Source organism: Rousettus aegyptiacus, unplaced genomic scaffold (genome assembly GCF_014176215.1).
Source record: "Rousettus aegyptiacus isolate mRouAeg1 unplaced genomic scaffold, mRouAeg1.p scaffold_m13_p_3, whole genome shotgun sequence".
Lineage (NCBI taxonomy): Eukaryota > Metazoa > Chordata > Mammalia > Chiroptera > Pteropodidae > Rousettus > Rousettus aegyptiacus.
This window is the reverse complement of record NW_023416306.1, coordinates 18,127,837-18,416,194: the sequence shown is the minus strand read 5'-3', so window position 1 is coordinate 18,416,194 and position 288,358 is coordinate 18,127,837. Positions and strand designations below refer to the sequence as shown.

The following is a 288,358-nucleotide window of genomic DNA, read 5'->3' as shown; positions in this document are numbered from 1 at the left end:
CCAGGGACACAAAAATGATAACACTGAAATAAAAGCCAAAACAGTCACTTGGTCATTTGGGGCTCATCATGTCATTTGAAGAACAAACAGGCAAAATGGACTTTGGTGTTGGCTAGAAAAGTTTATACTGATTATCAAAGAGAAGTAGAATTGCTGTTATACAATAGAGGCAGGAAAGGGAAATGTCTGAAACTCAGGATAAACCTTATACTCTGTGAGGAAAAACAAGACAGTTTTTTCTCCTGTGTATTTCTCTTTTCACATCCACAACACTTCTGCTACCAGAAATGAGAAGGTTTCTCCCAGCAGGCAATCCTCTGAGACACCAGCGAGGCGTACTACAATTCAACTCAATTAGATTCTGACGCTGCCTACCTGAAAATAGTGTCAGATCCCATGGGTTAAGGGTTCAATCCTACAAGATTAATCCCACCCCACTTCAGATGCCAAGCGCAAGCCCAGGTTGTCACCTGTGATTCTGACAGATAGGCTATAAATCTGAAGTTCCCACAACCTCTCCATCCCCCACCCCTGCCCCGGTTCAATTAATATGCTAGAGTAGCTCACAGAACTCAGGGGAAAATCTTTACTTAGGTTTACCAGTTTATTAAAGACTACAATAAGGGCTAGAGATGAACGGCCAGATAAAGAGATACATAGGGCAAGGTCTGGGAGGGTCCCAGCTCAGGAGCTTCTGTCCCTATGGAGTTGGAGTGAGTCACCTTCCTGGTACGTGGATGTGTTCACCAACCTGGAAGCTCTCCAAACCTCGTACTATTGGGATTTTATGGAGGTTTCATCACGTAGGCATGATCAGTTATTAACTCCATTTCCAGCCCTCTTCCCCTCTCTGGAGAATGGGAGTGGGGCTGAAAATTCAAAGCTTCTAACCTTGGCCTAATCTTTCCAGTGACCAGCCCTCATGCAGGAGCCATCCAGGAGCCCACTCAGAAGTTTACAAGGGTGTTAGGCACTCTGTGTCAGGAGCCGGGGACAGAAATACACACATACACACGCACACACGCATGCACGCACACACAATTTCACAATGTTCCAGTACTTCTTTGTTCAGTTATGTTTTGAATAAAAAGCAGGCATAGAATCATCCAGTCAACATACTAACTGAAGGCAAAGGAGCATGGAATGGATGGTGGAGAAAAGAAGACATAAATACCAGCTCCGACCACTTAATGTGGGCGGAAAGGCTATAATATGTACTTGTGTTTTTTCCTTGCTGTGTCATAATTAATTGTACCTTTTCCCTCTTCGCTAGCCCCTTAGTAATTTAACTGGAGGTTTGTGGTGATGATGGTTGTCTTTACAACATAAAGATAGAATCCAGATGGAACGAGAGAACGAATATACATCACTCAGAAATCCTGCTCCTAAGGCTGAATGCCCTGACTGATGAGACCTTGATTTGTCTTCTTTTTAGACAGAGGATAAGCTTGTTTTCATTTGGGGGATAGTTGCATTATCTCAGGCAGGAAAGTTGTTATTGGTAAGCTTAAATATGCAAGAAGGCTGTATGTTATCTGCAATAATATGGACCTAGAGGGTATTGTGCTGTGTGAAGTCAGACAGAGAAAGACAAATGCCATATGATTTCACTTATGTGTGGAATCTAAAGCACAAAATAAACAAAACAGAAAAAAAAAAACGCGTAGATACAGAGAAAATGTTGATGGTTGCCAGATGGGAGGAGGTTTGAGGAGTGAAAAGGAGGATGAGATTAAGAAGTACAAATTGGTTGTTACAAACTAGTCATGGGGATGTGAAGTATAGCATGAGGAACATTAGTCAATAATATTGTAATAACTATATATGGTATCAGATGGGTACTAGATTAAGTGGGATGATTGCTTCGTAAGTTATATAAATATGTAATCGCTGTGTTGTACACCTGAAATTAATATAATATTGTATGCCAACTATAACAAAAAATTAAAAAGTATTAAAAATAATAATAGTAAAGAAAAACGAGAAGGCTACATATTAATTCTAGGTAAATCAGGTTAACTATATGTAGATATGTGTCACATTTCCTGGCTGCCCAGCAATTTTCAACCACCCTTGCTATGTTTCGGGAATTTACTGCCTGAAAGTCTCACCACTCCCTCACCTGACTCCTAAAGTAAAAGCTAAGAAAACACCCTTTGTCAACTTTCCCACCAACTGTGGCATGCATAACCATGTAATCCAGACTCCATTGATAAGACTTATCCACGGAGATGCTGATTTTGAAGTGAGTAATATCAGGAAGTAGTACCGCATGTATGTCTATTTATTTCTATCAATAAGGTAGAAGAAGTATCTGTCTTTCAAACCCCTCAAAATCTGATTCTTGGTGGATTAGATACTGGCAGCGGTAGTGGCTGCAATAAAATCGAAGTTCTGACACAGAAGTGGAAGTAGGGAAAAACCACAGATTCGGTTAGTGCTCAGGGAAAGCAACTAAAATGTTTTTCCTATAAAGCCTGTTCTGTGACATGGCTTTGGGCCTCTAGAAATGTAAGGCTGTGGCTGATTCTCTGGTTTTGTCAGTTAGTCTGCAAACCACCCAATATCCAGAGACGGTTTCCGTTCCTTGCACCTGGTTACTCTGACTGATCTATATAGATACAACTTCCATTCGAAAGAGTTGAAGGGCACATACACAGAAGGAAGAGAAAGCAAGTCTAGAAAGTGTGACTATGAAACTAGTACAGGTTTCTGAGCAGGGGACTGATATAATCGTAGTGGTGCTTCAGGAAACTCAAACTGACAGCAGTAGGGAAGCTTTATTAAGGAGGAACTTGAGACGGGTTCCAATTAAGGCCAAGACAAGGCTGATGAAGAGACCATCGTGCTAGCCTACATGGGACACCGAGGCTTGGACTAGATCAGGGGTAGCAGAGGTGGATAACAGCCTCATTCCTGGTTTGACAGTTGGCAAAGAACTCACGTGGCTCTCTATTCACAATTTTTAATATATTAAAAGTCCCTACTAATCATTTTCATGCTATTTGACTGAAAAAATTATCAAATTCAAATCAATCAAGATGTCACATGAGAGTATCTTCTTGGTGTGGATTCAAGTTTGACTATATTTCTTTTACAGATGATAAGAGCAACTAAAGGTTCTCTCAAGTGTACTCACTGTTTTCAGAGTTCCCACCTGCTAGGCAAATTTAACCCCCATTAGCCAGGTTAAGGCCCTAGTTCTCCTTTTTCTTGTTTCAAGGGGCTCATGGAACACTTAGCAATGCTACAGTCATGGAGAGAATTACTGCATCTTTTTGACTTCCAGCCAAGGACCACCGGGACCTAGCAGGAAAAGTAGAGAGAGGCAGGTAGATACAGTGTGTTCATTCTCGGGATTGATGGCAACAATTCCTATCTGTAGAGTTTAAAAAAGAGGTTCCCATTTATTTTCTCATTAAATGAAACCTTCACAAGGGCTCTCTGTGGTCAGTGTGGTTAGGCCCATTTTAAAAACGGAGGCACTGAGACTCAGAGATAGACTCATGCAACTGGGAACCAACGGAGCTGAGGTTTGAGTTCAAACCCTCGAATCCAAAACTGGTACATTTTGCACTTCATTGAGCAACAGAGGAAAATGAGAAATAGCGTGTCTTTCCTGATCGCGTCACAGGCCTGGGACTCCTTGGTTAGGAAGCCAGTATCCCTACCAAGTGACCTTAGCTCAGGTTGTTTTGGGACTCTTAAGGCAAACCACCCTATTCCGTACTCAGAGCTGGGGTGACATCCTTTTTCAAGTATGCAGGCCCAGGAATGGTTAATTATCATATGGTGCTAATTAACCATACTTCACTCTCTCAAGCCAATTTCCAAAGTGATGGAGATATAGTCATAGGAGTTAAACATAGCAAGATCAAAATGCTAGCTTTGTGGCTGGTTAAAGAGACCATGAACTGACTTTCTACTATATATCCCCCCGTCAAAAAAAAGAAATTGTATTCCTCCCTCTCTGAGGGGCAGAGCATGTTCTGGTAAGTTTACTGCATAGAGGAGCAGATATCCTGAGTTTTCTGAGAGTAATCTGATCCAAAAGAGAGCTTTCCCGTTCTTGTTATTTCAGTTAGTCACTCTCACCCCCTTGGGGGAGCACTTCGTGAAGGATACAGGAGTAGAGCAAGTCTGCCCATACTTTCTCCCCTTCTCCATGATAGTGTAAAGAAAGAGAAGCAAGCATTCCGTCCTCTCAGCACTCTGCCTCCCACATGGCAACATCCTGAGTCTATTAATAAACACAATAATAAAACCCATTATGATGAGGAAAGCGAGACAGTGGTCTTTGTTGTCCTATCTAGAGTAGTAGGTAAACGTGGCAATCATACAGGAGACAGGACGAGTATGACAAGTAGCCTGGAACAGCAGATGTGCTATTGAGATCTGGTGGAATCACCAAATTAGATATCCAGGGCCGTAAAGAACCTCAGAGATCAGGTACAACAAATTCCTGCATACCTGACAGGCTTACCTGTCAAGGTCATATAGGAAGTTGTGGAGTTAGGATTTAAACCAAGATGGTTAGCCTGGTTGTCCTGAAGTCTTAATGAACTCAATTTCATACTCATAACTCTTTTTTAAGGCTTTCTCTCCTTACGTCCCATGCCGATATCTTTGATCCTCTAGACTGGCCATAACTGAATGGGCCTATATCTTGGTCTATAAATTGAGCAGTAGGCACTCCAGCGACTAAGTGAACCAAACAGAGTCTGTCTCTTGAAGATTTTTTAAATATGAGACATTGAGCAATTAATAAGAGGAGCAAATGACAGAGAACAGACGGTAAGAAGACATGAGCCAAAGCTATGAATGAGCAGAGAGCGTGAGGTCGAGTGGAGAGTAAAGAGCATTTTATAGGTAGAGATGTGGACTGTAGAAGAAAAGATGGAGGAACTGGATCCAAGTATGACAAAACTTTAGAGTAGCAACAGCCAAGTGACAGAATAATGATGGGGTCTAGAGTGCCCGAATAGCAGGGAGATAATTCAGACCAAAAAATATCAGCCAAAAGCAAATTGTGTCTTTGAGAGCCTAAGAAAGAGGATGAGATGTGAATCCCTGACCATAATTTTAGCTGTGTTCATTGCGAGGACAAGTGTTTGCCTTCTGATAGTAAGTAGACTTTAATCCTAAGGACAAGTCACATCAACAGGGGTGGCTCCAGAGAAATTCAAAGTCATTGCCCAAGACATAACATCGGCCCACAACCAAATTCTCACACTGAAGAATTGCTAGCGAATAGGAATGGCAGGCTTGCCATAGCTCATTAGATAATAGAAAAGGCATGGATTCTTCCAAATCAACAAACATCTTCTGATGCTTCAAAAGCCAGCCAGGCAAGCTATTCCAGCAACGGAGAGGTGTGGCTCTGGCATTTGCTGACGCAAAGTGAACACCCAAGTGTTGTAGTGCTGATTAGTTGTGTAATGAATGGATGAGTCAAAGATCACACTTCCTCATTTGTCAGCTACTTGGTAGCTCCCAGAAACTTGCTCCAGTTGGTCAGTGGCTCCATGCAAACGATCCTGGGGCCAATTATGAGCTCTCAGAACCACCATCAAGACCTGAATTTCACCCATACAACTCAACAGCAAAAAAGCAAACAATTCAATTAAAAATGGGCAGAAGACTTGAATAGATATTTCTCCAAAGAGGACATACAGATATCCAATGGACATAAAAAGATGCTCAAGGTCACTAATCATCAGAGAAATACAAGTTAAAACCACAATGAGATATCACCTGACACCTGTCAGAATGGCTGTCATCACTAATCAAAATCAACAAGCATTGGCAAGGATGTGGGGAAAAGGAAACCCTCATACACTGTTGGTGGGATTGCAAATTGGTACAGCCACTATGGAAGACAGTTTGGAGGTTTCTCAAAAAACAAAATAAATAAATAAAGAAGAACTACCTTATGAATTAGCAATTGCACTTCTGGGTATGTGTCTAAAGAAAACCAAAACACTAATTCAAAAAGATTTATTCACCCCTATGTTCACAGCAGCACTGTTTACAGTAGCCAAGATGTGGAAGCAACCTAAGTTCCCCTCAATAGGCAATTGGATAAAGAAGTTATGGTACATATTTGCAATGGATTGGATGGACCTAGAGGATGTTATAATTCAGACAGAGAAAGATAAATACCATAGAATTTCCCTTTGATGTGGAATGTAAGGAACAAATTAAGTGAACAAATAAAACAAAAACTAACTCACAGGTACAGAGAACAAACTGATGATTGCCAGCTGAGAGGAGGGTTGAGGGGCTGGGTGAAAATGGTGAAGAGATTAAGACGTACTAATTAATACCTACAAAACAATCATGGGGATGTAGAGTATGACACAGGGAATACAGTCAATAATATTTTAATGTTTATGTATAGTGCCAGGAGGGTGTTAGAGTAATTGAGGGGATCATGTCATAAATTATATAAATATATAACCATTGTGCTGTACACCTGACACTAATATCAAATAAAATTAAGTTAAAAAAAAAAAGACCTGAGTTTTAGTATCTTAGGTGAAGAAGCAAAATAAAGGGACTCCTGACTCACATTCTTTAATCCAAACAGGGAGATTCAGTCAAGGGCTGTATTTCTCTGAGCATCTTCATTTTCTTCAGGGCATTGTGAATTTACGATGACAGCACAAAGGAAGAGGCTAAGTAAAAATCTGGTGCAGCAAAGTCAGCTCTGGCAAGGTATGAAATCTTACCTATAAAAAATATCCACCACTGGCCCGTCAATAACACTCACAACTACAGTGGTTCCGTATTCTTTCCATGAGATTCTTCCCACACATCCCCTGACCATAACATTGGTATTGATACTTGTCACCCTGCTACTCAATAGTCCTGGACAGGGTGGAGCGGTTGGTTAGCTTTCCTCCCAATCCCCAATGATCCAGGAAGAATCAAGTCACGTACTCCCAGGTTTAAATCCTGGCTAAGCTACTTAATAATTGGATGACTATAGACAAATAATCTCGCGAGTCTCAATTTCTTCACCTGTAAATTAAGAATAATAGTATCCACTTTGTAGGGAGGTTTTGAAGGTTAAATTAAATCAGGTATATAAAGTACTTAACACAATGCCGAGTATGAGTGGCAGCTCAATAATTAGCAGTTCCCATCCCTGAGATCTGTGAATATCAGAATTGGAAAAATGTTAGAGGTTATCCAAATAAAACCTCCTTTTGCTTTTCTGTTGCCAGAATCCCTGATTGCACATATGGACATTCAGCCTCTTCTTTGAATCTATCCAAGGCAAGAGAAAATTCTCTTGAAGAGTACTGAAGTTCTTGCTAAAATTGAGCTGAAACACAACTTTCAGGAGCTCCCGCCTTTTGGAATAGGAACTCCTTGTCCACACCAGGAGTAGTGAGGGCTTCTGGTTGTGCAGACATGCCCTGCACATCTCCAGGCGTCACTGTTCAAGTAAACTGCAATGTCAATTGTGCCTCCCTTGGAGTTGGGCCCTGTCTATTTGGTGTCAACCTCATATCCTTTTGAGTCTTTTCTTCTCCAATGAAAACCTCCAGATTTCTTCTATCATGCCTTACATGACAAGTTTTATATCTCCTGTCATGCTAGTCACTCTCCTCTGAATGCTCAACTGTGTAGTGGCTGGATCTGGGCACAGTGCTTAAGTCATCATCTGATCAGCTTGAGGAAATGAAACTTTTCACATCTCGTGCTACTAAGCTATGTTCTCCCACTCCTACCCCATCTTGTACTTGCATGATTATTTTTTATGATTTTAGTTCTCACTTAATCTAAGAACAAGACTTTCCATTTGTCCCTGTGAAATTACATTTAACTAGGTTCAGCTCATCATTCCAGATGATGGATACTTCTTTGTGTCACGTAACATATCTATTTTCTAATGTTGGTACAAAGATTACTCAAGACTCATAGGACAAGGGACAGAGCGCTTTATTCTACTCTGAAAATTCTCTCCAAATTGACATAGATTTTTTCTTTAGGGCTATTTGATCTAGAGAAGGACAGAACGGTATGACGAAGGAAGGAGGAAGGAAGGCAGGAGCGGAAGGTAAGAAGGAAGGAGGAAGGACGGAGGAGGAAGGAAGGGAGGAAGGAAGAATGAAGGCAGGAAAACGAAAAGCAAACAGGAAGAAGACGCACGAGAAGACACTAAGACGAAAAGACTCCTTCTTCCTACTTCCTTCCTTCTGCCTTCTTCCTTCCTTCCTTCTTCATCTTTTTTCTTTCACTTTCTCTATTGTTTTCCTTCTCTCAGGGTACTTACTCCCTCTCCCTCTTTCTCTCTCTGCCTCTCCCTCTGTCCCTTTTCATATTTATTGCACTGGAATTCAGATAAGGTGTCTCTTTCTTGACCACAGTCATAACGTAGAAGACTGTTGAGTTTCTTATTCACGTTATTTATTTCTTCAGACAACAGTTATCAAGCACCTGCTGTATCTTGGCACTGTACTAGATACTTAGAGTACAGGCAGTGCTGTGCTGGTAAATGTTTAACAGCTGATTATCCAGAAAAAAAAAAGAAAGAAAGAAAAGAAATCCCCAGTTTGTAGTGTTTGCTGATTTCCGTAGTGTAACAACTTCCAAAAATAGCAGATTTCAATCTACCAATGTGGTATCACTGAGCATGGAGTTGGGAAGAGATGTGCACAATCAGGGCTGTGAGCCAGCATGAGCCAACTCCAGCACACTACTGATAATGTGCAAATGAACCACGTATGGTCTTCGCCTTATGAAATCTCCACGAGGTATTTATAATCTGGTGATGCGGAATGTTTATCTCCCCTCTACACCTACCATGGAGAAATCATGCCAACGGAGGAAATCAGATTTATCTGACATGATTTGTTCTCAGTGAGTCCATGTCGTTACATAATTGTAATACACCCTTTTAAGTGCTATTGAATCATTCTTTTCCACGTTTCATTCAAAATTATTTCCAGAAGCAATGTTGAATTCATTCACCTATACTGGAGGGAATCTACCTTCTCTCCTTTAAAAATTAGTACACCATTCTGCCCATTTCTAGTCTTCTAACATGCTTACTATTCACTGTAATTCCTCAGAATTCTTCATAGGCAGTTTGGAAATCTCATTCTCAAATTCTCAATATCTTGAGTTGAATTCCATTTTCATCTGGGAGACTAGAGCTCATACTGCCTCTCAAGCCATCTTGAGCTTTGATTCTAACCTGTGTTTATTTTTCTCTTTTGAATCTGAAGATTTTTTACTTGATGAGAATGATAGAAGGAAAATAAAGATAAGTACCTTTTTTCTATGTCTCTATGAAAGACCACCTTTGTTTGCTAGCTGTGATAGCCAGAAGAAGGCCCCCCAAAGATGTCCACACCATAATCCCTGGATTATGGGGGATATATTGTGTTACGTGTGAATATGTTGTATTATGTGGCAAGGAGGAATTGAGGTTGCACACAGAATTAAGCTTGCTAAACGGTAAATCTTAAAACAAGAATATCCTGGGTTATCCAGAGGAGCCCAATGTCTTTGAAATGTGGAAGAAAGTGGAAAAAAGATTTAAAGATGCTACATTGCTGGCCCTGAAGATAGAAGAAGGGACCGTGAGCCAAGAAATTCAGGTGGCCCATAGAAACTGAAAAAGGCAAGGAGACAGGCTCTCTTCTCTAGCCTCCCGAAGGACAAGAGTCCTGCTGACCCTCTGGTTTTTGCCCAGTAAGACTCATTTTTGATTTCTGTCCTCCAGAAATTTAAGATAACCACTTTGTGTTTTTAAGCTACCAACTTCGTGGCAAATTTGTTACAGCAGCTATAGAAACCTTACACATTAACCAATTTCGGGCCTCCTTCCCCCTGCCATCTTCTACTCCAGATTCTGGAAAGTTCAATACTTGCTATGTCAGCAGTTCTGTGCTCTTGTAATTCATTTCCAAAAAACACAATGGTGACTTAGATACCAATTTTACCAAAATATGGTATTCTGGAAAGTGCTTTGACTATCAAGACACACTTTGTCGCCATAGCCTAACAGTTTTTTCTCAGAGGCAAAGGGGGAAGATAATACGTCCCCTCTACAGTGCTATGCTCAGTTGTAGTCACATCCAATGCAGGTGCTCTCCAGGTACACAGCTCTATCTTCAGGCGACACATGCACACATAACTTCTTTTTCTCAAAGTGTCTTCATAGCTCTAGAGTGTTAGCTTCAGGTGAGTTTCAAACCTGACCACTCATTCCACCTGGAACTACCTTCCCACAGTTTAGTGCCCACGCCCCTGAGAGCAGAAGTCTCACGTCATCTCAATCCCAAGATCCATTGTATTTCCTGGCTCAAAATGAGTGCTACTTCTTTCAGAAGTAAACAACCCTAACTTATTACAGTAAAAGTGTACTTTTGCTTTCTAATTCCCCAGAGGTAATTATCCCATTAGTGCATGGTCTTGATTCTCATATATTCAACTTTTATCAGTATTATTTCCACTCCTCTTGCTTCTCTACTGCTTCCTCTCCTCTCCACATCTGTGAAATCAACAGCAAAGCAAGGATTTTGCCACATACTCAAGTCTTACATGAATGAGAATTTTGGCGGAGAGTGGAGAGTTTATGTCTGCCATGTCTTGCCCTTTCTTTCCCTTCCGCTGGATGGGCAGCCTGAAATTCTTTCCCACAACCATAGTTTTTCTTTCTTTCTTCCTTTTTATCCTTACCTCCACTGAGTCTCTACCCTAAGGTAATTGATTTCTACACCACCATACACATTCTCTTGCGTAGCTCTGTTCTCTTCCGTCTTCACGTTCCATTCTTAAGTTTCATGCCTCAGAGTCTCCAGAACGATGTTCTCTCAGTGTATTTCTTATGCTCTGTACTCAGGTACCCTTAGTTCATTATTCGTTAATATTAATATGGTCCAGGTGCTATGGGAAATCAAAGCTGCTTCATGTGACATGAGTCCCGCCTCACAGTTCACAGTCTAGTTGGGAGATTACTAGATAACTATGCTGTGAGATAGGAACTGGTACAGGCTTTAAGAAAAGAATTGATAAGATACAATGGGAGTTCAGTAGTAGGTAGACAAGAGGTCACTTCCAATTTGGAGAGAGACCTCAAAGAGGAGGGACTTCTAAGCTATGCCTTGAAAAGTATGAATGATTTAGAGATGTAAAGAAAGAGGCAGGTGGCATTTCAGGTGGAGGAGGCTATCATGTGAGCAAAAAATTTAGAGAGCTGATAAGACTGGGTGTATCTATGGAGAAGAATGAAGTTCAGCTTGGACACGGATAGCATAATGGGTGGAAGAGCGAAAGATAAGACTAGAAATGTAGGTGGGGCCAGACCTTGGAGGGTTGTAAAATCAGCAAAGGATTTAGCCTTTCCTCTGTAGTCAACAGAAATCCTGAAAGTTTGGTGAGCAGGGAGTAAACTCACAAACTTTCTAAAAAAATGTATAATGACCACAAAATTAAAAAATAAAAAAGAAATTTGGTGTTGAGTAATTTAACTAAGTTGTATAGGTTGTCATCTAACCTTTGATCTATCTCAATTTTTTTTTTTTAACAACAATTCTGAATTAAAAGGGGCCAGTGAAGAAAAGGCAACTTGGGCTCTGAAAGGCTCTGCCTATGCATACCCCAGAGATCAAGGCTGGAAACAAAAACATCTACCCAGATCCACCGGGCACTGGCATTCTCTAAGCTGTGTAGCTGGAGAGAGGTTGTACAGTTGGAAGGCAGCTCTCAAATGCAATGAGGGCTTCAGTGGAAATGACCTTGAAATGACATTCTGGAACACAGTGTCATCCCTGATTCATAGATCCCTTCCCTTCTTTGAGCCTCACTTTTCCATATGAACACTGAGAGGGTCTATCAAGGTGGCCCCTGGGCATGGGAAGTTGACTTCTGTCCTGTTAGCTTCTACAGTGTCTCACTCCTTGGCTACCGCCCCTAGCATGGGCTGGAAACAAATGTGCATCACTCTTCTTGCCTCATCTTTTGAATTTTTCTTGCCCTAAAATACTGCACACACAGATCTCTGAATATAGGGAACATCAGCTATTGTCCCCTAATTCTATCATCATTCCAGATAGTTTTTTGGCATGCATTGGAGAGAAGTTGCAGGTTAGAGAGATGGTGGGGTGGGAAAACCTTGAAGAAAATCAACTACAACCCTTTCTCCAATGAAAGCCTGCCCTGGGGTACTGTTTAGAAAGTGGGTTTTAGAAAAAGTGTGGCTGCATAAGGTTGATTGAGTTGTGCAATGCCGTGAAGCGTGGGGGGAAGTGCAGATAACAACCACCTTCATTGTGGTCTTGGATGGAAGTTAGCATCGGAAAATGACCATTTAGCAGGGGACCTACCTGTCACAGATTTCCTGGTCCTAATACCTGGAGTTGCAGCTGGGCCTGGGACATATCTGACTGACATGGAAACAGAGTTGTCAATCTTTTGACATCAGCTGTCACCAGAGGAGGATTGTGATGAGAAGATAGCAAAAGAGAAAGAGCAGAGGTAAAAGTAGGGGTGGGAAGGGAAGAGGAAGCAAGCAGGGTTCTAAAAGCACCCCAAGATCTTGCAGTAGAGCCCGGCCATGAGTAGGTCATCCTCCTGGGTGGATCTGGTGGAGAAGATGCTATATTTTCTCTGGCAACAACTTCTACCCTCCAGAGGTGGTGCCTTCTTGCAGCCAATGCCAATTATGGTGCTGGAGCCAAAGCCCCATCTATTGGTGAAGACTTCCATCCAGACTCTTCACTAAAATAATAGTGTGAGCCCACCCCCGGCATGACTAAGCTAGCAGGCACTTGGAGGGCACCTATGTGAAGCCCCTCTTTCTACCAAGGAAGGAAGTTAGGCTCAGAGACAAGAGGGGATTTGTCAGAATCACTCATCTGGCAAGTAGACTCCTAGAATTGGATGCCTAGCCTCTTTATACGAGGTGAGAACGTTAATATTATAAGAACTTTAATATTATAACTTGCCACCCAAAATTTGTCTTTTATGCAGCTTGAGCTCTGAAGCTGCTTATGGAACATAAGTTTGCCCTTTTGGGCCCTAGAATTGTCTGCAGAGCCAGCAGCCCCCTGTGCTGACTTGTGCTATTTGATAAATCGTACTCCTTACATCATTGTTAAATCACACTCCCTGTGCTATGATTGTGTGATCAAAGACAGCCTTTTTGTCATACAGGCCTGGGCTGATAGGACTTGATAAACACTTAATCATATATTACCCTTTGTTCTCACCTTACAATCCCACTTGCTTGATCATTAAGTCGGCCAACCGTTGAAAGTCCAGTTGTCCCCACCAATCAGGAAACAAATGGTGTAAGTTTATGGTCTTGTTTCCCCTAGCAACCCATCTCTTTGATCAATAGCTCCTTACAACATTCACCTTTATAAACCCCGCCCTCTCCCCTTCATTTTGGAACATACTCGTGGTTCATAGCAAGGACTGCATTTTCCAGTTTGCAAATTGGTACCTGAATAAACTCTCTTAAAATTTCTTTAAAACAATATCTCCAGATTTTTGTTTACAAATGTGTAGTGATTAAGAGAACATTGGTTTAGAGCCAGACAGCATCTGTTCAAACCCTGCCTCCACCTCTATTAACTGAGAGATTTAACCAACTTTTTAAATCTCTTTCAGGCTCAACTGCCCCAATTATGAAAAAAGGTGACTATAGTAGAATCTACCTCACAAGGTGTCGTAATGCTTTATTGAAATAATAAATAAAATGTTTTTAACATAATCGACTGACATAAACACTCAGTATATGTTGGTGAAGAAAAGTCCACACTCTTTTCTCTACCCACTGCATAACACCTGTCACCCCCAATGTTTGACCTAACTACTAGATAGATAATACCGAGTTTTTCCATGCTTAGTCATAGATACCACTCCCTTGGCTTTGTTCAAAGCACCAGTCAGAGAGGGAAGGAAGAAGAGGGCCTCACTCCATAAGTCCCACCTCTATCTACGCTTTATTTACATAGGGGTTGCAAATTTAAATATCCACAAAGAACAGATAGGTATGTAAACAAGTAAAGCTGGTCAAGCGAGATGTGTGACAAATTGGAGAGTACAGTTTGATCCTGTCCCTATAAAATTGCCTTTGCTTATGTTTCCTGTGATACTGAGGGCTGGTAGAAAAACAACCATTATGGAACCAGCCATAGTTTGAATTATAAGAATGCTTGCAATGTCACCTTGTGAGGACGCGTGGAAAATTCTTAACTGATACCACTATCGACACTAGGTGTGTACCTCTTAACCACTGATCTGGGCTTTTATCTCGTGGGCATGGTGAACTGTAACAAACCAGAGGTACCTGAATGAGTTGCATTATTGACAGCTCAGAGGCAAACCTGTGACCATGCACAGAGATGTGTCGGTCAGTGTGTATTTTAGCTTTTTCTTTCTTCCTTCCTTCCTTTCTTTTATCCTATCTAATTTTCAAAAATTCATTGTTTTCATTAAGAAAGAAATTGTGCTTAGTGTAATATGTTCAAATAAAATTTATGAAATAAAATGTATAATTAAAAGTCTTGCAGGGTCCCAATCCTTTCGGCACCAGGAACCGATGCTCCTCTGAGAATCTAATGTCCGGTGATTTGAGGTGGAGCTGAGGTGATGATGCTAGTGCTGGGGAGTGTCTGCAAATACAGATGAAGCTTCGTTCACTCATCTGCTGTGCGGCCCGGTTCCTAACAGGCCACGGACTGGGGTTGGGGATCCTACTTTATAGGATCATCCCTTCAGAAATAAACTCAGCAAGAGTCTGATAGATTTTCTTCCAGTTTTATTCTATTGCATATACACATTATCCGTTTGCTCAGGTTGCGATAATAAAGGACCACACACAGACTAGGTGATTTAAATAACAAATTTATTGTCTCACATTTTTGGAGAATAGAAGTCTGAGATCAAGGTATTGGCAGGGTTAGTTTCTTCCGAGGCCTCTCTCCTTCTCTTGTAGAGGACCATCTTATCTCTGTGTCTTCACATGGTCTTCCCTCGTGTGTATGTGTGTGTGTGTGTGTGTGTGTGTGTCCTAGTTTCCTTTTCTCATAATGACACTAGTTGTATTGGATTAGAGTGCACCCTAATGACCTCATTTAACCTTAATGATCTCCTTAAAGGCCTTATCTCCAAATACAGTCACATCCTGAAATACTGGGAACCAAGGTGTTATCATATGGATGGGTCGGGGAGTGGAGGTGTATTCGGCCCATAACACACACATAGTAATTTTTTTTTTCTGTACAGTTCTACAACATGCTTTTCTCACAGTAGTTTCAACATGTTTTCAAGTCAGATGTGTATCTTCCTGAAGAAGCTAAAATACTGAATATTTACCTTTTTCATCCCATACATTTAAGTGAAGAAGAAAGCGGTTGGGATCTACCACTGGGTCAGCAAAAAACAGCGTCAGTCAAAAGAATATGCCAGCTCTTCGCTGCCTCTCTTTCTTCTTCTTATGCTTTTGTTTCTTTGTGTTTTCATCTGAATTTCGTGTGACGTTCTTACGCTTCTTAACATCACACATTAATTGGCTAGGGCATAAATTACGCTCTGGTTCCTATTTCTATGATATGTATTTGTCGATTGCTGTTTGGTCCTTGCTTTCTTTTCTTAGCTCTCCTGGCTTCCTTGTTTTATTTCAGTTGATTTATTTAAGACATCTTTTATCTCTCTTTTTTTATTTTTCACAGAAATCACAAGTTTTTTCTTTTCAGTGGAAAGTGCCAAGTGTGTGTTATCTGAAAGCCTCTGTTGCTTCCTGGGATATTTTTTTCCAAGTCTTCTGTTTGACGCTCAAATAATGTGGGTAGGTTCTCCTTTACTTCCCTCCTCGTGTCTTCAGGCTCCTTTTATGTACTTCCTCTATTGCTCAGAAATGGATAGCGATGCCCTACGTTCAGCTTTTCAGTGGTCTGCTAGTGTGTGTGTGTGTGTGTGTGCGCGTGCGCGCTTGCACGTACACTCGCACAAGATGAAGTCTTGAACAGTTGGTGTTTGTGAATTTTGTCTCAACTCTCTTCCTCTGAAACTTGACTTTGTCAGGGCCCATCTGATCCTGTGGGCATGTCTTCAGTTTTTAGATTATTCCCTACCCCCAGTGAGTCTCATTCCCTTGAGGCTCCTGAGGCCCCTTTAGCATTGCTTTGATGTGGCAGTCAAATCTATTTTAGTGTCTTTAATATCATGATTAAAAAAGATTTTCTTACTTCAAGGTTTATAAATATTCATCTATATATTCTTCTACTAAGTGCAAAGGAACTCCAAATTTATTTTTTTTCCAAATGGCTAGCCAACTTTTTCAACATCGTTTTGTAAATTATCCAAATTTTTCCTGCCCATATCATGTGCTGAATAGTGTTTATACATATAGTGTATATAATATACTGAATAATGTATAGACATAGGACTTTTCTAGGCTTTTCTTTCATTCTCACTAAAATAGCTCTTCTGGTTATACCTATTTTCAGAACACTAATGTATACAATGTAACAAACATGTTACATTATATTGCATTATTATTATGTATAATATACATAAAATTTTAGCGTTATGATATAAGAAATCAAAAGTTGTATAAGTTATATGAAAGCTCCCATTGCCCTTTCCTCCCACTTAGACCTCATGCACAAGGTCTAGTCATAATACTGACATGATTAGTCTCCAAACAAGAAAACTTTCTTGCCCATGGGCAAGGCTGCCTAGAGCAGGGCAAAGGAACCCATCATGTGACTCAAAAGTTATACATTTCCCTGATGTTATCAAATCTTTACTACGACATTGTGGGAAAGTCTTATATAGATTTTTTTAAAAATGATCTCAATAAGTGGTCCCCAAATTTATCTTAGGATGGTAGCACTCTTTGATTGCAAAAATATTTCATCATCCATTTAGATATGTAAAGTTGCTTCTTAAGTTGTAAAACTTGGTCATGAAGTGTAGAGTAAAGAGGGAGTTCAATTGCTTCATGAGAACAAAAGGAATTGTTTTAGATTCCTGAGAGGGGAAGATAAAAGATAAAAAGAGAGGAAACATAGAGGCCAGTGATACAGTAAAATTCCCAGTGGTAGGAGAGATGAACAGGGTTGTAAGATGATATTTAATATTCAAAGTTGAGTTTTCAGTATTGCTTTGACATAAATTTTTCCATATCTCCAAGTTCTCAGCATCATCTGCTTTTCAAAGAGATGTGTGTAGGAGGGATGGGGAGTGGGGGGAAAGTAGCTATGTTCATGTCTAGGTTTATGTGTTCTTGTGGGCTAGTCCATCATCTAAACTTATTCAGCAGAAACATGATCTTAGAGCAGAGGTGATCATGAGCAAATGGGTTCCCCAAACATTTACAAAAATTGGGGGAAGTTCATTGATTTCTACAAGTTATAAAATGGAGACTTTAGATTCTACTAAATCGTGTAAGTAGGGGGACCCCAGCTGATGTCTTATCATTACCTAAAACCTCACTAACTATATCTGTGTTTGTCTTTCAAAAGAACTGGCATCACTCATATCTTTGGGGAAATACATCTCCATGTTGTTCAGTTTACCTCCCGGAAACTAGTGAGGAGAGAGAAGGAGTAAATAAAATTTTAAAACCTCTTTCAACTTTTCTCATGGTCCATTTTTAAGCAGAGCAAATTAGATATAATCAAGTTTTTTTAATCTGTAAAATGTAACTAATCATAGTAGCTTCTTCACAGGATCGTGGTGAAGATTAAATGATTAACATATGTGAAGTACTTTAGAAATACCTGGCACACAGTAAAATCTATTTATGTTGACTATTATGATTATTAATATTGTTGTCATTATTATGCCTAATAGAATAAGCAGAATTAAGCCAGGAGAAGGATTCTAAGAGGAAAGGACTCAGGACCTTCAGAAGCAAGGAGTTGACTATGTAGCGTCCAAGCACACCATCATCATCACCTCAAACCTTCGGACAAACTCAGAACACACACACACACACACACACACACACACACACACACACACACACACAGAAACATGTGCCTGTGGGAAGTTTTTTGGGGGCAGTTACCAGGCAGGGATTCACAGAACAGGAACTGAGTTATGAAATAGAGAAGAGAAAACAGCTTCAGGAGGTGGGATGTAAGCGAGCGAGATCAAGAGTGCTTATGGAGCTGGAACTTGAACTCAGAGTCAGAAACAACCAGGAGTCAATAAACCTCCCAAGAATCTGCAAACATATTGGAAAGGACTTTGGGCTTCCCATCGAATACGAGATTAAAGAAAGCATGCCAATTGGAAATAAAAAACAACAACGCTCAAGTGATGATCTCAGCTGACCTAAGAGCACAATAAAAATAGACGAGATCGGGCATGTTCGTGTGGCATGGCCGTAGATCACAATAAAAATAGAATGTTCAAGAAAGTTAAGAAATAACTTAAGTTAAAAATATATCACACTTCTGGGAAAAGGGGTAGCTTAGAAACACGTTTGCAAGGTCCCTTCCAGCCTATACTCATTCAAATAAAGAAAAATATCCAAATATAGAGAAGGCCTCAATCTTATACATACTTAAAAAATTGACTAGTTATGATTCCATTTGTACCAAATTGAGAACTGGTACTGGGAATTGAAGCATTAACACTGAAGATGGTGAGCATTGTTGTTATTGGTAGGGAACAAAATTCTTAGGGGCCCACTATTACTACCCAACACACAGATGGGGTGGGTTGTTTTCCCTTGGGAGCCGGCCCTCCAACTCCAGTGAGAGGCTTGGCGGAAAGAGGTTTTGCTTCAGCGAAGGGGGGAAAAATCCTGGGGGAAAATCGTTTCCTTGTTGATGCAAAACCTAGAGGGTAATGGCCCTGGGAGGCCACTCAACTCTAGCCCTGACCTGGCCATTTACTGAGCTGATTGTGCCCTTGGGCAGGTGGCCATGGGGGGAAAGGAGGGGTGGCAACAGGGACTGGGGAGGGGGGACTATGTGCTAACTCGCAAAACAAAATCCCTGCTAGCATCTCCCTAACCAGATGTCTGCTGAAATGGCTGCCTTTTCCCAAAGTTGGGAATCAAACAGAAATTTGGGGACTCACCCCACTGTTCCCCCAGCAAAAAAGACAAGGCCTCAAACCAGTGAAGCTGCTCACAGCTGTAGGATTTTTAACAGCTTCTAAAAGAAACTGCAGCTGCCCAGATGATTACATCATTATTATCATCAAATACAAATAATAATAAACAAATGGAATACAAGAGAGAGTCCAGAAATAGAATTTTATATATATAGTTAAACTGATTTTTGATAAAGATGCCAGAGTAATTCAAATAATGAAAGAATAGTCTTTCTGATAAATTGTGTTGGTAAAATTCCTTACCTCACACTATATATACATCAATCTTTATCTTACACTATTCATAAAAGTTAACCCAAAATGGATCATAGATTTAATGTAAGAACCAAATTATACATGTAAAAGCCAATACTATAAATCTTCTGAAAGAAAATATAGCAGAAAAATTTTGCAACCGTAGCCTAGACAAAAGTTTCTTAGATAAGACACAGAAAGCATAAACCACACACACAAAAAAAGCTCATTGGTCTCTATCAAAATTTAAAACTTTTGCTCTTCAAATATGCTGCTAAGAAATCAATGGCTAGAGAGAAAATATTCACAATATGTATGTTTGCCAAAGCATTTATATCCAAAATTTCTAAAGAACTCTTAGAGCTCAAAATGAGACAAGCAACTCAACTTTTAAAACATGCGAAAGCTTTTAACAAACACCTTACAAAGAATATATATAAATAGCCATTAAGCACATGAAAAGATGTTCAACATCTTCAGTCACCAGGGAAATAAGAATTCAAACTATAATCGCACACCTATTAAGATGGCTAAAATAAAAATGATGGGCAATACCAACTGTCAGAGAGAATATAGGCGACCAGAGACTCTGATAAATTAATGGTAAGAATGTAAAGAGCTACAGCCACTCAGAAAACAGTTTGGTGGCTCCTTATAAAGTTAAGTATATGCTTATAATATCACACAGCAATTTCTCTACTCATTATTTGCCCAAGAAAAACATGTTCCCACAATGATATGTACATGAATGTTCAAACAACTTTATTCATACTAGCCAAAAATTGAAAAAAAAATCCAAATATTCATTAAGTGTCAATGATAAATAAATTGTGAGCTATCCATACTACCCAGCATTAAAAGGGAGCAAACTCTTGACATCGGCAATAAAATGAATGAATCTTAAAAACTTAAATTGTTGAGCTAAAGAAGCCAGACACAAAAGACTAAATATACTATAATTCTATTCATATAACACTCTAGAAAAGACAAATCTAATATACAGAAAAGAAAGCAGATTGGTAGTGCCTTGGGCTGGTGACAGGTGGGTGGAGGTTGACTAGGAAGCAGAAAGGAACTATTTGGGATAAAGAAAGTGTTCCATATCTTGATTGTGGTGGTGGTTACATGAGTTTGCACATGCAGCAACAGTCATTAAACTATACATTTAAAATGGGTGCATTTCATCATATGCAAATATACTTCAATAAAGTTGACTTAACAAAACAAGAAAGAATAAATTATTTTTGAGGAAAAAGCAACGTGGTATAAAAATTGTATCTTTATGATGATAAACAGGAACCTGAAACAGCCTGCTAAAGGCTTGGCTTGCAGGATGATGGGATGGATACATAGAGCATAATTATCCATTAATGGATAATTAGAGATTCAGATTCTGATCAAGATAATGAGTTTACTTAGCTAGAGTTGCTTGTTCTCTTCCCTAAAGATGCAACAGAAATGTGAAAGAGGTGTTGATGAATTCTAGAACCTAAAGGAAAATGGTGAGAAGCCCTTGAAGAGATAGAAAGTTATTGAGTCTTGGAGAGGGAGGGAAATGAGCTTTGGAAACCTAATAGTAATAAAAATAATACAAATACAAAGTGTTTATTGTTTGCCAGGCATGCTGCTAAGTCTTATATATGTATTAACTCATTTAATCCTCCGAACAATTCTGAGTAGGAACTAACTGTCCCCATTATACAGATGAGCCAATTGAGGCAGGGGAAAGACAAACGGCGGGCTTAAGATCATAGAGCTGGTAAGGGCTGAACTAGGATTGAAACCTAGGCAGCCTGGCTCCAGTATCAGAACCTTTCTCTCTGCACTATGCAGCCTCCCATTTCAGTGTCAATAGCCACAGGGCTAGGGAATGGCTGAGGAACCCCATTATCCTCTGGCCATTTCCTGCCCCCAACATTGCCCTCCTTGGGTGAATAGCAGGATCATGGAAATGCCTGCATAAGGTCAAGTGGAGAGGGCTCTTCTGTCTTCCATGGCATCTTCTGATGTGATGAGGTGGGCAGGTGGCCTCTGATCATTACCTTGCTTTTCCCCACATTTGTGACTAGGAAATTACATCAGCCCTGCAAAAGACTCGTGCCTGGATAAAGTGGTTTATAAATTGCCTGAGGAGTGAGATTGCCTGGGGTACTGGAGGATCATGCTAACATGGCATGGTTGAGTTGCCAGAGGCTCCCCCACCCCACCCATCTGGAGATGTTTAGGCTTTCATCCCTCCCTGCAGACACATGGTCAACCAGGGTGGCCATCAGACACAAGGGAATATTAGCTTACAAGAAAAAAAATAACAAGACATCCGAGGAGCAAAGATACTATAAAGATGACAAACTGAAGAGCCAGCATCAGAGGAAGCAGAATTAAAGGACTAGCAACATAAATATCAAGTTAAGCACTATAGATGTCCTTGGAAATACAGGGGAGGAATTAGAAAGGTGATAGTATGAAAGGAACAGCAGATGTTGTGAGGAAGACGCAATGCCATATGAGAAATAAGGTAAGTAAATAATTTTTAACATTATTACTGCCTAAATAAATAAAAACAAAAAATTTAAAAAACAGAAAGTATGTCTATGACAATGCATAACTAAAACTAAAGAGTATCGATATAATGGGAGAGATGGCTGGACCATGGGGATGTGAAATTGTGCTAAGATACTCAACTGATTTGGGGAGAAGATATAGATAATATTAAAAAGTATAAAGGAGACTGAAAATAAAGTAACAAGGAGAAACACATCAGATAACAAGAGCCAAAAGAAAGCTGGAGTACCTGTTTGATTGCAGGCAAAATAGATTTTAAACTCTTTATCCTACCCTCCCCTCAAAAAAAAAAAAAACTGACTAAGGGAAAAACAATGATGCCATATAATTGTACAAGTATAGAGAACCAAAAAGACATAATAATTATGAACATACATACATATATTCATAATATCTATAGCTATTCAGCTTTAAAATACATAAAACCACAACTGATAGAACTAGGGAAAAAACAGATAATACAATTGTTTTCTGGAAGAAATTTTAACACTTCCTTCTCAGAAACTTTTAGATCATACAGACTTAAAAAATTAAATACCAGTATAGAAGATTTAATAAATATAGGATTGGACATTTTTAAACCAGGACTTATCTACATATTTTTTTCTCAGCACATCTGAAGAAAGATGCTTATTATAGCAGTGATTCTCAAAAGTAGGAAGCCTGGTTGAGGAAGAGACAGAGAGAATACAAATTCATAAAATTAGCAATGACGAAAGAAATTTATAGAATCAGAAAAATTAAAGCTACTCGAAATGTAAAAGTCTGCACAAAATAGATAAAATCCTAAGACAGTTGACTCAATAAAAATGAGACTCTAATATAAACATAAAATATCTATCTTTTTTTTAAGAAAAAAATACTAGACCACGGCTAACCTAGACTTCACCTGCTGTAATTCTTAGAACTAGTATTTAGTAAGTACTTAGCCTGTGTCAAGCACTCTTCTTTGTAGCAACTCATTTCATCTTCGCAACAACCCTATGAGCTAGGTTCCATGATTATCCATTTTACAGAAGAAGAAACTGAGGCATGGAGAAATTATCTAGTTCAAGGTTACCCAATTCATAAATGTCCTATAAGCAAGCACTTATAATATACTAAATATTAGAATATGTAAAACGATATCATCATTATTTCCATTTTTTAAATTGAGGAATCTGATTTAGGGAGGGTTAATTAATTTTCCCAAGGTCAGAGAACTAGGATGTGATGGAGCAGATACTTGAATCCAGTTAGTCTCATTCTAATTGCCGCTTACCTAGATCAGGGGTAGTTCTCTATATATTCCTTTCGAAAGTGCCCAAGGTACATTGTTGAGGAGTAGGGAAATGAGCTCCACAAATAGTATGTAAAACAGTTCCTTAAAAAATAATATATATTATACATAATATATATTATGTATAATATATTGTATGTTATAATATATACTTATTTTATTATATAAATTTGTTCTATTTATATGTGTATATATTTATTTATATAATAAAATTTATAACAATTATATATATATATATATATATATATAGAGAGAGAGAGAGAGAGAGAGAGAGAGAGAGAAAGAGAGAGAAAGAGAGAGAGAATAATTTGGGAGGCATAATATTCAGCCTGATAAGTGTTTAGAGTCACATTGCATGTGCTGGATGCCAGTTCTATTATTTATAAACTGTGTAAACAAGATATTTCATCTCTCCATGCCTCAGCTTCCTTTGCTGTCAAGTGGGCTAATAAGGTACCTAACTCATAGGGCCGTGAAGATGAAACAAGCTTGCTACATGGAACAGTGGTTGACCAAGGGTAACTGCTTACTAAATAGTAGTTACTTTGTTAACTGTGGTTATTTCTGGGGAATATTTCACTGTTGTTACTTTTGTAATCAGGGGAAACTGTTAAAAATTAGGAATAATAATGCTACTGTAATTAAAACTATATGATACTGATGTAGGAAGAGGTAAATAATGAACTAGAATAGAGGTTTCAGATAAGTCCCAATTATACTGGTATTAATTGATAATAAAAATGTGGAATCAGCGGGAAAATGTGGGCTATTCCATCTAACCAGTTGGGGAAAGCGCTTGGCTGCTTTGGGTGGAAAACCAACGTGGAAGTTGTGCAGGGCTGTAGTTGACATTGGGTGTTAGATCGGTGAGCTGGGTTGATTTCTCGTTTCTCTTTGCTGAGTGAGAGTATCCACCTGAGGGGGAAACAGATGGCTACAGTCCCCTTAGGACAGTGTTCTCAGCCCTGGCTGCACATTAGACACCCGGGAGATGGGGGGAGGGGTGAAGCTTTTAAAAATACTGATGCCTGGGTCCCACCCCTGAGCATTTAAGTCAACATCTCTGAAATGGGACCCAGATATTGGCATTTTTTCGAAGTCTCCTAGATGAGTCTGTTATGCAGTCAGGATTAATAACCACTACTTAAGTGGGATATTATTTTACCAAAATGATGTTTTAAATGTTGATTTCTTAGGAACAAAATTCTTCATATGAGTTGTTTAAGAGGTTCAATATTCCTGCATTTCTTCCCTTTGAGAATCATGGTTGGCAGGTACAGGTTGCATTTCGAATTTTTGTCCCTGGGAATGTTAATTGCTCAAGCTGTCATGACAGAATGGAATTTTTATATTTCCTTGGTTAGAGTGAGAGAAGACTCTGTATAGTCTAGCTGAACTCTAACCTCTATGTCTGTTCGGTTGGTACCTCAAACACAGAAAAGCAAGTGATTCTGTTTACTTGTTCATCACTAGCAATGCAGGATTAAGTTAAAGCAGAGCCAACACCAGACCACCTCATGGAACCTGAAGCAATAAGAAAACCAAAAGTCTTTCTAAAGTCAGAATTCTTCCTGTATTTCCAGATCTCCGTGGTTTCCAAGCCACTAGCCAGACACCTGTGCTTGACTTTCACCTAGGACTAAAGAATTTAAAGAAGGAAAGAGCTTATTCTAGGTCAGAACGGTTCTGGGAAACTTTAAGTAACATTGCCTCAGGAGAGTACATTTCCTGGCTTCTTTCTCTTGAGAGGCGTGTCTGTCTTCAGGGTATAGGAGAAGAAAATCCTTTATCTTTTCTTAGTTCATACCTTTTTCTAGACCTTCAGGGCTAAGCACATGCTGAAAACTCTGTTAACAACTGCTTTGGGGGCGGGGAGCTGATTAAGCTTAGACCACTAACGATAAGGTTGAGTTGTAAGGACCAGTTGCTAGCCACTTATTTCTGTATCCACAGTGTGTATGTAATAAGCCCAGAAATATAACTAACCGAGGCAGAAATGGCAAAACATCTCAGGTCTTTCTAGAAACCTGTGAGAGCTATCCTTGGGAGGTGAGGGCAAGTTGCAAATGGGAATGGCTTGATTGAGGCGTATAAGAGATTATTTTGTGGCTTAATATGGACATGCTCCCATCACAGACTTCTGGTCTCCGTGTAGAAATGGAAAAACTGCTAGAAAACCAATACTGTGCAGACTAAGCGTTACACAGAAAAGTCGAATTGGAATAAGAAGTATGAAAAAAAAAAAAGTAAGAAGGCTCATTAAAGCCCCAGTTGGGTCTTGGATTCTGCCTCGTGCAGAATGGCCAGCCCAGGGGTAGTGGAGTAAGAGTGAGCCCCACACATCAACCAGATGTGTGAGAAAGACAGAAGCAGCCTTTGCCTCTAGCGTTGGCCAGACTGCCATCTGAGGAACACTTCCCAATAAATCCTTTAGCTTTTGTGTCATACACCTTGACCTCCTTCTTCTTTAGAGATTTTCTGGGCCCCAAAGTGAGAAAGAGCATGAGGCTGGTAATGAGAAGTCCAGAACTCTGGGGTTGTGTGACTGAGGATACTACTGTTCCCTTTTCTAAGTCTCATTCCCCTGTTTTAAAAGAACGAGAGGCTCTAGATTTCCCCCCTCCGATGTACGGACATTTACAGTACCCCACGTCTCCCTCATCATAGCAACTGTCCTGTATTTGCTTCCTCTATTTCCCCAAACAGATTGAGAGCTCGATATGAGAGGGGCCATTTCTGTTCTTCCTTGTGTCTGCAGTAGAGTGATATGAATACAGGTACGAAAAAAAATGTCTGTTAAATGAGGGGAAGAGAGGAAGGGACTGAAGAAGAGTAAGATATCTCAGGAGCCACTGAGTTGTTTTTTGCTTTTGTTTTTGTTTTTGTTTTGCGTGAAGACTGCTAGAAGCCCTGAAAGTTTCTGCAGATTGGGAAAGAAGAAAGCTGCTTCTGTTCAATCCCTATGAAGGGATAATAAATGAGATGAGAGGCAACTGGCCAGCGAGATGTGGCCTAGGTCACAATGGAAGGCTCTGTAAACTTGAAAAAGCAAAGCTATCTGTTGGGACCACAATTCTGTGAACACCTCAGGCCGGCCCTCCTGAAGTGTTGGCAGAACAGGGAGTGGAAAGTTTTCTCCCAATGGAATCAGAGACGTCTGCAGCCTTGCAAGAGCCAGCGGATGAGACCCGGTTAGAGATTTGACGTTCACACACGTAATCCTCTCTTTTCTTTCCTTGCTCCACCCGCTTCCACTTCCTATAAAAACCTTCCTAATAAAACCCTCTGCCTTCCCTCTAGGAAAGGTGACTTTGCCTGAAATAAGCCACGCTTTTAGCTTCTCATTCTCACCTTCTTTCTGCCTATAAAAACCTTCCATTTTGTACAACTCTTCGGAGCACCCTTCTAATTGCTAGATGGGACACTGCCCAATTCATGAATTGCTAAATTAAAGCCAATTAGATCTTCAAATTTACTCAGCTGAATTCTGTTTTTGTTTTGTTTGTTTGTTTGTTTGTTTTTAACATTAGTAATACTTTTAAAAAGTCGAACTTGGGAAAAAAATCTATTTAACTCTCTATGGTGATGGACGTTAACTAGACTGACCTGGTGATCATTTCACAATATGTAAATTTTGAGTCAGCATTATGTTGTATACTTGAAACCAATAAAATATTAAATGTCAATTATATCTCAATTAAAAATCAAAAATGATGCCCAAAAAAGTTCATGATAAACAAAATGTCAAAATTCTAAATAAAGATAGGCTCTAATCCTGCACTGGGTCTATCCCCTGACAGAAATGCTTCATCCACCTCCCGGCTCCGTGCCCCCCTCACTCTTCTGCCTCTCCTCGCCCTTCCCTCTCCACCCCGTGCCCCCCACCCCTCCCCTTGTCCTGGCTCTGACCAAACTCATTCTCACGTTTGCTCCTTTATCCTTGCCGTTCTCTCTGTCTGGAATATTCCTCCCAGATCTTTGCACAGTTGGCCCCTTCTCATTATTTGAGTTTCTGCTGTAATGTTATTTTCTCAGAAAGGCACTTCTCTTCTCTGACTCTGCACCCATCCCCTGCCCCACCCTGCCCCACCCCTGCAGTTACTCTGTATTCCATTAGTTTTACTTTTTTTTCAGAGTACTTATCCCTATGAGATTGTGTTATTTGTTTATGCATTTGCCAACGTCTCATCGGTGCCTAACACAGCACGATATCATTTAATCCTTTCGTTAATCCTCTAGGATGGGTTAGATCACCACCATTTTACAGATGAGTGAACCCAGGCATAGAGGGGTTAAGAGACATTTTCATTTTATGTGACATAAAGTCACATAGCTAGTGAATATGTGAGGGCTAAAAACATCTGGAATTCTGTCTCTTTTCACCACACCTACTGCTACCACCCATCCTTTGGGTTTCTTATTTCTTTTGCAAGGAAAGATTTAACTCTTTTATTTCCAGAGTCGCCTCTGCCTTCTTCGCTGAGCCATTGTTGTGAAAACAGTAAACTCCCAACTCTGTGCTCTATTAACAGCATCACCAACAGTGAGTTTGCATTGCCAGGGAGAGCTGTAGTATGTGCATCTCCTCAATCGGTCTGAGGCTGGGCCTGCTCCCTTCCTGCAAGTCCTGCCTGTAATCACAGAGACTATAACCAAACTCACCAAACTTTTTCTGATTTGTTTACTCCAAACCAATTTTGTGACTTCGGGGCTATTAACTAACCAACTGTCCAGTCAAGTCTGATGAGAAAGTAGCAGCTCTGGGAAACAGATCCTACCTGTACTCGAGCTAATTTCTTCTTCGGCCATGTGTAAAGGGTTCTAGTTGTGCTTCTGGCTTCCCTAAGGCACACATATGTGTGTCTATGTGTGAGTGTGTGTGTGTGTGTCTTTCCCTATGCAGGTATCTGTGTATTTAAACAAGTTGAGATACCCTAAAATTCACTAGTAATTTTGTATAACCAGCATCACAATCCAATTTTAAATACTGTCATCACCCCAATAAGATCTCTCATGCCTATGCCCAATTACATTTAAATTGCATTCCTACTCCCAACCCAATGCAATCACTAATCTGTTTTCTTTATCTATGAATTGGCCTTTTCTGGACATTTCATATGGATGGAATCATTCAGTATGTGATCTTTTGTTTCTGGTGTCTTTCATTTAGCATAATATCTTCGAGGTTCATCCATGTAGCATGTATATACTTTGTTCCTTTTCATTACTGAATAATATTCCAGGTGTGGGGATTCGAATGTGCAACTCTGAGCGGCTCTGGCTCCCTCCTCTAGGTCTCTTTTCTGGAGAAAAAGTCCAGCATCCCTACTCCCCAGGCCTCCTCTGGCCCTGAGTAACCTTCCTCCAATTGTCTTCACGGGAGGGCAAGTCTGAGCCACTTCATCTTGCACTTAGAAACGAGTTACTTTAGATAACGTCCTCAACCCAATGTCCTCTGGAGGTCACAGGTTTCCCTTGTTAGGCTGAAAACTCTTTGCAGGGAGCAATCAGGTTGTCCGTTGCTTCTACATTCTCCCAGTTTTCTAAGAACAGTACTGAGACGAAAGAAGTATGTGATAGGTATGTGCGAGGGATGCTTGTGAGTGACGCAAGGATGCAGCAAGGGACTATGGGAAATCCCCCTGCCCTTCCAATCCCTTCAGCCCCAGTTGCCTGGTGCTCGGTGTGTGCTTTAGCGCTGCAGCATTGAGCGTGTCCAGTGAAGCACGAGCAAGAGCTTGGCTGCGTCAGCTTCCCTGAGGCCACAGGCCCAGATGTCCCTCTAGTCAGCTCCACAAAATACACTAGAAAGAGCACAGGGTCCTTCCAATAAGCTCTGGCCCTGAGTGACCTTAGAAAAGGTTTCTTTTCTAGAAAGGGGGGCGGGGCGTGGGAGTACCTACCTCACAAGCTGTGAAGATCGAATGAGATAGGTATCTATCTATCTACAGCATAGTCAGGTCCACAGCACAGCAGCGCCCTTCCCCCTGTGCTTCCCTCCTCTCCCTTCCCCCTCCCATTCCTCCCTCTCCCCAAGTCAGTAGATAATAGACGTTTGAAGCTACTTTAGTTTCAAGTAAAAGCGTGTGATGCCTAAAGGTATTTCTATCGCTGTGGAGGGAGTTAACATGTTTGGGGAAGCAGTTTCAAGGCCTCGGAATTCAGTTCTGATACAGCTGAGCTGGTGCCAGGCATAGTGACAAACGGGCAGCACTCAGATGTATTTTATTTGATTTGTGTAAAAGAAGTCCCAGGGCGGTATCGCTTGTTTGTTTCAAATGTTGTATTTATTGTCTTCTCTTGGAGAAAAAACACAGAGCATCTGTTCATTGGGTTTCATGCTTCGAAAGGCAAGCACCGTCCAGATGGCCTCGGTCCCCTTGGGTTTTTTTCTTGCTCCAAAGACTAGTGTGGGTCTGGCTTCCCTCCTCCACTAGGACCAGCCCACCCACAGCTGCACTGCTCAGAGGTACTCCAGGTCAACAGTTCAGACTTTCTAGTCCTGCCTCTGTGCAGACAGCAGGCTCTGAGAAGCAGTACTCCCCAGTGGCTCCTCAATGGGAGTTGGACCTCAGAGGGCACAAATCCATGGGCTTTCGTGATTGTCTCAGGGAAGCCAGAAACTCCATGAGAGCAGAGACATATGTGTGTCTGACTTGCTCACTGTTGTCTCCCTATTGCCTAGGTCACTCCCTGGTACACAACAGATCCTCAATAAAAACTCGTTGAATAGATGAATGAATGAATGGACAAATGAATAAAGGAATTGACAAACGTGGATCAGGGACTAGAGTGATAAAAACCATATACCACTCTCCTAGATAATGTTGGTTTTGTGATCCTGCCTATTTCTCTTTCGTGAGCAGTGATAAAATTGTTAAAAGGGAAGATAGTCTGTGTGCTGGCCTTCTGGAGGAGGGAGCTGGGGAGATTTCTCTTTACATTCCACCCACAGCATAGGAAGGACAGAAAGCTTTGGGGGCCAGCTGGAGGATTAAAAAGCCACCAAAGGTGGAGAGCCAAGAAGGCGAGATGCCTGCTAGGGTTTTCCTCCTGTGGGCATCACGGGCGAAAGACCTGGTCCACAGATCTTAACCTTGACTTGGTTATAACCTGAGGCAAGGCCTTCACCCCATTTTTGGGCATGTCAAGGGATGCGATCTACTGAGGCTATCAAAAGGGAGACGCCTCATAAATGCAGCTAGTTGTTAGCCTGGATGGTGTCAAAGCTACGGCATGACCAACCATCGTGCATGGCCTTCCTCTTCTACTTCTCTGTTTAATTTCTCTTCCTGCCTACTTTCTCTGCTAGATGGGCAACTATGGTGGCTCAGGACCATGGAGCCCCAGACTGATGAAGCTGCTTCCTTCCCTCTGAGTGGGCCCAGACGTGGATTCTTTATCCTCTTCTGGCACACAGCAGGTGCTCCGGTCCAGCCTGTTTGTCCTGCAGAGATGAGCCATGAACCCTTTTGGGCAATGGGAGCCCAGATGAAAGAACCAGGCCCCAAGCACTGTACAGCAAATTGCTACTTCTTTTCCTTCTGGCCACATGTCTCTCTCTTTGGGCAAAAGCTAATTTTAATCAATCTCTATCAACTTCCTGAGGTTGGTCTTCCTTCACTAAGATTTTTCTTAAAGTTTGTGCTTCCCCATTTCTGGTGCACAGCAAACCTGGGGTGCCCTGAAGGCTGGTTGGGGAGAGAGTCTGAGCAAATTTAAGCATCTGAGATGCTTCCCCTTCTGCCTCACCCTGGAGCATAATTTCCCACCATCAAGATGATGTTATAATGAGAGTGTGGGGCACCAGGGAAGGTCCTTTGTTATCATATGTACCATTACACCACCTTTGGGCTCTTTCCTCTCATTTGTTACTCAGGCTCCAGAGTAACAGATGCTCTGTCATACTCACTTCTTTATGGAGGTGGTAATCATGGCTAACATTTTCTGAGAATTTATTTTGTTTGACCAGGCATTATACCAAACTCTTTATCTTCATTATCTCTTTTGATGCTCCTAAAAATTATTCAAGGCATGTAATATTATTTCCTTCATCTTTCAAATGAAAAAATAGGCTTAGAAAGGTTATGTAATTTACCCAAAGTCACCAGCCAATGAGTGATAGAACTAGAATTTGGACCCAAGAAATGAAACTCCAGAGCCTTACATCCTAAAATCTTTTTTATTTTATTTTATTTTATTTTATTTTTCTTAAAAACTTTGAAGTTTATAATACAGTCTTGTTGACTATAATCACTAGACTGTGCATTAGGTCTCCAGGACTTAACTTGTCTACGGCTTGCAAGTCTGTACCTTAAAAATATGTCTCCACTCACCACCCCCCCCCCCCACCACCAACCTTCCACATCCCCTGGTAACCACAATTCTGCTCCGCTTTCATGAGTTCAGAAAAACCCTACATCCTTACCACCATTTCCCTATCCCCTCTCCTACAGCTGAGGCGTTGAAGAAGGAGGGTAGATCTGTATGAGGGTTTCCTTTTGGGTCTCTTAGTGAGTCCTCTCTACGGATAGAAAGCCACCATCTGCGTGGAACTTGAGGTAGCTCTCTGGTCTCCCCAGTTCCCAGCTGATGGGGAAGATGTTCAAATGAGCCAGCCTCTGATCAGCTCGCAAGGGCTCTTGGTCTTGTGGAAGTAATGAACTCCTCACCTCCACCCTGCATCTCCCTGCCCACACCTTCTTCCTCTGGAAAGGGACCCCTCTGGACCTTGACTGAAAGGGTTCCTGCCCTGCAGGAGACCCCTTGACCTACAGACCCAAAGAACAAGCCCTCACTGCTCATTAGTCTCCTGCCCCTGGCTGGCTTCTGTTCTACCTACACCTCTCTGCCGCCCGGGAAACCACCAAGTTACCTGAGATTAATGCCACCTGGCAGAACTCTGCCCTCCTGTTTAGGGGCCCATAGAAAGTCTGGTTTAACTGTCAAATCTTTTGATCTAAAACTGAGGTTCATGGATACTCAGATTACATGTGGAAAATCTCAGAAGCTTTTTTCTTGTGAATGAGTAGGAGTGGAAAATACAGTATATTTTACAATTCAGCTTTTTTCATCCTCTTTTTAAACTTTGAGGCCTAAACTCTTGTTACCACCCCATGAAACCCATAACTTCCACTTCCTATGTTCTCTAGCCATTTTAAATAGAAGAGCTGCCAATAAACACTCTGCTCTCTGTGCGTGCACACGCTTGCACACATACAGGCTAATTTTTTTCCGGTTACAGAAGTAAAATATGTCCGGCGTGGTGTAGATGCCTTATGAAGATGGATCTGACAAACTTTGCTGATGGGCTGGATGTAAACGATAAGAGAAAAAGGGAGGAATCAGGAATCAGGAATTATGCTGAGATGTCTGGTCTGAGCATATGGATATAAAGGAGGCTAATGGAAGAAAGTTTATAGTGGGAAACTCACGATTCCACTTCCTCAGAATGGGGTATGCTATCCAAGAAAAGCTGGAGAGGAAACTGTCCCACCCTCTTAAATGGAGGAGCGAGAGCAGGAGGCCAGGGAGGGCGGGGGGACTCGTGGACCCACTGCGCTTGCGCTGTCAACGCCGCTGCAGATTAACAGTGGGCAGGAACAGCTTTCACGATAACAGAAGATTGTAGGGTATCAGGGGAGGCAGGTATCCCAGACAGGAGGCTGTACACCACTGCACCGTATGCCTTGAGTGGCGATTGAGCCAAGGAGAAAATGTGTGGGATAACCGGTTCCAGTGTAGCTAGCTAAACACAGAGAAGGAACCACAAGAGCAAAGTTCCCCAATTCAGACAGCGCTTGGCCCGGCTCCCTGCAGGCTTCTGTGCCAATCAAGTAATGGGTGGTAAACGTTTCTTCTTCCTGAGGAAGTACCTCAAGAACAAGAATAATGCTAATGACAAAAATGCCAGATGCAGATGAGGTGGCAGGGGAAGCTATTCATGGACAGTGGTGACCTAGCAGGACCTTGCAAAATAGACCACAAAGTGCAACCTTCTGGCACAGAGACAATAACCAGCCTAAGTTATCACAGCTGGTTAGGGACAAAGCCAGACTCTAAGCCCAGGAACTCTGTTTCTAAAGTTGGTGATTTAACCTCTATGCTACGTTGCCTCTCAAAACAAAAGGCAGTACACGCCACCCCACTAAAACCCCCAGACACACCTTTGCCCTTCCCACAGAAATTCCTTTTTCAGGCAGAGGTGCTCCAGGCTTGCAGAAGAGTCACGTGGGCCCTATCATTTGAGGGCAGAGCCTATGACGGTCTCATGGGCATTGTTCACCACTCTTGGTTTTCCATTCACTTTCCCTACCTGCATTACCTAGAGCCCTGCAAAGCTTCATTCTGCCTAATATCTCCATGGCAGGAGTTTCGAGAAAACGAAGCCAACATTTATAAATCCCAAACCTAAGCAGGTATGAAATCATCTTCAAAGGAGCATAGTCCACTAGCTAAAAGAATTTTTCAAAAGAAGCCCAATCTCTAGTGTATTAGGAAGGATTTAATTTAAAATTTCCAACGAGATTATATGGGATAGAACCTTTAAAAGTGAGACTGCCAAAAGATAGTCCATAAAACTTATAAACAAACGCTTCTTGAGAATCTTTTCTTTTTTTGTTACACCACCTGTAAAATTAACTGCCCACCCCATCCAGTAGTTGTTGATAGCAAAATGAGGTTTGCAAGAGAATTTTGCGCTCCACCAAAGGAAAAGTCCAGTGTTCTTCATAGGAAGAACAAAGCAGGAACACTGTACTACAGTAAATATTCATCTCTACTGAGGCCTTAACATATAAATGAGACATCGGAACTTCTCTAATTTAGCAGTTTCCAAACTGGATTCACAAAGGTAGCACATTGAGCTTTTTGAATCGAATTTAAAACAGCATGAAAGTGAAAATATAATGGAAAAATAAAAACGCTGTCAATTAAGCTAAATGTCCTAAGTATTTGTTGACTTAAGAACCAAACCTGTAGCGTATTTTTATATCAGTTAATTTGAATCAAACTTTTGACATATGCAGGGGAGCAAGATCTCAAATGCTCTGGAGAATAACAATTTTGCAGCTTCTTTCATGCATTTGAAATTAAGGAGGGAAAGTAAGGAAGGTTACATGGAGGTGGGAGAAAGCAAGGCAGGGATCGGATTACAGAATAGTTAAGATTATGTGCTCTCTTGAGGGTGGTACATTTATTTCAAAGGTGTGTTAACCTGGGTGCACAGAATCAATAGATGGGGCTTGCTTAGGGCAAAGAGAAACTTTTACTAAAGCAGTTATATGCCTAAGGCATAACTACCCACCAAGACCTGCCCAGTTAGGAATTTATGAACAGATCACTTTATGAGGTTACTTTCCATAGAACTGCTTTTTTTGGTCCATGTAATATAAGATGAATTGGATTTTAGTGATATTAAAATGTGAAAAATAGTTTGTATCCTAGAATCAATAAAATGCGATTGTGTCATTGTCGTTAGGGTGGAATGGGTCACTCACAGTAAGAGCTCAATTACTGTTAGCTCTGAACATTAATTATTGAAATTTCTTGGCTATTCATATATTTAGGATTTAATCCCCATAGAAGTAGAAAGCCGTATTCAGGGAAAGTAATTCATTTTCTCATGGCGGAATGGAGAAGTATGGGTTTAGTTGGTGAGTTGGATGATTGTGAGGAGGCTGCCTGAGGCCAGAAAGACAGGCTTCCCGGAGCTGGGGAACACACTCTGCCCATTGTCTGAAAGACCTGTAAGTCTGGTCACTGCGTAGAACCAGGATAGCGAATGGGTGGCCCTGTCTCCTGGAAGCAAAGTCACAGTGGGAAAAGCCTGGGCTGTGAACTAATAACGTACTTGCTAAGAAAGGGTCCCTCACCATCCAAAAGAGAGTAATTGCATTTTTAAGTGTATGAGGGAAGAGTAAGGCTGCCCCATGACACCTCTTCACCCCCTTCTCCAACATCTTTGATTTCACATACATCGTCAGCTAGGACTTACAGTCAAACTAAGGAGTTGGAACCCCAAGGCTTTCATGGAGGATGGGTGCCATCGGTCAGAGCAAGATGACCCCAGTAGGTGACAGCATGTTAGACCACGCTACGTTTCATTCCACTGAAACTCACGTTAGAGGAAGAGCCACAGCGGCTGCCCACAATACCCATGTTGAGGAGTCGTTGCAGAAAGCAGCTTCCTGCCAGAGTCCTAGAGCTTTTCTCTGGCCCTTAAAGTGGAGCCCATCCCTGGTGAACTAATCCCAGGCCTGTCTAGGGTGAGGATGCAGGGAATGGGGGCCAGATACAGCTTCTGGGTAGCTCCACGTTGGGCAGGGAGGACTCATGGCAAGAGCCAGGCTGTTTGAGAAAAGGGCTTGTGGGTTCTTTTTTACTCAGCATTTGACTATGAGGTTTTCTATCAAGTAAGGCTCAGAAAGGAGACAGCCTAGACTTCCTGTTCACAGACAATCATGGCTCATACAGATTCATCTACCACCTACTCACATACAGCATACATGTTACATGCACAGTTCTCTCCCCTATGGAAAGGCATAGAAAATTACAAAAGGAGGGTCATACCTATAAATCAAGTTTTACATAAAGCCCCTGATGTCCAAAGCTGACTTGGGTTAAATCTGTTTTACAATAATATCAGTAAGTAAATTATTTAAGCAAATCATTTAATGACAGAATACATGATTCAAATCAATCTTGGGAAATGTGAGAGAGTTTACTTCCTCTAGTGCACAAATATTTTTTTTTATGATTTGAATTTAGAATTTATGATTTTCAAGCTGAGGATCACTATTGAAGTATAAAAGCTAAAAAGCAATAACGTCCCATCTTGAGGCTTCTAGTCAATCCTCCAATTTCAACACATTCTTTAAATATTCAGTGTACATCAAAGAGAGACTTTGATCAAAAGCATATTATTTCAGCCAAGGCCAAGCATAGTTGATTTTCTTTCTGACCAGTACAAGTAGGCATGTGAGTGCATGCACGCACACACAAATATTACTCTGATTATGTTGATTTCTCCGAGGAAGCTTTAACCAAAGACAGAAATCCACTATTGGGATTTACTAAACCTTCTTTTTCAAATAAAAAGACTAGTTTCCAATAATTTCCATTGAATTCCTTATTCTAAGTAAAAGGCTGGGGATCCCCATCATATCTTGCCCAAGCAACAGCAGACATTTCACTCTACCCTACATCCTCTTCATGTTTTAGTTTTTCCCTCTTTCTCCTTAGCAACGTCTTCCTTGAAATATCAGGTATGCAAATTCATTAATAAACTCCTTTTCACAGTAAGATCTCTGAGGAGGAGGTCAGTACCAGATTGCTCAGAATTCTTGCTGAGAGAGAGCTACGTGAGACCTCCATGAGGCAAAGATCAGGACAAAGTCCTTTAGTTCCCTCAAAAAAATATTGAAGAATAGAAGTATGTATTACCTTTAAGGATCAAAGGAATGTTGTTTATAGGACCTTTTTTAAAATTTGTTTTTTTATTTTATTATTTTATTAAACTAAACATATTTTAAAATTTCAGTTGACGTACAACATTATATTAGTTTCAAGCGTACAACATAGTGATTAGACATTATATACCTTATGAAGTGATCACTACAATAAGTCTAGCACCCACTTGACACCACGCATAGTTATTACAATATTATTGACTCTATGCCCTGTGCTGTACTTTACATCCCTATGACTATTTTGTAACTACCAATTTGCACTTCTTAATCCCTTGCCCTTTTTCACCCAGCCCTCCAATCCTCCTCCCATCTGGCAACCATCACAATGTTCTCTGTATCTATGAGTTTGTTTCTGTATGTTTCTTCATTTACTTTGTTTTTTAGATTCCGCATGTAAGTGAAATCATATGGCCTAGGACCTTTTTAAAAATATGTAATTCACTGAAGGAAACTGGACTTTGAGTGGTAAATACACAATAGAATATACAGATGTCAAATTATAAGGTACACCTGAAAATTATATAATTGTATTAACCAATGTTACCCCAATAAACTTAATGAAAAAAATAATTAAAAAATAAAATAAAATATGTAATTCACAAGCTTGTGGAGGTATAATTTACATGCTATAAAATTCACCCGTTTAAGATCAATCTCTTTAATACATTTATAGAGTTGTGCAACCATCACCACAATCTAACTTTAGAATACTTACATCACCTCGAAAAGAAACTTTGTGCTTATTTTCGGTGACTCTCCATTCTCTTCCTCTTTTCAGCTACAATGAATAGCACTGCTATAAACTTTTGTATACATGTGTTATGGGTGGACAATTTTCCGGTAAGCCAGTATTAAATATTTATTTCTGATTCTGTTAACCAGGGTAATCTGATCAAGGAGATGCTGTTAACCAGGGTAATCTGATCTATATAAACTGGGGGCTTGGGGCTGATCTCTTCTAACCTTGCGTGGTAGAGAGTCAGTTGCCAGCTGGCTAATAAAGGCTCATTATTCATCTCAATTGGCTCCGTGGGTCTTGGATTTGATCGCACCACAACATTTGGAGGCCCCAGCGAGATATCTCCAAGCGGGAGATCTTCTAAGACCCACGACCCCGGCCACCTTGGGCAAGGACCTGCCCCGTCTAGGGGACAGCCACTGAGAGACGTTCCTCAGCCCCAGACGTCAGGCGGACTCGCCCAGGAGGGCAGGCGGACAAAAGGTACAATTCTGTAACAATTGGGCACGAGCCTTCTGGAGCAGCCTCACCGGTGAGTCAGACTCCACTACAGGTATCCAGGTTTCTGGGTATCTGTCGGGGAACTAGTGGAAGGCTGGACACAGCAAAACTTCCCTAGTTCGGTCAAGGTCTGAGACGTCAGACTTGACTTCTGGTATTACAGGTATTCAGGTTTCTGAGTATCTGTCTGTCTGTGAGCCCTAGGGTACATCTAAGTTTCAGCTTAGACCTGTCTGCTGGTAAGCCCTAGAGTTTGTCTGAGTCTCGGCTTAGACCTGTCTGTGAGCCCTAGGGTACATCTAAGTTTCGGCTTAGACCTGTCTGCCAGTAAGCCCTAGAGTTCGTCTGAGCCTCAGCTTAGACCTGCTCCTGTCTGTGGGCCCTAAGAACTAGTGGAAGGCTGGACGCGGCACAACTTCCCTAGTACAGTCAGGTCTGAGACGTCAGATCCTGATCCAGTACCTGCCTGATACGATAGTGTTTTGTGTTACTTGTAGTCTGTTTTGTCTGCCTGTATTGTGTCTGTCCGCCTGGACTAGTCTACCTTAGTCTGTTACTGTTCTTGTCTGTCTGTATTGTGTTTGTCTGTCCGGACTGGTCAAAATGCACTGTTACCTTCTTGTTGCCTTGGCTTTCATAAGCACACTCCATATATCGATGTGTGGTATTTTAATTCTTTCCTTAGATCTGGCCTCCATGGCCCCGTCTGATTGGACGCTGGGTCAGAAGCTGATCCTAGCCCTGGCTTATTTGGCTTTTGTGGGGGTCCTGCCTGTTTTTATTAATCATTTTAAGGATTTCAGGAGACGAGCCCATGCCCACGGAGCCTGTGTCACTCCCTTTGACCTTCAGAGGTTCTGCCAGTTAGATTGGCCCACATTTGGAACAGGATGGCCATCAGAGGGGTCACTCGACCTGCAAACAGCCTTTCAGGTGTGGAATATTATCTACGGAAATCCTGGCCACCTTGATTAGGCTCCATATATTGATGTGTGGATCGATATTGTTTCCGATGCCCTCAAGTATCTGAAGGACTGCCACAGCGGAAAAGAATCAAAGACGACTCCCAAGTCTGTCCTTCTCTCTACACCAAAGGAGCAAAAAGAGAAACCATCCGGACAAAGACCTAACCCTCTTTACCCTGTCTTACAGGCGCCCCTTATGACCCGGTCCTATCTCCATCTAACAGGGAGGCAGAAGTCCTCCTGAGTTCTCCCCACACCAGCACTGGGGTTGTGTACCCACAATACTCTGATACTGTCCCTGACATGTTCTCCCGAACACCTGTCCGCCTTGGGACCCCAACACCGACCAAGGAAACCCACCAACTGGTCTCTGCCACCAGAACAGCTGCTCGGCATCCAGTCCAGCCACACAACCATGCTCCAGGTGATTGGATCTGGGTGAGAAAGGTACAGCCTGCTTCTCTTAAGGCCTGCTGGGACGGACCTTTTCCTGTCATCCTCATAACACCCACAGCGGCCAAGGTAGCTGGACGCTGTCACTGGATTCACCGTACCAGAATCAAGGCTGTGCATCCATCACAGACATCAGAACAATGGACTCTGCACTGGACAGAGGACCCACTAAAATAAGACTCTCAAGGGTCCGGTCTGGACTGTCTTGATTCTCTCCATCCTAAAATGAGGGGGTCTTTGTATGGCTTTAGATGAGGCCTAGACCTACTGTTCGATGATTTGAATTCCCCTAGAAAATGAGTGGGGAATGTTATGGGTGGACAATTTTCCAGTAAGCCAATATGAAATATTTACTTCTGATTCTGTTAACCAGGGTGTGGTAATCTGATCAAGGAGATGCTGTTAACCAGGGTAACCTGATCTATATAAACTGCCTCTTCTGGGAGCTTGGGACTGATCTCTTCTAACCCTGCGTGGTAGAGAGTCAGTCGCCAGCCGGCTAATAAAGGCTCGCAATTCATCTCAATTGGCTCCGTGGGTCTTGGATTTGATCGCACCACAACACATGTTTTTGTGTAGACATATGTTTTATTTCTCCTAGTAGTGAAATTACTTATTGCCCTATCGCTCCTAGAATAAATTACCGCCAACCCAGTGGCTGACAACAGCACAAATTTATTTTAAAGTTCTGGAGGTCAGAAGTCAAAATGGCTCTAACGGGCTAAAATCGAGTTGTCGGCAGCTTCGTTCCTTCTGGGGACTCGAGGCGATAACGCATTCCTTGCATTTTCCAGCTGCTCACATTCCTTAGTTCGTGGCTCTTGTCATTACACTGGGCCCACCTAGATGATCCAGGAGAATCTCCTCATCTCAAGTCCTTAACTTAATAACATCTGTGAAGTTCCCCCCTTTGCCGGGTAGGGTAATGTATTCACCGATTCTGGGAATGAGGATGCACCCTCCTTCAGGGCATCGTGATCTTGTCTACCACGGGTTACATGGTAATTCTACATTAAACATTTTGAGAAACTGCCAAACCATGTGCCAAAGTGGCTGCGCCATTTTACATTCCTACCGGCAATACATAAGTGTTTCAGTTTCTCTGCATTCTCGCCAGCACTTGTTATTGTTCATCTTTTTGTATTATAACCATGCAAAAGTTAAGTCATGCTTGGCACTAGTAGCATGGAGAAGGCTGTCTCAGGAAACCAGAGAGGAACTGAAATGGTGGACTGATCCCACAGAATCCAGATTGAGGTTTGGATTCTGTAGGATCAGAGATCTGTTTTCTTTTTTAGATATCTGGGACCTGACACAGGATTATGGGTTAGGAGATGGACTAGCTGTTTGCATAATGACCAATTTTATAAATGGTTATTAAATTGAGGTAAATGTCAGCAGGAGGTCAGCTCCCAAACTGTAGAGCCTAGAAACTAAGGAAAGAAAAATTAGAGAGTCAAGAGGGTATGTCAAGAGATTCACATCAGGGAAAGAGCCTAAGTTCCATGCCAACGCTGGACACCCTTGCCTATTTGTCCCTTGAATAAAGGACATCAAACTTGTTACTAAAATGTTTTAGTTTTGTCATTTGATGCTATCTATTTAGATACATATGTGTACTTTTATATATACTTATATCTTTATAAATAGTTGTAAAGTTATAAAGTTCATTTAATGTACTTTATTAATTACGCATATATTTCCCCCATTTCTTAGGAATTACAAAAGTTATCATTTTTTGCACAAGGTATCTCTGATGCAAAAATATAGTGACAATGTCCTTGAATGTGTGTGAATTGATTTTGTAAAAATTCAGCCAAGAAGGGAATGTAAGTGTTTGGAAAATCAAAGAATATTTGTTCTTTTGACCTGTAAGGAAACCCATCTAACTCATCTGTGCTCTCAGGCCCAAAACAGAAGACTTGAGAAATAAATTTTGTCATAACATTTGTTTGTTTTTCTGTTTTCCTTTAACAGTTTTAATACACTTCCTCCCTCTGCCGTGTTATATTTGTTATCCTAACACCTGTCTTCAACAACTTTAGTAGCAATGACATTGAGTGAGGTAACTTCCCAAGGTACCTAACAAAGCCAGCCTCCAAACCAGCTCTGGCCGCTGCCTCACCGTTCTTCCTGCAGCAGCATGGTTCCTCAGCTCTCCTGAGATGTACACCACAGGGCTGTTTCTACCACAGCCACAGAACAGCATGAGTTGCAGTTATCACAATTGAAAGTTTTCTCTTTTCAGACTAGCTCATATAATCAAATAAATCACAAAAATCGTTTTTTCAAATTTGGTGGGAAAACACCCTTCATTCCTTCCAAGGGGACGAAAAAAAGAGAGAAAAGAGAAAAGAAAGAGAAAGACCTCTGGAGAGCATTTGATGTCATTTCCGATTGCCTTTTCAATTTCCGAAATCAGCCAGTGTCCCATTTCTTTTCCCACTTTAGTCCACACCTGGAATGTGGGAAGCAGCTCTAGCTGAAAGGCTTCCCTGAAGGCCCAAGGAAGCTCCAGAAAGAAATGAGACCGCAGTGTTTCCACCTTTCTAGAAAGCCCAAAACAAGTCACCATCTATACGGGGTCAAGATGTCTCCTGCCCCCAGCTCTTTGTTCATGCTCCTGCCATATTGACACAGTCAGAGGGAAGTGTTCACTGCTGAGTCAAGCACATCTCTTCTGTTTCATTTTCACAATAACAAGAATGGTAATCATTGAAATACTTCCAAAAAAAAAAAAATTAGAATCCTCATATAGTGCTGATGGGACCGCAAGTTGGTATAGGCTGTTTTTTAAGAAGTCAAACATATTTTGTTAAGTGGAAGAAGCCAAACACAAAAGGTCACATATTGTATGTTTCTCTAATTATGAAATTTCCAAAATAGGCACATCCACATAGACAGAAAATAGATTAGTGGTTTTCAGGGGGTGGGGGAGGGAAGAATTGGGGCAGCTAATAGATATAGGGTCTCTTTTTGGGGTGATGGAAGTAATCTAGAATTAGGTAGGGTAATGGTTGCTCAACATAGTCAATGCACTAAAAACTACAAAGCTATATACTTTAAAATGGTGAATTTTATGTTCTATGAATTATATCTCAATTAAAACTAGAAACACGGGTTCTCACATTTGAAAGAGTCCGAATTAAAGCAACAACTTTATATGGTTATATTCAATTACATAAAAGATACCTTTCCCAATTTGTAAAATAAAGAGAATGGAGAGAAATAGGAAGGCCAGTCATTTCTGATCAGGATGATTCATTGATCTACTTGTATTTTTGTAAACAAAATAAAAGTCAAACAGAAACTTACCATAAATCTTACCATGGATTTCACTCCTCAGATTCTGCCCAAAAGAAATGAAAACATGTTCACACAAATACTTGTACAGGAATATTCATAGCACAGTAGCCAAAAACTGGTCCACCTACTGGTAAATAGAACAATAAAATGTGTATCCACATATGAAATACTATTCATCGATAAAAGGAATGACATAATGATACATGATACACAAAATACTTCAAAAACATTATGTTAAATGAAAGCCAGACACAAAGGACCATAGATTATATGATTGCACTTGTGTGAATTTTGCAGAAAAGGCAAATATGTAGAGACAGAATACATACTATTGGTTGCCTAAGGATGATGAGAAACTTCCAACACTGGTGATGGTTACACAGCTAATATGAATTTACTAAAACTCATTGAAGTGTATATTTACAATTAGTGAAAAAAATGAGGAGATGGTAAAAGAAACCATCAACAAGGTAAAGAGACAAACATCAATGGGAAACTATATTTGCAAGCAACATCTCCGATAAGGACCTAATATCCAAAATATAAAAAGAGCTCATACAACTCAATAACAACAAAAAACCCCCCAAACAATCCAATCCAAAAATGGGCAGAAGACCTGAACAGACACTTCTCCCAAGACGACATGGTCAACAAATATATGAAAAGATGCTCAATATTGCTAGCTATTAGGGAAATGCAAATCACAACCATAATGCAATACCATCTCACACCTGTTAGAATGGCTATTATCAACAGGACAAGTAATAACAGCTGTTGGAGAGGATGTGGAGAAAAAGAAATCCTCATATACTGGATACTGGTACAGCCACTATGGAAAACAGTATAGAGGTTCCTCAAAAAACTAAGAATTTATCTATCATATGATCCAGCAATCCCTCTACTGGGTATTTACCCCAAAGACTTGAAAACTCATATCCGAAAAGATATTTGCACATCGATGTTCATAGCAGCATTATTCACAGTGGCCAGGACATGGAAGCAACCGAAGTGTCCTATGATAAATGATTGGATAAAGAAGCTATGGTACATATATACAATGGAATATTACTCAGCCATAAAAAGAGATGAAGTACTGCCATTTGCAACAACATGGATGGGCTTCAAGATAATCATGCTAAGCGAAATAAGCCAGACAGAAAAAATTGAAAGCCACATGGTATTGCTTATATATGGGATATAAACCTAAAAGCAATAAACAGTCAAGACAAACAAACAGAGACTCACAGACATGGACAATAGATTAGCGGTTACCAAGAGTTGCGGGGAGAGAGGAGAAGGGAGGTAGATGGGGTACAAAGGGTCAAATATGTGGTGACAGAAAGAAGTCTAACTATGGGAGGGAAACACACAATGCAATATATATATATATATATATATATATGCCTTACTGTTAAAATGTACACCTGAAACTTACTGGATTTCGTTAACCAATGTCACCCCCAAAAATTTAATTAAAAATAAACTTAAAAACAAATGAATGAGGATATAGAGAAAGGAGAAAGGGGAGGAGGTGAGGCAGGAGAGGAATGGGGGAGGAGGTGAGATGCAGAAGGAGAGGGGGAAGGAGGAAGAAAAGAAAAGAATGGAAATAGAAAGAAATATTTTTAAAAACAAAAAATATAAAACAAGATGATGAAAGTAACACAAAAGTTTCAGATTGATCCAAAATACCCAGAAAAGTTTAAAATGAAATGTGGGCAAAGATACATCAGGCAAACACGAACAGGCCTGGCAATATTCATAGCAGAAAAACGGAATTCAAGGCTTAAGTCTTCGATGGGACTTAAGAGAATCATGTCATATAAATAAAAATATTTAAAAAATCATTTCATATAAAGAAACTCATTTCATATAAATAAAAAATAAAGCAGTAAAGAAATATTAAAGCTTGTTATGTTCTAATTTTCTTTTTTAATTAAATTAATTGGGGCGGCATTGGTTAATAAAATTATATAGTTTTCTCAAGTGTCGAATTCTATGACACATCATCTGTATATCACATTGTATGTTCACCACCCCAAGTCAAATCTCCTTCTGTTACCATGTATTTGATCCCTTTTACCTAATTTTCTACCTAATTTTCTAAATACACAATTGTAACAATATGTTTGTAACCATTCCTACCAATCTATCACCAATTAAATGGACAATAAACAAATTTATTAAATTGTTGGATAATACATATATGCTTGCATTATTACATATATTTAACATGTATAAAATAGTTTATTTTTAAATGTCTAAAAAACAGCTGCACAGAGAAAGTGCTCAGCAAGAAAAGTTCATTAAGTTCTGAAACACAGAACTTTTTCAGATCATATTCTCTGAGTACAAATTATAAGTAGACATTAATGATGAAATGATGACTCAAAAATAAAACCCCTACTGTATAGGAAGGGAATTTTTAGCTGCTTTTCCCCATGCCACATACTTCTCTGCCCACTCCCTTCCTGCCGCACACCCTTCACCCAAGCCAGGCGGCTTACGGCAGCTGCTCACTTCCCCATCTTCTCACTTCCTTGTGCTTCTCTGAGTCAGCGTGTCTGGGAACCTCTGACGCCCCACTGGTAGTAATCAGGGCACCTCTTAGGGCCCAGCCAGCTCTTGTAACATGATGCCTAACTATTTGGTCCCAAGATTTAGAGCAGGGCCTCTGCTGACCCAGAGTTTTGTGCTCCATTCTAACTCCTCCAGAGTTTCTCACTGAGCATTATTAGGGACTGGCTGAGGTAATCATAAAACGGTACTTTGATTCCCATTTATTTAGTGTTTCTCACTTACAGGAATCTCTAAGGAGTATAGAGTTGCTGGATGAGGATAATTTATGCACTTCTGCATTCGCAGGCATAGAAATTACTGACATGTGTCATCGATATTCCATTTTGATTTTTCATATCTATCCATTGGAAACTAGAAAAGACTTCTGTCCACTCCAAGACACGAAAATATCATCGCAAACTATTTAAATATAGAACTTATCAAAACTAAGATGCTGTCATTTAATAATGTTTTTATTACCAAAGAATAACAATATATGTTAACATTTAAGACAGAGATTTAAACAAAATCTACCCTAAAAGAATCAGGATGATCACAATAATAAAGATAAAGGTGAAAACTAATAAATTAGGAAACAAAATTGAATTAAACAGATAAGTAAATCCAAGAACTGCTTCTTTGGGAAAACATAAAAACAAAGAAACGCATTTCTGGCAAATCTAGTTATTAAAAAAATAAGGCAACACAAATAAGTACATTTATCCTGAGTTTAAAAAGGATTTAATGACCAACATGAAGATTTAGAAATCATTAACAAAGGCCATAAACTGTTGTATGCTAATGAATATAAAGATCTCAGGGAAATATATAATTCTTGCCTCTGCCAAGCTCCCTAGCACCCCTTGTACCTCCATCACACCCCTAAAGCTTCACTTCTCTTTTCGGTAGCCCCAAAGCGGAAAATTCCCTTAGAACAAGGCCATTGGCCTACACTTTAGGTGTGGCATGGCTGTCTGACCCCTTTCTCTATCTAAAAATGCAAAAAGTTCAGGTTACCCTGCAATTCTCAGGGCACAATGCCCATTCCTCTCAAGTAGTTTTGACCTTGTCTTTATTCAAGCTAAATTGCAGCCCCACTTTTAGCCCTGTAAGAAAGTCTGAGAAAAAGCTTAGAGAATGTGGAGATGAGAAGGCATATAGAGTCCAGTGTCTGACCTGGAAAATAGTGAACTAAAGACTTTGTTATAGAAGAAAGTGAATGGGGGTGGAGGGTAGGATGAAATGGGTGGGGAGAAGATAGAGAATGTTCCATGGAAAAAAGTTAAACGACCTTGCACCAGGCTAATCGGTTAAATTTCTAAACTAGTCCCATCTTTTCTAAGTTTTAGTTGTATAACTTCTGATTTTACCTTTTCTGTAAATTGGAGATAATTACCACTTACTTCACAGAATTATTATAAGGAAATAAGGTAACACATGCAGAAGCGTTTTTGCAAAGAGCAAAACTTGATACTAGAGCAATGCAGAGAGAGGAATCTCACCGCTTTTTGGGGGGTGAGATAGGACAACACATATGTTCAGCTTTCAAATACAACTCTCACCCCTCATCTGTCATAGTCTTCTTTTGTCTATCCAGATACACCTCGAGCTGCCCACGGACTGCTGTGAGTTGAAGACCTGTCAAGTCAGAAGGTCCAGTTGTCCCAGCCAGGTTGGGGGAGCATACTTCCAGAGCTCAGTAATGCCACGAAATTGTAAATAAGGGCAACATGAGACCCTATCTTCTCCCCTCAGGCACCCAGATTTCTTGACGACCAATACTCCTGGGCAAGAAGATGGGTGGGGATATAGATCTGGAGAACCAACCTTTAATTAAGAAACAAATACTTGAAAACCCCGTCAGGACTCAGACCTATGTGGGAAAGCGTAGAGCAGATGAAGCCTCAGGCAGCAGCTCAGCCTGAGTGGGAGTGGGGGCTTTTTGATTTGTCCGTATACTGGTAAGTGATGGAAATCCACTCCTCTGTCTCTCCTAGCAAATATTTAGTGAAATCAACATTGATCATTAGTGCTCTGTGGAATGGATATTTTACGGAGAGAAACGGAAAGAAGACTTGAGTCTGATGTCATGAGTAGCAAGATCAGAGGCTGCACTTAGAGGTGGAAATTTCTGAAACAGTTGGTAGAACAATGTGGTTAAGTTCACGATAAAGGTGCTTTTCATATCACTGAAAGAAGGGATTATTCTACAAATGGTGTCATTAATCATTTGGGGAAAACTATAAACCCCATTTAGTGGGGGAATTTATCCTTACTTTACATCAAAATGCATTCAGATAAAATAGAGATTTAAATATAAAAAAATAAATCATAGTAGATTATATAGGTGAATATTCATGTATTCTTGGAATATGAGGAGGCTTTAGAAGCATAACACAAAAATCAGAAACCACAAAGAAAATGATTAATAAGGCTAAAGATTACATAAAAAGTAAACATTTCTGTAAAGCAACAACAATCAAGCAAGAACAAAGAATAAATAAAAGTCAAGCATGAAACTAAAAAAATATTTGCAAGAAAAATATTTTTTTCAAACACTAAATGTTTTTCGAAAATATATAAAGATTCCTTACAATTAAAGATGAAAATTCTAACAAAAAAATGGATAAAGGACCAAAACAAGCATTTTATAAATAAAGTTATTAATTAATTAATGCCATTAATTTAGGAGGAAAAAAATTCAATTTTAGCATTATCGAAGAAATGCAAATTAAAACAAAAGAATACCATTTTGTTTATTAGATTGACAAAAATACAAAATAATTATAATTTCTAATGCCATTGATCATATGAGAAATGGCTCTCATTCATCAAGGACGAGAATGTAAATTGGCATAAATTTTCTAAAGAAACTTGATAGTATAAATTAAAAGTCTTTAAAATGCATTTATTTTGCCCAGATATGTGGCTTTCAGGAATTTATCTAGCCTAAGAAGAGTGTAAAATTTTCTAATAATAAAGAAAAATGTTTAACTCCCTAAAAGGCCCAAAATAAGAAGTAGATTCGATGTCATTTCACTTATATGTAGAATCTAAAGAACTAAATCAATGAAGAAACAAAACAGAAACAGACTCATAGAGAACAAAGCGATGGTCGCCAGATGGGAGTGGGGTTACGAGGCTGGGTGAAACAGGTAAAGGGATTCACATAGCAGAAAACGTGGCTGCAAAGGGCTCCCCCGCCTGGCATCTCTCTATCTCACTACCAGAGGAAGACTGATACTTCCTCTGTCTGGTTCCAAATTTTAAAACCCCAGAGAAAATTGGCTTATCTAGTGTGGGAATCTGCTACCTTGTTTCTCATTATAAGCAGATTACCTGGCACGTGGCACAGGCTCAATAAACATGTTAAAAAGTGGATGTGAGAGATACGGAGACAGCCTAGTGAAGGATGGATGGCTCCTGAGTTTGGGTAACCAGTTGGGAAGTGATACCATGAACTCGATCGGGCTTCAGGAGAGTTAACAACAGGCATGGAGGACCCCGAAGCACTGCTTAGGGGTTAGGAATGTGAATATTAGAATTCGACTGCCTGGATTTGAATTCCAGCTTCAATGCTGACCGTCTGTGTGACTGTGGGTGAGTTATTTCAGCTTTCAAAGGCTCAGCTGCCACATCCATAAACTTGGAGAAAAAATTAACACCCAGTTTATAGGGCTCATTATGAAAATTAAATAAAATATGCTGTGCAAGTGCTCAATAATCTTTGACTGATATTATTATATTCTGCTCTCAAACCACACTGCATTATGCTTTCAAATTGACTTTCACTCTCTTTGCAGTTAGAACCGATCGTTTTCTAGTGATAGAGTAAGTTTCATGTTTCACCGTTCCTGCCAGTTAATCAGTCTGTTTCTCCAGTAAACAGGGCAAGGATATATGCTCAATCATACTGATTGCAATAAGGAGAAATAACTCTGAACTCCCCCATCTTTGCTCGGGCCCATGTCATAACAGAGCCTGTGCCATAAGAAGAGTTTGTAGGTTACGCAGGAACGTCGCCAGGAATGCTCTTGGCAGGTTTCCACACAGTAATAGCTGGAAGAAGGTAACAGCCATATTCAGGGAGTGCAGGCCCAGTCTAGTAAAATCTGGAACAGCGTGGGGACAACCACACAGTCATGCTCACTTATTGCTGCTACCTCAACTACGTATGGACATACCCAAAAGGATTTGGCTTCTCTCTCTAAATATTAAGGCTTGAACTAATTTTGCCCCCTCTGAGTTGTAAAGTGTCAGCAGAGGAAGGGAAACATGTCCTGTACCAGGGAGAATATGTAAGTTTGAAAGCACTAGCTTTTATTATTATTATCATTAAATTTATTGGGGTGACATTGGTTAATAACATTGTATAGGTTTCCAGTGTATAATTTGATAATACATCACATGTATATTGCATTATGTGTTCACCACCCAAAGTTAAATTTCCTTCCATCACCATATATTTGACCCCCTTTCCCCTGATCTACCCCCCCCCCAACACTTTCCCCTTGCCTCCAGTAACCACTAAGCTGTTGTCTGCATCTATGAGTTTTTGTTTGTTTGTCTTGTTCATTTGTTGCTTTCAGTTTTTACAGATAATTGGATAAAGAAGACATGGCACATATATATAAAGAAATATTATTCAGCTATAAGAAAAGATGAAATACTGCCATTTGCAACAAAATGGATAGATTTTGACATTATTACACTAAGCAAAATAGACAAAAAATGTTGAGAACTATATGATTTCACTCATACGTGGTATATAAAAATGAAAACAATAGCTTTTTATGTAGTCTTTCTAATTTCTCTTATATTTGGACTATAGTTTTGGGGCCACCCCTACCCCGTAGATAGATGTTGCTTTGAAGGTGTTACTGGAACCCGAAATAAGGAGAAAATTTTGTGGGTAAGTATTGCTTTCTTTTTATTAGTAGAATAAGCTTTCATATTTTGTATAAAAATCCTAATTTTTATAACAGCTTCAAATATGTTGGGGCAAGTTATATTTTCCAAGATGGCTACACCAACATCTATCCCAACCCATATGCTCTGATTATAGAAATATGCAAATAGCAAGTTTCAGTCAAAAGATACTGACTGCCTCCCAGTAACTATTGACCTCCAATTCATGACACAGAATCAGACCATGACACTTAAAGTCATAGTATACCCTAGTCTGCTTTAGCATGATGTTACAATCCCAGGATGCAGAGGTAGATTTCCTGGGTTTGATTCTTGGTTCACCACAAACCCATTGTAGGACCTTGGATTAGTGACTTCACCTTTCCAGGCCTCCATCTCTTAATGCATAGGGTTGTTGCTAATGAATTAATACACATACGTAAATGTAGAATATTTCTGAAAACATCGTACACTTAATACATACTGGACGATAGTGTTATTATGGGTGTTCTTGTTCAAGTGACACAGAAGGAAGGAAAGAAGAAATAGTTATTATAATCCAAGTACCAGGCTAACTTTCTTTATTCAGGTTAATAAGTGAAGGCAAAGAATTTGTTGATTCACTCTTCTGCTATTTGCTCTGCTGGGCATTTCTTGGTCCATCATGTCCTAATATGCTGGGGCAACACCTGCAGAATAATTTGAGCCAGAGGGGGCGCAGGCTGAGGATGCCGCACCAGGAATGAGCTGTGGAAAGAGAGGCCCTAAACGGCAGAATGTCCTTCAGAGTCCTGTAAGCTTCCTGCTTCACTCACTGAGGGAGAGGTAAGGGCCTGGCTCTCCCTGTTTCTGACCGAATTCCGTATTCTTAAGGACATACTGGATTTATTCCACCCCCTTCACTCTGAGCACCACAATGTATGGAGACAGTCTCATGGTCAAATGCTTAGTCTGGATTTAGTGCTAAAAAGGAAACCCCTGAGGGATAGAGGAGGTAGGGAAGGGGAAGAAATATAATTTCTTGAGTGCCTAATAAAAGTCAGGCAAAGAGCTGGGTCCTCTTCCATGATCTCATGTAGCCCTCAAAAATGAGTCTGAGATCAGTATTTTTATTTATTTCTAGGTAAAACAGGAAACTGCAGTTAGGTATTAGAACAGGAATTTGAACCCAGCGCTGGTTCCAAGGCTCATGATCTTCTGAGTACATTATGCAGAATCCCACGGTGAAAAATATAAATATTAGTCTCCATAAATCCCATCACTCCCCTAACCACAGACCACAAAAAGGAGGGAAAATAGGACAGTAGATGCCAAAGGAGGACTTGAGATTCATAATAACAGGATATGCCGAGTGCTACAGAGTTCTCTGGTTATCATGTTGTTGGTCACCAGCTCTCATCCTGCCTGTTTACAACTCAGGAAATGAAATAGGGAGGGTGCGCATGAAGGGAAAATTGACAAGCAAGCAACCTCTAGAAGTTTCTCTCTGTAGTATGGTTCTCTCACATTTTGTTATCAGCAGGATAGAGAAAATGTCGAGATTGCAGCCAAGATAAGTATGTAGCCCTTGTTGCCTGGGGCCACACTAGACTACAGGCACAGTAAGAGAAATACACAGTCATGGATGCTTTCTCAGCCACGAGCAGAACCTGAAGCGCCAGCAGCTCCCTCCCCCAGCCTATCCTTCCCTTTTTGATTCAAGGGCTCACATAGGCTCACAGGCTTATTAGGATTTAGCAGACTTTAAAGGTAGACACACTTTGTTCAAACCCTAGTTCCACTGTGTCCTCTCATAGGGTCATTGGGAGACCTATGTCCATGAAGACAACTATAAAGGACCATTACAGGGTAGTGTTCACTCACTTCACTTGTCAAGGGTAATTCTACACTTCTCTAAATGGTTACGGGGTCCTGCCAGCTCAAGGCCTAAAATATTTCAGATTAGCCTCCTTGCCCAGCCTCAGTTCAAGTACCAGAATGCTCCACCTCTGAGATGGGGATCAACTAAGCAAACATCCGATCCAACTTCATTATAGTCATAGAAATATAAATTTGAAAGAAAAAAATAAAGTGTATCATTCAACTTTAAATCTGTATTCTACTATCTTACCATACTTCTATAGTGCATTGTTACTTAAAATAGTTTGGAAATTCTCTAGTTATCTTGAGGAATAGCACATCCTGTACTCTATCTTAGGGGAAGGTATGGTTTTCAATCATTTTGATAGGAAGAGTCATTTTCAGTTTAGAGTTCCTTATCTACTTGTCACAGCTGACCTTGAATTCATCTTTGGTCTAGGTCGCTTGGTTCAGCAGTGGTGGCTCCTATTCTGGGGTAAATTCCAGATATTTTTTTCTACCATTAGTGACACTTAGCATATTCGCAATGTTATGCAACCATCACCACTATTTACTTGCAGAAAATCACTCCCAAAGGAAACCTCATACCCATTAAGTAGTCACTCCCTGTGCTCCCTTCCCCCTAGACCCTGGCAGCCACTAATCTGCTTTCTGTCTCTACAGATTTGCCTATTCTGGATATTTCATGTAAATGGAACCATACAGATAATGTATCTTTAAGAACTAAGGCTAACTCATCTGACTGAGCAGTCCTGACCTAGGAGACCTCAGGCCCGTCAAGGCTCCCCAGGTCCACTGGCCTCATCGCAGTCTAGCCCACCTATCTGACCTTACACATCTAAGCCAACAGCTCCAGGACTGTTGGTGGGGCCTTTCTGCTGTAAGGATTAAGCTCTCTGCTGGTATTTACAGCCAAAGAAGTAGGTATAATTTCTTGAGGAATGAGTTTAAGATGGGTCTGGGACAGAGCACGAAGGAACTCCCAATGGAATAGACTAAATAGAGGCATCATTGAAAAAGGAGACTAAGAAAAAGTGGTCAGAGACTTAAGAGAAAATCCTGGGATTGCGAGACAGCACAGAGGGCAGAGGAAAGCACGTTTCGAGAAGAGAGGAGTCCGCAGAGATCAAATAAACTGAGGGCTGAGTAAACAGGCTTCATGGGGGCAGTTCTGGTAGTGAGACACCTGAATTAGAAATCAGACTGCTTTGGGTTGCAGGTGGAATGGAGTCGAGGGGGTGGAGACTAAGAGATTAATTAATACTATCAAGAAGTTTGGCTGTAAAGGAAAAGATAAGAGAGGAGGTTGAATCTAAAAAGAGCATGTGGGTCTGAGGAGGGATATTTAGGGGTTTCGGGCATGGGAGAAATGAGTATGGTTTAATGTTGTTAGGGAGTATCCTATCAAGGAGAGATTTAACCTGCGGGAGTATCCTATCAAGGAGAGGATACACCACATACTGTAGTGTCTCAGAAGGCAGAGGATGGAGCCAGGATGAATCTCCTCTGAAAGTGGATCTGCCCCAGCCTTGAGAGTCTCAAGAGAAGAGCACTAGACACACCATCTGTCAAACATATCTGGAAGCAAGGAAACCCTTGGCAGTGATGGGGATGAGGCCAAAAAATGGCAGGTAGACAGCTCCTCCCCAGATGGCCTGGCCTCACATCAAATGACTATCCAAAAGTGGTCTTATACAAGTAATCCGTGCAGAGACAGCCTGGCTCTTGTTAGCACACTCCCTCAAGGAACCCTACACAGCTGTCCAAGAGGTGGGCAAAGCCTCTGTTTGAGAGTCTCTCATTGTGTAAAGGGTCAGTAATGAGTGGAGAAGATGGATTAGAGTAAGAGCCAAAACACAGGGTTCTTGACTCCCAAACTGATTCTTATCACCCCTAACAGAGGCCGCGCCCCCCAGGTAGAGCAGACTCTGAGATGGGGATCAACTAAGCAGACAAAAGAAATGATCAGAGTAAGTACACAGAGCATGTTTCACAGGCAGAAATACAAACAATATCTTGGCTTTTAAAATAAATAAATCTGGAGGGTTTTGAATCATTAATTATTCTGTCTACCGGATGTACATCCTGAGATTTGTTCGGTCTCTCCAGGATAGTTGGCTCCATTTCCCATGAAATTACACAAAAGCCAGGGCCAAGTGAGAACAGAGAGCCAATCGCCGCATCTCCTCCTGCAAAGTCACATCATTGGCCATGGCACTGGTGACCTGGTTCCCGAGTCTGGAGAGTGTTGGAGGGGGCGGGGGCTGTACATCAGCCTGCAGCGACAGCTGAAGCACTTGTGAACTCTGCTCATCCCCCCCTCCCCCGCTTGAAGCCTCCCCAGGCCTCTATTCACCCTGGCATCTATGGTCCAGCCTGATTCAATTCAAACTCTCCCTTCCTCTCTTCTTGGGTATTCCCAGTAAAGCTATGGTCATGTGACTATGATGTTATTATGAGGACCAGGGTATGGGTCAAGAGAACGTTACTGGTTCTTAGGACTAGTCAGAATCCTCAGAAGAAGGAGAAAATGTCCGGATCAAGTGCTTGTTTCCGAAGCCAGAGCCTCATCTTGCCCCAGTGCAATTGCCACAGACCTGAGTTTTGTGTGCCTCCCGCACTCCAGGCTCTGGGTTGGAATGCGAAAGGTACTGGAGCAAACAATTCCCAAAAAGCACTTTCAGGCCACTATCTCATTAAATGCTCACACTTCTGGGGGCACAGAGAGTATTACTGGATTTTTTCAGATGATGAAACCGAGCCACAAAGACATTAATGATATGTCCGTGGCAGAGTCAGAATTTGAACCCGGGGTTATGTTGATTCTTGTCCAGTATGGCTAAGCTGCCTAAGACTCAGTCCCTGACCTCAAGAAACTCACAAGAAATGTATACAAATTACCAGAATGTGATCATCAGAGTCCAGTAGGGATTTAGAGAATCAAAAAAAAATCACATCTCAAGTTTTTAAATTGGAAGAAATGGTTCAACCGGCTGAGGAAAACCATCCACGATATCTGAAAGCAACTTTGTTCTGAAAAATCTTGTTGGGAGGACTTGCAAGTTGACAAAACAAAGACAGACTTCCAGGGTTGGAGAGGAGGGCGAACATTTAGGTTGGGACTTAATTGCAGAATTCGGATACCCAGAGATGGAGGAGACCTCTGGGTGTTACTTTCAAAGCAGGATCAAAAAAAAAGCCATGATGCTCAAACAGAAAGTCTGTAAGGTAAAGCATGACAGGAATGAATTTGTAACACAGATCTGAAAGTGCAAGAAGAGAGCACATTGCTTTGTTTATGTAAAATTAAGGTAGGTATGACACAGGGACCCCATTCCATTCAGCTGGCAAGAAATTTAATTTCAGAGATCAAAAGGATCCTTTTCTTTTCCCACCTCCCATTCCCATCCCGACTTCTAGAGCTAATGATCAGGAGTCATGATGTGAAACAAAACACTCAGGAGACATCTCAGGTCATTGCTGAGCATCACGGACCAGAGGCATCTTGGGTCATTAGTGAGCATCAGAGACCAGTGAGCCTTTTCTGTGAAGGATCAAGTAGTAAATATTTCAGGCTTTGCAGGTTGAATGGGTCTCTTTCACAACTAAACTCTGCCATTGTTGCTTGAAAGCAGCCATAGATAACAAGTAAACAAATGAATTTGGACACTGAAATTTGAATTTCATATAATTTTAACCTATCATAAAATATTATCCTTCTTCTGATTGTTTTCAAACCTTTAAAAATGTAAGAACTATTCTTAGGTGATAGGTCATACGGAAGCAGATGACTTATGGATCAAATCTTTATTGACCTGGTTTCCACCAAAATGCCTGTAGGCTAAGCTTACATAGATTCTTGAAGTTGGGTGGCACTGTTGTCCCACAGAAACCTTTGCCAAGGCTGAGACCCCAGTACTCAGAGTCCAAGAAAATCTTCCTAGACTTAACATAGAATTGTGACTTCTAGACAGCTTGTCACCTTCCTGAGGTCCTGTGAAGGATGGGCCGCACAGCCCCATTACTTACAAAAACTACAGATATCCATTTCTTCTCTTGGGGGGAAATCTTCGCTCTTTCACTACTAGGGACTTTGTCCCTCAAAGTCACTCTATAGCTCCCTTCCCTATCATGGTATGCTCAAACCCCCCAAGATGAAGGAGAAGACGTCAGGAAGGAAGGTGGCCTGTAGACTGCTTCTTCTTTAGGCTCGGCAGCAAGGGAACACAGACTTGGCTATGCTGAAATGCAGGAATGCTGAGTAATGTGCAGAGTAAACAAAGACAAATATCTCACTGAATTGTCCTGCTCACTAAATTGTCCTGGGCTTTCCAGCCCAGGAGCAAGTTCATGCCTCAACGTTCCAAGCTTACGAGATCAGGCTGTCCTTCCACACCTCGGTGGGTACTAGGATTAGGTATCCTCAGGAAATCTCTGAAAGGAGAGTCAGGGTTTTGGTAACAAAATACCAATTCAGCCTTCCCCAGGACACTAGGTGATTGACTGTCTTGGCCTATAAGCAACTTTGCTAATTATTTTGACCAATCATTGATCACTACCAGCTGCCTCTCCAGGAAGACTCCTAGCATATCTGTGGTACAAAGAACTCCCAGCTAATTTCCATATTGCCCGCAAAAGCCTGTTTCCCTCTGCTTTGGGTAAATTGCTTAAGCTCTATGAAACGTCAGCCATAATTCCAAGAATGGGAGGTCCAGTCCCACTTCAGTCATGGCGCTGTCTCCAATCACCCAGCCCTAAGAGGCCTTTTCGAAGCACACACTCAACAGTGCCTGCTCTTCATGTCATTGTACCCTTGGCTGATCTCAGGCCTCTGTGGTAATAGCCTTGGCTTCAAGCATGTTTCCTGTAGCACCCTGCTCCCCAGTAGGATGACCAGGTTTCCTGGAAGAGAATATTCTCTACACAAGGAAATTTGAGATAGGAAAAGCCATCCTCGGACTATAGAGATGGGGCAGATACTTGGGCCTGGGAAATTCATCTTGTAAAGAGTTCACAGGAGGCAGGCGTCTACTGCCCAGACTTTGAACATTATTCTCAGGTGGAAACCATTATCTGTGTACCCATCAACCTTTGACAATGAGATCATTTTTTATGTCAACACATATACAGGAAAGACTCAATGAAACCTTATTATTATTTATGCATAAGTAAATGAAATGTATTCTCAGGAATGTAGGCGGTATTTGCTGAATTTTCCCCATAGCTCTAAAGAAAGGATATTTTATAAAGTAGCCTTATCATTTCACCAAGCTGTATAAAGCCCCCTGACTTAAGTGACTTTATTTATTTATTTATTTTTGATTTGACAAAAAGCACATCTGCTTTTAGACAGGAAGAAAAGGAAAGGAGAGGCAACAGCCTCTACTGCACACTTTATCAACAAAGTAAAAGCTTTCCCAGAAACTCCCCTAGTAGACCTAATTGACTCCAGCCTTACTGACTAGAACTGTATCCTCTGTCTCACTATCTAGAGCATTGATAGACCTCACCCCTTCGCCCCTCCTCCCTTTGAAGCTGGCAAGGTGTGAGCAGAGGATGCCTACACGAGCACCCAGGTGGTGTTGAAGTTGCATTTTGAAGATCCTGGGGGCTATGACATCTATTTCTCCAGGAACAAGGTAGAGTTTTCCAAAAAAACTGAACTAGGAACTGTGGGGTCTTCACAGAGGGCTGTAAAAGGAAGTGGGAAGAGGGCCTCTTTAAGGAAAAGAGGGCTCTGTGTGGAATTCCTTTCTGGAGCTGCTAAGGACTTGTCCCTTATAGTATATAGAAGGAATGAGTCAACTAAGAAAGTCTCAGTTTCTGCTCTGTGATAGTAAGTTTATTCTTCATTAATAGCTCTGTGATTATCTTATTATGGGCCAGCACGTGTTTGGTCTGTGGGAAAACTGAGCAGAAATTTCTAGGGGAGGAGAGGGCAATCATTGTTATGTTACTTTGTCCAGCCCTGGCAGGAATGAGCCTGAAAGTTCATCAGCCCCCTTTCTTGGATGATGATGATAATGACAATGACAACAACAACGATGATGATTATAATGATGATGATGACAGTGACAATAATAATAATAATAGCAGCAAACATTTATTAAGCATTTGGTATAAGCCAGGAATGTGAATTGTGTAATTTAATCCTCAAAACCATCCTTTGGCATTCTGGTATCACCCACCCACAACCCCTTTTTTTTTTCAGATGAGGAAGAAAGTGTGCTAAATGAACCCTTCAAGGCCACCCAACTAGTAAGTGATAAACGCAGGACGCAAACCTTGGTGTAGAGACTCCAGAGTTCACGTTCCTAGCCCTTACCTTGCCCTTCTTCCTTTGGCATAGCTACAACTCTACCAGACTGACCGCTGGCAGAGAGAGACCATTCTCCCCGAGGGAGAGAGCATGAGACTAAATATTCTAATTTCCTGTTTCTTTTCATCTCATAGGTTAATAAGAAACACCTGCATCGTATAAACACACAGACCACCACTGCTGCATACAGGACACACCCAGAATTACGGTGTTTCAAGCGCTCTGGCAAGAATGGAGGCAGATGTTTTCTAGATTCCTCGTATTCAATAAGGAAAGCAAATTCCTCTACTTAAATCCCATCTTTGAAAGTAGAGAATTATAGTTTAAAGCATGCTTTAAAAATCTTAGATGAAACCATGAGTAGAATTTAAAATGTGATCCGTGAGATCCTGAATCTTGAAAAACATAGAAATGACTTACAATAGTTAAATGGTGCACAAAGAATATGAGGCAAATGCAAACTTTTAGATAAAGCAGTTATTTTAGATAAAGCAGAATTCAAGAAAAAGGAACTACACTGAAGTGAGGCACATGATTTATAATTGATATGTAATAGTCATTATCTTTTATGTATCAAATAACATGACTTCAATATAGAAGAGTAAAAAGTGCTGAAAACTAAACAAAAATATAATAAAAATGAAACGTTTTAAAATAGTTCTGTCATTATGTGACAAGTCAAACATGCACTAAGAGGAAAAGAAGTGAGACAAAGAACTAAAAATAAATGATGAGGATCAATTCAGAAGAGTACGTTGTCTCTAAGTTTTGCTTCTGGGCTCAGACCCCCAAGTCTAAGCGACAGACCCCATACCTCTTCCCTCTGACGCGAAAGACAAGCAAAGTTGCAACAAATATCCTCGTACATATACACTTACATGCCGGCGTCCTTATTTCTGAGAGGTGCGTTACCAATTGTGAGATTTCAAGGCCAGAGGTAAATATGGTTTTAGTTTTAATGCAGCTGGATTGCATTTTTAAAGATGGCAACAATTCATAGTCCTTAATCCAGTACTCTTTTACATTTTGCTGTTCTAAGTGAAAAATAATATCTTGTAATTGCTTTCATTTGTGTTACTGTCTTCCACATTTATTGGCCAATTGTATTTCCTTTTCTATAAATTGACTATTCACGTCTTTTGTCACTCTAAATATTGGCTTCTTGTCCCCCCCCCATCAATTTATAGAATCTCCTTGCATATTAGGGTATTAAATCTCTATTATATGTATCATTAATATTTTTTCCAATCTATCGTTTGTCTTTCGACTTTGATTTTGGTATTTTTCAATATACAAAAAAATTTTAATGTGGCTAACGATATCTTTGTTGACCTTCATCAATTCTAGGTTTTCTGATTTGCTTAAGAATTCTCCCCTTATCCAAATTTATGCATATACTCTCCTAAATTTTCTTCTTTTTTCACATTTAAATCTTTAATCCATCTGCTCTATTTTCATATGTGATGTATCAGGAGGAGGTCCAACTTCATTATCTTCCTGATGTGTAGCCAGCACTACTAATTAAAAAGATGGATTCTTTTCCCCTTTTAATTTAAAGTCCACCTTTGTTCTATATTAATTACGCATGCACCCAAGGTTATTTCTGGACCCAATGTGTTTCTCTGATCTATGTATCCATTCTTATGCCAAGTGGTAAATAACTACAAGTGAAACAAAATGCAAAGTGAGAAGCTATTGGATTTGGATATGGGTCCAAAAACCATTGATCACTTTTGTGAGTACAGTTTCCGTGGAGATATAATAGAGATGGAAGCTGGATTTAGCGATGTTTGGGACTGAGTGAGAAGTATAGACTATGCTCTTGAAGAATTTGGCAGTGAGAGGATGGAAGAAGGTGGTATGATGGATTGAGTGGGAAGAAGGAAAAAGGAAAATATTTTAGAGCCCAGCGAAGATTTACACATTCGTGGCCCAAAATGAAGGAGTCTGACTGAGACTGACAACTGAGGATACCAAAGCGCTATAAACATCTGTAAACTTCTTCCCAAAAGAACTAAAATAATGTGATTCTCATAAAATGCTGTTACTTAGTTGCAGGCTCCACATACATATGCTGCCATCAAGGTTTGCTGTAACCTCGATTCAACATTAAACACTATATTGAAAGAATAAATAAAATCGACTGTATCTTCCCCATTGGTGAAAACGATGAATTTAATTTTGTCTCTGTCGAGTAGGATCCTGAGGACAGACACTGAAGGAGGAGACAGATGGAAGGGACTGGATTCGGAGGCATCACAGGGCCTCTGCTTCCTGATAACCAAGGTAGTAATAGTGGTTTTACCTAGCATTTTTGCCTGTCCCCTTTTATTCTGGTCCAAACAGGAGAATGGCTAAACCAGCAGCCTTAGAGCCCCAGGGCAATGGTTTCCAAACTTGGTTGCATGTTGAAATTTCCTAAGAAGCTTTAAAAAATATCTCAATGCCCAGATCACCCTCTAGACTAATTGAGTCATATGAGACCTGGGCATCGGTATTTTTTAAAGCTTCCCAGAATCTGGTGTGCAGCAGAGGTTGCGAACCACTGATCTGGAGCTTCTGAATCAGCTGACAATATAACCCTGTTTTCTGAAACTGGGACATGTGAGCCTAGTGTGAAGAAATATTAGAGACAGACGACCAAGATGCCTTCATGTGACAGAGTGCGTTCTCTGTAAGCTGGTTTACTTAGGATAGCCTTCAAAGAAAATGCTATTGATACCTGGATTTGGGGTGTTTTTCAGGGTGTGTCTAACGTGGGCAAGAATCAGCAGGCGTGTTTGCATAATGGGCTGCTTTTGCTACTGTGCAGGGAAAAAAAATAAGTTTAAATATCACAGGAAATGAAAGAGAAGCTACTTCAGATATGGAGTTGAATGTGAGAACTTAATTACTAAAAGTAAGAAAGAAGTCATTCATTTAGTAGTTTCCTAGGAGGCTAACTCATTTCTTTGTCAGCTCTCCCAGTAGCTGGAATACTATTAAAACCAGCTGCTAAGAGGCATTTAAAAATTAACTGTACTACATATTGACATGCAAGCACCTAGAGCAAACACATATTCGCACATACCCTAAAATCAAAGTTTGCAAAACTGAAAATATATATACCAGGAAACAAAATGAATCATGTTAAAATTTGAAAGATAGAACACCAGGGTGTCTCCCTGAAATGTAAGAAGCAAAAAAAAATATTTACTAGTGTTTGATTTTTATTCCCAGAAGTCAGTCTCTTCGTGACCTCCTCTTACCTAGAGAACAGGAAGTTGAGTTCATCATCTACAGAATTCTCTAATAACGAGATGAATTTCTGCATTTATGTAACTTTATATAGACAAAAAATTGCCAAGCTCAAGATTTAGAGTATGAATTGCTGGGTTAGAAATAACTCTGCTAGGTCCTGGTAGGTGAACTTGAATAATGACTTAACCACACTATAACTCAGTTTCATCATCTTTAAAATAGGGATGATAATTATGATGATGATAAGTAGATACCTACGACATAGGTTGTTTACTAAGTGCATAGCACAGGGTAACCATTCAACAGTTGGTAATCATGCCTCTAACTATGTTCTGTTTATAAACTGCCTACGAGACGCAGAGAAATGTCCCTACCTGTCATTATCTGATATATAAGACTCATATAAAAATAGTTAAAATGTTTCGGCATTTATAAAAGATACGTGGTTTTATTTAGAGACGCATTCTTCTGAATCTCAATTCTTGATTCTGTTCCCTCAGCTGGGACCACTCTCCTTCTGAAGTAGTGCTCCTCTCTCTCGTTTACTCTTACATGCCCTATCCCCACTGAAAAGCTGCAAATATAGTGAGTAAACAGAGTACACACTATTGGTTTATTTTTAAACTCTCCAGATTCCCTTGGAGACATAATCGTCTCCCATCAGCATATTGGGTCATGCTTCTTTCTTCTTGCTCTCTGCTGTGGCCATTATTCCCATGATAAGAACTCGTTGGAACCTCACATATTCCCATCTTCAATGCCACCAGGTACTGCCCTCTGGGACATTCATTATTTCGGTTCCATTTTCACAACCTTTCTTTCCGCCCCATATTCCAACAATTTATGGCTTCTTCTTCTTCTTTTTTTTTTTTTTTACATTCCTGAATACAAGGACCTCCATCATTACTTCATTTAAAAATCTCATTCATATGCTAGTAGAGGCATACCTAGGACTTTATAAACACCTTAATCTCAATGTTTTCAAATATTGCCTCTCCTCCATTCTTCTTATTCTCTCTTCTGACATTCTGATTACATGATTTCAGCCTTTCACATTCTATCCTCCATATCTCAAACCCTCTTTTATATTCTACATATCCTTTTCTGTCTGTGCTTCATCTGGGTAATTTCTTTAAATCCGTCTTCCTGGTTTGCTAATTCTCTCTTCAATGTATTTAAGATTCTGTGTAACTCATCCACTGAAAAAGGATGTTTTAAAAAATAGTTATGTGTTTTGTCTCTAAAAATTCTAATTCTTTTTCAATTTTATTTTTCAAGCAGACAATAAATCCACATGATTCAAAAATCAAAATGATGTTAAAAAGTATAAATTGAGAAGTTCCTTCTTTATGTCCATCCACCCCCTTAGAGGTAATTAGTCCAATTAGTTTCTTGTATATGCTTCCAGCGTGACTTTATGCATGCAAAAATATATATGTGTTCTTATTTTTCTCTTTTTCTTACATAAAATTTAGTATACTAGATATGCTATTATCAATTTGATTTTTTACTTAAAAATACATCTAGGAGATGTCTAAATTTGGTTATTTTTAAATCTTCCCAGTCACAGTGAATAATCTGATTACTCATTTTTAAATTCCCATCTTTATTTCTATAAATATTCCATGCGTAGTTATTTTATATTCTATGTCTAATAATTCTAGTATCTGAAGTCACTAGAATCTCTACATGATAATTATAGATTCGGCTAACTCTTGGTCATAGTAACTTGTTCCCCTGAACGTTTGGTGATCTTTGAATTATAGTTAATAATAATTAAGGAGGGACCTAAGGATCTAAATCGAAGATGCTTTCCTTCAGAATTTGCATTGGTTTCTGCTAGGAACTAGAGGGAAGGGATATCACTGACCAGCAATAACTATAGCACGATTCCAGGGTCTTGCACTTAATCTGAGTTTTTCATTTAGCCTCCATGACCCTACATACTGGGGCCAAATTTCAGGCCTACGAGGAAATACTGACAGCAGTGTTTGGCCTGGATATGCTTTTGGATTTTCATATAATTGATATGTCTCTTTCAGTGCCAGTACCAATTTATTTACTGCAGGTTTATCATACAGCTTAATATCTAGTAAGGAAAATCTTTTCCTCTTCAAAATTGTCTAGGCTTTCTACAGTCATTTATTTTCCTAAATGATTTTTTAAATTATTTACTTATGGACTTTTCTGAAGTGAAACAATCTGTGAGAACTTATAAGGAAAATAATGGCAGAAGTGAATGTTAACCCCTAAACCCTTTACCAACAGAGACAGAAATGAAAAAGAACTGAAAATAAGGGAAAGTACTTTAAATATGCTGTAGTTATGAAAGCTGCATTATACTAAACACTCTGAAGAATGCAATCAGATATAATGCCATTTGGAACAAATTGAGTGAATCCTATGACCTAACACCAACCTCTAGTTTATGATCATAGTGCAGTGTTACAAGTCCTAAGTGGAGGAAATTCCAAAGGTTCCCACCAGTATGAGTTCTGGGGTCATGGGCAAGCAGCTGGAAGAACAAAAACACTCCCCTCTGGGAGCCCATGAACCCATCATTGCTTGCTAAGATGACATGTTGCAAGAGATATTGCCCTACCAAGCACACCGTTTCTTCTCTGTCATTGTTTCCTATCAGATTTGGGCAGTGTTTAGAAGCAAAACTTCACAATCCCATGCTAACATGATAGGAAAACTAGATGGAAAGAGATGGAGTATTTGTACATTATTTAAAGTGTTCTAGGTCAGAGAAAGAAGGAATTCTTGACAATTGACGAATACCAACATACTGCTTTTTTACCTAGGAAATGCACAAGAGAAAACGAGAGACATTAAAATTGATTTTTAAAGCCTTCTAAGTAAAGTATTAGCAAATAGAATACAGCAGCAGATTTAAATAGCAATACAAGATAGTCATGTTTGGAACACTATGACTGCGTGTTCCAAGAATGTAAAGGTGGCTAAATATTAAGAAATCTATATTAATGTTGATCAAAGAGGGAGAAAGCATACGATCCTATGGTAGATATCAACAAAACAGTTCACAAAATTTAGTTTCCATTCTCGATAAATGCTCTTTGTTAAATGTGGTTAGGTGAATAATTGTCTTAATATTGAAATGCATCTTAAACCAAAAGCCAATATCATGCTTAGCACTTATAATTTTTATCATGGCATCACTTTTATGTGATAAACATTGCAATTAGATAAGAGAACAAAATGAGATGATTAAATATTGGAATAAAGAAGAAAGAATTATCATTATTTGCAGATAATAGAAAGTCTAAGATTCAGCAGAAAATTATTGAAAAGTAAAAGAGTAAAAAAGAGTTCAAAATGTTTCCATGGTATAATATTAATACTCAAAATGAAGAGTCCTATGATGTATTACAAATATAATTCAAAATCAATCCATTTGTAAAAGTATAAAAACATAAAATTATACAAATAAATTTGAATTATATGAAAAAACAAAAACCAAGAAATATAAAGTAATATGTGACTAAGTGAAAAGGCATATCCTAGGAGTGGACAAAAAAATTTAGTAGAGTGTAAACTTAAATAATCTTCCAAAATAATCTAGAAAACCGTCCTATTTCTGATCAAAATCCCAGCATGATATTTGTAGGAGGGAGCATTTTAAAAATTATTCCAATTGTCTGATTAAAAAGGCAATATTTCAAATCAATAGTGATTGGGAAAAGATAATAACATAAATAATTGTGTCATTATATCTGTGATGAATAGGATGAAAGGAAAATGCAGGTTGATGTGAAATGTTTTAAATAAAATGTGGTTTCTTGTTTCGTTTATTACACAAAATAAATTCCCAATACAACAAATGTTTTAAAGTAAAAACTAAAATTACGTAAGAACTAGAAGAAAGACCGGACAAATATATTTGTATAATCTTGGATAGAAAGCCCTTCTGAACACGTCACGGAAACCAGAGATCACAGACAAGAGATCAATAATCTCGACAATGTAATAACACTTTCCAATGACGAAAACAAAAAAAGTCCTATAGATAAAGGTGAAAGACAAAGGACAAATGTGGAGATACACGTGAAATACAAGTGACAGCCTGATGCTACTCTGATGTAAAGAGCCGTGTTGTTACCAAGAATAAATCGTTTCTCCTCCCAGGTAAAAAAGTATAGGTTCCTCAGCTGATAAAGTTTTTCTCGTCCCAACTGACTCGTTCCCCCATACTCTGAAGATGAAGGAAGGAGGTGGGACCGATGTCAGTTTTTATCACTCACTCCTACAGGAATCCTCTCAGTGCCCTTCATTCACACACACACATACACACACAACAAATACATGTGCATGCACACACAACACATGTGCACATGTGTAACATGCATGTGCACGCATGCACACACACACACACACACACACCTTGGGCAGTTTCTTGAGAATCACGCCTGCATGCTTGTAGTGTGCACCTTCCCGGTATACTGCTTTGCATTTGCGTTCTTCTTGGATCCACAACATCGCCCATGAATGTGGTTGTGGAGGGGGCAGTTCTGCCTGTGCCCAGGTGGAATCAGCTATTTCCTGGTTCAGGTCATGGGAAAGGCCTTTTCTCCCTTTACAGAAAAGCTTCATCTTTGTGAAACAAAGTCAGAGTCTGCCATGAACAGCAGTCCAGTCATCCTCAGATTCTGCCTTTAGGCTGTCTGTCTTAGCCTTCGACGGCATTAGGAAGTCTCCTTCCCTCTCCTGGGTCTCCATGGGTGATTTAGGGAGGAGCTCTAATCATGGGTAGCTACATTGGAGACCACTGTGGACCATAAACTTCATTTAACAACTTGATGAACCATGATGACAAAATTTCCCCAGGTTGCATATAATATGAAACATGGTCCCTATGTCACCTACAGAGGCCAACACTGACTCCAATCCTGGGCTGCTCAAAATATTGTTGCAATCTCTCTTTGAAGATTGCCATCAGAGCCTGCAGCACGGTTTTTTGGTATTCTTAGTCCACAAGTGAAATCCTTCTCAGATTGTGTCTGATTTTTGGAAATAGAAAAAAGCCATTTGTCACATGCTCCAGTTTACAAAAGAAAAGTCCAACTGGCAAAGTTTTAATGATATGTATTTTACATGCATGTATAATGTTTTCACCATACATAGGCAGAAACAGAAAAAAACTGTGGTAATAAGACTAATTGATGTCCTGTCATAGCTCATAAATATATTCTGAAGGTTGTTCCCAAAAGGGATTTCTAAAGATGTTTTTTAACACTCATAGCCATCACTGAAGTCAGTGTTCAGCCTTTCAAAGTAACTACTTAGAAGGAGAAACATAATTTAGATGAAAATATAGTATGTTTCAGAAAAAAAGTTCTCATTAGAGTCACAATTTGTCTAGCAGATGTTCTCTTTTTTCTAAATGTTATTTTGAAACGCTTAATAAGCAAATCTTCCCAGGCCTACTTCCTGTACCTTTTAATGCCCACCACTGATTCCTTCATTTTTACTTTGGTAATGTCTCCTTTACATTGGACCTTCCTCTCTGTCCCTCTATTGTGCTCTTTAATGTCTCTCTTTTTGAAATTCCATGCCTCTTTTCACATTTTCACGCCCCCCTCCTCCATTACCGAAATTACCCTCCTAGTGTTCTCTGTCTGACAAAACTCTACTTATCCTTCAACATCCAGCTCAAATCCAGCTGAGGAGCCTCCCGCACTCCTGCTCTCTGTTCTGCTTGTCATTCTGAACCACTGTGCGGTGTAGAAACCCCATCACTGATGGTGCTCTTCTGTAAGCTATTTACTGGGTGTTGCGAAATGAAGGCTGGACTGATTTCTCAATCACAGGGCAAATTTGGGGTCCAAATGAAAACAAATGACATCAGTCCAGCAAGCATTCCATTCACGCATAACGAATATCACATTAACAACAGATGGGGCTGAGCTTAACCCTTCTGGTCTCATTCTTCTGAAACGGTATTGAGAAGCTTCCTGGAAACACTCAAAATAGAGGGCATACATCAAGCTCTCCCTTGGGTTTAAGAAATATGACTCGGAGAGAAACGATCAATTGGAAACCGTCAATGAGAGAAGAATAGGATTTGACGAGAAAAGAAAAAATATTAACGGAGAGTAGAAAGGTTCAAGATACATGCCGTGTGAGCCAGGATGAAAGTCACTCCTAGCCTTTTGATAGTGAACATTTTGATCAGCCGTCTGACGTCCATCTGGCTTCCTACTCTGATGTTCTCGTGGAGAACACTGGTTGCTTCATTTTTGCTGGTGTGAGAAAATTAAAATACAGGTATGACTTCCAGAAAAAAATATCAGCAGACTTGTGAACTGTCTGATGCTTTTCTCCCCCTTGCAAGAGGATCTTGCGGCTTTTCGTTATGATATGTTAGATTTTTATGTAGTAGGTCCATTACCTCTTTGTTGACCATATTTATTGCAAACAAGTTTACAGTTATTTCCATACTTTGCTAATAATCCGTCATCCCCACTAATTTGAAATTGCCACCAATGCTTTATATTTAGAGAGGACTGCTAATAATGCACTTCCCCAAATGACAGACAGGCTCTAAAGATGGGCTCAGGGGTGGACCCAGAGTAATTCCAAACTACCTCAACGATGACATTCAGGAAACTAGTCACTTAAAAAACAAACAAACTAACTGGTGATTCAGCAAGATTTTACCTGAAAATAATTTTTAAAATAACAATCAACACTCTTTGGACTTAGAGTGTGTGGCATATGTTTTGAGTGTGGAGCATTTCTAAAATATAATATAACTGAGACTAACGTTAACTATGATTTTTTAAAAATGTGCATCAAATCCCATCCCTTTGTGTTATGGATGGCTTTAAAAAAAGCTTTCATTTCACCATAATCATTCACTATAAAGCTTATAAAAATAAATATAAATGACTCTAGTGACCTATCATCACCCTCAGAACTGGGTTCCTGAGATGCCACCTCTTAATTGGATGGGAATTCACTGAGATCAGAGAATTCTGGAGCTTCTCGGTCGAAACACTTGAAAGTTCAGTATAGCTGGGCATCTTCTCTTTTGGACTAGGGTCTCAGGCTCTCATTTCACTTAGAAAGTATCTGCTCAAAATAGGTTCTTTTTCCTGTTACTCAGTTTAAACAAGTTATTTTCCTTTCAGTTTACCAGAATGTAGTGTGATAGTTGACCAAGCAAGCAATTATGCAAAGTAGAAGTCATATAGCAAAAAGGTAAGTCAGTTGGGAAACTTTATCAGAATTTCCCAAAATGCAGGCTAATGCATAGCAGCAGACTAGAGGTGGTAAGAACCATATGCTCTTGGGAAATTGATGACGTTCCAGAGATTAAGGGCAATGACCCCGATGACCAAGCTGACAAAAGCTGGGTGGGTAATAAGGGGTCAGGTGGCAACTCACTTGCAGACAGAGGCTGAGGCCGATGGCCTGGCTTGTCAAACTTAGAAAGCTACGTGAGCAGTATGCTCAGCATAGACCACAGTCCCAGGCCATGTGTAAACACAATTCTGTCTCTGAGGAACGTGGGCAGCCTTCCAAGGCATATACTCAGCCTCCAGCGCACACAGTCGACGCCTCAAGGCTGTTAGGCAGTGTGTGTCCCCCCAGGAAGGTGGACTGCCTCCTTCCCTCCAGAAGTGGGTCTCTCCTTCTTCGGCCAGGACCAGCGACAAGCCATGGTACTTCTGTGCTTGGCTCTCGCTAAGACTCGCAGGCTCTCCTGGCGGTGCCGTCAGTGTGGGTTTCAGCGCTGCAGCCGGCTCCAATCCCATGAGCGGCCTCTCCGCAGAGGTCCACAGGGGTCTGTGGTGGCGGCCTGCAGGTTGAGGGAGAGGAAGCCAGAGGGATGGCTGCAGAAATGAGGGAAAATGGAGGAAAGTGGCTGACACAAGAGATGTGTTACCGCTGGAGACTGAGAAATACAGTCTCGTGAAGTCAGTAGGGGGGCTGGTCCTTTAGCTTTTGTGGAGTTCCTTTCATCTCCGTCTAACCCAGTGAACTGTTTTAGATGCAACAAACTCAGACTGGTATTCAGATTGGATGGCTACGTATTAAGTTTCCACAAGAAACCGGCAAGAATGTTCATGAACGCAGGTAGTCAAACTCAGCTGCCTGTGCCTTTTGGCAGCAAGCAAGAGACAGGCTGGAGTCTTCAAGCCTGACCACCCCATGCACCACCTCCCTTACAGGGCTACACACAGTGCGGACATTTATATTCTCTGGCCAGGACCAGGACACTGCCTCGTTCTGCCTAGCCACTGCCCCTTCCTAGGCTCCGTGATAACAATTCCCCTTTCCTGGGCACTGCCTTTTTCTTAGCTAGAAGGCATCACAGTGAAGAGCCTCCTGGCTGTCCCTGATCATCACCAGCACAGCAAAGCCCCTGTAAACCCTGGAGTCATCTGGCATTCATCTCTGTGAGATCCCAAGCCGCGGCGATCATCCCAAGACAACCTGAGTTTTTTATGGCTCTTGGAACGGAGCCCTCTTCCAGTTTCTTGGGTTCGCTCTTCACTGGATGGCACCTTGGACAAAGGGAGTCATGGCATTCGGCTCAGAGCTATAGAAACTTTCCCCTTAGCCCCAGCCACAATCTACTGTACACAGCTACTGCCAAGTTCTTGGCTAGGGAGAGTCCTGGGGACCTTTGTGCTATCCAGCTCTGATCCCTGGAGCCCTCACCACCTTCTGGAAGTCTTGAATCTGGTCAGTGTTGCTTTACCCTGTCTAGCCCACTAAGACTCAGGATGGTCACTCCCCGGGACTATAGGACAAAATACACTAGGTTCTCTTAAGTTTGGCAGAGATAGACTTTTGCAGGCCAAGTGCACACATCCTGAATCCTGCTGAACCAAAGGCTGAGAGAGGGGACACAGGCCCATGGACACACAGAAATGGTACCTTTTACTTCCCCAAGTCTCTGTGACTCACTTAAGTGGATACATTCAGTCAAAGGTGAGAAAGCCTGATAGGCCCGACTGCCTTCCTAAAATCTCTGGGCCATTGGCCATTTCCACTCCTCTGGCAGCCTTGGCACCTCTCCCTGGAAAGAATAGAATTATGCCCTTGGCTTTTGCTATAAAGTCAGATAGCCCTGTCAGAAGGACCCAGGAAATATTGTGGTGGAGTTTAAAGATTATCATTGAGTTTATCGTGTAGTAACTCGTGGCAGGCACAGTTCTAAGGAGGCCCTCACAATCCCTGCCCCCTGGTGTTCGGAGCCTGTATAAACCTTTCCACCTGAGTGTGACGCTCTTCTAACCGATAGACTATGACAAAGGTGAAGGATTTTGCAGATATAATTAAGGTTCCAAATTCGTTGAACCTGAGGACAGCCTCCAGCTGAAAGCCAGCAAAAAGTTGGGACCCTCGGCCATACAACCACATGGACATGAATTCTTCCAACAATCTGAATAAGCATGGAAGAGAAATTTTTCCCAGTCGAGCCTCTAGATAAAAGGCAACCTGGCCAACACCTCTAGTGCAAACTTGTGATCCTCTGAGCAGAGAATCCAACTAAACTTAACCTAGATTCCTGACCTGTAGAAATGGGGGCTTAATAAATATTCAGTTTTCAGTCACTAAGTTTGTGTCAATTTCTCTTACACGACAATAGAAAATTAATACATGTCTATGAGCACAGTCTTTGCTATAGTTCTCTTGCAAATATTTTACCTTCTAATTCCTAGCTGTCCCCCAAAATCACATGGCCAAAGATTCACAAAATTTTTTTTTAAGAAATCTGAATTGACACTTTTCAACAGGAAGAATGCCCTCAGTAATCGGAACTATTGGGAAATTTTCCGAAGTAAAATCAAAAATATAAAATTTAACAGCTAACAGCAGAATTCTTAAAGAGGAAACTATTTTTGTTTTAAAAAAACACTTTGGTAAACTATTTGAGTAAATGTGGATGTTTAGGGCATAGATTAACAAAATAATCAATCGGCTAAATTGTCCTGTACTTCAGGAATTTAAGGGATTTGATAACGAATAAAGATGGGAATGGATGGGAAGAGAAGAGAAGCAGGGATAACTGGTATGCATAGGGATAAAATATAATAGCAGGTAGAACAATGGTCACCAAAGATGTCTACACACCAATCCCAGCGCCTGAGAACAGGTTACTTTCCATGGCAAAATCACATTTCGTAGGTGTGATTAAGTTAAGAATCTTGAGATAGGGTGGTCATCCTGGATTTTCCAAGTATGCCACATGTAATCACAAGGATCCTGAAAAGTGAAAGGAGCAAAGTCGCAGGAGTCAGTCAGGGAGAGATTTGAAGATGCCGCGCTGTTATCTTTGAAGATGGGAGAAAGGCCACACCTAAGGAATGTAAACAGCCTCGAGAAGCTGGAAGAGGCAAAGAAATAGATTCCCACAGCTGAGCTTCCAGAAGGAACACAGCTCTGCCAATACCTGGACTTTTGCCCAAGAGAGTCGCGACAGACTTCTGACTTTCAGAATTGTAAAATAATAAATGTGTGTGGTTGTAGGCTACAAAGTTTGTGGCAATTTGTTACAGTACCAATAGGAAATGAATATACCCTCCGTTCACATGATCTAAATGCCCAAGTCTGCAGTAAGATTTTGAGTGGAAATCATGAAAAGGGACTGAGCACCACAGGTGGGTCAGTGCAGGTGGAACAGGGACCCACACAGGAGGATGACACAATCCATCAACTGAACTAATTCACCGGAAGCAGAAACGAGCCCTAAAGTTGGTCATGGGAATGTAATGCATCCACCTTGCTCCATTTATAATCATTTTCATTAATCCATTGTAATTTTCCCCAGTATTTCTTTATGTAACATTGAATAGATATTTTCATTCTCCCTATTTCTTACACAAAAGATAGCATCACATGAGCATGATTCTCCACCCTGCTTTCTCACTAAAACAGTACATCTTAGAGAGCTCTCCATATCAGTGCCTAAATCTCTTCCTCGTTCCTTCTTTATGACTGTGGGCATTCCACTGTGTACATGAAAGCATCATAGTTCATTTCACCAGTTTCCTCCTGAGAGGATTTGAGCTGTTTCTAAGCTTTTGGTGTTATAAACTATGTCATAATGCATAACCCTGTTTCTGAGTCATTTTGAACTTGTGCAGGTGAGCACACGTGAAATGTCCCAGAAGTGGGATTGCTGGTTTGAACAAAGGCATCTAGACAACGGCACAGGTGTTGTACCATTCTGTACTCTCACTAACAGTGTTCAAGTAGCTGTTTCTCCACAACCTCAAAAAAAGAGATTAAACTTACGGATTTCTCCCAAATTTACAGGTGAAAAGGATATCTCTCGCTAATTTGCATTTTTCTTAAAAGCGACCTTGAGCAGCTTTTCTAATGTTTAAGAGCCATTTATATTTCTTTTTCTGTGAACTATATTTCATATCCTTTGACCTCTAATTGGACTCGTTTTGTTTTGACCAAAGTTTCAAAAAACCGAGAAGAAAATACTAGGTTGCAAGTACTTCCATATTCTAAAATGAGGATTTCCAAAGGGTCTTGTTACCCTTAGTTCAATACTCAGGATATAAAATGGTTTAAATTGCGATGGTCAAAAGAAAGACGTCCTCTGGAGAAAGCTGTTGGTGTGATGAGCATTTTCTCCCCCACTCCCACCCCCCACCCACAGTGGTAGGGGTAAAGGGATCTTCCTCAGTGCAATCCCGGAAAAAGGACCTTCAAAGGGACTGCCACACAGGGAATTTGACTTGCGTCCCCTAAAGCTTCAGCAGACACAGTGGCCTGGTATCTGATTCCAAGGATAAGAAACCTAAGGGTCAAGGAGCTGAGGCTGTCAGGCCGACAGCAGGACAAAAAAGTGGGAACCACACTGAAGCAAGTCACACTTCTATAAGACAAAGTGTCTAATGGGCAAGAAAACCAGTCTGTGGCTGCAGCTATCTGCGGGGCAATCTCCTTTTGGCATGGCAAGGGTGGAGGAGTTTACTGGGTCACGTCGATGCTCTGGAAAATAACTGTGCTGGAGGAGCCATCATGATGTGATTTCCCCCCCCCCCACTCCCCCCACAAAGGCAGACTCCTTGGGCAAGAAAACCCCAATCATGTTAGCAGTAAGAAGCTGTGGAGTGCATTTTCAGGGGCAGGAGCTGAGGTAGTGAATCCAGATAACGAAATATAAAACAGAATATATCAAAATATAAAATATCTATACACACAACAAAAAGTAAGCATGAACTACCTTGTAACTCGAAAACTAGAATACTCTAGACAGACAGACACAAAAGTAAATGGAGACATATATCATGTTTTGGGATAGGAGCACTCTTTATTTAACACATTCTCAAGAAAAATATTAAGATTTTGGGGGGAACTTGGCCAAATGACTTTTTAGTTTATGTATAATAAATATGTATACATGAATAAATATATGAAAGCTGAGAACACTCTGAGAATTAACTGAAAAAATGGTAACTTATTTTTACTTGGTATAAAAAAAACCTATTTTACAGTTACAGCAGGTGATACTGGCACAGAAATAGATCAATAGAAAAGAGAAAGTTCATAAATAGACGTTAGTATATGATTCAGTATTTGATTCAAATCACTCAGGGAAAAAATAACAGTCAATGAATATTAATAGGACAACTGGTTAAATGATTTAGCAATAATAAAAATATCTTCTCCAACCTCACCCATATGCTAAAATAAATGTAAGATGGATTAAATATTTAACTCTTTTTTAAAACTGATGAATTATATTACATTGAGATTATATGTTCTTCTAAGTATGGCACCAAAGGCAGAATACATAAGGAAAAAGATTAATAGCATTGACTATATAGATTTAAAGTTTTTGTGTGCCAATGTATGACACAAACAAGATCAAGGGAAATGATAAACTAGAAAATTTGTTTACAAAATATATGACAGCTAAGAAAATTACTGATACAAAGAGCTTTTTCAAGTCAATAAAAGACAAGCCAAGTACTGAGAAAAAAGGCAATTCACCAAGACAGAATAACAAATGCCCAATCCACATGCAAAATAGTCAAGAAAAATGCAATTAAAACACTGAAACATCATTTTTCACCTACCAAATTAATAAAGGTTAAAGGTATCAACAATGTCCAATGGTGTTGTGGCCTTCTGCTGGTGAGAGTATGAACTGCTATAAACTTCCTATAAGATACATCTGACAAAATGTAGGAAATATGAAATGAATATAGTGGTTTTCGTTCTAAAAATGAAAGGAATTTCAGTTTTAGAAATTAAGCCTAAGTGATAACTGTATATAATTATACAGATTTGTGTAAGAATAGTAAACATCTGGAAACACTCTAAATGCACAATAGAGTACTGATTAAATAAATTATGGTACAAATTTTCAATGCAATCATGATTAACAGGAAAATGTGTTCAAGATATGATGATAAATGAAAGAAACATGTTACAAAACTACATAGATAGTTTGATGTCATTTAAGTTTAAAAAAAAAGTGTGCCAAAAAAGTATGGCTATGTGTACACTTGGACGTGCACACACACACACACACACACACACACACACACGCACACTCCACCACCACCATCAAAGGATTTATTCATTCTCTCTCCCACCCCGCCCTCTGCCTTTGAAACAATGAGCATACATCTCTTTTTTAATTGATTTCCTTCACTGTATCACCTGCCCACAAACTTGGGCACAGAAAAAGCCACATCTGTCCTCTTCAAAATCAGGCACTACCTATTTAATTAACAATGGCCGGGGTAGGCAAAAGGTCCTTGAAGCATTATTAGAGTCCCTAATACTACTACTGGTTTTCTCTTAGATGAATAGAATGGAAAAACAGAAGGTTTAGAAAATCAGAAGGTGAGACGAGCCATAAAAAAGGAGTATTGAAAATTCTTATTTACTTTCTTTAAAATTAATTTAAATATTAATTTTATGCCGAGCTAATGTGGATTTCCAAGATAACTACTTCCCCTCTGGTCTTATTTCCAGTGGCCAACTGCAAGTTCAGGTCTTGAATCATAGGTGGACTGTTACTTATTTCCCTTAATTAACCTCCATCTGTTTGGCTCCTTCTAGGTGCGATGGGGTGGAGGTGGGAGAGCACCTTATAGTGAAAAGATAGGCGTAAAAAGACATATGTGCTATAATAGTAAAGGTGCTGGTTAAATATCTATATATAGATACAGATATAGATGATATAGATATAGAAATACAGAGATGTAGTTTGGTATGTAAAGGCCTGACTCCCCCAAGAAACAAAAGCGCTGTCCGAAGATGAGCTGAAGGCCTATCAAATCCCAGGAATGAGGACTAGACTTGCAGTTAGAAGACTTGGCCCAAGTCAAGCCATGGAGCCTTCTGAACCCATTTCTCCTTCCTAAAATGAGGGAAACAGTAATCTCTCCCCACACAGAACTGCCATGAAGACGGAATGAAAGAATGCACCTAAACAAAAAGTATGGTGGAGATAAATAAAAATTGTGTATGTGCGCATGTGCGTGCGCGCGCGCGCACACACACACACACACACACACACACACAGATAAGCCAGGAAACAATCTGCTCCTCTGCTCCGTATCTGGGCAACCCCCCCCGATTTTGTTTCCTAGCCTGGAAGCCAGCCGAGACTGGATCTTGGTGCTCACCTCAACACACCGTCCCCAGGACAGCTAGTAGAGAAGACCCTACTTTCCTCTGTCCCCACCTTAGGGGTTTGGCTTTATTTACCACCACTCAAAATCTAACTCTGGGTGCCACCTGACCAGTTCTTCCACAGAAGGACCTCACACTCTCCCAGGAAGACCCACTCTCAGTCTCCTGAGATGCCCTGCACCTTAACCAGGAATCTGCTTGGGGGTAAAAAAAAAGGACAGTAATGTGGTGAAGCTACTAGGTGAATTTGGAAAACTTAAAGCTATCTTCCTGTTTATGAGGAAACTATTAGCAAAGAACCACAGGAAAATGGCACATCCTGTTTGCAAATGCTCAGCAGCTGCTTCTGTTAGGGATTAACAATGAGCAACCTGGCATTATAATTTGGAACATTCAGAGGGAGTTTTGAAGTCCATATTTTTGCTTAATATTTAGTCAGTGATTTTAACCAGAAACTTTGATAGTAAGCAAATGAGATTTCTTCTTTTCTATGACAATTATGCTAAGTTCCCATGTGGACAACAGTAGCTTCCTTGGCAGTTAATTCTAGAGCTAGAAATGGAGGGGGCAGCTATAGAAACATAAGGTGTTTACAGAATGAAAAAAAAAAATAAGCGAGAGAGGCTCAGATTTTCTCTTTGGATGGAAGAGAGTTTGAGGAAAATCTTTACTCATCAGAGACCCTATTCTATACTAATCATAGAAATTTGTAATAATTCCAAGTTTAATTCAAGAGCTGTGAAAATAGTATGAGTTTGAATTGCACATAAAGATGAAAAGTAGAAAGCTATTTGTATTAGCCTATTGAGAGCTCTACTGTGTAATTCACCTGAGATGAGAGCAGGAAGGGGTCTAAGTGCTCATCCTATGTGGTAGTCTAAGTTGCAAAGGACAAAGGATAAAGGACAATTATTCCTCATACTGCCTGATAATGGTTAGGGAAGAAAGTTAAAGAATACTCATTCAGGCTTGAAAGTCAAATCTATTACACTCCATCTGTAAATTCAGCATATCGACAGTAGATTCAGGACTGTTTACATCTAATGTGTAGATAAAAGGGATGATCATGTCACCTACATTGTCCTCCTTTCCTGTAAGCACAGGGACTCTGGACATGGGCTTGATATTGTTTCAACCCATCGTTACTACATGGTCGGTCACTGAATCTAAAGGTAAGCACAGAGCATTTTTATGAGACCCTCAGTAATAATAATAAAAAAAAATGTTAACAAGACTGCTATAAACATTCATATGCAAGAGAAGAACTGTCTAAATTCACAGAATATTTTTACTGGAATGAAGACTTATGACTTTTGAGTACATATAAGACAAATGGAACTGTATCAGACATTACAGAAAACTTATCGGAGTGGTCAGGCTAGCATACTTTCTAATTAGATGTCAATTAATTACAGTAAAAGTGTTTGACAAGTTTGCCTACATCAATGTCCTTTATTCTTTCCAATGACCTCTTTCATAAAATCAAATTTTAGCCCAAATTTATTTTTTTAATCTTGTATTTTTATGTTAGTCCAAATTTAAGCCCATCTCACTGCTTATTATAAAAAAATAGACTCTGAATTAATTAACAGAGATGCTATTTAAGAAGATGTATAGACTCTCAGCGATCAATGCCTAGAGGAGCTGACTCTTGGGCATCACTCAGAGGAAAACACGGGCTCAGCCCATGTAATCTGTAGCCTGTGGTCAATATTATGTTGTATATCGAGGGTCTCAAGCTCATAGACATAAAACTGGTTGTGTAGCAGGAAAGATGTCAGCAATTCCTGAGTTTCCACCTTTTGGAGAATTCCATAGTGATAGTCACCATCTTGGATCCAGAAATGGGACCAAGCTGGGGATGGAGAAAGTTTGCAGGCCCCCACATACATCTGGATAGACGCCACATGGGCCTCTGTGCAGGCACCTGAGGAGCTGTCATAACATCTGTCCCAACGGCAGTGCTTTCTCCCCACGTAGCGCTCATCTGCAATCTAGACATGGAGAAGGAAAAGAGGGCCCATTGACATACTTTGATTTTCCCAGGATGCATCCCTATGAGCAGCCCACACATACGTATGGGAAGCAGCATGGGAGCTCAGCCACCACTCCGTGTGTGAACAGGGCAGCAGCCATCATCGATCCTGCTCTTCTGGGGCAGGTGGACCTCCCACCCCCCTCCACCCTGAGATGCAGAATTACTCATGCCCTTTGCCTGCCGAGCGTCTGCTGGGCCCAGGACAAATTCCACCCACATTCCTTGACCCTCCTCTATCCCAGCTGTTCTTCAGGCCTCCAGTCCCATCCTCCCTCCATTCCACTCATTTCTCAAAAATAACAGTCTCACATACCACACTGCTAAGAAAGAGAGGAATGTGAGAACAATCACAACAGCCATGGAGACCAGTCCAGCGCCCACCATCTGCTGCAGCGTGAGCGATGAACCTGCAGGACAAAATCACACACTGAACTTGTAGCACATGAAATCACGGCCCTCTCAGGGGGTACACGGCGTTTTAACTCAGAGGTTGGCCACATTTAACAAACCAGCCCGAGAATGTACAGAGAGCCTCCTGCGCCCTGAGTTGGTCCTGAGGATGTAGGGCCTCAGGAAGACACAGTTTCATGGTATTTCTAAAAAGGAAGTATAAGACCAGGACACATTCAAGATACAAGGGATGAAAAAGCTGATCTTGAACAGCATACGAATGCAGCATACTGTGTTGCTTTCGCTGGTCCTCTCCCAAGTCAATTACACTTGATAGACTTTTATGGGCAGTTTCCCTTTGCACCGAGGAAGAAGTCCATCTGACACTATTTGGATTTTTGCTACCACAATGACAGCTAGCTCCACTAGTCAAGTACAGCAAACACATCCTTTGTTGGATAGAGTCATCTGTCATTTTCCCTATATGTCAATGAGGGTGGCACCTCCCTGCTCAGCTCAGTAGGTTGTCATGAAGATAAAAGAAAAAAAAATGATGTACAAGCTCTTTGAAAGACATATTTATCTTCTACTTAGGGTGCATCACATGCCAGCTCCCAGAGACCCCTGGGTATAAACTGGAAAAAATACCCACATTTGAGTTGCACAGTTAGGCTAAGCGACTGAATCAGAGCATCATGTTCTAAACTGATGGTGTCATTTTAATCTGCAAATGCTTATTTAGCACTTACTATGTAGCAGTACACCAAACACTATTATTACTATTCTCCCTTCACAGATAAGGAACTGAGGCGTGGAATGGTTAAGCAACTTGCCCATGGTCACCAGCTAGTTAATGACAGAGCCAGGATCCAAACCCAAACTCGCTGGCCCCAGAGCCTTAGCTTTGACCACAGAGACACGCTTTCCCAGGGCAGACTAAATCCAGCTCTGCCTGCAGCAGAGTGGACCACACATTCCCTCACCCCAGAAGTCAGTGGTGCAAGCCCAGACCTCTCCAGCACAGGCTGACGACGATGGGGCCTCGGGGCTGTAGTAGCTCAAGCTCCTCTTTGGAAGAGCAAAGGTCTGTATGCAATGGTGCCACCAGATAGTGAAAAGATCTTGAGTGTTGACTACGTATAAAATTAAAAGTAAAATTTACATTTATTCCACCGAGCCACGGAATAAATGTAAGGAAGTGCAAATAATTTGCTGTGGTTGTCACTGTTGGAATATCAAATTCTTTCATTTATCTGTACTCTCCTTTTACCAACGTCCCAAGTACGTGCTTAGTCTGCCCCCGGGGAAACCCAGCACAGCCTTGGAAGAGGTGAAAACAGCAAAAGCAAAGGTTTGTTACTGTAAAGGGGGAGCGGAAAGAAAAATAGTAGCCCCTGGATGTGAGACCCTCCAAACAGATGACTTGTTTCTCTGGCAGTGACTGAGGCACATTCAAGAACAGTTCAAGCTACTTAACTTTTTCGTCATCTGATCTGCACCATCGAATAAGGTAGCTGCTACCTGAAAAAAATGGCTATTTAAATCTAAATTAATTAAAATTAAAATTTTGTTTCTCAGTCATACTATTTCAAGCGCCCAATTTCAACTGCACATATCAAATGCCTAGTAGCCACGTGTGGCTAGTGGCTACCATACTGGACAGCATAGCCTTACAATCTTTCTGTCATTGTCAATGCTCGGATCTCTACAACCAGGTTAAGAGTGGTGTGGTCCTACTAGGGGGCTCTCCGGGGTAGCTGGCACCAGCAAAAGCAGCCACGAAACACACCTGTAAATCCCTTTACCTAAGAAAGTGTTGCCAAGAGACTTTCTGGAAAAAAACTGGCTTATATATTTGGCTACTTTTAGTATTCAGAAGAAAAATGCCTTGACATTTTAAGAAGCCATATAATAAAATGGAAGGAGGAGCTGTGGAAAATAGAAACGAAAGAATATAGGAGCGTGATTTGAATTACTACACATTAAAACAGTACAGTGTCAGCATAAGGGTGAATACGTTGGAACGAAATAGAAAGCCTAGAAACAAACCCAAGTATATCAAATAATTTCAAAGCTTGAATACTGGAGTTAGGTTGTCCAAGTCTGTATCGGGTCACCACCACTCCCTAATTAAGTAACTTTGGGCAAATTATTCAGCCTCGGTAATCTCACTGCAGGATGACATAATAACACGAGAATGATAATAATAGTATCCACTTTTGAGTTATTGTGAGAAATAAATCAGTTAAGACATGTTAAAAGTGTCTAGCACAGAGTAAGCAATGAGCAAATGTTAACTATTGTTAATTATTGCTTCAGTACTGTTTCACATCATTGAGGAAATAATAACATTATTCACAACTAGTGTAGAGAAAATTGCTTAATAATTTAGAGTAATTTTGATCACTAGAGCTTATACTATATACCAAGATAAAATCCAGGTAGATTAAAGATTTAAATTGAAACCTAAAAGGATTAGAACAAAATGTAAGTGAATATTTATCTAACATTAAAGCAGGTAAGAATTTTCTTTTTCTTTTTCCTTTTTTTTTTATTTTTTAAGCCTACAGTACCTGGTCCCCCTAGGTGGTCTCCCATCCAAATACTAACCAGGCCTGACCCTGCTTCTGAGATTAGATGGGATCGGGCATGTTCAGGGTAGTGTGGCCATAGACAGCAGGTAAGAATTTTCTAAGCAAACATATTAAAGCAAGAAACCTTGAGGTAAGAGAACAAGAGATCTGACCATATAGAAAAGCACATAATTCTGTATACCAAAACTATTGAGTTTAAAGAGCAAATAGGAAACTGGCCAAAATATTTAGAATAATGAAGAAGCAAGGGGTTAACATATAGTGAGTATTACAAATTAATAAAGAAAAGACAAATACCTCAATGGGGAAAAGAACCAATTCTATAAAAAAGGTAAATCACACATAAAATATGAATATAGATGATTGATAAACCTTTGATCGACTGCTCTTTTACAAGTAATAAAAATACAAATTAAAACATTGAGATGCTATTTTTGTGTACTAAGTTCACTAGGTATTTTTTGTTTGTTTTTTATTTGTTTGTTTGTTTTGAAGGAAACAGATCGGAGAAGGTGAAAAGAAGCCAGTGTTTCCTGCACTGCTTGCTTCATCCAATCTACCCAGCATTTCCCCGAACTTTGGTCATCAATACCTTCTCTATATTTCTTCCTCTATAGTTTCATCCTTTATTTTTAATTATTGATTGGTTAAAATGTGGAACCGAAGATGACTGTTGACAATGACCCATGTCCTGCGTACTCCTGGATTTGACATGGACTCATTAATAAGCACACTTTGCATAGTCATTCTACCAGTTTCCAGGCTCACACACGGCCCTCATTTTCCCATTTTAACGCATTGTTAAGTGTGGGCCAAAGTCAAAATACATTATGCCTGCCCTGCTTCCCTGACTGATTAGTGACTGTGCAATAAGAAAAGAGAACTAAACTGCTCACAGCATCCATGCTGACTGCTGGGAACTGCTGCTTCTTCTACCAGGTAGACACAGGGCCCCCTCTCGAAGACCTTGCCTGGGGTTTACTTCAAGTTATCATCATCTATGCTTTACGAAGTCTATTTCCCTTGTATGAAGTTCCATGTTCTTTGTTCATCCCCCGTCTTCTCACTTTTCTCTTCTTCATCAAGATCACCTGCAGCAGTTTATCCATCTCATTTGCAAATTGTACGAACCTGCTAGAATGTGCTTCATCCAGGTCGGAAGACTAACTGATGTAGAGCATTTAGCTTTTCCCTTGCTTTGAAATATCCCCTTACAAGCCAACAGTACAAAAGTAAAGTAGGGGTCGGGGAGCCTAAACTTCTCTTGACCATCCATCCACCAGTAGGATACCGTTCACCCTAAGGAGTGGGCCCAACTCCTCCTTACTCTATATGTAAGTATTGGAAAATCGCCTTTATTGATTATGTGTAACATGATGTGGGGTTTGGCTTCAGGCATGATTCTTGCTGATAGAACAGTTCCTGGTTATATGTTTCCTTGTCTACATTCTCTCTGAAAATCTGAGTTAATCCAATTGTGAGTGAGTATTCATGGTGTGGCCATGTGGGCTTTCTCAGGGACTTCCTTCATTAACTTCTTACTTAGAAAACTTACAACTGGCTAATTTGAATTACATTTTTTAGAACTTTGCCATCCTCTGATTATCCACCCTTCTGTAGTCTCATGCCATGAAATCACGCTTATTTTTTTTTTTCTGAATCACTTGTAGAATACTCTTTTAGAAACTCAGGCGAGTGAATCATGTTTTATCCCAGATTCTCAGTGACTCATTCTTGGAAAAAGTAAATTCATTAGGCTGGTTCTACCATGTTCTTCGGGGTGGCTCCCTGAAGATGTACAGTGCTCAGGCAGAGTGAAAGAACATCCTTGGGCTTATCTCCATCCCGTCATGAGTGGCAACATCACAGATACTGAAGAGCGCGCTAGAAAGGCTCCATTTCTACTCTAAGACTTTGTGACAGCTTGAAGACTTCCTCTGGCTGTGGACATTTTTGCGTGAATTTACATGAGCAGCACCATTTCCGGAAAGCAACGATTCTGTTCTCTAAAAGCTACAGATAATTAGCACTGTGACTTCCACTTAGTGTGTGAAATTTCTCTCGGCTATTCTACTGTTTCTTCACTTGAATTCCCTGCAGAGTAGAAGGTGGCAAAAGAAATCAAAGGAGAAAGCTAATTTAGAGATAAAGTCTGATGAATCAGTAATATTATTGGATTTATTTTCTAGTGCAGTTTAACAAATTACCATAAACTTAGCAGCTAGCACCCATTTATTAGCTCACAGTTCTGTGGGTCGGAAGTTCAGGCACATTGTGACCGTTGCTCTGCTCAGGGTCTTACAAGGCTGAAATTGAGGTGGGCTACATTTTCCTGTGGAGGCTCTGGGAAAGAATTTGTATCCTAGCTCATTCATGTCATGAGCTAAATTCAGTTCCTTGCAGTTGTAGGACTGAGGCCTCCACATTTTACTGGCTGTCTGCCAGGGGCTGCTGAGCTCCTACAGGCCACCCACATTTCTGTCATGTGGTACACCTTGTCTTCAAAACAAGCAGGAGAAACCCTTATGTTAAATCCATCTCTCCCTTTGAACCTCCAGTTTTCTCTGTCTCTGATGTCTAAACTCAGATTAAAAGGGCCCATTGGATTAGGGCAGGTCCATGTAGTTAATCTCCCTATTTGGGACCTTACTTACATCTTCAAATCCATTCACAGCAATGCCTAGAATAGCCTGTGAATTAATTACTAAGAGAGGGTGCATGTATGTTGGGGGCAAGGAATTTGTGAGGCCATCTTAGAACTCCACCTATCAAATTATGAAGGTTGAAAATGAGCGTGTGTATGCATAGCATACATCCACATATATGTATACACTAGACTTATATCTTGATATAAATCATCTCTGGCTCTTTTAATTTGCTAAGTATTGAATCTACTCTACTATGCTTTGTTTTTCCTCAAATTATACTTCTGGTTCCCTAATAATCATTCAACCCAATTCCATAAATTCCGATTAAGCACCTAATATGTGCCGGACACTGCTCCAGCTCCTCAAATCCTCTCTGTTAAGGGTATGAAATCTTAGTAAGAAAAGGCAAGTACACCAGTTGCTCTAAAATATGGCAGAATGGCTAAAGACAAGGGAGGGAGGGAGGAAGAGAGAGAGGGAGAGGGAGAGCGAGAGAGAGCGAGAGTGAGAGCGAGAGAGAGAGATCCACTGAGGAAATTTTTAAAGCTTCAGGGTAGAGACAGCACTTAACTGTAATCTTGAAGAACAGGTGGGATTGTAATAAGCAGAGATCACTGGGAGGTTACAGGGCAGTCCAGGTGGAAGCAAGCATTTAATTGTATAAGCGAATATGTTAAGGAGAGAAGGCAAGGGCCATATCCAGCAAAGAGCGGGCACAGCACTTTGCATGGAGAAGAATGAGGGGTGCGATTAGAAGGCTGAACTGGTGTCAGACTGAGGCCTTAAAAAACAGACTAAAAAGTAATGGCGAACCATGGAAGAACTGTCAGGGGAAATACTAAAATCAGCACTGCAGTTCAGAAGTATGAGTCAGTCGGTGGAGTGCAGGCCGGAGTGGAGACGGAAACCCTGAACACTTGTAATGGGAGATGAGCTAGGAGGCTTTGCCAGTCGACCATGCTACAGATAAAGAGACCTATGCTCAAGAAATAAACATGCAAATGAAAATGAGAGAGGCGTGCCTGAGGTGCAAAATGTGGGCTGAAAGAGAAAGAGGAGTGGTCACGAATGACTCAGAGGTTTCTGCCTATGACTGAGGAATGTTCCCTGATCACAGTTTGTCATCTCGCATATATCAAGTGACCTCACTTTGTGACTCAAGAAATCACGGACTCATTGTACTTTGTGGCTGGAAGTCATCGCGGAGATCTCAGAAAGAGGCTGTTGAGAATCAGCCAAGTTAAATATAATTTCAAAGACATTAGGCCGATTAGCAGCAGAACTCGGGCAAGGAAGCCCAGGCCTCGGCATTTCCCATCCCACCAACTGCTGGTTCCCTTGTAACTACCACAAAGCTCTTTTAGGGGCAATGTGCAAAAGGCAAATAGCGTCATTTATGATTGGGCAAAGGCATGAGCCAACTGGAACAATCTCTCCTTTTTACAAAAGGAGACTGCCAGAGGTTAGTGCACAGCACAGACAAATTTACATTTATCTATGTAAATTATGTACATAAGTAAACATGTGCTAGAATTACCTTCGGCTCTCAACGTAACCGTGAGTTTTCTACTATCCTCAGAGCTCTCTAGTAGTTTGAATTCAAAGGTTCAAGGTCTCTTTCAATGTTGGTTCTTAATTTGAGAGGGGGAAAAAGGCACTGCCAAAAGTCTCTTAGATATTTCCAAAGCAAAATCCTTCCTTTTTAACTTAATCACAGTAGAATGCAGCTGGGCCTTTGGCCATTTCTTCTATCCAGTCTGAGTGTTTGCCAACCATCCCAAACAGTTACTGAAAGCAGTAGATTCCAGAGGTTATTGCTTCTGGGCCTGTCTGGTATACTTGCATATCTCCATTCTTCTGATAAAAGCGCCTCTTTTCCCTGTGAGAATTCCATTCTCACCCTTAGAGCTGTAGGGAATGAACTGGCAGGAAAATCTCCAAATGTTGGAATGTGTGGTGTTTCTTGTGGACTTCATCAAACTCCTATAAAGGGAGCTTAGCCTACCTGCTCGCAGAAATGTCATAGCACACATCTTTGTTAAGTGAAACAAGTCAAAGAAAGACAAAAACTGTATGATCTCACTTACATGTGAAATCTAAAAAAACTGAACTAATCTAAATAGAGAATAGAATGATAGTTGCCAGCGGCTGGTGGGGGGGGTGGGTAGGGGAAATGGGGAGATATTGATCTAAGTCCTGGGGCTCTAAGGCAAGAAACGGTAACATTACTGTATTATAAACTGAAAAGTTGCTAGGAGAGTAGATCTCAAATGTTCTCACACACAAAAAATACATATATATATTAATTATGTGAGATGATGGAGGTATTACTAACCTTACTGTGGTAATTATTTCTCAATACATAGGTATATCAAAGCATTATGTTGTATACCTTAAACTTATACAATGCCAGTCATATCTCGATAAAGCAATAATGCTGGAGATTGTGGGGGAGCTCACTGCCGGACAAACCATAATCCAAGACGGCTGACCATCAGGTATTACATCTTGCCCAAGTGAAAAATCAAGCCCTCTATGCTTGTTGAAGTTGGTGTGAGTGGAAATAAAAAGATGGAAAGTAAGATTAGGGCACAAGCAGACTAATGAAGGAAGTTTAATTCCCCAGGTCCCTCCCAAACATTTCCTGTTAAGTACCCTCTACTGACAGGATAACAATCACCCCATTGTAAAGTGCCATCCACTGGAATCCTCCTGGGAGCAAGGTTATATCAGCTCTTCCTCACCACCCCAGCCTATTGTTTTATGCTGCTCCGGAGTAAGCAACAGGATGTAAAGGGTTAAACTGATACTGTGGGCTAAGGGCAGGATTCCTCAAGATGTTGCTAGAACTCACGAATCACAAAGAAAAGGTCCAGATTCAAAAGTCATAAACTTGACAAGATTTCTGGTATTGGCTGCAAACTAATGGAATTCCTGGGAATCAAATCCACTGGCTAGCTGCCTGTTGGTTTAAAGAAATGTACTGCCAGGGAAATCCCAGCTGGCGATCAAGGACCTGTCATTGCTCAATCTCTAAGGCAATTCCCCTGGATAACTGCATGTGGGAAGCAGGTTTAAACTGTACAGCACTCAACAGAGCCCCTGCCCACTGCGTCTCTTAGGTACGGCTTTAAGGAAATGGACAAGGGTACTTTCCTGTTAGGTGACCCAAGAAAAGACTGAGGCAGCCCAACTGACTGATCAAGTGACACATTCAGCTGCCAGGACCGGGGATGCTTGCTTTAACTGTCCAGCAGGATGTGGTCATTGTTATGGCCCCCTGACCACTGCGCAGTAGTTTATCTTTCCCTCTTTTCTAAACAAAAGTACTTTTGTTTTTCTTTTCACATTATACATTGTGGTTTGAGAATGGCTTTTAGTCATGGATGGCTAAACAGACCATGAGAAAAAAACATCTGGATTTGATCAAGAAGAACAAACCATGCCCAGGAATCGTGGTCTTAGAGCTGAAGGCAGTAACAGGTCTACCTTTGAGTCATCTTCCATGAGGGTTCCATTTTTGGTTGTATGGAGGACAATTTCACTTTCTTAATAGAGGGTGTCTTTCCTAATAGTGTATGTGTATGTCTGTGCACATACAAAGCAGTCAAATGGTTGAAAGCAGTAGACTTTTGTATATCTTTCTGTTGGTCTGCCAACATGTTTTTCTGTGCCTTTGTCCCTGATGGGGATCATGCCCCCCTCTCAATGCAACCCAGGTGGGGTTATCTTCCCCCAACCAGCCATATGAGTAAGCCGAAAACCCAAGGTAAGCTGATCATAATACACTGTCTCCTATTAACAGTGATTCATCCGATGAACAGTCACATAGCCTAGGAGAAAAGATTCTTTCTCTGAGTTGAAAAACTTTCTGTTCCCACTGACGTTGCTAAGCTGGGACAGCTGGTGCCCAGCCCTCCCCACCACATGGCTGACAGTCGAAGAAAATGAGGCCAACTCACACTTAGAAATGGAGCAGAGATGAGACAAGGATAGAAAGAGAGAGTCCCACTCATGGAATGCTGCTCTTGTTGGGATGCCATAAGCTCCCTTCCCCCATCCTTTTCAGCTGTGGGTATTTGCTTAATGAGATGAGCTTCTGTCACTCGTGACAATTTCAGAAGAAATCTCATTAACGTACACTTGATGCTGCAGATTGGACATGGAGATAAGGACAGCATTCTTAGGCAGAAAATGGTCTTACCTTTCACCTGCACCCAAACTGCACAGGAGCATCTTCTCACCTACGAAGGAAAATGCAGCAACACCTTTAACTAGATGGCACCTGGTGTCAGTTTAAATAGCACATTTTAGCCCTCCAAGTTTCAGGGTTTTATCTCTCAGCTTGGACTACAAGATCTTTGAAGTCTCATCTAGTTCTAATATATTACAACTTAGCCATATGATCACCAAGTGTTCAAGGGACTGCCTTGAGTAGCAGGGACATGAGTGACCCCAGGGATCACTTCTACAACTTTCTATAGGTCTTAGAAACCACACACTGTGGGTAAACAATAGGAATGGCAATAAGTTTCATTCCCTTATGACCTCTGAGCAACTGGCATTGACTGCCTAGAGAACAATGTTAAGAAAGTTCTGAGGTCACATTCAGGTTCAGGAAAAAGTTGTGATTCATGTGACAGGCAAGGCTATGTGAAGTCCCAGTGTATAATAATGTTTCACCTATTCTAGATGATACTTACCTAGCAACCTCAGTTACCCGAAATCTACCCAAGAACAAGGGAGAAAGCAAAAGGAACATGTATGAAAGCTCATCAACGAGAGAAGAGACTCGGAAACTCATTGGAATGAAATTCCTTCTCCTGTTCTCCCTCACTGTTATTTATGCATATTTGTCTGTTAGGAATGCGGAGATTACTGTCTGTGATAAAATTCAGCAAAATGTTCCCTAAAAGAAACTAAATAGCAGCAGTTTGAGAAAGATCCCTCCAACTTCAGTGGAGAGTCTTTCAAGTGACATCCTTGGGCATTCTGGTTTTTATTTTGTTAAAACCTGAAAATAATATATTTCCACTGAAAAATTCTGGGAAAAAGCTTAAAATGGGCATAAGGTTTTGAATGTGACTAAATTTTGCCTGATGCTAAAGGCATCAAGTCTATCTAAGGAAAGATAATATGCAAGAGTAATCAAGGGAGGACATATTTCAAGGCATTGGAGAAGAAAAAAAAAAAAAAGACCTCAAATAGCAAGGCAGTTACTAGGGAACTGAGTGTATTAAAGGAGAGAAATTGGCAGGGCCAGGTGAAGAGGGGAGATCATTAAAATGAAGTGCTTTGATGAGATATGTATTTTATAAAATTCATTTCGGCAATAATATGGAGGAAGGAAATTGGCAGAATAAGAGATAGGAAAATGAGTTCAAAAATTGACATTCAGACAAGAGATGTCAGAGGCTTAACAGTGCTAACGAAAGAGAAGAAAGGATGATTTTAAACAACATTAAGGTGAGAGAATTGATACAATTTGATGGTAGACTAGACAAGAAGATAAGAAAAAGAAGATAAAAATTATCCCTAGATTTCTCTCTTACCAATTGGGAGCATAGTGATGCTATTTATTGGGACAGATACATAGTAGAAAAACAAAATGGGGGAATTGGAAAACTCACACGCCCTGATTTCAAATTTTACTCACAAAGCTATTAATCGAGACAGTGTGGTCCTGGAATAAAGGCAGACATACAGACCTATGGAATAGAATAGAGAGCCCAGAAATAAACTTTTCCATGTATGGTCAAATGATTTTTGACAGAGGTGCCAAGGCCATTCAATGGGGAAAGAAAATCTTTTCAACAAATGGTGCTGAGAAAACTAAATATCCATGCCAAAAAAAAAAAAAGAAATGAAGTGAGACCCCTACCTAACACCAAATACAAAAATTAAATGAATCGAAACTAAATATAAGACCTAAAACTCTCAGAAGAAAATACAGAGGAAAAGCTTCATAAAAATGGATTTGGCACTGATTTCTTGGATGTGACACCAAAGGCACAGGCAACAAAAGAAAAAAAAATAGATAAATTGGACTTCAGTATAATTTAGAATTTCTGTGCACCAAAGGACACTATCAACAGAGTAAAAAGCCAACCTATAGAATGGAAGCAAAATATTTGTGAATCGTCTGTCTCATAAGGGATTAATAGCCAGGCTATCTAAAGAACTCCTAAAACTCAAAAAAAATAAATAATTCAATTTAAAAATGGGCAAAGGACTTGAATAAACATTTCTTCAAAGAGGATACACAAACTGTCAAAAGCATATGAAAAGATGCTCAACATCACTAATCATTAGGGAAACACAAACCAAACCACAATGAGCTACCACCTCACATCTGCTAGGACGGCCATCATCAAAACAGAAAAAAGCAAGTGCTGGAAAGAATGTGGAGAAAATGAAAGCCTTGAGCACTATTGGTGAGAATGTAAAATGGTACAGCTGCTATAGAAAATAGTATGGCAGCTCCTTAAAAAATTAGAAATAGAATTACTCTATGATCCAATAATTCCATTTCTGGGTATATACTCCGAAAAGTTGAAAGCAGGAACTTAAAGGCAGATCTGTACACCATATTCGGAAGAGCATTATTCACAATAGTGAAGAGATGGAAGCAACCCGACTGTCCGCTCACAGATGAATGGAAAAACAAATTGTGGTACATAGGTACAATGGAATATCATTCAGCCTTCAAAAGGAAGGAAAATCTGACACATGTTACGGATAATCCTTGAGGATGTTATGCTAAGTGAAATATGACCATCGAAAAAAGACAAATACTGTATGGTTTCACTTATATGAGGTACCTAGAGTGGTCAAATTCATAGAGATATAAAATAGAAAGGCAATTGCCAGGGGTCATGGGAAGGGAGGATTGGAGAGTTGCTATTTAATGGCTAAAGAATTTCAGTTTTGCAAGACGAAGAGAGTTCTGGAGATTTGCTGCATGACAATGTAAACATATTTGATACTACTAAATTGTACACTTGAAAAATTGTTAAGATGATAAATTTTGTTATGTGTATTTTACTGCAATTAAAAATAAATCACTACTATAATATTCTGGAATTAGATGACGGTAATGGTTGCACGATGTTGTAAACACTCTACAAACCACAGAATTGCCCACTTAAAATGAGTCAAATATGTGGCATATAAACTGTATCTCAATAAAAGCTGTTTAGAAAAGAAATATAAATAAATAAATCATTACTGACTTTAACATGACTGTAACACTAATATATTTGAAACCCACGGGGGAAGTAATTGCAATTCAAATATGGAAGTCCAAATATAATTATTTTTTTCAAAGCCGCTTCGTCTCCTTTAGCATCCCAGAGAATGAGCATATGTTCTGCTCAGTTGTAGGAAAAATGGGTAACAATGACATCACGGGAAAGTTTCTTATAAATTAGAATTCTTACCCCGATCTCCCACTTCATTCCCTATGTTATGGACTGAAGGTTTATGTCCCCCCAAAATTCATATGCTGAAGCTCTGACTGCAAACGTGATGGTATTTGAAGGTCGGGTCTTTTGGAAGTAATTAGGTTTAGATGAGGTCATGAGGGTGGGGCCTCTGTGATGGGATTGTCACCCACACAGAGATGAGGAAATCTGACCGGAGCTCGGAGCTGGCTCACTCTCCACCATGTGAGGATGCAGCAAGGAGGCTGCTGTCCGCATGCCAGGAGGAGGGCCCCCAAATTCTCCTGCACCTTAATCTCAGACTTCCCTATCTCTAGAACTGTGAAAAATAAATATTTCTTGTTTAAACTACCCAATCTATGGTATTTTGTAACAGCAGCCCAATCTGACTAATATACTCTTCCAGACCAAAGTCTCAATCTGGGACAGCAGCTCCCTGACCGATCTCTAAATTGTACTCATTTTGTTCAGCCAGTGCTGTGTCTATGGCTAGAAATGCCAAACCAGGATCTCCAGGTAATTTTCCTGCAAGAAGGCCTTGTTTAAGCCATAAATACTTTTTGAACAAGTTCAAGGCAATACATTCTGGGTTTTATCCTTCCAATTATTAATTCCTACATTACTGTCATGAAACACTACCAGACCTCTTTGCTACTGGACATATTAGTAAAAGTACCCATTGGTTTTATATCAAACATGATAATGGCACGTTAGACTCGTGTCTTATACAACATTTAAGAGAGTGTCTCGGTTTTAAATATGTGTCCAACCTTTTTCTCAGAATGGCTCAAAGTCATCAGTCGAGAGATGTTTCTATGAATATTAATATAACTTTTCCAGTTTCAATTACCAACCCATATGAATTAACACACCCAACTCACAGAGTCCGCCTGGGACAACCATCACAATGGTTCTTCCAGAAGATCTTCCATCCCTGACTGACTGATCCAGCTCTTGCTATTCTCCTTGTCCAGTTCATTATGTTTACATTTTATGTGGTGAATATTCAGTTCTAAGTCCCATGGAAGAACATAGCCTTTCTAAGGACAGGGGAGAGGAAAGTAGAGCCTATGCAACAGCTAAGGAAGTGATGGAAGCAGGAAACAGGGCGGTGCTGAGCTTAATCTGCCTTTGCCTCCTGCTTCCGGGAGAACGAGGGAAGGCAGCAGCCCGGCAGGGGTACATGGAAGTGACGGAGAAGTTCCTCTCCAACTCAGGCTTCAGCAGTGCAATAGAACGAGGACACTTGTGAAACTTAAGAGGGGGAACCCAAACCAGGTCCGTCCTAATGCAGCTCTAACCAGGTCCCCCAGGAAGTCCAGACTATCAACCTCCATAAAGGTTTCGCCTGCCTGTTTTTTTCTAAAGGCAAGTATTCAGCACATTCTTATAATTATCATATGCACTGTTCGTCTCAAATATTTAGAAACAAATATTCAAACATTCAAATTTCACGTGAAGAAGAAAATAGTTCATAAGAGCTTTCATAGAAATATACCTTATTCCATTCACTTGTGATTCGTAATATAATGCAATAATCGTTCCCTGTTTTCAAGGGTGCATTATAGTATTTCCCATAATACAGCCTATCGCCAACAGTTATCTCCATGCCATCATCTGGAACATCTTTAGCCAGAAGTTCTGCAGTCACATATCCATCAGCGTCAGAAGTGTTGCTGAAGAATGAGGTAGTCCCTTCAGAATCACAAGAAAATGTGCTTTGGAGGGCCAGGGGAACCACTAAAACCTGGTATGAACTGGAAGGAAAGAGAAAATGTCCATCAGACTCTTGCTTAAGGGATTCGTTCATTCATTTATACATATTTATTGAGCATTTGCTATGACATAAGCACCTTCTTAGGCACTGGAGATACAACTCTGGACAAAAAAAAAAAAAAAAAAAAAAAACGTCCTCACGCGTGTGAGATTTAGTCTGACAGTTCCAACAGTAAAGCGACTCCAGTTTTAACCTACAGCGTTAAAGCCAGATGACACTGGCGGAGGGGTCTCTTCATGTTCTGGCAGTCGGCGGATGCCGAGGACATCCTCTTTATCTGGGAGAAATTGTTGCATTCATCACTTCCCTGGGCACACATGTCATTAAGTCAATCTAATCAGTGATTTTCATGTGGGCAAATAAAGCCCAGCTGTGGAAAGGGTTTAGCAGTCACGTGGAGGCTGCCTGCCTGCAAGAGTTAAGAAACTAAGTCTGCAAAAAGGCTCCAGGAAATCACACGGTAACCTCACATGGAACTCATGTGATCCCTGCAGTTTATGAACTGATACCAAAGTTCATGTAAAATCACTGAAAAGCAAGGAGTCCAAAGTTACCATGAGTTAATCTAGTCTGGCAATATCCTGAAATAGCCGGAAAGGCAAAATGTCAAATGTACAGTGTGAAACTGTTTCCTAACTGTGGACATAGAAACACATCAGCAATCAGCTGTCATTTTGTCATGAGTTTTGTTATTATTTATCCCAGATAGAAACCTGTCAATGAAAGGAAGTCTAAGAATAAAATTTCACTGAGAACAAACCATGTCTTCCTTTTAATTACCATCTACTCAGTGCATATCTCCTGCCTTTGGTGTAGTAAGTGTGTGAACATCTGCTTTCTCTTTCAGGCTCGATAGCAAGGATTTGAATGATTAACTCTTGTATCTTTGTAAACCCTTACACAGGCCTTTGGCTGTGACTGACCCCCACTAATGTTACTTGAATTAAAATTTCAGTAAAGAGGACAAACATTCACCAGCACCAAATATGATTAGGGTGATTTCCAAAACTCATTAGGCCATGTAATTCTATTTTACCAGTAAATATACACTTCCTGTTCCACAAACCTAATGCCCCATCTCCTGCTTCCCATTAAGTCACTAGGTTACAAAAAGGGAGCCCTCCCCACCCCCGCCAAGTACGTGTAGGATTTGGAAAGTCTCCATCCCAAACATCTTCGGTGTCCTAGTGCCCTGATTTCCACAAAGTCTGTGTTCACTATGAGCAAAGGGCTTTCTGCAAAAGGGAGAAAGTAAAGCCTGCAGGGCAATGAGCTATCATTGCTGCCGCCAATAAACATTTACTAAGCACCAATTGCCTACAAGGGAACACTTGTAGCAACAAACTTCCCTGGGAACTTTAACATATCTCCACGAATCATGGCCGCAAGTCAGTAAATGTTGCAGCAGCTTAATCCTGTCCATAAGCACATTTCCAAATCCTTCTTGTCTTTCTATGTGGGTGGTGGTGTTTGAGTTCAAGTTCAAGGCTCACCTGAACTATTTAGTTCTGTACATTTCCCCCTAGAGGCACCATTCACGTGACAGAAAGCAGTATCCCGGGTTAGCATGATCATAATCACCTAAATTGCTTGATAATTATACATATTTCTAGCCCCCGACCCAGACCTACTGAATTGAAATCCCCAGCAGTTGAGTCTGAGAGTTTGTCTTGCTGATAAAACAGCCCAGGTGATTCCTGTAATCTGGCAAGGGTGGGAGGCACTGCCATTGAGAGAGTCCACCCAAGATCACCAAGCTAAGGAAGAAAGCCTTGGTCCGAGAGCCCCTGCTCCACCATGTGCCCCAAGTCACTGCCCTGCAGCAATGCACAAAGCAGGTTCATGCCTGTCATACACTGGCAAAGCTGCTACACCCAGCTCAAACTAGCTACAGCAGTCAGGCTGAGGAAATCACCCCACTTGCCTGCTGGTAATTAATTTGGATGACGTCAGAGAAGCAGTTGTAGCTGTTTGGAACATCACTGTTGGAAAAGGACTCCTCCCCTCGTCCTTACCACCACCCTCCCTTGAATGACTCACAGATCTCCACTTCCTGTTTTGGAGGCACTGGCCTACACAAGCCACAAGGATAGGCTGTCATTTGGCTCTTCTTTTTGCCTTACATAATTATTTGGTCCAAATGTCACATTTGCTCTTGCAAATTCTCTGAGGCAGTGATATCACAACTTGTTTTCTTTATAGCAACAGAATTACAATGCCTTCTAGTCATTTGTCAGGAATCAAGAAACATAACAATTTAGGCAATTTCCATTCCTGGAAAGACCTTTAAGTTCAGCTTACTGAACTTGAACTAATGGAAAGACAGAAAAAAACCTAAGTTTCATTATAAATGCACACACAGATAATATTTCCAGATGTTCTTTTTTTTTATGATATCTAACATTTATTTTTATCTTGATTATATTGAAGGGTCATTAGATTGACAGGTCAAGAGAGGCATAAGGCCATGCCATGTAGTTGAGATCAATGGTGGCAAGGTTCTGTTAGCAAGATGAGCAAGTTGCTCATCTCTCCAGGAGAATCTCTACCTTCCTCTTTAAAAAGAGAAACAATTCTGCTCTCCTAATCCTACCATGACCATTAAAACTAAAATGCTTCATCGAACATAATGCAGTCCTCCAACTGAGATAAGTAAATTCCACCCTACTATTATGTGGAATCCCAGGAGCATTTGATAACTATTCAAGGTCTTGTTCATAATGCGATACATGAATGAATTAAAAGAATTATCCAATGACCCCTTCAGAACCCACTACACACACCCAAAGATCATCCTTAAGTCAAGGAAAACATATTCTGTTTTTGATAAATGGAACAATGCCACTGATCCATCATCGCTAACATATATATGGAGATGTGAGTGCAAAGGATAATGCCTGACATGTCACGGACACCCAATCGATGCTCATCCAGTGACCAAAGGAATTTCTTAAGCTAAGCTGCCCAAGTGCTTGTCGCTGGTCCTTTAGAAGTCTCTCTACTTGTTTGGGAGGGTGCTGGCTGGAATTAAAGGCCCAGTCTGTGGCCAAGGAACCAAAAAAGAGGGGCCCTGACCACATTGCCCCAGCCATTCAAGTGCAGCCACCCCCAGTTTCCAAGACATTCCGTGAGGATCATTGGGCAACCATGATAAAGGGGCTCCTACTAACCTGATAGGTCCATTTTCCTCCTTGGCCGTCCTCAGTTTCAGGGGTGGTAAAGGCCCTCCACGCACTGTGAAAAAGTCTACTTCTGGAAGGGGAGGCTCTGAAAACGCATGGAAAAGAGATAAAAAGGGTATGATTAGAACAAGTAGAAGCATGAAAAAGTGGAATTCATGGGGCCATCAAAAGGAAAGTTTTAATGCCGTGGCGGGTAACACAGCCTGGGTATATTGAGCACAAACCAAATGCACTAGATGTGCCCTGTATGTCTTATCTTATTTAATATTCTCAACAGTGCTATCAAGTAGATGAGATTTATAGGAGGGAAGGATGGAGGAAGCAAGGAAGAACGTAAAGTATGAATGTCCCTAACCCTGGCCCTGAACTCTGCCACCATGAAATCAAGGGCTAGAAGGCCAAACCAGACAGTCACCCAATTAGAAAATAGCTTTGGGGTAGAAATTCTCAATCCAAATTATAATAAATAAAAATTTAGATCTTCCTAGATAGTGTGTAAAGCTCTATTAAATATGTTATTTCTACATGGCCATTCGGCACGCATTTATCAGCCACCTCGATGCTCCAGGCTCCGTGTGAGGCTGGGAGAAACAGCCACAGACGTCATGGTTTCTGCTTTCCAGGAATTCAAAGTCTGTAAGTGGAGGCAGTTTTGTAAACGTGTGGTGTTGAGAACTATGATAACGTTATAGGAAGTTGTGGGAGTGCAGAGGGAGAAACCCTGGCCGAGGGCAGGATGGTGAGCCTATCAAATGACAGAAACAGGTAATATGCAGAAGCCGGAGGTGAGACAGGGCGTGGCCACAGACAGAACCACAGGTAGTTCAGTATGGCTGAAAGGCTGAGTCCCAACTGGGTAGAGGTAGCCCAGACGGTGAGAAGTTTGGGTAGAGGTCAGATCTGAGGTCCTGGAAATAAGGAAAAGTCATTTAAATATTTTTCAGATGTATATTTTAGAAGTACAGCTCATTGGAGGATGAACTGGAACATAGTACAAGTACAGGCCACCTGAAATCTAGGTAAGAAGTGCCTGAGGTCCGAAGCAGGTGACAGGAACTGAGAATGGAGATGGAAGAGACACTCACGGGGGAGATGGAACAAAATGTGGTGGAAGATAAGGAAGGGGAAGGAACTCGGGCTTGGGTTTTGACAGCTGGGTCAGTGGTGACGTCCTTCATCGAGGTGTGTGTATTGTGTGGTGGGGCGGGGCGGGGGGGTGGCGGTTCAGAAGTGCTCACTTCCAGACCTGTGAAGGTCAAAGTGCTTGTGGAATTGTGCAGCAGGCAGTTAGAAATGCAGGTCCAGATAATGTGGGGAGGAGGCAAGAGGGCTACAGTGTTAAATCAGGCTACATTCAGAGACTGCGACGTGCCGATGAGCCCTGCCGCCAGACCACGAGGAAAGCTGCAGAACAAAGGAAGATTTCTGCTGGGATTGCTAACAACCCATTTCCCCATCCCGCGAAGGAAAAACAGGAAAACAGTCGTTAAAATAGAATCGTTCATTCCCTATGGCTAAAAATATGGGGAACCCATGGATCACAGGCTGGGAAATTGCCAGCAGGCCTTTCACGCTGCATATGCCATATCCTTTCTCACTGTCCGTCCATATCATCCATATCATCGTAGGAAATGGGTAAACGAAGTATTTAAACTGTAACTCACGGGAACTAAAGAATGATATACAAACTGAATTCCCTGAACACTTGGGGTCCCTCTCGGTGTCTTTTACTCAGGCCCTCTGACTGTCACTGTCTCAGTTTCTGTCTGTCCCTCTCAGTCTCTCCTAGGCTCTCTCACTCTCTGCCTCGGAGAGGAGGCCACGCCCTGTCTATGGAGCATCACTCCTTCTCTGATAAACCTTCCTTTTGACTCTAACTCTGGCATGTGTTTGAATTTTTTTATGCATTCAGCCAAGAACTAACTAACTCATTCTCTCCTTCTCTCTCTCTCTCTCTCTCTCTCTCCCTCTCTCTCTCTCAACCCCCCACCCCCACCCCCTTGTGCAGAGCTTGAGATCCTGTCACCCCCACCACACACTCAGGAGAATTTGCCCTGTCCTGCATCACAGAGGTTGGAAGCAAACTGTGGTGGTGATAATGGAGTCAGTCATCAGTAGGAGAGTCCATGGTTACCCAGGGGACAGTATAAATGTGTCTGAGAAAAGATGAGGGCCCAGAGCAGACTGACAGGAAATCTAGGCATCTAAGACCAAGAGAAAGGATGAGAGTCCCTTACGCTTTTGCTAAACAGTGGTAAATCTAGAATGTTTTCCAATGTTACCTAGTTATGGTTACCCAGATTATATATTAAACCTGTGGGATTGCCAGGGACCCTAGAAGATCACCTGATACATCCCTTGCTGATAAGCAAGGCCTCACACACAGGTGTTCAGGGTCTTCACTGTTTCCAAGGTGTCTAGAAAGAGATTCACTAACTGACAGGCCGAGGAAGATGGCCTAGGTTCCTGCAGCAGAGATGGGGAGAGGGCAGTGTAGTTTGAAAAACCCCTACTATGTGCAACAGGGGGAATGTGTCCCTTCCAGTTTGAGAATTTCTGCCCTCTGCCCTTCCTGTTACCATCGAAATGCCCTTGCATTTGTGGTGTTTTGTTGTCACAGTAGGTAGTTTTTGTCACACATTTCCTGTTTGCAGCCCAGCGGGGGAACTAACTGTTCACCCTTTTCTGTGTGAGAACCCTTCTCAGGGTCTTTTAAATTATTCCTCTGTTTGCTCTTCTCTGAGATTAATAATTCCTCTAATCCAGTTCCTCTAATCTCTTGGCTAGCCTTCTAAAACCACTGGGTTTCTCCCCACCCTCAAGTAACACCAGAACAAAGTGCTCACTCAGGTCGGAGAAGGCAGAACCACAGAACGAGCAGGAAGCCATCCATCCGCTGCTTGTTCCTGTCACTTTGCCCTTTCTCTTGCAGCTCTGCATGTGCCACCCCCATCCCGCGGCTTAGATCAGCATGTGACTTCCAGACTATCTTCTGCTCAGCCTGCTTAAGGCCTTCCCCACCTCATGTTTTCAACGGTCTGCTTGACCTCTTCAGTGCAAAGCCTGAACTGTCATCAGGATGTTTCCTAGCCACATTTAAAGAACCTTCACTTCTAGCCATATTTCCCAAGGCGCTGTTTCCCATCCCCAGAACTGCTGTCCTGGGCAGAGCTGCCCTCCTTCCCATCAGCCTCATGGCTGGTTTAAACCGAACAGACCCAAGGCAAGAAATGGGTCCTGTCTGGGCTGGAGAGTGTGGTTCTTGCACTCTGGGTATGTGAGATGAGGGGAGACTCAGAAATGACACCCGCCCTACCTCACAACCAGTGTCAACACCACCCATTCTCTAATTAAAGCAACTGACAAAGGCAAATATGGGAGCTGCCATGTGAGAAAACTTTGAAGAGTATGGAGAAAAGCAATGAAGGAGAACTCGTCCTGCAAACTATTAAATGTATTATAAATAAATTATAAAACTACAATAATTGTAATACTAAGATACAAGAATATAGTGTGTGTCATGAACAGTCTTTCCAAAGCTGATGGGAAACTGGCTTTTCATTCGGGGGTAAAAAATATATGACCACGTAAATTTAGCCTTACACCATACGTCCAAACAAATTCCAAATCGATCTAACTTTAAATTCGAAAAGCAAAACTATTAAGAAACATCAGAGAATATTAGAGAGTAAAAATTAATCTGATTTTGGTGTGGGGAAGGCTCTTCTTGGCATGACCAGAGGCAGAAATTATTAAAAAATCAATATAATGATTACATGAAAATTTAAAATGTCTAAATGTCAAAAAAGAATATTGAAAAGAAAATTAAAGAGTAAATAACCTAGGGGGTTGTGATAAGTGTAACAGAAGGTTAATATCATTAACGTAGGCACACTATTAAAATCTATAAGATAAAGGAGGTAATGTGAATGTAAATGTGTTAAAATTCCTTCTAAAACCCACCAAAATGAAAAACAACCAAAATAGAAGAAAATTTTATTTGCACCAAAACTAAAGTCCCAAATTTATTCTATAAACTTCAACTAAATGCAAGGAATTAACACACATCAATAAAAATACAGGAAAAAGACAACATAATGATTCTTTTTCTAATTCTTGGCACCTCCCCAGAGAAATCACGCCACCCACTCACAGCACGATAAATCGAAATTGATGAAAATAGAAAGACTGGTAGCTTACGTCATAAGTCATCGGCTGTCATGAGGCTAGCTGCATCTCCCCTATCAATAAAGTTATGAGCCTTGGCCTTCCAGAAAGAAAGGACGAGCTTCCTTTCATTTTTGCATACCCTTCACTTAGCGCGATCTTTGGACATCACCCACCATTCAAATAGTCGCAGAATTAAATTTTTAAGTTGCAGCGCGCCCCTCCCCCACGCCCACGGCACACAGAAAGCCTGGTTCTGGATTCCTGGTCCCATTAGTAAGATTTAGTTTAATGTAAGACACTCAGAGGGGAAATTCCATTCACTTTTCTTCTGGGAAATCAGCTGCTACCTTTTCCAGGTCCAAATCCCTTGCCTAACATTTCCAGTCAAATTCAAAAGTTCAGAGTTTTTCTGAAACAAAGCCACGTCTTAAATGGCCTCTTCACATAGACACATATTCTTCTGATATAAACTTTCCTGCTCATATTTTGTAGAAGCTAATATGAACACAAGAGAATTACACATCCAACCTGTTTTCTTCTGTGGTGTATCATCCTGTCTCAGCGGGGCTTAAGCCAGGATGTGGATGCTTTCAGTGAGAGGAGCTGGGAGACACTCAGGCCCATATTGCCATTTGCTTGCGGGGAGGGGGCTGGGGTTCAATTTGAAGCTAGAAAGTAGTTAGGAGATTTCTACAGATGAGAGGAATAGGTGGCCGGTGGAGATATGGAAGGGAGTGTGTGCGTCCTTCCTGGCCTGACCTAACATTAGGTCTCTAAACATCAAAGAATCTGTGTCCACAAAAGACTTTAGGGGGGTCCGGAAAAAGAGGAAAACAACTGGGATTAAAGCCAGTCCCTCTCCTGACTCAGGTGCAGCTTCTGCCCCCAGGAGCCCCGAGGAGAAGCAGGAATAGCGAGGTACCCTGGAACCAGCCTGAGGACATAGGGGTCTCACTGAGGATACAGGAGTTTGCTGTCCTTGGATGGTTTGTGGGTAGCCAACCATGGAAGAGAAGCCTATGGCAGAAGAGCTCAAGAGACTTAGTCCTGTACGGTCCTCCCTGAGGACATCTCGTAGTAAGAGAGATAAGAGAAAATGTCAGAGGCGGGGCGGTGGTCCTTAGTCCTATGGGGGAATCGAGAGCTATCCCGACTGGACCCCTCTGTTAAAGGGACAGCCTGATAATACTTGGGGCACACCTATGTTTTCAGTTGCTTTCCTGAACATCTGAAAAGGTACATCCTCTTTTTCTCATTCCATATGTAGGTAGAGACAGGAAGTTTCCCATTTAAGTTGCCAGCCTTTGTAGACTTGGGGAGGAATGATTTCCTTTACATCTTTTCTACCCCTTTCTCCTCCAGAATTCCTGGTTGCATAATAAATGCTCAACCTCACATGATCACCGTGTTGTGTAGCACAAGCGGTTGATCTTTACTTTCATGCATGTATTTGCTTTCTCTCTCTGTCTCCCCACTTTTTCCTCTCTGGTTTTCTCTCTTCCTGTGAGAAGATACTTTGGCCTACAAGTTTCGTTGACGTGCATTGAAAATGGCATAACCAACATATGAAGGTCTTCTGACTCTCTGGGTCTCTACCAAGGGCAGGAGTTTGTTTTTCACCCCGACCTGAGGAGGTGTAAGTGCTGCGGCTACTCTGAAGAGCTGGGGTCAGTGCTCTCCCTGAGGAAGCCCGGCGGCCGTGAGTCAGAAGCCGGCGACAGTCTTTCCACCGCACCCGCCCTCCCGCCAGCATCCTCCTCCACTTTCGCTGCAACACTTGCCTCTGTCCTTCAACATTCCTAGAACTTACTCTCTCCTCTGAGGTCAGCGACATATTTAAAGCGCCTGTGTTCGTCCTGTTCCCATTAGTAAGGTTTAACGTAAGACACTTACAAGGGACATTCATTCGCTTTTCTTCTGAGAAATCGCCTACTGCATTTTCCAGACCCAAATGCTGTGCCTGACATTTCTGGTAAATTCAAAACTTCACGGTCTTACTAAAATAAATCACAGGCAGCCAGGTGTACCTCTTCACATTGACATATAAGGTTCTCTTTTTTCCCCCTTTTATAAAAATGAGGGTTCTTTGAGGGTCTTTTTGTAACCCTTTCATAAGATCTTAACTTCAATTTTCACACTTTATAAAACTTGCAGATTCTTTAAAAGTAAGGTAGAGTTAGAAAACATGCAGTCATGGACACAATAAACTTAAACAGCTCAACAGTGCCCCCTGATGGCTATACACACAGACAGGATGCTTGAGCTACTAGGGCTATATTTAGCCTATAAAACAAAATAGAAATAAGTGTCTCATCAAGATGAAGCTCCCTCTCCGCAACTCAAAAAGTATGAAATGCTCATTTAAATCAGCAATGCAAACAATCCAAACATGACAAGGACCAAAGAATAGGAGACTGAATAACTATTCATTTCATTAAGTCACACGGAAAGGAATGCCCAAATTGAATGAACATTACTTGCCTTTCCAGCTCCAAATGGGGTAAGTTCTTTTTGATCTAAAGCCTTTCTTAACTAACCAGGCACCTACTCAAGACCAATACCACTCAGTGGCCATTTCAGGGTTGGCCCTCATATTCATTCACTACAAAAATATTTCTTTGTTGTGCTATGTGCTAGCACTGCCCTTACATGTTGGGGATAAAGGTAGAACACAGAGACAAAAATCCCTGCCTTTAAAGAGCTCCTGTTTTAGCAGGAAGAAAATAAACAAGTAAATTTAAAAATATAATTTCTGAAAACATGTTCTATGAAGCAGTTCAAGCAAGGTAAGTGGATAAAGAGTGATGGGGCGGATGTGGGGAAGTTATTTGTGAAAGGATGGGTGGGAGAACCTCTCTAAGGTGGTGATATTTTAGCAGAGACATGAATGATTATAATGTAAAGAAGCCATGTGGGGAGAGTATCTAGGAAGAGTAAACAGACTTTTTTTTTTTAATTATTATTTATGCCTACAGCACTTGGTCTTCCTACGTGGTCTTCCATCCAAGTGCTAACCAGGCCTGACCCTGCTTAGCTTCGGAGATCAGACATCAGGCTTGTTCAGGGTGGCGTGGCCGTGGACCATGGATTGTGGCTCCACTGGGGTGTGGACCTAGGACCTTCTGCGAGTAAAGCAGATGTGCTAACCGCTACACTCTGAAACCACGACCAGAGGAAGCAGACTTGAATTCTATTCTAACATTAACAGAAACTCACTGGATGATATGTCCTCATGTGCATTTTTAAAAAGATGGCTCCTACTGTGATGGAGATTAAGACTGGGGGTGGGAAGGCTTGAGAGGTAACTGTGAAAGCAGAGAAACCAGTTAGAAAGCTACTGCAGGAGTCCAGGCAGGAGTTGCTGGCTTGTATTACATTGCTAGAACAGTGAACACAAAAATGTGGAGAAGTGGTTGAGTTCAAAATACATTTCAGAAACAAGCCAATGGGATTTGTTGATGGATCAGAAATAGATGGGAGGGATAAAATCAATCATGACTCTTTTGGCCTGAGCAATTGGCAAGAATGCCAATAACTGAGATAGAGAATCCTGGGTGGGAAAATGGATCTGGGGGTGAGGGAAGAGGTAAGAAACCAAAATTCTATTGGATTTGCCTTTTAGATATTCAATGAGATATGTTTAAGAGCGGGGTGGATGTACAAGGGTGCAATGGAAAGGAGAAATAGGAACTAGGATACATATTTGGCAATCCTCAGAAAACAGGTAATGTTTATAACCATGAGATCAGTAGCGATTGGCTAGACAGAAAGGGTAGATAATGAAGAAAAAAGGGGATCATGGGGGACAGGGGGTGCACCAATAAAAGTAGATGGAGTCAGCAAAGAAGATTGAGAAGGAACAGCCAACAAGGTAGGAGGAACCAAGAGCCAAGAGAAGAGGCATCCTACTAAGAAGGAGGGAATGTCAAATGTCGTAGAGAAAATCAGATTAAGAAGGAAACTGGCCGGTGGATTTTGCAAGATGGAGACCCTCTCTGTAAAGCAGTGAAGGCAAATGCTTCCAGATTGGAACGACGCAAAGGGAGAATAGGAGGTAGGGATGTGGAGCCTATGTGACAGATGCTGCTTTCGAGGAGTTTGGCTGTAAAAGGGTGGCTGACAGAAGACAAAGTAGTCGCAGAGAATACAGGATCAAAGGAAGTATGTTTACTTTTTTGTTTTCTTTGCATTAAAAAAAGGAGATTACAACATGCCTGTGCAGTGTGGGGACTAAATTCTACATTGCGGGGAATTGACGGCAAGGCGAGAAGGGGTGGGGTCCAGTGCACCAGTCTGGTGGGGGTGAGGTGTCGCCTTAGGAATGGGGACAAGAGAGAAGACAAAATGTACAGTTCTGCATTCAGGCAGCAATGGGAGATTTGGGAATGGCGAGTCCTCAGCTGATTACTTCTAATTTCTCAGTGAAATAAGAAACAAGAAGCTAATGTTCTGAGTATTAGCTCAGAGTGTGTGCGGGGAGGGGTATCACAGATTTGAGGAGAGACAAGAAAATAAGTGGAAAGTGAATTTGTTGGGGCCGAGTGCGGGCCTGCCAGTCATTGTTTCTCGGAGAGAAAAGTATTTTTAAGGCACCTGCAACAGGATCACAGTTAAACGTGATGCTGAGAAAGAAACAGTAATAGGAAAAATCCTTTTTAAGTATGAAATATTTTAAATATTTCAAATGTCCAGAAGGAACATAACCAACACTCAGGTATGCATTACCCGGGTCTAATCGATGTTAACATTTTGTTTCAGATATCTTCGTAAGAAATAAGACATAACGAAACAGTGGCAGGCCCCTTAGCATTTCTCTCCGATTCCACATCCTTCGTCCTCTCTCTCTTACGGTTCATCATATAGTGATAAGGAGGAGTAGTGTTCCTCTTTACCCAGGCCTACCTACAGCGCCGTGCTGACTCTGTTCATTCAAATGCCGTCATTCGAGATTTACCTGTTATCTGGGTTGTCAGAGAGATGACCACGGGAAGTGCGGACGACAGAGCCTGGACGCTGACACTGTAGTTGGTGCCCGGACGCAGGTCCAAGCACATCTCAGATGCCTGGCTGCTGGTGGTGATGTTAAAGATCATTTCCTGGGCAAATTCCTTCTGATACCATCGCAGGCCCCGAATGTGGAACTAAAACACAGAAAAGTGCACTAGGTGACTCTCTGGCTGAAAAGGCTCTGAATGCCTAGATCTTTACCTTTCTCATGGCCTCTCTTGTTCTTGACTTTAAATTTCCTTCAAAAAGTGAAATAACAACAGTGAGCACATATTAGAGTTGTAATACCATAAGTATCATAGTTACAATGTTATCAGTATAATAAATACATTTTAAAATAAAAATGTACTAAAAGCCAAGGGCCCAACACTGGCCCTGACACACACTTCTTCCTACGTAATTCCTTTGGTAGCAGCTCATCCCCTGGTCTTTCTCTTCCTTACTGACAACCACATCTAACTTCAAAAGTTCCCCTGGACTCTCCAGGCAACGTATTCAGAGCCTGCTCAGGGTCTCTGGTTGTGGAGAGACACACACGTGGACAAGCCATTGGATTCCTCCATGGATCCTGCCTGAATATCAGCTCTGCAAAAGGCCATGTGCACAAAAAAACTCTCCCAGCGTCTCATCAACCCCCAAAGGTCTCTGTCTTGAAATACGCAGCAGAAGTGCCTGTTTACTTACTTCTGATTACAACTGTTATTGTAAGTCTTCTATTGATAATGGCAGCTATATAAGTAGATTTTTAGGTTTGTTGATATTTTTCAAATCTCCCACCCAAGACAAACACCCATAAAGAGAGTAACTTTCAGAAACTTACTAAATACATCTCCTCTATATCAGCCGTCTTCATTCTTCTCCATCTCAAACAGGTTTCATTAAATATTGAAATGTTACCAATAATCTGTTTTGCTGTAAGAAGAGAAGAATGAAAAATCAGTTGATATTCTATACAAAAATACGACCTAATTAATAAAACATTTCCCAGGGATAAGCATTTACATAGGATGATTGCAGTGGTATTTTAATTTAGAACTTAGGGGTAACAGTCCAAGAAACATCACTTTTACATTTATGTAAACTCAGTCTTGATGAAAGATTTAAGATCACAAGATATCAAATCAAAGGATCCCTCTTAAAAATTATTTAAATCTATTCACTGCAAACTCCCTTGCTTTACTAAGTTAAAACTGCAACTCACAGTCCTGGCCTTGGGTAACCTTGTTTATACAAAAAAGCATCAGTTTGAAATTCTGAACTGAAAGCAGCATTTCAGCACAGAATTGAGAATCGTTCCTTGAGGGACTGAAAAAGCCTATCTCAAGTAGTCAGGCTTTTCATGATGGAAAGGGGGAGGAGTCCCTCTGGGTTTGTGCTTCCTCTTCTCTTGTGATCAAAGCACTTGCTGACATCTGCTCAATTTCATGGTAATCAGTCCAAAAGTTAGTTCAGATCTGGTATGGTGTAATTTCCCTAACCTGGAAATAATAGAGCAGACTTGCTAAGAAGTTTCATCGGAACACTATGATGACTAATAAATTATAAAGACCACACACACACACACACACACACACACACACACACACACACACGGAAGTCTCATTGGAGCCAAGCCTTTATTGTGTAAGCCCCTGGCCTGACAAGTTCCTACAAGTGAAGCCACATTGATTGACATGACATACTCTTTATGGATTGGGCAGCTTGGCCTAGTGAAAACCTGTTCCACAGGTCACACACTCTCCTTCAAATGTTGTAAGACAGAATAGATAAGAAAGTATAGATGGTTCCGGATAATGCACCTTCACTACTGGTGATGGATGACAGTTCTGGAGATAAGTAGTTGTGGTCCAAGGAACTTCACACTGACGAAACTCACAAAAATTAAATAACTTCAATACTACTTAAGCAGTTCCAGACCACAGAAAAGGTGGAAATTTTTCCAGCTCATCCAATATGACTACCTAATTTGCATACCCAAAATGTACAAGGATGGCACAACCAATCACTAAATGCACTATACTAACCGCATTTATCAATACGAAAATACGAAATAAAATATTAGCAAATAGAAGTCAGCAGTACATTCAAAGAGCAACACACTGTGACCACTATGATTTGTTCCAGGAACACAGAGATGATCATTATTGAGAAAGCTATTAGTAGATTAAAAAGAAAAAAAAAAAGCATGGTTACTTTAATTATAATAATAATTAATGTATTAATTACATATTCCTGACTAAAAATCTTAGTGAAAAAAGGATATAACTTAATAGAAATTCCTTAATTTAAAAGAGGTTTATTAGAAACCACCATACTCATAAAACATATTCAGTAAAACAATGAAGTAATTTCTAGTAAAGTTGAGAACAATACAAGGATACAGTCTCATAGCCATTATTTAGCATTAGTCAGAAGATCCTAGGTAATACTGAAAGAGATGAGAAAAAAATAACCTATAAATACCAGGAAGAAAGGGAACAAATGATGTAACTGCCAGTAAATCCAAAAGAATCAATAGAAAGCAAACATGAAATTGCTTGAAAATAGAAAAACAAATACAAATAGTAGTTTGGCAAAGTACACCCAAATACAAGAACATAGAAAAACTAATGATTTTCTATATACCTGCAAGAACAAGTATGATAGGCTGAATAATGTACAGCCCCCCACCGAAGATATCCACACTCTAGTCCCTGAAATCCGTGACCATGTCACCTTATATGGCAGAAGGACTTTACAAATGTGATTAAATGGGAAGATTATCCAGATGGGCCCAATGTAGTAGCAAGGGTCCTCATAAGAGGGAGATAAGAGAGAGATTTAAGGATGAAAGCAGAGATTAAACTGATGAGTTTTAAAGATGAAGAATGGGACCATGTGCCAAGGAGTGTGGGCAGGAAAAGACATGAAATGGATTCTCCCCTCGAGCCCCCAGAATAAACACAGACCTGCTGACACCTTGATTTTAACCCAGTGAAACTGATTCAAACTTCTGACCTCCATAACTATAAGAGAGTAAATCTGTGTTGTTTTAAGCTATGAAATTTGCAATAATTTGTCATACCAGCAACTGGAAACTAAAATGACAATTAAAAGACAATTAAAAATTAAAAGATCCTCATTCACAAGAAAAGAGCTATTTAGGTGAGCTTTGCAACAACATGGATGGACCTCGAGATAATCATGCTAAATGAAATAAGCCAGACAGAAAAAGTTGAAAATCACATGATATCACTTATATGTGGGATATAAAGCAACAAATGGACAGGACGAACAAACAGAGACTCATGATCATGGACAATAGAGTAGTGGTTACCAGAGGGTAGTGGGGAGGAGGGAGGAGAGAGCTAGATGGGGTAAAGGGGTCAAATATGTGGTGATAGAAAGAAATCTAACTATGGGAGATGAACATACAATGCAAACATATATATATGCCTTACTGTTAAAGTGTGCAGCTGAAACCTATTGGATTTCATTAACCAATGTCGCCATAAAAATTAATTAAACAATAAAATATAATATAATTGAAGAAAAAAAAAGGAGACCATGAACAAACTTCAAATATCTAGAAATAAATCTAACTAGAAATGTCTAAGACTTACATGAACACTTTTTAAAAATTTTCTGAAGGACATAAAAAAAATAAAACAATAAAGAGAGAGATGCCACATCCTTGAATGGAAAGACTGAAAATGGAAAAAGATGTCAATTCTCCAGTTAATCAATAAATGGACTGTACTTTCAATGACAATTCCAATGGACCCTCTTGGAACATAAGTTTACACACCCATTTGATGAATATTGAGAAAGCTCTTACCATGTGCCAGGCATGCTTTAGGGGCTAAAAATAAAGTGGTAAGCAAACAAAGTCCCCACACTTAATGGAATTCATTCTAGTGAGAAAGGCAGAAAAGGAACAAAAACAAATAACTAAAAATATAATCTTATACACTGGTAAGGACTATGAAGAAAAGCATCATAAAAGGACAGTAAGGATGGCCAAGGAAGGCCCTCTGTGGAGGTGATATGTGATTTGAGACCTGAAGGACATGAGTCAGTGAGCCACCAAGAGTGGAAGAGGGATCAGACAGAGGGCTCCAAGGTCAAAGTCCCAGATGCAGGAATCAGCTTGGCACGCTCAATCAAGAGATAGCAATTACTGCTAAATTCCTTTGGGAAAATAAATGAGAATAGCAAGGGAAAAAATTCGAACGAAATTATTGAAAGAGGACATAATCAGGTACCGATGCCTATTATAAACCTGTAACAGTGTTCCACAATCTTTTTTTCATTATAGCCCCACAAGGAGTCTTTTTAAACAGCATATCTGTGGTATTAAAATTTTATAGAGGGTGAGAAATTAGGGGAAAAAATATTTTAAATTGTGTTTCTCATGTACTATGTGTTTATGTTTCATATATAAAAAGAATAATAGTTTTTGGCCCTCGAGAATGAATTTTTGCCCTTTTGTGGGTGATATCACCCCCACTGAGGATGCTAGAGTAATTAAAGTTTGTTACCAGCAAAGGAATAAACAAATAGATCAATGGAACAGAGTAGAACCCAGAAATAACTCCATCTATGCATGGGAATTCATATAACAGTGGAATTTCAAATCAGTGGGAAATAAATTGAGTTGGGAAACAGTTATCCATAGAGATAAACTCATATTAGAGTCCCACCTTGATCTAACAGGCAAAAATGATTCCAGCTATATTACATTTTTTAATTAAAAAACACACTAGAAAAGAACACAGAAAATTAGTTCTATAATCTTGGCTAGGAAAGAAATTATAAAAGAACTAGAAAATATTTTTTAATTTGACTAAATCTTTCTTTGTGGCAAAAGATATAACAATCCAAGTATAAAACACAAACAACAAATTGAAAAAATTGTAACATTTGAAAAACTTGATGGCCCTGATATCTAGAGAGTACTTATAAAGAAAAATACTACCATCAATATATAAAAAAGGTCAATAAATAGAAAAAGTAATTTATAGGAGAACTGTAATAGGCCATTAAATAATCAGAGGTATAAAATACAATACAATGCAATGCAATACAATACAATACAATACAATACAATACAATACAATACAATACAATACAATACAACACAACATGCTTTTCACTTACTAGGCTCTCAAACATTAAAGAATTATAATATCCAATGTTAGTGAAGGAATTGAGAAACAGATGTATGTGTAAACTGATACAGGCATGTTTCACTTTATTATACTTCCCTTTATTGCACTCTGTAGATATTGCATTTTTTTTTTTACTAATGAAGGCAAGACCCTCCACCTGCAAAAAGATTATGACTTGCCGAAGGCACAGATGATGGTAAGCATTTTTTAGCAATGAAGTATATCATCAAGGAATGTACTTTGTTTTTTTAGATACAATGCTATTACACACTTAGACTACAGTATAGTGTAAACATAACTTTCAGATGCATGGAGAAGCCAAAGAATTTGTGTGACAATTTACGGCAATATTTGCTTTATTGTGGTGGTCTGGAACAAACCCATGATATCTCCGAGGTATGCTTGCACAATCTTTACGGAGAGGAATTTATGAGGTCCTTTATTTTAGCAATTCCATTCTTAAGTCTCGATTCTACAGAAATATCCTTCCCAAGTATGCAAAGATATAAGGTATTTCATCAAACCTAAGATGCCATTCGTGTAAGACATACCATTATTTTGTCTAATTAAGACAGAAAAAAATCCTGCCAAGTAAACTGTGTCATGATTATTTTCTTATCTCTTTTATACTGCTTGAAAGAGTTTTTTCAGACCTATGGAGACTTTAATATTTTATCATATATCATAAAACAAAAATATAAGCAAAACCAAGTAAACTGTGTCATGATTATTTTCTTATCTCTTTTATACTGCTTGAAAGAGTTTTTTCAGACCTATGGAGACTTTAATATTTTATCATATATCATAAAACAAAAATATAAGCAAAACCGATTGACACACTCCGAAAATGTCTTCATATTCAGTATATAACAGTTCTCAATCACTTTTTAATTAAGAGTTATTAATATCTGCATTGGCTTTCCAGAGTTTTGGTGGGGCAGTATTTCTTAAAAATGTGCTCTATTTCCTCCAGAATTTTTTTGTAAGCCACTGACAAGAAAAGGGTCCCAACAGAGGACAGCTGGTCCTGTGTCACTTCCTACCCTGCTCTCTGATCTTTTGCCCTGTCTCTCACACAAATATTCTTTCTCTGGATCATTTTTAGTGGTCACTCTACCTTCTCAGTCTCTCCTTTCCCCTACCCAGAAGGCTAATCTAACTTAAAATCTTTAAGTTGGAAATCCAGACCTGCAAGAATGCCTCAGAGAAGAGAAAATTTGGCTCCTCTTTCACTAAATTGTTTGAAACTTGGTGTCCGCTTCATTAATGTGGGTGAGCACCTCTGTGCGAAACCAATCATTACTTCCTCTGTGCTCCCACAGTACTTTGAACATGCCTCAGTTGCATTAACTGAGAGCCCCTGGAGGGGGAGAGACTATGTCTCCCTTATCCTTGTACTCCTAGTATCCAGGCACAGCGTTCCTGGTCATGTAATGTAAACAATCGGCAATAAGGGGGAAGCTAGGCAACCGATACTATATTAACCGAATGAAATACAGGTGCTCTGAATAAGATATAGTCTCTACCTTTAATACGTATTTCATCTAGAAGAGGATTTACACCCTGTTTCAGGATATCGAAAACACAAGAGAACATGATAAATGTCATAAGGTAAATTTAAGTAATAGTTAACATTTGATAGATGTTATTACATGTCAGGTGTTGTGCTGGTTTTCATAACCCATTTCGTCTCACAACAAACTCATGATGTAGATATTGTTATTCCCATTTTTACAGTTAAGGCGACTTACTGCACAGATGTTAAGTGACTTGCCCAAAGGCTCAAAGACAGTATGCAACAGATCAGAGATTTGAATTTAGATACCATGACTCCACAATAACTTTGCCAAACTCTTACCTATACTTTCTCCTCAAATGGAGTATGGGAATTCAGAAAGAAGGAAATACTTTCAGCTGGGGAGATAGTGGAAGAAGGAACAAAGGGAATATAGAAACTGAAGAAAAGGGAGGGAATTGCAGGGGAAATAGCATGAGCAAAGATACAGAGGTGGAAAAGTTAGCACCTAAGAATTTATTATAGATAATAGTTCCAATTTGTTCAAAAACAATGGCGGCCTCTTAAATCTAAACTCTCCAATCTCCAAAGTAGTCTCAGCTTCACAAGATGAGCAAATAAAACAATATAAAATCAATGTTGTCATCATAACTGGAAGACAGAGAATACTACTCACGTTAAATTACTTTTTAATAGAAATAATAAATACCAAATTCCAGCGAAGTTCTCTCTCAATCTCCCACAACTCCCTATAGCGAGTGAGAAGGTTCTAGAAGAGCTGAGTGAAACAAAGGGCCCTCAGGTAAGCGACATTCACTCCCAGAAAGAGAAATTCCACTGTATGTGTGAAAGTACTGAAAAGAAACCTAGTATATCAGAGTCCTGGTGACGAGCAAAGGATGAAAAGCCTATGAGACTTCAGGTATGAGAAAGTCAATGCTTCTGGGAAAGAAGAGGATTAAAAGGAAGAAACTGGTGTCCTTGGGAGACTAAGTGGTAATGGGGAAAAGAAGCAAGGGGGAAATGCCAGATCCTACAAGGCAAAAGAGAACCCCAAAACAGAATACACAATTCATCCCTACCCTCACACACAGACACAAAATACATATTCTTTAAAGAAACTGCAATTCAATGACAGAAGAGGGCACTCTTAATTTAGAAATTTCATTAACCCTCCTAAACTACTAATTCTGTCGATGGAATTAAGAGACATTTTAATAAAAGGACAATTATAATTGAAACATTTCAATTGAGAAAAACACGCTTTTTAGGAAACCCACAAACTAGAAAAAAAGTAATCTAATAAACTGAAATAAATATCCTCAAATAAGCACTGAGGGTATGAAGAAAACACCTTGAGTCTGAAATTCAAACACTAAGAACTGGAATGTTGGAAACATGGCAGAGTGAGAAAGTCCCTAGATCTCTCCCCTTGAAACGACAATAAGCTGAACATCTAAAACTCAACAAAAAAAACACCTATACTACACACAAGCACGTCTGAGCGTGGGATCTGTGCATGGGAGCTACCAAAGGTCAGAATCCCAGGTGACAGATGGTGAACAGAGACAAATAAGGAAGCTGCCTCTCGCAGCCTCTGGGGCTCCCTGCAAGAGGAGGGGGAGGGAAGAAGGAGCTGCGAGTTCAGGTGGCGAGTTCCCTGAACATTCCTGCCTGGGATAGCTGCGAGCTCCCTGGGGCCGGCTGGCTGCAGGGCCCAGTCATCAAGGCAGAAAGCAGAGAAGTGGGATGGGACCGCAGAGGAACAACAGCTGACTTTTACTGGCCACGGTTGCAAAACGGAGGCTGAACTGCAGCCCCCAACCCCCAACCCAGAGGGCCCCTCCCCCATACCTCTGAGACGGGAGCACCACAGAGCCCCAGGGGATTCTGAACAAATGCTGCCAAATCCATCACTGACAGAGACTGAAACTGAGGGTAGTGAGAGTGAATAAATATCTACAAAAACATTTAAAAAGCATTAAGACTTTATATAAAGCAGGGATCCAAGAGGCATAGACGCCTCCTACTGGGAATCAAAAGAAAAGCACCTTCTCTGCAACAGGCTAAAGAGAGCCCTTTATTTAACAAATTTTCTTTCTGGAAAAACAGCAGAATACACTTCCATTAATGCCCAGGCAGAGAAATGGTCCATTAAACACCATGAACAACCAAGGTGACAAGGCATCTCAGAAAGAAACATAAAAATCTCCAGAAAATAAGTTTACAGACATAGAAATATGCGACTTAAATGACAGAGAATTCAGGACGGTACTTCTGAAAAAACTCAATGAGATTCAAAACAACTCAAATCAACAACTTCAGGCATTGGAAAAACAATGAGATGAGCAGAGCAAGGAGACTGAAATTCTCAAAAGGAACCAAATAGAACTTCTGGAGATGAAGAACACACTGCAAGAGTTGAAAAATGAAATAGCAAGCTTGGGAAATAAAGGAAAGGATCAGTGATATTGAAGACAGAAATCTAGAAATAAATCAGAAGGAAGAAGAGAGAAATCAAAGAATGAAAAATAATGAAAGAGAAATTCAAGAACTAGCTGATACCATCAGGAGAGGAAACATAAGAATAATGGTCATTATCAGAGGCAAGGAAAAGGAACAGGGATTAGAAAGTATTTTCTGACAAATTGTTGACGAGAATTTCGCAAATCTAAGGAATGAGCCGGAGCTTGGAATTAAAAACGTCAATAGAACACCCAAATATCTCAACCCAAAAAGGCCTTCACCAAGACACATTGTATTAAAATTATCAAAAATCAACTACAAAGACAGAATTCTCAAAGCAGCCAGGGAGAAAAAAAAGACAGTAATTTATAAAGATAAACTCATTAGATTATCCTTGGACTTCTCAGTGTAAACCTTATAAGCCAGAAAGGAATAGAATCAAATATCTAAACTATTAAGTGAAAGTAACTACCAGCCTAGGATAATATATTCAGCTAAGCTCTCCTTTAGAGATGAAGGAGAAATTAAGACCCTTCCAGACATACAAAAATTGAGGGAATTCTCTACTACAAGGCCTGCATTACAGGAAATACTGAAAGGGGTCATTTCATCTAAAACAAAATGACCAAAAACAAACAAACAAACAAAAACATAATTAGGAGTAAAGTGACTATCAGGCAAATAGAAGCAGAAGAGTGCAACCCTTACTAAGAACAGGGCATTATAAACTTAAATAATAATAAGAGAATCGTTATAACAAGATAGTAATGAATGTTCAGCATATATAAGAACTAATTGAGATAACAATGACTGAAAAGGGGGAGATTCAAAGATCGAAATTCACAAAGAGGAAAAGAGATAAGGTGCACACAGAAGAAAATGGATGGCTGTATATAAATAACTTTTTTCATATTTGTAACGGTAACCACACACCACAGAGTCAGAACTGAAGTATATAACATAAAACAAAAAGCATCAGAGGCAAAACCCACAACAGTCAACCAAAATAAAGAAAACAGAAACACGAGGACAAGGAAGCAATGGAAACACCGAGCTACCAGAAAGCAAAACATAAAACGGCTATGAGAAGACCTCGTATTTCAATAATCACCCTAATTGTAAATGAACTGAACTCACCAATAAAAAGTCACAGAGTTGCAGAATGGATCAAAGAACAAAACCCAACCATATGCTGCATCCAGGAGGCACATCTCAGCTCCAAAGACAAATATTGACTCAAAGCGAAAGGGCGGAAAATGATATTTCAAGCAAATGGCACTCAGAGGAAAGTGGGAGTAGCAGTACTAATATCAGACAAAATAGACTTCGAAATAAAAAAAGGTAAAGAAAGATACTAAGAGACACTTCATAATGAGAAAGGGAATCATGCACCAAGAAGACATAACACTTATTAATATCTATGTCCCCAAACCCGGAGCTGTGAAATATGTAAAGCAACTACTAATAAAACCAAAGGGAGAAACAGACCAAAACACTATCATAGTAGGGGACCTAAAAACTCCACTCTTGAATATGAACAGATCATCTAAACAGAAAATCAATAAGGAAATAACATCTTTAAATGACACATTAGACCAACTGGACCTAACTGACATATACAGAGCCTTCTACCTCAAAACAGCTGCTTATACATTCTTCTCTAGTGCACATGGAACATTCTCAAGAATCAACCACATACTGGGACACAGAGATAGCCTCAACAAATGTAAGAGGGTTGAAATCACACCAACCATATTCTCTGATAATAATGCTTTGAAACTAGAGATTAACTGCAGAAAGAAATCAGGAAGAAACACAAATACATGGAAATTAAACAAAAACACTAATGAAGAATAACTGGGTCTGAGAAGAAATAAAAAGAGAAATCAAGAGATACATAGAAACAAATGATCATGATAGTACAACATATCAAAACTTTGGGACATGGCAAAAGTGGTCATAAGAGGAAAGTTCATATCCTTATAGGCCTATCTCCAAAAACAAGAACGAGCCCAAATAAACAACCTAATGCGTCATCATAAAAAAACTAAAAAGGAAGAACAAATGAAGCCTAAAGTCAGCAGAAGAAAAGAAATAATCAAAATCAGAGCAGAAATAAACGAAACTGAAAAAAAAAACAAAAAAATGATAGAAAAAATAAATGCAACAAAGAGCCGATTCTTTGAAAAGGTTAATAAAATTGACAAATCCCTGGCTAGACTCACTAAAGATAAAAGAGAAAGGACACAAATAAACAAAATCAGGGATGAAAGAGGGGAAATTATGACTGACATCACAGAAATACAAAGGATAATACTATGAAAAAGTATACAACACCAATTTAATAACCTAGAAGAAATGGACCAGTACTTAGAAAAATACAACCTTCCTAGACTAAATCAAGAAGAACTGGAAAATCTAAATAGAGCAATCAGCAGTATGGAAATTGAAATGATCATCAAAAACCTACCAAAAAGTAAAAGTCCAGGACCAGATGGTTTCGCCAGTGAATTCTACCAAACATTCAAGGAAGATTTAATACCTATTCTCTGCAGACTCTTCCAAAACATTGAAGAAGAGGCAATAATTTCCAACACATTTTATGAGGCCAATATCACTCTGATACTAAAACTTGGGAAAAATAACACAAAAAAAGAAAACTACAGACCAATATCTCTCATGAACACGGATGCAAAAATCCTAAATAAGGTACTAGTGAACCAAATACAGCAACATATTAAAAAGATTATACACTATGATCAAGTGGGCTTCATCCCAGGGACACAGGGATAGTTCAACATACGCAAATCAATTGATGTGATACACCATATAAACAAATTAAAAAATAAGAATCATATGATCATATCAATAGATGCAGAAAAAAGTCTTTGACAAGCTACAGCATCCATTTATGATCAAAACACTTAACAAAATTGGTATAGAAGGAAAGTACTTTAACATAAAAAGGCCATATATGACAAATCTCAGCCAATATTATACTTAATGGTGAAAAACTAAAAACCAGAAACAAGGCAAGGCTGTCCACTATCACCACTGTTATTCAATATAACTTTGGAAGTCCTAGCGAGTGCAATCAGATGAGAGAAAGATATAAAAAGCATCCAAATAGGAAACGAAGAAGTCAAACTGTCACTATTTGCAGATGTCATGATTCTCTATATAGAAAACTCTAAAGACTCCACAACAACACTACTAGAAACAATAAGCAAATACAGTAAAGTCTCTGGATCAATGTTCAAAAATCCATAGCATTCCTATACTCTAATAATGAAGCATCAGAAAAAGAAGTGGAAAAAATAATTCCTTTTGCAATTACAACAAAAAGAATAAAATACCTAGGAATAAATTTAATGAAACAAGTGAAAGACCTATATAATGAAAACCATAAGACCCTTTTAAAAGAAATCGAAGAAGATACAAAGAAATGGAAAGATATTCTGCGTTCTTGGATTGGAAGAATCAACATAGTTAAAATGACCATATTACCTAAAGCATTATACAGATTTAATGCAATCCCCTTCAAAATCTCATTGGCATTTTTTAAAGAAATAGAACAAAAAATGATCAGATTCATATGGAAGCACAAAAGACCCTGAATAGCCAAAGTCATCCTGAGAAAAAAAGAACAAGCCTGGAGGCATCACTCTGCCTGACTTCAAATTATACTATATAGCAACAGTAACCAAAATGGCATGGTACTGGCAGCAAAACAGACACACTGACCAGTGGAACAGAATTGAGAGTCCAGAAGTAAACTCATATTTATATGGGCAAATAATTTTCGACAAAAAAGCCAAAAACATACAGTGAAGAAAGGAAAAAGAAGTGGAAAAAAAGCCTCTTCAGTAAATGGTGCTGGGAAAACTGGAAAGCCACCTTCAAAAGAATGAAACTAGTCTGTTGTCTATCACCACACACCAAAGTAACTCAAAATGGATTAAAGACCTGGATATAAGACCTGAAACGACAAATGCATAGAAGAAAACATAGGAACTAAACTCAAGGACCTTGGACTTAAAGGGGATTTTATGAATTTGACTTCAAAAGCAAGGGAAGCAAAAGCTAAAATAAATGAATAGGACTACATCAGACTAAAAAGCTCTACTCAGCAAAAGAAACCATCAACAAGGTAGAGAGAACCATTTGAATGGGAAAATATATTTGCAAGCAACACCTCCGATAAGGGCCTAATATCCAAAATATACAAAGAACTCATACAACTGAATAACAACAGAAAACAAATGATCCACTCAAAAAATAGGCAGAGGATCTGAACAGACACTTCTCCCTAGAGGACATACAAATGGCCAACAAATATATGAAAAAATGTTCAACATCGCTAGCTATCAGGGAAATGCAAATCAAAACCACAATGAGATACCATCTCACACCTTTAAGAATAGCTATAATAAACAGGACAAGTAATAACAAATGTTGGAGAGGATGCAGAGAAAAAGGAACCCTCATACACTGCTGGTGGGACTGCAAATTGGTATGGGCACTATGAAAAACAGCACGGAAGTTCCTCAAAAAACTAAGAATTGATCTACCATATGATCCAGCAATCCTTCTACTGGGTATTTACCTCAAAGACTTGAAAACTCGTATTCAAAAAGATTTTTGCACACCAATGTTCATAGCAGCATTATTCACAGTGGCCAGGACATGGAAGCAACCAAAGTGTCCTATGATAGGTGATTGGCTAAAGAAGCTGTGGTACATATATACAATGGAATACTACTCGGTCATAAGAAGAGATGAAATACTGTCATTTGCAACAACATGGGTGAACCTCAAGATAACCATGTTAAGCGAAATAAGCAATCACTTACATGTGATGAGCAGGACAAACAAACAGAGACTCATGAACATGGACTAGAGGCTAGTGGTCACCAGAGGACTATAGACTAGTGGTTACTTGAGGTAGACGGGATAAAGGGGGTCAACTATAGGGTTTAGGGGGAGGGCAAAGTGGGTAAAGGGGATCAAATATATGGTAGCTGAAGGAAACTGGACTTTGGGTGGTAAACACACAATGGAATATACAGATGTCAAATGATAATTATATAATTTTATTAACCAATGTTACCCCAATAAACTTAATTAAAAATTTTTACAAAATTAAATTAAAAATTAAAAATTTTTTTTAAAAAACTAAGAACAAAAATGAACAAAAAGCAGGGAGGAAAAGACTAAAGGTAACTGAATTTAGGAAAGAAACAAAAGGAAAAGACAAATCCATATCAGAAATAAAGTCAGAATATCATGGTGCCCAAAGAAGGATAGGCTAGAATGAAAATTTAATAAGGAGATTAAAAAAATACAGGAAAACGACTACAAAGAATTAAAATGATATTAGAAAAAGGAGAATAAAAAATAAAGTGGTTAAAACAGAACATAGGCAAAGATTTAATATATGTATAATTGAAGTCTCTAAAGAAGAAAAACATTGAAACACAATTAACATTTACTTTACAAAAATTAAAAATATAAATACTGAAAAGGCCCACCAGATACTTGAGAAAGCTCACCCAGAACAATCAACCCTGAGTCTTATCCAAGTAAAACTACTAGACTTTAAAGATAAAGAAAAATCCTCAACTTCTCCATCCAAAGAGCTAAACAGATAAGATCCAAAGGCAAAAGAATGAGGATGTATCAGACTTTTCAAAAGCTACATAAAAAGCAAGGCAACAAAAAACCTGAGTGTTAATTAAACTCAAATTAAGAAAGCATGAAGATTTTTATATCCAGCCAAGCAATCTTTCAAGTATCAAGGCAACAGAGAAGTTTTAAACATGAAAGAACTCAGGGAACACTGTACTCTTGAGGAATCTACTAGATGATACTAGTAGGTAACTAGAGAAACTTCAGCAAAAACACTGATAGTGACCAGCTAATTCATTAAACTGTAGACCTAAGACAAAAATAAAGGGTAGACCATGGTGAGAGAATAAAATGTAAATGCTATATGTTCTGATAAAATAAAAATATGGCAAATGAAAAATTGGAAAGAGAAGGCATAGAGAAACAAAGAAAACAGAATAGAGTACTTTGAATGTCATATGGTCAATAAATGGAAGATAAAAGTAGGCCATTAAAAAACTGACAAACAAGATGGTGAAAAGTTATATAAGAAAACAGAAGGTAGATTACTTTAAAAAGCCGTAAAGGCAACCATTAGGAAAAAAATACATATAAACCTTCTTAGAAATAAATAAATACCTGTAAATATATATTTAAAACAGCCCCAAAAAATTACATCACACAGAGAAAGAAATACAGAAAATACAACATAAAATAATAGGATAGATTTGAGTCCAAACATATCAGTCTTACCAATAACTATAAGTGGATTTAACTTTTCTATTAAAAAATAAAAGATTTTCAATTTGTCTCATAATGCAAGATCCAACTATATCTAGGAGACCTAAAATAAAGTGATTCAGAACAGCTGAAGATAAAATGATAGACATCAGTAGAGAAGACAAATGGGACATGTAAGAAAGTAGGGGTTGCATCCTGATATTGGTAGAACTGAAGTCAAAAAGTGTTAAATATGAAAAAAGGTACTTTTTAATGCAAAAAACCACTGTTCACAATGAAGATAAATAAAATGCAACTACCGTTATAAAGCAAAAAGAAAAGCATAAGAAAGGATATAATAAATACGAAAGCAGAAATTAATGATGCAGAACAGGGGTCAGCAAATTTTTTTCTATAAAAGGTCAGACAGTAAATACTTTAGGCTTTCTAGGTCAGCCCGTCACAACTACTCAACTCTGACTCTGTAGCACAAAAGCAGCCACAGATACTATGTAAATGAGTGGCTTGGCTGTGGTCCATAAAACTTTACTATAAAAGTAGGCAACGGGCCAGATTTGACTCATAAGACATAGTTTGCTAATTCCTGATGTAGAGGAGAAAAAAAAAAATAGTAGATCTAATTAATTAAACAAAACCTTGGCTCTTTGAAAATACTAATAAAATAGAAAACTGCTAGCTAACTTAATCTAGAAAAAAGGAAGAAAATACAAATAAAGGGAGAAATAAATAATCATTGAAATAAAATTCAAAAAGTTAAACGAAAGTACTTTGCAGACCTCTATGCCCATAATTTCAAAACATAGATGAAATGGGTAATTCCTAATACACTTTACCTAAATTGACCCCAATGGACATAAAAAGCTTAAACAGACCAATAACATCCATAGGGAAAAAATGAGAAAGTTATCAATGAACTGCCATAGAATATCTCAGTGTTCAGACTGTTTCACAGGAGAAGTCTACCAAACTATGAGAGACCAGATAATCTGCTACATAAATTATAAAATAAAGGAAACCTTCCAAATAACAAAGGGCATAATAATGTGGGAAACTTGTAAATTCTTTTTCTGAAGCAAGAAAAATACTAATGCCTAAACCCAATAAAGGCGGTACAAAGAAAGAGAGAAAACCATAAACCAATATAATTATGAATATTGGTGTAAAAATACCAAAGAAAGTATCAAAGAATAGAGTGTGATAACATAATAAAACAGGATGACCACGTCGGATTTATTTCAGGAAGAGAGGGAAAAAGGCAGAGAGGGAACAAGAGAAAGAGAACAGGCAAAAGAGAAAGTTGAAATTATATCAAGTTAAAAAGCCACAAGGAAATAGAAAAAAAAAAACCTTCTAGTTAGCTTTCCCTTGCATTGTGTTAATAGTTTAGACTAAGAAGGAAGTGATCTTTTATCTGATTTCAGCCTAGGAGACAGCAGTCTTGGAGCCTCTTTTTCTGTACGCATGGTCTGAATATGGTAGTCCTGAAAAAAAATGAGAGGAACCTATTGGCTCCACGCCATTTATCACCCATTTAGTGAAGGGCTCCAATTCTAAATCTTATTCATCTTTATTTACCCCAGGGGTATGGTCCTACCTAGCTGCATCTCCAATGTCATTATCTTATTTAAAATAAAACGGGTTGCTCTCCCCATTTTTGGCATATTTTACAAATAATTGGATATTCCATGTAAAATATATGCCAATTTCTGGTCTGACCAACTGCAAGTATGAGTTTTTTTCGGGCTAATGGTTTTATAAGAGAAACAGGCTAACTTCAGACATAATTCTTTCACCACAGAATACTGTTAAAATATTTATCATTTTGTGGGAAAATATCAGAATGAATTTTAAATTCTTATGATCCTTATTATCTTTTGTTTGGACTAAATTCTGTGGACAGGAATTAGTTTATGGGGAAGTTTTATAAGGTTGCCATAATCTCATACGATATATGCTGTTAGAAAATCTGCAAAATAAATCACCTTAACAGTTATGGTATTCTACCAGGGCACAGAGGGGAGAATGTTCTGTCTCTCCTTCTTTTGATTTTTTTTTAACTTACCAACACTATTTTAGATGTAACTAAATGAATGTAATCCTTTGCCAAAGAGGACAGAAAAACAAACATTCTCTTATTCATAAAAGATATGGTTTGAAAACCCCCAAATAGAAACAGTCTAAATAGACAGTTGGCTTTGCAAAGTAAATATTGTCAGGGGGTAAAAAAAGCTACAAATCAACTATTTTGAAAGCAAAGTTACTATGTAATATGTTAAGAGAACGAAAATTTAAGTGTAAAAACAAAAACCAAATATACAGGGGAGGACACTACTAAAATTTAGCAGACTGTGTTAGCCCTACCTGGGACTAAAGAAGGAACAGAAACTACTGGAATGGAAGTTTACCAGCTGAAAACTCGGCCGGGCCTGCTCCAACAGTAAGATAACTCAGTGGGAACTAGAACCCTGGAGCCTTATCTCTCCAATGCAGAAAAGGAACTGGTGGCAGGAAGGAATGCTTCAGTCAGTCCCCATCAAAGCAGCACAGATGGTCAAGTCTTAGAAATTCAATTCTCAAGAAAGGTGGGACTTGGGTGAAAAAACCCCACTAACCTAAGGCACTTCCTGGACCTCATTAGACCAGTGAAAGCACCAGGTCCAGAAACTCAACAGCAGCTCAATGATCAGCTGACAGTAATTCTCCAGGGGAGACAAATGTCAAAGTCCTAACCAGGAAGCAGAACTCATAGGCAAGGCATTCAGCAATGATAGCCGAAGGAGCTCAGAGCTAAAATAATTTCTGGGATCTTTCCAGGAATAGAGAAACTCAGAGGAAAGAATAGAAAATTGGGACAGTGAGGTGGCATGCATGACAATGCATTTCACTTGAAGTACATACTGTTCCTACTACTATATTGTGGGTTACCCAGCTCACAAAGAAAGGAGGCTCATTCGTGAAAGAGGAAGTTCTTCAGCAGTGGTAGAGGACTGGTAGAACAAGGGCTCAAAGGAGAAAGGAAAATGAAAAGGTTCTAAATACTTGGGATGGGCACCAAGAAAGACCTGGAGCCACCACTACAAAGTTCTAAAATTTTCAAGCAAAGAGAATTTCTCTCCCTCCAAAATGTATGGGAAGCCAAGTGTCAGACTGAATTCAAGTAACCTCATGAAAAGAGGTTATCTTCCAAATTAGGTTTAAATTCAAAGGTGGTAGGCTCCAGACTGCTTTGTAACCTATAGAGGTTGAAATATCACATGCTAGATTCTACTTATTACTGGTAATTTGGGGTCCACAGTGCAAAGAAGGTAACAGTGGATTTACTTTCGGGACCTGATACCACGACCGCTGATTATCCTCGAGCTAGAGTTTAGACCTCATCTCCTACCACTTTCTCCAGCTCACTCTGCTCCAGCCATACTGGCTTTGTCGATGTTCCTAAAACATGCCAAGGACATGCCTGTCTCAAGACCTTGTTGCCTGCTGGTTCCCCCGTGTGTGGCTTACTCTCTCACTTCCTTCAGATCTATGCTTAAACGTCACTTTATAATAAAGGCCTTTCCTGACCATCAGCCGTCACTCCCTTTGCCTTGTTTTGTTCATCTTAACACTAAGCCCCATCTAACATATGATATATTTCCTTGATTGTTTCTCTCTCGTCTTCCCTAACCCCTGGGTCCAACTCCATAACAGCTAAAACTATTTTACTGCTGCTACATCATCAGCACCTGCCTGACACATAGTAGGCAGTAGGCAAGAAATAAAGACTTATTAAAAGAACACATTTATATATCTACGGCATTTGACAAGAGCAAGGTGGGCCTGGGACTGACGAGGCACTAGGTTCTGGAAATATAATTTTGTTTTCTCTTTTTAATAACTAAATATTTAGTGAAAAGCAATAGATGTACTGATTAAGAACGAAGGGCCCATAGCCAGACTGCCTGAGTTCAAATGCCACTTGCGCATTTCACTAAGTGCGTGACCTTGGAAAAGGTGCCAAACCTCTCTGTGGCTCATGATCCTTATCTGAAAAATGAGAATAATAGCAATGCCTTCCTCGGACAGTTTGGTAGGTTTGAACTGATTCAAAGAGAGCACTTTGAACAGTGCCCAGCATATACTTAGCGCTCAATAAACATAGGTATTATTGTCATCATCATTATTACATACTGGGACCTGTTCTGAACATTTCACTTGTATTACGTCACGTAATGATCACTCAGAAGGTAACTGAGGCCCAGATGCGAAAACAACATAACTAATCCTTTGGCTGTTTTAAAAAATTGAGGTGGGACATAAAATTAACCACTTTAAAATGTACAATTCAGTGGCATTTACTACATAGACAATGTCGAGCAACCATGACATAACTTTTCTTTTCTAAGGGCACTGGTGAGTACGGAGAGAGGCCTCAGGGAAGCAGGAGCCAGGCCCATTCCATTCTTCGTCCTTCCTTCAAAGGGGATGGCCTCTCCACCTGGCAACCCATAAATTTGTTTGTTAAACCCAATTGATTAAAAAACAAAAGAAATTGTAGCGACCTCTGCGTCCCTTCCCATGAGGGAGAGCTATCGAGCTGACAGAGCTGGCCTCTGCATGGCTTCCTCACAAGCCCTCATTGCCTCTCTAAGGAACTTGACCTTCATTAGGCCCCTGTTCTCTATGTTGGGTTACTGTGCTCATGCATGGTCCAGTCAGGAGGCTTCCTGTTCCTGCTGGTGCTCATACAGTGCAGCTCACATTTCTGATCCCCTGGAAGTTGGTTCCTGCTGTCCATAATGACTACCTTTAGGGCTGAGCTGTCTTCAATTTGGGGTGAGAGACAGGAGGCCTTACAGTATTCTCAACCCATCACCACCAGTCCATTCCTAGTCTTTACCTTCTATGAGCCAGAGTCTCCATGGGGAAGGGGATAGGTGGTAAAATTCAGGCACCCTGCACCCTAGACAAAGTTAGTAGCATGTTAGAACTAGAACCCGATCTCTTAATTCCTAGATTAGCATTCTGTACGCTCCCCCACATTGTACAATTCACATACTTCACTTATCCTGAGATACAAAACAGAAAGACATGCACACCTACCTGCTAAATATTTAGTAATATTTACCGAATTTTACTAAGCCTACCTGCTGGTGCAGTTGTTATTCTTATTTGCTCTGAGCGTGGCTCAGGAGATCCCAGTTGGGTGATGTTCACTGTGTATTCAGTTGCCGGGTATAGATCTAGACACACTATGGAAGCTCGTTCCCACGTTGTAAGGTTAAATGATGTTGCATGATAAAAATCATTCAGATACCACCTTCGACCCAGAACTTTAAACTGTCATGAGATTAAAAGAAAGTGTTGTATTAAATTTTCTGTTGCCTTGCAGATATCTAGACTATAAGTAAAATAATGATAGAGCAAAAAGTTTCCTTTTATTTATCTTCACTCACTTAGAATTATTTTTACTACAATAGCAGGCTAAACTGGGGAAAGACTTTATGAAGTTACCCTACCTATCCTATTTGACTTCCCCCTGAAACAATTACAGGGCTAAGCTTAAAACGCATATAACTTCATCTTAGATAAACAAAACGTCAGGCTAAAGTAATCCTTTGATGCCCACCCAGTGAAGGAGATTGCACTGGAGCGACTGGGAAAAATCTTTTTCATTTCTTTTCATTCCTAAGGAATCCATAGATAAGCCCCATGGAACAGAGTTTTTAAACTTTATGAGAACTGCTCCAAATTATGCATTCAAAGCAACTGTGCAATGGAACTTCACTTGTTCCTTTCTAGTTGAGCTCTCACAGAATCCTCACACGTGCCGTTAATTAACCTAATCATACTCTATCTACCACCAACTCAAGTTGCAGGTATAATGTAGGGACCTATAAGGAAAAATATATGTCATGGTCTCAGAAGTCATATGATCAGCCCTTGATCAATCCGGGTGCTTCAGCTGGACATCCATGTGTTTAGTGTTTCCTCTGATGATCATGTCACTGGCTCTCCCATCCCCAATCCTTCCTCATTACTGTCATTCTTCCACTCATCCAAGACCCTGACACAGGCCTCATGCGGAGATTCCTCTCTCTCTCTCAATTCCTAGCATTTTCTTGAGTAACATAAAGGTCCTTCCTTATACATAAGCTGTCAAATCTGGCCTCAGAGTTTCTTGAGCTCAACGCTATGAATTTTTTCCTCTCCATGTTCGCAACTCACATCCACAGCCACATCCCAAACTGTGTCATCATCAGAACTCCTCCACCAAGATCTTCCAATCCCCAAGAAGAATCATGGTATCACATGGTTTAAATTTTTTTTTTTTTTTTGCCTACTAGTGAGACATAACGTGTTCACGTATGTTCTAGCAATGCGTATATCTTCCTTTGCAAATTACCTTTGAATGCTCGCTTCTTTCTGGATTTAAAAGTATTCCACGTGTTACTTAAATTATTCTTTGTCTAGCATATTAACAGTAGCAATATTTTTCAATTTAACTTTTTAATCATATTAGTGTAGGAGTGAAAAATTATTTATTTTCTTAACCAAGTAGTTAACCAATTTTCTCAGAACCATTTATTTCTGTACTTATTTGAAAATCATTTTTTATATTAAATTATTTGGGTACTTGAATATGTTTCTAGGCCCAGTGTTCTTTCTAATATGAAAATTTGAATATTTCACTCACCTGCTTAAAGTCCTTCGGTGCCTCCACACAGACATCAAAATAAGATCAAAACACAAAAGCAAAGGGTACAGGGCTTCTAATGATCTGGCCACTGCTTATATTTTCCCCTTACTTTCTATAATCCCCAAGAAAGCCACGTTCTCTATTATCCAGTTCGTTACTCTACTTGCCCACTGTGTCCCTCACCCTCACCCCATCTCTTTTATCTGGTTAATTCCTATTCCTTCCCTATGACTCAGCACTGTCTTTACAACTTGTTTAAAAAAAAAAAAATTGTACCAGGACACACACACACACACACACACACACACACACACACACACACACAAATATCCTATTCCATTTATTAACTTTTTTTTATCAAAGCGCTCATTATACCATATTGTAATTGTCTATTTACTTGTATATTAATGTTAGTTTGAATCAGAACTTCCAGATCCTAATACATGATATGCTTTTGGTAAATAGTTAATTAATTAATTTTAATTTAATACTTACTTAGTCTACTCTCTGCCAAATGATTTGCTAGGCTCTGAAAATATGACACAAAAAATAACAAATCTCAGTTCCTGCCTGAATATACTTATAATTTTTCTTGAGATTTGTGATGTTCAAAAATTGAAGTTAAATAAAGACCAACAGCCATGCAATGAGTTTCTTAAAATTCTACATCCAAGTGTGAATTAATAACAAAATAAACTGCAATTATTAAATGCACTAAAATAAAATGCAATACATGTGAGATACCAGACAGGAAAATTATAGCAAGTCACCAAATACAATGTCTTTCATCAATTTAGTCTTTCACTAGCATCCATCTCACATTTCACATCCATCTCTAGAAACAAAAATCAAACTGTTTAGAAGTTCATTTCATTAGTATCTTTCAGTACTTCGAACCCTTTGGGGAGCACCTAAATTTTTAAGTGACACAATTCTTTAACAGATAATATAAGAGATCTTCTCACTTGGTATATTTGTTCTGATCCAACTTTCCTAGAATGCCTGTTCAATTTCAAACAAGTTTCATTAAATATTGTGATATTGAAAATTCCATCATCTTCTAAGAGCTCATCTTCTAAAAAATAAGAGAGAACACAGAAAGGTTGTATCATCTTAGGAAAACATTATCATGGCTAATTACAGTTGAAACGTTGACATCTGAAGAGGGCCGATGGGGTATTTAAAAGCAAGAGTATTACACGTGGCTCCAAGTCCCAGCTCTACAACTTCTTAATTGCATGACCTTAGCTAAATCACTTAACCCCTCTGAACCTCAGTTTCCTAATTTGTGAAATCGAGTCATCCAGTTTGCTTTTCTTACATCATAAGCTGTTGAAAGAATCCAATGAAGTCATGCATATTTAAAAATTGCTATAAATTAATAAAACTGGGATTTTTTTTTTTTTTAGAAAGTTAATCCTATCTCTTGGATGGTCCATAAGTAAAATGCCATTAAGGTAAACATTTCAATAACCAGGAAGTATGAGAATAAAGAAAAAGGCGAATAAAGGCAAAGGCCATGGAATAGAACTCTTGGAGCAAGTGTTTCCTACTTAGGAGATGACCAGAAAGTAGATGATCAGGAAACATGTTTGTTCTCACACCAGACGGTATTTGCAGAGCTATGCAGATGAGTACTAAAGCAGTAAAACAATCAGAAACAGACTTATTTCAACCACTGTACAGAAAAGAGTAATTTCATGCCTCCTGCAGTCTAATTCATTCCTTCAATGTTCTATTTTCTTAATGTAATCAAAAAGAAGAGGTTGATTAGTAATGAATAAAGAACTCACAGACAGCCCAGGAGTACCATGACTAATTTTCAGGGAAAAGCAAATTTCCTAACAAACAAGCCTGCATGCTTTCTACAAAGGAGAAGAAGTTTAAATGCCTATCAGAGAAAAGTTTCTACATAACTACCTTTTAAGTATTTTTCTCCCATGGGAATCTCTGCTACCTAAGAAGTAATAATGATTACAAATTATTTTATTCAAAATCAGAGGTGTCCACAAAATTTTAAATGTAACTGACATATGCAGCACAAGGCAATTAACTTGAAGAAAATATTCTTGGTTATAATAGGAAATGTAAAAATATGGTTATAAGAGTGAATTTGAAGACCTATCACATGTGTTCTCCTTTATCTTCACAACTTTTATTTTAAAGATTTCATAAGGACATCAGAAACAAAAATTGCCATATGTATGCAAATGATTTTGAGACACACCAAGTATATGTATTAAGAAATACCACACACAGTATCTGTCTGTACACAAACAGAATATAAAGAGAACTGCGTGGCTCCCATCTCAATATAATTTTCCCACTAGTAGCTATTATAGTTGGAATTCAAGGGAAGATGGCAATGTGAACAAAGGCATCTGGCTCCCACTTCCCACTCCCAAACCAGAGGGAGGTGACTAAGAATAGTAAAAATGGGTCAAAATTTGCATCAGGGTTGGTTGCCATACACAAGGCAGAAACGCGAAGACATTTCTGCTTAGCATAGTGTGGAAGAGAGGGGATGAAAGAAAGACATTGAGAGCTACTGTGCAACACGCCTTCCAAACAAAAGGAACATAGTCTCAAAGCATGGAACGGGAGGAGAACTGGGGTCCACAGAGGCGGGGGCTAGAAGCAAAAACAGGCCACGGGACAAATAAGTGATGAACACCCCTTCTGCAGCCATTTATCCCACTGGTTCCTGATCCTAACTGCATTGAACATCAGAATCACCCAGACACAGAAGATCTGAGGTAAAGCTTGGACATCTGTATTCCTTTCTTTAATTCATCAGGCAATCTGATAGGCAGCCAGAGTACAAAGTATATGCGCTGCTGCTGCTGCTGCTGCTGCTACTACTACTACTACTACTAAGAGTAGTAGGAGTAATAATATTCCCTCTTTAGCATGCTAGAAATCTTCTAAGGGGAATCCTAGGGACCTGGAGGTTCCACCAGCCTGGGTTGGCAGAAGGAAGGACTTGGTTCTTTCCTGCCTCTATAGGGTATAACACCATAACAAGGCCAAGCAATGCTGAGCTGGCCCAAGAGCTACAACTTCACTAAATTAAGACAGCAATGTGTCAGAAACAAAGCTCAGGGCAGTGGGCTTTCTCACAGCTGCTCCCCCAAAGGACACTAGATCATCCAACCAGCAGTAAATTCTTCAAGATGAGATCTGAGATTAGCATATTATCCAATAAAAAAGTAAGATTGAAGAGAATGCCATCCATTTTATTATGAGAGAAATATAGCACACCTAGAGAAAAGTTTTATCTTCCAAGGATAAGTAATCTAGAAGGGGATGGGAGGGGGGAGCCTATGAAATGATTCTACAAAGAAAAAGAAGAGATTATACTTAGGAGGCAAAGGACGAACATACTTTGGGGGAAACAAATGAGCAAAGTAATGATAAAATTAGGCAATGTTTGTTTTATACTTTCAGCAAAAATTTTTAAAGATGAAGTCAGACAGATAAAGGATGAGGTAAGTGAATGCAATAGCAGAGAGGACACTGGCTGAGAGAGGCAGAAATAAAAAGGGAACCGGATCAGACAAAGAAACAAAGGAAATGAAAGTGTGACAACAGAATTAAAAGTACACTAGGGCCAGATGGGAGGGGGGGTGGGAGTGAAAAAGGAGAAAAGATTAAGAAGTATAAATTGATAGTTACAAAATAGTCATAGTTACAAAATAGTCATGGGGATGTAAAGTATAGCATAAGGAATCAAGTCAATAATATTGTGATAACTAAGCATGGTGTCAGATGGGTACTAGATTTATCAGAGTGATCGCTTTGTAAGTTTTAGAAATGTCTAAGCACTATGTTGTACACCAGAAACTAATATAATATTGTATGTCAACAGTAACTTAAAATTTTTTTAAATTATTAAAAAGAAAATAAAGTGCATTAGGAATAATAAAGATCATAAATGATGATGCATACATGCATAAATGCATACAGAGAACGAATTTGCCACATACTCACAGAAAGCAGAAGAAGAAGGCATGGATATATAAAAGGAGAAAATGAAAGACCAATGCAGACAGATAAATTCCACATAGGAGTATCTGAAGAGCCAAAAAAAAAAAAAAAAAAAAAAATCACACTTTCAAATTCCTCTTTTACAACTTCAAATTCCCAAAGCCAATGTGAAATACCTCCAGAATTCTGACAACAAAGGTTATGGCCCAAGAATTTTATCTTCAATCAAGCTCTTGTGAAGTCAACAAAAAGATATTCTCAGATAATCATGGGCTCAGAAAGTATCTCATTCCTTAGCGAGGAGAAGATGGAAATCATTGTGCAGAGAGATAAATAAAAACATGGGGAAAAAATAGAGAAACTTTTGTATGAAAGGGCTGGCAGTAAGCACTGAAACTATTAAAACACATACCCATTTAAGTAATTGTTATAAATATTGCTATAAATCAATATAAAAATAAATTCTTTAAAGTTGTAAAACATGTTGAAAGTAATTAAAGATAAGATTCTGGCAATCAAATGCCATGTTAAAATAATAATGTAAGAGAAGCTAGAGGGGAAGAAATAAAAGGAAATAAAGAACACTAACTCACAAATCTTATTCAAGAAGAAGTTAACACTGGTAATTAAAAAAATAAACTCTAAAATAGGATTTTTTTCTTTGTTTTTTGACTTAATGGAAATTATTTTTCGCAAAATTCTGGAGTTTGAAAGTCCAAGGTGGGTTTTTTGTTTGTTTTTTAATATGTAATGCAGATTAAAAGCAAAATCTATACTGTCTGAAATAGAAAATCTATATAGCAAAAAGAAAATAATGGATATAGCAAAGTAGCTAAAAAAGAGAAAAATAAGATGACAGGAGAAAGAAAAATTGTATCACAAACAACACTAATGAAAGTTGCTTAACTTATCTACTCAAAAAACTTTTCTCAAAGAGTCTTCTCTACATATGCAGTCTCCTAAAGTACATCTATAACAATGTTATCCTGATAGCTTTTAAGAACAAAAGTGGGTGAAGATATACTGTGCAAACAGAAGCACAAAGAAATCAAGAAAACCAATATTACCAATCAAAGTATAAGTCAAGGCAAACAATATTAAAACAAAGTAAACCATTCGTTACTAGTGCAAATTAGAATTTACAATTAAGATATCAGTTATGAATATAAATATCATGATATCAAAATGTGTAAAACGAAACAATTAGAATTTCTAAGAGAAATTGAGAAAAATGGCAATCCAAGTAAGGAAAAAAAAAAAAAAAACTTCCCAGAAGTCCTGGAAGACCTTAATTATAGAGCTGCCTTAAGACTAGATTTACCTCTATCTAAGCAAACACTCTGCTTTATTTTTCCTTTTACAGTTGCTATACAATATTATAATAGTTTCAGGTGTACAGCATAGTGGTTAGACATTTATATAACATATAGAATAATCACCCTGATAAATCTAGTACCCATCTGACACCATGCATGTTATTACAATATTATAGACTACATTCCGTATGCTGTACTTTACATCCCCACGACTATTTTGTAACTACAAATATGTACTTCTTAATCCCTCCCCTTTTCCATCCAGCTCCCTCAATCCCCTCCCATCTGGCAACTTTCAGTTTGTTCTCTGTATCCATGAATCTATGAATCTGTTTTTGTTTTCTTTGCTCAATTGTTTTTAGATTCCACATATAAATGAAATCTTATGGTATTTGTCTCTTCCTGTCCAACTAATTTCACTTAGCATACTACCCTCTAGGTCCACCCATCCACATTGCTGCAGATGGCAAGATTACATTCTTTTTTATGGCCTAGTAATATTCCATTGTTTTTATGTACCACCTCTTCTTTATCCATTCATCTATTGATGGACACAGTTTGCTTCCACATCTTGGCTATTGCAAATAATGCTGCAAAAAACATATGGATGTATATGTCTTTTCCACGTAGTGTTTTGGGTTTCTTCAGATAAATACCTCAAAGCTGAATTACTGGGTCCTTCTTTGTTTCTTCTAGATTAATGTGCAAATTTAATCCAATTCCACTTAAAATTTTAGAAAGAGGAAAGCAGTCTGGAGACATTAAAAATCTCAGCCATGGTCACCCAACTCTTCAAGGCAAAGTTAATATGCAAAACCAGGTCTGCCTGACCCCAAAGGCCATGCTTTCCCAGTGGAAATTAAGTCGAAGAAGTAATCAGATCCTAGTAAAAACAGCTGACACCAAACAGCAAACCAAATAGTGACAGATGAGTCCGAAGTCCTGGGATGATCTTTTAAGGAAGACATATTCCCAATAAATTCGTAGCAGTTTATTATTAATTTCATACAAACTTCTCTAATTAGTTACTGTATTAATTTTATAATATCTTTCCTTACATATTATTTACTTAGAAATCATTTTGTTTTATTTATATACGAGCACCCAGGGACCTACTTTGTGCAGTCTCCTAGTTGGCTTTATATTCAGATTGGCAGTTTTTTCAACTATGTCTACCGAACCCACATCACTTCCCACTCCTAGTGGCAGCAATAACTGAGTGTTGAAGTGAATTTCTTAAGCGAGATAGCAAATGGCTAATTGAGAACTACCTCAACTCCCCCCAAATAAAAAATGACCCCAACAGCTTCTCAGGGTTTTGCCTATGAGGCGTTTAATTAATCCTAACACCCTATAACCAGAATTATTTGAAATGTTATAATTGTCACAATGATATAAAATTCCATGTCACAACTATGTGCGATGAGGTTTACTACTACTTCATGAAGCTCCTTCCTGTCAGTTTTTCTTTTCGCCCAGCATTTACCCTCCTGCATCCTAGGACTGCCTCCTCCTATCCAGTTGCCTGCTGTCAACTTGATCACCCAGCCCCAATCAACCCTGGGGTCAGTTCCCATCCTCGATGTAAAGCTGATGGATTGGCATCCCTGGCTTCTCCTCTCTCATAGGCAAGAGTAAGAAATGACTTATGCAGTCCCTTCCAAAGACAAGCCATGTGGCTACCCTCTATTGCCTTGGATAATTGAGAATTGACTGCATCATCATCTAATATGCTCCTCTTTTATATGCCTTGTTATGACCCTCCACTTCAACCAGAGGCCACAGCTGAGAGACAAACATCTCAGAAAGCAGCTGTGAACTCTGTTGTCAGCTGATTCTGAAGCACGTTTCCCCCACATCCTGTGCTGAGTGTTTTGTAGGAGGAAATGAGACTTCACCTCCACCTACCAGCTGTCTGGAACCCAATGATGGCTGGCACTGAGCGTCCGGGAGGAGCAGTGGAAATGCTCACGGTGTAGTTGGTGCCGGGGTACAGATCTAGACACACTTCTGGGGTCCCACTGTTGGTGGTCAGGTTGAATGTCTCCTCGTGAACCAATTCCATAGAGTCCGCCCGGTGTCCTTTTATGTAAACCTTTGTGAGGGGAAAAGACAAGAGAACGCACCAAGACTCCAGTTAAAACACCCAAGAGACTTTATCGTGCTAGACCCTATTCTCCTACCATTCCCTTTGACACTATACTGCTCATCCAGGGGAGACAAATAAGGTAAACCTCTGCTATCAGGTATCTGATGATGAAGTCTGACCAGGCCAGTAATCAATAAACCCTAAGAAGTGATATAAAATGAGGAGTCCCTCTCGGGAGTGTTACCCCGCACACAAATGACCAGCGATCAGTGGAAGCAGACAAGACCTGAGAGCCACTCGCTGAGTCCTGCCACCAAGTCAGCAGGTACTTCTAGGCTTACTCTGGAGGAGTGAGAAACAAGGGCCTGGAAACAAGCGATAATGACGATACCAAATATAAATACATCCCCACACACACACCCTGTCAAATGGCAAATATATTAAACCCAAAATGTGAAGTAAAATAATCTAGATATCACTTTTTAAAAGGATGATGAGATTGGAAAGTAATTAGACCGAGATGCTCTTCTAGAAGCAAATCCCTCCGGCTCATATTCCCATGGGTTACCATATCTGCCCTAGCAGAAAAAAAGTAGATCACTTACTTACCACATACACGATCCAGTTGTTTATTCTTCCTGGGTTTACTTGCCACCTCATGCAGGTGTTATCAAACACTGAAACATCATTAATTTCTGTAATTATTTCTAAAACAGAACAAGAGAGAGTCCACTCACAAAAGGTATCAACGGGCTTTTGGAAAAATCCTAATGGGGACCATTCATGCTTTGATTCAGAAACTGATTCAGGCCAATCACCCAATTTATCTTCAACACAATTTATCTTCATCATGAATGGCCCATGACCTGACTTGGAGGAAAAGGAAAGATTCTTGCTCGAGTATGGGTAAGAATTGCAACCTGTGATTGGTCCAAGAGGCCACTGGATGCCACTGGCGTTCTACTACTGCTGGATGGAAAGAGACGCACAGCTGTGCCCTGAGTCTTCCCTGGAGCCGCACAGGTACGATCTGCTTCTGGCTTCTTCATTCCACCAGGCCGATGGGGCGCTCTTACTTTCAGGTCACTGCTGTTCCCAAGAGGGAAATGACGTGCACCACCGCACAGAACTGTTCCTTCGGAGCAGCTTAGGGTAAACTAAATACATTCTCCACTGGGTCCCTGGATACTTTTGGGAGTCTTTGAACTGAAATTACTTAATCTTGATCTATCAAGAAGCCACAGATTTCTTAGAGTTGTTCTGCTTCTTTTAAATATTCAGCATGTATTTCATGTAATGAAATTGGCAGCATGGGAGGCCATATTGGGGTCCTGGTTCGCTGAGGAAACAGTTTCCAGTGGACCCACTTAATTGCCTAGGAAGTTGTTCAGATGGGAAGAGGGCAGGGATCTAGATTTTCATCTATTCCCTACAGATAAGTAAAATTATATTTGCAGATGAACATGATCTTGCCTATTAAAAAAAAAAAATCCTAAGGAATTCACACATAAGACTAACCAAGCTAAGAAAGGAATTCGGCAAGGTTGTAGGGTACAAGGTCAATGTCTAAGAATCAATAGTATTTTACATTAGCAAGGAACAACCCAAAAATGAAATTAAGAAAACAATTTTATTCACAATAGCATCAAAATAATAAAATTCCCTGCAGATAGAAGCTCCCATACTACCATCCCTGGTGGAGGGTCACTGCATTTCACCAAACAGGAGTATCCCACTGCCCAAATTCAGGCTTTCCCATTGAATCAAACATCCCTTACGGAGTCTTTAGAGCCTCTCAGCTTCATCTGTCCCTCTCCAGCCCTCCATGGGTGTTGACAATATGACCATGTCTTGTCTCCCATTCTGGGGCTTCCCTGCTGGAACCTGGAAGTGCAGGAGAATTAACATCCCATGGAGACAGGAGATAGTGGATAAATATTCTCCCTATCCCTCTGCCCCCTGAAGGGCAGTCCTACAAAGACCTGTCGGGGTGCTGCTGCACAGATGGAGGAATCACTTGCACCTGGTAGCCCCAGTACAACACGGCATCCTGATATTGGCTCTTCTTCCTCCCCTGCTTTACTCCCCTTCACCCTCCCCGTTGCTTCTTGGGACATCATTCCCTATCGTATGATAAACACGAGCCCTCTGCCTCAGGCTCCATTTTCTGGAAAACCCAAAGAAAAGCTCCCATCAAAAAAAGTAAGAAAGATAATTCTCCATCTCAGAAAATGGCTCTCCTCAACTCAGCTCCAGTTCCTCCCTACTAGTAAATCTCTTCTCAGCCTCCAAGTGGGAGAGGGAGTCTGTCCATTAGGCACCTGTAGGGTTCACTCATTTCTCTTCTACTCAGAACCAATGCCACCCTTAGATAAACTGTAGTCTACTGATCTCTTGGGCGATTTTACACCTTGACTAAATCATCCTACTAGGAGCATTACAGAGATTCTATGTCCCACACTACCTAGTTTTGTGTAAGCCCAGGTCAGCTATCAGTAAGTGAGAATAAATGGAAGTAGAGAGGAAAACAGGCAAACTCATGGAGAGACGCTAGAGGATTGCCTAGGGCTGTCTAAAGCATTCCTGGGTCTCCATGTCAGCTTTTCCCAGAGCACAGAGAACTTGAAATCAAAGAAATACTCCAGTTGCAAACATAGGTGCCCTAAGAGATGTAAAGATCCTATTGGTTCACCCGCTTGGGTAGCATAAAGATGATGTTAGCACCAGGGTTTTATCAGCTTACATGAGCCCCAAATACCCCCGGCCCCTTCCCTTTCCACTGCCCCTCAAAAACCTTAAGCTGTGGATTCCTCTGCTCACTCACACATCCCTCTGATACTAACTCGCCTCCTGGTCCAGAAGGAAATGGAACCCTCCCCCCCACCCCCGCCCCACCTCCTCTGAGTTGTTAGTAAAGCAAATTTCCTTCTCACTTGGGACCCCTTCGTCACCCGAGCAGAGATTAGAAAGAAGACATGAAAGTTTCCTTTCTTGTCCTTCCTTTTTGCTCATTCACTATGACAAATGCAAATGACATCTCAAAAATGCCATCTGCCTCCAGCCTGTGCCATGCTCTCTGCACAGATGGGACCCAGATCTGATTATAGGGTGTCAGATATTTCATCCCAAGGAGCCGTTAACAAAATTGGGTTGCTTTTCCTTACAGGTATCTATAAATCAGCTGTCAAGACTTCTTTATAAACATATCAAATGTTAACCATCCACACTGATGCTACCCTTTTAAGAGATGGCTTGGGAGGCTATGTCCTCATTCTAATACCAATACGTGAAAACATTTCTGGAAGTTCTCTCTGGAACTGACTCCAGAGCTCTCTATTCACCACTGACTGAATGACTGCTGAATGCCAGGCATCCTCCCCTGCCAGGAACTGGGTGATCAGAGCATGAGTCCTTCTCTCTAATGTTGTCTAATGGAGGGAGCAAACATATAAGCAGGTAAATTACAACTCAGTAAGTATTAGAACAAAGCTACACACAAATATAGAGAAAGAAGTCATCGACTATCACTAAAGGACCTGGGAAAGCCAGCTTCATGAGGGCATGATGATCTTAATGGATGAATGGCTGAAGAGTGGGGAAGACAGCTAAGCAGACAGACCAGCAGGTCTAATGCCTACAACTGTAAAAGTGTGTGGCATATTCAGAGTGCAGAGAGAGAAATGTCATGTGACTGAGGAAGAGGAAAGATAGGAAATAAGGTTGCAGAGGAAGGAAAGGCTCACACTGGGAAGGGACCTTGATAAATAGGTCAATATGTAAAACTGATAAATAAATCTTTACAGACTTGATCTCATCTTCACAGCAGTCATAAGAACCAATAATAAATTCCATAATGGGTGAATATTTATTGAATTATTACTATGGACCAGAGAGAGTATGTATAATACTTTAAATGTATCATTTATTTAACCTTCAAAGTAACCCCATGAGCTTGATGCTATTGTGGTCCATTATGTGGAACTGAGGCTTAGAGAAGTTAAGTAACCTGCCAAAGATCATATAGCTAGTAAGCAGTCAAGTCAGGATACAAATCTAGATCTGTCAGACTCCAAACCCAAGAGCCTTTGCATTGAAGAAGCTAAAGGTGAAAATATGAAATCAGGGTACTGTATTTAAAATCATGAGACAATTATGAAGGAGAAGCAGTAGAAGGTGAGAGATAAGGAACATTGAGGCACCTAGGTTTACTGCCAGTCTTTGAACTTGAGGGTCTGAATGGATTGCCTTTTACTATTTTCATAATAAATACAGGAGGAAGCAGACTGGGTTTGTGAGAAAGAGACTAATGAATTATGTTTAGAACATGCTAAATATGATTATCTACAAACTATCCAGGTGAAAAAATAGTCCTGAAAGTCATCAATGTGTGGACGGCAGTTGAAGCCCCGGGTGCAGGTGAAACATTCAGGTAGGACATAAGAATGGCCCAGTGAGAGAACTGGGAAACCCCAAAGGGAAACCAATGGAGAAAGAGCAACGCAGAAGGGAGGCGGGAGGTTGGCTGAGCGAGAGAGTGTGATGCCTAGGACCTCGAGGAAAGAAAAGATTGGAAGAAGCATCTGCTTCCTCAAAAGTTATCTCCTTTCCTGTCCTCCACGACCTCCTCACATCCTACCCAAGAAGGGCCTGGAGCAGATGAAGGCACCGGGGGCAAGTTCCATCTCTCTCGATCTCTCTTCTTTCATATGGCTCTTTCTCCTCTGATGGAGTATCCACAGGGCCATGATGAGGTCTGAGGTTTGCTTTTGGGTAGAGGTAGGGACAGCAGGCCTTTGGCTTGTCCAGTTGTAGGACACTTAGGCGTCTCTGGCTTGAAACAAAAAGGAGGCCCCATAGCATCCAGTTATTAAACTCTACATTGGACTTGGGGAACCAAAGCCTCAGTGGGTCATCAAGTACATTTGCTTTGCTTTGCTTTAGATTGTGTACGTGGTATGTCTATGTGTGTGTACATAAATGTATATATGTATATAAAGTTATATATTTTAGTATTCTATTAGAATCCAGAATTTCTCTGGGTTACTTATCACATTTATAACTAAATAATTTTGTAATTAGTTACTTAATATCTATCTCTCTAAGATGTAAGCTCTATGATGGCAAAGACCAGGTTTATCTTTATCCCCAGAACCTAATACGGTGCGCCTTGGACATATATTTTTTAAATATTTATTATTTAGTTGATTGGTTGAATGAATGGATGGATGGATAGATGATCAACAATGCTAATGTTATAGAAGAGGAATGAGGACTAAAACTAGAACATGAATTTGGCATTTGGGTGGTTGTTAGTGACCGTGGCGACAGAACTATCTATAGTGAATTGGGGGTGTTGGATACCTGATTCTCCTTCAGACGGCTGAGAAGAGAACAGGATGCGGGCGGGGCGGGGAACAGAGACGGCAGAGATTCCTCTTCCAGAAGTCTCATTGCAGGCAGGGACCGCTCTAGTGTACTCTCTTGGTTTCCAATTTTATATTCTTTTACATTTTTTTTGGAAATAGCGAAAGGTCATACAGAATAAATTCAGGTGACCTGAACAGATCGTCGAGCTCAATGTCATTTCTAGTCAAAAACAGTATCTGATTTAAAAAGTAATATGACTGATTCTCTAATATGACTCATAAACTACCTCCAAAGGCAATTCCCAAACAAAGATTACGCAACAGACAGATTTTGATAATGGCAGCATCATTAGAATGAGTGTCTGGCTTCACAAGGTGACTACTTTGAATAAATGCATGTTTGAATAAATTCAATGATAAGAGTTATGTTATGTTTCCTTTCTCTCTGTTTAAAAAGTCTTTAGAAGCACATAAAATAGGTAGAAGTAGCATGGCTTAGAGTGGTGATTTCTAAAATACATTATATAATATTAGGATGATTTCTGGTGGTACTCGAATAAATTTTTATATGTTTGCTTTGTATCGATTGCTGAGTATATTAGAAATAAACACCTAGTTCATCAAATACATGGTATCATAGGTATTACAAAGTGTCTTTGATCAATACATTGAAATTATAAACTTGTTTTAAGTATAAGTTGTTGTAAAAACTTATTAAGCTAATAATACTTTTGGTATGGCAAACATTGTCAGGTTTATATACAAATTATTCGAGTTTGGAAAATACTAGCATAGGGGAGATATCGTGGGCTTTAGGGGCTAAGAGACCTGAACTCAAATCCCGACTCTGCCATTTACTAGTTACTGAATGACCCTGTGAAAATTGTTTAACTTTCTTGAGTCTCAGATTACTCACCTACGAAATGAAAATAAAGCTTAACTTCACAGAGTTTTTCCAAGGACAAAATAAAATCAAGCATTAAGGCCTCTAGCAGAGCTCTGGGTGTGTAAGTTGATGTACAATCAACAGTAGCTATAATGCTTGGCAGTGCAAACATTATGTACATATTCAAACGAATCCCAGCCACGTGTGGCTATTTATGTAAATGTGTCCATGTATCCCAGCTGACCTTTCTTTTCCATCTGGAACATGTAGAGCTGCAAGTGAGCGTTCACTGAGCTGAAGAGGAGGGTTGACAAAAAACAGAAGAGGCAGAGGGTACCAGGAGGCCTGGAGGCAGTTGGACTCAGTGCCTGAGTCAGGTTAGGGAGCTCAGAAAGGTTCCCGGCTGATAAACAGTCATGTTCCAATAGAGATGCTACAGTTCTAAGAGCATGGAAGGAGTGAGCATCAACCTTATAATTATTAACTTGGGTTCTAAACAAAAACAGCCAAATGACCTGTGCAGAATGAAAGCCAGGGACAATCTTATCAAGAATGAATCAACCCCTTTGATCTTGAGGTAAACGAACTCACTAAACAGCAAGCTTCCATCTGGGGTTTTTCCAGACACTAAAGTGGTTGCCTAATTCTCAGCTGTCTGGAGTTTCCAGTCCAAACTGGTCTTTAAAAAAAAAAAAAAAAAAAAAAAAAAAGAGCCCCACCACCTTGCTTGAGTTCACACTCCATAAAAAACACATACAGATGCATGCTACTCATCCAAAGGAACAGGAGCTCTAAAAACATTTTTAACTAAAAATAACCCAGGTAAAATGAAGATAAATTATTCCACCTAATCCAGAACTAAACATTCAAGTATAAGAAGATGGGTCAATGGAATAAAAACAGAGAACAGAGGTAGAAGGAATTCAGAGGTTAGGCAGAAAAGTAGAAGGTGAGGAAAAAACTCAAAAGTGAACACTGAGGAAGGTAAATACAAAATACACAGAGGGAGTTGGGACAGGAGGGGAGGCGTGAAGAAATGGGTGAAAAACAGAGAAAAAAAGGAAGAAGGGTGAGAGCCATGGTAATCAGTATCTCTCACTACAATTCCAGAAGCCTCTCTGACCTACCCACCTGGTCATCATGTGCAATACACTATGAATTAACCAGCATGTAAATCACCCTCTTTATCTGTGGAAATTGAATTTAGCTGCCAATCTTGATTGAGGGCATAGAGGCCTCCTCACAGAAAGATAACAGCTCTCACAGAGAATGCCCTTTCTCTCCTTAAATCAAAGCTTGCATAAACCCATGGAAACAGCTGCAGCTGGAGCCACAGTCTCTGTGAAAGGTGGCAGGCTGGGGATGGTAATTATAATTAGCAGTTACATAACGTGTTTGTTCTTCAAAGCGCTCTACAAGCATCAGCTAATTAATACCTTACTATGTGCCCCATGCAGATCCACTGGTTTTTCATGTCGTGACTAATCTTTGTGCCCCCACTGAATCCTGAATGGTGGAGGCGGAGCAGCATGAGCAACGAAGCAAATGGCTGGGTCCAGAAGCTATGCCCAGCTCTCTTACCAAGTGATCCCATAGATACCTTTGGGTAAGGAACACATTCCCAAATGTTGAATTCTGCAACCCGTGAGGCAGCGGCCTCACTTTCTCCAAATAACTCCTAGAAGAGCTGTTAGAGATGCAACAATACGTTGGAATGGCTATCAGTCTGGTCCAATAAGGCATTAGCTCCTCTCAATTTCCCTGATTATTAAGACTGGAAGCCTGGAGTCCTCAGTGTCAGTGATAGGTTTGCCTTTGCTTCTCCATCCAAATTGGGCAAGTCAATGAGACCTCTCTAAAGATCTCTGGGTTATCATCCATGTCTACCTTTTGCTGTTTCTATGATTGCAGCCCTACAGCCTACATCCCCCTCCATTTGTGGTAGAGATGACTGAATGTGGGAACTGCATGGCACGGACAGGGCATCAGCCATGAAGGTGAGTTCTCCATCTTCTCCAGGAATGCTTTACCCAAGGACTTTCAGAGGTCATGAACACCGTGCATTTGTAAAACATTGTATGTATATGTGTGTGTGCCTTTGGAGAAAAGTCCGTTTTCCCTGTAAATTCTAAGAAGGAAGTGTCTAGCAAAGTACCTCATACATAGTATACGCTAAATAGATATCTATTGAATGAATTGATAAATTTCATCAAATTCATATCCCCAAATGGTTATGAACCATTGCTCAATGGACAAATCAGCAGCAGTAGTCCACGTGTTTGGCTTGCTCTGGCTAGACTTTCCTATGGAAAACTTTGACTGGCGAGACCCAAGGCATTCCTATCACAATTCTGCTGCAAGTCAAACTGGAGACCCAGACCAAAGCGATCTTAAGGTTTCACTCTTCAGAAATCTGTCTTCATAACCAAGGACCAACCTCCCTTGGACCAACCATCACTGCCTCTTCCCACCTTGTTCCTTGGAGGCACAGGTGTAAGATAAAGCATACGGAGATCTTTAAGCAAGGCTAACAATTTTAGTCAAAGACCTAACATGTGCTCGGTGCTTTAAACTTTTCAAAATGCTCCCCATAAGCTATCTCATTTGATTCCCTCTCAACAACTCTTTAAAGTAGAGAAAGCAGGCTTTATTTCCCCACTTTTATAGATGAGGAAACTGAGGCTTAGAGAGAATAATGCCTTACCTGATGACACACAGTTTAATACATGGCACTATTAGAATTTGAACTGTAGTCCCAAAACTCTTTTCACCAGTAATTCCATTTTAAGGTATATATCCAAAATAATTGAAAGCAAGGTCTCAAAGAGGTATCTGCATACCCATGCTCATAGCAGCATTATTCACAACAACGAAAAGGTAGGAGAAACACAAGTATCCATCAGTGGATGAATGGATAAACAAACTGTAGTATATACATAAATGTAAGATTATTCAGCCTTTAAAAAGACAGCAATCCCGCCATTTACGACAACATGAATGAACCTGGAGTATATTATGCTAAGTGAAATAAACCAATCACAGAAGAACAAATATTACATAATTCTGTTTACATGAGGTAGTCAGTCAAACTCATGGAAATAGAAAGTATAATGGTGGTGCCAGGGGTTGGGAGGAGGGGCAGTGGGGAGTTACTGTTTAATGTACATGGAGTTTCAGTTTCGGAAGACAAAAAAATTCTGCAGAATAGTTGCACAACAAAGTGAATATACTTAACACTTAAAAATGGCTAAGATCGTAAATTTTATGTCGTGTTTATTTTTACAAGAATGAAAAATTAAAATAAACATTAAAAACCTCTTTTTTATTATACCTTCTCTAAAAAGCTGTCAACATATGCTAAGTTAGGACTTTTAAGTATGGCCCCTGAGAAAATGGTTCATGAGAAAAACTCCTCAGCCAGCCAAGCAGAGGAGACAGGAATCACTGTGATTTAAAGTGACTTTCAAAATAATAAAATAAAAAAAGTTTAAAAGTGACTTTCAAAAGATGGATGCATAACATTTTCTATCTAACTTATTTTCCTAATCCACCTTCTAAATCTTCAGGATTTAGCTGACAAACTTAAAGCCAGGTGCCCACCCAGGTAAATGGCACAGCCAGGCGCAGTACACAGAGTGACGCAGGAACGAAAGGGTGTTAGTTCCCATGCTCCCCCTGGCCATCTGCTCCGAAGAAGAACGGAGTCTATACCTGTGCATGTCAAAATACTTGCTCTCCAGGTGCCTTTCTCCGTGCAAACGGAAGTGATCTTTCCTTCACGGCTCTCGAAGCCCTCTTGACACACATAGTGAGCCACGCTGCCCAGGCTGGAGCTGTGATTTCCCAGCAGGACTGCGTGTGGCACTTCTGGAGGGCGGCCACAGTCGATCTCTGCAATGGGAAAAAGCACAGGACGAGTTATGTCCCCTCCCCCCACCGACTCTTTCCCCTCCCTGCCGCTCCCCACCCCCCACCCCCGCTTCTACCCCTATAATTCATACTGTGGATATAAACATCTAGTCTGCTCGTATGGGAAAAGAGAAAACACTGACCCCATCAAATAATCCAATTGCAGGTAATAAAGTAAGAATGTTCAGAAATAGAGTATATGGGTATGTCCGATTTCAATGAAATTTACACTTATACATAAAAAATATTCCAATTGTGAGATTAATTATATAATAAATTCCTTGGTCAATGAAATAATCTATCTCAGGGTTTCTTTAAATGTTAAGATTTTCTGGTAACCTTTTACTATATATCTTCAGATTGTTAACTCCTGAATAGATGATAATGAAATTATAGTTTTGTTGCCAAATGAATATTAAATGAAATATCTACAAAATGTCTGAACTTTTTAAAAGCAAAGTAATGAGGAAGGTATTTATAGTCTAAACATTTAATTTACATGCACCTTTCAAAGAAAGAAGCAATTGCATAGAGGCAGACAAACCTGGAATTATAAAATTGATATGAAATTTCTTCTCTGCAACTCTGACTACTAAAAGACCCTGGAATATTTACAGAGAACTATATGAAGTAAAAGAATTATGACATTACCATTTTTGACCCAGCCAAATGCTATTTCACATAAGAGTAAAAGAAAGACATTTTCAGATATTTTACAGTTTTAAAAAATCAATGCATAACTTTCCTGAAAAAAAATTTGTATAGCTAACAATGTAATAATATTAATAATTTAAAAATAAAATTCCAAATTATGGCTACAAAATCTGAGCAGTGAAGTAAAGAGAAATAAAACATGCTATATTTCTCATCATTAGTGGGGAGCTCATAGATACAATTTTATTTAAGAAAGCATAATAAATACAAAACGAGGTGGTCATAATCATTCTAAATGTAACCAATAGTCCCAGTTACACCTAAATACAGAAAGAAAAAATATGTGACATTTGGCATTCATTCTCATCTTTATTTTTCTCCCCAATCTGTAGAAAGCCAAGAAAATTAAGCACTCCTGACATCTAGGCTTCTAAAACATAACTCCATTTATTGTGATAAAGCATTCCGAATAGAGAAAATGGTGTGATCTGTTCCAAACTCCTTGTCAACCATTCTTGGCCTTAGATATAGGTGGCTTCTCTTAAATGAGCCTCTGATACAGAATTGGCGGATTTAATGGAATTGCACTTTTCTCCATCCCATGATGGATGCTTGGTCTGTTGCAGAACCCGAGTTATTTACCCGAAGGAGGCCTCCCAGAGTAGGGTTTCATCTGTTGTCACTGTTATTGGTAAGACCCTCAATAAAACAGCTCAACCTATCTGACCCATTGCTTGCCTCGAAGACTTTTAAGTCAGTCTCTGGTCAGTGCAAATTCAGATCATTCGCAGTTATGAGACCAGAACAAAGTGGTCATTTCATAAATTCTCCAACCCTGTCTACCTCTTAAGTCCCATGTTTGCTCACATGGATTTGTTCCCTTTTCATATATGTTTACCAGACACAAGACTCCTTGGCCCTCATCATGTTTTCCCAGCATCAGACCTTTAGATATTGACTGGCCCCAAACATTCCAAGACAGGAGTATATTTGTGTGTAAATGAGCAACCAACTGAACAGGTGGTTAATATTTCATAAGACTGCCCAGTCATTGTTGACATCTCAAACATCTTCTAGTTTAAGCCAGGGTTCAGTTACAGCAGGAAATAGAGGGAGCATCAGTGAAGAGATTGAGGGTACAGGTTTAAGTAGGTTTATAAAACTTGCAGCTGGAATCCTAAATATCACATTAGAGCGGTTTGGGAGGGAATTCAGAGAAAGATAGTTGGAATAAGGGAGAAGTGCAGATACTAAAGGGATAAGAGTACAGAAAATAACTAAATTGGCTTCTATCTTGGACAATGGAAGCCATGGTGGCTTTAGTTGGGTTGACGAGATTTTTTAAAATTGATACCAAAACTAATAATTTGGGGGTTGATGAGAGAGATCAGTAGCTTGGTCTCTAGAGACTAAGGTTCGGAGACTCAGGTAGATGTCCAGTGGTAGGCAACCTGGACCTACAACTCTGAGTTCCCAATACAGAGCTTTGCAAATTAGATAGTCCCTTCGCAAGGATTCTAGCATGGCTTGAATTAAACACATGGCTCTAAACAATAACTGTACACCTGAATGACTTGGGGAGCTTTTGATAAGCACACATGCTAGAGTCTCACACCCTATTCACACCCAGGATTAACTCTTTTGAATTAGTAATACTGAGTTAAGTTCTTGACATCCACATTTCTGCAAAGCTCCAAATTTGAGAATTTATAAAGTAAATACTGGTAAGAACGGCTACTATTTATCATCACATGCATCCCAATACGGCACTGAGTATAAACCATTATTACTCACAATGATCCTCCATGCTAGGGATTATTTTCCTATACTCTTTCTCTTCCAGGTACATGCTTTCTCCCTCACACCTAGCACAATCCTTCCCAATGACTCATCTGCTTCAGACTAACAGAGGGATCCCTTCTTCCTCTAACTTTTGTGGCCCATATTCATTTGTTCATTTATTAATATATTTATTAAGAACCTAGAACACGCCAGACACTATGCTGGTCACTACTGCAATGAACCAAATGGACAAGATCACTGCCCTCATACAACTTAGGGAGAGAAGAAACAGACAAAAATAAAATCAACAAGACAAGTACAGATTGTGGAGATGTTTTGTAAGAGGTAAGATAATATGATAGGATGGGAATGACTTTTTACATGAAGTGGTCAGGAATGGTTTGATTTCTCTGAGGAGTTAAGGACCTGAAGCATGAGGATGAGCCAGTCATGCTTAGGACCAGAGGGGAAAACATCTCAGTCAAACAAAAATAGCCAGTGTGAAGACCCTGACGTGAAAAAGCTCTTGGTGTGTTCCAGAAAGGGAAAGGCAACCTGTTGGCTAGAGCACAGTAAGCAAGAAGGAGAGCGGCATGAGACAAAGGTGGGGAGAAAAGCAGGGCCAGATCACACGGGGCCTTGTAAGCCTTAGGCAAGAGCTTGCATTTAAAGAGTAGCCAAATGCCCATAGAGGGTTTTAAGCAAAGGAATGATACACTTTGATTTAGGTTTTTAAAAGACTATTTGACCGTTGGTTAGAGAATGGATGGGAGAAGAACAGGAGTAAAAGGAGAGCGGTCAGTTAGGGTCTATAGCAGTAATCCGACAGAGAGATGATGCGTTCTTGGATGTACTTGAGAGGTGAGGAGGAGATGGCAAGAGGATGGATCTGAGATGCATTCTGGAAGTGGAACCATGTTCTTGGTGATGGACGGCATGTGAGAGTGAGAGAAGAAGAAGAATCAAGAATAATGATCTATCCCATTCATTAGACCTTTATTACCTGCTTGAGGGTTTAGTGTCTTTTTATAAATACATCTTTCCAAATATATGAACAGTTCATAAAGGACAGAATCTTTATCTTATAATCTCTTGCACCCTACTTAATAATAGTATGTTTTACATAGTAAATACTCAAGTTGTTTATTGGCAGCTTGCTACTACCTTAACATTGTTCAGGATGCAAGAAATGTTACTTTGATATAATAAAAGCCCCAAGGAAGAAAACAGACATGAGTAAATTGTAAATACAATAACAGGACAGAAGACATTACCTCTATATTTGTTATCCAGCAGAGGTAACTCACACCTACCAAACACCAAATAGATGAAAGTTAAGAAAAAGACCCGTAAAAACTAATATCAGTCTTGTACCAGGGAATCCTGGGAAAGTTATTCAAACCTCAGTAATTTTAATCATAATAGTATTCATCAAAATCCTAAACACTGGGACTCTTAGATACACACTATCTTATTTATTCCTCACAGAAAATCCTGCAAGGTAGATGGTTTTTTATTCCTGTAGCTTACAGATGTGAAAATGAAGGTCCCAAGAGCTTAAGTCACATCAAAAGTCATTCCACTAGTAAAAGATAGAGCCAGTATGGGAACCATGGTTCGTGCAACCCCAAAGTCCAGATCCATTAAGTTTGGGTAGCCTCACAATGAAGGGGCCTGACTGGGACTGACCTTACAGGTTAGCTAATACCACAGGAGAGAAGGCTGCACGAAGGAACATTCAGATCCGTCTGCAAGGGTTCGATGACAACTGCCTCTGCCCAATCTCGTCCCCGAGAACTTTCTCAGAGCAAGAGAGTTGCTAGAAATAGACTTCATCTGCAGCTATGTGGCTTCCTGACGCTTTCTTGGTACAGATGTTTAACCCCATGATATGGAGGTCTGGCCTAGAAATATAACCCTGCCACAGATATTCCCACCATGCTTAAGAGAGATGGTAGCCATTGCCACTTCTACTCAGACCAAATTAGACCCCAGAAAGCAGGTGGCTCCTATTAAGAAATACTCAAAAATCAATCCAACAGAGGCTATCATAGGTAATAAAAACGTAGTTCTACGTGAAAAACCTCAAAGCTCTCACTATCACAGGGAAATAAACCATTTAACAACAGTTTATATCCAAAGGAAAGAAAGAAAGAAATAAGCAGCACAAATTTTGCACTGCATATGCATAGGGGTGTTCATTAAAGCACACATTTCTCTGGCTAATTACATTATTAAGTAACAACGTTTGGATCTGCATCAGGAATACAGTCCACTAATTATGAACACGGCTGGCAATTTTTCCTTACTACCCTGTTATCTGTGATTTTATTTAAATAATCAACTTCGAAACAGGACTCCCTGTGGGGAAAATGTGCTTGCTGGTTTCAAGGACCACATTTTGTCGTAATTTTATTTCATATCTTGAAGGTAAAAACGTTTATCCACACTGCTAGCTTTAATATTCTACCCAAGAAAATATTCCAGAAGGAAATCTGTTTGGCATCAAATCCACAACTGACTATATTACCCATATCTACATTGGCTGCTGTTTGTTTATTATAAACATCAATTCAATAATGTGATTGATGATAGAAATAACACAGTGTTATAAGGGTTATCTTGGACTGTTTTAGAGACCAATAAATATCAAGCTGAGAAAGAAAAAAAAATGACCAATAATGTCTATAAATTAAGGCAGGCATTTTGCCACCTGTCGGAGAATGAATGATAGACCTATTCTACATATTGATATTGACAAAAAAAAAAAAAAAGCACTTCCCAGAAAAATTAACTACTAGATGGAAAGCCCTGACAAAAGAGCAGAAACAAGTATGAAAACTGAAGACAATCACATTAAAGTCAGTTTTCATCTCCACCCAACAGGAGAAATGTCTCTAACCTTCTCAAATCAGAAAGTTTACGTATCACTTGGAAATCAGTATAATGTGGTAGGCTGCAATAGTCCAAATAGTCCAGGGAATTAACATCATACTATAGTATACTATATTCTATACTATATTCATCTTCTGGATCAGATAATTCAGCGTTTATACTTATACTTTCTTCATTGTTTCATTTGTAAAAATGTTCTTGTCTCCCCTTAATAGCAAGCTCTTTGTGGGCTGTGTCTATATCCGATATTTTTTAAATATCCTTTGTGGTGATGTAAGTAATTAATGTTATTATGAACATTAATCTTCGTGATTTATATGTAAAGATGAAAACCTGGGGAGCCCTGGAAGGAGAAGGAATCTTTGTGTTTATATGTAAGAAACATGGCTTAAGGAATGGGGTGAGATCATAACTTTACAACAAAGATTCATGCATTTTATGGCATGTTCCAAATTTAGCCAAATATTTGACCCACATTTGGACACTAAATTCATATATCATCAGTGTTGGGGGTTGGAATCTAACATCTCAATACGACAACTTGAATGTAAAAAATGTCAAAGGAGATGGGAGGGTTATAGTATGCCATGAAGCACATTCTCAGAAGAACATTCTCAAGAGTGGCTTATTAACTGCTAAAACTAAGCTAATGAGCTCATTAGTACCAAAAAGTTTACTTGCCTTAAGGCAGTAGAAAGAAAAAACTTACTTTTCAATGTACTTTGTATTCTAAAGTCCTCCATGAACTTTAGCCTTGACTAACAAACTATTTCCTTCAGCTAGTATTCATAAAGAAAGCTCATTTGGAAAAAAAAAAAAATTTCCATTACACATAACAACATTTATTGTCAATAAATAGTATCTACTACGGAAACAGCTAGAATCTAAACACCAGAAACTGCAGAGGAGGTGATAGGGTAGGTAAGAGCATGAGTGCTAGGAAGAAAAAAAGTTTATCAGCATATCTCTTATAAGGATCTTGCACTTGCAGAGGTGATAATAGTTCTTGATACTTTGAGCTGCATATGAATCTTCTCTTTTAAAAAAAACAACATTAAATTTCTTCATTTTAATGTTCGAGTTACAAGTAGACAATTTGAATGAAAAACCAATAAATAAAGTGAAAAATGAAGAATCTTAAATCTTCCCACTTTATGATCGCAAGTTTCATAAAGATCTTACATTTTTGACAGAGACTTTACCTGCCACTCCCCACTAGATTATGGCTCTGTTATTAAGACCACTAGCATAATTTAGCAGCTACTCTGCATCAGGCACAGTGAGTGCCACATGCTTCATGTCATTATCTTGATTAAATCTTCATAATAACTCCATGAGATGAAAACAATTTTATCCCCTTCTACAGAAGGAACCTGAAATTTAGAGAAGTTTACAGGTGGTTACATAACTAGTAAGCAGCTCTGCCAAATTTCACACAAGCCTTTCTCATCCTAAAGCACATACTTCACCACTCTGAGTTTTATAACCAATATCATTATTCATTTTGCATACTCAATGATTCCAGCCATTTGTAAATGACATATTTTAATGGCATTTACTTGGCAAAAGGAGAATCGAGAGATTTGTTGCATGTAGCAAGTAAGTCAATACAGGGTTTTTTTGTTTGGTTTGGTTTGGTTTTTAATATTTTAAAAGATCAGTATTAGTAAGGTACCAGAAAATCTATTTCAAATGAGCAAAGCCTCCTCCTATCACTTGGAACAGATGATAAACACAAGATAACGATCTACCACTCCATTCCCCCTCACCCATGGTGGACATCATGAGTCAATCACAGCACTCTTTCCTGCTAAGTTCGGATACCATCAGAATCCTCTCCAAACCACTACTAAAAATTCAGAGGCAGCTATGCAATAAAATTTATCTCCCACCCCTCCCCTGAATGCCCTAATTTGTGTTCCAACTGATTTCAAGACCTTTTCAAACCACCCTCGTAGAGATGAAATTGGGCTCTACTACGAAAACGTCAAACGAAGAAGCTGACTTGGCAACAACAAACGTCATTCCGGGTGGGTCCAAGACCATGCTACGCAGGAAACCACGTCTGCCCCAGCGTCCTTCTCCTTCCAGGGTCCCCCAGCTTTTCATTTTTGCCTTCCATCTCCAGGGCTCCCTGGGGCTGCTTCTGCATGGAATTTGACTTCTAGAAAAGCTTTGGGTTCTCATGTTGATATACAAGCTAATGACATAAGGTAAGTCACGTCCTTGCTCTGGTTCTTAATGAGAAATACTATCCATTGTTAGTTGTAAATAGAATATTTGTGAAGTGGGGAATGATACCAAAGTATTAACCACCTAAGAAGGCTTTTCTAAAGACAAATGAGACAATGCATATGGAAATCTTGTAGACCTTAAAGCACTGGACACCTCTAGAGAATCAGGCCCTGCTATTAGTAACCTTGAGAAACCATGTCTCACCCTTGTTAACCAATTCAAAAGAGGAACTCTGCCTCTGCAATCAGCCCAGTGCTGGGCCACGCATCTGTGAGGGCCATGTGTGTGGATATGGAGGAAACCAGGAGTCAGCCCCAAGGCCCTATTCCTCGTCATTCAAAACACAGAGCTGCCACACCAAGTGAGAAGGAAGCACAAAGGTCCAGAAGACGAAGTAAGAAGGTGTGGAATCAGGAAAGGACACGAGACATGAGGAGTGAAACAAAAGGGGAGGCCGAGGTTCCAGCGAGGCTCGGCTAGAGAATGAGCCGTGACAGTGGGTCGGAAGCTGCTTCCGTGATGCCTGCCTTTTTCTGTGCCGGCTTCTGGGGAGGATTCAGAGGCACCCACGGTCCTTAGGTATGTCGAGCACTGTGTCAGGTCATGCTGAAGGAGACAACGTGGTCACTGAATTCCCAGGTTTACAGTCCAGTAGGGGAGAATGATATAAACCAGGAAAATAATTATAAATAATATTGGGTACTAAGAAAAAGAACGTCAGAGGTGACATTTAAGCTGAAAATTGAACGAGGAGAAGAATGCAAAGAGCAGGGAGACTCCATCAACAGATGAATGAATAAACAAAATGTGGTCTGTGCTCACAATAGAATATCATTCAGCCTGACAATGGACTAGACTTCTGATATATGCCACAACATATACAAACCTTGGAAACATTATGCTAAGTCAAATACGCCGGACATAAAAAGGCAAACATTGTATGGTCCAAATACGAAGTACCTGGAACACAAATTCACAGAGACAGGAAGTAGAAGAGAGGTTACCGAGGAGCTGAAGGGAGACAGAAATGGGGAGTTATTGTTTAATGGTTAGGTTTTCTGTTTGGGATGATAAAAACATTCTGAAATGGAAAGCGGTAATGGTTGTACAATATTGTGAATGTACGACCCTGAATTGTACACTTATAAATAGTTAAAATTTTATATTATGTATATTTTACCACGATAAAAAAAAAATTGAAGCAGGTTGTGAGTATTTCAAGTAGAGGGGAAAGCATGTATAAAAGCTTTGAAGCCAATAAGCATTTGACATGTCGGTTGGGAGAGAATGAAGCCCCAAAGGCCAAACCCGGCTGGCTTCAGAGGCCATAGTTAAGGGCTTGGATTTTATTCTAAATGCAGTAGCCATTTCAATGTTCTCAGAAGAGTTTTAAGCAAGGAGAGAGGAAAATCCAGTTTATGTTTTAAGAGATTCGTTCCTGATGCTGTTGGGGAAAGGGCCAGAGGACACAGGCGTCCAAGTGGATTTTTATAGGGACAGTTCGTCACCTGACATGTTGTCGGTGAGAACGCCCAGCTTGAAAGGAAAGTCAGGCCCCGTAAGGCAGAGTAGCAAATCTGGAAGACAAATGTTTCCAGAACCCTCCTACTGATGTGCCCACACTTCAAACTGCTCCTCACTGGACTCTTATACAGGAGGCAAATTCCTCAAAGGGAAGAGCGCAAATGCCCCCTCTTCCAGGTAACCACCCCGTTTCCCCCATTTTCTTATTGGAACTCCCTTAGTCTTTACCCATTCGTCTCACATGAACTTAGGAGCTCACCCTCACAGAACAGTGGTGTACCTGTCTCTTCTCTCCTCCCAGGCTCCGGGCTTTCTTAGTCACAGGATCTGTGTTAGATACAGCCTTAGACCTGGACTCTGGATTCGTTGTTGATGAGAACACGATTAAAGTGATTCCCTCACCTTGCTCCTTTTAAGTTCTTTAAGCTGATACTGCTAACTTGCATCTTGTCTGAAAATTAATATAATAATAGTAAACAAAATAATAGGAAGCACAAGGTAGAGATTCTATCTTTTCCAGAGAGTTGATGGAAATATGTGACTGACATTTCTGTAAATTCCTACCTACATCGGAAGAGGGACCACAGAGGCCTTTCATTCTCACTCCCATCGATGAGGCCCGCTTGGATGGGGGACCCATGTTACAGGCCCTCCTCCAAGGCAGCAGAGCCACCAGGGACACAGGAATTGGGAGAACGAAAACAACAGGATCCACCAGCTGTACCTTCTCGGACGGAGAAGCCCGCTTTCACTATCGGTCACAGAAGCTGGCGTCTGTAACACACAGCTGTTCCCTTCACAAGTACCTGCTTCCCTACAGCATCCCAGTTCACGGTGTGCCTGCGTTCTTAGTGGAATTCCCCTTTCCTGAGCCTTCATAACTCTGAGCTAAAAAATACAGTGCCTGCCGGCCCATGGCCCAGATTCTGGAGCCCCCGAGAAAACGGAACGATAAATAAAAAGTGGTGTGCTTAGAGAGGAGCAGGCACAGTCTGCGACACAGAGGCAGAGAAAGGTGTCAACAAGCAGAGAGAGTGGCTATTAGAGGAGGGAAAAAAGAAGTAAAGGCCTTCTAAATAACCGTTCTTTGGGGATTACAACAAGCACTCTCTAACTTTCCCCATTCTCAGTCCAATTATCCAGATAAAAATCCAATTTTCAAAGTAATACAAATTGTTTGATATGGAATTTCCTATATAAATCCTTAGGGAGTTCTCTGATATGCATTATGGCATATTTTAATCTAAGTTCTGCATTTTAATTGATCCATTGAAAGATAATGTTATAACTAAAATATACTTTTAGAATTTCTTAACCCCCAGGATGATAATTAACTATTAAAATGTGTTTAGAGCCTGAAATCGCAAATCAGAAAAGCAAAAGGATTAACTCAGCCAAGCACATCACTGGGGTTGCTTAATTATGCAATAAATTCGATGAAAACCGTTTTTTCCCCCTTTTCCCAAAATGGAAACAGCTTTGTTACTTTGTCTAACATGTTAAAAATTTCTTTGATACAGAATGTATATAAAATATAAAAATCATCCAGGACCCTCCTAGTGGGAATTATTACTGTTAACATTTTGATGTATAGCCTTCTAAACTTTTTCATAAGTATATATATACACACACACACACACACACAGAAACTATTTCAAAAATAAGATGGTATTCATACAGTTTGCAACTTAGTAATATATTGTTGATACTTATGTCAATAAATATTCTTTTCCAACATTTTTATTGGCTGCATATTTCATTTTATGTATATATCATAATTTATTTAACCAATCTCCTATAGAGAGACACTTGGAATTGTTTCTAACATTTCACTATTATAAACAATTAAAAACAAATATAACTTCAAAAAAAATTAAATGTGTGAGTGCTTTATACTTCTCTCTACAGATAAATTTGAAAATCTGATGGATAGATGATTTTCTAAGAACAGGTAAATTACCAAAAAGGATAGAAACTTAAACAAATCATTAATTATAGAATTTTTTTAATTTTTAAAATTTTTTTTATCTACCTCTCCAAAAGTGCCACATCCAGATAGTTCTCCAGGTGAAATCTCCCAAATCTTTTAAAATTCAATTTATAGTATATCAGAGAAAAGAGAAAGAAATTCTTTCACATTCTTCTTTTAAAATTCAGAATAACATTGCTACCAAACCCAAAAAGATGGCATAGAAAAGGAAATTGACCAATCTTATTAACAAATATCAATGCAAGAATTCTAAGTAAAATTTAGCAAATATAATCTAGATTAAAAAATAAAACATCAAAAAACCTAGAAGAATCCATTCCAGAAATTAGTATTGGTCATTATCAAGAAATCTAATAATATAACCTACCATATCACTGGTTAAAAAAAGAAAAACATGTATGATCATCTTAACACATGCCTAAAAGACATGTAAAAAATAACTCATTTCTGATTTTTAAAATAATTCTAGTAGAATGGGAACATATAGATGCTTTCTTAAGATTATGCACATAGAGCCCAAAACTAGTGAAATGGTAATAGATGAAGAGAAGGCCAAAAGTAGAAAACAACCCAAAAGCCAACAATATCACAAAAACAGAAGTACTATACCAGCGCGATTAAGAACACAATCTCTGAAACTAGAATTCCTGGGTTCAGATTTCACCTCCACCACTATTTGTGAGACCTTGAACAAATTAATTTCTTCATGCCTCAGTTTTCTCATCTGTAAAATGTGATAATCGTACATACTCATGGGGATACTGTAATGATTAAATGAGTCGATGTAAAGTGCTTAGAATAGCACTGGGCGCATAGTGCTATTTCAATGTACATAAGAATATAAGAAAGCCAAGATCATGGATGAATAATGAAATACTAAAACTATTGCCATTAAACCTAGGAACAAGAAAAGAATATTCAAAGTCAACACTACTATTCAAATTTTTGTTCTGAAAACACTAGTCCAGTGATCAATCAAGAGAAAAACATAACTTTTATAAATGTAGAAAAATAAAAGATGGAATTACCATTATTTGCAGATAAGATACTATTCCTGAAAATACCAAGAGAATCAACTGAAAACCTATTAGAAACAACAGGAATTTACTAGGTTTATTTAATTGATTCGCCATCCTAAAAAGAACTATTTAAGAGAGAAATACGAAAATAATCTCAACATGGTATAAGCTGTGAATCTGAATTTTTTGAAAACTCACCTTGGCAATTTAGTTTTGGGGGCTCCCATGTGCCCAAGGCTGTGCAGCTTGAAATTGCATCTTCTGGGCCACTGAAAAATCCTTCTTTGCAAGCATAATGAACCTGGCCGCCAAGCCTAGAGGTATAATTTCCTATGATATAGCCATCTGGGACCTCAGGAGGGGTGCCACAGTCTATTTCTGAAAATAAATTAATGTCAAATGCATTACTATGTGAATGTGAATTTTCAAAATTCATAACCTCTCTCTACCTCTATCCCATTCCCCTTCTCTCCCAACACACATACCCCAGCCATATTTTAAATAGGCTGGTTCATGACTTCTGGGCACGTTTCTATTCAATCTTCTGACCTTCCATAAGTAATAGCATCTATAAATGCACAAAAGCTGAAAGAATTTGGCAATGCTACCTAAAGAGAAGCCTAGTCCGATGAAGTGAAAAATTTTAATTGCAAAATACTTTAAGATATATATGCCTTTATAATTTTCAGGGTCACTTTTGAGATGTTGGTCCTAACCAGATCAGCTGTGTTTACTAGCTAACATAATGGTTAATATCAGAATATTTATTAGCTGCTAAAAATCCCTGAAGTTTACTAATTTTAGCTTTTTAATCTTGCCCCTTCTATTTTGGTTATATTATTTGCTTTCTTTCATAGCTCGTACAAATGTGCAAAGGAACAGATCGTTTCTACCCACATCCCCAGTGGAGACCCACAGACACAGACACGGGCTCAGAGCAGCAGAAAGTCACCACCAACAGAAACGTACCTTCCGGTTCTGCATTCTGTGGCAGAAACCCACCTGTACACAACGTGGCATCTCTGGTTGGGTGGAAAGGCTCAGGCCCGCTCTTTGGCACGTATCCGTCCATACAGTAGCATTCAAAGCTCCCGTAAGTGTTCACACACCGTCCTCCTTGCCTGCACAGGCCGGAAACCTCACACTCATCTATGTCTTAAGACCCATCGCAAATAGGAGAGGGAGAGAAAAACAGAAGAAGGCGGGGAGAACATTGTGACAGCCATTTCTCACATTCCCAATCTACACTTACAAATAAATGCATTTGTCTGCAACGGTATAATGATTTTTGCTTTACCCTTTAAGGGTTCTCATATTTCTTTCACAGCGTAAATTTAATAAATAGTTGTACACGTGTTCTGGAGATTGATAAAAACCAACCATCACCAACTCTTTGACATCAAATGAAATGACACCAAACAAAACCCAAAAAAGTATGCCAAAAAAAAAAGTTTCCATTACTATAAAATAATTCAATTACTATAAAATAATTTGATGCCCACAACCTCATACTAAAATATCTGAAGAACTTCAAATACAAAGCAATTGAAACCAGAGTGAAAAATGCTTTCAAAAATGAGCATAGGATAATAGGACAGGTAGTAAGGGGATTCTTACTAACTTTACCAAGATTACCAGGGCTTAAAATAGGCTTCAAGAAGGACAAGACATGCTTCTTGGCAGACTTTTCCCCTTGACTGAGGATTATGAGAAGTAGTGGGTACAGAAGTAAAAAAATAAAATAAAATAAAATAAACCCATTCAGTAACTCAGAGGCTGGAGAAGAAACCTTTCCGCCAGTTAGCAGTTTTTAGCCCCCTGAACTAGCTTAAAGAACAAAACTGAAAACTTTAGAAATTCCATCAGAGCCACACATACTAATTTCACAAGGAGTAAACAAAAGTACCTTAAATGAAATGGTACTTTTCCCAAGACTTGTACAAGAACCATCAGGAGGACAGTGGACAGGAAGCAGCGGCTCGACTAAAGAAAGTCTGGCTGTCCCCAGAGTTTGGGATTTCAAAGACCAGTAATTTTGGAAGGACTCATATGAGGTGGCCAATACTCTATTTTGCCATATAAATACTCCCCCCCACAAAATCTACTAATTCCATAAGAAAGAAGAAAATAACCTCAGAATCCTTTCAAATTTGTTTAGTGTAATTTTATTGAAATGCGCTATATTCTCCTTTTTGTCTGTTTGTTTTTTGGTCTTGGATCAATGAACACCTCATCACTCATTGTTCACTGTTTGGGAGCCAGTAATTGCTGCCACAGGAGCCCACACAAGCTATGAATTGGGATCAATGTACACACCTTCAGTGCAGCGAACTCTCAGGAGCTCTTTGTGTGAGATTTTTTTCCAAAGATGGCTAGCAACAAATCTTCTCCCTTTCTTGCATGCCATTCTTCCTTTCAAGAGTAGAATCCACTTCCCCTCCCCATGGGCTAGCCTTGGGACTTGCTTTGGCCAACAGAATGGGGCAGAAGTAACATTGTACCTGTTCTGACCCTAACTGTGAAGACATCTGACAGCTTCCTCTTTCCCTCTCTTGGAATCCGGTGGCCATGCTGTAAGGAAATCTAGGCCATTGTGTACTTGGCAGAGAGAGACCACTCACAAGAGCCCTAAAAGATGAGACATCACATGACAAGAAAGGTCACATGGAGAACTAAGGTGCCCTGACTGATAATCAGTATCAAGGCCCTAAAATGTGAGAGAGGCCTTCTTCTACCTACCAGTCCAGCTCGGACCAGCCACCAGCTGAATGTATCCACACAGGGACAAAACCACCTAGCCATGGAATTGTGAGAAATAATAAATTGTTGTTTTAAGTCACTAAATGGGGAGGGGAAAGGGGGAGTTATATAGTAATAAATAATAAAGACTCTCGATATAGAAAGAGATGCAGAAGTCCAAATGATATTAAGAGGATATTGCATCAATAAAATAAGAGGGGAATTTCTGAGAAACGATGCGGTCTTGGAAATTAAAAACAAAATACGAATGTCAAAAATAAAAACTCAATAAAGGCAGTGAATAATAGGTCAGTCAATGCTGAAAAATAAATCTGCAAATTCTAACTTGAGGAATTCTCCAAAAATACATAGAAATAGGAATTATGTGAGATAGACTATAGGACAAAAAATGATATGAGGACCAATCCAAAATATTGACTATCCACTTAATTTTTTTTAGGTTATACTTTTTATACTATTCTGTACCTTTCTGCTTTTCACCCATCCTCCATTCCCATCCCCCTTGGCAACCATCAGTATTCATTTAAGAGGAATTACAGAAGAGAATGGAGTGCATGTGTAAGAATTAATACCAAAAGAAAAAACATCCCTCAGATGATAGGTTCAAACTTGCATAGCCTTTACGACTGAATGTTGAAACATGAAAAGTCATTCCGAATTTCACACGTAAGGAAAAATATTATTAACTTCCTGAGAGAAAGGAATAGAAACCTGTGAGGAAAAGAGAACCCATCTACCTGGGACTTCTTGTCTGAAACACTAAATACTAGACAGCAGCAGAGTAATATTTGTAGAGTTCGAAGGAAAAGAGAACAAAACATCGTGCTATATTTAAACAAAGGAATGACCTTTTAGAACATGAATGATCTCAGGAATTATACCACTGACATTTCTTTTCTGAAAAAGATTTTGAGGCTCTACGGAAGCCAGTGAAAAACGTCAGAATAAATAATGTCAACAAAGGGAAAGACAAAATAAAGCACAACAAAGAGTGCTGAGAAATGAAACTCGTAAAACTTAGAGTTAAACAACTGTTGATAATAAAATCATGGTGCTTTCAGCAATTGTTAAGAAAGGATTAGAAATAACACAAAATAAATTCAATCTCAAGGTAGTACCAACTTTAGTTAGTACCGTCATTTTCACTTATCAAGATTTTTTTATTTCATTGAGGAATGTGTAAAATGTGTATGTATAGCTTTGACACAGAAATTGTTTTTTGGCCTGTCCACCTGTTCCAAACTCCTCAAAAGACAGTTAAGTGGGAATCAATGATTTTTTCAGTAGAGTTCTAAAAATAATCAGTACAAATAAATAAAGGGCAAAAACATGGCCTGGCAGCAGGGATTTGGAAAAGACTAGGAGTTTCTAGACACTGATCGGCTCCATATGAGTCACTACAGTGACTGATCAGTTGCCTTTGTATAGTCATTCAACAAACTAATAACAATAATTGTTATAATGATAGCTATTAACAGTTCCTGCACGTCATCTGGCTTATGCCAAGCACTGTTGTAAATACCTCATTATTTACTACTGATTATTTCTATCTTATTTAATCCTCACAATAACCCTGTGAGACAGATGTTCTTATCGTCCGTGCTTTACAGATGAAGTAACTGAAGCATAGTGGCTAAGTAAGTAATAGGAAGCCAAGACTGGAAGCCAGATATCTGGCTCCAGGGACCACATTCTCTGCCCCTCTGCCACATCATCTCTCACATTACAATCTAATTGTGCCAGCGTCAATAATTCCCCATCCACGGGGATCGTCAACGATATCATCGATAGCCTTAATGAAGTCTAGATATATCTGCCTCATATCGCTGAGATTATTTAACATGATTTTGACTTTTAACCCCCTGTTCCCTCTCATGCTCACATACTATCCCCTTTTTTAATTCGTTCTACAGTCTTGTTTGAATAAACATGTTAAGCTCCTCAGAACAATTTCTCCACATAGTGGTAAATTCCATGGGTTCTCCAAGGTGAAACGTGTTTGCTTGCAAAAAAAAAAAAAAAAAAAAAAAAGTTCTAGGCAACCTTATTAACATATTTAACTAATCAAGAGGGAAAATTCCCTTCTACTCTATTCTATATATAGAACTCTATACATGGGATTCTATATATGGGGTTATTTAACTTTATCTGCATCCAGAACAAATTCTTGCTGGAAAGTAGCGAAACTGAGCAGGACACTGACCTGAGCCCAGGGCCCTGACCCTCTAAATGCAGCCCTTTCAACTAATAGCATGGGTTTCAAAGTCAAACAAACAAACAAAAAACCTAGGTTAAAGAGCTGATGCTGCTACTTAATAGATGTACTAATGTCTGTTCCTTGACCTTTCTAAACCACTTGTACAAAATGAAACTAATCATAGTAGGGTTTTTTTGTGGAGATTAAATAAAATCGGTGGACAGCACTTAGCACGGTGCCTGGCAGGCGACAAGTCCTCAAGACATGTCAGCTAGTACGTGAATGAGTCTTGCCTCTCTACTGATTCAGATATCCCTGGAGCACAGCTCCTCCTTCATAACCTACACCTGAGCCCAAGCGTGACCATGAGCAGTGTTCTCCGGGTTTCTTGGCTGGGGCTTGGGGAGTGGCCACATGGCTTGTTCCACTGGATTTGCATGCTCCAAGACAGAAGCAGAAACTCCATCTGCAGGACCCTTAGCTGGAACAGGAGTGCCAAAAAGGAGCAAAAGTTTAAACAGAAGCTAGTCTGTAATTAAACACATTAAACACAGGCTCTTGTCTTGAGAAGTCTTTAAAATCTGAAGACTTTTAGAAGGGACCCAGTGAGAAAAAGGCATTCAAGAACTTCAAAGTTCATGAAGATGCTCTCGAAGCCTATTTTTCTTCATACCCCACCTAAGATCTCGTTCCTCCCAACTCTGTGAAGTATGATGAGATAAAAATTACTTCCGTACAACTTAGAAAGTAATTATTTTTTTCTACCATCTTTCCTCGTTAAATGCCAAATTCAATTAGGAAACCTACATCTTATGAAGCTACGTTAAAGGAAAACACATACCAATTTAAAATCAAGACTGTTAAATTCACATCATTTATTAATATTATCCAGTGTTGGCAAGGAAGTAAAGAATTAAACACCTTCATGAAATGAACAGTCAGAGAGAAAATTGGTATGAACTTTCTTGAAGACACTGGCACTATGTATCGAAATGTAAAATGCTTATCTTTGACACAGAAACCATTTCCAGAATTTATAACAAGGAGAAAATTATTTGTAAGGATGTAAGTACAAGCATGTTCATTATAGTGTTTCTTATAATAGAAAAAAACAAAAACAAAAACAATCACAATGGAGGGAGGCCAGTTAAGTAGCATAGTACAGTCATATAATGAATTTTCTGTAGTTAATTTAAAAAGTGTTGGATATCTATCTCTATTACTTTTTAAGTGTGCTATAATTTACATACAATAAAATGTACTGATCTTAAGTGTTCAGGTCGTGAGTTTTGAAAATCTCCTACAACCACGTAGCCATCATCCAAAACAAGACATAGACTATTCCCATCACCCAGAAAGCTTCCTCAGGCCTCTAGCCCATCCCCACCCACCAAGAAGCAACTGTATTTTTACTTCCATCACTATAAGTTAGTTTTGCCTGTACTTTATATAGATGGAATCTGTAATAACATAGATTTCTGTGTATGGCATCTTTTGCTCAGCCCAATGGTTTTGAGATTCCTCAGTGTTGTGCTGAGTAATATTCCACTCCAGGAATGGATCACGATTTGTTTATTCATCTTCCTGTTGATGGACATTTAGGCTGTTCCCAGTTTGGGCTATTTTGAATATTCATGTACGAGTCTTTCATAGACATATATTTGCATTTCTCTTGGGTCATTTTTATTGAAATGAAAGATTTTGTGTTGGGAAGGAAGAAAATTTTGTCTTCCCTTATTTCATGGAGTTTGATAAGGAGAAAATAACATCATGTGTTATAGAAGCGAAATACATGTTATTAACCTAAAATTATAGTTATAGTACATATGTAAACAGGCATCTTGAGATTTACCAAAATACAAATTACTGTTGCTCCCAGGTTCATGTTAGGTGACTTTTTGTTCTTTCTCCTTTATACTTTTCCATAATTGCCTAACCTTTCCACATGACTTTGTGTTTCTTTAATATGCGGAAAAAACAAAGCTATATTCCTTCTTGTGGAGGAAAAAATATTGGCTTATTCTTCTGTGTCCTTGTAGGAAGAATCATCATGGATCATTACACACATTAAAACTAAATGACCCATTTGTCCCTACTCTATCCCACAGCGCCATCCTAAGGTAACCGTTCATCCCTTTTGACATGTAACTTTTGTTAAAGCAGTAGCTGAACAAACTGAGAACCATTTTCAAGGTCACTCTCAGAGATGAGCAAAGAGCCTGAACTCAAAGAACTAAACATTTCCTTCACGATCTTATAAATATTGATAGTTTGCTTAGGAAAACCTACTTTATAGACAGTTCATTTATAGATAATTCAAAGATAACCTTAAGCCCAGCTCCTATCTTCATCACTCCTCCCAAAACTTTAAATTAGTGGAGTAAAAAAGAACTCCGTGTATATATTTTATTCTTCCCAACGGGGGCTTGAGAAAAATCCTGGGACATTCATATCCTGGGGCTTGAGCAAGTAAGAGGCCAGAGTAACGTGTGGGCGATGTCAACCAGCAGGGGGAACTCAGACGTGCCCCTTCACTCCCAAAGCGGGCAATGGTGCCTTCGTCAAGGACCATTTGGGGGGGTGGAGCTCTAGTTTAACCATCTGTTAATTCAGAATCTTTGGCCTCTCTCTCCTTCCTAGGAGCTGGGGTAGGAGCGCAGGCCTTAAGCCATCCCCTCCACAGTTGGAGATCTTAAGCAAGAATCAGGGGGACTCCATGGGGAAAGTAGGCAAGCCAATGGTTACGAGGCCACTCTGGGCAGTAGGAAACAACAATACCCCTACCCCAGGGAGGGGCTTTTCCTTGGGTTTATCTTTCCTTGCTTCTTCCTTCTTTCAGAGTGGTAAAACATGACTCTTTAGGAATAAATCTAGCCAAAACAAAGAACTGGGATTTGGGGAGCAAACTCCTATTTGGAGAGTGTCCTGGGAGACACCTCAGGACAGCTGCAATCCTACTGAGCAATATCCCACACAGAGCAAGCAGGATCTCGGTGGGGCTGTGCGTGTGTGCTTGAGTTCACGGCAGACTGCTCCAGGATCTGACACAGCAGTGCTGCTGAGAAGCTTGTGGGCAACAGCTCACTTGGAGAACAAGGCTCCTGACTTAGGAGAGAAACCAACAGACCACACTGGTGCTGGGAGCAGTAGGGATTTAGGTCCAGGAATAAAGGTGCGTACTTGACCACAGGCAGACCTATGGAGTAGGGACAGACACCTGTGAGCAGGAGGTTCCAGGAACTGATGAATGCAAAGCACTCATTCCTTCCAGGTTTTTTCCCCCTTCCCTTTCCCCCATTTCTCAGCCGAAGCTGAAGTGCTGTTACATTTCTCTGGAAGAAATGTCCCCAGCCTCTGATACTGCAGGAAATGATCTTAGGGGAAAAAAGTTGCTGCTGCCACAGTGTCAAGATGGATTCCCAAGGCTTGGGGAATGCAAAGTCATAAAAAAGGAACTTTGCCATTTTCGGCAGATATTGCTAGGACCGTGACTATTTGGAGTCATGTTGTTAGGGAGATGATGGCCCCAGGCCTTACTCCCAGAGCAGTCTAATTTCCCTCCACGTACTCTCAGCCCACCCAAGTCTAACCCGTCTCACACTGGAAGTGCCACAGAAATTCTTCCTCTGGATTGTGGCTCATGGCAACATTTCTGCGGTTCCCAGGAGTCCTTCGGGGGCAGCCCTGGGGGCCAGAACATCTGTAAATTCTCCAGAACTAGAACCCCTACACTAGAACCCCTGTATTCATTCTTCATCTAGCCTTGGTGGCATCCCCGAAGCCCCAACCAGCCCCTGAACTTGGCTTGAACCCCGCAAACTACGACCAGGGGTCGTAGGATTCCTGTGATTCAAGAACTATGATTCACATCCTGTGGTTCCCGGCAAACACTGGCTAACTGCTGAGACTCCAAAACTTGCTAAGCCTCTGTCCCAGCTAAAGTCCACTGATGTTTCTATGGCAATCATGATTCTGAAAGAAACTCAGTATTATCAAGAAAAGCCACCCGTCAGCTTTTACAAAGGAAAAGTCACAAGAATGACTGCCAATGAATATGGGGCTTCTTTTGTTGGATGGGGGGATAGAGATGGTATAAAATTAGGTGGTGGTGACTGTTGCACAACTTTGTAAATAGAATATACTAAAAACCACTGAATTGTATGCTTCCAAAGAGTAAATTTTATGATAATGTGAATTATATCTCAATTTCCTTTTAAAAGGAAAGGTCACTAAATAATTATAAGAAGTAAGAGAAATAGAAGCAGAACCTAGATCAGGCTTTTGTTCCAGGAAGATTGGTCCTTATCAGGCTGACATCTACTTAACCCTTTCCTAAAACATTTCTTTCTTCTTCTTCTCCCTACATTTTAAAAAAAGAGAATGCATCCTTGGGAATTATAGTGATAGTTATAAAAGTTTTTCCCTACAAACTCCCACAGCCTTGAGAACACAATTTCAGGTATCATGTCCTCCACAAGGCTCTCCTCTCCCTTTTCCATATGCAAGATAAGTGTCCCTGTGGATTCTGGATTCTAATAAGTGCCCTTTGCTTACCTATCACTAACACTCTATTCTGAAATTAGCTGTCTGCATCACCTCCCACTAGCACAGCCTTGGCATGTAGAAGCGCATGAGAAATAATATTGAATGAATTGAACACCAGATCATCATCTCGTGAGATTTTCTTTTTTAATTGGTATCTTTAAAAACAAAACAAAACAAAACACACACACACACATCTAATTTCACTCTGCAACACTGCACTTCTGCAATCATGTAGCAAGTAATTTGCTACCTAAAACAACAGGATATTATAAAATGTCTTCTCTGAGGCACTGTGCTCGTCCATGCCAAGAATAAATCAAATGTACCCTTTGAGGGATCTTTACCTGGTACAGACCAAGAGCGAGAGTGAATCCGAGCATCAGAATCTGCGGTTCTTGGAGGGTAAGAAGATAAACCATGTTCTCCTCTCCCTTTATTTTCCCTGAAAACCTTTAAACAGTACGGCTCTTAAGCAGAGTCATGGAGTCTATGCAAAACCATCTTAGAATTATCAGTCTTTTCCTGCCTTTGCTTTTCATTACTGTTCAGAAACTTTCTTAGAAAACCAAAGAGCTCTATTATCATGGCACATTGTAAGTAGGGTTCAGATAATACAGGGGCCACTGGAAATTAGGAGAGTTTTGCCCACCCCTTGCATTCAACTAACATATACCCAGAAATCTGACTGTCAAAGCTAGTGAGGTCTAAAAAGTTGCACTCCTCACTCAGCGTATTCCCATGGGAGGTGAGCCCACTTCCCTAACGGCACTGCATTCCGATCTCCCAGGAGCCAACGTTGCAATGCCCACACCCTGGCCCTTAGTAGGCAGTGTCCACAGAACTGGTGAGTGTCAGAGTCACCCCAAGAACACTCTACCTTGGGGTTACAGGAACCCGCAGATGGCACACCATCTCTGAGAGTTCTGCCTTGTAGTTTGTTACAAAAATGTTCAAACACACAGAACGAGAAAAAGAATATTACAGTGAATTCTCATAGACCCACCCAAGATTCAACAATTGTTCACATTTTACCATTTAAAGTAACTTACTGATGTAATAACACTAGATACGTCAATAATAACACCTCTTAGGTACCTCAGCATGCATCTCCCAAAATAAGAATAGGATCCTATGGAATGTATAGTTTAAAGAATGCAGTCTATAATATTTCAATAACTATGTATAGCATCAGATGGGTACTAGATTTATTGGGTTGATCACCTTGTGAGTTATATAGGTGTCTAATCACTATGTTGTACAACTGAAACTAATGTAATATTGTATGCCAACTATAACTGAAAAATAAACATTAAAAAAAAGAATAGTATCCTAAATACCACAATACTGTTATCTCATCTAATAAATTAATAATAATTCCTTAATATTAACTAATACCCAGTCCATGTCCGAATCTCCCTTATAGATATTCTTACAGGAGAGTCCCTCCCTTACACCACAGCCCCGTGCTCTTCCTCCCCCACACCCCAGATCCTGCACGGCCATCACCGAGCTGCCATTATTGTGCCCCCTTTCTTGAGTACCTGTGCAAAAGGTGCCGTCGTTGGGAATGAACGTCTCGTTGTTGTTGGTGGCTCGATATCCTTCCAGGCAAATGCAATAAAAGCCTCCGAGTGTGTTGTGACAAGATGTGTGGTTCCCACAGACCACGGTGGCCCCAAACTGGCACTCGTTTTTATCTGTTGGTATATTGAGACAACACATAGGAAGGGCCATCCGTCCAGACCGTGTGTCACACCCCGGACCCTTCTCCTGTGCCATGGACTTGGGAATCGATATTCTGTGACAGCAGCTTGATGACATATTTCCCCAGCCTCTGTTCCTGTCACTGTGCTTCTCAGACTACAGGGCAGGACATGGGCCCCTCACCATCATGCACCGGGCATGTGCGAAACCACAAGAGGAATTTACCGTCTCAATCTGGCAATCCCTCTCCTCTGGAGATTGGAGAAGGAGATTCTTTTTGCACTTTTCCACACTGGAAAAGACCACGACACATGCCTGGGGAAACAAAGCAGAATCCCACTTCTCCAGCTCAGCCATTCTTGCTTTCTCAGGAAAGCCAGAGTAAGATGATTTTACATCCAGTGATCAACTGGAAAATCTGTTACTTCTGAGTTACCAGGAAACGCAATAGAATTAGTGCTTAAGCCTCATCTGGGAACAGGGCTTATACTGTGGCAGGAACAGCTCCTGCTAATCGTCAATGACCCATGTGAACAACATTAGTCACCAGTGAGGCGGAGCCGGAGAGAGAATGGGAGTCTTGATGAGTCGACAGAAGCCTGCCCTGAGTATTTTTAATTCCATAATTTGACGTAGATGCAAAATGAAAGTAAAGCTCCCTACCACCTCTGTCCTCTAACCCAGGGGTCAGCAAACTTTTGCTGTAAATGTAAAGGGCCAGTCACAGGTCTCTGGTTACAACTGCTCAGCCAGGCTTGTGGAGCCTAAAGCAGCCATAGACAATAGGTAAACAAAGGAACCAGGCTGTGTTCTAATAAAACTCTACAAAAACAGGCGGCAGCCAAATTTGGCCCTCAGGCCAGAGTTTTCTGACACTGCCTAGCCTCTACCATCAGAAGAAACTCCTGGGGCCAGTTTCATATGCATCCTTTTAGAGCTCATCGATTCAGCTAGTGGTTTGTCTTTTTGGGTGGGAGGAGTTGGGGAGGAAGGGGCGAGGGGCTAATCAACTTGTGACCTGGAGTTTTCCTGTTTGTTTGTTAATTAGTGCTTTATTACATCAGTGGTTTCCTCAAAGCAGTTCCATGGCCTCTCACAATTGCATTCATTTTCTGCTAACTCAAAAGTACCACCCTCTGCCCCCTGTCAAAAAAAAAAAAAAAAAAACTTCTGGTGTTTTGTTTTAGTTTTCATTTTTCTTGTATTACCCTTGTTAAAATTTAATTGAACCTGGAGCATGATTCATCATTAAAACTGTCTGTAGTAAGATCTGCATGAGCACTTAGAACAGGCCCTCAAGCCACAGCCAAGCCGAGTGTCCAGGCCAGTTTACCCAGCACTGGGGTTTCAGACACAAGCCCAGATGCCCATAAAACAAGATTTTCCTGTCCTTTGCCTTTCCTGCCATTGTTTCTGAGGCATTTCTCCCCTGCAGACTTCACCGGAAGGGATATTTGGGTTTGCAGGAGATTCTGGAATTCTTAGGTCTCCTGGTTTAATACGTTACAGCCCTGACACATGCATAACCTCACCTGTAATGCGCAGCACGGTTTTAGCAGGCCAGATACTGAGATATTCAGTGTCTAGTGTTTGAGAGCAAGCACCACCTAGATTAATAATCTCCTCCATCCATGGAGAAGATTCTATTGTTCAAAAGTTAAGGAGGGAATCCAGAGGGTGGGGGGCATCCAGGGAGAAAGACCTCAGCAGGGCGGGGGGAGCAGAAAAAGATTATCCACACTCTTCAACTCCAGCGTGGTTTCCAAGCCCCTGCTAGCAAGCGGTGGGGATGGAGGGAGTGGGAGAAATGCCCTCAGGAACCTCAGATTGCAGGGCAGCCACAGTTCTCGGTGGGCAGAATCAAAGAGAGAGGCTGTCAAAGAAGACACAACTCCAGCCTGCAGGAATCAACAATGGTGTGTGATTGTGAAAGCTTGTATTTGTGAAGTAGAATATAACTTTTTGAACTCAAAACTGAGGAGGAGGAGAAGGAGGAGGAGTTGTTGTTTTTGTTGCTGTCGTCCTCGTTGTGAGAAAAAGGGATAATCACAACAAAGTTGTCTACATAGTCATTCCACAACCTCAAGGTAAAACTAAAGACATTTTACTGCAGGTAGCAAGGATGCCGGCAGGAAACCGTGCTTATACAAAGTAACACTCACTATTATAAAGTTACTGTGCAACTCTCCCTCTCTCCCAAATTGGGCTTGAACCTGGATATTGTCTGACTCTCATGGCATTATGGATGCTATGAGGCAAAGCATAATCAATCTCAGATGCTTCTAGCCTAGCCTAAAGATCTTTGTACTCTTAAATCATCCAAGACTCTCAGAGGTCACAAATACAAAAAAAAATTGGAGGATGGATTCTGTAGACATGAGACTCAAAGCAACAGTATTTCATTAATTAGCCAAAAAGTCTAATAGACAATTAACTTTGTTTTGCTTTTTCCCATGATACTAACATAAATAATTTTATACCAAAACAACCAGAGAAATTAAGAAATGTAGTATTTATTTGAGTTGTTAAGCTAAATTCAAGACTTGAAACAGATTTCAAATTTATGTTGGGCCAGAGAATTTCCAGAGATTCAAGTTCAATGACCTCTAACAGGAGGGATATTTCTCTGGAAACACTAGAGAAAGAATAGATCCAACCAATAAAACAAAGACTTATTATAACGGACCGAACTTCTTGTGATAAAAACATGTGGACAAAATAACAATGTTTTCCTCACAAGGACATCGATTCTTTGACATCAGAAAATCTTCTTTCTTGGTTCAACTTTTCAACTTAATCCAAGACTTACCAGTACAGTGAGTTCTCCCGTTGCCCACAAATCCATATTTGCAAATACACATCTTCTTCCCTTCTCTTTGCTTGCAGGTGGCATGTTCATGGCAAGTGGCACAGATGTCTAAGACATGTATTTCAAGAAAAGAAAAATTCGATCACCTACTCTAGACAAATCATATTTCGGGTAGTAAACATTTATATAACAGAGAACCAAAATTCGAATACCAGATTGAAAAGGATCTGACCCCATCCTTAAAAACTTTCAATGAGTACTCACTGCCACTGGGTAAAATGCAAATTCCTCTACCTGTCAATCAGTGGTCTTAACAGTCTGAATCCCGGCTAACTCCTCCAGTTTCCCTGTTCCCAAACCAGAACCACACCCAGTAGTCTCTGGGCAGAAGACCCACTACTCTTTTCCATACATGCCATCCCCTGTCATACTTCACACCACAGTCAGGCTGTTCCCTTCAACTTGAATGCTTATCCCTCCTTCCCTGTCCAGCTAGCATCTATTCCAATTCCAGACTCAACTTAAGCATCACATTCTCCCTGAGGTCTTCCCCCTTCCTCCATTCTTGAAGAAAATTAAATGTATCTTCCTCTGTGCTCCCCTAACACTTATACATTCCCATATCAACCATGTTAATCTGTCATTATAGTCTATTCCAGCTCTGTCTTCCCAACTTGGTATTAGGCATGAGCTTCTCAAGGACAGGGATTATGTCATTCGCGCATATGTCATTATTTGTACAGTATAAACATTCGACGTATTTCTTGACCAACTGGATAAAGGAATCTGCAATCCTACTTACTACAACTCAAAAGCAAATGGAGGGGAGAACTTATCTATTACGCTATTCATTTTCCTTTTAAGGAAAAAGCGAATGGGTTTTAAATGTCAGTGAGATAAACAGCCAGGTCCCACAGGGTGACCAGATCTCAGTTACTTAGATAAGTGGCAAAAATGTTTGGGGCTAGAACTCTTAAAACATCCAAATCTACCAGATGGTGATATATGGCCCAAGATCAAACAAGAATTTCTACCAGAGGCTAGTGGGATATTGTGTTGCATTCTCAGTGTCTGTAATTTCAGGAGTGACCCAGTAAGGAGAACCTTTCAGGATGGAATTTCATCTCGGTCTTGGCTCCATTTCTACCCAGGTAATAAAGACTTAGCCCTAAGGCTACTCTAAGCATGAAACCCACTGAGAAAGGGAGATTTCTAAATTTTCGTAATCATGCTTGCTTTTTTTTTTTTTAAACAAAAGATAACAGAAATGAGGCAAACCACTACTTATCACTAAGTAATACCAAATTAACTGTGGAATATTTATAAAATTTATTATACCCAGACCATAAAGAAAAATACAACAAATTTCAAAAAAGTAGATGTTGTTCAAGTCCTACTATCTGACTACCATGTAACAATGTAGTAAAACTACAAAATAAAACATAAAACTAGAATCTTTGAAAGAAAACCTACTTGGTAACTTATAAAACACTCACCCAAATAATTCTTGGGACAAAGAGGATATCAAAATAGAAATGTTTAATACCAGATATAAAAATTTACCTCCAAAAAATTTGAGTTTTACATGTTTTTATACTTTAAAAGAAAGAAAAAGAGGCAGCCAGAATTTTAATATAAGAAGCTTAAAAGAGATTAAAAAAATAAAAAGAGATTTATGGGAAGTTAGGAATTAGTAAAGATAAAAAAAAAAAGGATGTTAAGAATTAGAAAGTATATTCGATCCATTAAAAAAAAAAAAAAAAAAAAAAAAAAAAATTTCTCCAAAGTCAGTGCCTCGTAAAGACCAGTAGTCAAAACTCAGGTAAGACTGGTGATGACGACGGGGGAGAAAAGAGCTCGTACAAACACACGAAGTTAGGAATAAGAAAGAGCTTGTGATAAAAAATACAAAAAATGTTTTTTTTAATTACGAAGGAAAGATTACCAGTTAAACACCACAGATTTAATATACTCTCACCCACCCACCACCACCACCCCCCCCAAAAAAAATGACACCAAGGACCAGGAAGGTATAAACTCTCGGAGAGAAGATGTAGCAGGCGAGGGGTGTCCACGGTATTTCAGATGATGGAAGAGGTGGACATATGGGAATTGTCCAAAAGGAGGAACTAAAAGCCAACCCCGAAAGAGTCAGAAATCGGGGTCACCACGTACCTCAGAAGGCAAGCATAAGGGTAAGCCTGAAAGTTCTACGTATAAGGAGTAGTTAGATGCTCAGATTCTCCTCACTAATCCCAGCATAAGACAGAGTTTTATAACCTGGAGAAAATGGATCAGGAAAACTCCTGATTGTAGGGACAACAGATAAAGCCGAAGTGAGAATGTGTCTGCTACTTAAATGCCCATCAAACGAGTTAAATATATGTAACCATTTGGACATTTTAGCACTTAATATTTTAAAACAGTTCCCTAGAGACACTGTCAATTCATCATCACATTCAACCAAAACCCCAGATCAAGTACTTTTTAAATAATGGATCCTGGGTTAAGTCTACAAACCCAGCTGTGATCAACCATGTAACGACAAACATTCTTCCCAGTGTGTGTGTGTCTAGTGAAATAATAGATATAAGAACCATATTAACGGACTCAACAAAAAAAAATGGTAAAATGGTCGATTTCTTTCTTATATGGACTACTTATCTTTATAAAGATGGTAGCATTTATACACATCCAGTTCCAGAAACTTATGTCAAGTGGAAAATGATTACTTCATGTAACAGTTGGGTGAATCTAATAAACTCACGCACATACAAAAAAATTAAGAAGCAAAGTAGTGCCACTTACTCAGATTAATTAGAGGAAGTCCCATCTGAATTAGTGAAACACAGAATTTACAGGTATTTTTTTAATGAATTAAGTTCAAGTTCATTCAATAAATAGAACCAGACAGACAAAATATAGCTTTGTAGGAAGGCAGCCACATTCAGAGGAAAGCACTGGACTTGAGAGTGGGACTGGATCCTAAATCTACCTGAGTTGATTCATTGTGCGATATTTAGCAAATAGCTTAACCTCTCTGGGTCTCAGTTTTTCATCTGTAAAACAAAGGCTTTGGGCTTCTCGCATTTTATAATGCATTCCAATTACCTGAGGACCTTGCTGAACTTCGGGCTCTGATTCTGTTGGTGTGAGGTGGGGCCCTAGGTGTTGCATTTCTAACGTGCTCCTAGGTGGACCACAAGTGAGAAGCAGGAGCCAAATGGCCCCTGGAGCCCTTTCCCTCTATGTTCTGACACTCCATCCTTAGGATACCTGTTTTATGGCCCTTAAGAATAATTTCGCCTAAGTGTAACCCCAAGGACAGTACCTGGTATGCTTAGCTCAGTAAATATTTGTTCTCCATACCAGCAGAAAAGACAGATGTATGCCAGTCCAGTGCCAGTCCAGACCCCGCAGAAGAGAAAGTGTTGTTCAGAGAAAGAGGGGCTCTCAGCTGAATCTTGTCATGCAGCCATGATTAGCTTAATCTGCAGGGCCTTGTAGTGGTCCCCTCTGAGTTCTAAATGCTTGAGGGACCAAATAGCCTTGTGGGGGGGACCCCAACTTGTCCTAAAGGAAGGGACAGATGGTGGGGAGGAGGGAGTACTGCTTCTGACCACATAAATGTCCATTGCCCAACAGCCCTCAATTCAGTTAAGAATCACCTGCAGAGAGGGTAACCAATCTGTTCCAGTTTTAATACCGAAAGTCCTGTGTCCTGAGAAACCCATCAGTTTGGTACAAATTAAGACAGTTGGTCACTCTGCCTGAAGAGCTTGTTAAAACACAATTCCCAGAGATTCTGATTCAGTACATGCAAGGTGTGGTCTGAAGATCTGCCTCTCGCACAAGCTCCCAGGTGGACCACACTCTGAGCGGCACTGCAAGTCTAATGCAACCTCAAGGACTTGGGTCAGAATCCTGGGGAAGGAAAAGGCAATACCGAAGAAGTCTTTCGCCAAGTCTGGAATGATGCATATATCGCATAGCATTGGGACTAATGTGACAGAGAGAATACCCAGGGAGAGGAACTCTCCGGGATATAACCGGAGGAGGAGTTGCGTCAGGGACAGCTTCACATTCATGTCAAGGATGACTTTGGTTCTGTCATTTGCCATGTTGTAAGAAGAGCTGCAGAGGTTACTGGCAGAAAACAGAAGAGTGGGAATTCTAAAATCTTGAAGGAGGAAAAGCCTGACAAGTACTATGACGACGGCGACGATGACTCCTACTACTACTACCACCGCCATTATTATTATTATCATGTCCCCAGCTAGGGCCGCCACTCCAGATTCACTTCCCTTTTCCACTCTGCAGAGACTAAGCTAGTTTTAGCCACATCCAGCAATGAGAAGATGAGACCTAGGCTGGAGTCTTCTCTCTTGCTCCCTGGCAAATTAAGCTGTCAATCCTCCAGTTTTAGTCTGTGAGATAAAGATCATGTTGTAAGGATTCGGTGAGAAATAGAAATGCTGTATGAGCTCTAAAACACTAGACAAAGAGACAAGTTACATGAATATTTATGTTTCTGCAGAATTGTTATTGTTGGAAATAAGTCACGCAAAATGCAGTGTCTGGTCTTTGTCATCGCGGTTAAGAGCAGGGTTGAGAGAGAGATTGCTTGGGCTACAGCCCTGGACCTGCCATGTGCTGGCTGTGTAATCTTCGCTAATCCCTGTGCCTCAGTTTCCTGTAAATCTGTAATATGAGGATAATAATAAACTTATCTCACATGGTTGATGTGAGAATCAGAGTAAATGAGTTAATACAGGTAAAGGACACGTTAAACATTATACCAACCATTCAACAACTCTTTGTTAATGAGTAATTAAGGCACCGACAGATAGCTGACTCCCAATTATACTCGTGAAGAGAGTGATGGAGAACCACATTGATGCAAAACCCCCCAAAACCCAAAGCAACATTTTCGTGTGGACAGACCTACCTGTTCGTGGGGCTGAGATTCTAGGAACCATAATATCTTATTTCACATAATCGCTCCCTGCCTTCCCCACATCGTGCCAGCCTCCTGGGTGATATCTGACTCGGAGGGTGGAAGCTCAGTGTCCTCAGATTCTCAGCGCTGCTCACCCCCGCCTCCCCCCGCTGCACACCGAGTAAACCCGCACCCCAGACAGAACGGCAGCCGCCAGCCTGAGCAAGCTCCTCTCGCTCCTAATTGCAATAGACGACTAATAACTTAAGGGCACTTCTGAAATAACAGCCGGTGGACTTTGACAATACAATGAAAGGATTTTGTCCACTGCCAAGGGAAGAAGGTAGTTTAAAAGCACGAATGAAGGGCCTGAATTTGAATCTAATCCCTAGCCATTCACGCTTAGACCAACAAATCCACAACCTTCACGAGGTTCTGTCTCTCAAACTTGTGGAGAAAATGTGCAAACAGATCAAATGACCTGAGGAAATAAGCAAAGGGGGCTCCAAACTTGGGAAGAGAAGGCGTTCTCTATGATGCTATGTAAAACTGCATTGATCTTAAGAGACTGCATCAAATTCCAGAAGGAGAAGGAACCTAAGAAACCTCACATACTCGCCAACACCCCTGACAGAAACAAGCAAAAAACATAGCTTCTGCTTGAAAATCCTCCATGACGGAGAGCACTTTACTCTTTCAAGCAGTTTAATCCTCGCAGGGTGATGGGAACCATCTTATATTTCCCTTCCCACCCAACCCAGCACTGACGTTTCCCATCAAGAACCCATAAACTTCCCTGCTGTAACAGGTTACAGGGCCCTCAGCTTCTTTTTGCCTTTTTGCCCTCTTCTGTCCACTTTCTTGTCTGACCAAGGCCAGCTTGCAGTGGGAACCCGCCCCTGGCCTCCAGACAAGGAACCAACCCACACTTGAGTGCTCCCCCATTTCAAGGCTTTCGAGTTTTGAGTGAAGTAGCCCCTCACGCAGGCCACACCCTAGCTTCATGTCCTGCATGTCGCCAACTAATAGGCTGTCTCACATTCTTGAGCAGGATGCACACTTTTTTTTTTATTAATCTGGCAGTTCATGCACCCTGTCTCCTCTACAGAGTTGAGGCTGTTAGGCCACTTGCTACCTCAGGCAGAAGAGACCATCCAAACCCATTTTTGGGTATTGTCAAAGTCCATCAGAAAGCCAAGGACGTGCCCAGGGCCAGGCCCCCACAGTGGGGCTCTTCGTTGGCTCTAATCCTGCTCCCTTACTTTGAATAACTTTCAAAACAATTCACTGCCTCCATTTGACCTTTTTCCTCTTCTTCTCATCTCTGAAGAGTGAACGAACATGCTGCTGTGACTCAGGATGCCAGGGTGAAAGCCAAGCCTCTGAAATGTGTGATTAGTGAAGTCCGCTGTGCTTTATACAGAACTTCCCCAAGCCTTTCCACCAGGGCTCCTGTAAGATTCTCAAAGCCTCTGCCCCATCCTCCTCCGCCTTCCAAACCCCAGCCAGGCCTGAGCCAGCAAGTCCCCCAGCCACTCCCAGACTCAAAGCGACGCCAGAGAAAGGCTAGGAAACAGGACCGACTGGTTCTACCCCTCCTCTCCATTCCTAACCCCTCCATTCCCCTCAGGCTTGGCACCCTACCCGCCCCCCAAGACACCCTCCGGCTCTACCAACTACATCTGGCACTGTCCTCACACTCAGGCCATCTACTGTGGGCTCCCCCACTCTCTTTGCCCTGAAACAGCTTTGATAACAATTAAATGTAACAATAATATGTTACCAGTGAGAGGCTGAATATACAAACGAACAATAGCCAGACTATACATAAAAACAAGTGTGACCTACAAGCTATAGCAATCAGTCCAGGAAGTCAAACCACAACCTCTGTGGCAACCAGTCCCAAATGGTCAGGACTTAATAACGGCCAGCTTCCCTAATTATTGCTCCCCCACCCACCCAGCTTTCCAACTTAGGACCAATCAGAGGAAGCCAAATATACTCCCCTAACCAATCACACGGGATGCCCACTGTGAGTAAGCAACCTCCAGCTTCCTCATGCCAACATCCTCCAACCAGGGCACACCTGAAGCCTTCCCCTCTGTTCTACTATAAAGCTTTTACACTGCACTGCTTGCCTTTGAGTCCCTGACCAACGTAAGTGATGATGGCTCTCTTGCTATAGTAAGCTCTGAATAGATCACCTTTGCCTGTTCTCATTTGGGTGGTCTTCATTCATTTCCATGCCAGATTCCTAACACATGCCCGGAGCTCTTAGTCCAGTAAACGATTACGCCGAAGTATGGTATAAGTGTATAAAGTAAGGGTACCATATAAACGCGTATGTCAATAAGTGCATGTGTCCCATACAAGTATGGTTGAGAAGCAGGGCATGGTTTTCATCGCTGGTGCTGCAAAGGGAACTGGAGAGTTTCATGGGGCTTGGACAACTGGGCTAATTTGGAAATACAAATAACACTCACTAAGCAGATAGCTGGCAGCGGGGATGGGGGGAATTGGTTCTTCTCCATTCTCCTTCCATCTCCTTCCAGAGACTAACCTTTCCCACTTGTTGATGACTAACCCTGCATTTTGACCTGCTCCATTAAACATCTCACTTATTTTCACATTTTCGATTTCTCCCTCTACTGAATAATACCCCTGAGTCTAAAAAATGTGCTGAGTCTGCTTTACCACCACTACCTCTAAAAAAATTCTGAGTTGGTCAGATCCACTGGCCAAGTTCTAGTTCCTTCTAACTTCTTTAAAGAGTATCATACTGTGCACCCACAGTCTCTGCACTCGCTAGAGCCCTCTGCATCTGACTCCCATCCTCACTGCCCTGCGGGTACTGGCTCACCACTCTGCTGAGTCACCAATCCAAATCCTTTTCCTCAACCTCCGCCCCCTCGGGCTTCTCTTCCCTGGTTTCCTTGCCGTTCAAACCCAGTCTTCCTCCTACTTTTGTGGCTGCTGCTCTTTCTCCTCTACCTGCAACTACCATCTAAACTTGGTCTTCCCCAAGAATCTGTCCTTGGTCCTCTTACTGTCATTAACCACAGGTTTTAAGTGACCATCAGGTCTACATTATTTGCACCCACCTATTGTCCACAGTCTTAACTCCCTACTGACTTCATCTCTCCAAAAGCCCTAACATTACCTCAAATACACGATATTCAAAATAATGTCTTTCTTCCCAAATCTGCTTGGTTCTCCTATAGAACCAAGTATCCGAGTCGCCCAATCCTCAGACCTTAGGGTCATCTTTCCTCTTTTGTTCCCTTCCACCATAATGTCTGTTATTAAGTTCTCCCAGTTCCACTTCCCCCTTATCATCTCTATTCGGGCCTCTTCTGCTGTCACACTGGGGAGTCAGCCCTTGAAACTTCTAAGCCAACTATTGTAACCATTTCCCCAATGGCGCTAAGGCTCCAGTCATTCCCCACATCATCCACTGTAAGGAAACCTGCCCTTAGTATCACCCAATTCTCCGAGGCTGTAAATAAAGGGAGAATGCCTACATAGGGAGAGAAGGTTCTACCAGGCAACCCTGACTTCCGCTTTCCCAAATTCACCCCAGCTTTTAATTAGTTGCAGATGGATAATCTGAGGGAGTTACCATGCTCAACTGTCTCAGCCCGGCAATCCAATGGGACCACATTGGACAGTTTCCTAGGCTAGAGAATCTTAATACAAAGATTCTGAAATAGGCTCCAAACATATACAAGCTTTTATGCACACTGCCATACAAGACCAAGTTAGAGAAGGAAGCCAGAGAGCCTACCACAGCCTGTGATGTGCAGAAATAGCCACTCCAGAAGTGTGCGCCATGAAGAGAAACGCTCACCCGTGGTGGTAAAAGTTCCAACATGAAGAGAATTTGAGGGGACAGGAGTCTGAGCCGCAAAGTACCCCTCATATCTTCTTACATGGAAGTTCTCTTCCATGTCAGAATTAATCTTTGGTTTTATTATGGAAGTTGAAGTGTTTCCTTATATCAACTTTTTATATCACTCTCTGTACAAAAACCTGTAATGACTTCCAATGGCTTCCCATTGCCCAGGAACAGCTAAGCCTAAAGGCCTGGGTCTGCCAGTTAAGGCAACTCTGCCTTCTTGTTAAATCCAATCTCCTCCTCCACTCCCATTTCCCACCCATCTCCCACGTACCAGTCAATGTGAACTACAGGTCCCACGTTTCTGTGCCGTGGCATGCCTCCTGTTCCAGCCCCTGCATTTGGAATTCATTCCTCGTACACATATTTGTGGAGAGCTGACTGTGCCCTCTGCTATGAACTGGGATGCCTTTTTGTCATCTTCCCATATCCAAAGATTACCAATCCTTGATTGTCTAGTTCAAGGGTCACCTCATCCATGACACCACCAGATTCTCCTAGCTGGAAGTAATCTTTCTCTCCTCTGAGCACCCACACCTTCCCAGAGTACTGATGGCATTCTGCCTTCTGTTAGTTATTTGGGCAAATGCCACCTCCCTTTCATGTCTATGTGTAATATTATGTGTAACTCCTACCATATTCAACGCTGTGTTTTACAGAAAGAGGGAGACCCTTACTCCAGTTGCCTGGAAATGGATTATTTGCTTGTCTGTCTCCTCCAAAATACGAGCTCAATGGGGGCCAGCCCCAAGACCTCAAATCCTGCAGAGAGAACAAGGACCATCTGTTGAATGAATGAATAAATGAATGAATGCCTTATTCCTGTAACTTCCTTACGCTCTTTCCCCACCACATTAGCATCTAGCTCTTCATCAAGATGAAAAAATCAAAAGAGAGAAAGAAAATTGCATCAGGTCTAGAATTTGTCCTGCAAAAGCCACAGCAGAGCCGGAAGCGTGACAGTGCAGCCGGAACGCCCTTGCACGCCCTCCCACGACGGGCGCGGCGCCCCCCCCCCCCCGGGGCGGCATCGCCCGCGCCCAGCCCCCACCTGGCCTCAGGTCCCCGGGGCGCGAGCAAGGCCACCTCGAAACCGGTCTCCCCGGCAGCCCTGGGGCGGGGACGGGAAAGCCCGAGCGGGGAGCCCCTCCTGCTTCTTTGAGCCCCGCCCTCCCGATCCCCAACGGCCAGAGCGGCCCCACCTGCGCTCCTCGCTGGGCCTCCGCGCCGGCCCGGCCCCGGGGCGCGGGAGCTTCCCGGGCTCGCCCGGCGTCGTGGAGGCCCCGTCGGGGACCTCCCGCCCGCACTCACCGTCCGCGCTTGGCGCTCCGGTGGCGCCGCGGGCCAGGCCGAGCAGCAGCAGGAGCGGCAGCAGGTGGCGAGGCGGGCGCCCCGCGCCCCGGGGCCCCGGGCCCATGCCGCCGCCGCCGCGTCCCTCCCGGCGAGCCCGCGACTCCTCCCGCGGCCCCGAGGCGCCGAGATAAGGCGGCGGGCGCCGCGGGGAGGGGGCCGGCCCGGCCGCTTCCGGCGCCGCGCGGGGGAGCCGAGGGCGCCGCGGGGTCCCGGGGTGGCGGCGCGGCTGGGCCTGCGCTCCCGCCAGACGTTCATTCATTCAGTTGCTCCTTCGCTCGTTCATTACACTCGCCCCTGCACTCATTCGTGCACCTGCCGGGCGCGCGGTGGGCACTGGGGACACACGGCGGGCAGAGACAGGGTCCGGCTCGGTACGTACGTTCTGAAAGGGGGGGACAGTCACCCGGCAGATAATGACACAGCTAAATGGAGGGGCCCGGACTGTGCTGGAAGGGAATGTCCATTGTGCCCTAAGCGTGTGAAACGAACGCGGGAGCCGAGCCGGTCCGGGACTCCGAGAGGCACCCCTAGGGTGGCAAAGAACTGTGCTGAGCGGCAGAAAGAACAGGAATCATCCAGGCGGGGTGAGGGGACTGGAGCTCCAGGGGCAAGATGAGAGGGCAAGAAGCCGCCGGTCCAGGCCGTTCGGGGGCGACAGACTTGACCAGGTGACAAGACCTTAACGGGCGACAGAGTTGCGGGGCGGCGGGGGGCGGGGAGGGCTAGCAGGAGTTACTGCCGCCCAGAGAAGGTAAGTCAACTAAGCCCCTGAGGAGGAAAAGGACGCGGGAGAGGAATCTAGGCAAGTGAGAAAGTCATACGCATAGAGACAGTAACGAGAGCGTGTGTGCTAGAAATGGAGGCGAGGACCCCTTTCGAATGGGAACAGGTGGTTAGAGAGAGGCGCTAAGATGCAGAGATAAATAAGTCAAGACCTCATAAACCAATTAAAGAGGCCTGCTGTGGGACTGTAACGGAGTTTTAAGCAGAGTGACCTCATCAGAAAAGCCTCCCAGAGTCTGTGAGATTTGGGTTGGGGCTAGGGAGGCAGGGAGACCAGCCTGGAGCTGCTGTGGGTACCCAGGCAAGAAAGGACACGTCTAGGAGCAGGGAACTGGCAATGAGTGCGGAGAGAATTGGCAAAGGAGAGTGGTACTGGGTGGAATCCAATGGGTTTTATGACTAGTAGAATGGAGGAGAAGGAAAGAGAAATAACAGATGTCACCTAAATTTCTGGTTTGGGCAACTGAGTTGAAAGTGGTGGGAGTCACTGAGATAGAGAGCCAAAGAGAGTTGTTACAAGTTGGGGCAGGAGAGGCTTCAGGAGCAGAAGAAATAAGTTCCAGGATGAAGGCTCTGAGCTTGCGATGTCCGTGGGGCGGTGGGAAAGCAGGGCCCCCACTTCTTCACCCGTATCCTCACTTGCTTTCTCTCTCTACCATGAGCCTGATCTAAAGCTAACCACCCATGAATACTCCCATATAAGGGCTAAACTTGTTGTGCAGCCTTAAAAAGAAGTAGTTAAAAATAAACTTCCTAACTTCTTTTGCAGCAGGCATTCTTGCTGATTATTATTTTTTTGTTCAGCAAAGATAAGAAAGAGCCTGCTTTGAGGGCAGGAGATGGACAGTGCAAGAATTGTAGCCTATCTCTTGTTATTTAGACAAAATTTTGTTAAACTCGGCTCTCCATGAACTTCGAAATCATGTAATTGTTTCAGCAAAAACACATTCATTTAAGACATTTTTAAACCAACTTATACCTCTCCATTTTTGCCATGCCCCCCTGCAGAATAAATAAATAAATTTGTGTACATATATCTGTGTGTATGTATTTTTTGAATTGCTGATGTTAGCAAAAACTGTCCACAACTTGAAAATGGGTAAATGAGATTATTGGGTGTCTTTTCAGTGGGGTGCTGGTAGTGGCACCCCACTACCAGCGCTTCTGGAGATTATCTGATTCTGTAGGGTTGTAAACCTTTAATGGACTTTCTATTGACTAGGCTATTTTATAATTCTATAGAGGCAGAAGTTAATTTGCAGAAAATTGATGATAATGCAAAAGATTTTTGTCCGTAGTGGTGCAAATTGTTTCCAGTAGAGATAAAAGTGATTTCTGCTGGGTAAAAATAAGATAAACCTACTAATTAGATTTTGTCCTATATGATATTAACCAGTTAACCAGTTTTGTAACTATTAGCAAATTTGTTTTATCATTCTTGACTGAAAATATTCAAATTTTCCTTTGAAACTTAATATCTTACTAGTTCTTCTTCGAAGTAAACATCGTACTGAGTCCCTCATTAATTAGTTGAATAAAATCTTTAATATTTTATTTTATATTTGCATGAATAATATTTTTAACATTTAAAAAATTTTATGTTAGCACGATTCATGTTACTCTTAAATTCTATATTAGATTGTATGACTTTCATCAATTCTTTTTATTGGCTCATTTTTGCTATCGAACAAATAATTTAAAAAAATTTACTTCTTATCCAATGGATAAGTTCATGGCATCTGGAATGAAAAAGTGTCTCCTTACGAGTATTTGTCACTCAACAAATACTAAAGAGACTATTAAAAGAGAATATTGAACCAGTATTAGATTTGGAGCAGTGGATTATTGCTGAGAAAATATTTGGTTTAAGAAAAATGTTCTTCTTTTAAAAGAGCATAGCCAATACACTAACATCTTTTGAAGAGAATTTAAAGAAAGCTCTCTTTTTCCATGACATCTAGATTTTAATGACTTCGTCAAATAAAATGTTGACTTTGGTTTCAAGATGGCATTGTAACCCTGAAAGTTCTCTCTTCCCTCCTTCTCAAACCCCAGTAAAATGGCCAAAGACACACACACACGCGCACACACACACACACACACACACACACACAGAATTAAGTACGCAACAGTGCTTGTAAACAGGAAAGGATGACATCAATGAACTAGATAGCTTTGAGAAATGCACGAATTAGATTTGCCACATGTCCTCCACAAAAAATATCTGCCAAGAGAGATGGAAGGTAGGGGGAAATATAAAAATACATGTGTTTAAACATTTTTTAAAATTGTATAATTAATTATATGCACATTTCAAGTTATTTTTGTACATATTAATATAATGTGCAGATTTTATATTTTAAAATTTAATTCAGAGTCACTATATAGATGTTGAATAATGCAAAGTACACTTTTGACCAACTCAGGATTTTATTTTGTTATCTGCGTACATATTGTTCACTACAACCAGCTCCTTCTTCAGGCTTCGGGATTACCAGTTTTCTGGCCCTCTAGAAAAACTATCAATTCTACACTTTTAAGAAATTATTTTTAACTTTATTTTTTAAGTTTTTTATAATAATTTAGTCATCAGAGGGCCTTTATGTGGTTAGACAAATTATTTAATCCCACCTAAAATATTGATAACTGACAAATATCTGAACTGATCTTAAAGGACCTTGAGCAAGTGTAATCAACAGAGCTTCTCAATTTATTCCTTTCTCTAATTATCAAAGGTTAACAAATATCGGTTTATCTTATGCATATTGCTACACAATCAAAACATTCAATGACAACAAAGATAGCGTTATTCACAATAGCCAAAATACCCATCAAAGGATGAATGGATAAACAAACGCGGTATATTTGTACAATAGAATATTATTCAGCCTTAAAAAAGAAGTAAATTCTGACACATCGTACACTGTGGATGAAACTTGAGGGCGTTATGCTGAGTGAACTATGCCAATAATAAAAAGGACAAATACTGTATGATTCTACTCGTATGAGGTTTTTAGAGTAGTCAAATCCATAAACAGAGAGTAAAAAGGTGGTTGCCAGGGGCTGAGGGGTGAGGGGAGTGGGCAGTTAGTGTTTAATGGGTAGAGTGGTTCAGTTTTGCAAGATGAAAAGAATTCTATGGACAGATGTTGATGACTACGAAGAGGTGTGAATGTACTTATTAATACCACTGAACTGTACATTTAACCCATTTCCCGTTTGGGAAAAAAGGGCTGCCAGCTGCCAGCGTTAATTTAATTTTACATAAACATGCCCTTTGAGGCTGAAGCAAATCTGACTGGCTTTCAATGCAAAAATAAAATATAAAAACTGTTCTTGGAGTTATTTCTAAACACAACTTGTCTCTAATCCTGAAATGTATGAGGAAATCAGATTCATCAAATGAATCTTTGGCTAACAACTAACTGCTCAAGAACGATGTTAAAACATCAGGCATAGGAATGCTACGTTTTCTAGGATTTGACATTTTCAGCAATCGGGAATATTTTGTAAATGGAAATACTACTAATAAAAACAGAATGCTATAAATAGAATGATGTCATTAGTTTCCAAAGACTATTGACATACTAGAGCAATGCAAAAATAATGATGAAAGCAAAATATTTCATGGTGAACTTTGGGGGTAAGGTTAGGACTGTAATCCGTGAGTTATTTTGGGGTAAATGCCACTGGCGTATATTCTTGTGGCAAATGGGAAATGGGTTAAAAATAGTTAAATAGTAAAAAAAAAAAAAAAATCAATGACAAAAAAAATTAGGTACCATTTTAATTTTAATTTTACCACACTAACACATAGGGCTTTCTAAATCAATTTGGATCCTGGCAAATCGGAATTACAGAAAAGCTCCCTTGGAAAGCCCCATCCCCCAACCAGGACATAAGCGGACGAGATTCTAAGAGAACCCCCAGTGGGCTGTGCGGTAGCCAGGGGTGGGAAGGAGGAGGACAGGCAAATGGAAGGTGAACACTAGCCCAGTATCTCGAGGCTTTTTCCCCAGGCTGCCCTCCACTGTGTCTGCTTACAATGTAAAGTTTGGTGTTTGCCCTGTGGGTTCCCATCTGGGTATAAGGCCAGAAGGAGGAAGGAACAGGGAGGCTGGATCCCAAATATCCTAAAACTTTCCTGCAAAAATCCCTTGCTTGGTCATCACACTCCTGACCAGAAATGATGTACAGTTTTTCCCAGAGGCTGGCTTGAGAATATCACTAGCGGGCTTGCAAATTGTAAATAAATTGCTTGTATGTGGGTATTTTCGGAGATGGTTTGAATATCTAACTGTAATGAGTTTGATGTACTCTGGTGTTGAACTCATTGCTTGAAGTTCGCAGTAACAGAAATGACTTAAATGTTTGAAGCCTTTAAATTACGTTGATCGAAAAATTGTGTTTGATAAAAGTGAGTCCCTCTAATATTTCACTGCACATTGACACACATCTATGCCTTGCTGACATGACATGAAAGGATAGCATTGACCCTCTCAGAATGGAGTCTTGATCTCAAAACTGATACAGGGGCCTGTCTCTACAGAGAAATATCCTGCTGATTGATAATTGTTGAGCAAGGGGAGACTTCACATTCTTGGATGCTCAGTGACTCTCACTTTGGTGCCACGTGAGAAACTGTAGGATTACGCCGCCTTTTCCAACAGGCCTCTCCCTCTCCCCCCACCTGTGCCCTGCCCCCCACACATGCGCACACACACACACACACACACACACACAAACCAAACACCCTACCTGGAGTTAGTTTGGGGAAGTTGGGTAGCAAATACACTCCTGGCTGCTACACATGTCTGTACTAGAATCAGTGCTCTCTGACATTTAGCCCACCCCAAACCCCAGTATTCTCAGAAAAAACAAAACAAACATGGATGGGAAGTGACAGCTCAGTAGAGCAGGAAAGTCCCCTAGCCCTCCCCATTTTCACAGTAATGCCATCCCGCCAGTGAACTCTGATGGCACTCAGACACCCTGTGATCCAACCAACATAAGCTGCAGGAGCAAACTTCAGACACTTCGGCACACTCTAGTTCAGGGAACAGCTGCCATAATATTCACCTGTCCTCCTCCTGATCAAGGAAGGTCTGGCAGTAGGGGGCAACACAAAGTGAAACTGGGACTCTGCCACCCAATCTGTCACTCACACACACAGACACACACATACATACACAGTCACCTGCCTCACTTGAGGAAGTCTCAGCTGTTGGTCTGTTTGTTTTACAAACCCTGAAATGAAGCTTTGCTGACAGTCATTTCCGGACCCAGGATCAGCTCGAGGACCCTTGCGGCCACACACAGCCCTGAGGAGAAGTAGGGTACAGACAGCAATGACCGACACAACTGCAGAGGAAGCCCACAACAGCTGTTGAGCTTGACCTTCCTTGATAAATACCAGTTTACAGTGAAGACCCATATCACTGACCTTGGCAAATAGTGCAATCTCCAAAATAGACCTTATTCAATTATTTTGCAATGGACTTAGCTACTGGTTTTACCGATTTCTTTGCTTACCACTGTTTTTTGTGTGTGTCCTGTATCTTCCTCTTTCCCCTTCCTCCTCCTTCTCAATCTTCTGGTACATGTTTGAGTATCTCTTTTAGAAAGAATTTCTGGATAGTAAACTTTCTGAATCTTTGCATGTCCAATTATACTTGATTTTGCTCTCATAATTATAGATTAACTGAAGATAGAATTCTAAATTCAAAATTAAATGATGCATTAATGAGGTCTAGAATTCTGGGTTTAAAATAATGTCCCCTCAGAATTTTGTCTTCCAGCGCTTGTGCTACAGATGAGAACCACAGGCTAATTTGGTTATGAATTCCTTTTAGCTTATGGCCATGCCACCTTGAACAAGCTTGATCCCGTCTGATCTTGGAAGCTAAGCAGGGTCAGGCCTGGTTTGTACTTGGATGGGAGACCATCTAGGAAGACCAGGTGCTGTAGGTGTAAAAAATAAAAAATAAAAAAAAATAAGAGATTGTAAGATGACAAGGTCCTTGCAATCTGTGAGGTCAATCAAGGGTTGCCTCACCTAAAAAAAACCAAACTCCATCTAGGTGGCGTGTCTCCCATGACACTTGCCCCAAGCCATTTTGAGACTTTCTCCTTATCCTTGGAATTCAGAAACTTCATGAGAATGTAGTTTTTCATTATTCTTGCCCAGCACTCATTGAGCCCTTTTAACTTGTACATTTGAGTCTTTCTTCAGCAAAAATTTTGTTTCTTTTGATTCTTTGATCATTTCATGTTCTCAATTCTTTCTATTTATCCTTCTGGAATTTATGGTAGGCAATTCCTAAAAGCTAGCTACCACAAATCATATGAATCTTATTCTCTTCATCTCTTCTGCCTTTATTTACTGATTCCCCTAACTCAATCTTCCTATTCACTAATTTGATCTTCATAGATACCTATTCTGATCTTCAGTCCATCTGTTGAAATGCTTTTAATTTCCAAGAACTCCAATTCTTTGTATAGAATGCTTTTAATTTCTGTAGATGAGAACTTCTTGAATTCTTCCGAGTATACCAACTATAATATTTTAATATTATTTTCTTTCCTGATTAACTGTTTCATCAGGAAGGAGGTTGTTCATTTATTTACAGCGTTTGATAACTCTTCTGCTGGTTTCCTTCAATCGTTTCATGATTTTTGATGGCCGATTCTTGTATTTTAGAAGCAACTCTTATGTTTTGAATTAGTAGTTTGGATGTATTTCCCCAGCCCAGAAGAGAATCTCTACTTTCTTGGGAGTAAATGAAGATTTGGTTGCAGGGGTCCTAGCTCCACTCATTTTGGAGGTGGGACTGGGAAACTGGGCAGTGGTCATTTTCTGTGGCCCCAGTGCCTTCTCTGGGAGCCTCTTGTATTATGACTCTCATCTTATTTGGTGAGCAGTAGCTTTACTTAAAATTTTCGCTGGCGGGGGGTGGGGGGGAAATTCATTTCTAAAGCAGAAAATGGGTGCAGATATCCACGGCTCGTGCACCCTTTGCCAGCTCGCCGTCATACCACGTCCTGCTCCTTGTCCCTGCCGTCTCTGCCCTTGAGGTTATTCTAAAGTTGTAATTACTAAGTTCACTTTTTTTTTGGAGATCTCTTTCTGCTTTCATGGAGCTGTAGGTGCATTGGATTTTTTTTTTTTCTTAATTTGATCACCTCTGCTTTATATTTTTCACAAATCATCTCTATTTTGGCGTTCTTATAATACCCTGCCTAGATTTCTAGTACTGCTTTCGAGTGATTACTTTTTTCTTCCCATTTAAGCAAATCAAAGTATAATTTACATACAGTGAAATACACAAATATTAAATGTACATTTCTACTTCCACAGTCCCCTACAAGCCACTTTTGGCACTTAACTTGTCTATCTTTCTCATTGGGCTATAAATTGCTCAAGGTCACAGCAAATGCCATATTAACCAGCTATCTGGCAAAATTCTTGGTACCTAGTAAGTATTCTATATGTTTGGGGAGGGAATGGAGGAATGGAGTCAGTCACTGTCAGTCCTGGGTTGCCAGTGGGTGTTAATATTCAACTCAGCTGCACATCCTTGAAGCAAGCTGGTGTAGAAAATCTTCAGATTAGTCATCTCCCTACATGTCTCATTTCCTGTTCATTCAAGGGCTGGTAGTTCCTAGATTATATGTCCCCAGATGACTGTCTCCCACACTGACTGTTTCCAGGACTCTGATGATGCCCCATATTGTACTGACTTGCTTACACAGTTGGTTTAAAATGGATACGAATGAGAGACTTTGAATGTGTGCCAAAGAGAGTAATGGAAAAGGAAGCACGTATTAGCCAGTTCAAAAGATTTTTAATGCTTTGATTTTCTCTGGCAGGTTTGTGGAATAAACCCTAAGTACTCATGGGTAATTTTTAAATCAAATTATTCTTTTGTATTATGATAGCTACTTCTTAAAAAGAATTCACCAATATCAGCTACAATATTGAACTGACAGGCCACAAAACTTAAATGGTCATAAAACACAGGTTGTCACACATCATCTAAATCAAGCCACTTGTCCTTGCCCAAACAGGCTAGTTCTGTATATTACCAACTCACGGGCTGCTATCAAAACTCCTCTCCTTCATAGCCCTGCTGTGTACTACTTAGGAGGCTTTTGGTTCAAGTGACTTAAAGTGATCCAAAATGTTGAAAGCAAAATTGGAATGTATCGGCTCTTATAACTTTCAAGGTTCCCTGACAGATCTGACTTAAGGTGTGACTTAACCGAACACAAACAGTTCCTCTGGAATCCAGTTCCTTCCTCTTAGTTCTGCTTGCTTCGTTCTAGGTTTCCCCCTCACAATTATAAGATGGATGCTGCAGTAGAAGTTTTATATCCTCTCAGCTTCAAATCCAGTGGACAGAGAAAGCTTCTCTTCCCCAAGAGGGACAGGATAGCCTTGAGCCTATTTATCCCTGGAGACAAGTGACCATAGCTAAACAAACTATACCACTGTACTGGATAATAGGATCAATAAATAGCCTAGAGCCACGAGGGCTAGCCCTCAACATGGGATCAGCCTCATCCAAACCCAAGGACTGAGCTGGAGAGGATGGTTCCCAGTGGAAATACAGCGTGATGTTTTATCAAAAGGATAAAAATGCTAGGCAGCAAAACCAGCAGGTGTGACTATGGCTCATGAGCATTCTGGCTATTCAGAATGCCCCCCCCGCCCCCCCGCTTCTTGATTTAATTAATATGCATTGTCACAAATCATGACTTGTTTGAGCTGGACCTGCTCTCCACATGGCATTTGAGGACGTGGCTTTGAGTTGCTCATCATTCTGGGTAACTCTTTTTTGTGTTGTTGTTGTTTTAAACTCCTTTTTTCTAAATAGTTTATTTATGTCACAAATTGAATACAGTACTCTGGAAATAGTCTGACTAGTATAGAGTCAAGTGTATATTTTGCTTCAGGTTCTGAAAGTAAACCTTTGTAACATACTCAAATTTTGTATAACTCAAGTACAGGACCCTAAATGCCAGGACCCTGTGTAGACAGACTTTCACACAGGCTTCAGAAGCACAGTTGGAGGGCAGCAGGAACCATCTCTGCTTTTTCTTGTCATAGGGCGGCAAGGTCCCATCAAATGCCTTCAGAGCAGCGTGGCCTCACTTGGTCTGGGGGATAGCCTAATTGCGCACCATCCAAAAGATGAGGCTGGGGTCTCAGAAGTGGGCTTCCTTGGTGGACATCTACTTGCAGAGGAAGGTCACGTGCTTTTACTTGCTTCTGCACAAATTGTCAGAAATGTTGATGTCCTCACAGTGCACGATCACCATCTCTGGGCCCAGCAGTACCTGCTTGGCAATGATGGGTCTCCAAGTGCCCAAGGTGATGGCCTGAGCTGTCGAGCACCAGGACCTGCCCCTCTGCCATCTTCGGCAGCTGCCTGGGAAAGTGGAACATTTTAACGCAGAAAAATTATAAAAAAGAAAGACTTGGCATAAAAATAAAAATTAAATTATTAAAAAATCGCACAAGTACCTTGTCACTCAGAATTCTACTCTTAGCATGGACATAAGCAACCTGTCACTCTACACATCCACGCCCATGGACAACCCCATCCAGACACAGGATATGTGTCCCCACATCTCTCACCCCACTACTTGAAATAAGAGGTGGCAGCTTCCAAATGCCCAGGAAATTTCTCATTGTGCTACTGCTGACCGCAGAGGGGGATGCTTCCAAAAGTAAGGAGGATTGAGAAGTGAAAAGTACATAAAAGAGAGAGAAGACTGATTAATTGACATTAAACCCTTTCTCTGTAATGGCATGAAAGTTACAGATTCTCACATGATGAAGAGTCACTTTCCAGGAGTGCTAAGTGTCCATTTTCTGTTTTTCTTCATATTCTTTCTGATTCATGGCTCTAGAGGTACTCACAAAGCTCCAGTTTTCGCAACAATTGCTCATGACAGCTGAGGAACACTTGCAACATTAACGATTCATATGACTTTTAAATTTGTGAATATATAGGTCTAGATCTAATACAGATGAAGCCTGACACTAGTTCTTAATGTTGGCAACAAAGTGAATCGTAAAGGCTAGAATCATGAATGGATTTGTTTTTTATAAAAATATTTACTAAGATTTAATCAGATCTTTACATAAGTAAAACTCAGTTTTATTAAAACAATTTTGACTCAAAATGTTGATATTAACTAATCATAATTTGTATTTAATTCTTAATTTTAATGTAGCACTTTGAATATTTTAGAAGACAACTTATTGAAAGTGTATTTAAATAATTTAAAGTTTTTATTTTTAATTTTTTCTGTTTCTGGTAAAATATATTCAAATTTTGTATCCTGTAATACAATTACATTTTATTTTTAATCCTGCAGGATGAAATCTGGCCCACTGCCTGTTTTTGTATTGTAAATAAAGTTTTATTGGGACACAGATATGCTGCTCAACATTTATATGTTTTCTATGACGACATGTTATGGTATCTGAGCAGTTTTCACAAAAAACATATGGTCCCCTAAACCTAAAATTTTTAGTATCTGGTCCTTTATAAAAAAAAGTTTGCCAACCTTTGCTTTGGATGATTACTGCCAAAAGAGAGTAAAATATGTGAAAATCTTTAACGTCAACATAATTTTTCTGAAATAAGAAACCCCCAATTTTATGGAATACATATATAAATCTTATGAATTATGTCTTTAATTACTCATCCGAACAGCACTGGCTTCCCAACAGAACACCCAGACATGTGCGATAATAAGTAAATTCAATCATCTTTAATAGCATGTCAACTTTTAGCCGTATGAAAGAGCTTTGCACACAATTTTCAATTTTATACGTAGGAAAGTGTATTTTTCGACATGAGATATGTTCACTCTTGCTGCAAGCTCTGCAAATATAGGGGCAGGCCTGCCACGTGCTTGGGTTCTGCCACAGTGAGGGCTGACCCTAAATGCTGGAGCTTGGGACATGGACCTCTTTGCCTCTGATGGCAGTGTGGATGGAGGGCACAGTCCCAGAACAGTAACATACCTCCCTCTGTGGCCTGCTTCAGGCTGGGTGGCCACTAGGACATCTGGACACAGTGCCTAGCAGGACTCCTCTCCCCTTCTGCCACTGACCAGGTGGGATCAACTCTGACCCTAGAAGCCCTCGTGAACTTCCAGGCCAGGTGGCTGGGAGGCTCTGGCTTTGGGAAGAGGACTGTCAGCAGAGACACTCTCCTGCCCACATCATCAGCCCTGCATTTCTTCTAACGGCTGTGCCCGCCCCGGCCCAGTCTACATGCCAGCAAGAGCTAGTGGTGTCTGTGGTGGCTGTGCAGCTCAAAATGTCAGGCCAATGCTCAGGGCCCATCCATCTTTGCTGCTGGGTGTGACAACCCTACATGAAATGTCAGCTAACCTTTCCTTAACTATTGCCAGATTCAGCAAATAAAAAAAATATATATATATGGATGACTAATTAAATTTGAATTCCAGATAATTAACAAATGCTGTTTCAGTATAAGCATGTCCCATGCAAACATATTTCATAATATAAGCATTCTATGAGTCACTTCTCAGACAAGGCGTTTAATAACTGGGACATTTAATACTCATTGCTCTTTTCCTGCTGAGGAGACTTTGGAGGCCATCTGTTTCAGAAGATATAGCTACAGGATGGTGAATCGTTGCCCAGCCCATATAAGTGAACTTTTATTCATTGTTGAAAACTGTGAATTTTTAGGGTTTACCTGTTACAACAGCATCACCTAGACTCTCCTATTACATCATCCAAGACTCCACCCAGACCCCTTCATTGTGTTCCTCTGGTGTTTTATAAAGCTCTCTCTTACAGTGCTGGATAAATGCTTGCTTAATTCTGTTTCTCCCTCCAACCAGGGCACAGGAGCCTTGTCTTATTTAACTGTGTCACCACAGGACCTCTCATAAGTACTTTAGTATGTGCTGAATGAATGAATGGCCAACAATTTCCTGAGCGTACAGCCAGGAATTAGCTTCAAATTCACCTTGGTCTCATTAAGGACATCACCCCTCCAGGTTTTATCTTTGTTATTTATTAAATGAAGGATTGTCTCCCTTTAAATACATCTGCAGTCTTGGGAAATACAATTAAATACAATTATTGAGGCTGGTAATCAGAAGAGCAAGAGATTGTGGGTGATGACATTCATTCTTAGTCACAAATTAAAAGAAAAACACAACAATGACATTTCCACTCTAAGAAGAAAGGTCGCCTGGGATTCAGAGGCCCTAATTGCAAGGCCATGTTTGTATTCTAATCGTCTGTACTTCCTGGGATGTCTTGTTCCTGATGCTGAAAGTCCAGGTCCATATTCTATTTAGAAGAAAGAAGAAATCGTTACTTCCCTAAATGCTGACTCTCTAGATAGTGATTCTTCACCAAGAGGTGGGAAGGGTGCATATCAGAATCTCAGAATGGGGAAAATATAGAAAATGTTTTTTTTAATTTTAAAAACTTATTTTCATAATACAAATTACAGAGATTCAGGTGTGACATTCTAGGCTGTTAGGCATGTGGGGAATATGGAATGAGAAAGCATTCAGAACAAGCTGTGGCACCGAGGTGGCGCTCAGCACACATTCGTTAGCCAAATGGTGTTATTTGTACTGCGTATTTGGTACCATCTGTGCTACAATTCCTATCGCAAACACAAAGTAAATGTTCTCTGTTTTAAGAGGAGTCTAGTTTTTATTCTAAAGCAAGTTCTGATTTTGAGTTTCTACGATGTGGCAGAAAAGAGGTGGCTTTGATGAGTGTAGGAAGTTGAAGCAGCAGAGACAATTCTGTTTGGAAGTTTGGCTGTGAAGGGGAAGATAAGAAACAGAAAGGCAGGCAAAGAAGCATTGGGCATTTAATTCCTTGTTTTAAGATTGGAGCAACTTGAGCCTGTTTAAAAGGCTGATAGGAAAATCCACTAGCGCACATGAGGCAGATGCAGCAAGAGAATGGACCGTGGATGGAGATGGTGGTTTGTGGACAGAGTGAGATCTCTGGGGAGGTAGGATGGATATGAGAACCTGAGCACACAGGCAGGAAAGAGGGAAACAGGACACAGAACTGATGTGCCTGCAGTGAGTCTTAGAGTCCCAGGTAGGTGGCCGAGGACTGCAGGCCATCAAGGCAACTAGCAAGCAGAAAACAACTGGACTTATTTGCCTGTTTTTGTGACTTCTAAATGCCAATGCCACATTTGTACAAATTTCTTCAGTTCTATTCTGAAGTTTGCGGGTGGCTAAAGAAATATTCATTTGGTTAACTTTAGAAACTATTACCCTACATTGGGGAGAGGCTAACTTTTTCGAACTTTTCAAAAAAGGCTAACTTGTAATTGAGTTTGTTTTCTTTGGGATATAGAATTAAAGCCCTGAAGACATTAAAACCTGAAATATAAAGGCTCAAATACCAACCGTGTTTGTACTTTAAGTAGTTGTAACAAAAATCCATTTCTAGATTCTTCAAGTTGATATTAAAATCTTTTCATTTTTTCATCTTGATGATGCTCTAAAGGGTGGACTTTGAGATTGGTTTCCAAGAAAAACAAATTCCAACATCATCTAGTCCAGCTGCAGGATAAATTCAGGCTGTTTCTTGTGTCAAGGGTAGACCCAAATTTCCTCTGTGAAACTCCGGGGTGGGGGTGGGGGGGGGTAATCTTCCTTCCTAATACTCAGTCTTTGCCAGAAAAACAAAAACAAAACAAAAACAAAAAAACTCAAGAAGGGTTTAAGCGACACAACTTTGAGAAAGTTGCATAAGGAAACATTTAGAAAAGCACACTGGAGAATTTAGGGATGAAGAAATTCCCTATCACAAAGAAGAGAACCAATTTTACATGCTATCATTCCCATCAAATGTCCATTTGCTAAGCTGATTTGTCTGCACCTCTGGTTCTGTATGTAAACTAAGAAGTTGCAGGCTTGGCTTTGAAAACGCTGTGCCTTCCACACTGCATAAGGCTTATGATGGCCAAGCTGGCACATTCAGTGCTCATAGTGATACTGCCTTCGCAAGGCTGAAAACGTGGATTTTTTTTATAAGACCAACATACCTTTGTTCTCAAAAATTCTCATTGCTTTGTTTTTAGACAGGATGTTTACATTATTATAAACCTTCTAATGACACTAGGATGGGTGGAATGATGAGAATTGTAAGTTTATCAAAGGAGAATAAAAAGAGTTGAGAAAAACTGCTCTAAATGGGGGAAAAAAAAATAGTGCTGAGAATGAAGGTGCTGGTAGAGGAATAAGGAAAAGCTGTCTACAGAGGTTCCACCATGCCGGCAGCACCCTATTTAATTCAAATTCCTGGCTTAGTTGGAGGGATAACTGGTTTTCTGTATTTAGAGGTAGGACCATTAAAGAGGTAATTACGGTAAAATGAGGTCAGATGGTGGGCTCTAAGCCAACATTTCTGTTTAAGGCACCGAGTTTGTGGTACTTTGTTATGGTGACTCTAACAAACTAACACATTATGCAAGGGATATATTTTGGCTTCTTTAGGTTTGACTGTGTCTGGGGAATCTATGCTTTTGGGGGACATCATGGAAGAAGTTGTGGCCACCCCCAAAATGTATAGGTCATAGGCAATAGTTTCATTAAGGGTAGGGACCTCAAATACATACTCTAAAAGATAGTTGTTCCATTGGAATTTGTCACCAAATTCCCAAAGCCCTAAAGTAGCGCGGAAAGTAGCTGTTTTGGTAGATTGAGACAGAACCTTTAATTACTTCCGTGAGTACTCACTCAGTTTTCTGTGTGTTCTGATCAGCTGGCAGCTTGGTTTATACAAGACATTGGTCTGTAACAACCAGTTTGCTGCCCACAAAGTCACCAGAAGCACCAGGGTTCTATGTATAATGGTCTCAGTAGTTTTACTTCAGGGGTGGGGGATGGGGACTGTCAGGGGAAACAACTGGGCCTGATTCCACCAGCAGCTCCTACCAGCTGCAAGGAAATGGTGAATTTTTATTCATTCAACAGATAATGTACTGTATGTTGGTCTCTGCATGAGTGCTTTATTTATTAAGGCAAGACTCTGCTTAGTGAGCAGGGGCTATGGTTATCATTAGAACCCTGTAATCTCAAATCTTTATGCCTTTATTTGTGAGAATTTAGATTAGTCTAAAAGTGTTATATGCCAAGCACACAGCTAACACATAATTATATAGCTCTAAAAACTGTATTTTTTGAAAAAAGAAAAAAAAAACAACTATAATCATGATCTGAAAATACAAAGATACTATGCCTGTTCTAGAAAATCAGGCTGAGAGCCACAGTTCTTGGACCATATTGAGAAACGTTTAAAAACATATCAACAAATCCGGTAAATTCTTTAGAACTAGTTTGTAAACTAGCTTCGTGCTCCATGAAAGGACATTCCAGCGCTTTACACCTTTACTATGGTCCTTGCTGGCATGGCAAGAGTAACTTTTACAACTTTGGATCCTCCAGCAAACATATCTGTCCATCAAATCCACCTACACTAAAACACAGCAAAAAGTGATATGGAGGTGAGAGAAACATCGGGACAATCCTAAACCTTGTTTTGGTTTACCTTTTTCTTCCTATCTAGTTTTATTTCACTCTCAAGCCCATATTTATTGTTTTTGTCATAAGGGATAGCTATGTAGTAGAAATCTGTAGGCTAAACAAGGCAATCAAAGCATACAGCTATGAGTAACATACCCTTTTGCAAAAGAACCACAAAATTAAAGACAATATGAAACATAAAACATTAATGGACTAAAAAGCAAACCTATTTGGGGGATCAAAACAAGCGAAAAGCAGTTTTTCTGAAAGTACTTCTGGCAAGACAGCTGAAAAAGAGAGAAAAGGCACAACTGAAAAAAATAGCAATTAAAAATGACTGTAATTACTGATTAGGCAGAGATTTTAAAATATTATAAACGAATTTTACTGATCAGTTATCTATATACTATTTTACAAAATGAGTTATCTTAATTCATTAATAATCTAAGTAGAAGGGGAGAGTAAGTAGGATTAGAGAAGATTAAACACAATATGAATTGTATAAGTTAGGCGACAGGAACACAAAGTTTCATTATATTAGTCTTTCTACTTTAACAAATGTTTGAAATTTTCCATAAAAAATACAGGCTTAAAAAAAACAGGTCAACAAAATTTTGGAGGATGATAGAAAACAAGATAATTATTTCAAAAACCAGCAAATAAAGGGAAATAATGAAGCATTTATTTTTTCCTTAGAGAATAAACCTTAATCAGTCGATATGGGGAAGTTTCTCCTATATAAAAGTAATCCAAATAATATACGCAAAAAGAATCTTGCCCCTCCCTCCAAAAAAGTAGGCAAAGAAACTCCCAATTATAGAAAATTTGAGGTGGGGAGACATATTAAAGAAATGACATCATAGGGGCATAATCAGCAAAATTCAGACTGTTGGGAATTTTTAGAGCACATAGCTCAATTTCATTGACAAATAAGTTGTGAGAGGAAATAAAGGAGGGAAAGATAAACTATATATGAAAAGACTTTATCAGCCATCGCAATGTATGGACTAGAACATACTGAAATCCAGGGAGTGGGATGAAGAAACAAGACTGGCCATTAGTTGCAGCTGGGTATTAGGTATATGGGGGTTCATCACACTACAATAATTGGTGTATGTTTAAGAATCTTAATGACAAGTTTTGCTAAGCCGTTTGTATAAAATCTCTTCTTAGGATGCTAGAGAGCTAGGTAGGTCTTTTTGGCTTTTTTTTTTTTTTTTCTTTTTAATGGAAATACAGAAGGGCCAGATATCAAATAGTCCACCAGATCAGGCTTAGCTGCAAAAACAGAACTTGACCCGTGAACAACACAGGGGTGAAGGCACCAACCCCCACCGCCCCGCCACCCCCCAGTCAAAAACCAGAGTATAGCTTTTGACTTCCCCAAACTTAACTCCAGTCATCCCTTGAAAGCTATGTGGATTGATTCCAGGACCCCTTGCGGATACCAAAATCCACAGATGCTCAAGTCCCTTATATAAAACGGCATAGATGGGGTAGAACAGCACATAGCTGGGCCTTCACACCCATGGATTCCCAACCACATTGAAAATACTGTTTCCAATCCACGGTTTGTAGTATCTCTGACTCCCCACACAAGTGGACCCATGCAGTTCAAACCTGTGTTGTCCAAGGGTCAACTGTATTAATAAAATCTTCTTTTAAATTTAGTTGAGATATGAAATTGCTCAAAAATATAGAATTTACTTGAAAATACAGTGTATGTTTTTTGTTTAGTCAGGGAAACATTTTTCTTGTAGGTATGCCATGGTCAGAGAAATGCAATATATACATTTGTAGGAGAATTTCACAGTAAAACTCAGTCCATGGTATCTGGAGTACTTTGTAACTCACTGGGTAGAATAAATCAGCTGATTAAAGGAGGAGAATGAACTGCAGTACCTTGCTCAATTACAATGTTTTCAAAATCCTTTTAAATGAAGTATAACACACTAAAAATGTACAAATCCTCGGTGTACGAGGACATTGAATCATCAGAAAGTAAACACTCCTGGGTAACTGGCACAAAGGTCAAGAAATAAAACATTAACCACACACTAGAAACCTCTCCTCATAACCGCAATTACCTCCTTCCCAAAGGCAACCACTATCCTGTTTTTGAACTTGATGTAAATAGAATTATACATTATGTATTCTTTTATGTATGGCTTCATTCAACATCATATCTGTGGGTCTTCCATGTAGCTTTTATGCAGCTCTATTGTGTTCATTTGCGTATTCTATTATATAAATATAGCATTATGAAATTTCTTTATCTCTAATAGTGCCTATTGCCTGAAAGTGTACTTTGTCAAACATTAAAATAACTAATTACTAATAACTAATATAACAGCTTTCATTTGGTTAAAGCCAATCTCTTAACAGGTCAGAATTTAACATTTGTCTTCTGCAGAACCAAAGATTTAGCAGATAATTCTTCTATCACTTTAGGGATACCTTACTTAATCTGAGGGCAATTTATTCCAACAGAACCATTGTATTTTTCCCATTACCCTGTCCCTATCCTTAGAACACAGGAACAACATATACAAATCTTCATGAAGCATTAGTATCATTAACTTTTCCTAGTGAATTATACTAGCAAAAGTGAAAGTTCTTTATCCAAACCCAAGTTTATGAATGCAATAAATCCAACAAAATTGTTATTAGAATTTTATCAGTTCAGCATAAATTGTTTTGAAAGAAAGTGACAAATTCCCATTACAACTTGATACAGAAAAACAGAAAAAAATCATTGATGCAGGCACAATTACTCAGATTGTAAACAGAGTGGATTTTACATTTCTGTTCCTAATTCAGCATCCCAATTCAATTATCAACAAATGCTGAGCATTAAAAATTGGTCACAGGTTGATGGTGTCTTATTTGACTATTCTTGCGACTATTCCAAGTAATGGGATGTCTTAGAAATGATCATTGCTCTGAAATGACTTATTTCTAAGAGTGTAGATAATATTGAAGAGATGTGTTCCTGCATATTCATAATTAGCTGTAAGACAGTTTTAGCTATATGTACTCTGACTAGAATTGCCTAGAGGCCTCATGATCCATTTGGGGGGCTTCCTTTCAAAGGCAAGAGTTCAAAACTATTTTATTTATGGATTTAGGCTGACATTTCCTCTATGTTATGAATTTCTAATTGCTAGTACAATCAGTACTGGGTAAGTTGAATAATTTTTATTAAAGTGTTATGGGCTGATTATGTTCCCAAATTCTTAGGTCGAAGTCCTAAACCCTGCTGTCTCAGAATGTAACTATATTTGGGGATGGGCCTTTAAAGAGGTTACTAAGGTGATATGAGGTCAGATGGGTGGGCCCTAAGCCCGTATGACCGTTTTTGAGAAAAGAGAGCAGGACACAGACACAGACAGAGGAAAGACTACATTAGGAGACGGGGAGAAGATGGTCATCTATAAGCCAAGAAAAGAGGCCTGAGAAGGAATCAATCCTGCCGACGCCTGATCTTGGGACTTTTAGTCTCTGGAAAGGTAAGAAAATAAACTTGTTCTTTAAACTACCTGGTCTGGAATACTTTGTTATGCCATCCCTAGCAAACTATTACAAATAGTTTTAAGAGTTAGTTTTTCTGAAATTTACCACTTGAAATTACATTTTTCGTTTAAAAATTTCATAAGTAGGTAGACATTTTACCCTTCAATAAAAATACCCCCACTGCTACTCAGTGTCTTTAAATTGGTTTTGGTTAAGTATAAGACCCCAATTTCGTGTACAGTCCTTTGCGATCATAACCCTCACACAGCACTTAGCAGGACAAAACCACAACACCTGGGTGTAATGGATACCATCAAGGAGGCCTGGTTTCTTATCCAGACTCTGCAATTAACTGGCATGTGGCTTTGGGCAACTCACTACCTGTGTGTGTGGAAACTGCACTAGGCGGTATCTTAGACCCATTTGTGTTTAAAACTGCTACTCTTAATGATGGTTAAGGGCATTTCATGGTCAAGTAAGTTTATAAAAACCTCATTTGGCCATAGGATTATTATATTCTTTCCTGACAAAAATGACTAGGATGCTTAAAAAAAATTCATCTGGTTAACATTTATGGAGATAATAGATTTTACAGGGGAGCCTGCAAAGATCAGTATAGTGTTTACCTAATTTTCTATTCCATTAAAAATAAACTCTCTTCCAAAAGATCCTAGAGTAAAAGATTAAAATAAATTACTACTGAGACTCCTACAATCCAATAGCTCTTTAAAAGAACCCAGAAATATTCGTCTAAGGAAAAGCAATATGTACCCTTTAATTAAAAAAGGACGCAAACTTGGGTAGAGATCACACCTCACGTTTCAGAATTTATGAATACTAAGCCAAAAACTGAACTAAACTAGAAAGAGTGTTCCAACTCATTTGGCATTGCACATATACTGTGTGTGTGCATGCATGCACGCGGGAGAAAGGAGAAAGGAGAAAGCGCATGCGCCAGCCTGTACTTACTTATAGGAAAGGAGTGCTACAGAAGTTACATAAGATTAGAAAAGCAGTGTGCTCCCCAAAATGAAACTTTTTCCTTAGTTTAAAAAGAGGTGGTTAGTAGACTTAGGATTTTTTTTTTTTAATTTGTATAAATATATGCTTGCTATTCTCTAAGACAAGTTTAGATGGATGGCTATGGAAAATTAAAAAAAAAAATGACATCATTAGAATTACAGAAAAGACAAGGGAAAACCCAAAGTACAGACAAGTACACAAAAATTTTAAAGAGAGTACAGATGTCATGACATTTATTAAAAGGCATGCTACAATGCTATACTTGTTAGGAAAAGAGATTAGAGATATTAAGTAATAGTCAGCAAATATACAAACTGAATGAAAATGGAATATACTGTAGTGTACAGAAGCTTGAATTAACCATGCACTACGCATTTAGAAAATGTTTTTTAATATTTTATCTTCTCTTTGCATTTATAACATAATTCACTTCAACAATCACAGAATTCTTTTTCTCCAATGCCACAAACTGTGTTACAAATGAAAGCTGGTACTGCTTCTTATCAAAATATACAAGACAATTGATGTTTTATATAAAATCATTTTATATGTTAAGTTGTTCCCCAAAACCTTTTTTTTTTCTTTTTTGGCCTGGTTAAAAAAAAATGTTGTTACAAATATTTACAGTATCTTCTTCTGTTAGATGAACATTCTTATGAACTGAAAAAGGGAATTTAATGAACAGACTGTGTAAAACATGAGACAATGTCAGAGGCTCCTAACTGTGCTATTTTTTTTCTTAAATACAGTACTGAAAATGTCCATCAAAACCTTGTTATCCTAGTTCATTCAGTTCACATTTAAACTCCCATTTTCTGTAAGTAGTCTATTCACCAATAAGAAATAGAAAGTAAAGGCCGCTTTGCACTAGGTCTTCTTTCAGAAAGGAGCTTGGGAAAAAAAAATGCTTAATAGAAAGGAGTTAAAACCAGAAGTCAGTCTTTGGTCAGAGCAATGAGGTGACATTTTGATGCAAAACTTTGCTTGGTCAGCAAACTTTATAATTAGTACTATCTGGATGTGGGATGAATTTTTTTAAATATCTGAATAACAACAGTTAAGTGGGAAAAGGCTATTTAAATTTGTTATTACAACTACGACACAGATTCAAAAATTGAAAATACCATAAGAATGAAAATCTGTTTACAGTGCTGAATTAAGCTTGCCATAAGCAGCTTTCAATCATGACTATTATCACCAAGGTCACTGGACCATAAGAATATCCCTGTTCTCTGGAACATATGCCTGGTTACAAAAACTAAAAATGACTATCACAGAGATTCAGAGCAGCTCTGTTCTTGGACCTCCACAATGCTACATAATGAATATTATGTGATAAAGGCAAGAGTGTAACAGAGACTTCATTTATACAGTTAAAATTCTTTGCTTGTATGAATAGTCTGTGGGATAACATTCTTTTAAAACTATATAGTACATATTTCCTGAAAACCAGAATACTGATACTACATCTTAGTCTCGAATAGGAAGAAAAGGTCAATTAAGACGACTGAAGAAGGCACATAAACTTTGGTCCCGTTTTGTTTTTCTCCCTCTATAAAACCCCTAAAACTAATATTTTAGTAATTTTCTATTTTTTAAATAATTTACAACTAGTTGTTAGAATTTGCTCTGAAAAAAGACTGCAAATAGTCTTGTAGATAACAACACAGCTCTTTTAAAAAACAGCTGAGTTATATTTTCTTTAAAGGAAAAGTTTTGTGCAATCTAAATTGTATTTCTTTTAGCACAATAGTAGAATATTTTAAGTCTGGCAGTTCTATTCTTGTTAACAACAGATCAAGACAAAGGAACGACTAAGAAAATGCTTTTACGCATAGTCATGTTGTCTTTTTGGTTTTAAAAATGGCAGTACACATTAGGTTTTCTAAAAGATAGACTAATCATTTGGCAAACAGGTTTTTTAAGTGACTTGATGAGGGGGAAAACACATACTTTTGAGCTTGTCATCTTTTGTCCAAAAAAATTTAGGGGGAACAGAAATCACATAATATACTCAATGTATATTTAAACTTTGCTGCCTAAATGTCATTAAATTAAATTTGACAATTTAACATGAAACTGAACAGACATCCATGAGAGTTAACTTCTAGTCAACTGACATAGAACTTATGATCTCCATCCTAGGTGGAGCCAAAGAAAGCAGTGCTCCGCTCCCATAGGAATTACGTAGGCAGAAATATGTCTCTAAAGACTATGAGATATCTGCAACTTTCAACAACAAAATTGGAAACATTACTACTACAAATATATGATTATTAATGTTTAGTTTTAGAGAATTTATGGCATTCTGTAGGAGCTATTGGGTAATTCTGATATTCTCCAGTAAGTTATCAATTAAGATACTGGGTCATTTTTCTATTTGTATCTCACAAAAAACACATTTTACTGCTCTGCAGTTATTTAAACCTCAAAGTACAACATTTTGGCATAAATCGTTACTGTTAAATGTGTACTGCTATTTTTTTAAAGTCCTGAATATGTATACTTTGTGTAAAAGTCAAGACACCTCTAAAACTGATGACAATACCCCTTAAAATAAAGTAAATAAACTTAAAAAGAGAATATTATGACAGCTCGACAGCAAAAACATTGCTTAGAAGATATCTAGTAATCACATGCCAAAACAAAAATATAAAGATCTATTTTTTCCACTACCCTGATATTTTTTAATTTTTACAGAAACTATGCCAAAACAAAGACGGTAGACCTCTAGAATTCAAACAGCAAATAGCCCAGTATAGACAACAGCCATGTGCTACAGCTAATTTAAGACACAGATTGATGGTTTCAAACACACTATTTTATATAAGAATATCTCACTTTTCCAAATCTTAATTTGATTTTCTTTGTCAATAAATTAAAATGTATGTAATGTGCATATGTATGTACAACATTAGAAGAGTGTATATATATATATATATATATACTATCTATACACACGCACGCACACACACACACATACACACAAATCCCTGAAAAGGATTCTAATGTTCTCTCCCGGATTTAAAGGCCATGCCCTATTTCAAAATTACATTCAACACCATTATGATCGCCCTTCTGCTACACTTACACTGAATGTTATGAGAATCATGATTTTAAATTACACAGTAATTCTTAACTCAGAGTAAATGAAATAATCCAATTTAACATGCCACTAAAAATTATCATAGTGCCTATATGGAAGGAAAAAAGAAGTATATTTTGGGAGATTTTGCAAATAAATGTTTTCCTCCCCCCTTAACACAAGAGTTTTGCTAAAGATAGATTTCATAAGTGAAAAGGTAAAACATAATAAATGATTATACCTATCTATTCAGCCAATGCTAAATCGATCCACTTGCAAGGTCTCAACTCAATGTCCTCCTTCCTTTTCTACCTACCACCTAACTGTTGCTCAGTGCTGAGTGGATTCTGCTTTTTAACAACCACCTATAAAATCTTTCGTGGTCTCCAATTTTTTTGTGGAATTTCTTCTGTAGAAACCTTCTTATGTTCAAATTAATGATTGAGATATTCTTTTAAAAGGTGAGATGAGTCACTCTGAGAATCTGAAAAGTGAAAAAGGGATGGACAAAGATATCCCTTTTGACAAACTGTTTAAAAAAAATCTGGTCAAGCATTAAAGGAATAATTAACAAAAGCACAGTTTCTCATTAAAAAGAAACAATTTTACATTATACAACTATTGAATCAACATTAAGATGTATTCTTACATTCAACCAAAAAGCCAGAGGGACAAAGAATGAGAAGGAACCTACCTTCTCATACTCCATACGTGTGGGCACTCAGTAATGAAGTTACATTAACAAAGAAAAGCAAGTTCTCATTAGAGTACTGAGAAAAACCAAGTAATCCTGAGACAAATTCTGATGATAAAGATTAGACAAGATCCAGAAACTGAGATCACATTTCATAGCTCCCAAACAGTATGCTATAACTGACAATGACTGCTACTGGTCACCAATGTGAAGAGGCTTACAGGTGTGCACTGAGTTATTCCCCAAACCATTTACCTTCCCCACCCCATCTCTGCACTAAAGCACCATAAATTTGAATAAAAACTATTACTTATTGAAAACCACTTAAAATTGTAATGAAAAAAACTTTAAAATCCTTACTAAAACAGGGAAAGAAAAAACAAATGCTCACCAAGCCCACAATATAGCTTTCAAGATACTAAAATAAAACTCTAACCTATTGTATCATAAGCACATAATAAGGCACATAATAAGAAATTAACTAAATACACGGTAATTCTGAATAAGTATTACAGATTATAGTGGTACAAAAAACCCTTGAGATTTTTTTTCTAAAAGAAGACCTTACCAAAAATAACTTTAAAAAATCTGTCAAACCATATGATAGACCTGAATATTTTCCTTAAGACTGTAAACTTTTTTCTGAAAATAATTATAAAAAAGTAGTTTATAAGTAGAATTACCTTTTTAAAATTTTCCAAGATCATGTTATATTACTCAGCAAATAAGTGCCATTTTGAAATTTAAAACATGATTTTTCCTAATAAAATTATTAATTATTCTGACACCTTAACAGATCTTGGTTGGATTCCACTTAATTGTCTTGGGGACAGTTAAGACACTTTGTTTCTCCAAATAGTCATAAAAAGTTAAAGATATGCAATATTCAAAGGAGTGTCTTCCACTAAAAAAGAAAATTGAAAGAAAACATACAAGTTTAAATCTGCTTCCAATACAACACAATTTGTTTATGCATAACTATCAATATATGCCAAATAATTGATATAATTTATAAGTGAACATAATTTCCTATAGGAGTTGAAGTTCTGAATCATAAAGTTAAAAACTTGGTTTTAAGTAGTTTAAATTACACTGAGTAATTCTAAAAGTTTGTATGTGTAAATTTTTAAAGTACAAAGGAGTTTAGAAATGTATAAGGCTGATCTGGATCCAAACTAAAAGAAAGTCTGTCCTCTTGAAATCCAATTTAATATGGGGCATTAAATTATTGACAAAATTTTTTTCCTGATTTTTTTTTTCCTGAAGATCATTTTCAGAGAAACCATGGTATAAAGGAAAATCAAACCTTTCACTACATATTGGCGGGGGGCGGGGGGGGGGCGGGAAGAACATCCCTTAATTTTTTGAATATACTTGAATATCAAACTCAGAAAGAATTATTTTTGTAAAAGAGGCAGAATTGGTCTTGAGCTGCTTCAGTCCATGTCTGAATGTTTTCCTGAAATTATGGTCCAGTCTTAGGAGAAAAATTCACAGAAAAGTCAGATTGTAGATTTTGAGAAGGAAACTCTGAGGTGGTGATTTTCTCCAAGGTCATGGTTATGAAGCTCAATGAGAGCCTGGATTGCTTCTTCCACAGATCCCAACTGAATAAGGGCCATTTTGCGATCTTTCCTGAAAATGGCATAAATATAAAAAGTGTATAGAATTATTTTTTTCCTATAAATTTCCTCCCCGACCCTAGAAAACTTTATTGAATGACTTAAAAATTTTGCATACCATATTAAACAAGGTAAATGTATTTCTTGAAAGCATAGACTTACTGAAAGAATTTAAAAGCCTTCACTGAACATCCAGCTTCTGTGAAAAGGTTCTTCAGATCATCCATTGTAACAGAAGGGCTGTGAAAACATCACAGAGTCAACCAACTACTTTAGCCCTAATGAAGCAAAGATTAACTTGCAATAGTAAAGTCTCCAGAGTATCTCACATTTTAGAGGATAAAGCTATGCAATGAAGGTATGATTTGGAACTGCCCTGAAAGATGTTTGAGGTTGACACATAAATGTCTTCAAACAACGGAATTTTGCCTCGCATCTTTTGCAAAAGATGTGGGCAGGTATATAAGTCTTTCCATATTTATTCTTTCAAAGAGATTATTACCCATACCATTGACTTCAGTATTTAACTCTAGTATTTACAAAGCTACTTCTCTAGTTCTGACTTTTTTACTACAATCTAGAGTTCTACACTTTTAATTGTTTTCAGCGTAATTATGCATATGTCTATGGAGCAGCTAGGCTCCAAGATGGCCCCTCTCTTGCTTCCTTGTATTCATGCCTTTTAATACACTCCTGCTATACTAAATAGGGATGTCCTCTGTAACCTATAAGGGCATTGTAGAAATGACAACATCTGAAGCTTAGAGACACTGGCAGTTCCCCCCTTGCCATCTCTTGAATCGTAAGTTTTGGAGGAAACCATTTCATGAGGATACTTAAGCAGCCATATGGAGAGGTCCTTGTGGCAAGCAACTGAGGCCCTCGCGTCAACAACTAGGCATATGAGTGAGCCACTTTGGAAGTGGATCCTCCAGCCTCAGTTAAGCCTTCAGATGCAAACTTATGAGAGACTCCTGGCCAAAAACACCCAGCTAAGCAACTTTCTGGATTCTTGACTCATAGTGAAAGTACGAGATAATAACCATTTACTATTGTGTTAAGTTTTGGGGCGATCTATTATGTGGCAGTTGATAATACAGTGTTTTATTATATGAGAGTCAAGTGACTGAGGGTAGACTCTTCCTCATGTCATAACTGCCAGCAAGGACAGCAGAACAACAGCTGACTCTGGAAGGAGACAGATCTACATTCACATTCTATTTCTCATTTACTTTATATGCCACTTTGAGGAAAAAACCTTACTTCAAAGGTTATTATGATAAACTGATTGATAGAGACAAAAAGTGGAATATAGTAGTCCCCCCCCCATCCGCGGTTTCACTTTCTGCGGTTTCAGCTACTTGCAGATTGAAAATATTAAATGAGAAATTCCAGAAATAAACAACTAATAAGTTTTAAATTGAGCACCATTCTGAGTATCATGATGAAATCTCCTGCTATCCTGCTCCATTAAGCCAGGGACTTAAATCATCCCTTTGTCCAGCGTATCCACACTGTATGCATTACCAGCCTGTCATTAGTAACCTTCTCAGTGTTCAAGTGGACTACTGCAGTAGTCCAGTCCTTGTGCTCAAGTCACTCTTATTTTACTTAATGATGACCCCAAAGCACAAGAGCAGTAATGTTGGCAATTTGGATATGCCAAAGAAAAGCTGAAAAGTGCTTCCTTTAACTGAAAAGGTAAAAGTTCTTGACTTAATAAGAGACTACAGTCACATAACTTATTACAGTATATTATTATAATTGTTCTATTTAATTATGTTGTTGTTAATCTCTTACTGGGCCTAATTTATAAATTAAACGTTATCACAAGTATTATGTATGTATAGGAAAAACATACTAAACATAAGGTTTGGTACTATCTGTAGTTTCAAGGCATTCACTGGGGGTCTTGAAACACATCCCCCATTGAAAAGAAGGGACTGCTGTAGTGGTTACCAGGGACTAAGGGTTAGAGGGAAATGGAATTACTGTTTCATGTGTCTAGAGTTTCAGTTCAGGATGATGATAAAGATCTACCGATGGGCAAAGGTGATGACTGCATAATGGGAATGTATGCTGAACTGCACACTCAAAAATGGTTAAAATAGTAAATTTTTATGTTGTATATATTGTTATCACAATTAAAAAATGTTTAATATGGAGATTAAATGAAGTAACACATGTAAAACATCACCATAGTGCCCAGGACTTGGTAGATGAGTTCCAAAAATATTCTTTCTCTCTTCTACCTATATGTCCTAAGTATGTTGTAACATGGGACCAGCTCCTGGACAATGTATTACATTTACAAGGTAACAATGATAGGAGCCTGCCTTACTAAATATGCTGCCCCTCTGACTCCATAGTGATGAGTTTCTAAATTTCTAGATTCACATAACCTAGATTTTTTTCCTTAAGTAGTTCCCCCAGTTTCCTAGATGGCATGAGGTTTGAGCCGTTACTCAATTCAGATTCAAGGTTTCTCCATGCAGTCTAAATGAAGACTAGCTGGGAGCCTTAGTATTTAACTCTATTATGAGTAATTATTTTCTATAACTATTCATCTCCTACTCTCATTCTCAGTAATATTTCAGAACTTTACCATTCTCTATTCCCTCATGTCTTTAGATTTCCACATACACGCGTCCATACAACAATACCCCAGAGCTTTTATCCCTGTCTTTCCAAAGCTTATCTTCCTTCATGTATTAGATTTACACAAAACCGCCATCTTTGTAGCTCAAAAATTTCAAGAATTAGAACAGAGGTTGCCAGATGTTTTCTAATATGAGCCATAACAGTAAATATCTTAGGTCTTGATAACCACAACAGTCATTGCTGCTGTAGCTTAAATGAATGCGTATGGTTGTGTTCCATGAAACTTTATTTATGGATGATGAAGTTTGAATTTTGTATAATTTTCTCAAACTACAAAATAATTTTCTTTTGCTTTTCCTCAACTATTTGAAAATATAAAAATCAATCTTAGTTCATGGGCCATATAAGAACAAATGGTTTTCACCCATGCTCTTTAGTCTGCTGTTTAGATTACTAAAGAACAAGTCTGCTACAACACTGGTAAATACAGAGTGGCCACACACACACAAAAAATCATTTTTAGCAATTAAGTGTAATTTACATATGGGTTGGAAAGTTGTAGATGAAAAAATAAAGAATATTCTTTTTTTTTTTTTTTTTTTTTTTTTACCAAATTCTTAGATAAATTATTTGATTTTGCTATGTTGGTTACTTAAGAGTCTTTACCTCTATACAAAGGGATGAACAACTATGTATCAATGGAATATTTCTGCATAAACTTATTTTTATGCCCTTTTATAACTGAAAGGTAATTAGTTGCTAATTTTCTATTTTAAAAGAAAATTTTTAAACATTCCTATCTTTTACTTTGCAGTGTATGGCTGGAAATATAACCTTCTTAAGATATAATAGCAAATGCATCATCTCACAAGAAAGTCATTAGGACAACTGCTACATCAGAATAATTTCAGAGTTTTTACCTCTCCTAAAACATATACTGTAAATTATTAATCATCTAAATGAATATAACTAATTAGGTACATACGGGATGTTGGAAAGATGCAGAGTGGCTGACGGTGGAAAAATATTCTGGAAGTTTTTAGAGCCAGGCTTTTTAAAGCGATGCAAAGGACTATTGCTAAAATCCTTAGTCAGACCTTGGTCTTCTTGTCCCTCTCGAGGAAGCTGAACTGTTTGATGTTTGGACAGTGTAGCACGAAGCACTTTTCCATAAAGTCTCTGACCGCTCAGATGGTTCATTGCTGGTGCACAGAAAGAACAGTTTGGGTAGTAAGACAGAATCTCTGTAAAATTTGTCTAAATTATAAATTATTTTTAGTCATTTAAAATTATATTGTTGATTTAAGAGTTAAAATGGTTTTAAATTAAAAAATTCTCATATACGGAAATATATTAAATGATTTATTTTACCATAATGGAAGACAAGGAATCGAAATAAATAAACAAATACATACAAACAAAAACAAAAACAAAGCAACTATCTTCCTAGCATAGTGCTAGGAAGACTGCCTGGAACATATAACAAGTGCTCAGGAAATGATTATTGAATAAATTAATCTCAAGTATTTTTTTTTTTTTAACAGCCACTATGACAATGAACAATGAGGCTGTGGAATGACACTTTCTTGTGCATCATTATGAAGTTTGTCCAAACTTTTATGCCATGCAACAGTTCTAGAAAACTTAATTTGGAAGGAAAACAAGTAAATAAAATAAAACAGAATAAATGAGTCAAAGCTCTAAATAGCAATAATATATTCAAGTAGATAAATCAATTTCAGACTTCAAAGAATATTAAATGCCTTTAATCTTTAAATATAAGCAGGTCCAAATAATATGAAGACATCAGCATAAAGAGTTACTCTTCAGTAAAAGTATATCCCTACAAGTTTGTTTATTTTATAGAAAAATTCATATACAAAAAGGGGAGGTGGTTATTATTACTACTAATAACCATTAGTACCTAGCTGAGCTTGATTTGCATCTGCCATCTGAACCAAGGCATTTTCTTTCTTATTAAACATAATCTTCACTCGATGTACATCACCATACACTCCTAATTAAAAAGACAAAACAAAAGTTTTTAATGTCTGACTACAAAATAATTAATTTTACTAATACATTTAAAGAAGGTCTCTTTTCTCATATTATATATATTCCTTAGGCAATTTCATACATATGCTCCCAAACACATCTCTCTTCTATGTTCCAGATCCCCCCTTTCCTCTTTCCATATCCAGTGTTCATAAACTCTGTTGACAAATGTTATCATCATCAACATACTTGTTCCAGTCAGAGAACTGGGATTCATCTTTTGAATTCCTTTCCTTAAATTCATACATACGATCAATCACCAGCACCCATTGATTCTATGGCCTAAATATCTCTTACATCTGCCCACTTCTTCGCAACCTCATTAACTATCAAAACCATCACTTTCACATCCAGACTATCATGTCAGCCTCCTAATTGATATCATTACATCCAATTTTTCTACATTAGTGTTCCTGATACTGGGTCCTATCTCTCAGGGCCAGGCAAAATGATTCATTGGAGTATGAGAGGAAAACAATCAAACTCTTATTTGCACTGATTTTTTTATATAAAACCAATAGGAAAAACTTTTACTCATTTTTAATATAAGATAAAATTATAGGCAGAAGAATCTACAATATCGAGGACATTCTCTCACTTTTTTTCATTCAGTGTATTAAAATATATTGCACTATTGCACTTTTTTGCTACAGGATATCACCAATATTACAAAAATAAGACCCTTAAGTAGTAGCTTCATTACCATACTTTGTAATACAATGAGAGAATAACTATGAAAATCTTCAAAGCACTCAAAGAGTACTCTTTATCTCGTGGGCAAACACTTAAGAGTGAATGAACTTAGAGATGAATGATATTTTCAAAATATAAAAGAAAAATATAAGTATTCCAAATTTGCTGTCCTTTTCAGAAACGACAAATGGTTGAAATATATATTAAAAATAACATAATTTGTTCAAGCTGAGGGTGATATTTTTTAAAATAAGTGAGAAATTAACTACTTTTAGAAAGAAATGTGCTTTGGCTATTAAAAAGACATTTGAAAATGTAACATTAATACATGATTTTATTACTGAAAATTACAGAAATGTGTCATGAACACAAATTTTATGGTTACTGCAAATGAGCATGGACGATATCTGTGGGGTGACAGAAATGTTCTAAAATTGGACTTCAGGTCTATGGCCATGCTACCCTGAACAAGCTAAGCAGGGCCGGCCCTGGTTAGTACTTGGATGGGAGACCACCTAGGAAGACCAGGTGCTATAGGTGTAAAAATTAAAAAAAAAAATAAGGAACTGTAAGCTGACAAGGTCCTTGCAATCTGTGAGGTCAACCAAGGGTTGCCTTGCCTAAAAAAAAAAATTGTACTTCAGTAATTAATAATGGTTGCACAGCACTGCAAATGTACTAACAATCATGGAGCTGTATATGTAAAGCAGGTAAGCTGTGTGGCTATAAATTATACTTCAAAACTGCTGTTTAAAAAACCTATTACCCACTCAAAAAATCTGAAACAATTTTCCATGGTATTAAAAATTCTTCCACGTGAAAGTGAGTTTTAACCCCATTTGTTAAAAGTATTCTAATGTGACAGTATTTAAGATCAACTAATCTAACAAGAGGAAAAACAGAACTTTTCTAAGTACACCAAAAATTAGTGGATTAGACTGAAAAATCAGCATCATAATTAATTAGGTACAGCAACAATGAAACATTTCCATTTATAGTGTACATGTTTATGAGGTATCTTTTTCATTTATGACAACCATTAAGATAAAGTACTAAAATAAAGTGATTTTAGAATCAGACCTTGGAATACTAAATCAAAATAAAAAAGATTGTGAAAATAATGAAGCATATTAAATCACATTTCTCACTAAATATTAATAGTTTTTACAAGTTTCATTAATAAAAGTCTTTAAATATTAAATATTGCTTATTTCATTGCTCATGTATTTATATATATTATATACTACATATAATGAATATAGTAAAAGATGGGTGATGTTTATGAATAATTAATCATATATAAATTAGGAATATGTGCTAAATTTTTTTTTTTAACAGAGAATAACACTGTTACAAAGTTTGGAGATTTATTCGTAAAACCTGAATCTCGTTATGCCTCTCTTCTGCTTAAAACTATTCAATGGTTTCCCACTGTTCTTAGGTTAAAGCCAAGCTCCACTATTTAGCTTACAAAGCTCTGCGGGACATCGTCTCTATCCATCTGTGCGGCTTCAACATGTCTTTCCTTTACATTCCCCACTGGGCTTCCTTCACTTCCATGTTCCAGAAGCTCTCTCTCACTGCTGTTACCTGTGAAAGAACATGCGCCCTCCCTTTTCTGCCTGGCTAACGCTTACTCATTTTTCACAAGTCAGCTTAACTTTCTTTTCTCTTGGTACACCATCTTCAATTCCCTCAGCTAGGTCAGGCCTCCCAGCTACATGCTCCCATCATGATCACTATTTCTTTCCTTTTTTTTATAAAATTTTATTGTATTATAATTACTGTCTTATTTGCTACTCAAACTTCAATATCAAACATACTACGTGGCACATAGAAATAGTCAATAAATATTACTGAATAATGAAATATGTTCAATACACATCACAGATAATATTAAAAATAACTTACCAAATAGGATAAAAAGCCCATGTGGTGTGACAAGCTGAAAAGGATAACACAAAATATAAGTGTCTAATTTAAATAAAAATGTTATATAAGTTTACTTGTAATAATGACAGTTGACTTTGTTTAAAGTGGTTATTTTACATGCTTCCTCTATATACATTAGTGATAAATTTTAATAAAAATCCTTAAAACATAAACATTTTTATTTGATTATAACACTAGATCCATCAGAACTGACTATATAGACCTCCTCCTGAAAGACTTATTTATTTATAATGCTTTTCAACTCACATCAGGATTGAGATTGGTGACAAGCAGAACAGAATTCCCTGGTATACCACTAGCCCCAGGAATGGCCATCCTTCCAGTGACAGCAGAGGAGGTGATTGTGAGAGGACCAAGAGCTCCAGGAACAGCTGGGACTGACAGACCTTTTAAAAACATCAAAAGCATTTCATAGTCTAGTCATCTGGGGAATTATAATACTTGATATAACTTAAGTAAATAACTGAATAAAAAAGCAAAAACATAGAAGAAATTGTGTCAAAATTACCATAAGGATATGAAGGCCAGTCTTCTGCCCAACAGAGTCTGTCTGGAAGTCAAATTCCTTATTCTTTGACATCACATTCAGTATTCTATTATTTATACAGCATTTTGCAAAGTGACTGAATTCACTGGTCTTAAAAAGCCATTAGGCTTTTCAGAGGGTCTATCAACTACAAGTACTTCCTCCTTCTTTAAATAGATATATCCCAGCACATTTCTATAAATATAATTTTTATACTGACTTCTACTAGAAAATTTGAGACATATTTTTAAAAAATCCTTGAACAGAAGTCACAAAAAGAAGTCACAAATTAACACAAAAACTAAAAAAAAAAAAAAAAAAAAAAGTAGATACAGCATGTTCTTAAACTGGGCTGTGGTAATGGCTACAAAACTCTACATTTGCTAAATGTCACTGAGTTGTAGACCTAAAACAGGTGAATTGTATACATGCAGAATGTATGACATTATGTATGGGAAAAGCATTTTGTAACCTTGTAAAGTGCTATATAAATATTATTACCAACAGCAATAGATTTTATAGAATTATTTGTAAATACAAGGAAGCTGTTATCATACAATGAGCCACTTCTATGGCTGAAAAACACAATACTTGTTGTGTAAATCCTTCCAATATGCTTAACATTTTTCATCTTGATAAGTTCCTAGAAAATACAGCGCATCATAAAAAATCAGTTCAAATTCAACTTTAAAAGAGTCACCTGTAGCTTGAGGAAATCCAATGGCTGGGGCAAATCCAGCAGCCCCTGCATATGGTGAGGAAATTATACCTGGTGCACCTAATGGAGAAAGAAAAACTAAAATAAATTGACCGTCTATAAATGGTTATCAAAGCAAATAAAATGGCTCTATCAGGGTATATTATTGATAAAGAGATTCTGTTAAGTAAAAATTGTTCAACAGATGATCCTTAATAAGTATAGTACTTCCAGAGGCTAAGTAGGTTCAGGGTTCAAGAGTATAGCTTAGCTGTTATTTAGTTTTGAGTAATTAGTTTGTTATTCAGTTGTTATTTAGGTTGAGATTGTTGCCCTTCTTTAGAGCGTTATTTCTATGTGAAAATCGTCAAATACTTATTAAACTGTAATGTATCTATCAGGTACTGCGCTATAAAAAGGAAAATGAAATAAAAATCCTTGCCTTTGAAAGGTTTACAAACTAAAAGTCTGAATTACAGAAGATTCACATGCTGAGATGATCTAGTGATTTAAACACAAATGTACTTCAAGTACTCTAAAGAGATCGCAGAGAATTCACTGTGATTGTTTAGAGAAGGTTTCTTGGGAGGTAAAACTAGCTAAACAACACATAATTGAAAAGCACAGTGTTTAGTGTGTGTATGAGATGCTAAACAAATGCTGGCATTCTACCCTTTCCTTTTAGAATCCTGGTAACTATGCACCATCAACAAAAACAGGAGTTAGTTTCAATGGAGGAGTCAGTACTAACAGGAAAACAATTTGGTTTTGGACATGTCAAGGTAGAGGTAATGGTAAGGCATTCAAATGGAAATGCCCACAAATGAAAATAAGGGGGCAAACTCAGAATAACCATTATAAAACACAGATTTGTAAACCATATATGTAGAAACGAATATGAAAGCCATATGAATGAGAGCTGCACTCAAAAGGGCATATGACAAGAGAACTAAAAATAGAACCTAGGAGTATTAGGAACAAGTAGTATGAGGAAGGAAGAGGAACATTCTAAGGAAAATAGAAAAGAGAACAGCCTTAGAAATAGAAAAAAAAATAGTGAATTCTAGTCCTTCAGGATTTAGAGGAAAAGAGGTTGGGGTAACAGAGGTCAAAGAGAATGAGAAATGCAAATGGTAAAAAAAAATAGTTTTAGAGCAATAGTGAGAAATCAGATTGTAAGAGTGAAGGGATAGGTTTTTTGTTTTTGTTTTTTTAGTGACAGAGTGATGAGCTTATTTATAGGAAGTATGTAGGCTGTATTTTCCAGAGAAATTAAATCTCATAAGTTTATTCTTTTCATTAAAGAGAATGACCTAAAAGAATTTGTTAAATATATAGCTGTGATTTATTAAAATAATTCAAGAAAATATAGTCATTAAGACTTCAGGGATAGAGTTAGCAAGAGAACTGAGGATACAAAATTAACACACAAAAAAACAAAAAACGAAAAAACCTGACAATAACTGCTGAACTAAGAAGGGAAACACATATTCATTGAAAGCATATTATGAACCAGGCATTCTTCTAGTGCTGAGGAAGCTTTGAACAAAGGTGACAAGAATCTGTGTTAAACTTACATTCAAATAGACTGAACACCACAGGTAAAATGATTCATTTCTATAACAGAAATAACTTTATTTAAGGTATAAAGGAAGACAATAAAGAAGTTTCAATATGTATATGAGTAATTATAAAACTTTACACTTGGAAGTTAAACATAAGAGATATGGTAGATTGTATTATTATTGCCAAGTATTCACTTGCCCCTTCCATATATCTCTGGCCAGCCTTGTGACCTGCAGTTCCTTCTATGGGACAAACATAATTTCTATGCAATTCCCCCTGCATTTGATCATGTCAGGAATACACAGACATGCTGCCTCTCTACAGAAGCTTTAAGAGGCATTATCAGTTTACACAAGCTCTTATTTTTAAGAATGCCATGTGTCCAATGGAGTAATATCTTCAGCCCAGGCCCCAGATCACAAAGACATACGAATTAAGGTTGCAAAAGCAGATTCACAGCTGTTTGTTTCTAAGTTGTTAGTGCTGTGAAAGAAATAAATGTTAGTTTCTGTAAACCACTGAGATTTGAGGGGAGGGCAAGGGAGGTACTTTTTAAACACAACAAAGACACTAATATGGATGGCTATGGAGAGGGATATGAGGCAGTAGGTTTGAGTGAAATGAGATAACTATCACAGACCATTCAATAGTGATAAATATAAGAAGTTGCAAACAACCACCAGAGCCAAATTTTAAATAACTGTTTCCAAGTAGAATATAATGATTAATAAGAACATTTGTTAAAATTTGATAAAAGAATCAAATTTGTTAAAATTTGATAAAAGACTCAAATTTTAATAAAAAATAATCAAGTTTTAATAAATCTATGTTCCTCGAAAAGGCAGAAACAGAAACATTTTAGCAAAGTAACTTATTAGACAATGGGTTAGTATCTTTATGAAAAGTTTATATAAACCTTTAGGAAAATGGTTTAAGATCTGAATGCTAAGAATAGATATTTTACATTTGGAAAATGTACCAACATAATAGCACCTAAGGAAATATAAATTAATAGATAACCAGACAAAATAGAGCCATTTAAAATATTTGAGTGTGTACTATGAAAAATATAGCACAACTATAATTATATTTTTAAATGTGAATATAGTAGCAGATTATATATAGACCAACCCTACCATAGAGAATGTCTAATGAAAGAGTAAAAAGACCTTCAATAAATCTAACAGCTAACAGTATGATAAGAAATAACCAGGTCAAAAATCTATATGTGAAGCTGAGCTTTGATCTTGTCAGCCTAAAGGGGTAGTAGAAAAGATGAGAATTCCAGGGTTAACCCAAGGAAAGTCGTCAATAGAAGAGCTTCACAACATTAACTACAACATTGATCTAGAAGTGTAAGCCTAAAATAACCTACCCTACTTACCCATTCCTCCTATCCTCAGAAAACTACAAGGAAAGTCACCTACATGTCTAGCAGAGAAGGAACAAAAACATTCCTGAAAAATTCTAACTAAAAGCAAGCTTTCATGCAGTTTTGCAGTCCAAATTCATATTTCTTAGGTGTCTGAAGGAAAATTAATAAAGTTGTAGCATTAGATAGAAATGGTCCCAAACACAGACCTTTAATGTTGCAAACAAGCAAATTCTCTCTGAAGGAACATATCACCTTGATCCTAATTCTCAAGAATTCTCACGATTAATTCTCCAAGTAAAATGCGTAACTCATCAAAATAAAAAAAAAAGTAAAGAAAAGAAAGAATAGTAATACCTATCACAGAAAGACAACTGCAAATATTATCAGATGACGATTTAAACAGCATGTTTGAAGAAATAAAGACATCCCAAGAAATATATGTAGGACAGGAGATACTTTTTAAAATAAAGGACAAAATAAAGTTTCTAGAAATGCAAAACAATTAAGATAAAGAATAAGAAAATATGAATAAGAGGGTATAACGGGTTTAATCAAAGTTCTAGGAAGTAAGAATTAATGGAAAAGGTAAATATAAGAAGAGATAATTTCTAGAATCCCTACCCCCCCAAAATAACAACAACAAAAAAAGACAATTCACCAAATCAAGAAGCCGAATGAGCTCCAATAAGAACAAATCATACTGTAACTACAAAACATCAAAGATGAAGAAAATATCTAAAGAACAGCCTGAGGGAAAAGAACCATAGTTGGGTTTCCAGCTTATTTTTTATGAGCAACAATGAAAACCAAAGTATTGTGGAATGATTTCTTTAATATATTAAAAGAAAAATACCTGTCAACCGAGAACTCCTAATTAAGCAAAAATGTCTTTTAAAATTGACGAAGACATATTTTGAACAAATAACACCTTCAAATATATTACCATGAACTTCCCTAAGTGAACACTAAAGGATGTTCTTTAGACAGAAGATGGAAAAAAAAATTAAAAGTCTAAAGAGTTATATATGGTTTAATCTAAATGAATACTGATTGAATAAAGTGATAACAACAAATTGCCAAGTTAAAATAAAATAAAATTTAAAACATAATGATATCAGTTTGAAGGAGGTAAAAGAAGGAAAAAGGAGTTAAAGTATCCTCAAGTTCTCATGTTGTATAAAGAAAGAATACACTATCAATTAACTTTTGATTTGGTAACATAAGTATAAAACTTAAAAATCCTACATGAAAATACAAAAGTGTTAAACTTCAAAAACTAGTGAGAAAAACAAAATAATATATAAACATTAATTCGACAAATTTTTTTGAGTGCCAATTTTGTGTCAGGCACAAACATCAATCAGCAAAGTTTAAAACCTACCTGGTAAACTTAATTCTAGTGATAAAAACAGAATAAACAATAAACATAGTAAATAAGTTAACTGCACAGATAAATACTATTTAAAAAAAAGAAGAAGAACAGAAGAATCAGTAATACTGAAGAAGGTCTGGTAATTCAATATAAGGATGTGGTCATTTACTCTGATGCAGCCCATCTCTCTCCAAACCCTCTCCCCAGGCAACCACTGACCTGCTTTCTGTCACTATAGATTAGTTTACATTTAACAGAATTATATATAAACAGAATCATACATTTTTTTGTCTGGTTTCTTTCATTCAGGATAATCCTGTTGTCCTATTAATTTATTCTTATTTATTGCTGAGTAGTATTTCATCACATGGATGTACTACATTTTGCTTATCTATCCACCTATAATAGAATGTCTAGATTTTTGTCATTACAAATAAAATATTATGTACATTTGTGTACAAGTATTTCTGTGAACATAAGCTTTTGTTCTCTTGGGTATATGACCAGGAAGAATGACCAAGTCATATTGTAGGTGTGCACATAACTTTTAAAGAAACTGCTAAACTCTTTTCCAAAGTGGTTGTACCTAAATTTTACATTGTCACCAACACAGTATGCTAGTGAAAGATGTTCTACATCCTTGGTACAGTAAGCCTTTTTAAGCTGAGCTATTCTAATGAGCATGTAGTAATGCTATGATTTTAATTTTAATTTTCCCGATAACTGGAGATGTTGAGCAACTTTCCATGTGCTTATTGCCAGTCATACAACAGCTTTTGTAAAATAACTTTTGCCCATGTCTTATTAGTTTATTACTGAGTTCTTTGTAGCTTGCTTTTTGGTTTTCTTGATGGTATCTTTCAAGCAGTAAAACTTTTAAAGTTTGGTGCAGGATACATAAATTATTTCCTTTTTTGGGTTGTGCCTTTTGTATCCTAAGAAACTTTTTTTCATGTCATCAGGTTGCAAAGATTTTCGCCCACATTTTCTTCTAGAAATTTTACAGGTTTAAGTTTTACATAGATGTCTACGATCCGTTTCAAGTTAACCAGCCAATACGGTGTGAAATACAGATCAATCTTTATTTTTTTTTCCCAATATGGATATCCACCTGCCCCACTTGTTTAAAGATTTCCTTTTCCTTATTGAATTTTACATTGGCTGTTTTGTTGAAAATCAACTGACTACTTATGTGTGGGTCTACTTCTACACTCTCTATTCTACTCCATTAATCTATTTATCCTTTCAATACTACCAAACTGGCTTGATTACTGCAACTTTATATTAAACCTTGCAATTAGAAAAATTTTTAATTCTTTTTAATATTCTAGATACTTTTTTTCTCATTTCTAAATACATTTTAGAAGTTCAGTGCATCTTACTAAAGAAAAATTAAGTTTCAGAAAAAGAAATGTGTAGTTTATCAAGGATGCTGAATATGAAATCAAAAAACACTACATTTCTACATTAGCAAGTTAGAAAACAAAATAACAATGATAGCTAAAACTTACATTGCACTTATGACATGTACTATCTATACTCTTTATGTATGTTAGCACATTTGTGTTCATCACAACCCTACCAGTTAAGTACTATTACGCTCATTCCACATATAAAGAAACAAAGGTGCAGAGCACTTAAGAAATTTGCCCAAGGTTACACACATCATGAATAGTAGTTCTACCATTAGAATCTTAAAGGTATGATTCTTCAGAATGAATCTAACAAAACATGTGAGCCTTTATGGAGAAGTTACCAAACTTTACTGAAAGACATTATAGAACACCCAAATGAATATAGATGTACAATGTTCAAAGACTGGATGACTCTATTGTAAAGAAGTCAATTATCTTCTAAGTGATTTATAAAGCCAATGTAATCCAATCAAAACCCCATTAGCTTTTTTTTTTTCCAAGATTTGACAAGCTGATCCTAAAATACATGTGTAAATATTCAAGAATTGCCAAGATACTCTTGAAGAATCAGATACTGAGATTTGTGGTCATGAGAAAAAGAAAGACAAATAAACAGACCAATGAAACAATGCCTAGAAACTATTAAAGCAAATCTTAAGAGCAAGTTTTAATAATGTGTTAAAAAATCTGAAACCACTTTAGTGTATTATAGAAATTGAGCAAATAAGTAAATATGTTGAGACTAATGGAAACCAAATTTCTCATTCTTGAAAAAGGAAGTTATCAATATGAGAAAGGTACTGGACTGGAATTGGGGGTATCAGTTAAAACTTGTGGCTTTTAAACAAATACACAGAGGAAAATATATTTATGAAATATACATACATATATATCCATCCTAGTCATGTCTATTTAAAGTGACTACAAGCAATGATCTCCTGTTAGCAATAAGCACATCTAATACCTAGATACTGATATCCAAATACCATTTCCCACTAAAAGGAACCAGGGCTTGTTCTGCAGTGCAAAAGCAGGGGAAGTAAAGAAAATCTGAAAAATCTTCTACCAGAAAGTAAGGCAGTGCTCAAATGATGGTAGAGACATTTCAAAAGGCCACAGAAACCAGTGTGTAAGAGCTCCCACTGGCCGAATCTGAGACAGTTTGAGCATAAGATGAAAAATGTTAGTACAAAATTATAACCCACAGAATAAAATAAGAATCTATATGGACATAAAAAAGATAAATAAAACGAGTAGTAAATAAGCCATAGAGATCTAAAGTATGCAGTACAGTGAACTGACAGCAATATTATAATTATGTACTGTGCTAAATGCCTACATCAGCAATCATAATATATAAATCAAAGTAACATATTGTATACCTTAAATTTATAGTTATATGTTAAATTTATCTATACTACACATGAAAATAATAAATGAAGTGGTGGTAAAAAAAAAAGTCCTTTGTAACAAAATCCCAGCTAATAAATGTAGAAGGAATGATGGAATTGGCATATTTCCAATATGGCAACCATCACAGTAACAACTAATTTCAGCAATAGATGCTAAAACTAAAAGGTGAAAAGTAATAAGCAACAGGATATTTACATACTCCCAACCCATTTCTCTAAAAATTAAGAGAAAAACATAACTTTACTGGAAGAAACTTGGCAGGAATCACTTTACTAAGTGATTGTAGGGGGTTCAGAATGAATCACCTAGAGATGTGTCTCTCTGGTATCCAGATATATTTGAGCTAAAGGCAACCAAGACCCTGTAGGCTTAAGAGAAATTTCTGCCCTCATTTAACTATCTAGAAGAATTTAAATTAGAGGTTTTGCCCATATTAAGAGTTATCACCAGCAATAACTTTTATGATCTATTTGGTAGGGAAAACTACTAATCACTGACCATCTGCTCTTCTTATTGTCCTGCAATCACTTTCCTCTCCTCTGAAGCCTCAAGGCACCTCACCTTGTCCTTAGCTCAGAATGTCATATACATTTCACTTTCCCTTTGTCTTGAACCTCTCATGTATTTGAGGGGATGGGGTTCTCTGGCTTTCCCACATATGTGGGGTTCCCATGTGTACATATATAATTAAATTTGGTTATTTTCTCTTGTTAATCTTTCTCGTGCAGATTTAATCATTAGATCAGCTGAAAGTTTCTTTCTCTCCCATGTGATTAAAGTTAATATCACCAGGAATGGGATAAACTGGCATCATGCATCTCCTGATGTAATAAAGTATGAAAAGACACAATATTATTTCAGCCAAAAAACGAGACACTCACACTGAGACATTCTATACTACACCTGAACTCTTAAAGAAATGCAAAGGTCATGAAAGACAAAGGATGAAGAAATGTTCCAAATGAAAGGACTCTAAAGAGACATGACAAATAAATTAGCCTCATACTGGTTTGGATCTTTTCCAGAAAAAATTCTCTTATAGAGAACATTATATTCACAACTGGTGAAATTTAAAAAGATCTATGGATTAGATAAAAGTATTATAGGAATGTTAATTTACTGATTTTGATAACTGAACTGTGTTTAGGTAAGAATGTCTTTGTTCTTAGAACATATACAATGAGTACTTAGAAGTAATGGGCATCATGTCTACAATTTACTCTCTAGTGATTCAGGGGGAAAAACACTATACACATACACACACACACAAGCAGGGAGATAATAAAGTAAATGTGGACTGATGTTAATAACTGGGGAATATGAATGAAAGATAGAGAAAAGAAAAAAATTCTTTTTACTATTCTTGCAACTTAAATTATTTCAAAATAAAGTTACTAAAGTATTATAAACTTTATAATATAAGTATATATCTTTATGATGCTGGAGCAACAAGGGATTTCTTAAACAAGACACGAAATCGAAAAATATAAAGAAAATGGTAAATAAATTTGACTACATAAAAATACCATGAAACCAAAAATGAAAGAAACACATATAATCAACATTTAACTAACAAAGGACTAGTGTCTGGGCTAAATAAAGAATTCCTAGAAATAAATAAGAAAAAGCAAGAAACCAAACAGAAATATAAGCAAAAGTGTTGAACAGAAAATTCATAAAAGAGAATGGCCAATAAACAAATAAAAATATGTTCAACCTCACTGGTAATCAGGAAAATTTCACAGCAGCATTGTTCATAATGGCCTCAAACTAAAATAACCCCAAATGTCTATCAACAGCAGAATGGATAAACTGTGGTATATTCACACAATAGGAATCCATACACTCGGCCATACCGAGAATGAATAAGCAACAGCCACATATATGAATATTAATGAATCACAAGTCACAAAAGAAAATAAACAGTATGATTTCATTTACATAAAGTTCTAAATATAGGAGGAAAATTTTTTAAATTAGCACTTAACGACTACATGAGTGGTAAAAAATATAATGAAAGAAAAAGCTGAAAAGCAAAAGAATGATTATCATTGAATTTGAGATTATAGTTATCTTCAGGAGAGCAGGAGCACAATCAATGAGAGGGGTACAAAGAGTGCTTCTTTGGTATGTGTAAATATTTTATTTCTTAACCTAGGTGGTAATTACATGGGTATTAAAAATATATTTACATGTTTTATAAGCTTTTCTGTAAGTATAATATATATTGCTAAAAACAGAGACAGAATGCTTAAACTTAACCCTGGGAACTTTAAATGGAAATCTTTAAAAGAGAGAAAGAACCAGCCAACCAAGCAGGAAAAAAGTTAGGAGAGTATGGTGTCTCAGAAGCCAAGAGAAAAAAAGAGGGAAGAGCAAGTGTCAAATATTAGTGAGAGGCAGAGTAAACTTTCACACAATACACAAAAAAGTTTTGTTCTCTGATGAAATGACTTATCTTAGGATGTACACATTACTTTGCAATGACTAAGGCTTTATTAATACAATGAAAAAGGGTGTTAACATTTTGATATTTTATATTCAGAAACCAAAATTCTTAATTGTATTCTTAATATGTCCTCCCACTATGCGGAATAATGATTACATCAACAGTATTCAATTAGTGGCATAAGTGCAGTTCTGCATTTGACAATCAAGTTTTGGCAAATGTGAACGACAGTCTCAATTTCTATCATGTGTTGTAGAAACAGTATTTACAAAGACCTTTGGCTCTACAAAATCAGGACACATAAGTAGGGGCTGGTAACAAATATATGAAACAAAAAAATTTGGTAAGACCAAAACAGAAACTTTAAACAATTTAGGAATGTGATCTGAACTTGACATTTTCAGTTGTAAATAACAAGCTGTTACTTTAAAAAAAAGTTACAAACTATTTTCTAGAAAATTCTGGACAACCATTAGCTAGGGATTCTTTCTTCTTACCCGTAAAATGAAGATGGACTAAATATCACTTTAAGGTGTCATTTGGGAAAGAAAAATAAATCACAAAAGGTAATAAAATTTAATACTTTAAATACAAACCACACTTTTGAGAGCTGCAAAACTAAAAAGCAACATACATTAACCTAATGATATATTCAATTGGGCCATCCATTGTTTTTTCCTTGACATAAACATTTATTCAAAAAGTGTAACTATATTGAGAACTAGTTTTAAATAAAAAGCTCTTCAAAGTGATATTTGCAAAGACAATTCAGAAGACTACATTTTTATTAATGCAAAATGCAACTTCCCACAAAATTAAGGTAAAGATGGACATTCTGATGTTTAAAAAACAAAATAAAACGAATCCTCTCCTTTGAATAAATGAAGAACATACCAATTTAGGCAATTGTTTTAAATAACACTATTTAAAAATGGAAATGGAAAAGTATTTCTCTCAAGAGCACTTATGCCAATATTCTATTGGCTATAAACCAACATATTTAAACCAATGTTAATATGTAAAATACTATCGATTTGAAGCAAATGGTTGTATGGCTTATAAAGAATGAGTAATATTAATGTTAGAAAATAAATTTGTAACTTTTAATTTATGGGTTTTGTCAACTAACAGAATCTACTAAGATTTAATAGACAGATTTTGTTCTATGATTCTTGCTTCCCTTTATAAATCCTGAGATTCTAAGAAGAAAAAGGCTAACTGATATAACATGGATTAACAAATGAAATTTACAACGTCAGAATACTTGCTTTGTGACCCAAAACAGAACTACTCACCAAAAGCAGCAGCCATAGGGGGTTCAAGGGATGGATGGCCATCACCAGAAGGAAGGTCTAAGCGAGTGAAGTCTCTGCTTTTGTCATTATTATATTTCACATTAAGGCTGGTGAGCTTGGAGAAGTCAATACGCAGAGTGCAGCATGCATTATAGATATTCTGGCCATCCAGAGCCTAAAGCATGTAAGAAAGGGACTGATGTTTTGCAAGACAACAACACTGATAAATCAAGTAGCCTCTACTTTGACACAGGTATAAAGCAGAGAGCACTGGAATAAAAGCCTTTATTTAATTTTAATCCTGTTACTACGTGCGCCTAAGAGAGAAAAAGAAAATTTCTCTCAGTTTTTTCATCTGAAAATAAGAATAATCATCCCTATCTTGTCTCTGGTAAGATCAAAGCAAAAAGGAGAAAGGTAAAAGCTTGGAAAACTATTATACATTCCTGTATATTGTACTATTATTTTATTTTGTCCACAGAAAATGTTTAAAGATATTTTAATTTCACATTTTCTCTTAATTCTTTTTAGTATAGTTTATATAAGATGAAATAAAGCCTTTGAAAATGGTACTTATCAAAACAATATATGAAATATTATCTACTATTTTTTTCTCTTGTAAATTTATTTTTTTAATACTTTGAATAATAAGCTGAGAGAAATACGGAGTCAGTTCTGATAAAAGACAAATGATCTTCACAATAAAAAAAATTTACCAAAAGGATATTCGTAGCCACTTACAACTTCTACAAATGTTCACATTTATAAAAACAGATAACAGAAACCAAGACACATAAAAATAAAACAAAAATATACAAATACACAAAACCCCCTAATTTGTAATGGTTATTGATCAGTATGCTATCATAAAGGTACAAAATAATACATGCAGGTAGAGGGTGCAGCATATATAAAGGCTACAGTCCTACGCAGCAGCCAGACACTATGTGGTACACAAAAGTACTGCAAACCTGAGTCCCTATCTTTAAAAAAAAAATCAGAAATAATTCAAATACCGACACGAGACAGAATTCGGGTTAGGGAGAGATCTCAATAGGAAATGGGTCAAATATAACCAAAATGAAATATAACAAAACTTAATGTGAGGTTTTGCATCTTGTTAAAAGTCAAAAACTTATATACTTAAAAAAAAAAAAAAGACTATAAATTGAAAGCAGCATACTTCCTAAGATTTAATGTCTTCAATTCAGACCTCAATAAGATTTAACAGTGAGTATGACTGTAAAAACAGTAAAATCAATCTGGGGCTAATTTAATAGAAAGAAATAAAGGCACAAGGACAAAGATAATTCTACTTTATTAGTCAGATTATATCAGGAGTACTGTGCTCAATTCTAGACATTAAATATGACAAACAAAAATGAGTCCCAGAGATCTGAGAAATAATAGGTGATTTGAAACCATTTAGTGTGAAGAAAAAATTTGGGGCTTATAAAATAGAGCATATGAAATAGTATATTTAAAAATGGTAAATTTATAATATGCATATTTAGTACAATTAAAAAAACATGGTACACTGGAACAAGGGAGAAGACATAATGGCTTCCTTTGGTATCACTGAAGTGACTGATTAACAATTAAAAAATGAAAAAAGATAATTACCATTTTGGCATATTGTGCATTCAGTGGGTCAGCATACTGAAGCAAGGCTTGAAACTGATTATTCTTTGTAAAGGTGATAATTTTCAAGACTGTGCCAAATTTAGAAAATATCTGAAAAAAAGTTTACATTAGGTTAAATCTAAGGAAAAAATTAAGCTAACATACCTTTATAAATACAACTTGATTCATGATCCCCATTTTCAAATGAAAATAATTTCCTCTATAAAAACTTTTGGTTCCAAAATGACTTAAATCAGGCCTAAGATGTTAAAGTTTCAATACCCATGCATGTCTTAAAGCAGCTCCTAACCCAATAGGCACTCAAATATTTAACCTATTTTATAACATGTCATAAATGGCATAATACTAATACAGGAGGCTATAATAGGACTACTTAATGTTATAAGATAATGGGCTTATAAAATATATGAATGGAAGTGGACAAGTCATATGGATCGACTATTTCATCCCGAGAATTGGCATCTACTTCCTGAAATTTTATACACAGAGAAACTACAAAATGTTTTAACAGAGATTTCTCTATTCATTTAGCAAATATTCACAGAGCACTGTTCTAAGCACTGAGAAGTCAGCGGTGAACAGAGACAAGAGCCTCTGCCCTTATGAGGAAAGACAAACAATAAAAAAAAAAAAAAAAAAAAAAAGCAAAAAAAAAAAAAAAAAAACTATGTTTTGTTGTAAAAAAGTGTTGTGAATTAAAAAAAAAAAAAAAAGGAAAAGAGGTGAGAGTAAGCAGGAATGCAAGTTTAGAAGGTACAACAGTGGTCAAGGAAGAAGGCCTCTCCGAAGTTTCTTTGGTGGAGGGGAATAAACAGAGAGCCAGGAAGGTTTCTTGATAGATTCTTGGTTATCAATATTCTTAACAAATACGTCTACTTCACCAACACAAAGTTCGTGGCTATGGTTACTACAATGCATTTTGTTTTCCTCTGACATCTCATTTTAAATTTGCATCTTTTTTTTTTCCATTAATGTGTGTGTGTATTAAATTTTATTAGTTTCAAGTATATAGTACATTGGTTAGACATTTATATGGCTTATAAAACAATCCCTCTAATTGTTATTTGTCTTCTCTGGCGCTCTGTCCTTCTGCTTCTAAAATAAAAAAATAAGTATTCCCTACGCTGGTAAGAATACTATTATCAAATATTCTGTCTGAAAGTCCTTAATAGGTAAATGATCCTGCTTTTTAATAACCAGAAAGAATGATAAAGAATGACTACCCTAAAGCATAGGCAACAAAAGAAAAAATAGGTAAATTTGACTATATTAAAATTAAGAACTTTTGTTTATCAAAAAACACTACCAACAGTGAAAAGGCAACCTACAAAATGGGAAACAATATTTGCAAATCACATATCTGATAAGAGATTAGTATCCTGAATATATAAAGAACTTCTACAACTCAATGATACCAACAACCCAATTTAAAAATGAGCAAATACTTGAATAGACATTTCTCCAAAAAAAAAAAAAAAAAGATAATAGCCAATAAGAATATGCAAAGATGCTTAAATCACTAATCATTAATTAAGTGCAAATAAAAACTACAAAATATCACTTCAAACCCATTAGGACAGCTTATTATCAAAACAAACAAACAAACGAAAAACAGAAAATATCAAGTGTTGGGGATTACGTGGAGAAAATGGAGCCCTTGTGCACTGCTGGTAGGAATGTTAAATGGTGCAGCTGCCATGAAAAATAAAATTAGCATATGATCTAACAATTCCACTTCTGAGTATATACTCAAAAGAATTGGAGATAGGGACTCAAAAAGATATTTGTACCCCATGTTCATAGCAGCATTATTTAAAAGTCAAAAAACCCAAGTGTCCATCCAAAGATGAATGGATGAACAAAATGTGGTGTATATATACAAAAGAAAGAAAATTCTGGCACGTGCTATATCGTGGATGTATCTTGAAGAGATTATGTTAAGTGAAATAAGCAAGTCACAAAAGGACAAATGATACATGATTCTACTTGTATGAGGAACCTGGAGTAGTCAAATTTAGGGAGACAGTAGATGGTGGTTGCTAGGCGCTGAGAGAAGAGAATGAGGAGTTAATGTTTAATGGGTACAGGAGTTATAGTTTGGGAATATGAAAAAATGTCTAGAGATATATGATATTTGGTGGTTACAAAAAATGTAAATGTACTTAACGCCACTAAATTGTACACTTAAAATAGTTAAAATGGTAAGATTCATTTATGTATATTTTACCACTCCCTCAAATTAAATAAAGTATCCTAAAGTCCAAATACTCATTTCTGACAAGATATTCTTTAACACATAGAGTCAAACATTTCTTATAGGAAACAATATCATTCTGCAAGATTTGTAGAACCAATTTGTCTTAGAAGAGCTCAGTAGAAAATCCCATTCCTTAAACTTAGACAGCCTGAGAGTTCTTTATTGAATTAGAAACTTTTTAAAAATTGTAGTTAATTTCATTATTGTCATGTCAGGGTTTAGAACTTTGGGACCTTAAATCCTCATTTAACTGTGTTTTGAACTGAACAACATTAGGAGACTTTTTGTTTTGTTCTTTTAATGAAAATTTGTCCTGTCAACAGTATTTTTCTCAGTTATACCCTTTTGTCCTAGATAATATTCTTAAAAATTCATTAAAGAATAACAAATTCACCTTTTCAGCTATCAAAGAATTTGAATATTATGTTACATCTTTCTTTAAGATACAGATGTAAGCATTCTTGAGAAAAGGTCTTATATTTTCTTAATTTTCATTCTCGGTTATATTGTGCTGTTACATAAACACACACAAATCAACATATATTATACAACTGAGTGTTTTTTTCACCCAATAAATGAGTGACAATTGACTTAAAAAAAAAAACATATAAAAGAACATATAATAACTGCCAAACCTCCCTCCTTCACAGGTGATGTTCTAAAGTACAAGTCAGATCATATTTTTCCTTATTTAAAATTCCTCACTTCCTCCTCATTAACTACTTGCTAAAATTCAAGCTCTTTAGTATGACATATACAGTTTAACCTTTGTGTACCTCTTCAACCTCATCTTCTAACACTTTTTATATCACACTATTTTCATCAACGACATGCAGTTATCTACAGTTCTCCAAATACAAGTGGTTTCAGACTTCTATCCCTATGCATGTGGCTTTTCCCTTTACCTGGAACTCTGTGCCTAAAACCTAGTAAATTTTCATTTACCTTTTTCCAAACTCCATTTAGGGATAGGAGTTAATATCACCAAAAAATTGTCAGCTTTCCCCAAATTTCAACAGTTAGTTCTCTTTCCCAAATATTACCCCCTTTTTCACCTCATATATTTATCTTGTTGTTTTACTTATACTGTACGATACATTTTACATATCTGTTCCCTTTAATTAAAAAGTTCCTTGAAATTATATGCCTTGTCTTAATAATTTCTACTTCTTGATTAGGGGTACAGAGTAAATTATTTTTATTAATTAAGAATTATACTCTGAGACATAAGAATTATGGTAACGTGCGATTTTAAAAAATGATTAAACATTCTTGATATAAAATAATGAAATGAGAACATATAATTTGCTCTAAAATTTAGGATAATTTTATACCAAATTATGCTACAGAACCTAGTTAATTTCCACTTAACCTACATATTTTGTTGACGTTTAGATTCTTTCTAACCAGGGACAGCTGTCTAGAGTCCCCTGGAAGTAGCTATAATAATCAATCTGAAACTTTTGAAGAAACTATAACAAACACCAACATCAAGGAATCCAGAAATGCCTAAAGTGTGATTTTTAACATTTTTTTCACAATTATCACAATGCTAAATTTTAACCAGATTTGGTCTCAAAAGATTAACATTCAGGAATTTTTAATATATTCAAATTTATTTTTACTGATTTTAAGGTCCTTAACTCTATATCCCTAATATGTCTTTTGCTGTCATAAACGTAAAGACATAGACTTAACTCTTGATGTCTCCTGTGCATTATAATCTTTTCAAACTTTAATTTTACCAGACAAAACACATGAAATTCTGATAAAATTAATCTTAAGGGAGATTTTTAAAAGTAGAACTTGACAGAAACTGAAAATTCAGTAGTAGTCACTTGTAAAAAAAATTCATATTTCAACTTTTAAAAATATCAAGCACATTGGGCACAACTTATTTATAATAGTTTTTGTAGCTAACTAAAGAGTAAGACTTAAGAATCAGAATTTTATATTACTAGTATTGATTTTTTTATTTAATACCATAAAAATTGATCTTTACAAGTTATTTATCTTTATTCTGCTATTCAAAAAGATCAGTCTTTTGTCCTGAAGAGATTCATCTACTGGACATTCATAATATGCCCCCATGTACAACGATACTTGCAAGTAATGGATTACATAATACTGCTTTGAACTACTCCTTCAATACACAAAGAAATGTTTTAGTATGAAAGGCTGAGTTCACATAATGATCAAAAAATGCCTTCTTTATCTACAAATATCTCTAGGTGATGTTATCCAATCTGATGGCTTTAAATTACCACCCATATGCTGACGATTACCAAATCTCCAGCCCAGAATTTCCATGCCGAATCTCGACTTATTTCCCAAACGTCTATTCAATATTTCCTACTTGGATGTCTAATAGGTATATAAAACTTAACATGTCCAAAACACACTGCTGATTAAAATCTTTCCTTCCCCTCAGTCTTTACTATTTTAGTGTTAAGATAGCCCTATTTTACCAGAGGCTTACAACCACAATCTGAAAGACACTCTTGGTTACTCTCTTTCTCTTCAAAACCCACATCTATTCAACCGATCAGCAAATCCTTCCAAATATATCCATAAACACCACTTCCAGTGCCCACGTCCTCACCCACGTCACAACAATATCTCATACAGACTATGACAGAAGCCTTTACTTATGCCCACAGTTTATTCTTAACACACCAACAAGAGTAATTCTGTTAAAACATAAATCTATCATCTTACCTTCTCAAAATCCTCCAATGGTTTCCCCATCTTACTCAGTGGAGTATAAAAGCTTTACATCATCTGGCTCCTAACCCCTACTCTGACCCTACCATTTATGGCTTTCCTACTTTTTATACTCCAATGGCACACATAGCCTTAATTCTGATATATGAACCCATTAAGCACACTTCTATTTTAAAGACTTTATACTTGCTGTTCTTTCTGACTGGATCATTATTCTGCTACAAACATACATAACTTATACTTTAACATCCTTCAAGCCTCTGCTCAAATGTCATCACACTGGAAACACCTCCCTAACTTCCCTTATTTGAAATAGCACCATCCCCATCTCACTGACTCTTAATCCCCTTACAATGAGCTAAAGAAAAAACATTAGCTCCTATAGATGTTAGAGAGCAATTCAGCTAATGCCAAATCTTCAGCTAAGAGTGTAAAATCTTCTAATTAAGTGTGCAAGCAACTCCGCACTTGCATGTATTTCCTCATCTCAATATTCACTGCATTTTATGCTATTTCTTATGAAATTATATCTTGCCCATGAGACTACAAAAGCAAGGATCAGTTTCTTACAGTGCAATTTACTAGCATCTGATAATTACAGTTAAAATTTTCTGAATATTTAACTAGGCACGGTTCTAGACACTTTAAATGCATTAAATAATGAATCTTCACAATGAAGGTATAAAATAGAGACCATCATCATTCATTCCCATTATATAAATATGTGAAAGACAGAGATGGGGTAAGTTACTTGCCCAAAGTTAGAGAGGAAGTTAAGTGGTAAAGTCAAGATTCAAACCAGCTCTAAATCCTATATCCTTAATCTCTATGATATACTAAACTTTGTTGGCTAATGGGATAACGCACCAGGAGGAGAGGGCTTAGGTAACGTAATTAGAGAGAACCGCTCCCCCCCCGCCCCCCCCCCACCGCCACCCCGAGGAGGTGAATAATAAGCTAAAAAACAGAGTAACATATAATTCAGCTAAGTGACTATCAGTGAAGAGTATTCCAAGCTTAAGAAATAGAAGACAGAAATGGACTAAGACAGGAATAAACTGGAGGGAAGAGGAGAGGGTCAAAGGGCCACAAAAGTCAGGGTGCTAAATAAGCAGTGTGTTAGAAAATGAAGTTAAAGGAATGGAGAGAAATCTGCACATGCGGGCTTTAAGAACCTTCGTAAGGAGTCTGGTTTGATTCCCACAGCAATGGGAAGGAGCATTAAACCAGGGAGCACTGGAACTGAAAAGCTGAGAGTCCTACCCTGATGGTTACTACTGAGGATTCTCAGAATTACTCTTCACCTGAAGGACTCCATGATCTTTTGGGAGAGAAAGTTTGTTACTGCTCCTAGGGAGACAACGGGATAGGACCACATGACCCTGACTAAACTCACTTAGTAGTACAAATACAAAGGTTAGGAAAACAGTTAAATAATTCTAGATTGGTCTGGTATTTATGCTGGCAATACATATTTAAATATAAATATGAAAATGAAGAAATATGTTTGTGTTTTATATATACTGACAAGTATAATGAAATGGAATCAATATGTAGCTAAAGGGAACAAAAACTGAGTTTTTGAGCTAGATGTCAAATGTTTATGTATACAGATTAGTAATAACCGTTATGTTACATTTTGAAGGTATGCATATGTGGAGTATTAGTTAAAAATATAACAACCATACAAAACAAAACACTGGACTTCACATTAGGAGGCCTGAGTTCTAATTAACTCTTCAATTACTCTCTCCAATAGTCAGTGCATCAATTATCTGAGTTTCAGTTTTATTCACTATACAATTATACAACTGGGTGACCTTCCAGTCCTTAAATTCTGTATATTCACAGTAAGCCACGATTTGGTAGGATAACTTTTATTAGACAGTAGTCTATGAAAGCCATGCTGAGCGGTAGTCAGTATTTAACATGATACAACTATGTTACATGTAAAGTTATTGTAAACCTTCTTTTCAGAGTTTTTAAAATAAAAGTACTCAAATGTAAAAAGGATTGAATAAATTTTTTGTTTCTATATTGATGTTACTTCCTCAGGAATAACTATTACCAGTGCCTTTTACAGGAGTCTATACTTTATTCATTTTCATGCTTACTATAAAAAAAAAGAATGTCTTACACACCTTTTAAAATCAAGTTTTCACATTAGAATAAGAAGACTGTCAAGCATTATCTCTAATTGATATTACTTCTTGCCTCAGAGACGATTTTTTAAAAAAAATTTAAACAAATATACAACCAAAATCAACAACCTACAAAACTAAAGATACAAAAAATCTAAAGTTACAGAGGTCACACTTAGGACTCTGCTTTCCTTCGAGTATTCCTCCTTACCTGATGAAGAACTTCCAGAGTAACAGGGTAAAAAAGGTTTTCAATGATTATTCGGAGCACAGGGCTCTGGCCAGGTAGGACCGTGCCTTCATTGGTTGGAGCTCCGGGAAGGGCCAGACTTCCCGACTGGACAGCACTGACAGCCTGCAGTGCAGCTTGGGCTCTCTAAACGACAATTCAAAATGAGAACTTTTGGTTAGACAGAGCATTATATGAATCCTAAAAATTAGTTAATGTAAAGTGATATGAAGAAATATAGCAAATAAAAATATATATATTTATTCTCTCTGGATGCACATATCTCTGGATGCACAAAGACCTGCTTTCTTATTATAATTACACGATATTTAAGAAACTCGTTTAAATTTGCCTCAAGAAATGAAAAAAATACGTGGCAAAAAAAAGAGATGAAAATTTGGATGTGATTTTTATTCATAATTTAGGAAAAAACAATGTGAAAGTAACATTAAAGACCACTTAAAAGCCATTCGCATCCCTCTTCTGTTTCCCCCCCTCTCAGAACAACTGGGTACTGAAGCCCTGGGTGATATGTGATAAGTATAAATATGGAGAAGGGGAAGAGCCGTGTGGTTCAGAGTGGAGTACGGAGGGCACCGTTATAGGAAGGCGTCTTGGCATGGAGCGCCTGAGCCTGAGCAATGAAAGAACACCCACGTGGGATGCTTGGCAAGGGGCGTTTGGTAGGGCTGCCTGGCAAGGGGAACCTGAACTCAAGGCAAGGAAGGTATCTGGAAGTAGGGGTTGCTCACTGCTGGATAGCAGAACCTAAGGAGCATGAGAAGGGTAAGAAAGCTATCCAGAGGAGAATAATCTGGTCAGGAGTGACAGAGCCCAGTGAGAATCAGGGGTAGACAGCTAACATAGTGGGGACAGTCTGAGCATGGTGAGCAAGAAGTTGTTTATGGGGGCCTGAATGGGGTAAGGAAGGAATTCAGAGGGACAGCCTGGCATGGAATGGCAGACAAGTTTTTAAATATCATGAACCACTGAAAGGAACCAGAGTGCTAAAAATATCTAGTTCCAGACCTGGAGCAAGGAAAGTACAAGATGAGTGTAAAACCTTTTGTTTTTATGGGTTTTTGTTATTGTTATTGTTTTACCACAATATAAAGAAGTTGTTCAAATAATGATAGGAAGATGCCAAAGGGACATAAAAAACAACCTGAAGGGGCTCCCACTGGCCATATATTAGACAATTTGAAAATCGAAATGATGATCCAATGAGGAAAAAAAAAGAACATAAGGTAAGTTCTATGATGTTCCTGTCATATATATACACTGAATCTAACCACAAGGAAACATCAAACAAACTCAAACTGACGGACATTCTACAAGATAAACTGCCTGTAATTTTCAAAAGTGTCAAGGTCATGACAGTCAAAGAAAAACTGAGTCACTGCTTCAGATGAAAGGAGACTAAGAAGACATAATTTCTAAACAGAACATGTGATTCAAAATAATGTGTTTTGCTGTAACAAACATTAATGGGACAATTGCAAAACTTGAATGTGGATTGAGGATTGGAGGGAAGTAATGTATCAATGTTAATTTCCTGATTTTGATTGCTCTGTTTTGGTTGTGTAGGACAATGTCCCTGTTTGAAGGAAATGCACACTGAAGGCATTAGACAATAAAGACAGACTAGATTAGTAATTTATTCTGAAATAAATCAGATTTTTTTTAGATTGTGTCTATAGCTCTTTTTTAATTTTGTGGTTTAAAAATTTATAAAATGAATTTGGTAAGGGAGAAAATTGAAGGGGAAAAGGCATGGTTAATGATTACTGAAATTAATGCAAGTTTCACCAATGTTTTGTTGAATATGTATCACTGCTTAAGAATGGAGGTGATTAGTTAGTAAAATGTTTGTGCCACGAAATAAAAAAATCACTTTAATGTAATGACTTTCATTTTCACATATTGTGTGCACTTGCAATTTTGAAGCTCACAGTACTTTGACTGTTGTTTTAAATTAATATTTCTTTTGTTTTTCATGATTTTAAGTTTTACTATTTACTATACCACCACTCTAATGTGAGATAAGTAGTTTTCCAATGTTTTGCTATGGTAACATTAAAATGAGTATCTTTCTGAAAACTGGTAGTCTTTTTACTTTCTGTATGCTATTTAATAGTTGAATAATTTCCATTTTTATTCTTATATACAATCATGCACTGCATAACATGCTTAGGTCAGTAAAGAATCACACATGATGGTGGTCACATAACGTTATAATTGAGCTAAAAAAAATTCCTATCAGCTAGTGACATCTAAAACATCATAATGTTGTAGCACATGTACTCACATATTTGTGGTGATGCTGGTGTAAACAGACCCACTGGGTTGCCAGTTGTAAAAAGTATAGCACATGCAATTATGTATAGTATATAATACTTGATTGATAATGATAACAAACAACTGTTCTTTGCTTATTTACTATATTTTTATTGTGATTTTAGAGTGTATTCTTTCTACTTATTAAAAAAAGTTTGCTGTAAAATAGTATGCCATGTTATACCAGCAGTAGCCTCACACACCTTGTGTTTACTGCATCTCTTGACTGCATCATTTTCTCTTGTGCTTAATTTAATCTCATGTTCTTTTATATATTTAGTATAGCTTAAGTGTACAGTGTTTATAAAGTCTGCAGTAGTGTAATGTCCTTTATATTCACTCACCACTCACTCACTGACTCACCCAGAGCAACTTCCAGTCCTGCAAGCTCCATTTATAAATGCCCTACACATGTGTGCCATTTTTTATCTTTTATACAGTATTTTTTCTGGACCTTTTCTATGTTTAGATATGTAAATGCTTACCATTGTGTTATAATTTCCTACAGTAATCAATACAGTAACACCCTATACAGGCTTGTAGCCTAGGAGCAATAGGCTACAGCCTAGGTGTGTGGTAGGCTACACCAGCTAGGTTTGTATAAGTGCATCTGCATCTTATGATATACACAAAGTAAAGAAATCACCTACTGATGTATTTCTCAGAAAGTATCCATGTTGTTAAAGTGGCATATGACTGTAGAATCCTATTTCCCACAGGATCTTCTGATTTTTTAAAATTATTTAAGTATACAAGTTGGTACACAATATTATATTTGTTACAGGTTTTAGATGTACAATATAGTGATTTGACATTTTTGTACCTTACAATGTGATCACCCCATTAAGTCTAGTAATTATCTGTCACTGTACAAACTTAAAACAATATTATTGACTAGATTCCCCTTCACCTTTTTCATCCATCCCTCTTATTTATACATTTTTAACAGCAATTTTTTTGCCATATCCGGATTTTTATGTATTAGGTAATGCACAATTGCCAATATTCAGTTTCCAAAGCATCATCTTTGAGAATATATGAATAATTTGAATATTTTATATCATTGGTTTTCAACACTATGCTTTTAGTCAAATACATGGAACACTGAACACCACAATCCCACTTCAAACATCTATTTACACTAGGCTCCCTAGTAAGCTATTATTAAAAAAAAGTTTTACTTCTTTTAAGTTTGAAAACTTATTCAGACATCCACCACTTTGAGCCTATAATTAGGTGAGGGTGGGGGGTGTGTGTGTGTCAATCAACCAAAAAAGACCCAGAACTGACAGGAGTCATAAATTAGGACAAGGACACTGAGGTAGTTACAACTGTATCACATGCACACACACACTCACACAAAGGTAAACAGAGACATGGGAGATAAAAAACAGTGCTAACTGCATTTCCTGTGATGATGGAAGTATCTGCTATCTACACTGTCCAATACAATAGCCACTAGCCACTTGTGGCTAGTGAGTACTTGAAATGTCCCTAGTGCAACTGAGGAACTGAACTTTTTTTTTTTAACTTATTTAAATTTAGCTATATGTAGCTAGCAGCTACCATACTATATACATCACAACTCTAAAATGCTTAGGAAAAGACATCGTCATAGTGAGGTTCTAAGTGAAATGGTTCCTTTTCCTCTTAAATTAGGATGATTAAATCTAATCAAAATTCAGTCCGCACAACTGAAAGTAAAAGTAACCTCACTGACTTTACTTCATCATCCCTCCAATAATTCTATCAATCCTTTATATTAAGCAAGTCTATAGATATGCTTGCTGCTAGTATTACTGTTATTTATTGTTGTTGCTCCTCTTCACTCTTCCTCTTTGGCATAAGAGATACCACAGTGGAGAAAAATGAGAAGCCATGGTATACATTGTCCTAATGATTCTACAGTTTTCAATATACTCTTGTTTCATACAGCACTGAGTACAAAGGTATCTGAGTAGCAGGCATGCAAGTAATTCTTTCGACAACAAAAATCTGAGAAAAATAACACTTGGAAAAAAAAGATAGCTTTATTTTTTAAGTAACTCCATAGTTTCAATGTTTAATTAGGCAAAAATATTTAATTCAAACAATGAAATTGAGGCATACTCTTCATTGAGAACTACGGAAGAGTTGGGTGGGGGAAAAAAACCTGAGAAATGTCTTCTTAACATGAAGAAATATTTTAAATACTCAGAAGACATATTTCCTGTAAACCTGATGCTTAAAATTATGACACAAAATTCCTACTATGGGAGATAATTTTTAAATGTTTCACTATCAAACTCTCTGGAATGGTGCACTAACAATTAATAAAAGAAACAGCAGCAGTGTGATCAAAAAAACAACAAATATTTTACTGAGGTAGGAATGGGAAATATACTTCATATAAAATTTAAACATGCCTGGAAAATGTTAAGACATTTCTAAAATTGACATGGAAATGAATACACAATAAAATGCACAGATCTGAAAGGTTCAATTTGATGACTTTTTAGATAAATTATTTTAGACAAAATACTTCCATGGTCATCTCTTTACAGATTTGTAAACTTCTACCAACAAAGTCAAGAAAAAGTCTCTACACAATAATGATTACTATTAACATAACCATTTCTCAAATGTTGCACCTAAAAATATAATCTAAATTTTTAAACTATAATTTTAGTTTAAGTCAAGGGACAAAAATATTTTATATTCACCTAACCCTCTGACAAGTATGCCCATAAGCTAGAAAAAAAGTTATGTACATGTTTTAGGATATCTTGCTTTGAGAGAACAAAAGAGAATTAAATAGTAATTTATCAGATAACTAAAGCTGTCAGAATAAAAAACACCTAGTACATTTTATATATGCAAGTGGTATTTTCAATTTTGAATTCAGAGTTGGTATACAACTTTGAATAAAAGAAACATCATTAATTTTATGAAACATCAACGCACAAAAGTAACAAAATAAAAAGGGTACTGGGAAGAAATCAAGGCTATCGAAAAATAAACTAGGTCATTTGGGCTGGTTGTGGTTGCCAAGCAACTGGGATTTCTCATGTTTCCCTTTAGAATAATCCAGTCTTTAAGAGTTTCATTAAATTGTTTATTTTTTTCCTCAAGACTTATGCTAACATATTTAAGAATCACATTATAAGAAAACTGCATGACTTACATAAAGGAAAATTAAAAGCTCTACAGAAAGACAGGAAATGAAAAACAACTTTCTCCTCAAAGAAACCAGAGAACAATATAAATATTTTAATTATCTTCAAAATTAACCTATAAAACTCCATTGTGCTTTTTGGGGGCAGAAGTTATCAAAAAAATTATATCTAAAGAAATAAACAAAATATATTAACCAGTTAATTTCAGAAAAAAGAGAGTAAAGAATGGGGCTGGGCCTTATAATATATTAAGCTATAGCGACACTGAAACAGGAATGGAACAGAATGGAATCCAAAAGGTAGTTCAAAATTAGACACCATGTAAGCAGCTCACACATAAGGGTAGATTGGGGTCATGCAAACAAAACATGTAGGCATGTGTAACAAGTGTACATATGCATGCTGTAAGTAAGCATAGCATCTGTATGGAAAACCAGAACATGACAGAGGACATGTTTCACATAAGTGGTTATTAAATGGGTTACCCAAAATATAACAAAGGGGAAACCGGTCATTGGGAGTAAAAGACCAAATTCCTACCCTTACTCCCCACCCCCCAAAATATTCCTAATAAAACATTTACACATTATAATAAGAACAACTAAAACAAAAGCAGGAGAACACAGGTTAAAAAAATTTTTTTTGACTCTTGCTAAGCTACATTTTTATGAGAGTATGGTATCAAAACCAGAAACTATAATATAATCTTAAGAGACTTGATTGTTGTATAAAAATATTTTAAAATCTGCATTAGCAGACAAAACTCCTAAGAGATAGAAAGTAAAATGGCAGTTGCCGGGGGCTGGTGAGAGAGGGGACTGGGCAGTTGGTGTTTACTGGGTACAGTTTCAGTTTGGGAAGATGAAAAAGTTCTGGAGATGGATGGTGGTGACGGGTTGCACAATGTCAGTGTACTTAATGCCACTGAACTGTACACTTAAAAATGGTTAAAATGGTAAATTTTATGTTATATATATTTTACCACAATTTAAAAAGTAGAGAAAACTGCATTAATAGAAATAACTACACATTTTATAAGTTATCAAATAAACGTAGGTAAACAATAAGATATAATTTCTCACCCATACATTATCAGTGGCACTCTAAGTGGGCAGATATATTTTATAGAAAGCAATCATGAAATATATATGCAATGCTTAGTCTCAACAATTTCACTATCAGAAATGTAAACTAAGATAATGTTGCAAGTGTGCTGATACATAAGAATGCTGCTACAGTAGTATTTGTAAAAGCATAAAATTGCAAATAATCTCAATGTCTATTATCAAGAAACTAAGTTATGACTGTCCTACAGAAGTTGTTCACATGAAACAATGTCTATGACATATTACAATGAAAAATAATAGCTTTCAAAACATTATAGTTCCATTGGTGTAAAATTATATACATAAACAATATACCTGAACAGAGAAGGGACATACACCAAAAATGTTAGCAAAATGTTAGTTAATTACTTATCTTTGGCTAACTGGACTGCTTTTTCATTTTGTTACTTTTCTGGATTGTTTGACTGTTTTACCATGAGCATGTATCCTATATATATTTTACAAGACAATTTTTCATTTTAAAATGTCTATATTTTAAAATATATTTCATTTATTCTTGTTTATATAGTTTATTCTATGACATTAATATCTCTTAAAACAAGGATTATTTATAGTAAATGTCACTGTTTTTAAAAATGTGAAAAACTATAATTTAAATTCAGCAGCTTGCATTATAAATAACTTTCAACACCAAATCAAAGAGCTGGAGTTCTTTTGCCTAGAGCAAAAGTAGAGGGGCCAAATCTGCTCTTAACATATTAAAAAATCTGTTTCTTAAAATATACTTGTTTTGTGGATAAATTTTTTCTGCCCTTAAGTAACTTCACATTACTATCTTAACTACTTAAAAATCAACCTGGAGAGACACAACCAATTAACATGAACTGTAACAAAATAAAAACTGGAAAATTAGGTAAGAAATGTTGATATTCTACATTCCACATTGATGTTGAAGAGTCATAAATTGTTTAATAAATGTATCTATACAAATTAACATCTTAAGTTCAGTTATTTAACATCACAATAAAAATATCACTCAATTTCTTAATACCTTTGTTATATATTTTGTAAAAAGAAAAGATTGACTTCTAAAGTTCCTTTTAGATCTGAGATTTTATGTGACATATAACAATGTAACTTGTTTTTGCTCATAAAAAGTTTCAAGGTAAAACTAAACATCTGCCACTTTTAACATCGTAACTTCAAACTTCAAACATATTTCTAAATGGCTCTACTTTCTTATATTTAAGACTCCCATTAAGAATTTACATACACAATCTTTACTGATAAAGTATCCTAAGATGAAGAAAAACACATTTTTTTTCCCTCTGAAAACAAAAAAATCAATTTTAAGTTACTATACCATGTGTTCTTATAACTATTTTTACATATGCCTTTAATACTTACAGCTTGATTAGGTAGATTGTCAGTCTTAAGTTCTCTGTGATTGGAATACTGAATAAAAATAGGCTGGCTTCGAAGGTGTGGAGTAACAGGAGTGTAATAATTCACCATAGTAACAGCAGCTTCCTCAGAAGCCATTTCTAAGAAAGCCTGCAATAAACACAAGAAGGTAAAGTGAAAACTCATATTTTTGAAAGACAGCTAAGAACTATTTTGTCATTCTAGCTTGCTCTAAATCCATACATTCTCAACAGAAATAATATTGTCCCCAAGGGGATAAAAGATTTTTGCTTCAATGTAAATTATTGATACTAACTAGAGACATACTTGAAAACTTGGTTTCAGTAAAGAATTTGAGACTGGGAAATTGCCAGTTGATTAAATGATTTTATGTGTTTTTTTTCCCCTCTCTTATATGTTTCTCTTAAATCTAGACATAATTAAAAGGCAAAACTAAATATAAATAGGTGCTTTCAGGTTACTGGAATTTAATAGTTTCTAAAAATTTTCAAACAAAGATTGTGTATAATGATTTGCTCTTAACTTTTTATAAAATAGCTGTTTAAGAATGCAATTAAATAGAGCATTCAGGTTAAGAGGGTCAACTGTTCAAAGTAGGGAAAAGGAAGAACTTCCTATGTCAAGTTAATATTGATTGCGGTAATTCAAGCAATAATTTTTTGATATCTGTAATCATTGCACTAATATTAGATATGTGAAAGTAACACAGGACGGAGTAAATGGAAGGAGCACCTTGGTATTTATGTCTTATTCTATATATGGCTTCTTCCAGCTGTCAGGATTTCTGTAACTTCTGTGACAGAAATAGGATAGGATACTTACAGAGGTTTAAAGTGGCAGGTTTTGCCATCTATCTTAATGGTTAATTAGGAAGACAGAACATACACTAACTGCTCTGAGGCCTCAGAAATACCTATAAGAACATCTCACATTTAAAATGCAAAAGAATCTCTGATCTAAACTAACACAAATCTCTAGTTACACAAGTCAATTCTTTTTTACTACAATAGAGTATTTAGTTAGCAAGCAGGTAATAACCAATTCAAATTATGTATAGAACATTTACAATTTATCAAATCTGTATTTACAACAAAATTTACTGAACACAGGGAATGGCAAGTATCTATAAATCGAACTCTCTTATAGTACCTTACTTGGCAAGTATTTCTATTTGGCAAATATTCTAAGCAAAGGAATAGTAACTTGACAAATGTTAAATACAGTGCTTAACTGAATCAATCAAATGTCACAAGTGATTCAATTAAATGAACTAACAATATTCTATGAAGTAGTGATGTTAGCCAGACAGTGGACCAAATACTATTAATTAACCGATTCACAATAAACAAACTTCCACTGTCTTCAAGGAATAAAACAGACTTCCAGTCACCAGAAGAAAGAGGGAGTTGAGGAGGTAGTTAGGGGTAAAAGGAGTCAAATATTTGGTGATGGAAGGAAATCTAACTTTGGGTGGTGAACACACAATGCAATATATACATGAAATGCTGCTGAACTGTACACTTGAAACTTATTTGATTTTATTAATCAATGTCACTCCAAGAATTTTTAAATAAAAAAAAAGACTTTGAGTCATTTATACTATCTAAAAGATATAAATGTCCATGACACACTTTAAATCCATTATCCGATTGTATCAGTAATATACTTTTTTTAATTTTTCTAAGAAAGGATATAAATAATCAAGGTATGAATTAGCCATGGCATATTTCCTATCATGTTTTTAATCATCTTTTCAACAAAAAATGTGTAAACTGTATTTTAATACTATTTATGGGAGAGGGTATCTTTTCACAAATCCCTTACTACATGTTAAGAACTAACTCAATGTTTAACATCAGTCATACAAAGGAAAAGCTAAACAATATCTTTGGAATACTATATGATTCTTGTCATACGAAGTTTTTCCTAAAAGTATATGCAACCTAAAAAATCATATGTAAAAATAATTTTTCTACATGAACTCTGGAAAAAGATTTATGTTTTTCTAAAGCATCCAGTCAAAAGGGTCAATTTTTGTAATGTGGGTAGGAAGAAAATAAAAAGTCATTACCCACAGAAAGGCTGGTGAAAATAATTCCCACTGTGCCCTCTACTCTACCTGCAAATACAATGAGAAAGATTACAACCAATAGTGGATCTGGTGACTCATATCGGAATCTCTTGCTGAAGTATATTACTAAGAAGGTATTTTCAAAGAGAATTTATGATCAAAAGGTAAGCAACTAACACAACAGTCAATTGGTACTACTGATAAACACAAACCCAGAACCAATAGTAGAGACAAAGGAAATGATAACATCGCCTGCTGCCTCTCAGAGCCATTTCACGTAACGTATGGGCTTAACTACTGAAACATGATAATACAGATGACAGATGGTTGTTAGACATCTCATAACCATTAGATGCAGCCATGTTGACTCTCTTCAAACCATGCAAATCATACCATTCTCAATAGTGGCAAATACACTACCTTCAAAATGTGTAAGATAAATCTGTACACACAACAAGGGCTGAAACATGTTATTTAACTTCTATAGACCTTAATAACCTCATCTGAATTAAACAGGAATGTTAGTGTACTAAAGATAGGGGACTGAATCAGACATCATCATACAATCTCTAGTAAGTCTAATGCTAATCAATTTATAAACATATTTATAATGTGTTTCTTAAACTTAGCACTACGAAAAGTATAAAAAACATAAGGACTTATCACAATGTACTACACAATGTCTAGGGCCTAGATTTGTTGTCCTTTTCTTTTCAGCAATGCCCAGTGTAAAAGATTTTCAGGACAACCAAAAACTAGGAAAGAACTAAAAAACTGTATCCCAAAGGGGTCTGTGTTACAACAAGAAAGCACTTCATTATTCATATCAACATGACAAGCATTGTATTTTTGTCATAATTATCACAAAAGCAAGTTTTTTTACTCGTTTTAAGAAAAAACTATTAACTTTTGAAATAAAGAATCTCTTACAGTCTCTCAAATGATTACAGAAGATATATATTAATTCTACAACTAAAATACACTAAACATTTGTATATAGATTTTGGAAAACTTAAATGTTCTTTAACTTGACAAAGGAGGTATAATTTGTATCTTCTCAGTCAGGGTCTTCTGATAATCATAGGCTATTTTCATAAACCATTTTGTAATTCAGAAAATGTATTTTTTAAGAAGGGAAAAGACAAGTCAATGAATAGAAATAATCCTGTTTCCTGTGTATTTTTTTGTTGTTGCTTCCTGTCATACAAAAAATTTTAATTTAAAAACTACTTCATGTAAATAGAATAAGATTTAGAAAATACAGAAAAGTTTAAAAAATAAAGATCATCTTTAACACTAATAGAGATAATCACTATGGGTCAATCTTTAAATATTACATACCTGGCTTTTTCCTTTCAACATCAAAAGATTAGTTACTTTGCCAAATGGTAGGCCTAAAGATATAACCTCTGCTTCGGTGACATCACTTGGAATTTTGCGAAGATGGAGAACACGAGAAGGCGAACAGGGAGGTCTATCTCCTTTAAATTTCTTGTTGTCATTCCCATTAGCTAAAAAATATAAGATTTAAAAAAAATTACTGAAACTAATTTGGGTTGACATGCATTAACCATATTGTCACATTTGATCCTTTGAGAGTTTCAGGTTTGAAATTTAGGGGATTATGGGATTGGTAGGGGAAGAGGAGAGAAAGACTGTGGAAAACAAAAACCATCCGTCTTTCAATGAACGAGTTTTGGGATTTTTCACAACAGGCATTAAATTTTTTAAAAATTTAAGTCTCATGTTGAACTTCAATGAAAGTACTGTGTAAATTAATTACATATTTAGAGGTAACAAATATCTCTAAATAGTCAACTATTTGTTGTATATAGAGAACATTTATGTCTTTAATGTATTTTTATTTGAAAGATATTTTCTAATTTGATCTATTGCTAAATAAGAACAATAATATTTATGGAAGACTAGAACAGAATTCTTATCTTTATCACATCCTAAGGGAATTTGGATTTGAGCTGTATGTTTATGAAAATTAAGTTTATTTCTTTGGGGTTATATATTTTTTACTAATCTATTTTTTAAAGTTATTTTTTAGAAGCTAAATTGTAGTTTCCCAGGATAATCTTATTCTTTATTATACAAGAGTTCTTAACCTAAGATGATTGCCTTGTTGGAAATGCAAATTTTCAGCCCCACCCCAGATCTAATGAATCAGAAACTAGGGGTGGGAACCAGCAAACTGTGTTTTAACAAGTCCTCCAAGTGATTCTGACGCAACCTAAAGTTTGAGAACTACTGCTGTAAAATAAAGAAGTCCATTATCCCAGTTTACAGCTAAGTTACATTTAAGTCCTATTGTTTGAACACTGACAATTAGAACTGACGAGCCTGTAATACTCAAATTTATGTACGTAAGAAATGTTTTTCCTCAGAAATACCACCATGTAAAACTGAATGCAAATTATCTGAAAGCCAAGTTTCATTAGTGTTTTTATTTTAATAATAAATACGCCAGTTAGCACTAGTAAGAGGAAAATATAAAATTTCCAAATGCCTAAATTTAACATTTTTTCAAACACTAATGGAAATTTTCAATCAGATGTCTGTGATCCAAAGTAAACAAATTTCATGAGGACCGCATAAAAATTATATGGTAATATAATTTTTCTTTTTATATTTACATCTGTGACATGCAACTCAACTTGCTTACACATGAATAGGTTGACTTAATACAGAAACCAGCACTTTCTTCCAAATTTTTATGTTCTTGAATGCAGGCAGCATCCTACCCAGACCCAAAAGACTATCAATTCCTAGAGGCCCTCACAGCTCTGTGCCTATATACGGCAAATGCTTACTCTAGACTGTGGAAAATAATAGGCAGTAAAATACATCCAGGATAATTCCATCATCCCCACAAGTTCCCAAGTGTACCTTTATAGTCAGTTCCCCTTCCAGTATCATTCTTGATATTGGTAATTTCTGTCTTCTCTCTTTATTTTTCATTAATCTTATTGAACTACAGTCATGTGCCACTTAACGACAGGAATACATTCTGAGAAATGAGGCATTAGGCAATTTCGTTTGTGTACAAACGTCATAGAATGTACAAACCCAAACCTAGATGATACAGCATACTACTGTAACTGTATGTGCTGAACTGTTATATGACTGGCAGCACTGTAGGTTTGTTTACCATCAGGATCACCACAAACATGAGTAACAAACTACACGACAAAGTCACTAGGTAACAGGAATTTTTTTTATCTTCATTATAATCTTATCTGACCATTGTCATATAATGCAGTCTGTTGTCAACCAAAACATCACTATGCAGCACATGACTATATTAAAAAAAAAAACAACCAGCTACTGACACATCATTAATTTTCCCTCTACTGCTTTTCTATGTCATTAATTTTTGGTCTCATATTTAATATTTTCCTTCTATTTAACTTGGAGTTTAACTTGCTCTTATGCTATGCTTAGAAGTTTAGGTGATTAATTTTAGAATTTTTTCCTTTTCAAACATGAACATTTAAAGCTGTAAATTTCCTTCTAAGAACAGCTCTCAATGAACCCTTCAAATTTTAATAAGCTATGTTTTCATTTTCATTCACTTCAAAATGTTTTCTAATTTGCCTTGTCATTTCTTATTTAATCCATGAGTTAAGTGTTACTTCATTTCCTAAAGAACTGGAGATTTGTTCCTAAATATCACAGGATTAAGCTTTTATGATTTCTAATGTAATTCTAATGAAGTGAGAGAATTGTACATAATTTTAATGCATTCATATTTATTGAGACATGCTTTAAAACTCAGCATATAGCCTGTCTTTGTGATTATTTAATATCTTGCTGAATATTTTCATATCAACTTGAAAAGAATGTGAATTCTGATGGTGGTGGGGAGACTGTTCCATATGTCAATTAGGTCAGGCTGGTTGATATTGTTGGAATCTTCTTTATTAGGGGATCTACTAACCTTTTCTTAAAGGGCCATGTAAATATTTTAGACTCTGTGGGCCATATAATTTCGTTCACAACTATTCCTCTCTGCAGTTGTAGCAAGAAGGCAGTTACTGGTAATGCATAAATGAACAAGTGTGACTGTGTTCAAATCGAATTTTATGTATGGACATGCAAAGTTGAATTTCATATAAGTTTCACATATCACAAAATATTGTTTTCTTTTTCACCATTTAAAAATGTAAAAATAAATCTCAGTCTCAGCTCATAAGCAATACAAAAATGGGCAATGAAATGGATTTGGCCCACAGGCCAGTTTGCTGATTTTCTATGCTATCAATTAATGAGAGAGGAGTCTTGACATCTCTAGCTATGACTGTGGATTTGTCTATTTCTCTCTTTAGTTCTATTAGTTTTTACATTATATACTATGAAATTCAGCAATTATGTGAACATATTTAAGATGTACATATTTATTGAGAAATATAAAATAGAATGCAAAATGTAAAATAATTAAAATGGAATGCAAAGAAATAGTCAAAAGAAAGCCAAGAAACAAAGAAAAAAAGGAACAAACAATAAATGGGAAAAAAAAGAAAGATGGGAAAAAACAGCAAGATGGCAGACTTAAACACAACCATGTTGATAATACCTTTAAGTGGAATGGCATAAAGATTCCAATAAAAACACAGAGATTACAGTTTGGATAAAAGTGAGACTCAATTATATTATGTGAATAAAAAACTATTCTAAACATAAAATTTCAGGTTAAAAATAAAAAGATAGAAAAGATAAATATGTCAACACTAATCATAAAAAAACTGAAGTGGCTATAGTAACATCAAGACAAAGTAGACTTCAGGAAAAGGGATAGAGCCATTTCATAATAATAAAGGGGTCTATTTATCAAGAAAACACAATATCACCTATAAAAGACACATATGACACATAAAAGGCAGATGAACTCTGTTTTTAAATTGGAATCTTTATATTCTTTACTTTTTTGCTTAAAGTGGCTGCCCTGGAGCTAAATCAATAGGCATTGAACACTACCTTCAAATAATATTATAATACCTAGGTATAATGTAAGAACTTTTCTATTTCCCTCATCATAACTTTTGTGTTACTGTCATATATTTTGCTTTTCACACATACTATAACCCCCAAAATATATTATCCTGCTCTAAGTAGTCAATTATCTTTCTTTTCTTTTTGTATAGTTTTATTCACTTAATGGATTTTACAGAGCTGTCCACAGAAAGCATTCCATATTTAAAAATTTTTTAGCTATTGTGGTAAAATACACACAAAAGTCACTTATCTTAACCATTTTTAAATGTAGAATTCAGTGATGTTATATATATTCATAATGTTGTGCAACCATCACCACCATCCATTTCCATAACTTTTTTGTCTTGTAAAACTGAAACTGTACACCCACTAAACAGTAACTCCCTATTCCCGCCTTCCTCCAGCCCCCGCCAACCACCATTCTACTCTGTCTCCATGATTGACTACTCTAAGAATCCTTTCTCATTTCCTTTTGTGCCTATTCTATAGCTATTTTCTTTGTGGTTACCATAGGGATTACATTTAATATCCTTAAAGCTATAACACTCTAATCTGAATTTATACCAGCTTAATTTCAATAACATCACCAAACCCTGGTCCTTTTATAGCTGTCTCTGCCCATTCTGTTGATGTCACAAAATTACATCTTTATATACTGTGTGCCCAAAAACATAAACCAGTACTTCTTTTAAATTCATTCGCCTCCTAAATAATGTTGAAAACAAATTTCTGAAGTTATAAATGAAGTCAGTTGGTACCTTTTAATTTTTTAAAAAATTGGTATCAGTCTCTTAAATCATATAGAAAAAAAGTGGGGTTACAAACCATTGTTAAGAATACTAAGCTTTTATAATTGCCCATGTACTTTATCTTCTTTGAGATCTTTATTTCTGTATGCTTGGACTTATTGCCTAGCGTTTTCACCCTGAAGAACTTTCTTGAGTATTTCTTGCAGGGCAGGTCTAGTGGTAGCAAACTCCTTCAGCTTTTTTTGTTTACCTGCGAATGTCTTAATTTCTCCATTAGTTTTTCTTTTTTAAATCAATGACTTGACCTTAGAGTTTGATGTGTTACACATAAATCACCTAATTTCTTTTTTAAAATTCAATTTATTTAAAATAAGGAAAAAATAAAGGACAAAAACACTTCTAACTGAAATATGATTCTTTGACTTCATAAAGCTTCAGTTTATTCTTTTAGCACTGTCTCATGGCCTTCAAAGTTCCTGGTGAGAAATCTGCCCATATTCTTACTGAGTATCCTTCGCATGTGACAAGTCGATTCTCTCTTGCTCCTTTCAAGATGCTTTGTCTTTGGAAAGTTCAATTACAATATGTCTCAGTGTGGGTCTAAGTTTATTTTACTTGAAGTTCATTTAGTTTCTTGGATGTTTATATTCATGTTTTTCATCAAATCTGGGAATATGGTAACTCTGGAAATCATATCGTTCCCCTTCCTCAGGATTTTCCAGGTTTTGCTACTGTTTTCATTTACTATCTTTTTTAAAAAAAAAAAAATTTATTAAACTATAGCTAACATATAATATTGTATTAGTTTCGAGTTTACACCATAGTTATTCAACATTTATATACCTAAAAAAGTGATCACCATGATAATTCCAGCAACTATCTGACACTGTATAACACTATTTCAATATTATTGACTAGATTCCTTATGCTGTACACCACACCCTCATTACTTTATACCTGGAAGTTAGAACCGTTTCTTCCCTGTCACTCCCCTTTTTTGATTTTTCAATCATAGTTGGTATTCAATTTTATTTTACATTAGTTTCAGGTGTACAGTGGTTAGACATTTATATAATTTACACAGTGATCTCCCTGACTAGTGTAGTTATTAACTATACTATTGACTTTACTTTATGTCTCCAGGACTATTTCATAACTACTAATTTGTACTTCTTAATCCCTTCACCTTTTTCGCCCCACCCTCAAACCTACTCCCATATGGCAATCATCAGCTTCTTCCCTGTATCTGAGTGTTTCCGTCTTGCTTTTATTTCGTTCTTTAGATTCCACATATAAATGAGATCATATGGTATTTGACTCTCTGTCTTATTTCACTTAACATAATATGTGATCCATCCATGTTGTCATAAATGGTAAGATTTCATTCTTTTTTTATGGCTGAGTAATACTATCCAATCACCTACTGATAGGCATTTGGGGTGCTTCCATATCTTGGCTATTGTAAATAGCGCTGCAGTGAACATAGTGGTGCATACATCTTTTTGAATTAGTGTTTTAGATTTATTTGGATAAATACCCAGAAGTGAAATTGCTGGGTCATATAGTAGTTTTAGTTTTACTATTTTGAGGAACCTCCATACTGTTTTCCATAGTGGCTGCACCAATTTGCAATCCCACCAACAGTACATGAAGGTTCCCTTTCTCTACATTCTTGCTACACTTGTTGTTTACTGATTTACTATTGATGGCCATTCTAACAGGTGTGAGGTGATACCTAATTGTGGCTTTAATTTGCATTTCTCTGATTATTAGTGATGCTGACCATCTTTTCATATGTTCATTGGCCATCTCTATGTCCTGTTTGGAGAAATGTTTAATCAGGTCCTCTGCCCATTTTTTAACCAAACTGTTAGTTTTGCGGGGGTTAATTTGCGTGAATTCTTTATAAATTTTGAATATTAACCCTTTACTGGATGTATCATTGGTGAGTATCTTTTCCCATTCAGTGGGCAATTATTTCTGTTGTGTTGATGTTTTCTTTGTTGCACAAAAACTTTTTAGCACCATGTAGTCCCATTTGTATTTTTCTTTTGTTTCCCTTGCCGGAGGCAACGTATCAGAAAAATTATTACTAAAAACAACGTCAGAGAGTTTACTATCGATGTTTTCTTCTCAGAGTTTTATGGTTTCAGGTCTTACATTTAAATCTTTAATCTATTTCAAGTTTATTTTTATATATGATGTAGGGTGATTTAATTTCATTTTTTTGCATGTATCTGTCCAGTTTTCCCAACAACATTTATTAAATTTTATTTTCTTTTTTTTTCATTGTTGTAGGCTATCTCTGTGCCAAGAATGAGCCTGAGGCATAAACTTAAAGTCTTCTTGTTTCTCCTGAGCCTTTTCCTGGGCATGTTCTACCACTTCCTAATTTTTGCTGTATGTGCAGTTGTTTTTTAATGTCCCAGTCTTTAATGTCTGGCTCCCAAAAGGAAATAAACAGGAAAAATGAAGTAAGGGCAGGGGAAGAGCACTAGCTCTTTAAATCTCCTGGTTGTCACTTGGGGTGGGGCTGGGGCATTGGTCTGCAATATTAGGAGGAGATGCCAAGGCAACGGCTGCCTACCTCTTTGTAACTGTGTGATCATAAGAAGCAATTACCTATTACAGGGCAGATCCCCAAAAGTTAAATAAAGGACAAGTTTTTTTGTTTACCCTGTCTCCCACAAGCTGTTTCTAAACTGCCTGCCATGTGACTGGAGCAGGGGTGGGTAGCTGCTAAGGTGCTAAGAGCTGAAACTAACCAAAATTAATCACAAATTGCCTTCCAAGTCTTCTGGAATATGCAAGAATTCCAAATTAGTTACAGATTCTGCCAATGCAACTGTTGTCTAGTAGGAAGTCAGATTCCTGGTGCTTCTTACCCCACATCTTCCCAGATTCTTCCCTCATTTATCTTTTAAATTAAGGGGGGGAGGAATTATGCACCCACATAATTCCTACTTTGTATAGACCTGTTTCCACCTGGTATCTATCATTTTCCTCAAATCTGAAGAATTTCCTTTACCATTTTGTAACATGGAAGTCTGTTACTAACAAATGCTCTCCACTCTTCTGTCTCAAAGGCGGCATTATTTTAACTTCATTTTTGAAAATACTTTAAGTAGGCACAGAATTCCAGTTTGATTATATTTATTTTTGACACTTTAACGATGTTGCTCCATTGTTTTCTGGCTTACACAGTTTCAGACAAGAAATTTCTTGTCATTTTTCCTCTAAATAAAATGTGACTTTTCTTACTAATTTTAAGATTTGTTCTGGATTCCTGGTTTTCAGCAATTTGATTATAATGAGCCGTGGTGTGGTTTTCATTGTGGTTCACTGAACTTTTTGGATATGTAGATTTCTAGTTTCTACCATATTGGGGACATTTTTAGTCATTATTTCTTCAGATAAATTTCTGCTTTCCTACCCCCATTTTTTCCCTAGAACTTCGATTATATGTATGTGGAGACCACTTGATACTGTTCTACAGGTTACTACTAAGGGTCTGTTAATTTCTTTTTTGGTCTCTGTGCTTTAGTTTCTATTTCTATTTTCAAATTCATTTCTTGCTTCTGCAGAATATAATGTGCTGTTAAAGCCATGCCAAGTATTGTTTTCAGACATTAAATTTTTACCTCTAGGCATTCCATTCAAATTATCTTTCATTTTTCTCCTTGTTATGCTGTTGTTTTACTTTAAATCCTTGAACATACTTTCAATAACCATTTCAAAGACTAAATCTAATTTCATCTTCTCTATCATTTTCTAGGTCTGTTTCTATTGAATGGTTTTCTCCTGATTATGGAATCTGATTCTGAGATTCTTTACATGTCTGGCAATTTTTTTTTGATTGAACACTCAACATTGTAAACACTAGAATTTGTGCCAGAATCTTTTCCAGAAAAACTTAATTTCAGGTCAGGTAACTGTTTTGGAACTTGTTTTTAAGCTCTGTTAGGATTGGTTTAAGGGTAGTCTTTATGCTAGAGCTTATGGACACTGAGAAAGGAGGTACCTAGTAAGAAGGGCCCCTGATGGCTAACTGGACTCAAAATTTAACACACACACACACACACACACACACACACACACACACACACAGAGCCTAGCAACCATTTCTAAACAGGGGCCTCTCACACAAACTATACTTTAGAGTGAAGCCTGCACTGAACTGCCTGCCTGCACTATATTCCTGCCATTTGAGCCAGCCCTTCTAACAGAGTTCCTGGAATAGTAGTTCAGCCAATAGGACTTAAGCTTTCCCTGCCCAATCGGAGCTGTGCAGCTAGCTATCCCCATCAGCATCTTCACCAACTAATGTGAGTGGTTCCATTCTGAACAATCAGGACAGTGCCTTTTAGACTAATCAAACGGTGAGGACTTGGAGTCCTCATTTACACAAGGACAGACCAAACAGGGACCAGGGGTGAGACTTCTGTCTATATATGTCAGCTCCCCTCTGTCTTGGAGAGTTTACTTTCCCTTTTCACCAAAGTCTGTGTTCCTGGCTGGAGCTGAAACACTGAAGATGAAATACCAAAGACATCTCTTCTGACCAGAGTGGAGAAGAGCAGGCAGAGCAGATCAAACTAGAACACTGCAGAGCTGAGTAGCTGGAAAGAGGCCTCGTTCCAAGACCACCTTGCAGCCCTGCTGCTTCATAATTGAGCTGTAACACTACTGAGCTGTTCTCATGGCCATGCTGTGTCACAGTTAAGTGGTTTGCGCTAAAGTTTCCTTTTTCACCACACCCCAAATTGGAGATTCCTGTTGGTGCTGAATTGACATCAACAACCATTGGTTGATGAGGAGGCATGGTAAGGCACGTGAGGCTTAACAGTCAGTAACAGATTCAAAGGCAGATTTCTGGAGCACTTTTCTTACAGAACTCCCTTCTCTCCTTTACTTCGTCCCCATACCTCCTAGCTGCCTCAGCCTTCCCAGACTGGGATCGCCAACTCTTCAACTCAGAAATTCTGCGGTGTTTACTTAGGGTTCCCTCTCCTCACATAGTTTAGAAAAAAAGCCAGGATGATTATCAGGCTTATGTCATTTGTTCACTTCTCTCTGAGATCACAGCCCTGCATATAATAATAATATGTTTGAAATAACAGCTACCTAAGAAAAAAGATTAACTTCTCTCTCATGTAAAAAGTCTAAATGTAGAAATTCCAGGTCTAGAATGATGACATACAAAGTTATCAATGATTCTAGCTCTCTCTCTGTTAGGGTACAGCATTCATTCACATCATCTAAGATGCAAGCTGGAACTCCTGAGGGCAGCAGTTAAAAGAGGAAAATCTGTGTACTCATGTGGAGATGCCTCAGAAGTAACATTTCCATTTATATTTCATTAGCTAGGATTTAATCACATGACCACACCTAGCTACAAGGAAGACTGGAAAAGTAGTTGTTTAATCCTGGTGGCGATGTACCTAGATAAAAATTACTAAAGAAAATAGAAAGAAAAATGCTGGATACACAATAAACAGTATCTGCCAAAATTCCTAAGGTTAAATTTAAGAGGAAAAACATATGATTTATGAAGAAAAGTATAAAACATTTCCATAATTATCAGAGGACAGAAAATAAAACCTCAAAACATGGAATCACATATTATGTTCCCAGATGGAGAAACAAAACCACAAAAAGACCCATATTTCATATTAACATATAAATTTAATATAATTCTAATCAGAATCCCTGAGTTTTGTGGGGAAATACTGTGGAGTGAGGAATTGTTTTAGAACTAGACAAAATAATTTAAAGTTCATATGGAAGAAGATATGTCCACAATAAGCTGAGATATTTTTAAAGGGATATTAATAACTAATACCTATGTAGAATTATCATATGCCCTAGTTTGCCTGCAACAGTCACAATTTGGTACCATTGGTTCCAGCAGCATCTTTTATAGTTTACTATTTCCACTTGTGAAAAAATTATTATTAATAATTGCACTGAAACAAGCCAGAATAGGCTTAGCAGAATCCATTTATTTTAACTTCTAGTTTTTGCCATGGTCTCATCTAATAATTTATAAACCACAATCCATCCATACAATGGTTAAATCTAAAAGTCAGCCAGTGAGAGACTGAATCTTTTCACAACTTTTTCACAGGCAACAACAGCTCCTAAATCCTTCCATCACATTTTTACCATGATATTGCGCTGTACCAAAATTTATATTTGTATTATTACCTCAAAAAAATGTTTCGTCTTTAATGCTAAACTTTTAACACTGAATTTTCATTAGTGTCAGATATTTCACTTTTGATAGAATGACTTCCCAAAAGCTTTACTGGGATTTTACTGAAAGGAATCAATATTAAACCATTACTGGAAAATAACTTATTTTCTAGTGTTAGCAGACGCTGATAAAACTTACATAATTTAACTGTTTGCAAAGTTCTATTAATGGAGTTAACATATTAACACCTGTCACTTTACCATTTATACATGCAGAAGAAACTTTGCAAGTTAAATTAATTCAGAATTGTGAATTTATGGATTTATTGCAATATATAAAATAGAATGGTGATAAACAAAATTGTATTTTATGTGCACCTGGCCAATAATTCCTACATTTTCCCAGTGACTGGCAGCTTGGCAGCCAAATGAATAGCACAGGTAGCAAGCTTTTGGAGAACTGCAAATATTAAATCAAATATTACAAAAATATTTATAATGTATAGGATACCTCAAAAAAAAAAAAAAAAGTGAAATTTCCAGATGTCAACAGCCAAACCCCTCGGCAGCCTATCGCCCTCAGTGAAAGGTAAATTAAAAAATTTCCATCTATCAGACATACGTAAGAAGAAAGCCAATCTCTGTTCCGGGATTTTTGGTAAGAGAAATGTGAATATCTAAATTTTCTCTTTCCTTCTGGTATAGTTAGTAATCCCCAAGGCAATAAATCAACACACGCATTAGAACATGTTAAGGGCTAGGGATACCCTAGAAAGTCTAGCAGCACAAACACAAAACTACTCTGGAGCTTCTCACAGAAGAAAAAAACAATTCAGCTAAAGATTACCTTACAACCTAAAATTATAAATCTGCACAAGGAAAAATAATATGCCATGAGCAAATATTAGCGGATACAAAAAACAGGACTATTAGAACCTCCAAGAACTCCGTAATTGTAAAATGGGAAGTATAAAAATTTTGTTTTAAATGATTAAAGAATTAGGGAGGAAAACAATAGAAACCATAAGAAAACAGGATATTGTTTTTTAAAAAACTATGTAACCTTTAAAAATGAATCAAACAGAACATAAAGAAATGAAAAATATAAGCACTGATATAAAATACTTAGTAGAAGAATTAAACAGCACATTAGACAAAGTTAAACAGATGAGGAATCAGAAAAGTTTAAGAAAACTATCCAAAATACAGGACCTTAAGGAGAAAGAGATGACAGCAAACATAACATAGTTTAAGACAAATGCAGGACTGAATGAGGTGGTCCTATACACGTCTAACTACAATTCCTGAAAGAGGCAACTCTGTGGAGAACCGAGTCACTACTGAGCAGGATAAATAAAAGTAAATCTCCAGCCATGGCCTCAACCCTGACTGCATCTTACATGTATCAACTACGAAGCTAGAAACAAATAAAAAGCTGTGCCTGGATCCAAGCCCACAGAGATTTTGGAAGTGGTGCGGGGTAGGTCAAGGGATCTGTATTTTCTTCAAAGCTTCCTAAACTATTTTAGTGAGCATCCAGAGCTGAAAATCTGTGATCCATACCTTGGCAAAGCTACTGAAACCACAGATTTTTTAAAAAAAGGAAATGTTAAGAATAGCTGCTAGGAAGTAATACTATCTACCAAGTAATTACCTAGACTGACAATAGACTTCTCAATAACAGAAGCCAAAAGAATAAAGAATAGTAGGTTCAAAGTGCTGAGAGAAAATAACTATCAACTTAGAATTCTAAATAGCTAACTATCATTCAATGGCAATAATGAAACAGACATTTTTAGTCAGTGGAGAGGTTACCATTTACAGAGCTTTGCTGAAATAGCCACTAAGAGGATGTGCTTCAGGAAGAGAAACACTGAACCTTGTAAGGAAATAGGATACAAGAAGAAATTTGAAACATAAAAACAAAACAATAAATTGCTGCTGTCTGCTAAACTCACATCTCATACTCCTTTCTTTTCCTAATTAATCAATCAACCAAGGTGAAAATCTTTCTGGTCATCCATCCCACTAATTTGTAAACAAGACCAAACAAACTAACCAACCTCAGTTTTTAAAATAAGAACAAACACAGGGGACCCACTCTAGAAGTACTGTAACTCTGGAGAGTAAGGGAAGAAATTTTGTAAAATGCCCGCTCTATCAAAAGGATAATCAGGTTTAGGAACTTTAGATTCTAGCATTTCCTTTACTTGGTACTCAAATTATGGTTCCTCAAATGGCAGCACTGCCTTTACCTGGGAACTTGTGGAAATGAAAATTCCCAGGACCCACCCCTGTTCTACTTAATTAGAAATTCTGGGGATGGACTCAGCAACCACAATTTAACAAGCCCTGCATGTGATCCTGATGCCAGCTCCACTTTGATAAAGGTGCTTAAGTTTCATGCCTGTATTACTCTATCCACACTTCTATATGAACAAACCCCCTGTTGCTGCCCTGCCTACAAAATCTTTCCATTTAGTCCCCCAAAGCAATGTACCATGGTTGACCAACTCTCATACATTCTTAATCTCTTCGATGAATTTTCTTTTCATCTTTTAACTGAACTTGGTTCACTTCTCTTACAGAGTCTTCACGTAAAGGCTGTTCACTCCCCATGCAGCTCTAGGGTCTGGAAAGTGAGGTCAACTGCCTATGACTCCAAAAAACCTGTATAAAAATATCACTTTTTCTGAGACTCTTCACTCTCACAGCTTCAGCTGTCAACCCTGTATGATATTCACATCTAAATTTCTCTCATGTTGTTGAAATGAAAAGAACCCACTGTCTATGTGACACTTCCATCTGGATGTTCCACAAGAACTCAAACTCATATGTAAAAATCTGAACCTGCCATGCTGTCCAACTCTGTTCTTCCTATATTTTCTAATATAAATGAGTGGCACCATCATCTATTCTATTATCCAAGTCCAAAACCTGAAAATTATCAATGGAATCTCTTATTCAAACATTAATCACCAAACAGCATTCACCAATATTATCCATTTCACCTTCTGTAAGTTCTCTAATTCTCTTCATCACAACTGCTACTGCTATAGTACAAATTACCATCCCTTGCTAGGATATCCTATAGAACAGCAGCCTCTTAACTGTTCACTCTTCCTCCAGAATTACTCTTCTACAACTTGTTTTAAAGTCTCCAAATTTCAAAACTATTTAAGATCATGTGGTATCTTATGGAATGTGAATTATGTTTCAATTTGTAAAAAACATATCACCTTAAAATTTTAATACTTCTAAATCTATCATCATTCAACACAAGAGTTTATCTAGCTCTTTTCCTCAGTTGTTCAGGGTCACTAGCTTATTGATAGTTTCATCAACTGAAAAAGGAATTATGAAATTAGATCCAAATAAATCTTTAAAATTTAAGAGAGCGGTAAATCAATTTCATGTATATGAACTTTATGACAATAAATTCTGAAAAAATGAAAACTCACCATACACACCTGTAGGAGTAGAACTGTTCATGGTAAAAGGTCCGTTAATGATGCCAGAAGAAAGAAGCTCATCAGATCCCCGCTGAAAAGCAAGAGCAATATTCTGTTAAATAAAACAAGTCTCAGATAATGATCCACACTTACTACTAAAAATATCAGAAGTTAATATTACTTCATCTGAGTATCAAGGCGTTTAAGGAGAAGTCCTCAAGAATCACAAAAGCTAAAGGATGGAAGGTACGGAAAAACTACCGCACATCTACATGATAGTTGTGAAAAAACAGAACTGCCACCACATAATTGGGAGCATAATTCTGCACTCTTTTTTGATTAAACTCAATCCTCCAAGATATTACATTTGAAGTACCAGAAAACATACTTTGCGGTTGCATTCTGACATTGTTTTTGTAGTATATTTTTAAATCCATCTAGTACATTAATTATATTTGAAGCATATTTAATATATTAAGTATGTTAAGTTTATGTAATATTTTTAAGTATTTGCAAGCAAATATTTTGTGCAACACTTCCTAAGAATCCTGACTTATTTCTATACTGGCCGGGTCCTTTATATTGATTTTTTAATCCATATATCTTCAACCAACTTATTTAAAATGTTACTGTTTGTTTAGGTCAATTCTTAAGAACAAATATTTTGATCTATTAGATTATAAAACATAATCCCCAAACTATCCTACAAATATTAAAGAAGCAACAGTGCTACAAGAGATATTTAATGTTTAGGTATAATTACCACTTCGGTAAGGAACAACTTTAGTCTTTGCAGAAAAAAAGCAAAAACTATGAATGTGTCTGCAAGATAGAAATACAATTAATTATTTAACCAATTCTTGTATTACACATCTAGAAATTACTCCCTTTGGTTCTTTCACTAGTTTATAGAGACACTTGGGACAGAGGATGGAATTAAGTAAGCTTGTAAGATGAAATAAAATTGAAAATCTTAACTTCTAAAAAGATGAGAATTACAGCCTCACTTAAAGTGTAGGTCTTCTTCATAATATCTGAAATAAAGATATTGGAGGCTGAATACAATAACCATAAGTATAACAACTTTCGGTGAGTTCTGTAAATCCTTCTAACAAATTATGGGACCTGAAGGTGGTTTTGGAAACCTCCAAGAAAAACATAATCGGTGTCAGAAATGAGGATAGTCTTTTGTAGACTGCGTCCCCTAACTTTACAGTTAGTCTAATTTCTTTCATGGTGAAAAGACAACTCAATAAGGAAAGTATAACAGAATTATTCCTTTAACAGATTTTTAAAATCTTTATCCTTAACCTCTGGATTACTATTTGGACTTCTAAATGTAAAAGAAAATTTTAATCTAAAATATAATTAATATTCAAACAAACAAAACTGGAATTTTAATTTAATTTATATGGCATCTTAAATAAATTAATGCAACATCCTGTTGCAGTTAATGTATCCACACAATATAAACTATCATTTAACAAAGAAATGGTGAACACTGCAGAATCTTCAAAATAAACCATTTGTTTCATAATTCTACTAGAATTATAATAGGTAGTAATAGAAATAGTAATAGAGCTTTTAAAAAAGAAAATGCCAAAAATAATGCATAAATAAAACAAACCCTACAGCAGCAAACAGAGGGTTGGCATGGCTGTTTTTATTTTTATTACCTTATTACATAAGAAAATTAAAATATTTGATCTTAAAAATTTCATATCTAGAAATAATATTTTACATCAGAGATAGGGTTTACCATTCATCATGCAGAATAAATAACACATTTCCCAATTAATATAATACTTTAAAAAACTGGTAACTTTTGACCCTAATAATTTCAGGATATGATAAACAAAAGACGAAGAGAGCAAAGGAAGCTTACATTTGAAAATGCAGTCATAAAAAATATTCTAATAATCACAATTTATTGGCCAAGTTTTTTCCACCCAAGAATTCATTTTCAAATTACAGAAAATAAAGGGTGTTTTTTATATTATAAAGCTCAAATACCAAGAGCCACACTACTTTGTAAAGCTTTGGAAAAGATGAGAAAAACACAATTAGTTCTGTATTACTTAAGACATTTCCCTTCTTTTAAAAAACAAAACTTTTCTTTCCTAGACATAAATTCTCCTGAAAACACCTAGTGCCTATAATTACAGACTACTTCAGCACAAACCAAAAAGTATTTTTGAAAATAATACTTATAAACTAAATGTCTGAAAAGTAATTTTCCATTGTAGTAAAGGAAGAGCAATGCAGACCCTAGGTAAAATTGAGTCTCTCCCTCATAAAGTCTGACTGCTATGATAAAGAGATTAGTGTTTAAGAGAAGGATGAAAAATAAATAGAATGAAGATATTAAAAAATAAATGGAAAGCTTGTTTGGATGAGTGATTATAGATTATCAAGAGAAGGAAATTGTTAAAAAGGGAGAGAAAAAAGACTGTACCACAAGTAAGCAGATTAACATTATAAAAAAGGTTTTATGAGCTAAATAATGATATTATAGGGGTATTGGGGGTGTATTTACAACACTGGATCAACAGTCTCCGTAGAAACACAGTAAATTTATACAAGTGCAGCAGTTGTTTTGTGGACTTGTTAGCTCTCTGGCTAAGTCAACACACCAATCAGCTTCACTGCCTCAAGTATCAATTATTAAAGCTCTCTCCTGCTGAAGAATAATTAAATACACAGGGCCAACAAACCAAAGGAATACTGTAATTAAGCAGCACAAATCAAGTGTTTCATTATCAAATCTGATGGAAAGTGGTTTTATTTAGCATTAACTAAGATTATTAATATGATAAAAGCCAATCCATACAACTGAGAAACGGCCACTTAAATAACATGTAAAGAAGATTCTGAAATAAACCATTAACTTATGATTAAACTTCAGATCATAGACCTAAAATGGACATGAAATTCAAGAATAAGATCATGTTTTAGTCTATCAAGATACTATGAACACAAAAAAAGAGGCTATCAAAAAAACTTCTTAATTTTCCATGGTCCTAGAACTTTTTTTTAAATAAAAGAATCTTAAATATTAAATACTAAAATAGTATCCATGTCCTACCTTGAAACCAAGGTAGTCCCCCTTATAAAATTTCTAGCAGAAAACTCATGTTAATCCTGTTCTGTTACTATGTTTTTCCATACACAGAAATAAAAGTGATATTACGTAGATTCCCACCATTCTATAAACACTTGTTGATTATGGTTTCTTAATTATTCACCTTTATATCCTCCTCCACAGAACCTATTACAATGTTTTGGGTGTAAACAATGTTCAAAACTTTTTTGCTTAAAAAATGAGTAACTATAAACATAAGGGAATAAACTGAATATTTGGTGAGGGTTTCAAACTGTGAGGCAGTATATATCTCCAAATTTGTTCGTTTTTTTTTTTTCAAAACGTTTAGCTTTTTGTTAACATCCAACTTTTCATGGCTTCCTGTTACTCTAAACGCATCTAAAAATCCAAAGGCTAAAGGTGACTACCTTTACAAATGACTTGGTGATCACAGCCCTACAAAAGCTGAGCCACATCAATACTCCATCTACTAAAGGAGTGTGATTATCCCTAAACATATTTCCAAAAAAACAGTAACGGTTACTCCCTTCCAAAAATAAAGAACAGTTACCAAATTGCTCATGAGTAACACTTTCCTTTCCAAGGTTACCAATGTTGAGATTTTAGGATAGTTGAGGGTAGTAGTTAATCATGGGGCAAATTCTTTAAATGTATAGGTGTAGCAATATTTAAAATCCCCTATTAATGACACAATTTCAATAAAGTTATTTTGATTGCCTTCATTTTCTGTAGGCATCTTTGCAATAAAACATTAATACTTTTTAATAACTAGCAAATTATTCCTCCAAAAGCCTTCTAATTCATGACATCCAACCAAAATGCCATTCATCCGAATATTTATTTAGTTCCTACTATGTAGACACAGCATATTGAATTCGATTTGTATATTTGTCATAGCAATAATATTCATTCATTCAACAAATCCAACAAATATTTACTGAACATTAAACTATGAGCCAGGTCTTTAACCTGTGGAGAAAATCCCAGTGAACAGACAAAAACCCCTGCCCTTAATTTATGGAGTTTACAATCTTGCAAAAGAAAGAAAATAATAATTTTGAAATTATGAAAATTATATAGTATGTTTTAAAGTCATAGTGCTTTTTAATTTATTTTTATTTATTTTTTATTTATTTAATTTTTTAGGCAAGGCAACCATTGGTTAACCTCACAGATTGCAAGGACCTTGTCAGCTTACAATCCCTTATTTTTTAAGTTTTTACATCTACAGCACCTGGTCTTCCTAGGTGGTCTCCCATCCAAGTACTAACCAGGCCTGATCCTGTTTAGCTTTGGAGATCAGATGGGATTGGGTTTGTTCAGGGTGGCATGGCCACAGACAATAAGTGCTTTTTAAAAAGTAGGATAAGGAGCAGCCAGGGATAAAGAGGAGAATTAGGATTTTAAATAGGTGGTCAAGGAAAAATTTAAAAGTGACATTTAAACAAAGCCTTAAAGATAAGAAATAAGCTATGTAGATATCTGAAGGAACAATGCTGCAGGCAGAAGAAACTGAGATAGAATGCCTTACATGTTCTAGAAAACAGCGAGGAGGCAATTGTGACTAAAAGGAGTGAGCCAAGGAGATAACAGAACTAGAGATTAGGAGGGCATGTCACAACATGTGGGGCCTTGAAGGCCATTCTAAAAAAATGTTAACTGTGTGAAATGAGGGTCAAAGAGTTTGTAATAGAAGAGTGACGTAACTGATTTACTTCTTAAAGGATCACTCTGGCTGTTGTGTTAAGAACAGTCTGTAATACTCCTTCCCAAGGAGGGAAGCACAGACTCCAGCAAAGAAACTATGATAAGCCAGATGAGGGGCCACGGGAGTGGCAGTTACCGTGGACAGTGGCTGCATTTAGAATATATTTAGAAAGGTTTGCTAATGAATTAGATGTGAGGTGGGACAAAAAGAAAGAAGTCAAAGATGTCCTGGTTGTCCCAAATAGGCTTCAATGTAACAATATTTTTGTCCTATAGTCAGTCCACATTTTAAAATTTGTATACATATTCTCTAATTGTCACAATTCTGCAAAGGAGGTATTATCATCCCTCAAAGAAACTAAGCATCGAAGAGACTATACTATTTGACACAAATCAAACAGTAAATTGTAAAATTAATGGTTTATTTAAGTCTATTTTTATGGTAAATGGTTTATTTTTCACCACACATACCTGTTTCTCAGTCTAATAAACAAATCTCTCAATAATTTATACCAACACTTTGATCTATTTAATTCCACATCTAGACATCGTTTTATATTAGGACTGTATATAAAGACATCTGTATGTAATCACTCTTTATAAGAACAAAATACACAAACTACAAGGATAACTAATACCTACTGATTGCTTAGTTATGTGCCATGTACTATTTTATGAGGTTTATCATACATATTTCATGTAATCTGAGAAGCTTCTGTAAAATCAGCCCCATAAAACTTAATCTAACATGTAGGGGAAAAAAAGTGCTGCCAATTAAATTATAATATGGTATCAATTTTAAGATGCACCCTGATGTCAAAAATGTTAATATATTAAAAAAAAAAAAGTATGCCTTAGAATCAATGATAGCTCTAATCCTCACACAATTCTAGGCATTGAGTACTATTATGGTAACCAATGTGGATTCAAAATACGTCTAACAGCCTATTCATTAAAAATACTAGTTCTATGGGTTCCGGTCAAGATGGTGGAGTGGGTGGACACTGTGCTTGCCTCCTCCCATGACTGCATTAAAATTGCAACTAAAATATAGATCGGCCTGAAGAACCACTCGAAGACTAAATGAATGTTAAGTCCTATAACTAAGAATATAAAAAAGAAGCCACTTTGAGGATAGGGAAATCAAGGCAGAGAGGAAAAGTGACTTGTCCACAGTCACACAGCTAGTAATAGAGAAATGACTCAGATACTGCCTTTCTTATTTCAACACCTGTGCTATTTCTTAAAATTTATTTGTGACAAATAAAAATTGAATATATTTAAGGTGTCAAAAATATACTAGTTCTTTTTTTCCCTGCATTTAAGTTTTCAACCTTTTACAACTGCTTTTTTCCATCAAGGTGATAACTAATAAAGTATTAGTGTGTAACTCTGAAACTACAGACCCTTATAAACTGCTTGTGAAAGATCTCTAACCATAAAGAAAATGTTCTCTTCCACTATGGCTGCAGAAAAAGACACAACTCTGGTCACAAAACAGCTTACAAATGCTATTTCTAACATAAGAATATTGTGATCACCTGAATTCTGGAAAGCATAGCTACATCCTATAAAAGTAACAAAGGTCTCAGTTTTGGTTAGTTATCATGCTTAAAAAATGTATTGCTCTAGTAGTAATACTTAAATATTGACAACTATTTTCTGAAATATATATATGCTTGGTTTTTTTTTCCTGAGCCAATCCCTCTTCTCACATTCATAAATAAAACTTAACACTTTTTTATATTTCTTATAACAGAGTCGGAAAGTCTGATATTTTGCGAATGAGGAAATGAAGGCACAAATGAATTTAAGTAACTTACATATATCACACTACAAATAAAAAGTTGGGGTCAGGATTCAAATTTACATAGGCCGATATCAGAGTCCATGCTTTTAATCACTATATTAAACTGCCAAAATATTAATCAATCACTGTTTTCACAGTAAGAGATTGGTTAAATGAGTTATAGTATATCTGTGCAATGAAATACAAGGTAGTTATTAAAATTATAAAGCACTATATACTTATTAACCTGGATATAAATTCACAAAACACTTGTTCACATTACAAGTGATATACAGTTATAACATGTATTTTCTACTTTTGTAAAAATAAAATAATAAAGATGACATATACTGTAAGCATAAAAGCAAAAGTCTAAAGCAAATTCAACTAAAAGTTAAAAGGGATTACATCTGGCGTTTATTTTCTCTTCTCTATTTGTCATGTTTAAATATTAATTAATCAGAGAGAAAGGTGCTATTTTCATTTTGAAAAATAATGAACTTAAAATTTTGCTAATGTGTGTCTCCTCCACAGTTGGGTCTCTCAATCAAATACATTTCATGAAAATTTACCATTACTGAATATATTATCATCCCAAATTTTCTTTTACTTTAAATGTTCTTTTGCATCATTTAGTGATCTGCAAGCACTTCTGGATTTTATACTAGCTACACTGTATGACCTTAGGCTAATTTTCATGTTTCTTTAATTCAGGAAAGAGCAGTAAGAAATCATAGTAAATGGTTATGAGCTCTGACAGATGAAAGTTCAATGCATCACAAAAACAGGGTTGTATTCTAATCTTTTCATCTTAGGGAAACTACCAATATAGTTTACTGCTGTAGCATACTGGAACCTATGCTTCCATCTCTAATTCTAATAAAATGGTATACTATATCTGCCCCCAAAAAAACAACTTCCAAACATAAGAGAACTTTATGAATCAAATACTGTCTGGAATAGTAATTTTTCTAAAGCCAAAAGACATACTATGTTGTAAAAAGAAGAGCATGGACTCTAGAAACAAACCTTTGTTTGCATCCAGACCCCGTCACTTATCACCTGTTTGACCTAGGGTATTAAGTTATAGTAATACCACAGGTTTGATACCCTGCTAAGTTGGTCTAATATTCTAATTGATATGCAAAGTTTCCTTTTAAAAGGACTTCTTATATACTGATACCTAGCAAGATAGAGATAAAATGCGGTTTTTTAATCAGGGGCAGGGACAAGAACAGTATTGGTGAACAGAATGTTGTTTTGTCTACTATTCTATCAATAATTGAGAGAGGTGCTAAAATCTATGACTAGATATATATTTGGCTATTTCTTTTTTCACCCAAAACTATTATATAACTTCTCAGAAAACGTCTTATTTTCTTAATCAGGAATCCTCACTTGAATGACAAATTCTAAAATCTCAGGAGTATAAGCTGAGTCTAAAAAGGCTGATTCTCTTCATTTACTACTACTGCTCCTTTACTGTTGATACTACTGCCTCAACATGTCATCACTAGCAGTCTAGCTGCTGAATGAAGTTCCTGTCTGCTGCAGTGACTGAGCATAAACCAGTTAATTTGCCAGTATTTCCTCTTCATGTAAAGGAAATTCTCCTCTAGTGTCAGTCTCTGCTGCTGTTGCTCCTAACCGCCTAAAGTTAGAGCTCTCAAATTCGATATACATTCATTCATTCTCTCCATCTGTCTACCCCAGTCATATGCACGCACACACACACACTCTATTTACTGCCCACTCAAATCACTTTTTAGTGTCAGTGGCTAGAATTAGCCTAAAGACCAGCTCTAATTCTCTAAAAGGACTCATGGGACTTGGCATATAGTTGTGTTCTAAGACTTATTACAGTATAAGGATACAAAGCAAAATCAACAAAAGTGAAAGGTATATGAGGAAAAATCTGGAGGAAACCAATGCAAGTTTTCAAGAGTTTTCTCCTAGTGCTGCCACATGGGATACACTTAATTCCTCCAGCAAGGACTTCTGACAACACATGTGGAATGTTATCTACCAGAGAAGGTCATTAAAAACTCAGTGCCCAAGGTTTTTACTGGAGGCTGGTCACACAGACACCCTCTGCTAAGCCTTGTACCAAAATTCTAGACTCTTGGAAAGAATTAACTGTACCATTTACATAGTCTAGGCACAATGAGCCACTCTTACAATTTAAGGACAAGTCATATCATGTAAGGAAATGTATACCAACCAAAGGTCACCTTGTAAAGTTGTAAGCAGACTTTCTAAGAAAAGCAGTCTCCAGCCTGCTACATTTACTATTTTCTGCACTTCTTTATTTTTCTTGCAGTTCTCTGGTAAGGTGAGAGAACCCAGACGCACTCCTGATAAGGTTCGATTTCCACAGCCATTGCTGTTGCTGCATTAGCAATGGATCTGAAAGAGGAGAAAACTGGAGGCTCCCAGCTGTCTCTGCAAAATCAGACATGACATGGTGGTGTAGAGTTAAATGGGTTAAACATCACAGGCTACGGAGTCACTCCTTCTGGATTCGAATCCTGGTTCCACTACTTACTATGTGATGGATAAGTTATTTGGTATCTTTGTACCTCAGTTTCTACATGTGAAATGGATGTGAAACGGAAAAAAATATGAATATCTTCCTTACGGTGTTGTGAGGATTACATGCAAAAATATAAAGGACTTAGTAGCTTTTATTACTTAAAAGGAAGTTTCCCTCCTCCTCTGCCTAGTGTTCTATCTCAGGTTAACTGACAATCACAATGACTAGGGTCTTACACTCACGGTCACAATACTACATTAGCAATAGCTAAAGTACCGACGTATATCATCAACTTACAGTAGAGAAATGGACTTCATAATAAATGACATTTGGGCAACTAAGTAGCCATTTGGAAAAAGATAAAGTTGACTCTACTCCTCATACCACAAACTAGAATAGATGTCAAATGAATTAAGATCTGAATGTGAAAAATAATCATACAAGTATTAAAACATAAGTGTATTCCTTTATAACCCTGAATGGGAGAGCCTATGCCCCAAAATCTGGAACTATACTACTACTACTACCACCGCCGCCACCACCACCACCACCACCACTAATAATAATAAATCTAATTATCCAAATATCAAAAGTGTCTGTGTGGCAGAAAGTTTCACAAGCAAGTCAAATGGTACAATGGGGATAATATTTGCAATGTATTATAGACAAAGGATTTACCTCTCTAATTTTTAAAGGACAAGAACCAACTTTCCAAAGAAAGAAGTAACCCTCAAATATATAAACACACTCTCTACTTCACTCGTAAAAGAAATGCAACTAAAATGAGATAACATTTTTCACCAATAAGACAAGCAAAATCCAAAAGTCCAATAGGACAATCTTGGGTTGTGCAAAATAGTACTGTCTGTTATTCTTTACTCAGAGACACCTTTAACCTTTGATAATAATAGCAATCCCATGTCTGGACTCCACTTCACAGACATACCTGCGTACACGTGAAATGACACATGTACAAGATTACCCATGAGGAACTGTTTGTTAGAGCACAATACTGGAGATAACATGAGAGTCCATAAATAGAGAACCTAATAACTTGTAGACCCACAAAATATTTTGCAGCTGTTAAAAAATTAGAATGGGGGAACCTTGAGGAAGATTCTCTATGGTTTTGCAAAATAAAAAATAAAAAAATTCAAAGTGTAGAATAGTACACCTAAATGTGCTTTTATATTAGAAGGAAAAATAAGTGTATTTACCTTTATTTGCATAAAGTTAATAGAAGGGTAAAGGCAAAACTAATAAAATTGTTACCTTTAGGGGAGAGGAAGGAGGACAACATCGAAAGAATTCTCTACATACAGACAGCTGAATTTATTTTTTGTTGAATTACTTCTGTTATTTTAACTTTATTTTTGAATTTAATTTTCATTTTTATCAAATACACATACTTTAACAAATTGAATATCACAAAGGAGTTTATATGGTAAAAGCATATCTCTCCAGCCATATCTCAATCTTTAAACAGTCATAGTTATTCTAATAACCAAAATAATATGCTTATACCACTACTTTTGAGTTACTGACTTTAAAAATAAGTTTGTTTAATGTGAGTTTAACGTAAAAACTTTAGAATTTATCTTTCACGCTTCCTCTTTTTCCTGTCCTCTCAATGTATGAAATATATGGTATTAATTTTAATACTTATATAAGTGTCTTTGAACTTTAAACATTACACTTAAATTTTTATTGCTTATTTTGTCAATCTGACATTATTTCTTGAGTCTTCATTTTGAAAGACAAAGCTATTAGTGCTAGTAATCTGTTCTCTCCCTCCCTACCTCTGCCAGCTTCACTTTTATTTGTTTATGGTTATTACATATGGTTATCACAATAGCATTCTGGGCTTTGTCCATTCGTGTCCTGTCCAAAGGTTGACTCAAAGTTGGAAATCAATAAACAGCATTTACAATTTTATGACTATGTACGGAAATGTAATCCTGGCACACTTCACTTTTTACTCTAAGGTCTAATGCTACAGCCATAGGACCACTTGAAAAAGGCTGTTCCTAGAATCAAGATCAAACGGATTCTTTATACTCTTAACAATTTCTTAACATCACATGCTCCATGCTAGTTAGGTTCATAGTTAGACCATGATTATTATTATTATTACTATTTTCTGCTTTCCATGACATTTTCAACAGTCTTTATTCTCCTTAAACTATTTTCCTTTATTACACCAAAATTTCCCCCAAATCTGCATGACACCATTCGTTCCACTAGTCCCAGTTTTTCCTCCCAAGATCTCCTTCCTAAAACCCCCTTTCCCCATTAATCATCTAGAATGCTTTCTAGGCCTTCTAAATAGCTGTTAACCTGAGTCTTCTTTTCATTTTTCTTCTGGAGTGGCCCAACGTTTTCTTGAACTTGTCTTCTTTGTTCTTAAAAGTTTATCATTTTGCTGGAGTAGAGCCTTAATTAACTACCTAGAGTCTTAAATAACTACCTAAATGGTGGTAGATAGAAGGGTAAAATTTCTAAGTCCATGCATGCCTGAGAAGTCTATCTTAATAATTATAACTTTATAATTAATTATTTGACTGAGTAAAGAATTCTGAATTAAAAATTATTTTTTCTAGGAAAATTATCAACACTGTCCAATTTTCATCCAGAACCTAGTGTGGCTGGTAAGATGCCAGTCTGACATTCATTTCTTTAAAGCTGACTTGTTTTTCCCCTCCCTAGAAGCTGTCATAATCATTTCTTCATCCATGGAATCCTAAAATTTCACAGTAACATACATGGGTGATAGTCCTGCGTACTGACCAAACTAGGTAATTACAGGTGGGTCTAAACCCTGAAACTAGCATGAGTTGTCTGACCCACTGTCCTTTATACTTACTGTATTTAAGTAATAAATGGGTTGATCTGAAGTCTGAAACTAGCATGAATTAACTCCCATCTCCAAAATCAACCAGAGAAACTGTAGAACCTAGAGATATATAGAGATTTCAGGAACCAAAATAAGGAGAGAAAAACACTAAGAAAGTTGAAGTACAGCTTGAACTGGTATGTGGTGATTGATGGAGAGCAGGGGCTACACATTGTGACTGAGGACTCAAAAGTCTCACTGAAAAGACAAGTTGGAAGAAGGCTTTTTAAATTCTGTTCTTGCCTAAAAATATTTTCAGAGATACAGAGCCTCACCAGATTTGACAAAAAGATACATATTATACATTTTTTGGAAGAAAGTACTCAAATCATTAAAAAACAAAATTAAAAAGATGATGCAAGAGATATAAAAAATAAAAGTGATCAGATATCTTGGTGAAGTTTATATTGCCAAAAAAAAGAAAAAAGAAAAAGAAAGTTGAGACCTGGAAAAAATGAGAATGTATATCATATTCAAAAGTAAAATTCTGGATCATTACCATGATGAAGTATAAAAAAAAAAAGACAAATCAGCAGTTGAGTTGAAATATCAATCAATCCCTCACAGAAACCAATAGACCAAACATTCAAAACTACCAGAAAACAAACAAATACAATCAATAACTTGAGCTAATAGATACACTGAATACAGAACCAGACATTCAGCTAAGAATACATGCTTATAAAAACAGACATTGTATCACGTTGGCAAACTCTATCTGTAAAGGAACAAACAGTATCTTAGGCTTTGTGGGCCATACAGTCTCTGCCACAACTACACAACTACAGAAAAGCAACTACAGACAATATAAAAATAAACAACCATGGCTGTGTTCCAATAAAGCTTTATTCATAAACATTGAGATTTAAATCTCATCTATTTTGCACTTGTCACAAAACAACTTTTTGATTTTTTCCAATCATTTTTAAGTATAAAAACCATTTTAGTTTTCAGAACATACTAAAACCAATGGCACTGACCTTTATTTAGGCCTTGGGTCACAGTCTGTCAATGCCTGTATTTGTTCATAAAAGAAGTTTCAATAGTATCCATAGGAATATATTAAACAGATGACAATAAAATTACAAACAGTAACAAAAGAGTAGCTAATGTCTTGAAACCAGATTTTAAAAACCACTAAATAATACCTGAGTTGAAAGAAATTTTTTTTTAAATTGTTAAGGAAATGTAAAAATACTTAGATATAATAAAAATGAAAACAAAAATCCAAAACTTTAGATCTTGTGATCCAGCTTTAGAACTTGAAAATAAATTTATAGTTATAAATACATTTATCAAGAAATAGAAAATTAGAAAATAAAAGTTAATTATCTAAGTCAAACCCAAATAAATATAAAAGAAGGAAAATTTAATGCTAGCAAACAATGAAATCGAGAACTGAAAAATCAACTAAAGATTATTAACAACCAAAACCTAGTTCTTTTAAAACATTAATAACCTGGGCCTCTGGCATAATTAATCAAGGGAGAAGAAACAAACAATTCAGAATAAAAAAGAAATAACTAAAGACTAGAAATAGAAATTAAAAATTAACACGAGTATTATAAACTGCAGAATAAACTTATGTAATCAATAATGATGAAACAAATGTGTTCTTAGAAAAACATAAAATCCCAAAATCAGAGTGAAAGGAAACAGAGAACTTGATTTAACTATAAGAATTAAAGGTAGTGAAATAATAGACAAAAGACCTCCCATCCTCCACTTCCCAACAGTGGCTCAGATGGGCTTATAGTTGAGATCAAATAAGTTTCGAGAAAAAAAGCTGTTCCACAAAACAGCAATAGAATGAAGAGTTATTTAGTTCATTTTAAGAGGCTAGTGTGATCTTGATGCCAAAAATAAAATTAGAAAATCACCACTTTGCAACTATCATTGTTAACAACTAATTCAGGCGAGAACCATCAACAGATGCTAAAACTAGTATGTAAAAGTTTAAGAATTAAAATATTAACTGGGTCTCAAAGTATCAAGCCACAAATACTTATTAGTTACAAAGGGAAATACATAATTTTACATTGGAAAACCTGCCAAATACAACCTTAACCAAGTGATTAAAGTTAATATTACAAGTAATAGGACAAAGCACACCGTTTGCCTTCTGATACAATACACTTAGAAGAACAACATCAATTCTGTGGTATTCCTGCCAAAAAAACACAACCCAAATAGTTATGAAGGAACAGATAAACTCAAAGTGACAAACACCCTGTACAATAACATGTCCGTATTCTTTTGAAATGTCAGTGATGAATCACTGAGGATCTATTTCATGTTAATTTCTCGATTTGGTAATTATACTACAGTAATATAAGAAAATGTGATTTTTTAGGTAATACACTTAAGTATTTAGGGGTTAAAAATAAATACAGTAAAGTAACGTATCAATGAAGATTTAAAGAATCTCCTGACAAGTTACTGATTATGAAGGGAAAATCAGACACTTAAATAGTGAAGAATCCCAGCTGACAGTCACATTAACCAATTGATGATTCAGAGGAGAACCAACAAATGTATAGATAGATAGAAAGATGTATGTATACCTACAGAAAAAATAGAGAGAAAATGAATAAATATGGTAAAAAAAATTGTGCAAATGTTAACTACCTACTAAATGGTTATATAAAAAATTTTGAACCATTCTGTAAACTTTTCCCAAATTTGTAAAGTCATGAGCCACTTAACAACAAGGATACGTTCTGGGAAATGTGTGGTTAAACACAGAGTGTACTTATGCAAACCTAGATGGTATAGACTACTAGACACATAAGCTATATGGTATAGTGTATTGCTCCTAGGATAAAAACCTGTGCAACATGTTACTGTACAAAACAACAAGATTAAACCAAGCACGAGAGAGAATGATGCAACCAGGAGACATGGTAAACATGAGGTAGATGTATGATGCTGCCAGTATTAATACACCACACTGTTTTACAGTAAACTTTTATTTTTATAAGTAGAAAGAGTACACTCTAAAATAATGATAAAAAGTTTAGTAAATACATAAACCAGTAAGTCATTTATTGTACTGTACATAACTGTATGTGCTATACTTTTATACAATGGCAAGGCAGGTTTCTTTACACCAGCATTACCATAAATAAGGGAGTAATGTGATGCACTATGACATCACTAGGCAATAGGAATATTTCAGCTCCAATATCATCTTATGGGACTATGATTGTATGTGTGGTCCATTGTTGTCTGAAATATTATGTGATACATGAATGTATTGAAATTTTAAAAATTTAAAAATTTTAAAAATAAGATTATCAATGAAATTCACCACAGTAGTACACTAAGAAAAAAGAAAACTGTTATAAAAGAAAAATCAAACTATGTATAAACTATGGTAAGCTATTAGAGAGATAATGTGGTCACATAAAAAAGTCACATGCCTAGTAATTTACAACCAAAAGGTATCTGGACTTACATAATCTTACTTGGATATTAATAAGGTATTTTATTATTTATTTTTTCCATATTTATTCACCACTTAGACCTTAGTAGTTGATTTAGTTATGTATGGATGCATAACAAATTACCCTGAAATTTAGCAGCTGAAAAAAAACCAAGTATTTTTTTGAATTCAATTTCTGTGAGTCAGGAACCTGGGCATGATTTAGCTAGGGCCTCTGGCTCAGAGTTTCTAACAGGCTAGAATCCCCTCAAGGCTAAATAGAGGAAATGGAGGATCCGCTTCCAGCTTACTCAAGTGGTTGCTGGCAGTATTTGCTCTGTATATGGGCCTCTCCATAAGGTAGCTCACAACATAGCAGCTCACTTTTATCAGAGTGAGCAAAGAGAAAGCAAAAGAAGCCACTGTTTTGAATCCTAATTCTTCAAACAGATTAAAACCTACGACTTGCTATTTGTTGTTCCTTTGGCACATCCATTCTTTAACCTATCTCACAGATTAAAAGAAAAGAACAAGAAAGATATACCATATAAATACTAATAAGAAAGCTGGAACAACTATACTAGTATCAGAGAGAGTGGGCTTCAGAACTGCAACTACCACTAGAGGCAAAGATGCACACTGCAAACGAAAAAAAAAAAATCTAATAACCGACTTTTACAATACATAAAGCAAAAGCTGACAGAATTACAAAGAGAAATAACAAATCCACAATTATAGATGGAAATTTCACTATTCCTCTTTTCTTTCAGTAATTAACAGAACAAATAGAAAGAAAACTACTAAGGATATGGAAGACTTAAATTTTCAGGATACAGAGGACTTAAATTTTTAATCAGCTTATCCTATTGACATTTATACAACCCTACATCCCCTCCAAAAATAAACTATACATTCTTTTCAAGTATATATAGAACATTCATAAAGACAGGCCATACGCTTGACCTTAAAACAAGTCTTAGGAAATGTAAAAAACTGAAATAATATAAAGTATGTTCTCTGATCCAAGTAGTATTTAAGAAAAAAAAAAAAACAGTAACAAAGATATTTGGAAAATCCCAAAATATTTAGAAATTAAACCACATACTTAAATCATGGGTCAAAAGAGAAATTATAGGAAGAGTAGAAAGTACTTTGAACTAAGTGAAAATAAAAACCTAGCATATCAAAATTTGTGGGATGCAGTGAAAGAAATGAAAAATCTGAACTGTGCATTATCTATTTTTAAAAAACTGAATTCATAATTAAAAACCTTCCCACAAAAAAATGCACCCACAAAAAGCTACACTGATGAATTCTACTTAACGTTTAAGGTAGAAATAAAACTAATTTCACACAAACTCTTTTCTAAAAGGAAGAAATCCTTTCCAAATTATGTCAGTTTGGTTATTTGATAGTTTCTGTCTTTTAAGGAATTTGTATACTCATTTAAACTTCTATTATATCATAATAGAATAAAAATGAATAGAAAAAAATTACTCTTTGGGGATGCAGCTAAAGCTATGCTTAGAGGTAGATTTATAGCATTCAATGATTATCCTAAGGCAAAATACTAAGTGCTGGTGCAAATTTGTAGCAATACTAACTCTCATACACTACTAAGTAGTAATCTGGAACTATCTAGTAAATCTGAAATATGCATTACCCCTACCACTCAGCAATTTCTCTTCTGGTAAGCAGACTTCTAGCATGGTCCCTAATGATCTCTACAGCCAGTACTTCGCACCCAGGTGTAACTCCTCCCCCTTAAATGTGGGCTGCACCTAGTGACTTGCCTCTAACAACAGAATAGAGCCAAAAGTGACTGGATACTACTTCTGAGATTAGGTTGCAAAGGACTGACTTCTGCCTAAATTTTACTTTATTTTTTCTTGGGTACTTGGTAACAGCAAGTTGCTGAAGCAAGCTGCTCTATGAAGAGACCAAGATGACAAGGAATTGAGGGCAGCTTCTAGACAACAACCAGTGAGGAAGTGAGGTCTACAGCTCAATAACCTAGGAGGAACTGACTCCTGAGAACAAGCAGGTAAGTGAAGGTGGAAGCAGATTTCTTCCCCAGAAGATGACTGCAGCACCTACTAATACTTTGATAACAGCCTAGTGAGAGCTCCAGAGCCAGAGGACCCAGCTGTGCCATGCCCAGATTCCTAACACACAGAAAATGTGAGATTAATCTTAACAATAATTAATAAATGTTGGTTTAGGCTGCTACCCGCCCGCCCCCCCCCAAAAAAAATCCCAAGTAAAACAAATTAAACGCAATATAAACAAAAGGAAGAAAATATCAGTGAAATTTATAAAATAGAAGAGTCAACCAATACAAAAAATAAAACCCCAAACTGGCTTTTGAAAAAGATCAGATATACTGAAAGCCTCTAGCTAGGCCAATCAGGAAAGAAAACATGAATTACCAATATCAGAGTACTGAAAACATGTAAATAATTACATATCCAAGAGAAATTACAAAGATAACTAAATATTAACTTATGCCCATAACTCAGCTGAAATGTACAAATGCCTTGAAAGATCTAAAATCAACAATCCATTCATGTTACCAAAACAGCAAACGAGAAATAGAAAAGAATTTTCTCAACCTGAAAAAGGCATCTAAGAAAAACACACAGCTAACAGACTGACTGCTTTCCCTTCAGAGCAGGAATGAGGCAAGGATGTTGTCACTTCTATCAACATTATACTGGATGTCCTAAATTTTGTTAAGAAAAAAAAAGTCGTCCAGATCGGAAAAGAAGAAATAAAACTATATTCACAGATGACATGATCATGTGTGTAAAAAAAAAAATCCTAAGAAAAAATTTTAAAAATAACATAGTAATGTTTTAAGTTACAAAGTCGACACACAAACCATTTCTATATATTGACAAGAAAAATACCATTTATGTTTACAAAAAAGGATACATTTAAAATACATATGCAAAACTTATACACCAAATACTACAAAACAGCACTAAAAGTAATTGAAGACCTAAAAAATTGAGATATTCATTTCACAGAAGACTCAATATGATTGAAATGTCAATTATCCCTAAAAACGATCTATGCAATCCCAGGTTACCAGCTTCTCTTGTAGAAACTGACAAGCTAAAATTTCTAAATAAAATTCAAATGACATAGCATAATTGAAACAATTTTGATAAAGAATGATAAAGTTGGAGGACATATACTACTTGATTTAATCATCCCTTTAAGTATGTATGGCCTACATATACCAACTAAAAGACAGAGAGTGTCAGAGTGGGTTGAAAAAAAAGACCTAACTGTATGTTGTCTACAAGAAACCTACTCTAAAATAGGCAAAAGACTTAACAAACATTCATAAAAGATAAGTTAATGGCTAATAATCACATGAAAGGGTACAGACACATAAGAGGATTCAAAACAGGTCAATGCGAACTAAAACTATAATGAGATACCACTAGTCATTCTAGTTACACCCACCAGAATGGCTAAAAGTAGACTGGCAATACCAAGTGCTGTCAAGGATAAGGGAACCTGAACTCTAATACAAAGCAGCTCAGAATTTAAAGTGGTACAACATTTTGCAATAACAGTTTGACAGTTTCTCACAGAGTTAAACATACACATATCCAATGCTACTCCTAAGCATGGTATAGAATGAAATATACATCTACCCAAAGGCATACACAAATGATTATAGTAGTTTTATTCATAACAGGCTAAATCTGCAAAGACTTAAATGTCCAAAAAGAGAATGGATTTTTAAATCTTGTGATATATTTTATTCACACAGTGAAATACTCTCAAAACCAAAAAAGAACAAACAACTGATACAAGCAATATGGATGAATCTAAAAGTCATTTTGCTGAGTAAAAGAAGTAAGATATCCAAGAGCACATACTACATACATGAAGTATGACCACAGCATGTCCTCAAATAACTTTGCTCCATTCAATGCTGTTTCATTATGACATTGATGAGGAGGGAAAAAGTCAATTCCCACCTGGGGCTACTGTCTGTCTGTGTAGAGTTTGTTCTTTCTCCCCATGCCTGTATGAGTTTTCTCCGGAAAATACAGTTGCCTTCCACATTCCAAAGTTGTGCATATGAGGTGAACTGGTGTGTCTACACTGTCCTAGTGTGTGTGAGTGTGAGTGTGTGATACACCCTCAATGGAAGGGCATTCTATCCACAGCTGGTTCCTGCCTTGAGTCCTGAGCTGTGGGAAGAGGCTCCAGCCATCCAAGACCCTGAACTGAAATAAACAGGTTGGAAAATAATTATCTCACGTGTTTTTATTAATCTTTCTTAAGTATATGTATGTATTCCTTAAGTTTATGTAAACATCTATTCCAATGTTTAATATTAGAAGTGTTTTAGGTCTTTATTTAAAAGTCTGGTGATGTTTTTGTGATCAGAAATATGCTTAAGAACTTAATTCTTGTTTATATCAATAGTCTATGGTAAAATTAGTTTTGTTATATGTCGTTTTACTTAAAGTCATAGTTTCCAAGGACCTACTGATGACATTAAGTGAAGATTTACTATCCTTTATTTCATTTATATGAAGTTTAAAAACAGGTAAAGTTAATCTATGGTGACAGAAATCAGAATAGTTACTAGATTGGGTCTGGAAAAAAGCAACAGGGAACATTTGGAATGATGTTATTGTCTTGATTCAGGGACTAGGAAACACAGGTGGATACATCTGCCAAAATGTACTATACTGCATCCACAAGACTTGTGCATTTCGCTCTGTAAATTACAACTCAGTTTAAGAGAAAAAACATTTCCAGTAAAGGCTTTCTATATATTCTATAGTTCAAGCACGGCAGTAGGCAAACTTTTCTGTAAAGGTCCAGAAGTAAATATTTTAGGCTGTGTGGTCATATGGTCTCTGCTACAACTACTCAACTGTCATTGTATAGTGAAAGGAGGCATACACTATGAAAATGAATGAGTATGGCTGTGTTCCCGTAAAACTATTTACAAAAACAGGTGGCAAGTTGGATTTGGCCCACAGGCTATACTCTGCTAATCCCTGGTCAAGCAAACAGAAAATTCATCTTCAAAATTAATTTAAATATGCTGTATTGTTCTTTCCTATATAGTTCTAGGCATGGTAATTATTAGAAGCCAATTACGGTCCTTCCTAAACACCTGTGTTTTTCTATATTAATCTAATCATTTAAAAGAGGAAGATAACCCAGAAAGATACTAAACCATGTTTAATATGGAAGATTATCATTTAAAAAAATCATGTTTTAATAACTACTATATTTTGAGAAAATAACCAAGAATGTAAGAAACATGTGAGTTTCAGATAAAGTAGCTAATAATAATTAAAGTGTAAGCTGGAAATATAAAATACACTTAGGGACATACACAAAAAGCTAAGTTACTCGCAACGCTGCCACTGATTTATCTGGTGTAATAAAGTTCTTGAAACGTCAGTCATAATCACCTGTCTGGTTCTTCATTTAAAAGAAATGAAAATTAAGGATAGCAATTATTTCTCACTGTTTCTAAAAGCATTTCAAAATATGACATATTAGGAAATAGGTATTTCATGAGAAGCACCAAAACTAATTTTCTTAATTTCCTTGCCTAATATAGAGAAGCCTTAAAAATTGATACCCTGAACATACCATAAAACACCCAAGGTATAAAAGTAGGTATAAGTACATCTCAAATATGGCCCTAAAGTGACTGAAAATGTTTACCTGTCTTCAAGAAAATTCCAACCTAAAAAAAGAATTTAATTCTCTCTCACCATGGTACATATCTAATAGAAGAAACATTAGCAAAATTAGAAAGTTGAGGTTCCAGTATAAGTTTGTCACCTAACCAGCTGTGTGACAATTTGGTGTTCCTTTGTTCATCAGGTATCCTGGAGATCTTATCATGTCCCAAATGCTGGAAATAAAGTAGTGAAGAAATAACAAAAATCCCTGCCTTCGTGACACATTCTAGCAAATCACTAACCTCTAAAAACAATTATTTTCTTTTTCTAAAATAATAGATTTCACATTTTCAATTCTTTGAAGAAGAAATTCATACTTTTTCTGAACCCAGGAAAGTAATTTAGGGAACATAATGTGAAATCCAGTTTTGCCATTGGCTAAAACTATCTGTTGTATCATCACATTCAGACAGCAAACAGAAGATAAGTAACTGAAATTCTTGAAGGACTTCTTTAAATTCGCTAATTTTGGTTTACAATCAAGATGAAATATAAGCCTTACTGGCCTATTACTTGGTAACTTCCTCAGATGGGATTCAAGAAGGAAGTAAAACATCTTTTGAGAAATCTCTCCATATAATGAATAATTTTACAGACATATCCAGCATTTAAGTCTATAAAAACATAGATTGCCTATTGAATCAACTAATCATCTTATCTTTTCTTCAAAGTAGGATCTGATCTTTATTTTTAAAGTCCTTGCTACAGAAAAAGTAGTCAGAAATCCAAATCATATATTCAATCCCATTCCTGTGTCTAATCTACCTCTTATTTATCAAGTTACATTTTTCCCCAACAAGAAAATAGGAAAACCCTTCAAGGATAATTCTTCACCTCCAAAATGTTACATTTTTTAAATGTCTCATATATTCATTTTTCCCCTAGATAAATTCTAGAATCACAAATTACATTTCTGATGAGACCAAACCAAAATTCACTTTCAATATCCCTTCTTGCAGTTTCTAATCTGAGTAATCCTTGCCAAATCAGAAACTCACTTAAGTTATTTACCACAAACAACAACAAAACTATATCCCACCATTTATTTCCAGCTCATAAAGTATGCTCAAAATTTGCCAAAGCAAGCTAATGCTACCAACTTCAAAAGACAGTTTAAGCAGTAGTTCCCACTTATGCCCATCTTGGACATACTACTACTGTTAATCTCAAATGCTTTATGCTGTGTTTATGCTTATTTTTAAAGGCGTTTTAAGAATATGAATGCCACCATCAGACCCAGTAAGTGCAAATGCAGAAGTGTTGAGATGGCTAGCGAGACAGACGAAAGATAACAAGTTGTATAACTTTGCATTTATGTATTTTAATACCTATAATAAAAACACAAAGTCTTTCTATTTTCTACAGTGATCTGAACTGTAAGTGGCCTCTAGAACTAGGTTCTCAACTCAGCTATTTCAAATACCAAATTGCTAAAGAAAACCTTAAAACACCCATTTATATTTTAAAAGCCTCATATTGATGAACATTGTTTACTTGGTTTATATTTTAGGATCCAGTAAATGAGAAGACTTTGATAAAACTGAAATGACTTAGACACATCATTACTCTGAAATATTAATTATCCAGCTCTCCTGCTGTTCACCTTTTAGACAGAACCCTCATTACTGGCAACTAGGTATAAAGGGGGAGGGGGGGGGAATTCAGGCTTTGGAACCAGGAAAATATGGGTTTGAATTCTGGTGCACCAAACCTTAAACACAAATTTCTGAACCTAATTTTTTCATCTCTAAATTGGAACTATTAATACCTACCTTGAAAAACTTATAATAATTAGTGAAAACACATGTAAAGCAGCTGGCACATAGTAGGAATGGAAGAAACTTCAGCTGCTATTATAATTTAATTACTCATAAGCACACCTAGAGAAGATATAAGAAAGGACATGATAGGAAAATAAATCAAAACCTAGGTTACATTTAACTGCTCAAACAAAATAAACAAACATATACCACGATAGCTCAAGTGAAACTTTGGGCTAAACTTTTTGTTCACATTTTAGACATACAAAATAACACTGTAGTCCCTCTTTATAAATATGTAAAATCCAAAATTAGCTACAGAAGCCCTTATTTTGGAATTAAATAAAAACAAAAGATTATCATCATACAGTAAAACAGATAATTTTATGAATAGGTGAGATGATTTCCCACTGGAAAAATAATGCCAAAACTAAGATTTAAAAGTGCTAATGAAAGGATAGTAAAAGATTCCTACCTTTAAACCGACTGCTATAAGATCTGTAACAACACTGTATGGAAAAAGTAAAAAGAGAAAATGGAAAACAAAGTTAGAGATCAAGTTTTTAAAAGACAGATAATAAGATTAAAGAAAAAAAGAAAAAGCATTATAACAAATAATAAAAATAAGAATGTGATGAGTTGTGAAAGGTTAATACAAAGAAAAGTGATGCGGACAGCCTAGCAACAGCAAAGTATAAAGCAAAGCTTTAACAGCAGTAAGAAACAACTAATACATTTTATTTTAGTATTTAGAAAAATATAGTTGTGATTCAATAAAATTAGTAAGTATGTTTATCCATTTACCTCTTTTCGACAAATCCAGACCAAAACTTAAAATCACCAAAGTTCATTCTCTTACATCACTTTTAACAAGTTATAAATGAAACAAGACCAGTGAGTAGATTTTATAGAAATAGAAGGTATCTTGCAAATTTGCATCTACTACCCAAAACATCTCACCAAAATATAGCTAAGATAGTCTCTCAGAGTACATCAAATTTCTAACATCGAAATTTTCAAAGATTTGTTTTTTAAAAAAATTCTACCACATCAAAACTGTTTAAGTATAAATTATCTCAGGAGGAAATGAACAAATACACACATGACAGTTGGGATTTGAGTAGGAACTAGAAAAATATGATGACTGGTGGTTTGTTGTTTTTCGACTATCAAAAATAAAAATTAAAAAAAAAAAAGGACCTTTTTCAGGCTGTGGGAAAATGAAGTAATTTAATTAGCCTCCTGAAAGCCAAAATTCACTATGTTCAAAACCACATTCCTTAACACCAAGGTGTAAAAACCCCTATAAAGTTCTGCTGAACAAAAACCCATCTCTTCTAACCCCAAAGAAACTGTCTTCAATTAAGTCAGTCTCCGTAACTCCTAAAAGAAAACTGTAACTAAATTCTATATATTGTTAATAACCTATAATGTCATCATTGCTTAATAAAAGTAAATAAATTTATGACTCCGCACTGTTTAATGATGCAAATTTAACTGTTTTAAACAATAACCATGTACATTTGTTATATTTCCTTCTAGACTTCTGAAATTTGAAATTCGTTTGTCTGAAAATTAAACATGATAAATAACTGATGTTTGTGCATAAAAATAAGCCTGTGTAATATACTATGGTATTGGTCCTGTTGCAAAGAGTAAATCATGCACCTACTTGAACTCCCAAATGAACTTACCTTCCAGGATCTTATTGCCCCACATATTTAAATCATTAAACTCATTAGTAACTTTAGAGTGAAGAGTTCTTTTTACAACATTGTCCAAAAGAGTAAGTTTGCACTTCATGCTGTCCGAGAATTTAACAGCCAAGATGCATAACCCAGGAATACTCTTTATTATCACTATAAAATTTTCAATACAAAAGCTAACCTGCTTCCATATCTCAAGTCAAACTGTCTCACCACAATTCACTACACGTAATGAAATACTAATTTCACAGCCTTCCTAACTGAAATAGTGGTGTAATTACATGAATTAAAATAGCAAAATTTTGCACACATAGAAAGTGTAATTGAATAAGGTGGTGTAAATGAGTTGTCGACAATGTTCTCAGAGAAGCTTCAATTAAACAATAAAAAGTTTCGATTAAATAAAAAATACTTTAAAAAATATCACAACCATAAATGAGATATAAAACTGAACTTTGTCTAATGTCTGTAAATAGTGTGCAATCCGCATTCAAATGAATTAATCCACTATATGAAATACACTTAATAATGAAACTAGAATAAAGTCTAATGAAGGGAAAAATTGTTGGAAGGTTCCATCATCTTTACACAGCATGACAACAATCATCAACTATATGGCAACATGTAAACGGCTTTTCCTGTTCAAGCTAGTTCTACGTATTCTACCACCAAAAGGTTTACAAAAATCTTGTCATCAAAAGCAAGTAAAAGGCCAAACAGAACCTCAAATGCATAATGGGAATAAATAAAGTGGACCTGCAAGTTGTAAGAGAGCTGGAGATTTTTGTTAAAAAACTCTTGATGTACTTATGCTACGACTTTCAATTAACTCACTTAGATCTTAATCTAGTTGTTTCCTTAATCACTAAAATATCTGTTAGGTCCTAACCCATACCCCTGGGTCCCCAAGAGAAATATTTATATAGGTGATTCTAAATCTTTTTATTTTGATCACGGGCCTCATTAACTTTTAGAACGCCTGAAGGCTCTCCAAAAATTGCACTTACTCGATATTTTACATGCATGGCAGGAAATTCACGAAGTTTCTTGAGGGTGGGGCTTGGGGTGGGGGAGAACGTCCAGGGTCACTAAGACCAGACGCCTGGTAGACAGAAATCGTTAACACAGCTCGGAGCACAAGTCCGGAGACCTCGGCCGGTTCCCTGGCACGCCGAGACCCCCGCGTGGGGCCCTGGCTTCGGCACCAGATCGCCGCCCAGACGTGTACCGACGCGTGCACTCGCCATCCGCCTCTCGGCGGCTACTCGCCTCCCCGCCAGGGGAAAATCCAGTGTTCGCCCCACCTCACCCCGGTAAACAGCAACTCCCCAAGCCGAAGGACGCCCGCCCCGAGCGCCGCCTCCGCCTCCCCCATCGCCGCGCACCATTTTCTGAGAGGAAGTGTAGGGAGGCCGGGCCGGGCTCCCCAGACTCTGGACGCCGAAGGCGGCCCCCGTCCCCCAGCGGCTGCACCGGGCTTTCCTCCACTTCCCGGTGCGAGAGTGTGAGGGAGCGGATATTATGGGGGCGCCTCGTGGGGGACCGCCCCTCCGCGATTCTGGCTCCCCTAGGAGTCACCCGGAAGCCGCACCGTCGGGCTCGGCCGGGGCCGCTCCTCTGGCCACCGGCGCCGCGCCCGGCTCTTGGGCTCCCCGGCCTCGGCACGTCCGGACGAGAGCCCAAAGGAAGCGGGGCAAAACGCAGCCCCGCGCGGCCGCCGCGCCGCGAACACTTACCCATCCATGGCCCAGACGGAGGAGCGCACACAGTGCGGGGACTGACGGGCTCACCGCGAGCGGAGGGAGGGGGCGGCGGCGGCAGGGCGGCTCCGGGGGACGGGCAAGCGGCGCCGCTCCGGAGCCCCGGACGGTCGGAGGTAGGAGAGTGGGAAACAGGGGCGGAGACCAGGGACGCTCCCGCCACCGCCGCGCCCCCGCCTTCCCCACTCCGCAAGCGCGTCCCCGCCTCGCCTCACCCCGCCCCTCGGCGTCGACGCCCTCCCTTGGCCCCGCCCCCAGCCGGCCTCCGGTTCGGCTCCAGGGCGCCCTCGTCCGGCGCTCTGCCTAAGACCCCGCTTCCTGGCCGCTTGTCCCCGCGCGTGCTGCGCGCGCGTCTCCCTCCCGCGTTCACGGGAGCGCGCGTCTGTGCTTGCCGCTTCGCTG

At 38.1% G+C, this 288,358-nt stretch overlaps 2 protein-coding genes and 2 pseudogenes across 9 annotated transcripts; 1 reads left to right on the top strand and 3 right to left on the bottom strand.

Moving 5' to 3' along the window:
* Window positions 1–73,777: 73,777 nt before the first annotated feature.
* SUSD1 (sushi domain containing 1) lies at window positions 73,778–183,338 on the bottom strand. Of its 4 annotated transcripts, none has more exons than XM_016126351.2 (17): window positions 181,782–183,338; window positions 171,216–171,323; window positions 168,244–168,399; window positions 158,170–158,355; window positions 157,399–157,578; window positions 144,904–145,083; window positions 135,550–135,647; window positions 134,760–134,946; window positions 128,514–128,623; window positions 125,996–126,188; window positions 106,210–106,301; window positions 105,337–105,523; window positions 96,201–96,297; window positions 92,752–93,010; window positions 88,016–88,055; window positions 78,493–78,586; window positions 73,778–78,135 (listed from the first exon to the last, which is right to left on the bottom strand). In XM_016126351.2, coding segments are annotated over exons 2-17 (2,112 nt in total). In that variant the 5' UTR covers window positions 171,268–171,323; window positions 181,782–183,338; the 3' UTR covers window positions 73,778–78,134. The 4 variants fall into 4 exon arrangements, with proteins under 4 accessions (XP_015981837.2, XP_015981838.2, XP_036094940.1 ...); XM_016126352.2 differs by lacking the exon at window positions 181,782–183,338 and adding an exon at window positions 181,361–181,508 and having other exon boundaries at window positions 158,203–158,355; XM_036239047.1 differs by lacking the exon at window positions 181,782–183,338 and adding an exon at window positions 181,361–181,501.
* Window positions 183,339–188,036: 4,698 nt separating this feature from the next.
* LOC118601404 lies at window positions 188,037–188,155 on the top strand (annotated as a pseudogene).
* A 14,339-nt stretch (window positions 188,156–202,494) lies between these two features.
* PTBP3 (polypyrimidine tract binding protein 3) lies at window positions 202,495–288,089 on the bottom strand. 5 transcript variants are annotated; one of them, XM_016126336.2, is made up of 15 exons: window positions 287,933–288,046; window positions 284,966–284,999; window positions 261,553–261,634; window positions 247,488–247,657; window positions 244,058–244,204; window positions 236,074–236,238; window positions 228,720–228,830; window positions 227,097–227,271; window positions 216,215–216,292; window positions 215,235–215,374; window positions 214,947–214,980; window positions 212,212–212,304; window positions 211,273–211,489; window positions 207,849–207,926; window positions 202,495–207,699 (listed from the first exon to the last, which is right to left on the bottom strand). In XM_016126336.2, the coding sequence occupies exons 1-15, from the start codon at window positions 287,938–287,940 to the stop codon at window positions 207,567–207,569; spliced, it is 1,665 nt and encodes a 554-aa protein (XP_015981822.1). In that variant the 5' UTR covers window positions 287,941–288,046; the 3' UTR covers window positions 202,495–207,566. The 5 variants fall into 5 exon arrangements, with proteins under 5 accessions (XP_015981822.1, XP_015981823.1, XP_015981834.1 ...); XM_016126337.2 differs by having other exon boundaries at window positions 261,562–261,634; XM_016126348.2 differs by lacking the exon at window positions 284,966–284,999 and having other exon boundaries at window positions 287,933–288,089.
* On the bottom strand, window positions 265,869–265,987 carry LOC118600494 (annotated as a pseudogene).
* Window positions 288,090–288,358: the final 269 nt, after the last annotated feature.

What these genes read in the sequence shown, in the direction of transcription:
- SUSD1 (XM_036239047.1), bottom strand. Translation starts at nt 181,466, where the DNA reads ATGGGCCCGGGGCCCCGGGGCGCGGGGCGCCCGCCTCGCCACCTGCTG. An exon ending in TCTGACAACCCAGATAACAG is followed by an intron (nt 96,298 to 105,336) that starts GTAAATCTCGAA and finishes ATGCGTTTTCAG; the next exon opens with AGCCTCCCCTTCCAGAAGTA. An exon ending in TCACAAGTGAATGGAATAAG is followed by an intron (nt 88,056 to 92,751) that starts GTATATTTCTAT and finishes TTTCCTTCGTAG; the next exon opens with GTGAGAAGATGCTCCTGTGC.
- PTBP3 (XM_016126336.2), bottom strand. An exon ending in ACAATCTACCTAATCAAGCT is followed by an intron (nt 236,239 to 244,057) that starts GTAAGTATTAAA and finishes ATTGTCGTTTAG; the next exon opens with AGAGCCCAAGCTGCACTGCA. An exon ending in AAGGCTTTTAAATTCTTTCA is followed by an intron (nt 207,700 to 207,848) that starts GTAAGTCTATGC and finishes TGCCATTTTCAG; the next exon opens with GAAAGATCGCAAAATGGCCC.